This window comes from Chiloscyllium punctatum, chromosome 5, assembly GCF_047496795.1.
Source record: "Chiloscyllium punctatum isolate Juve2018m chromosome 5, sChiPun1.3, whole genome shotgun sequence".
Lineage (NCBI taxonomy): Eukaryota > Metazoa > Chordata > Chondrichthyes > Orectolobiformes > Hemiscylliidae > Chiloscyllium > Chiloscyllium punctatum.
In genome coordinates this window covers 105,834,184-106,122,541 of record NC_092743.1, presented here as the reverse complement: position 1 = coordinate 106,122,541, position 288,358 = coordinate 105,834,184, and the positions used below count along the sequence as shown (strand labels likewise).

At 41.6% G+C, this 288,358-nt stretch overlaps 1 protein-coding gene across 1 annotated transcript; it reads right to left on the bottom strand.

Annotated features, from left to right (window-relative positions):
* Window positions 1-73,477: 73,477 nt before the first annotated feature.
* Window positions 73,478-272,758, bottom strand: LOC140477318 (angiopoietin-1-like). The gene is made up of 9 exons (XM_072570986.1): window positions 272,016-272,758; window positions 146,343-146,498; window positions 144,178-144,299; window positions 138,495-138,730; window positions 121,480-121,601; window positions 113,439-113,540; window positions 105,377-105,543; window positions 83,085-83,215; window positions 73,478-80,453 (listed from the first exon to the last, which is right to left on the bottom strand). The coding sequence occupies exons 1-9, from the start codon at window positions 272,313-272,315 to the stop codon at window positions 80,293-80,295; spliced, it is 1,497 nt and encodes a 498-aa protein (XP_072427087.1). The 5' UTR covers window positions 272,316-272,758; the 3' UTR covers window positions 73,478-80,292.
* Window positions 272,759-288,358: the final 15,600 nt, after the last annotated feature.

Genomic DNA, 288,358 nt, shown 5'->3' with positions numbered 1-288,358 from the left:
GGTGATGTTTAACAGCCCTGATGAAGTTGATCACATGCACAGATAAAAACACCGATTAAAAACCCTAAGCGTAAAAACTTCTGGTTTTTTCACATATTGTAGCCTAGCACAATGCCCCAAAGTTGTTCTAACAATATGGTCTGAGTGCACTTGTTAGGTGTCATTACTGCTGCAGGTTTGCTATGAATTACAGACTTAGGTATATTCTGCCAAACCTTTAAATAAACAACTTGCATTTCTATAGCGCCTTTTCACAACTTCAAGACATCAGCCAATGAGCTCCCTTTAAAATGTGGTTACTGTTCTAACGTCAGAAACACAGCAGCCATTTTCTTCATGCAGGAAGCTGCCACAAGCAGCATTGTGGGTATGATTCTTGTGATGTTGATTTGGAAAATAAACATTGGCTGGACTTGGTCTTCTTCAGAATGGTGGCTGTGGGATCTTTCAGATTTACCTCAGAGGGCAAGTAGGGCCTAGCTTTAAGGTCATATCCAAAAAAATGGCGCCTCCGACAGTGTAGCATTCCCTCTGCCTTCCTTTCTGTGCTCAGGTTTCTGAAGTGGAACTTGAACCCAGAACCTCCTGTGTCAGAGGGAACAGGTGAGCAATCCATATCGGTCTGACCCCAGCTTATCTCGAAATCTTTTCATCTTAATTTTTCATAGTGAGGATGATATAACACGGGATTCATGGAAAATGATATTTATTTCTCAATATGGCTCCTGCTGCATCCATAATAAAATGCTGCTTGGACAATTTTCCTCAAAGTCTGATTATTGGAATTGACCCTGAACCAACACAATGCCCAGATCTTCCATGATATGGAGGAGCCGCTGTTGGACTGGGATAGACCAAGTTAAAAATCACACAATACCAGGCTATAGTCAAACAAGTTTATTTGGAAGCACTAGCTTTTGGAGCACTGCTCCTTCATCAGGTAGCTAGCGGGGCAAGAACATGGAACACAGAATTCATAGTAAATTTACTTCCAAATAAACTTGTGTGATTTTTAACCAGATCTTCCAGTCAGAGGCTTTGCTGAGGGATGACTACAGGGGGTGGTGCAGATTGAGGGTGTTAAATGTTCAGTGAGTGTTTAGAACTTCCTGAATCAGCCTTTGCTGTAAATGATTTTCAACCCAGGAACCAAGCCTGTGATTAAGTATTGGTTAAGCGTCCTGGAATACATTATTTCCTGAGAAGTGTTACTCAACCCGAAACGTTAACTCTGTTTCTTTCTTCACAAGTTCTATCAGATCTGCTGAGTTTCTCTGACTTGTTCTGTTTTTTTTTGCATCCTGGAATACATTAGAGGCAAAGCCAGGGTCTCCAGTACACTCTTCAATAGGGGAGTAAGTGTTGAAAACTCAGCTGTAGGCAGCATATCACAGCTTATCAGAAGTTTTGATATTATGGATATGTCCCACTCAGTTGCACATATCAGGAGATCCTCTGTGTTCCATTGTGCAACTTTGGCAGAAGTCTCAAAGTTTGCCGCTAATTCAATGGGAGCATCTGGGTTTTTGTATGTGGCCCAGGGCAAGGAGGATTGTGTCAGAAGCAATACAATGGCTCCCTCCCCTGGTGTGCTGGGTAGGTGCATGATTTGGTGCTGGAGAAGTCACCAGGATCCAGGGCTGGAATTTCCTCAGCAAGAGGTCATGATGCCGGAAGGAGGGTCATGTGCAGAACAGACCAAATTGGAAACTGGTCCGGTTTCACCAACATCAAATTACAGCCAAGTAACGGGACAATGTAATTAAATGTCGGCCAGGCGTGTGAAAACCTGTGCATCCGTACGATCTCCGATAATTGGATTTGAGTCAGTGAGACCCTAATGGTCTGAGCAGTCAGAGGGAAACAGTCCTTCAGATTTTTAAACTTAGTGAATTTAAAAAAAAGGAAGATTGGGCAATCCTATAGTGCTGAAAATGTGCTGCTGGAAAAGCGCAGCAGGTCAGGCAGCATCCAAGGAGCAGGAGAATCGACGTTTCGGGCATGAACCCTTCTTCCATTCATATAGTGCCTTTCAAAACTGACAAAGGTCCCGACGCACTTTGCAGCCTTTCATGTGATGGGGCTCTGGTATTCTTCATCAATGGCACCATGTGATTTCAGGTACCACCGGGACCAGCACGTGGTCTTCTGTTACAGGTAGCATGCTATCACTGAGTGCCTTTCTCAATGCTGAGTTTAGGCATGTCTATTTATCTATGGTAGAGGAAGGATGTTGTGAAACTTGAAAGGGTTCAGAAAAGACTTACAAGGATGTTGCCAGGGTTGGAGGATTTGAACTACAGGGAGCGGCTGAATAGGCTGGGGCTATTTTCCCTGGAGCGTCGAAGGCTGAGGGGTGACCCTTTAGAGGTTTATAAAATCATGAGGGGCATGGATAAGGTGTATGGACAAGGTCTTTTCCCTGGAGTGGGGGAGTCCAGAACTAGAGGGCATAGGTTTAAGGTGAGAAGGAAAAGATTTCAAAGGGACCTAAGGGTCAACTTTTTCACGCAAAGGGTGGTGCATGTATGGACTGAGCTGCCAGAGGAAGTGGTGGAGACTGGTGCAATTGCAGCATTTGAAAGTCATCTGGATGGGCATATGAATAGGAAGGGTTTGGAGAGATATGGGCCAAGTGCTGGCAAATGGGACTAAATTAATTTAGGATATCCGGTCAGCATGGACCGAAGGGTCTGTTTCCGTGCTGTACATCTCTATGATGCGTCTTACATTGTACTAACAAGGACATTAACTGCATTAAAGCAGGTAGGGTTTACATTACCTTATTAACATATTTCTCAAGGAAGTTTGAGAGAAAAACATCTATTTCCTTTGATTACTCATATAGATCTCAACAGGTGCCACCTAAAGACTACATAGAATCATCAGGTTGGGTGAAGTTCAAGGTAAGATGAATATGAAGTCAACATTACAGCAGAATTATACTCTTACATCATCTTCAGCCTCATTGGCTGATTTCTTCCCCTGCTCCACCATTGCCATCAAGTCAGGGGATTGACCCTGCTGCAATGTTGAATGCTGGAGGGCATGTCAGGAGCAGCATCAGACGAACCTAAAAATGATGAGTCAACTTGGTGAAGCCAGTTTTCAGCCAATTTGATTCACTCCACGTGACATTAAGAAATCGTTGGAAGCACTGGACACTTCAAGGGCTATGGTCCCTGTCAACAATCCAGCAATAATACTGAAGACCGGTGATCCAGAACTTGCTGTGCCACTAATTAAACTGTTCCAGTACAGCTATAACACTAACATCTACCCAACAATATGGAAAGTTGTCCAGGCACACAAAAGCCTGCTGAATATAGTAATTCATTAACCAGTATAGTTTCAAACTTAGCTTTTAAAATTGAAGCAGTCCTGTCTTCTCCAAGACACTTAATCCTGTGTTCTGTATGGGCCATCTCAGACCTTGAATCTTTGTGGAAGGATTGTTTCTCTTTCCATTTCTCCCCAATGAGCTTAATTTAAGCTCAATGAGCTCATTGCTATTTTAAAACTGTAGTATTTCAATACTACTTATAATCTGCTTATCATGAGGCTCATTCTTGCATTCATCAATACTGTTTTAAACTCTGTTGCTGTGCAGTTTGCTAAAATCTGTGGTACAGCAGTGTTTCAGTAATTTCTTTGTCTACCAGACTTTTAAACCTCTTTATTGATGTAATACCATATTAAATTCTTCAATAACGTTTTTCTGCAGTGATTTACTGTGTTCAGACTTTTAAAATGTTTTGTTTTGCTCCGTACTGCTTACAGGGGGCTTTTCATGTCTATATTTTGATTATCAAATTGATGACTTCCCACCTCCTGCAAAAGTTACCCATCTTCTGCAGCCAAGATCTTTCACATGGGCAAAATGGATGTTTTTAAATAAAGTTCTCTTCCTCTCAAAATTGCAGTTTAATACTGAGTCACAGTCCTTTTAAATCATAAGTTCCTTCTATCTTCTCTTTATTTGTGAGACACTTTGCTCAAATCTCTCTAAACTTGCCCTTTTCCATCTGAAGAATTCAGATTCTTTCTCGTTCTGCAGCCACATATAATGTCTTATTTAGCCTTGCACAGTCCCTTGCAGCTGTGCTTATGGAACCTGTAATAATGATGGTAATATTCAGTTTGAGAGATGAGAACACCTTTTCTTTTTAACTCACACACCTTCCATTTCTGACCTTTGCACAGTTATCATGCCCTTTCGCCCGCTTACCCTCAGCAATATTAAACTCTAGTCCTGGAGCTTTTCACATAGCACACTGAGCTTCTTCAACTAAGGCCTGTCCTTTTCTGAGTGTGGCTGGAATTTTCCCTTTGCCTGGTTCACATTATTTCCCTGCATCTCTTATCACCTTCTCAGTGAAAGTTTGTCTTTGGAGTGCAGCATTTACCCTGTTGCAGCTCCCTTGGCTACTGATGATGGTCACTTTCTGCATTTCAGCTGTTGACCGATTCTTAAAGTGATAATATTTTGAAACTGGTAAATTCACTTTTCTTCCAAAAGAAATTCAGGGTCAAATGGGTTCTGTCTGCCTTGTGCTGATCACCATAGAATAGCATACAGCTCCAGTGTTCTTCTTAATACCACCATGTTCTATTTCCAGATATCACTGACTCAGGCTCATGGTATTCTGGTTTGATTGCTTTGCTCCCACAGCCCTTCTGTCTCTATGTTGAGTCTATAGCCTGACTAATTATCTACGGTCGAGAAGACATCACTGGTGAATCTGAACAGAAGAGGAATTTGACTTACATAACAACGTAATTTTATGATATCATGATAACAATATGTAATAATTACACTAGCTAGATAGATTTAGTTACTAAGGAGTCTTGGGAGCTGTACAGAAAATATCTGCTCCCCTTTGCATACTCGTTCAGATCTCAACTGTCTCTACCCAGAGACTGTGTGACACTGGGTGGACCTCAATGTATCATAAACATTAACTCCTTCATAACCAAGGTTTACACAATACAGCTAATGAGACATTTGCATGTTTGGAAATGCAGCAGCCAACTTGTACGCAACAAGATGCTGTAAACAACACTGAGAGAAACAGTCAGATAATCTGTTTTTGTGATGCTGGCTGATGGATAAACATTGGCCAGGATAATACAGAGGAGTCACGTGCCTGATCTTCCACAAAATATTGAGGTGGTGGGTGGGGTGGAGTGAGGAGGAAGCGGCAAGTAATAGGAGAGTGTGTTCTGTGTTCGAGAATCTGTTCAGGAACCATTCATCGAGTGATAGGTCAGATAAAGAGTGCAGATGTGAAGGGTCACCTGTTGAAAGAGGATGAGGAAACGTGAGTATCATCAGGAACAACACTGAGGGCCTCATGATGTCACACTGTCTGGTGCTCATCATCGTCATTGACAGCAGCAATATTACACAAGTTACACAGCTCTAGAATCACCATCACCAGCCCTATCTTTTCCTTATCAAAGTGAACTTCCTCTTTAAGGAATATCAGAAATGGTGGATATATCGACCCTCCCTCAGAGAGGTGCAAGACCAATGAGTAATCCTGCCTGTATGCTTAAGTGATTAAAGTAATTATAATATAGAAGGACTTCAATTATCCGGCATTCGATTAACCAAATTTCAGATTACCTGGCAAGGTTGTACGGTCCCGATACTTGGCTAAATTGTGTTATCCGGCATTCGATTATCCAAACATTCTATTATCCAACAAAATATTCCCTGCCTGTGTCTTTCGGATAATCGAGATTCCTCTGTATTTATGCTGCCTGAACCAACTGTCTGCTGACAATATCAGAGAATTATACAGGACAGTGGGGGTCCATTTGGCCCATCGTGTGTATGCCAGCTCATTGAAACAGCTATCCGATTAGTCCCACTCCTCTTCTGCTTTTCCTATCAGCCTTGCAATCGCAATTTGTCCAATTCCCTGCTCCCTGTAGGCAGATCACAGACCAGAACAAGATCCAGTTTTGGGGCAGATATCAATGCCTCAGTCCATGGCCCAGCAATTAGGAGCCTATTCATTTCTCTGAGGTTATCCAGCATGGGATTGTACACAAAGTGGATGTTGTTTGTGATACTATTACCGGGTAAAAGCATCTGAATTCATTTACTTTGTTGAGCAAATGGCTGAGTTCCTTAAATTAATTGAAGCAAAATGCTGAATTTACCAGAAGGTGGCAGTGTCATTCCATGTAATCAGAGGCACTCTGGAAAAGCAACTTATGGTGCCTCCAATCAATCGACAGTGAGAAGTCATAATGTAAGGCAAACCACTCTGGAGAAATACTAACATAAAAACGTAGGAAATAGGAGCAGGCCTCCAGCCTGCTGCACCATTCGATGACTGCATGACTGATCTTCTACACCAAGTCTACTTCTGTGCTCCATCTGCTTCACCCTAACTGCCCTTAGTGTCTAAAGACCTATCGATCTCCATCTTGAATATACACAATACCACAGCTAACCATCACACAATAAATACCGCAGAATACCAACCCATCTGCTCAAAGAACAGCCTTTCAAATCAGATGAAGCTTTGTTGTTCCCTCTTTCTGGTACGTTTATCCTCCCTTTAAGTAAGGAAACCAAAACTATACACCATACTCCTGCTGTGGTTTCACCAAAGGCCTGATGGTCCTGCTAGAAACGCTCAGGAAATGGAGGGGTGAAGAGACCTTTTGAATGTGTCAATGCAAACCCACATCTAAAAGGAAAAGGCAAACAGAGACTTTTTGAATATCTTGGAAGATGTGGAAAATGCTGTCAATGTAGCTTGATTTCTGATGGTGTCCAATGTCCCCACAATCTGGGAGAATGAGGATCACTGCATCCACTGACTCTCCTGCTCCCCTCAACCTGCTCCCCCACAACCACTCCCTCCCCTACCACTCCCAATGGATAATAACAGCCAGGATCCAAACCGAAGTAGTCTGACTCTGTCAAGAGAGAATATGCTACTCAGCTGGCAGTCATTTGGTTCAGGTAGTCAAGCTGTCAAATGATAATGTAACTCTGGAAGATTGCATAAAAATCCATTTCTTCATTCAAACAGGACAATTCAAGAACTCCCTTCAACTCTGTCTCCGAGCAATTTATTCCCAAATTAGCCAATTAGGTGCACTGTTAGTCTGCTGTTTGTACATTGTACATGCCAGGAACTGCCGTAGAATTATCGATGGGATCTCAGAAAAGAATCTGTAGTGTTGGATGCAGAGGTGCTGATAGAGCATCCATGAATAATACATTCAATTGGAATTGTTTAATTTGAGATTAGTTTAGTAATGGAAGCAATATAACCTTAATGGCTATATTTTTTGTACAGTCAATTTCAGCAGAAGGGATTCAGTCATAATGAGTTCAGAACCCAGACTTTTGGTTTTCCATATGGCTGTTAGGAGAAGCTGTGCCTTTGCAAAGTAAGGGAAATGTTTTGATAAGGAGGTGCATTAAATCATTCAGGTTTGAGAAGTTCAGTGATTATCAGTGCATCAGCATGCGGTTTTACTAACATAATATTCTACCTGCACCTTGTAGTTCAAACCTCCTAAGGATAGCAGTTACCTGACTCAAGCTGAACACGTGGATTAAAAAAAAACTGCAGGTGGTGGAAATCAGAAACAGACACAGATATTGCTGGGAAGACTCAGCATCTGGGGAGAGAAAGCAGAGTTAATGTTTCAGATCCAGTGACCCTTCTTCAGAACATGGTAGATAATCTGGGATTCCTCACCTCATGTTAACATCACTCTCACCTCAACAAGGAGTTGCAAGTTTGTAGATGAAGTGATAGGGAGTAGGTTCACCTGCAAGAAACATTGCAAATGATGTCTCTGTTATTTTTTTAAAAATTCAGTGAATGTTTGTCAAATAAACAATATTTTTGCTATGATGCGGCAATTGCTTCAAATTAAGAAAAATTCCTTGCTGCCCATTACATTGACTCGCGTTTTAGTTATGAGGCATAATGTTAACCATCTCCATCCATGGCCATCCAGGATGTTGTGATGTTTAAAGACAACAACAACTTGAATCTGTATACAAATGTTAACATAGTAAAATGTTCCAAGGACAAAAAGATTTGCCTTTCTTCTTCTTGACAAGTCATGGCAGACTACTCAGCCATGGTTCTCATCTCTGAGTCAGAGACGTTGAATTCAAGTCTCATTTCAGAGGCTTGAACACATTATCTAGGCTGATAATCCCAGTGCAATACTGAGGAGGTGGTGACTTTTAGTTGCGACATTAGACTCCAGCTCAGTCTCCCAGCTCTGGTGATGCAAATGGTGCTATTCGAAAAGCAGGAGTTTTCTCCCAAGCATTCTGGGTCAATATTTATCTTCAAAATCCATGACCAAAAGCAAATGATCTAATCGTTTATCCCATTGCTGTTTTGTGAGACAAATTGCAGTGAATAAGTTGGTTGCTGTGCTGCATACATTAGAATAGTTTTTAAACATGTGATTCATCAGCAGTACAGCACTTTGAGACATCCTGATAGCGAAATGATACTGTTGCAATGGATGATGGTTGCTAACTAATTGATGCACTGCATTGAGGGCCTGATGGTGCCAGTGGACTCATGGAGGTGACCAAGCTGAGATGCAAGGACTTGTGCAAACTAAACTTCATTTCTTGCTAAACTGACACCAACAACTGGGAGCAGTCTACACATGACACTTGATAACAAAGTCTGCACATTGAACACAGAAATTTAACAAGCTACATTTTCAAGTTGCTCTGGAAAAGTGCCATTGCAGGAAGGAACCAGATACAGTAGGCCCTGCACCAGCGAATGATGATCTACAATCCCCACCCACTGCAGCTGACAAAATGTTGCTCTCATTGGGTTGTGCTCCCACCTGAAGATTCACTATAAATAAGATGTGAATCATTAACAATGAAGCAAAATCAAAGAAGAAAATGCAATAGAAAGAGCATATCCTGCCTTCAATGTCGAACTTCCAATCAGGGCATTAACCTGGTCCATCAGTTACCAGCACTGCACCTAAGGGTGGGTGCGTGTGTCAGCAGATTCGTCAGATATATGTCAGAGATTAAAACATTAAACAATGAAGTGAAGTTATACAGGTGTAACTTGTGTTCTGTTGAGTTAAGAATATTGAAGGGTGATCTAACCACCATAACAGACACTTGATGAGAAAGAGAACTTCAGAACCTGCTACAAACTTAACAGTTTGTTCTGAGTTTGAGTCAGATTTAGAGAGAGACCTTTAATGCTTGCTGCCTCTACATTTAATTTCTTCACTGCAAAATTATATTAAGATATGAAAGTTTGCAGGAAAATAATTAAGTCCAATGTGAGGGCTTCGTTTGGGTCATTGTCAAGGAAGAGAAATCTAACACTGCAACATCACAAAACAGAAACGTCTTAGGAAACGACTATCAACCTAAATCTGATGATTAGCAGCAAAGTGGCAGCACTTGCTAATGGCCTCAAAGAAAACAGCTCACAAAGGTTTACGAGATCACCCTTCTTGAAGTCAGTTTATATCTAGCATTAATTGAGAGGATGGATCTCCAGGTGTCCAACAACAGTGAAGTCATCAATCAGATGAAGCAGTTAATCAGACAGCAAAGCAGAGAATAAAATGCTGATAGTTTTAAATTAATTTTTGCAGATAATGAAATAAATGATTGGGATGTATACATTAAAAACTGAAACACAGTCAACTGAAAAACTACTTAAAAGCCTAAGGTTTAATATTAATCAGGGTGGAAAAATTGGTCTTTACACAAATATACAATCAGCTTTCCAGAAATAATTGCCATTAAATGCACCGTTAGAAACTCAGTTACAATTCATTAACAGATAGCAACCTTTTCCAGGGGTCTTTAATTGAGATATTAAAGTCTTAAAGGAAAGTTTTTCAATAGTTCAATGAGTCCAGATAGATTGCTGTCTTGGTGGACTCCAGCAGTGCACCTGATGGGGAATCATTGATTGTAACATACAGATTTCTACTTTATGGAGTGCGTTCGTGGACTCTTAGAGCTGCTGTCAGATTCAAAAGTGTGTTGGCCTGGCTACACTGGCCATAAACAGGTCCAGCTCGGGAAGAAAGATGGTGGTGTAAAACGACAGTTCTTAACCACTGGGATGTTTCTTCATATCATGTCTGGGTGTACTGTATTATAAACTCATTGCTACAGACTAATCAGTGTGATTGGTCAACAACTCTCACAACTCTCATGTCTCACAAACTTGATTGAGTTATTTGAAGAAGTAACAAAGAAGATTGATGAGGGCAGAGCAGAAGATGTGATCGATATGGACTTCAGTAAGGTGTTCGACAAGGTCCCCCATGGGAGACTGCTTAGCAAGGTTAGATGTCATGGAATACAGGGACAACTAACCATTTGGATACAGAATTGGCTCAAAGGTAGAAGACAGAGGGCGGTGGTGAAGGGTTGTTTTTCAGACTGGAGGCCTGTGACCAGTGGAGTGCCACAAAGATCGGTGCTGGGTTCTCTACTTTTTGTGTCATGCACACAAAATCATTTGGATGCGAGCATAAGAGGTACAGTTAGTAAGTTTGCAGATGATACCAAAGTTGGAGGTGTCGTGGTCAGCAAAGAAGGTTATCTCAGAGTACAACAGGATCTGGACCAGATGGGCCAATGGGCTGAGAAGTGGCAGATGGAGTTTAATTCAGATAAATGCAAGGTGCTGCATTTTGGGAAAGCAAATCTTAGCAGGGCTTATACACTTAATGGTAAGGTCCAGGGAGTGTTGCTGAACAAAGAGACCTTGGAGTGCAGGTTTATAGCTCCTTGAAAGTAGAGTTGCAGGTAAATAGGATAGTGAAGAAGGTGTTTGCTACGCTTTCCTTTATTGGTCAGAGTATTGAGTACAGAAGTTGGGAGGTCATGTTGTGGCTATACAGGACATTGGTTAGGCCACTGTTGGAATATTGTGTACAGTTCTGGTCTCCTTCCTATCGGAAAGATGTTGCGAAACTTGAAAGGGTTCAGAATAGACTAATAAGGAAGTTGCCAGGGTTGGAAGATTTGAGGTATAGGGAGAGGCTGAACAGGCTGGGGCTGTTTTCCCTGGAGTGTCGGAGGCTGAGGGTGACCTTATAGAAGTTTACAAAATCATGAGGGGCATGGATAGGATAAATAGGCAAAGTCTTTTCCCTGGGGTAGGTGAGTCCAGAACTAGAGGGCATAGGTTTAGGGTGAGAGGGGAAAGATATAAAAGTGACCTAAGTGGCAACTTTTTTCACACAGAGGGTGGTACGTGTATGGAATGAGCTGCCAGAAGAAGTAGTGGAGGCTGGTACAATTGCAACATGTAAAAGGCATTTGGATGGGTATATGAATAGGAAGGGTTTGGAGGGATATGGGCTGGGTGCTGGCAGGTGGGACTAGATTGGGTTGGGATATCTGGTTGGCATGGACAGGTTGGACCGAAGGATCTGTTTCCGAGCTGTACATCTCCATGCCTCTATGAAATTGATTATCATGGAGTAATTATCAGGGTAGGAGAAGGTAAATAAGATGCACTGTGGTTACAAACACAAATTATTGTGGATGCTGAAAATCTGAAATAAAAATCAAAATGCTCAATATGTCAGGTAGCGTTTGTGGAGAGAGAAACAGAGTTAATCTTCATAATAAACCTCAGCAGAAGCTTGAGGAGCTGCAGCCCATCTTTTAACAGGACATTTTATGGCATCCTGGACTCAGCACTGAGTTCAACAGTTTCAGATTATAACTACTGCTCCCATTATTCCTTGAAAAGCAGATGCTGGTTAGGATCCTGCTGTTACCATTCAAACCACCTCTGTGCCCGTCTCTTGTTCCTTTTCTCATCCATTACCATCTCTCTTTTTCTTGGACCATCATCACCACTTGGAATTTAATCTCTCTTGTCCTCGACCTATCATGGACCTTCCCTGTTGTTCCTTCCTGTCCACCTGCTCCCTGCTCCCTGCTCCCCCCCCCCCCCCCCCACCTCCTCCAGCTTTCCTTGCCTTGGTACATGTTGCAAGTCTATTATAGTCCTAACCTTTTTCCAGATCTGAGGGAACATCATAGAACTGAAGGATTATGTTAGCCTGACAGTGAACTTAACGTTTTAGTCCTGAACAAATGAATTTGATGCTCAAACATAAGGTGTGAGAATGAACAGACACAATACTGGTATTAATCCAGGTGATTAGCTGCGATTGACAGAGAAAACAACACAGCTCTGCAATCTATTTCTTCTCTTTAGATTTGAGAGAATGCTACTGTTTTATAGCCTATTGCTTCTCTGCATGTCTCATTATTGTTGAAGTTTAAGCTCCTTATCTGTTTCCTGATCGATCATCCAAGATTGAATTGTGATTCTCCTCTTTCAAGCACCTGAAATGCTGGGAATTAATCACCCACATCTCTTCAGACATTACTGTTATTGACTACAATAGCAAAAACGACTTACAACTGAATCCAACTCCAACTTTGCTCCAGATTTGAAATGCTTTCAATGATTATTGCTTTAGATTCGCAGTCAGAATAAGGAACTGAAGAGTTCAATTGTCACTATTTAAAGAAAGGATTTCTCTGCATTATATATACAGCTGTTCTTTGTAACAAGAAGAAGTTTTCATTTTATTCACAACAGTTTGTAGTCATGACCCCGGGTGTCTTATAAATCATGTAACTTAATGAATAATCCAGATTCTTAGAATCACCATGACATAGTAAGAGGACATTTAGCTCATCAATTCTGCCAGAGCACATCTTCAAATCCCAACTTGAGTTCATTTTAAAAATTTGGGAATATGAAACTGATCTGAGTGAAAGCGACCTAAGATATTAATAACCTTTAATGAAGGAAATTTGCCAACCTTACCCAGTCTGGGTTTACATGTGATTCTTACTATCTATGCTACCTAACTCTGTGATCTGCCTGCATTGCTCGCAAGGCAAAGCTTTCCGCTGTGCCTCGGTACACGTGACAATCAATTCAATTCAATTCAATTCAATGTGACAGATGTCAATGCTGTTATCACATTACAAAGCTGGGTAGCCAATGTTTAAGTGAATGTACTCATTGGACACACTGGGAATTCAAGCTCAATTGTTATACCAGAGATTAGAAAAGACTTGTTCTGGTTGTGGACAGAGGTCTTTCCACTTCCAGCCTGATGCCTTGTCTGCAAAAGTTAAAAAAGTGTTGCACTTTGAATACCTGGGGACTTTAATGTTGCAGTAAATGTACATTTTACAAATAAAAAACAAACAGGCAAACTTCCATTCTTGACCAGCCTCCTTGACCCATACTTATTACTCTTGAATTTCCCTCCTTCAGTCATCCTCTGTGCCCGATACAATTTGAACAGCCACCACTTGATGTTAATCATGTCATGGCATGTACGTGTATAAAAAACATTGTATAAAGCAGAAGGCTAGTCATTCCAAACTCTAGCAAGTAAAGTACCTCACTTGCTGCACAGTTCTTAAATGCACTTCTAAATCGGAAGCACAAATTGATCATTTAATTAATTCAAAAGGGCAACTTCATTCTAGCAATTTGGCCTTTTTTTTGATTAGAAACCAGTCCACACTGACCCTCTGAAGAGTAACCCACCCAGACCCATTCCCTCTGACTAATGCACCTATCACTGTGGGCAATTTAGCATGGCCAATTCACCTGACCTGCACATCTTTGGACTGTGGGAGGAAACCGGAGCACACGGAGGAAACCCACACAGACACATGGAGAATGTGGCTGGAATTGAACCTGGGGCCCTGGTGCTGGGAGGCAGCAGTGCTAACCACTGAGCCACCATGCCACCCTTTTCCATGCACAAAATGCAAATTCATATGAAACCGCTTCCTGGTATTTGTCACTGGGTAACACAACCTGCCTTTAAAGGTCCAAGAACTTAATGCAAACTTTAATTTGGTTTGAGTATCATGATTTTTAGCCTCACACTCAATTAATTTCCCACACCTATGTTGCTTCCTGCTCCCAGGAACAGTACAAAATCTCACTGTACATGGGAGCTTATAGTCACCATAACTGAAATAGAACTCTATCACTGATCACTTAGCAACCTTGGAATAAAGCAACACCCAACTTTGTTGTATCCACTGTGCAATGTGTAATTCAAATTGATTATTATTAGATTAACATACGTAAATAAGGCAAAATGTTAATGAATTTTTCATTGAGGTTATTTGGTGATCGTTGTTCTATTGTTTGTTGATCCCACTGAGGATGAGAACAACTCACAACCATCCTCGGAAGTGGCCCAGAAAATCATTCCATTATATGCTTCAAGAAGGCAGCCCACTTCTCAGACAAGCTATGATGGGCGATAAGTGTTGGTGGTGTCTGCAATTCTCACCTCCAGAGAATAAGTTTTGAAATATCTTCACTGACATCTTTCTTCAAAGCCAGTTACTTCTTCCTGAGATCACTCATCTCAACAAATGCAGTGTCGAAAGAAAGAATAGTAAGTAATCTTAGCAGAAACCACTGATTCCTTCAACTTACCCAGAGCCAAATAAATAGAAAGCTCTTCTTCACCATCTACTGAGAGTTATTCCTAAGAATTACTCTCCACTCCTTGGTGAATTCTGATGTTTTTCACTAGCATGTGCACCAGATGGCAGTATGCATTCGATGATCTGCAAGAAACAACCTTACAGTGGACACAAAGGGCACAGCAATAGTGAGATGCATTGGTTAAACTACATTCGATTAATGTCTAATGACTGTTGGAAGATTGAGCAGTGATGTGTACCCATTTGTTTGTTTGATTCATGTGCCACACCTTCCAATTTTATATTCTAAATAAAACTTTTGTTCAAGTACAAATTCATAACAGAATCATATAGCCAAAGTAGACCTTTCAACTTTTATGATTTGGAAGTGCTGGTATTGGACTGGGGTGTACAAAGTTAAAAATCACACAACACCAGGTTATAGTCCAACAGGTTTAATTGGAAGCACTAGCTTTAAGAGCACTGCTCTTTCATCAGGTGGTTGAGGAGTATAAGATTGGAGGACACAGAATTTATAGCAAAAGTTTACAGTGTGATTTAACTGAAATTATATATTGAAAAAGACCCAGATTGTTTGTTAAGTCTCTCATCTTTTAGAATGGGCATGTTGGCTTCAGTTCCTTCATACGTAAACCCAGAACTTTCTTAAAGTTACATTCTCAAGTGAATTTTAACAATAGGTGTCATGTCGACCCAGATAATGCATTGAAGGTGTGAGTGCCCTGTGTGAGGCTGTCTGTCCCCCAATGTTCAGACTGATTCTAATCTAAAAAAGAGATTTACAGAATCTTACATGGATTCTTGCAGTTTTTGAGCAAAACAAAATGTAATTCTGCAAGTACAAATTCACCCCACAAACTGATATGTTTGAATGCATATAGATGTGTGTGTGCGGGAAGGTATGAGTGTTTGTGAGAGAGTGTGTGTATGTGTGTGTGTGTGTGTGAGTGTAAAGGGGTAAAAGTCTGTGAGAGGATGCATGTGCATGTGAGTGTGCGTGTGTATGTGTGAGCGTATGAGAGAGAGCTTGTGTATGATAGAGGGTCTGCGTGAGTGTATGGGTCCATAGGAATGTGTGTGTGAGTGTGTGTATGTGTGTGTATGTGTGTGTGTATATGTGTGTGTGTGTGTATGTGTGTGTGTATATGTGTGTGTGTATATGTGTGTGTGTATATGTGTGTGTGTGTGTATGTGTGTGTATGTGTGTGAGTGAGTGTAAAGGGGTATAAGTCTGTGAGAGGATGCATGTGCATGTGAGTGTGAGTGTATATGTGTGAGCCTATGAGAGAGAGCTTGTGTATGATAGAGGGTCTGCGTGAGTGTATGGGTCTATAGGAATGTGTGTGTGTGTGTGTGTGTGTGTGTGTGTGTGTTGTGCAGTGAGGTCATACATAGTTTGACATGAACCCAAGGTCCCAGTTGAGGCCATCCCCATGGGTACCAAACTTAGCTATCAGCATCTGCTTAGCCACTTGGAATTGTTGCCTGTCCCAAGTCCGCTTGGAGGATGGTCACCCGAAGGTCCGAGGTTGAATGTCCTGGACCGCTGAAGTGTTCTCCGACTGGGAGGGAACACTCCTGTCTGTTGATTGATGTGAGGTGTCCATTTATCAGTTGCCATTGCCTCTGCTTGGTCTTACCAATGTACCATACCTCAGGGCATCCTTGCCTGTCAGACAATGTTGGCCGAGTCACATATGTACCTGCCACGAACATGGTGGGAGGTGTCCCCACGTGTAATGGTGGTGTCCATGTCATCACTCTGACACGTCTTGCAGCATCTACCATGACAAGGTCGTATGGTGTTGTCCTGAAAGCCGGGCTGTTTGCTCCAAACAATGATCATTTTGAGGTTTGGTGGTTATTTAAAGGCGAGAGGTGAAGGCGTGGGGAAGGTCTTGGCGAGGTGCTCATTCTCATTGATAATGTGTGCAGGCTGCGAAGAACATGGCGTAGCTTTTCAGCTCCTGTGGAGTACTGGACAATGAAGGTACCCTGTCGGTTGCAGTTCGTGTCTGTTTCCTGAGGAGGTCATCACGGTTTCTCGCTGTGGCACGTCCGAACTGGCAGTCAATGAGTTGTGCTGTGGCACATCTGAACTGGCAGTCAATGAGTTGTGCATCGTACCTGTTCCTATGAGGGCATCCTTGAGTACTTCCAGGTGCCCATCACGTTCCTCCTTATCTGAAGAGATTCTATGTATGCGTAGGGCTTGTTCGTAGGGGATGGCTGTTTAAATATGTTTCAGGTGGAAGGTGGAGAAGTGTAGCATCATGACGTTATCCATGGGTTTGTGGTAGAGTGAGGTGCCCATCCTTGTTGGAGATGCAAGTGTCCACGAATGAGGCAGATACTAGAGAGTAGTCCATGGTGAGTTTGATGGTGGGATGAAATGCATTGATATCACTGTGTAGTTGTTTCAGCAACCTCTCGCCATGGATCCAGAGGAAGAAAATGTCATCAATATATCTGGGGTATAGTCTTGGTTGGAGGTATTGTGTAGAGAAGAAGTCTTGTTCGAACCTGTGTATGAAAATGTTTGCATATTGGGGTGCAAATTTGGCTGTTCCATGTGTCTGGATGAAGAACTGGTTTTCAAAGGTGAAGATGTGGTCAAGGATAAAGCAGATGAGTTATAGGACAGTGCTTGGAGGTTGACAGTTGTTGGTGTTGAGTACTGAGGCTGTTGCCACGATGCCGTCATTGTGGGGGAGGCTGGTGTAGAGTGCTGAAACATCCATTGTGACGAGGAATGTTCCCAGTTCGACTGGTCCGTGGGTGCTGAGTTTCTGTAAGAAATCTGTAGTGTCGCGATGCTACAATGGGTTTTAAGATGCCTTTTACATAGCCTCACACTCACATTCACACACCTGCAAATACACACACTCTGTCACAGACACACTCACCTCTGCCCCACACACATACTCCCACACACACACACCCACATATACACACACACACACACACATACACACAAGTTTGTGGGGTGAATTTGGACTTGCAGAAGTACATTTTATTTTGCTCAAAAACTGCATGAATCCATGTAAGATTCTGTAAATCCATTTTTTAGATCAGAGTCAGTCTGAACATTGGGGCACAGACAGCCTCACACAGGGCACTCACACCTTCAATGCATAATCTGGGCCATGACACCTATTGTTAAAGTTCACTTGAGAATGTAACTTTAAGAAAGTTCTGGGTTTACATATGAAAGAACTGAAAACAACATAGCCATTCTAAAAGATGAGAGCCTTAACAAATAATCTGGGTCTTTTTCAATATATAATTTCAGTTAAATCACACTGTAAACGTTTGCTATAAACTCTGTGTCCTACGATCTTATACTTCACAACCACCTGATGAAGGAGCAGCTCTCTTAAAGCTAGTGCTTTCAAATAAACCTGTTGGACTATAACCTGGTATCGTGTGATGTTTAACTTGGCTCTTTGAAAGAGCTCTCTGGGTATTGGCTTCCCTCCTGTTTTTCTTGATTGCTCTGCATATTTATTCCTTTTGAGCATCAATACCTATCAGATTCAGCTCATTGGATAACAGTCTTGCCTCTGCATTGGAAAAGAGTTGGGTTCAAGTCCCACTTGAGGATTTAAGCACGAAAATCTAGGCTGATACTCCCAGTGCAGTACTGGGTGAGTGTTACACTGATGGTGATGTTGCCTTTGTGATACTCCCAGTGCAGTACTAAGGGAGTGTTACTGACGGTGATGCTGCCTTTCTGATACTTCAAGAGCAGTACTGAGTGAGTGTTACACTGATGATGGTTCTGCCTTTCAGATACTCCCAGTGCAGTACTGAGTGAGTGTTACACTGAATGTGATGCTGCTTTTCTGATACTCCCAGTGCAGTACTGAGGGAATCAAGATTAGAGTCGTGCTGGAAAAGCACAGCAGGTCAAGCAGCGTCCGAGGAGCAGGAAAACTGACATTTCAGGCAGGAGCCCTTCAAAAGGAATGAGCTCATTCCTGATGAAGGGCTCCTGCCCGAAACGATCTCCAGCATTTGCAGTCCTCACTTTCGCCTAGTACTGAGGGAGTATTACACTGATGGTGATGCTGCCTTTCTGATGAGGCTGTGACAAACCTTTTCTGACATGTAAGAATAATTTGTACTGTTTGAAGGTAAGAACGAATACTTTCTCTAGGCCAGAACCCCTCTTGACAACCATAAGTGTCAATGAAAGGTAACTATTAAATTAAATTAATTGGCCTCCTCAAAGGCTGAAAATATTATCCATTTTCCTTCCTCAATCTTTCATGCAATCTAAAGTATAGTCGGTAATTGTCAATGAATATGATGCTTTCTTGCTGACCCATGGGAAAATGGCAGGCTCTGTCTACAAATGTTAAGTGTACTCGCCAAATCACAGTAAAGTGTCCAATTCAGCCAAATCTTATTTTCTTTGCATCAGTTTAGTGCCATCTTGAAATTAATGTGTAAAATGTCATCTCAAATGCAGGTTTTATTAAATTCACAACAGCACATGGAAATACAATTAAATAAAGCACAGAATCCATCCAATTCCTCTGCCATAGCCCACCCACAACCAAAACAACAATCAATTCCAATCAATATATTTAACTACTTGAGTCATGAAGTTTCTCAATATCCCTCTAGCCTTCAATGTACATTCTTCATTGATGATCAACAAACCTTCCTGAATGAACATTTCTACGACCATACAAATGCATATATTAGGAGCACAATGGGGGTCTTCCAACCTATGAAGCTTGCTCCACTATTCAATAGATTGTGGTTGATTTGTCTGTTTTTGAATTCCACATTTCATCTAGCCCCAACAACCCTTGATTTCCCTGCCTATCAAGAATCTGTCTAACTCTGTCTTAAAGATGTTCAATGACCCCAACCTCTGCCACCCTCTGAGGCAGAGAGATCCAAAGTTACACGACATTCTGATAGAGTAAAAAAATCTCCTCACCCCTATCCTAAAGGTGTATCTCCTAATTTAAAAATAATTCACCCTAGTGCTGGACTGACTCAAAAAGAACACATGGTTTCTAAATCCACTTCATCAAGCTCTTTAGGGTCTGTTTTACTTCAATCAAATCACCTCTCACTCTTTTAATCTCCAGTAGAAACAAAATCAGTCTGTTCAACTTTTCATCTTAAGTCAACCAATTCATACCAGGTATCAATCTACTAAATCTCCTCTAAACCACTTCCAATTCATTTTCAGCCTTCATCAATAAGATCAAAAGACTCACAGTATTTGAGGTGAACACTCACCAATATTCTTTATAATTAATACATAATTTTATATTCAATTCCTCCCATAAGAAGTGATAGGACTCCATTAGCCTTCTTAATTACTTGCTGTATTTGCATATTCACTTATTCTGACCTGTGGCATAAAGCACTGAGATCCCTCTGCACTTTGGAATTCGGCAGTCCTTCTCCGTTGAGTAAACACTTTCCTGCCAAAGTGATCCACGTCATGTTTTCCCACATTATTTTCCACCAACTAGATTTTTATCCACTCACTCTACCTGTCTAAACCTGTCTGCATCCTTTTGACCTCCTCTTCATAACATGCTTTGCTATCTATTTTTGAATGATCTGCAAATTTAACCATCATGCCTTTGTTTCCCTTATCTGTCTTTGATATAAATTGCAATAAAACTGGGCTCAAGACTGACTCTTGCAGGACTCCATTTGTCAAATCCCATGCTTCACAGGAAGGCACATTTATGTATACCCTCTGTTTTCTGCCCACTAGCCAATTTTCTATCCCTGCTAACATTTTACCGCCGTACACCATAACTTCCGACTTTGCAAAAATCTTTTGCATAGCGCCTTGTCAAGTGTCTTCACAGACATTTACAGACTTCCCTCTATCCACAGCGCACACTGCTCCTTCAAAGACCTCCAATTAATTGGTCAAACATGATTTCCCTTTGACAAAGGGGTGGCACAGTGGTTAGCACTGCTGCCTCACAACACCAGGGTCCCAGGTTTGATTCCAGCCTCGGGCGGCTGTCTGTGTGGAGTTTGCACATTCTCTCTGTGTCTGCGTGGGTTTCCTCCGGGTGGTCTGGTTTCCTCCCTCACACACAAAGATGGCAAATTGGCCATGCTAAATTGCCCATAATGTTAGGTGCGGTAGTCAGAGGGAAATGGGTCTGGGTGGGTTACTCTTCGGACGGTCGGTGTGGACTGGTTGGGCCGAAGGGCCTGTTTCCACACTGTAGGGAATCTAAAACAAACTATGCTGGCTCTTCCTGATTGTGCCAAGCTAACAAACCTAAAGTCTTCTGCCTCCCTCCCTCTTAAACAGAGAAGTTGTATTTGATTTCCCAATCTGAAAGTTTTAGGACTGGACAATTTTGCAGACGCGAGGATGAGTAAGGACATGGAGGGACTTGAACTGCGGGATGAGAATTTTAAAATCGGGTTATTGTTGGACAAGAAGCCAAGGCAGATCAGTAAGCACAGGAGTAATGAGGAACAGGACTTAACAAATAGTATGCTTTGGATGAACTAGTTTACATAATGTGAAAGATGGGGAACTCAGCAGGACAGCACTGAAATAATCAAATCTAGACATGATGGAGAAAATGTGTGCTCAGAAACTAAACTCATGGAACAACCAATAATGGAAACAGTCTGATTCAGCGTGGGGCACTAATGAGGAAGGAATTGCTCAAGGAACAGTGTCATACCAGAGGACATGAGAGAGAATAAAGGAAAGGAAGAATTGCATTTACAATTGACAGCATCAGAACTTCTCAAATGCATGTTTTATGCGGTGTGGTCACTTTCGTAATGTAGGAATACTGATTATGTACAGCAAGGTTCCACCAGCAGCAACTATGACACTGATGGAGGGATATTTATCATCCACTAGCCAGGAAGAACTGTCCTACTCTTCTTCAATGTAGTGGCTGTGGGATCTTTCCTATCTACTTGAGAAGAAAGATGATGCAATATTTTATAACCAGTCCCCAAGAGAGGGTCCTCAATCCAATACAATTCTGGATGGGATACCCTCCAAGATGGTTATGATCTGTTTAAAAGAGAGATGAGTTTTGTCCCTTTCTTTACTCAACCCCTCACTTCAGGTTAATTTAGACAGGCTCTGTTCCCCTACAAGTAGCTTTCCCTAGCCAAAATCGATCTGTCTTTTAAAAGGAGCTAAGTTAACCAGGCTTTCTTCAGTTATAGGAAATGTAAGTTTATTGGCTGCTGAACCAAAAGAAAAGATAATAACACTCAACGCACATGCGTACAGATCAGGAATGGGAGATGAAATCAACAAGGTAAAGTTAAAAATAAATATTAATCAGTCTGTGACAATAGATTATGAAATGTTGCTCTGTTTTGGTGGATGATTCCTGCACCACTGACTTTGGAAGTTGAGTTATTTGTTTGGAGATTTTTGGTTCCACAGTTGGCTGGAATTAGTTTGTCCAGTTTCCTTCAACAATAACTATGCTAATGAGTTGTTTTCACCCATCGGAGAGAGGGAGATTTTAATCCTTTTTATTTGCACACACTGGAATGTCTACTGGAAATCCTTAGCTATATCCCTTCATAGCACTCTTTAACAAAGTGTAACTTGAACTTCAAGCCAGCACACTGGCTCTCGAGCACACAGAGACTAGAGATTGCAATTGGGTTTAACCCTTCCTCTTTCTTATGTATCACTGGAAGGATAAAATACAAACACGTCCTTAGTCCAAAACTGCTTTTCTTTCAACTCATATCATGTTCACTAACTGGAACACAACCCACAGGAAATGTTTTTTTGCTGGAGAGGCTAATTACCACATCATTGTCTCTGTAGCCAGGGAAAATTACAGTCCAGTTTTAGTGGATAATACCTCTCCACTTCAAATGTTGCTGTTTGAAGTTCCCTTGAAACTCTTCAGGTACAACATTCCTCTCAGGTCTCAGTGTAATGTACAAGGAGATGTTCCAGACAGCTGCTACATTTTCATTCTCAGCCATCTTTTGGCTTGTACATTGTTCTTTTAAAAATCACACTTTTTACTTAAAAGTTAATATCTCCATAAGTAATTTGGGTTTATGAGTTGCTTGCATCTAAAAGTCAGCACCTCTGTCGTGCAGCACATTCCCAGTACTGCATTGTGAGAAACTTTATCCTTGGGTTTCTGGAGATTTTGTACACACAACATTCTGACTGCAAGGCAAGCCATTCATAGTTGAGTTTCGAGTGCAGTTACAAAGCAACTTCAGAGCACCTCGGCAATGTTATCACAATTACATTAAGCAGCTGCTGGCTCTCACAGTGTGTGAGCTGATATCACTTTCGAAAAAAACAGGCCAAACTAGCTACAGAGTTCTTGGAAGAAGACGCTGCTGTCATTGTTTGAGTTGACGTTTCTTGAAACAATGTTCAGAGGTCAGAGTTTATTTCTTACCAACACTGGAGACCATTCCAGAGATCAGTATTAGCTTGAAGCAGTGTTTGTACAACTCTCAGAATGGACTGATAGTGGGTGGGCAACATCATACTGAGTTTGTCTTATCTGATCTATGGACTCATTTGTTGTCTGTCGACTGAGCAACTCTATTTGCCTGGTGTTTTGGGTTTTTCCATTGCTGGATTAGCCAGTCTGCAGACAGTAGCTTAGTCAGCCAACTACAGGAAGTACTTTCTTGAAAAATGTGAGTAATCTGCTTGATGGAGATAAGAGAGAGCACAGGGTTAAAACATAGTCCCTCGTGAGTAGGGACTGCAGAAAGGGAAGGAATTTTGATTTGTTGTAGCCCAGAACTGGTGCAGACTTCATTGCTGAAGTGATAAAGTGATTAGCCAGGGTAAATGTTGCACCATGAAGAGTGCAGTGTCTTCCAAACAGAATGGGTGTCTGGAATTAAATGGTTTCTGGATTGATTCATGGACACAATTTGTAAATTTAATTAGCTGAACCGCATCAGCATCTTTGATTTAAATAGATATCCCAAGTCGTTTCAAGGGATATTATCCTTCTAAGTCTGACACTGAGCCACATAATGTCAAAATGATAGGTTTTAAGGAGCATCTTAAAGGAGGAGTGAGGCACAGAGAGAAGGAAAGTTTTCAGAAGGGAATTCCTGAACTTAGGGCCCAGGAAGCTGAAGGCGCAGACACCAATGGTGCAGCAAGTAAAATCAGGGATGGGTGGAAAGGATTTGGTGTGGGTTAGGCTGTAGACAGCAGCATTTGAATGGATTGAATTTTACAGAGAGTTGAAGACAGGAAGCTGGGTCAGGAGAGCATTGAAATAGTTGAGTTGGGAGATAAGAAGGAACAGATGAGAGTTTTTTGCAGTCGATGAAGTGGGCTGGAGGCGGGTGATGTTCAGAAAGTGGAAGTAGGATTGATAATGCTCAGGAAATGAGAAAAAGTAGGCAAACAGGTTGGCTCTCATTCACCTTAGAGAATAAACAGAACATGGAATAAAGGCCTAGGGCTTTTGCCCGAAACGTCAATTCCGCTGCTCCTCGGAAGCTGCCTGAACTGCTGTGCTCTTCCAGCACCACTAATCCGGAATCTGGTTTCCAGCATCTGCAGTCATTGGTTTTCCCTCATAAACAGAACATTCCTCCTGTGCTGCATCACAAGTGCAGGCTGTGATTTTTAACAGATTTCTTTATTTGCTTTTAATTTACACAAACTGTGTCTAATTCTTTGACCCCACTTGCAGTTTATATTTCAGTATTTGTTTTTGCTGCCTCTTGGCCCCAACAGTTGATGTAATTATGATTTCAATAAAGATTCATTTTTTAAAAATCCATTGCTTTGAACTGTATAATGGTTGGTTTGGCTTTAAGGCTGAGAGCTGAAAACACCTCAGTGAAGCAGTTTCCATATTTATTCATAATTGTGTCAAATGCTGATTCTCTTTCCTACATACGATTGAGCGAATGATGATCCTTCAAATGATTTTGAAATTTTTTAAGGGTTTGACAAGAGGTGGCTTCCTAATCCAAAGCATAAACAGGGGGCAATATTTTGATTGCTGACACAAACACCAGTAGAAATGCTGGAGAGATACTTCTGTTTAATGGTTTTTGATGGTTTCTGGTCCCACAGTTAGGTAGCAAATAAAAGCAAAATACTGTGGACGCAGGAGGTCTGAGATGAAAACAGAAAGTGCTGCAGGTGTTCTGCGGAAGTCATACTGGAATCAAAACTTTAACTCTGCTTTCTCTCCATAGATGCTGCTAGACCTACTGAGTTCCTTTTCCCATTTTTATTCAAAAAGAAAAAAGTTTTATTTCTGTCCCTCTGCTCATAAAATCAAACTGCTTCGTGGCCATTGAGTGTGGTCACTGCTGTGCTACAGGAACTCTGACAGCTAAATTACACACATTAGGAATTGTCCTGAAAGTTTCAGGAATTGGGGATTAGACTCATGGACGGTGCTGAGTCAATCCATGGGAAATAAAAATCATGAGTATATGGAAGCAAGCTGTTATCTTCTTCATTTTCTTTGAACAACTCTGTTTACTAGTTCTACAAATATTTGAGATAATGTGATTGACTGGCATTTAGAAGCCTTCATGTTGAGTTCATAGGGGCTGTTTATTTTATGAATGGGAAGGAGCTGGACAGGAACTGCAAAAATTGGGGTATTGGGTGAGGGTGGGGCTAGAGCAGTCACAGCAGGAGGTCCTGTAATGAAACCTACAGGAAAACAATCAATCCGATTTGATTGTGCTACCAGGGCATAAAGATGGTGGAGAATTTTAACAGTGTAATTTTCCAGATTCTCATGTATGGAAGAATTAAACATGCATTAGTCTAGTGGGAAAATATGTTATCTTCTTGCAAACATGCCAAAGGTTAATCCATAGGATTCACAGTTGGAGTGAAGCCCTCATTCCCTTATAATCCCCAAGGAACACAATCTGAATGTGATCAGGGAATCTCAGTTCAAATCCTCACCAAATATCACAGTCTCCAAGTCACAGACAGCTCTTGATTACCCTTGAGAGTGGACGAAACATCTTTGGAAGAGTCATTCACTTTCCTGAGATTAAATGTGTGTCTTTAGAGGTTAGAGTTCATAAAGTCATAGAGATGTACAGCATGGAAACAGACCCTTTGGTCCAACTCGTCTATGCCAATCAGATATCCCAACCCAATCTAGTCCCACTTGCCAGCACCCATCCCATATCCCTCCTAACCCTTCCTATTCATATATCCATCCAAATGCCTCTTAAGTGTTGCAATTGTACCAGCCTCCACCACTTCCTCCGGCAGCTCATTCCATACAAGTACTACCCTCTGCGTGAAAAAGTTGCCCCTTAGGTCTCTTTTATATCTTTCCCCTCTCACCCTAAACCTATGCCCTCTAGTTCTGGACTTCCCACATTCCAGGAAAAAGACTTTGTCTATTTATCCTATCCATGCCCCTCATAATTTTGTAAACCTCTATAAGGTCACCCCTCAGCCTCCGATGCTCCAGGGAAACCAGCCCCAGCCTGTTCAGCCTCTCCCTATAGCTCAAATCCTCCAACCCTGGCAACATCCTTGGAAATCTTTTCTGAACCCTATCAAGTTTCACAACATCTTTCCGATAGGATGAAGACCAGAATTGCATGCAATATTCCAACAGTGGCCTAACCAATGTCCTGTACAGCCGCAACATGACCTCCCAACTCCTGTCCTCAGTTCTCTGACCAATAAAAGAAAGCATACCAAATATCTTCTTCACTATCCTATCTACCTGCGACTCCACTTTCAAGGAGCTATGAACCTGCACTCCAAGGTTTCTTCATTCAGCAAAACTCTCTAGGACCTTCCTAGTATATAAGTCCTGCTAAGATTTGCTTTTCCAAAATGCAGCACCTCACATTTATCTGAATTAAACTCCATCTGCCACTTCTCAGCCCACTGGCCCATCTGGTCAAGGTCCTGTTGTAATCTAAAGTAACCCTCTTTGCTGTCCACTACACGTCCAATTTTGTTGTCATCTACAAACTTACTAAATGTATCTCTTATGCTCACATCCGAATCATTTATGTAAATGACAAAAAGTAGTGGACCCAGTACTGATCCTTGTGGCACTCCACTGGTCACAGGCCTCCAGTCTGAAAAATAACCCTCCATCACCACCCTGTCTTCTACCTTTGAGCCAGTTCTGGATCCAAATGGCTAGTCCTCCCTGTATTCCATGAGATCTAACCTTGCTAACCAGTCTCCCATGGGAACCTTGTCGAACGCCTTACTGAAGTCCATAAGATCACATCTATCGCTTTGCCCTCATCAATCCTCTTTGTTACTTCTTCAAAAAACTCAATCAAGTTTGTGAGACATGATTTCCCATGAACAAAGCCATGTTGACTATCCCTAATCAGTCCTTGCCTTTCCAAATACATGTACATCCTGTCCCTCAGGATTCCCTCCAACAACTTGCCCACCACCAAGGTCAGGCTCACTGGTCTATAGTTCCCTGGCTTGTCCTTATTACCCTTCTTAAAAAGAGGCACCACATTAGCCAACCTCCAGTCTTCCAGCACCTCACCTGTGACTAGAGTTTTTTTTAGATTAGATTACTTACAGTGTGGAAACAGGCCCTTCGGCCCAACAAGTCCACACCGCCCCGCCGAAGCGCAACCCACCCATACCCCTACATCTACCCCTTACCTAACACTACAGGCAATTTAGCATGGCCAATTCACCTGACCGGCACATCTTTGGACTGTGGGAGGAAACCGGAGCACCCGGAGGAAACCCACGCAGACACGGGGAGAGTGTGCAAACTCCACACAGTCAGTTGCCTGAGGCGGGAATTATGGACTAATAGAGTTTTACAGCACAGAAAGAGACCCTTCCGCCCATTATATCAATGCCAGTCGTCAAAAATCCATTATTCTAATCCTATTTTTCTGCATTTGACCCATAGCCTTGTATGCTATGGCATTACAAGTGCTCATCTCAATAATTTTTAACCATCTTGAGAGTTCTCACCTCTACCACCCTTTTGGACAGTGAGTTCCCAATAATGTTTCCTTAAGTTCCCTCTAAAGCTCCTGACCTTTGACAACAAACTGTGTCACAGACCTCACTATCGCCCCGGTTAGTAGTCCTGCTACTAATGGGTTGCAAAGAGGGGCACTGCACATGACCTGATGGTGGTAAATTTGAGCCTATGTTATGACTCACTTTGTTGAATGTGTGAAAATGTCTGAGATTCCCCTCAGCACCGTTTCTTTTCCAGATCTGCTTGTTTTACTTTGATCGCAGGATGAGTGAATACCAGGGAAATAGATCACTGATGATTGACAGTCAAAGCGGGGCAGGGTTTTGACTGAACATGAGTGAGAAACTCTGCTTTGAAAAGGCAGTAGATGAAGTTAATGATATTGTTCAATAATTAGACTTGACATTTGCATAACTCAAACTATTATTGACCCCACATTGTATTTAGTCTGACCATTCAAATAGCTCACAAATAGTTGATCAAGATTAAACTTTTTAAATCAAAGCAAGAAAATATTGCATTTCTTTAGCAACCCTCACAATCTCAAATTGAAAGAGCTCAATAACTAATTACTACTGAATTGTAGTTGCTGTTGTTGAATAGGTGTTACATTAGCCAATTTGCACAAAACAAACTCCTACAAATAGCTGCATGACAATGACCAGTAAACCTGTTTTTTATGACATTGATTGAAATATAAATATTATCCAAAAAAACAGGGAGAAACAACACCCACCCCCAACACCCTCACCCACATCACCACAATACAGTACCTTACTCTACTTTGAAGTATTACCATGGGATCCATCTGAAAGGACAGGCAGTTTAGGACAAGGTAGTTCACTTAATGTCTCTCCAAAAAATAGATGCAGAGATTGCATGAAGATATTTGCAAGAGCCTGCATCACAAAGAAAAAAAGCTTTTATTTCTGAGGAGGAGATATTTACCATTTTGAGTTTGGTTGCTAATCTGAAGATCAAATGCAGATCATACCTGAGGAAAAAGCTAGTTCCACAGGTCAATTCATTTTGAAATGCAGGTTAAGTGCACGATGTGGGTTTAGGAGGCAGGTTGTTGACAATGGCAGTGCTCTCAGCACGCACTGCTGTCTGTTCAGAATGCTTAGTTGATATAAGTCCATCTTTGTTCTCAGAAACTCTGACTGGTGACTCATTGAGAAACGATCAGAAGTGAGATTGGTGGTTTCTATTTCAGATCTCTGCGGCTTTCTTTTAAATTAGTTAGTTTAAAAATATATTTTGATAAGGCTTATTAAAGGGTGTTCGCTATAGCAGTCTATAGTCTTCATATCTGTGTGTCAGAAGGTCATGGGTTCATCATACTACTCCAGAGATTTGAGCAGAAAAATTCATACTGAAACTCCCAGAGGTGTGTAGAAAGAGAGCTACACTCCCAGAGGTGCTAACTTTCAGAGATAAGTTATTAAACAAAGACTCCATTTGCTCTCACAAATGAACATAAGAGACTCCATGAGAATATTTTGAAGACATGTAGAGGAACTTTCTTGGTGTTGGTCAATATTTATCCCTGATGTAACATTACAAAAAACTGGTTATGTGGTTATTATTATTGTTTCTGTTGGTGAGAGTGTGCTGGGCACAACTGGCTGAAAAGTCAGTATTGTGAAAGTTAACACATAAATGCAAACTGTCATTTCATAGCATAAAGCTAGAGTATTGCTGAAAAAAGACATCTTATTAAAGTTTTTTGTCCTCCATCCATCAGGACAATTTGCAAGAATACTGATTCAAGGTGTAAACCAGCATTCATACTGCATGAGAAGACAGTGCTGTTTTGTTCACAACTGAACTCTGATTGGTGAAGATTTTGCTATGTGAAAAACACCATTTCATGATGATTGACAGTTAAGAGCCAGCGTTTATTTAAGTTTTAAACCAGGTACGTTGACTCAAAGAACCAGAGAATGATAGTTGAATTAGAACAGGCACAATCTGCATGTATGATCATTCTGTCTTCAAAAACCAGGACCCTGTGTATTCATATATATAATGTGCTCCATTGTGAGCTTGACTGGCAATTCAAATTGGCTACAAGATCAGAAATTGCTGAAAAGAAAACCTAGCAGGTCTGGCAGCTTCTGTTAGAGAAAGTAGAGTTAACTTTTCAGGTCCAAGTGACCCTTCATTGGAACTTCCTTGGTTTTTCTTATTCCAAATTGGTTGTCAGTGATTGTTAGATATAGTTCTTACAGGCGATTGGTTGTGGGATATAGTACTTTGGGCTAAAAACATCGAACAGTATGTGGAGAAAACTGGAATGCAGTTGATTGATCAGCCATGATCATAATGATTGGCAGAGCTGGTTGGAAAGGCCAAATGGTCTACTCCTGCTCTAATTTTCTATGTTTTCTATGTTTCCAGATCAGTGTAATTCTTTGCACACTCATGAGATTATGCTACAGCTGTACAAAACATGAGATTATACTACAGCTGTACAAAACATGAGATTATACTACAGCTGTACAAAACATGAGGTTATGCTACAGCTGTACAAAACTCTGGTGCGGCCGCACTTGGAGTATTGTGTACAGTTCTGGTCACTGCATTATAAGAAGGATGTGGAAGCTTTGGAAAGGATGCAGAGGAGATTTACTAGGATGTTGCCTGGTATGGAGGGAAGGTCTTATGAGGAAAGGCTGAGGGACTTGAGGCTGTTTTCGTTAGAGAGAAGAAGGTTGAGAGGTGACTTAATAGAGACATATAAGATAATCAGAGGGTTAGATAGGGTGGACAGCCTTTTTCCAAGTATGGTGACGGCGAGCATGAGGGGGCATAGCTTTAAATTGAGGGGTGATAGATATAGGGCAGATGTCAGAGACAGTTTTTTTACTCAGAGAGTAGTAAGGGTATGGAATGCTTTGCCTGCAATGGTAGTAGATTTGCCAACTTTAAGTACATTAAGTCGTCATTAGACAAGCATATGAACGTACATGGAATAGTGTAGGTTAGATGGGCTTCAGATTGGTATGACAGGTTGACGCAACATTGAGGGCCAAAGGGCCTGTACTGCGCTGTAATATTCTATGTTCTCTGTTCTATGAAAAATTGTCCAATGTAGAATCATATCTAACGCTGAACACTGTTATGAGTTTTGGGTTGGTTGAGGAGAAATGTTTTTCATCCAGAAAATGGTGGGAATCTGGGACTCACTGCCTGGAAAGATGGTGGGGGCAGAAAATTTAAGAAATATTTAGATGTCCACTTGCCATACCAAAGCATGCAAGGCTATGGGTCAAGTGTTGGAAACTAGGATTGGAATGCTGCAGTTAATTGATTGATTTTGACCTGATGGCCTGAAGGGCATTTTTCTGTGTTTTAGACCTCCATGACTTTATGAAGGGTTTACAGGGCCAAATGCTGTCAAATAGAATTAGGTCAGATCAGGATTCCTGGTCAGCATGTTCGGGTTGGACTGAAGGATTTATTTCCCTGCTGTATGCATGACTTTGTGACTCTAAGACCTACTCAAGAATGAGGAACATAGGAGAAAGAGGAAGCCATTCATCCCTTCAAATCCTTTTTGCCATTCAATAAGATCATGGCTAATCTGAAAATTGACTCCACAACCCTAATGCCCTTCCCTAACAATAATTTATCTGACTCGTGAAAACTTAAATTGAACCTCAACAGCGAAGATCTGTTTATGAAGAGTTCCAGATTTCTACTCGCCTTTGTGTGAAGAATCACATCTGACATTAATCTTGAACTATATGGTTATAATATTAAGAATACACACACTTATTTGGACTGTATCCTCCACCCTAGCAGAGGAAATTGGAAACCTTCCCAAGAGCAATTAGGGATAGGCAATAATTGGCCTTGCCAAAGAGGAAGGAAAAGGAGTACCATAACCTATTCTGTTGTCAGTCACCCTAGATTAGTATAAGGATTTAATATGATAATTTAGCACATTACAGTCACACCTCAAAATCATTGTGGGAAGGGGTCAATATTAGGGAGTTGAAATATAACGGTCAATGCTGGAGCCTCAATGTCTGCGGTCAATCTAATGGAATTAATAAGAGATAGTAAATATTGAGAACTCAATATCAAAGCATCGGCATCTGTAAGTTAATAAGAGGTAGGCAACATTGGGAATTCAGTATCAGAGGATCGATATTGAGAACTCAGCATCAGTGGATCAATGTTCGGAGCTCAATATAAGTAGGTCAGCGTCAGAGAGACAGTATTGGAGGGTCAATATAAAGATGGCAAGCACCTGCTGGGAAATCTCCCTATTCTAAAGAAAGTCTTACACTTTAACATTAACCTGCTGATTTATTAAGTCCTTTCACAGGATGTGGGCATTATTGGCTAAGCCAGCAATTGTTAACTGACCTGTGTGCTTTGACAACTTCAGATTTCTAATATTCAATGTTAGCTCATTTCTTCTTTTTAATTTGTACCATTAATTATGTGTAAACACTTTGTATGAGACTTCATTTTTTAAAGTCTTTATATTCCTACTCGCAACCAATGAAAAAGTCACATCCAACAGCAATCAATAAGTTTGACCTCAATGGTTTCCTGACAGTCAAGTTTTTCTTAATATGGATTTTCCTGCCAAACTCACTGTCTTTTTGGATGATTTTAATAACGTTTATGTGAAAGAATGTTGAAACATGATGATTAACTTCCCAACAGAGATGTAAACAGCTCCTGTGACATCAAATGGAAAACGGGAGATAAATTATGACTGTGTTCTTCTGCAGAATGTTTTCCTTTGCAAATGGATGCTATTAATGTGGTTATTTGACATAACTAAAGTCTGAATGTGTTTCACTTTAAGCAGTTTGCTCTGTATTACCAAGTGTGATACAGTTCCATCTTACACAGCTGTAATAACATAGGAACTCAACCCAGAATGGGATCATGTAATCTCTAGTTGGAACCACCAGAGAGATCTGCCCATTTGTACCTAATGTATTCCCCTGGTCCTGAAAGTCTCTTTGGAATATGGGAACAGGAAGACGCCATTCAGCCCTTCAAGCCTGTTCCACCATTCAATGATAACTGTGATGTAATTCCATTTACCTGCTTTTGCCCCTAAGTTAGGTCAATAATCTTTGAGTTAATTTTATTGATTATTGAGTTTTTCATTGAGTTAAGTTGATTAAACATCAGTTGCTATTGATCAAAGATAATTCCAAACATCTGAATTCATAAGTGTTTCCTAACTTCACTCTTGAAAGGTTTGCCTTTCATTTTTAGACTACCCCAAGTCCAAGACTCCTGGAACAATGGGAATAGTTTCACTCAATCTATCCTATCAGTTCCTGTTACGATCTTGAAAACGTTGATCAATTCATCTCTTTACTTTCTAAATTTCAGAGAACAGAACCCTAGAATTTGTTTAATTGCTCTTTGTAATTTAAAAACATAGCGTCGTACAGGACAGGAGAGGCCCTTCAGCCCACCAAGTCTGTGCTGACCTATCTACACTAATCACATTCTCCAGTAATTGTATTGAATGTTATGACATTTGAATGCTCATTCACATACATTTTAAAGATTGTGAGGTTTTGCAGTTTTACTGCCTGCACAGGCAGTGTATTTCAAACTCCCATCACCCTCTGGGTGAAACCGGTTTATTTTCAATTCCCCCCTGAATCTCCTGCCTTTCTCCTTAAAATTATACCCCATAGTATTGACCCTTAGCTGCTAACCACCTAACCACCTGTCTATATCCCTCATAATTTTATGTACCTCAGAAAAGTCTCCCTTCCACCTTTTCTGTTCTAAAGAAAACATCTTGAGCTTATCTAGCCTTTCTTTATAGCTGAACTGCTCCATCCCGGGTAACATCCTGGTGAATCTCCTTTGTACTCTCAGTGAAATCACATTTTCCTATGGTGCAGTAACCCCAGTGCTGCACACAGTACTCAGCTGTACCCTCACCAATGTTATTACAGCTCCGAAATAACCTCCCTGCTCTTATAATCCTTGGAACCCAGTATCATTCTGTTAATTCTCTCCTGTACACTCTTCTTTCGAAAGTGGCACTCAGAATTGCTCATACTCCTGTGGCTGGGGGCTAATTAGAGAGGGGCTAACATTGCCATTTTTGATGGGGCCAACTCTCCCCTCCCTCCTGTTGACTGGAGAGGAGCTATATCGGAAGTTAGTATGACTCTCCAGTTCTCAACCTCATCAGATTTTGGGCAGGTAACCATTCACATTGAAGACCTATTTCTTGAAACTGTGTGCAGTTAAATCAGAGATTAATGATGGGAAATGGTTTTCATTTTCAGTTTAAGTACCATATGGATTGTAGCGGTGTGGTGCAGAATGTTACTGTTTAAAGGAAATTTGGAATCCCCTGATCACTGGGCTTGCTTGGCCAAGAAATCAGTGATTAGTTCGGCAAATAAGTTGCATAATTTCAATAGCCTTTTCCATTTATGCAGCATCTTTATTTTGTAAAATGTCCCAAGGTGCTTTACAGGACTTTATGGTGCTTTATAATTTGACACTGAGCCACCTAAGGAGATATAAGGACAAGTGGCAAACTAAAAAGGTAGGTATTACATAATATTTGAAAAAGGGAGGGTACCTTAGAGACAGAGTAGTTTATGGAAGGAATTCCAGAGTTTGGGGTCTAAGCAATTGAAAGCATGGTCATCAATGGTAGGGAGATTGATCTATGATTCTATAGAGTCTATGATTAAAATCAGGGATCACAAGAGGCCAGAATTTGAGCAGTGCAGAAATCACAAGGGATTGCTACAGTGGAGGAGATTTCAGATATATAGAGTGTAAAGCCACAGAGGAATTTGTACCATGGATGAGAATTTTAAAACAAATGAGTCCAATGTCTCTAATGCACATAGGGGAGGTGATGGTCTAGTGGTATTATTCCTCAGAAATTAATCCAAAGACCCAGGTAATGTTCTAGGGACCTGGGTATGCATCCAGCCATGAATTTACATTCAATAAAAAACTGAAATTGAGAGTGTAGTAATGACGATGGAACGCTTGTTGGAAAAAAACGCACTTAGTTTAATAATGCTCTGTAGGGAAAGGAGCTGTCATCATTATCTGTCAGTGACTCCAGACCCACAGCAAAGTAGTTGCCTTTTAACTGTCCTGTGGACAATGAAGGATGGGTAATAAATGCTAACCTAGCCAGTGACACCCACATGCCATGAACGAATAAAAGAATGCAAAGCGATTGCTGGCTTAATCAGATTTTGGATCAAGACATAACGAGGAAAAGAGTTTGTCTTCTCTGCTGTTTATATGTTGCCTTTTTGAATAGGGGATCAGCAGTCTCAACAATTGGAATGGTTATTGAACTCAAGCCATCATATCAGGCCCTAATCTCTTAAAAGGTTTACAGAGGAAAGCTATCTCAAGGGATTATGTTCCTTGTAACATACAAACTGGCAAAATAAAATCTGACAAATTCCAATAAATTCCTGAAAATAAGAATTCTTCGCATAAATCATACTTGAAGAACTTTCTGACTATAATTCAGTGCCTCTGTTTCCATTCACAGTAATATTATAATCATTGTAGTCTTTAACTGCACAAATCCAGGCTCTTAAACTGGAATAAACACAACTGTGAAAGTGAGAGAAGTCTTTGATCCATCCTGACTATCACTTGTTCCCCTTCTACTCTGATTGTAGATTGTAGATATGGTTTTATTGCCTAAGATTATACAATGCCAAAAACTGGCAGGCTATAACCTTTCTATAACATATCTTTAGGTTTTTATCATTTTTTTTCTGTGCTTTTCTGCTTTCCATTAGCTTATGACATACGCTGTTATGCATACTTTAGGTGTTTCACGACCTTACCGGGCAGATAAAAGGAGCACTAGCTTAATGCAGAAAATACATTGGGTTTATTGCTGTTCTTATTTATGTAGATAAAGAAGGTCTGTTATACTGTAACTATGCACAATTAAAATTACTGTGTTATCTCATTCAAAATGATGCCTACACCTTTGTTTGCAGTTTCGGAGAAGAGGTTGTAAGTTTGCTCGCTGAGCTGATAGATTTGTTCTCAGCCATTTTGACACCATGCTAGGTAACATCATTTGTGACCCTCCGATGAAGCGCTGGTGTTCTGTTCTGCTTGCTATTTATCTGTCTTAGTCTGTTGTGGTGGATGATATCACGTCCGGTCCTTTTTCTGAAAAGTTGGTAAATGGGGTCCAAATCGATATGTCTGTTAATGGAGTTCCAGTTTGAATGCCAGGCCTCTAGGAATTCCCATGTGTGTCTTTGTTTAGCCTGTCCCAGGATGGATGTGTTGTCCATTTAAACAGGTGTCCCTCTTCGTCTGTGGGAATGGGTACTAGTGATGGTTGGTCATGAATTTTGGTGGCTAGTTGGTGCTCATGTATCCTGGTGGCTAGTTTCCTACCCATCTGTCCAATGTAATGTTTGTTGCAGTCCTTGCAGGGTATCTTGTATATGCCGGTCGTTCTGCTGGTTGTTGGTACAGAGGCCTTTAAATTCATCAGGAGCTGTTTCAGTGTGGTGGTACGTTTGTGGGCCACCGGGATGCCTAGGGGCCAGAGTAGTCTGGTCATCATCTTCAAGATGTTTTTAGTATATGGCAAGGTGGCTTGAGTTTCTGGGTGTGTTGTGACTTCTTATTTAGGCAGGAATCAGTGCAGGAATCAGTGGACTGCATTTATCAGGATTCCTGATGAAGGGCTTCTGCGCAAAACATTGATTCTCCTGCTCCTCAGATGCTGCCTGACCTGCTGTGCTTTTCCAGCACCATGCTCTTGACTCTGATCTCCAACATCTGCAGTCCTCACTTTCCCCCTAAGCTTATCAGGTACCCATTGTTCCTGAATACGTTGCACAGATGATTTTCCTCAACTTCTCATAGTTCCTGGGTGCTGCGGCGTGTTGGGGCTCATTTAAATAATGTCTTGATGCAGCTCCATTTGTGGGTATTGGGATAATTTCTCCTGTAGTTGAGTATCTGCTCAGTGTGTGTGGCTTTCCTTTAGATGCTGGTCGTAGCTGCCCATTGGCTTGTGTTCCTCTGTGGAGTCTAGAAAGGGGAGTCTGTTGTTCTCTTCCTCTTTGGTGAACTTTATGCCAGTAAGGATGTTGTTATTGTGTTTGTGGGTTTCTTCTAATTTGTTGCATTCTGTGATGACAAACACCTTTGTGTTGCTCTGTCTGTGTATCATTAAAAATATGGGGCAGAATTTTACAGGGGTCTGAACGACATGAGCTATGATGAGATTTGTGGAGAATCATGTGAGATTTCCAGCGAGGCCTATCGCGATGTCAAGAGCAACTCCCTGCATCTGTTATGCATCTGCCAGGCATTGAGGCAAGATGCCAATTAAGAGGGACAGTAGCTGGTTGAACAGCATGTTAATGGCACACCTTAGCTCAATAATAAGCTAGATGTTGAGAATTCACGATATAACAGTCAGAGTGAGGACCTGACCATATCAGATTATCACTGGCTGCCAGCAGCCTCCATGTTGCTCAACACCAAACAGCATCTCAAGACATTCCCTCACAAATACAACCCTATTCTCTCATCTTAGTCACTGTTTAACAATCACACACACTGTTTATCTGCCCTTCACTGCATCCTGTCTAAACACCCTCTCTAGGTTACCGAGACACTGTCCCCATTACCCACTGTAGATCCATATCTTGCCATTGCCCAGTAGGGGTGCATCACATACAGGCAAGCACTCAGACAGTTCAAAGCATGTACTTTTACTGAGTGCGCCCAACAATGCAACCTAAGTGCTGGCACGATGACCAATGACTATTTTACAGTTTATGATCACAGCATGTGCACCAACTTGGTGAAAGTGCCTCTCCAGCTGACACATTACATGAAAAAATGAATGGCTGCTATGTTCCAACCCCTCCCCTTCCCAGACCCACATCAACCATGAAAGTTACCATTGAATTCATTGGAGTCCTTTGTTCACACTTACATGGCCTGTGGAAGTTTCACTAGTGTTTGGACACTTTTGTCCACCATTCATCTCCTTTAAATCATTGCCACTAAATTCTGTACCATGAGATGTCACAATCAGATTTGCGAACACCAATGGCATAGTGCCTTTGAAAAGCATTTGAACTTAAGTATTTTCACATACCATAATTCAACATGAACGTTTGGTAAGATACAGTGATAAATCCTACTAGATTTCTTGGCAAAAAACATCCAAAACTTTGATGCAACTTAAACTCTGTGAAAACAATTACAGACACAGTAAAATACCTTTTTTCTGTATGTAAATATCCAGTTTTTGACTGTAATTCAAACAGAGATATCCTCTTTGTTATTTTTCTTCATGAATTTTGCATCCAAATACACGTAGAGTCCTGACAGAGATAATGGTATAGGATATAGCCCCTTTAATAGGTTGGCACACATTCAGCAACCTTGATCAGGTGACCTGTCCTGTATATTCAGGATTTGATTTCCCAAGGATAGTTTTTTTAAAAAATTCCCTCATGGATGAGGGCATCGCTGGCTAATCCAACATTCATTGCTTATCCCTGTTTGCTCTTGAGAATGTGACGCTGAGCTGCCTTGTTGAATCCCTGCAATCTAATTGGTGTGGTTATTCCTCATTAGGGAGGAAGTTTCAGAATTTTATCCCAGTGACACTGGGGAATAGTGATACATTTCCAAATCTTGATGGTGTGTGGCTTGGACAGAAACTTGCAGGTTACGGTGTTCCCATGTATCTGCTTCCCTTGCCTTTCTAGATGAAAGTGGTCGTGAATTTGGAAGGTGCTATCTAAGGAGCCTTGTGAATTTCTGCAGTGCATCGTGTAGATAGCACATACTGCTGCCACTGAGCATTGATAGTGTAGAATGTGAGCATTTGTGGATGTAATGCAGATTAAACAGGCTTCCTTGTCCTGAATGGTGCTGCACCTGGCCAGGCAAGTGGGGAGTATTCCATCACACTCCTGACTTGTGGCTTGTAGTTGGTGGACAGGCTCCGGGAAGTCGGGAGGTGAATCACTCATTGGTGGATTCCATACTTCAGATCTGCTGTTGTAGCCACTGTATTTATCTGGTTACTCCAGTTCAGTTTCTGATCAATGCTAACCCCCCAGGATATTGTTATTAAGGATTCAGAGATGGCGATGGCATTGAATGTCAAGGGGCGATGGTTAGATTGTCCTTTGATGAAAATGGCCAATGCCTTGCGTTCGCATGGCATGAATGTTACTTTTCATGTCAGCCTAAGCCTGGGTAGTGTCAACATCTTGTTGAACATGGACTGCTTCATTATGCTATCTGAACATTATGCTATCTTCAGTGAACATCTCTACCTCTGACGTCATGATGGGGGCAAAGTCATACATGAAGCAGCTGAAGGTGGTTGGGCCTGGGATACTATCCTGAGGATCTCCTGCAGCGATGCCCTGGAGCTGACATGACTGACCTCCAAAGATCACAGCAATTTTCCTGTGTGCCAGGTCTGACTCCAACCAGCAGAGTGTTTGCCCCCTGATACTGCTGACTCCAGTTTTACTCGATCTCCTTGATTCTATACCTAACTAACTGCATCCTTGACGTCAAGGGCAATCACGCTCACCCTACTTCACCTTGGACATAGCAAGTGATGGTGAGGGACCTAGTTCTTCCAGCTTGAGCCATTTTAATATTTTGTTAGTCTTGGAGTTCAAATATTTTGTCATTTATAGCATGTTTGGGAATTCTTTTCAACAAGTGCAACAACGTAAATTCATCTGGCACCCTTTAAAGTAATGAAATATTCAAGGTATTTCACAGCAGCATTCAAAACCAAAGTCTGTCACTAAGGCACATAAGGAACCGGTCAAATGTCCAAATACTTGATCAATAAGATAGATGTTAAGAAGTGCCTTGAAGGAGGAAAGCAACATGAGGAAGCAGAGAGGAGGTGGGGTTGGAGGAAGTTCCAAAGCTTGGGACAGCCACCATGGAATGATACCCAAGAATGAGAGGAGCACAGTTATCTCAGATGGAGATCACTATGAGGGAGGTCAAAGCACTGGGGAGGAGCAAGGCTATTGAAGGATGTGAAAACAAGGAGGAGTATTTAAAAATTAAATCAATGCTTGACTGAATGAGTATGGGTCAGTGAGCACTGGAGGGAAATGGGATGTGCTGTGAGCTAAAACACAGGCAGCAGAGGTTTGTATAGCTTCAAATTTTCAGAAGGTATAATTTCCACACAGAAGTGTAGTCTTAGTTAAAGGATGTTAACCTCATCACATTCTTGAGTAAGGAAGCCTTATGGGGTTAATAGCTGCATGCAATAGTTCACCTTGCACTAACTCTTAAAGACTTTTAATTGAGGTGTTAGATTATAGATCAGGAAGACAGTGTTTGATATGTTCTGCCTGTGAAAGAGCAAACAAAATAGTCTCTCTCTTTTGTGCACTTTGCTGATCGTTTTAAATTATTACTAAAGGTTGTAAACTGATCAGTGCTTCCTGAGAGTGCTGGTCCTTACTAGCAGTGGCCAGTTAAGCAATCAGCCCTATTCTGCTTTACAAAAACATATCACATCAGTCTTCCTCATCTGGTGGCATATTATGACATTTGGAATCTATGGATATCGACACTGGAATGGTGCAAGCGATCTCACAAGCTAAAGCGTTCTATTGTAAGTGTAGTTCAGCTTGGGGTGTTGCATCTGACAAGTTCTTTCTGATAGAATAACTGGATTATTTTTACAGCAGTTCCAGAAACAAAATCTCTGGCTGATTAAGGAAATACCAACATATCAAAGGACTTCAGTGTTGTCATTTATTTTGCCCAGTCAGATACTCACTCGGCCTCCCAGGATCTGATAACATGACCTGCCCAAATGTTTACATTGACCTCCAAGTAGTTTGAGTTGTAACAGAGAACAAGCTGGGCAAAGAATACCCACCACAAAGTATCATATTTCAAACATATTTCACTTTACTGGCTGCTCTCTTATTGTAATTATTCACCAATAATTAACTGCATTGCTTAATTTAACATGGGCCAAATCAGTAACATGCTGTAGAAGAATGTTCAGCCATGTCAACACATAGTCTATTGCTACAATTCCAATGCCAACAAAAATGAATTAAGTTAAGGGACACTGGGGTGATCGTAGATACAGGATAATCAAGGGAGTTTTATTTGTTTTTATTCATTAGTTTCTCAACATTACAACTGTTACCATACTTCAAAAGTACCTCACTGGCTGTAAACTATTTCAGAATGTCCGCAAGGCACTATGTCTGAAAGGCACTAATAAAATGCAAGATCTTTTAATACTCAGAAACAAAAGACTTGCATTTACATCAAATGTTTCATGAATACACATCATCCCCAACCATTTTACAGGCAATGATTTATTTTTGAAGTGTAGTAACTGTTGTGATGTATGTAGGGCAGCAACAGTGTTGACACATAGCAAGATCCCACAAGCAACAAAGCAAAAATGACCAGATAATTTCTTTTTTGTGATATTGATTGAGGGATAAATATTGGTCATGTGAAAGATGATGACTCCCCTACTCCTCATTGAAACAGTGATATGGGACTTGCAGACACAGTGAAGAGGACAGACGGGACCTTGAATTAATGTATCTTCCAAAAAGATGGTACTCTGACAGTGCAGCACTCCCTCAGAACTGGGACTAAAGTATCAGCCTGGATTAAGTGCCAAATCATTGGAACCTACAGCTTTTTGACTTGCACATGACCAATTCTCCCTCAAATATTTTAGTGTAAGGATCTCTGAGGTCTATGCACAGCATCAAGTCGTCAATCGCTGTGCACAGAATCTTGGAACAACTTTGCGGATTGTGCATTTTAAAGAGATCAGTGTACAGGACCCACTGCATTGCCATTGGCAATGATATTATATTCTTATATTCCTCCTGCTCCCTTCTTCTTCAATCTCCAACTTTCTCTGCCAGGTTTCAGTTGCTTTTGCAAAATGACATTATGGATTTGACCATTCTACCCAACAATATTAAAGCATTAACTTATATGAAGCATCTTCAATCCTTCCTCGAGGATGAAATGACACCACACAAAGCTGGGAGAAAAAGCTTGGAGAGTTAAGAGAAGACAACAGCTAACCAGAAAGGCTTGAGGAAGCTCAATCCTTGCATCACTGGCAAAACTGGCATTAATGTCCATCTCTAGTTTTCCTCATGAGACGATGGTAGACTTTCATCTTGATCAGACAGATTAAGTTCAATACATGGCGAAGTAGTGTACAAGGCCATTATGAATCAACCACATCAGTGTAGGACTGGGGTAGTACATGATTGAAACCCACTCTACTGTCAGTTTGTTGACAAGAGGCATTTAATCAGGCAGATAGATGGCATGGGAAACCCAGTGTCTTCCCACCTTCATTCTGATTAAATCTTTCCAGTGTTGCAATCCCACCAGTGCTAACCTTGAAGACACCATCACAAGCAAACCTGTGCGCGTTTGTCAAGAGCTTGAGTGGAAGGTGATGTGCAGAACATTCCATGGAAGAGTCGGATGACCAAAATGGTGAGAACCAGACAACCAAAGCACCCATGACCTTCATAAGATTCTAGACGGAGACACAGACTGGGTAAGGATGGCAGATGTTCTTCTCTAAAGGATAGTGATGAAGCAATTGTAGTTATGCAGCAATCTGATAACTTTGTCATCGCTTTAAATGAGACTAATTTTGTTTCTAATGGACTTCTATGATTGACTTTGAGCTATTTTACAAGACTTTTGTCCAAACATATGTTGGAAGAGGTTTTGTTTCATTGATTAAAATGGTGACAAAGTTGTTTTTAGTATCCCTACAAGGCAGAAAGAGGGCATTCAGCCCACACCGACCCTCCAAAAGGTCAGAAACTCATACAGACACAGGGAGATTGTTCATAAACAGTCACCCAAGGCTGGATCTCTGGTGCTGTGAGGCATCTGTGCTCACTATTGTGCCACTCAGTAACATTCCAACTAGCTTTCTAGGATATTAATAATAGAAATGTCAGTCTCTGTACAGAACCAACTTTGGTGCCAAACTCATCATAGACGGGTGAAAGAGCAGGCCAGGTCCCACTTGCCTTGTAACCTCATCAATTTGCTTTCTGCAACTGTACAACCATACATTTCAGCATAACCTTCCTGCAAAATTGACTCAACATTTAATGTACATCCACGGACTGTTCATTACATCCATGGACTGTTCATTAAGAGTGCAAAAGCAGGTTAACCAAATAATAGTTGCTTCTACATTTTGTTGCAATGTCAGGCATCTTACAAAAGGCTTGGAGTAAAAGAGACATTCATAGTCTAGCCCAGTGACCTTTAACTCTGTGTGTTGCCTCTTCAACAAAAGCAGCTCAATTTACTTGTTAAACACTGGCTTATAGAGATTGCTGTCCCTTTAACTGACCCATAGAAGCTCTAATTCAAACCAGTCAATACACGATTCTTTATCATCTAGCAGACTGTGTATGTAAAAGTGTCACATCAATTTTCTATAGTGTGCAGTTTAAAAGGACATAGATTTCCTCGATATAGTTGAAAGTTGTAGATTCTCTCACTGAGAAATTAGGAATTCATTAGTGTCATAAAAGTATGTAACAAATTACAGCACAGAAATAAGCCATTCTGTCCATCTTGTCAATGCTGGTGTTTATGCACCAGTTGCCCTATTTCATCTCACTTTATCAAAATAAGCCTCTGTTCCTTCCTCCCTCACCTAGTTTCCTCTAAAAAGCATTTCTACTATTCATCATAACCACTCCTTTAAGTAAGAAGTTTCACATTCTCACCACTCTGCTTAAAGATGTTTCTCCTGAGCTTCTTGTTCAATGTCTTAGTCACTTTCTTAGATTGGCAGTATGTAGCTCTGGTTTCCCTACATTTACCTTATCAATACATTTTATAATCTTAATGACTTGTATCCTATCCTCGGAGTATTTTGGTTGTATCTAATCATCTGCTTGTGTTATGGCTATCTTCTCCTTAACTTCAGTCAGTCATCCTTTATTAATGACTGGTGTGTGCACAACTAAGCAGGATCCTCCGTGACAGGTAAGTGACTTCTCAGTTGTTAGAATCAGTGGGTAGAAATCTCTTGTTTGACCCAGAAGATTGTTGATTCAATTCCACTCTAGAGACTTCCGCGCAACATCCAGGCTGACACTCCTAGTGCAATACTGGGTTGTGAGACAGTTGGAGATGCCAGCTTTCTGGTACAATATTAAACCAAGGCCCTCTCTGCTCTCTTAGATGTAAATTTGCATAGGTACTAGAAGAAGCGATGAGTTCACTCCAGCATCTTAGACAATATTATTCTTCAGACAGTGTCATTAGAATAGACTATTTGGTTAGAAAACTAACATTGGGAAGCCTGTAAAGCAAACCATAGATCTGATCGTATAATTATCTTATTGTGTCGGTTCAGTTAAAATTAACTCTAACCTGATATTGTACTCCAGATCTACACTGTGTACATTTTAAATTTCTCACCATTGCTTTCAAATCCCACATTCTCCCTAGCCCTGTAATGTCCTCCAAACACTACCCCCTAAAATATTTGCATTTCTCTAATTCTGAGTTCTTGCATCCCCTATTTTTCCCTTTCAACTTTGGCAGCTGTATGTTCTGCAGTTTAGGCCCTAAGTTCTGGAATTGCCTTCCTGAACCTCTTCACTCTCTATTTCACTGCTTCTTGAGGATGCTTCATCCAAACAACTTATTGGTCACCTGTCCTAATATCTCTTTATCTGATCTGATGCTAGCTCTTGTTTAATACTCTCTCCTGTGAAATGTTATGGCACACTTGGAGCATTAAAGGAGCTATATGAATGCAAATAATTGTTGAGCAGGTGCACATATTTCTGACATCGCCACACCCGCATCTGTGGAAAGTTAATCTGTAGTCTCTCTGTGCAACTGTTGCCAATGAAGGGAAGATGCAGAGTTCTGAGGAAATGGAAAAAGATTAATGTGAAAAGGCTAGAGTGCTTGGGAAATGGTCTCTAAAGGCACAAGTGTGAAGTTGTATCACTGAAGAACCATTTTTTGTCTCTTGGTCAGTCTGCTGACGAGGTCCAATATGCCTGACATATCTCAAATGAGATATTGGATATGACATTTTTTTCAACAATGTAGTAAGTTCAGGAGCCCAGAAAGGGCAGAATCAGTTCATTCATTTATAATGAGTGAGTCTTGGATCAGTTTTGCAGCTAATTGCTTCTATCTAGTGTATACTTTAAACTTTACTTTCCTTCTTCCATCCAAGTCTTAGATTGCAAGTTGACAACACACGTCCCAAGTGGCAGATTTATCACCTTATTATTTCAGCCCCATCACAACACGCTCTTTAAATTATGCGCAAGTGAATTCAGAAATGTGGAGAATATTAACAAAAATCATGCTAATCTTTCCACTCAGATTTGTTGCTCTGCTATCTGTGGTTTAAAGTTAGAGTCTGACAGGTTTGATGTCATTGTGGAGGGTGGGAAAATCAATGGGAAACTGGTTGTCCTTCCATAGCTTTAGGTCAGGGCGATTTTAGCTTCACAACCTTGATTACAGAATCTGAGAAACTCTCTTGCTTAAAGCTGGTAGTTAATGACTGTGTGGCTAGCAAGTGGAGAAGGAGAGCTGGAATGTTTCTGTGCTCCTATACAGAACCCCCAGTGAAGCTGGTGAAACACTAACAATAGGAATTTTTAAAAAAGGAATTGTGTAGAGACATTTGAAGGAGGAATTGCCAGATTATGAAATGAAGTGTAAGAAGAGTAGGACTAACTGCATGATCTTTGATTGAACTTGTGCAAACTGAATGGGTTGAATTACTTCCATCTGTACTGTACTTATTGAGGATTTATAAGATTCATAAGAATGGTATCTGGACTCCAAGGATTAAGCTGGGAAGCGACATTACATTGACTCGGGTTGCATTTCCTGAAATTTCAAAAGTTAATGAGTGATTTGATCAGAACTATTCGCAGATAGAGGAGATAGAGTGCGAAATTTCCTCTGTTGGTCGGGGACTCTAGGGCTCGGGTATGATCTAGAAATTTTAGCCAGGCCTTTCAAGACTGTAACTAGGAAAGACTTCCTCACAGAAATAGTGGGAGACATTTGGAACTCTCTTCTACAAATGACAGTTGATGATAGATCATGCCATTTAAGACTGAGAGATTTTTATTATCCAGAGGTATGAAGGGATATGGGGCAGAGATGGAGTGATGGCATTAGGTCCTACATCAGCTGCCAGTCAGTCTCATTGAATGACAGAACAGGGTCAAGAAACTGAACGGCCTCATCCTAATCCATTTAGGTTGGCATGGTGGCAACAGTTGTTAGCATTGCTGCCTCACAGTGCCAAGGACCTGGGTTTGATTCCAGCTTTGGATGACTGACTGTATGTAGTTTGCACATTCTCCCTGTGTCTGTGTGTGCTTCTCTGGGTAATCAGGTTTCTTCACAGTGTCCAAAGATATGCAGATTAGGTAAATTGGTCATGGTAAAATTACCAATAGTGTCCTAGGGAGCATAGGTTACATGGTTTTGCCATAGTAAATGTAGGGTTATGGGGATAGGATGGGCATTTGTTGTGGGTGGAATGCTCTTCAAAGGGTCAGTGCAGACTCAATGGGCCGAACAGCCTTTTTCTGCCCTGTAGGGATCCTATGATCCTGTTCCTGTTTATGGTTCAATGATCCTATACTGTTGCAGAAATTCAGGCATGTCCATTTTGCTAAAGGTAAAAATCTCTGCCACCAGGCATCGGCAGGGCACATTGATATTGCGCTCTTTACCAATATAGTTACTGTACTTTTCTGGTGTGTAATGAGGTTACACTCTGTCACATAATTTGAGGCTTGAGCTGAGAAATGGCAAGTAACATTCAGGATGCACAACTATTGTAGAATGACCAGCTCTAACAATAGAAAATATAATCAACTTCCTTAACATTCCATGGTATTATTATTACTGAATCCTCTACTATCAACCTCCTGGGGATTACCATTAACCAGAAGCTGAACTGTACCAATCATATAGATATTGCAGCGACATGTATTCACTTCCCGACTCTCCAAAGCCCAAAGCCCCTTGTGTTCATATGTCCCTTAAATTGTACCCACGTCCTCTGGCAGTTCATTCCTCACATGCACCACTCTCTGTGTGAAGAAGGTGCCCTCAGGTTGCAGGGATTTAGAGGGATATGGGTGAAATGCAGGCAAATGGGACTAGTTCAGTTTAAGATACTTGGTCATTGTGGACAAATTGGACCAAAGGGTCTGTTTCCTTACTGTATAACTCTATAACTATGAGTCTATGATTGTGTTGAGTATGGGTTTGTCTGTTCCAATAAGCTCAGGTCCGACCCCAATGTGTTTCTTCAAACAGGATTTAATTGCAACATATATATGACGATCTTTGGTTGTAAGTAAATCATATTATTAGTATTTGCTTTCGGAGCGCTGCTCCTTCATCAGGTGGTTGTGGAGAGTCTCCACAACCACCTAATGAAGGAGCATCCCACCGAAAGCTAGCGCTTTCAATTAAACCTGTTTAACTATAACCTGGTGTTGTGTGATTTTTAACTTTGTACATCCCAATCCAACATTGGCATATCCAAATCATTGTTAGCAGTATTGCTCATCCTGGAGTAGGTTCACTACCACCATCCTCTGTCAGGTAAAAGGCCTTCAGAACCTGCACCTAAACTCTCCCACAAGGGGAAACACCTCCCAGCATCTACTTTGCCAAGTCCCCTAAGAATCTTCAATATTTCAATAAGATCACTTCTCACTTTTCTAAAATCCATTGAGTACAGGTCCAACCTACTCAACTTTTCCTCATAAAACTATCACTCCATCAAATAAGTGAACTTTCTCAGCACTGCCTCCAATACCAAAATATCTTTCCTTAGGTAAATGCACTAGACTGTTCCCAGGTGTTATCTGACTAATGCCATGTCTAGTTTTAGCAAGACTTCCTTATATTTATACTCTATTCCCTTTGAAATAAAGGCCAACATTTCATTTATCTTGCCTATTGCCTGCTGAGCTTGTATGCCAGCTTTTTGAGATTTATGCACCAGGGCTCCCAAATACCCCTGTGCTGTAGCATTCTCCACTTAAATAATGTTCCGCTTCTCTATTCCCCCTTGGCAAAAAGTATAACCTCACAGTTTCCCACATTGTATTCCATCTGCCAATTATTTGCCCACTTGCTTAATCTATCCTTCTTTAAAACCTTTGTATTATCCTCAGTACTTGCCACCTATGTTTGTGTCATCTTCAAACCTGGCCATAATGTGTTCACTTTACTCATTCTAGTCAACAATATACATAGTAAATAATTGTGGCCCAGCACTAATTCCTGTGGCCATCCATTGGTTACAGGTTGCTATTGTGAAAATGCTTCACTTATTCCACTCTACTATTAGTTGTCTAATCCAACAATTTCACCATTCCTCACAATTGCTGTCTTAAAGTTTTGATGCACTCTTCCTAACAGCACTTCAAGTATACCTAATCTGTAATCTGCAACAGTTCAAAACAGCTAATTCTCAAGGTCAAATAGGGATGGGCAATTAATGTAGGCCTTGTTTGTGATGTCCACATTCCATGAAAGAATTTTTTAAAAATCATGGATGATAAGAAATTGAGTGTAAACTCCAGGCTAAAGCTCTCAGAGTAATACTGAGAGAGTGCTGCACTATTAGGGTCATAGATAGAGTCACAGAGTCATAGACTCCTACAGCACAGACATAGGCCCTTCTGTCCAAACTGGTCCATGCCAATCAAAATGTCCATCCACGCCAACCTCATTTGCCTGCACTTGTTCCATATCCTTCTAAAGATTTCCTATCCATGTATTTGTCCAAATGCTTGTTAAATGTTGTTAATATACCTGCCTCAACAACTTCTGCCAGCAGCTCATTCCATGTGTGTACCACCCACTGCCCCTCAGATTCCCTTTTATTCTTTACCCTCTCACCTTAAACCGATGCCCTCTAATCTTGATTCTCCAACTCTTTGAAAAAGATTTGAGTGCTTTCACCCTATCCATGCCTTTCATAATCTTATACACTTTTATAAGACCCCCTCAGTCTCCAATGCTCTAAAGAAAAAAGTTCAAGCTTGTTCAACCTCTCCCTATAACTCAGTTCCTTGAGTTCTGGCAACATCCTTGTAATTTCGTTTGCACACTTTCCAGTTTAATAACATCCTTCCTATGGCAAGGTGACCAAAACTGAACACAATATTCCAAGTGCGGCCTCACCAAAGTCCTGTAGAACTGCAACATTACTTCCTAATGTCCATACTCAATGCCTTGACTGATGAAAGATAGTGTGCCAAAAGCCTTTTTCACTGCCCTGTCGACCTGTGACTCCACTTTCAGAGAACCGTGCACCTGAACTCCAAGGTCAAGGTCCCTCTCTTCCACTACACTCCTTAAGGCCCTACCATTCATCAGGATACTCCTACCTTCATTTGACTTTCCAAAATGCAACATCTCACACTTATCTACATTAAACTCCATTTGCTGTTTCTTGACCCACTTCCCCAGCTGATCAAAATCCTGCTGAGGTGTCTGATAACCTTCCTCACTGTCCAAAATACTGCCTATTTTAGTGTCATCTGCAAACTTACTAATCATGCTGATCAGAACTGGTGTATTTGTGATGAGACTCGAAAAGGAGGCTCTGTTTGCCCTGTTTGTGGATGTAAGGGATATCTTGGTATTATTTGAAAAAAATGAAATTCTCCCTGGGAACTTCTTTAACATTTGTCCCTCATTAGTGTTTGCTACTGTTTTGGGAGTTTGGGTTAAACCCATGACCTTTAGGGTCACAGATGAGAACACTGCCACTGACTTATAGCTGAAATATAAGTGATCAGTAGATCGCAGATTTCACATATTCCAAATGGCCTGATGAAACAATCAGAGATTCGCCTGTCGTAGAGTTATGATCCAACCAGTCCATGCCGAACATCATCCCAAGCTAAACCAATCCCACCTGCCTGCTCCCGACCTTTAAACCTCCAAAACAAGTCTATTAATTAAGAGATTAATGAATTCGTTTATTCAAACAAAAACTAATCCTTTCAAAATGGAATTTTACAGGTAGGAAAAATAAAACCACACTCAAAAGTACATTGCCCAGAATTGCCAGTGAGTATTTTCCAACCTAAAGTATCTGTCAAGATGGAGTTAGAGAATGGAACTCTTTAATCTGAATGGTTATTGTCCTTATTTTTAAATGTACAAGCCAAGAGTTGTTCTTTGGCAAAAACATTTTAGATTGGAGGGTGTCGCCCTTCACAGGTGAGGCGTTGCAGACTTGTCAAACCCCAGGAAGTTCCTGAAGCAAAATACAAATCATTACTTGTACTGCAGTTTTAAACAGGCCTTGAAAAGTTGGAAATGCCTTTTTTGTTCCTCTGACAAGAATGATTCAGCAGGGTTCTGAAATGAGACAAGGATGCCAATGGTATTTGGGTTAAGGGAACATGGTTTGTTACAATTTAAGACTTCATTGAGTGGGTCCATGTTGTGTTAAGTCAGTTGTATGAAAAATGATGTTCTTATTAACGAAACAGTCTTTACACAGCTGTGTGTGTGACTGGTATATATTAACTGATGTGCCATCTCATCTGCTTTCCACTTCCATACAGAAAACTATTCCTGCTCTTTACTTTCCTGAATTCAGGATCTAAGCTTTTTATATTTTCCTGAAACACATTACAAATTAAATCCTCACTGAACTATTTCCTCACTAATTTCGACAAAGGCTCAAATGTTTCCTGCCGACAGTAACGAGAGATTTGAGATGTCACAGGACGCAAGACGAAGCCAAAATTCTCTGTTAACCAATTCATTGTTCTATGATTAGCAAGCTTCATGTTACATATTTATTATGGTTTTTGAAATGTTTACACATGTTCTATATTTGTGAAAAAGAGACAAATGTCAGCAGGAATGAGAAATATTGCTTGGCACTAAGATGAAGCAAAACTTTCCTCTGAGTGTATGTTCAAACCATTATTGCATTCTTACTAGTTTTTTCCAAGTCTTTGTGGTTTGTTTCTTTCTGAATGCTTCTAACCACCCCTCAGCCGCTCCTCACTCTCTCATTCACCCCTCATCCACTGTCTCCACCATCTATACCCCTCATCCACATCTTAGCCCCAGTGAGTCTGCTCATTCACCAATCAGCCAATCCCAATCTCACTCTAGTGCCTGCCATTCATGCTCAGAGCTCACCAACTTCCAGTATCATCATTTCCCTGTCAGGTTAGGCCCAGTGGGAACCAGCATCAGTCTCCATCAACCCAACCCAACCTCCACACCCTCCAGTACTCTGAAAACTCCAACACACCGCCCTCCTGTCGTACCCAATGCCAAGCCAGTTCCTCCGCCCAGCTGCACATTCACATTCTGTTCCCAACTTCACCCTTATTCTCCACACCAGTGAGAGTACTGGTTGATTATTGAACTATAGTGGGCTCCAGTAGTGAGCACAAAACCCTTGTCATTCCACAATCAGATGTGGGTCTTTTGCCATTGAACATCTCTGAGTGGAGATAAAAATACCTGCAGATTCTGGAATTCAAAGTAGACAGATAGGAGGCTGGAAGAACGCAGCAAGCCAGGCAGCGTCGGGAGGTGGAGAAGTCGACGTTTCGGGTGTAACCCTTCTTCAGGGCATCCCTGGATCTGGTGGAAGTTTCTATTTGATTTGGCATTGTACTTTATGCAGCACCCAAGTTATAATTTGGATTTAATAAAAAGGTTGAATCCGTGTGGGCGGCACGGTGGCACAGTGGTTAGCACTGCTGCCTCACAGCGCCTGAGACCCGGGTTCAATTCCTGCCTCAGGCGACTGACTGTGTGGAGTTTGCACGTTCTCCCCGTGTCTGCGTGGGTTTCCTCCGGGTGCTCCGGTTTCCTCCCACAGTCCAAAGATGTGCAGGCCAGGTGAATTGTCCATGCTAAATTGCCCATAGTGTTAGGTCAGGGGTAAATGTAGATGTAGGGGTATGGGTGGGTTACGCTTCGGCGGGGCGGTGTGGACTTGTTGGGCCGAAGGGCCTGTTTCCACACTGTAAGTAAGTAATCTAAGTAAGTAATCTAATCTAAAAAAAATTTCTCCTTACAAGGAGACAGGCTGTCTGTACACCTCATCCTTCAATGTCAATGCTACCCAAACTGCCCTTAAAATTATGGGAGAAAGGATTTATATTTCTGGGATGCTTTTCATGACCTCAGGGTTTCCTAAAGTGCTTTCAAATAATAAATGACTTAGTGTAGTCACTGCTGCAATGCAGGAGATGCAGCAGCCAATTTGTGCACAGTAAGCTCCCACAAACAGTAATATGATAATAACGGATAAGTTGTTTTAGTCATGTTGTTTGGGGGATGAATATTGGCCAGGAAAATGGAGACGATCTCCAGCTCTTCTTCAAAATAGTTCATTGATACCTTTGACATTCACTGGGAGGGTAGCTCTGTATAGCATCTTATGTGAAACATGGTACTTCTGATAATGCTGCACACCCTCAGTACCTCAATACTGCACTAGGCAGTACGTCAATCTAGATTATCTACTCAAATCGCCATGTTGAGATCTGAAAGAAGTAGCAGGGATTTAGTATTAAAGTGTTAACAATTTTCTCAAGCCTTCTTCAACTGAACTTATATATTGAAAAATTTCACTTCAGCTTCCACCACATTGTATTTAAATGTTACTATCATAGACTGGCCAATAATTTAAAACTTATCATTGCAGTGATGAGTTAAGCACCTCCACTGTCTTTATTGACATTTTTGCCATTTAGAAGGATCTTGTTGAAGTGTACAGAGTACTGAGAGCCTGGATAGAGTGGACTTGGACAGGAAGTTTCCACTAGTAGGAGAGACTAGGACCCGAAGGCACAGCCTCAGAGTAAAGGGACAACATTTAGAACTGGGATGAGAAGGAATTTTTTCAGCCAGAGCATGGTTGAACTCATTGCTACAGAGGGAGGCCAGGTCATTGAGTGTATTTAAGACAAAGATAGATAGGTTCTTGATTAGTAAGGGGGTCAAAGGTTATGAGGAGAAGGCAGACAAATGGGGTTGAGAAGTATCAGCCTATGATCAAATAGTGGAGCAGACTCGATGGGCCGAATGGCATATTTCTGCTCCTATGTCTTATGGGTCTAAAATCATAATAATCAGGTGAGTACCCAATTCAGAGATAGAAACAGTAAGTGCTGGAGAAAGTCAGCAGGTCTGGCAGAGTTTGTGGAAAAACAGAATTAACGTTTCAAGTCCAGTTCTGAGGAAATCAAACTGAACTCTGTTTCAGATTTCCAACATCCACAGTATTTTGTTTTTATTTGAGTCTCCCCAGTTCAGTATGCCTTCTATATTCTGAGTTAACTGTTTTATTAATAGGGCTTTTAATAACTGGCCTAAGGACAAGATTGCCAACATTAGAACAGGAAGAGACCATTGCGCCCTTGAAGTCAGGTTATGGAAGCTGCCTTCAGCATGGCCTAACCTCCCTTTGTCCCATCTAATGATCTATTGTCTCAAGTGCTAAACTGTTTAGAGGAAGAGTAACCAAAACTTTGGGTTGAAAATGCTTCCAGATTTTCTTTCTGAATGAGCTGAATCTAATGCGAAGAATTTGACTCCAATGAACCAGAACAAATAGCTCCTGTGTGTCCATCCTCTCTGGTTTTCTGGCTCTAATTTATGATCACTATGCAGGAGGGTGTGTTAGAATGAGACTCACTCGCCATTAGCACATTTTACCATTCTGTCAGCACTCACTGCCAGGATACACATAGGAACCGTGGCCAGGTGGCTGAGCTATTTACTTGCATTTTAAACATTTCTTGATCCAAAGATACTCTGAGATCATAAGTGAGTTCATGCTCCCAACTGATCAATGCATTGGTTTTCTATGAAGATGGCCAAGTAATGGATTAGAAACAAAATAATGTTGGTGGGAATCCAAACTACAAACGGAAAGTGTCGGAGAAAGTGTGAAGAGAGAAACAGTTAACCCAGTTGCAAAGAAGAGTCTTAACTTTTTAAAAAAATTCACTTGTGGGAGGTGGCATCACTGGCCAGGCCAGTGGTTACCATCCTTGAGAAGGTGGTGGTGAGCTGCCTTCTTGAACTACTGCATTCCATGTGTTATAAGTAGACCCACAGTAACATTAGGGAGGGAGTTCCAGCATTTTGACGCAGTGGGATTGGTGTATAATGTTGGTGAAGTAATGGTGATATATTTCCAAGGAGAAAGTGAGGACTGCAGATGCTGAAGATCAGAGATGAGAATGTGGTGCTAGAAAAGCGCAGCAGGTCAGGCAGCACCTAAGGAGCAGGTACATCAATGTTTTGGGCATAAGCCCTTCATCTGGGCTTTCCTGAAGAAGGGCTTATGCCCAAAATTTCGATTTTCCTGCTCCTCGGATGCTGCCTGACCTAACAATTTTCCAAGTCAGGATGGTGAGTGGCTTGAAGGGGAGCTTGCAAGTATTGATGGTGTTTCTGTGTATCCATTGCCATTGTCCTTCTAGATGGAAGTGGTCATGGGTTTGGAAGGTCTTTAGTGAATTTCTGCAGTGCATCTTGTACTGCTGTTACTGAGGTACTGACGGGAGTGTATTGTGGATGTGATGCCAATCAAGTGACTTGCTTTGTCCTGGACAGTGTCCTTTGTCCTATGTGCTTGTTCCTTTGGAACTTTGACATTGCTGAAAAGTAAAACATGTTATTGAAACCATTGCAAGTTCTCTTGTGCTCATCAGGTCAAATACCAGAATGTTAAATTTCACACAATCATGACAACTACTGCAACAAGAGAAAATGCTGTTCCTTGGTTGGTAAGTCTGATCTGAATGGCCAAGTATTGCCACATAAAAAAAACACAGTGAACCATTGGCTCACCTATACGTTGGTGTGATCATTTGAAATTTGGCATTCTCGTTTTTATCTTGATGAGTGCAAGACAAAAAGTTATATCAACATGGCTTTCTTGTCAGTGACATTCAAATTCTGTGATATTTAATCTTCTCCTTGTTGATGTTCACTTCATTGAATAGACCAAGAGGCTGGACATAAAGAATAGTTTGTTTAACCCATGTTAAAACATACTTGATGGAGAGTTGAGCTCACAGCAGTAAATGGCTTGACTGACATGATCGGAAAGACCAATACCACCTAATCAGGGCTGCGCACTTGTAATTCTTGGTACCATTACTGCCCAGGTTCAAATATTCAGAGTATCCAGCTCATCAACAACAAAACACATTCATGTAACATCTTTAATATAGTAAAATATGCCAAACCATTTCACAGCAAGGTTATCAGACAAAATTTGAAAGTGATCCGCAAAAGGAGATATTAGGACAGATGACCAAAGACTTGATCAAAGAGTTAGATTTTAAGGAACATATTAAAAGAGGAGAATGAAGTAGAGAGGTTGAAGACATTGACACCAATGGTCGAACATGTAAAACTAGGCATGCTCCAGATGTCAGAATTGGAGGAGCACAGAGACCTCGGGAATTTGTAGAACTTAAGCAGGTTGCAGGGAGAAAGAGATGTGAGACTACAAAGAGATTTAATTGCCAAGATATGATTTTTAAGATTTAGCTCCAAACCAGCTTAAGTCAGATCACTGGGGTGATGGAAAGAAGGGACTTTGTCCGAATTAGAACATGTTTAGCATAATTCTGGATGACCAGAAAAGAAAAGGGTTGGACACAGGAAGTGTCAGAATAGTTGTGGTTAGAAGCAAATCAAATACTGATTCACTCCAGGAACAGTAGGTCAGTCAGTATTGTAAATATGATGATGGACATGAGCCCAAATTCTGAAAACTTGACTTTACTTGTGAGAGATGTTGATGGAAAGCCCCCATATTTTAAATTGATGTTCTGGGCAAAGAGTATTTTCCTTTTTATCCATAGCAATTCATATTGACCTCCGATCAGACCCTTGGAATTTGAACTATGGAAAGGTCGTAACCCTGACACCATCCTTTCACCACCATGTGATGTGAGATCATTCCTCACGCCAGCTGCTTTGATATGCTTGATGGCAAAGCCTTCATCGGGGCCCAGATGTGTCCCATTGTGCTTCACGCTGACTCACTGCTGCCTTGTGAGACCCTCGGACTGTGATGTGTCAGCATCAAGGTAGTCAACTAACTGGTTTTGTAAAGTTCTTAGTACATTTCACATCATCAATAGAAACACCAGAATCCCTTCAAAATTCCCTGTGGTTAATCATCATGGTGGGATCAACAGCTAATTGGGTGGGCAAGCTCAAGCTAATTCACAACCATGGTTGCTCATCTACCTCTGTGTCAGGGGTTCTAAATTCAATTCTACTCCTAGAAGACAAGGAATGTAACCTAAATCGAAACTCCCAGTACAGCACTGGGGAAGGCTGGAGGTCCATCTTTCTGATGCAGTGTTAAAATGAGGTTCTATGAAGTATAAGTCCTTGGCTCACTGTAGACTTTATCCTAGGGTTTTAAAATAAGTGACTAATGAGATAGTTAATGCATAGGTTTTACTTTTCCAAAATTCCCTAGATTTTGGGTACATTCTATTAAATTGGAGAACAGTACACGTAACTTCTTTATTCAAAAACGAGGGAGATAGAAATCTGGAAAGTATAAATCAGTTAACAACATCTCATAAGGAAGGTGTTCAAATTTATTATTAAATCCTATTAAATGTTAAAGGAGGGCACTTAGAAGCTTTCAAATTATTCAGACAGAGTGAACATAGTTTTGTGAAAGAGAAATCAATTAACCAAATAAATGGAATTCTTTAAGAAAGTAATGTGTGCTGTGGGTAGAGGGGAACTGGAGGATGTACTGTGTTTAAATTTTTAGAAGGCATTTGATTAGTTGTCTCACTATATTACTGTGAAAAATAAAATCGCACAGTGTAGGGGGTAATACTTTGTCATTGATAGGACATTAGCAAGCCCATAGGAAAACAAAGCATAAATGGGTCATTTTCTGGCTGGCAAGATGTAACAATTGATATGCCACAGGGAATAGTTGTGGAGCCTCAACTTTGTGCAATTTATATAAATGACTTTGAAGATGTAGTTATTAAATTTTCAGGTGATACAATAATAGGTAGGAAAGTAATTTGAGAAGAGGTACGAAGGTATGTAGATTATTTAAGTCAGTAGGCAAAGATATGGCAAATAGAATATTAGGTGGGAAAACGTAAAATTGTCCATTTGGCAGAAATACTATAAAAGATTATGCATATTTTCTAAATTATGAGAGATTGCAGCTTTCTGAGATACAGAAAGATCTGGATGTCCCCTTGTGTATGAACTACAAAAGATTAGTATGCAGGTACAGCAAGTAATTAGGAAAGCCAGTAAAATGCTATCATTTATTGTGAGAGGAATTGGGAGGAAAGAAAGTTGGGAGGTTATGTTTCAAATTTACAGGGCATCAATGCGACCACATCTAGAGTATTGTACACAGTGTCGATCTCCTTATTTAAGGAAACACGTAAATATTTCAAAGAAGGTTTACTAATCTAATATCTGAAACGGCCAGCTTATCTTATGAGTAGAAAGTGAGGACTGCAGATGCTGGACATCAGAGAGGGTAGTGCTGGAAAAGCACAGCTATTCGGGCAGTATCTGAGGAGCAGGAGAATCGACATTTCGAGCATAAACCCTCCATCAGGAATGAGGCCTGTGGGCGGGGGGCTGAGAGATAAATGGGACGGAGGTGAGGTTTGGGGGGGAAAGTAGCTGAGAATGTGATAGGTAGATGAAGGTGAGGGAGAAGGTGATACGTCTGAGAGGAGGGTGGAGCAGATAGATGGGAAAGGTGACGGACAAGTCAAGGGGACGGTGCTGAGTTGGAGGCTTGGGACTGGGATAATGTGGGGGAAGGGGAAATGAGGAACCTGTTGAAATCCACATTGATCCCATGTGGTTACAGTGTCTCAAGGTGGAATATGAGGTGTTCTTCCTCCAGGCATTGGGTGGCAATGGATCCCGTGTGGTTGCAGGGTCCCACCACCAGAGATATATCTCCCTCTGCACCTATCAGTGCGACTCCCTTTGCGACTCCCTCATCAGGTCCATGCTCACCCACACCTACCCCCACCAGCACACACCTCAATCCTGGCACCTTCCCCTGCCACCGCAGGAAGTGCAAAATCTGCACCCACACCATTCCCCTCACCTCTGTCCAAGGGCCCAAAGGATCCTTCCTCATTCATCAGAAATTTACATGTACCTCCAGCAATGTCATCTACTGCATCCATTGCACCCCCTGTGGCCTCCTCTACAGCATGCCTACTTGCAGATTGTTTCAGAGAACATTTCTGGCATAAACAACTCCCACTGCCCCGTGGCTTAATACTTCAACTCCGCCTCCCACTCCATCAAGGACATGCAGGTCCTGGGCCTCCTCCATCGCTCTAACCACCCAACACCTGGAGGAAGAACACCTCATATTCCACCTTGAGACCCTGCAAGCACATGGGATCAATGTGGATTTCAACAGGTTCCTCATTTCCCCTCCCCCTACAATATCCCAGTCCCAAGCCTCCAAATCAGCACTGCCCTTCTGACCTGTCCATCACCTTTCCCATCTATCTGCTCCACTCTCCCCTCAGACCTATTACTTTCTCCCTCACCTTCATCTAACTATCGTATTTTCAGCTACCTCGCCCCCCCCAAACCCCACCCCCTCCCATGTATCTCTCAGTCTCCTGATCCACATGCCTCATTCTTGATGAAGGGTTATGCCCAAAATGTCGATTCTCCTGCTCCTCAGATGCTGCCTGACTGGCTGTGCTTTTCCAGCACCACACTTTCGACACAGGTTAGCTTATGAGAAAAGTTTGGACAAGTTGGACTTATATCTTTTGGAGCTAGGAGATTTAGAGGTGACTGGATTGAAATAAATAAGATCCTGAGGTATTTTGACAGAGTGGATATGGAGAGGATGTTTTTCTTCTGGGACCATCTGGAACGGGATCATTGTTAAGATAAGAGGTTGCTCATTTAAGACAGAGGTAGGGCAAATTTTTCTCTTATTCTTTAGAAATATCTTCCTCAAAAGTGATGGAAGTATTGTCTTGATCTGTCTGAATGTGAAGTGGTCAGATCAGTCAAGGTCTAACTGAGTGATGGAGCAGGCTCAAGGGGCTGCGTGGATAACTCCATCTCTTCATTCACATGTTCCTACATTCACATGATGTGTAAAGTGGAAAGAACAGTAATTACATAGCAAACCACCACAAACACCAACGTGGTAATGACTAGAAAATCTGTTTAAGAAGTTAAGTTACAGGAGGTATTCAATCCATTGAGTCTGCTGTGCCACTGAAAGTGATCATGAATCATTACATCATCCTCAACTCCTGTCTTTTCCATGTAACCTTTGATTCTCTAACTGATTAAAAATCTGCCTATATCACACTCGAATATACTTCATGGCCTAGGCTCGCCAGCCGTCAGTGGCAAAGAATTCTGCAGATTCACTGCCCTTTGAGAGAAGGCAATCCTCTTCATCTCTGTCTTAAATGTGCAACTCCTTATTCTGAGTTTATTGCCTCTGGTTCAAGAGTCTCTCTAAAGGAGCAACCACCTTTCTGCATCTACCTTCTCAAGTTACCTAAAGATCGTGTATACTTCAAACAGGCTGTCTCCCATCCTTCTAAATTCAAACAAGTACACGGCCAGCTAACTCAACATCTTCTCATAAGACAGTCTCTCCATACCTGGTAAAAATTTTAGTAATCATGGGGATTGAAACATCAATATTGATCAGGGCACTGGTGAAATCTCTTCTGCTCTTCTTCAAATTGTGCACTGGGATGTTTTAGATCCATAGAGTAATAGAGATGTACAGCACAGAAACAGACCCTTCAGTCCAATTCACCCATGCTGACCAAATATCCCAACCTAATCTCGTCCCATTTTCCAGCACTTGGCCCATAACCCTCTAACACCTTCCTATTCATTTACCTATCCAGATGCCTTTTAAATGCTGCAATTGTACCAGCATGCACCTCTTCTGGCAGCTCATTCCATACACGCACAACCCTCTGCATGAAAAAGTCACCCCTTAGGTCCCTTTTATATCTTTCCCCTCTCGCCCTAAACCTGTCCTCTACTTCTTGACTCCCAAACCCCAGAGAAAAGACTTTGTCTATTTATCTTATCCATGCCCCTCATGATCTTATAAATCTCTATAAGGTCACCCCTCAGCCTTTGACACTCCAGGGAAAATAGCCCCAGCCTTTTCACCCTTTCCCTATAGCTCAAATCCTCCAACCTTGGCAACATCCTTGTAAATCTTTTCTGAACCCTTTCAAGTTTCACAACATCCTCCTGATAGGAAGGAGACCAGAATTGAATGCAATATTCCAAAAGTGGCCGAACCAATGTTCTGGCAGCTGTAACATGACCTCCCAACTCTTATACTCAATGTTCTGACCAATAAAGGAAAGCATACCAAAAGCCTTCTTCACTATCCTATCTACCTGCGACTCCACTTTCAAGGAGCTATGAACTTGAACTCCAAGGTCTCTTTGTTCAGCAACACTCCCTAGAACCTTACCATTAACTGTATAAGTCCTGCTAAGATTTGCTTTTCCAAAATGCAGCACCTCGCATTTATCTAAATTTACCTCCATCTGCCACTCCTCAGCCCATTGGCCCATCTAATCAATATCCCATTTTAATCTGAGGTAACCTTCTTCGCTGTCCACTACACTTCCAATTTTGGTGTAATCTGCAAACTTACTAACTGTACCTCTTATGCTCACATCCAAATCATTTATATGAATGATGAAAAGTAGTGGACCCAGCATCGATCCTTGTGGCATTCCACTGGTCACAGGCCTCCAGTCTGAAAAACAAATCTCCACCACCACCCTCTCTCTTCCACCTTTGAGCCAAGTTTGTATCCAAATGGCTAGTTCTCCCTTTATTCCATGAGATCTAACCTTGCTAACCAGTCTCCCATGGGGAACCTTGTCAAACGTTACTGAAGTCCATATAGATCACGTCCACCGCTCTGCCCTCATCAATCCTCTTTTTTCAAAAAACTCAACCAAGTTCATGAGACATGATTTCCCACGCACAAAGCCATGTTGACTATCCGTAATCGGTCCTTGCCTTTCCAAAACGTGTACATCCCGTCCCTCAGGATTCCCTCCAATACCTTGCCCACCACCAGTGTCAGGTTCACCGGTCTATAGTTCCCTGGCTTGTCCTTACCACATTTCTTAAATAATGGCACCATGTTGGTCAACCTCCAGTCCTCCAGCACCACACCTGTGACCACTGATGATACAAATATCTCAGCAAAAGGCCCAGTAATCACTTCCCTAGCTTCCCACAGTGTTCTAAGGTACATCTGATCAGGTCCTGGGGATTTATCCACCTCTTTGCTTTTCAAGATATCCAGTACTTCCTCCTCTGTAATATCTTTTATGACTCCCTTAGATGACAAATAGGGTCTTGGATTAATGTGTCATCTAAAACAATCACCTTCAATAGTGAAGCATTCCCTCAGAACTGCACTGGGAATTACAACCCAGATTGCTCTGCTTCTATTTCTGGAGTTGGGTCTTGAACCCACAACCTTGTAATTCATTGGCGAGAGTGCTACAATGTGTGAGTTTCCCTAAGTATTGAATGGATTGAGTATTTACAGAAAACCAGGCATTGGATCGTTCAAAGAGATTTACCCAAGAAAATAAACAATGATTGGTCAGCTTAGTCCTGAGAACATCTGGGGAGTATTCAACTCCATTTCTGAATAGCAGCCCCATGAATTCCAACTTCCACATTTGTCATTCCGTATCAGGGCTGTGGGATTGTTCGAGCAAAGGAACAACATAACTGATGGAATAAAATAACGTCTGGTTTGAAGAATGCCTCTAAGTCATTTTGTCTCAGCTCATCTCCATTGCTGAGTTTCAGGCCGAGCAATGACAGTTTTGAATTGAGTAGACATGGACCAAATGTCTTAAGGACCCAGCGGGTTATCAGTTCATTCAATATTGAAGCTTTAAGCAACCATTAAAGGTTGCAGAATCAGTGGTTACCCAGAGGCATTCACAGCTTGAATAGTGTTGCCAGCTCTCCAGGAATTTTAGTAAAGCAAACCAGGGCAGGACTTATACAGTTAATGGTAGGGACCTGGGGAGCATCGCCAAACAAAAGGATCTAGAGGTATGAGTGCATAGTTCCTTGAAAATTTGATTCGCAGGTAGACAAGCTGGTGAAGAAGTCATTTAGCACACCTGCTTTTACTGAAAATAGGAGTTGGGATGTTATGGTGTGGTTGTACAGGACATTGATGAGGCCACTTTTAGAATACTGTGTTCAGTTCTAATCTCCCTGCTATATGAAAGATCTTATTAAACATGAAAGGGTTCAGAAAAGATTTCCAAGGATTGAAGGGCTTGGGCTTCAGGGAGAACATGAATAGGCTGGGACTTTTCTCCCTGGAGCATCGGACGCTGAGGGGTGACCTTATAGAGGTCTATAGGATCAAGAGGGGCATGGATAGGGTAAATATGCAAGGTCTTTTTCCCAGGGCAGGGGAGTTCAAAACTAGGTGGTGTAGGTTTAAAGTGAGAGGGGAAAGATTTAAAAGGGACCTGAGGGACAACTTTTTCCCGCAAAGGGTTGTCCATGTATGGAACGGGCATCACTTATGGAAGTGATGGAGGCTGGTACAATTACAACATTTAAATGGCATTTGGATTGATACATGAAGGGTTTAGAGGGATATGGATTAGTTTAGCGTATCTTGCCAGCATGGACAGGTTGGGCCAAACGGTTTGTTTCAATGCTGTATAACTCTGTGACCCTATCACTCTGTAATTAAGGAGTAACTTCTAGGACACAGCTTTGAGTAAAACTCCAGGAAAAACTCATTGAACATTTGCACCAGTTTGTGTCATTTTTTTGTCATTACAAAATTACTGAAATGTGACAAAAACGCCACTTTGTAGAATAAGATTTGAATGTATGTGAAAACAGACACCTTGCAAAAACCTTCCATGAGGATAGGTGCAAGAACATCAAATTTTTAACAATTATAATTTGTGATCATTTGAAATTTGTTATTCTTAAATTTATCCTGATGAGTCCAGGATGAAAACCTTCAGCAATGTGTCTCTATTTCAGCAATAAGAAGTGGCTACAGTCTAGGTCTACAGTCAAGAATTATCCATTCAGGTAAACAAAGAGTTTGTTTGTCTACTGACTGGCTATGGGGAGTCAAGATCGCAGAGTATTGGATGTGTCAGGCAACCAATGACAGAAGCAGGGTGAGAAATTGCAGGACAAAATCCCCAAGAATACATTCCAAACAGAGTTGGCATCTCAGATCCTAATGCATCAAATATTTTGGATTGTGAGGATGATTATTTCACAGTGGGGTGGGGATTGAAGCTACAAACTGGCAATCAATAGATGTAAAATAATGAATATGCTAACTCCTGGTATTTAACGAAAGAGTGTTGGTGTACCAACTATGGGGATAGCACATGAGTCCTTGATCATGGGAACCCATGGAAACATGGTCACAGAGTTGCTCCGTATGTTACTGGCCCATTATTAATCAGGGCACTGTGCAGGTTAAAATCATGAGTTGTTGACTGATTTATAAGCTAGGCTGACATTCTGTTAAACTGAATAAACAAAAATCACATTCCAAGCTGAAGACCACCCAAGGTCTGTGAACGGGTGAGGGAGTGTGTGGTAACTAAGAGATGAGGGAGGGTGCATGGGATGGGGGCAAAGGAAACTCAAGACACATGGATGTTAATATTGATGTCGAGAATTTTACAGCTTCTGTTAAAGAACAGTTCCCAGTTCACAATTTTAGAAGGACAAGATTACAGCTTAAAACACCAGAATCTGTCCCGTCATACTTGGGATGTCTGACTGCCACTCCACCAATGCCTGACTGAAATTCAAAAGTCAGGCCCAATACTATTTTAGCAAGAATTCAGATGTGGAGACCCACCCATGCACCTGTTGTGAGGCAGCAGAGACGGTGAGAGTGAGTAAGAGAGAATCAAGCAAGAAAAGGAGAGAATGATCATGGGAGAGTGAAAGATAAAGAAAAAGAAAGACATAGAAGGAATGAAGAGGAAGACATTGAGAGAGGAAAGCAGCATTGTGAAAAAATGTATTTTGGAAGAAAACAAGGGAGAGGGAGAGTAAGGTAGAAAGTGAGTAAGTGTGAAAGTGATCATTAACAGGGAGACCAGGAGTGAGAAAACAATAGACAATGAGCAAGAGGAGGCAAGTGAACGACTGAGGGAGCGGTAAATGGAATGAGGAAAAGAGTAAGAGTGCAAGTGAATGAGTACAAGTGAGAGATTTAAAGTGTAAACACTGTGATGTGATTAGTGTAGTCTGGAGGTTTGACACTTTCTTATCAAATTTGCAAGCTTGGATATTCAAAACAGAGGCAAGAAATCAGACTGTTTGAGGAAAAATGTAGTAGTTTCAAAAGCTGAGGTATAAAGTATTTCCCAAGAACTTGATTACATGATGGCTATAATTGATACAGATTATGTTACTACATCATTCATAGCCTCTTCATGTCCAAAACGTATCAGCTGTAGTTCAGTGGAAATACTCTACAGCTTAGCTTTACAGGATTGTGGAGTCAAATCCCACTCCATAGATTTGAATTGATGGCACTCCCATTATAGTACTGAAAGAGTGCAGCACTGTCAAAAGTGCCATCTTTCCAAGGTCCTGTCCAAAGTTATGCAAATATAAAAGATTTTATGTCATTGTGTTGAAAAAGAATAGGTGAGTTCCTCAGTGCCCTGGCCAATATTTATTCTTTAACCAATATTACAAGAATAGATTATCTGATTGCTACCACACTGGTGTTTATGGGAGCTTGCTATGCACAAACTGGCTGCTGTGTTTCCTGCATTATAAATGGCCACATTTCAAGTTTGGTTAATTGGTTGTGAAGAACTTTGGATATCCTGAGGCCGTAGAAGGTGCTATACAAATATAAATTCTTCCTTTTCTAAGTTGCTGTCTTAACAGAAAATGGAAAAATATCAGTGTTTATTCTTATAAAGAACAGATGTGAGGAAGTTACAGAAAGTGCTGCTTTAAAACGTGTCATTTTGAGAACTGATTCATTAGTGGCTTATTAACTACAGAGAGAAAAAAAAACACAGGTATATTCATGTCTCATGTTAATGAGAGTCCTGGACCCTACTCAGGGCACAGTCTGACATTTGTAGTTGAACCACCTTGATTTAAAAGCTGCTCCTGCTTTTTTAATATAATTTATTCTCCCTGTGAGGAATCCAGAAAAAAGAAAGAAATCAATGCTGGAAATCTGACATTAAAATCTGAGACTGTAGGAAGTACACAGAACATTCAATGAATATCAAGGCAGGTTGATATTTCAGATGTGGTCTTTCCAAAAACACGTTCTATAATTTGTTCTCCTTGTATCGTGATCAGTCATAAGTAAAGAGGGGCAAGAATCCTTTTTAACGGGTTTTCCATGGCAGAATACTGTAAATTATTTGAAGTAGTGTTGACAAAAAGAAATAATTTGTGAGTGTTTGAGTGTCGAGTGTTATCCCACTATCCCATTGGTATCGCCTTACATCTATGAAAAACTAATTTATTAAGTGTTTGCTGAATAACTAGTCCTCAAAAACAATGTGAGCCCAGAATTGTTAAATATGCAACTGGACAGATTTCTGCTTTTATTTAATTAACGTAGTGTTTTTTGGCAAGCTCTTGGATAGGTTCGAGTGAGAACATTGTCCTCTTACCATATTTTCTTTTACACTCTGAGCAGTCATGATGTTGACATGTAGAGATACATTAGGCAGACTGGGGTCAGCAGTAGATATGACATACTCCAATTACTTTGTAGATTTATAAAGAGACAGAATTGGCAATAGTAAGATACTTGGAAAACAGTGAAACTTGCTAATTCTACATTGGGTTGAGAGTTGATAGCACAAACAATATATTGTCCTGTCTCTGTTTGTAGCATAGACACCATAAGAAAATGGGATTAAAAGGAGGAGGCCATTCAGCCCTTAAAGTGTTATGCCACTCTGAGATAATGGCTCTTTTGTCATTTCATATATCTGCCTTTGTCTCATATCATTTAATACATTTGATGCATAAAAAAATCAGTCTCAGAAGTGTTCCCTAACTTCACCCTAAAAGGCCTGGCTCTAATTCTGACCAATTTTTCCAAACTGCAGAATGATTGCCAAATAAAAATCAAGTGTGATATATGCTAGCTCTATAATTCAGCTGGTGGCGAGAGATGGATTGGTGTTGCACGATGAATGGCGCTTCAGAAATGTTTTTCTTCCCTCTTTCAAAGGATGTGGGTGCCACCAGTGAGGTCAGCATCAGTTGCCCATCCTGAAACACCCTAGAAAAGGTGGTGCTATCTTGAACTGCTGCAGGCAGTGGAGGGTAGGTGGATCCACTATACCGTTTGGTAGGTGGGGGGGGGGGGCTTCCAGGATTTTGACCCAGTAACAGTGAGGGAACAGTGATATATTTCCAAGTCTGGATGGTGAGTGGATTGGAGGGGAACTTGCAGATGGTGGAGTTCACATGATGTATCTTCTGCCTTTTGGGTGGTCAAGATTGTGGATTTCAAAGCGCTGTTGAAGGTATGGTAGTTATGGTAGTGCCACAGCATTTATACAGCTAATTCAATTCAGTTTCTGAACATAGAACACAGAGATCCTACAATGTGGAAGCAGGCCATTCTGTCCATCAAGTCCACACTGACCCCTCTGAAGAACATCCCATCCAGATCAACATCACTACCCTATCCCTGTAACCCTCATTTCTAATGGCAAATCCACATAATCTTAACATCTTTGGACTGCTGGAGGAAATCAGAGCACTCAGAGGGAACCCACGCAGAGACAGGGAGAATGTGCAAATTCCATACAGACAGTCACCCAAGGCCGGAATTGATCCCAGATCCATGGTGCTGTGACGCAGCTGTGTTAACCACTGAGCCACCCTGTCACCCTATTCCTGATCAATGATAATTCCCATTATGTTGATTTCTGGGATTCAGATGATGGCAATGCTAGTGAATGTCAAAGTATTTGTGTGGCATGAGTGTTAGTCCAATGAAAAGCAGGGAAAAAATTCATAGAAGAAATAGGTGTAACTTGAAAACCAGTGTTAAGGAGAGGTTTGGCCAGAGGGAAAGAGAAGAGTTGGGGGAGAATGTGGAGTAATTGCCTCTAAGCCTGGTCCATGCTACAGTGGAGACCAATTTCACCCTGAAGACAGCAATCTGGAATTTATCCAAAAATCTGCTGAATGTCCCCACCCTAACTTGCAATAATTTGCATTTGCCAATCACCCTGAACTCGCTGATCTACACTGACTCCCCAACTGGAAGCAATTTAATTTTTAAATATTTATCCTGGATTTCAAATCTCTCCATGGGGCTTCACTTCTCCCTATCTCTGTAATTTCCTCCAATCTCACAGGTCTGCAAGATTCCTGTGATTTTCCAGTTCTCAAACATCCATAATATGAATTGCTCCGCCATTGCTGGCTATGCCTGCAGGTGTCTGGGTGCAGAACTCTGGAACTTCCTTCCTAATCCCCTCTTCCCTCCCCATGTCTCTCTCCTCATTGAAGAAGCTCCGTAAAAACTCCCTCTGATGAAGATTTCCGTCATGTACTCCAATATACCTTTAGGTGGATACGTGCCAGATTGTGCTCAATATTGTGAAACAGCTTGGGGCATTTTGTTGTGTCAAAAGTACAATACAAATAACCATATTGTTCTATGTATATGTATGCACACAAGCATGTGTTGCAGGCCAGGGTTGGTTAGCTCAGTTATCAGGTCAGCTGGTTTGCAGTGTAGAGCGTTGACAATGCTAGGGGGTTGTCTCCCACACTGACTGAGGTTACCACAAAGGTCTTCTTCTCAACATGGAAACTGCCAAATCCAACATGACTCAGCATCTTGATATTTGTTCTGGAGCAATTTGAATCTCTCCTCAACCAAGAGACTACTAATCAGTGATTAGAGCCCCTCTGATCAACCCCACACCACTCTGACACACTGTGAAGGATACCCTCAGTGATCCGTCAACCCTCAATGAACTTAGGATCATAGAGTCATAGAGATGTATAGCACAGAAACAGACCCTTTGGTCCAACTTGTCCATGCTGACCGGATATCTCAACACAAATCTAGTCTCACCTGCTAGCACCCAGCCCATATCCCTCCTAACCCTTCCTATTCAATTACCAATCCAGATGCCATTTAAATGTTGCAATTGTACCAGCCACCACCACTTTCTCTGGAAGCTCACTCATACACGCACCACCCTCTGCATGAAAAGGTTGTCACTTAAGTCTCTTTTATATCTTTCCCTTCTCACACTACACCTATGCCCTCCAGTTCTGGAATGCCCCACCACAGGGAAAAGACTTTGTCTATTCATCCTTGCCATGTGCCTCATGATTTTATAAACCTCCATAAAGCCACCCCTTAGCCTCCGACGCTCCAGGGAAAACAGCCCCAGCCTGCTCAGCCTCTCCCTGTAGCTCAGAACCTCCAACCCTGGCAACATTCTTGTAAATCTTTTCTGAACCCTTTCAAGTTTCACAACATCTTTCTGATAGGAAGGAGACCAGAATTGTACGCAATATTCCAAAAGTGGCCTAACTAATGCCCTGTACAGCCGTAACATGACCTCCCAACTCCTATACTCAATGCTCTGACCAATAAAAGAAAGCATACCAAACACCTTCTTCACTTTCTATCTACCTGCAACTCTGCTTTCAAGGAGCTATGCACCTGCACTCCAAGGTCTCTTTGTTCACCAATATTCCCCAGGACCTTACCATTAAATGTATAATTCCTGCTAAGAGTTGTTTTCCCAAAAAGCAGCACCTCACATTTATCTAAATTAAACTCCATTTGCCACTCCTCAGCCCATTGGCCTATCTGATCAAGGACTATTTTTATAATCTGAGGTAACCTTCTTCGCTGTCCACTACACCTCTAATTTTGGTGTCATCTGCAAACTTACTAACTATACCTCTTATGCTCACATCCAAATCATTCTATAAATGTCGAAAAGTAGTGAACCTAACACCAATCCTTGTGGCACTCCACTGGTCACAGGCCTCCAGTCTGAAAAATAACCCTCTATGACCACCCACTCTCTTGTACCTTTGAGCAGTTCTGTATCTAAATGGCTAGTTCTCCCTGTATTCCATGATATTTAACCTTGCTAACCAGTCTCCCATGGGAAACCTTGTTGAATGCCTTACTGAAGTCCATATAGATCACGTCTACCATTCTGCCCTCATCAATCCTCTTTGTTACTTCTTCAAAAGCTCAAATAAGTTTGTGAGACATGATTTCCTATGTACAAAGCTAAGGGGAGCCATCTGACAAACGAAAACCAGCATAGTCTGCAGGCCAGATGATACAGCCACTGCGGTGTACTATGCTAGTGGCTACTGGCTCACATTGTGATCCCATCAACTCATCTCCTCCGCCTACCACAAAAATAACATCCTCAGGGATTTCAAGAATGCGAGCATCATTATTAACTACCAGAAGGGACATAAATCTGATTGTGGGAATTCCCCACCTTGACCAACACAGGTAAGATTCTGGCCTAAATCTTCCTGGACCACTTCTGTCCCATCCCTAAGGAGTTCCTCCTGAAACCCAGTGTGGCTCCCAACCATCCTGAAATGCTGCAGGCACCATCTCTGTGGCTAAGCAGATCCTGTAAAAATGTCAGGAACAAATCCTGGAATTGTTCCTTACCTAGAGTCACAGAGTCAAAGCATTGAAACAGATCCTTCAGTCCAACTCGTCTATGCTGACTAGATAACCTAATCTTGTTCCATTTGCCAGCATTTTGCTCATATCTCCATACACACTTCCTCTTCATTTTCTCATCTGGCTGCCTTTTAAATGTTGTAATTGTACCAATCTCCATCACTGGCAGCTCGTTCCATACACGCACTATCCTCTGTGTGAGAAAGTTGCCCTTAAGTCCCTTTTAAATCTTTCCTCTCTCAACTTATACCTCTTGTTTTGGACTCCCCTACCATTGGAAGAAAATGTAGGCTATTCATCCTAACTGCCCTATTTGCTTCATAAAGCACTATTAGGTCACCCCTCGGCCCCCGATGCTCCAGGGAAAATAGCCTCAGCCTATTCAAAATCTCCCTATGGCTCAAACCCTCCAATCTTAGCAATGTCCACCACCATTCCCCCCCCCCCCCCCGCCACCCCTTCCCCCCAGAATTTGGTCCCCTTTCAATTCAGGTGCAACTCATCCTTCTTATACAGGTCACCTCTACCCCAGAAGAGATCCCAATGATCCAAAATTGTGAATCCTTGTGCCTTACACCAGCTACTTATCCATGCACTCATCTGCCCTATCCTTCTAATTCTACTAGCACATGGCTCATCCGTCTGACCAAAACGTTTGATTCTCCAAATTGTGAAGTCTTTTAATCATCCTCCAACACTTCTGTTGACCATTGATGTTTGCAGTAAAACCTGAATGTCACTTTAAGAGAGCTTTCACCTGAATCAAATCCTGAGTTTTAGATGAGAAGAGCTGAAAATGTGTTGCTGGAAAAGCGCAGCAGGTCAGGCAGCATCCAAGGAGCAGGAGAATCGACATTTCGGGCATGAGCCCTTCTTCAGGAATGAGGAAAGTGTGCCAAGCAGGCTAAGATAAAAGGTAGGGAGGAGGGACTTGGGGGAGGGGCGTTGGGACTACGATAGGTGGAAGGAGGTTAAGGTGAGGATGATAGGCTGGAGTGGGGGTGGGGGCGGAGAGGTCAGGAAGAAGATTGCAGGTTAGGAAGGCGGTGCTGAGTTCGAGGGTTGGGACTGAGACAAGGTGGGGGGAGGGGAAATGAGGAAACTGGAGATATCTGAGTTCATCCCTTGTGGTTGGAGGGTTCCTAGGCAGAAGATGAGGCGCTCTTCCTCCAGCTGTCGAGTTGCTAAGGTCTGGCGATGGAGGAATCCAAGGACCTGCATGTCCTTCCACCCATCACATTTCCAACGCCCCTCCCCCAAGTCCCTCCTCCCTACCTTTTATCTTAGCCTGCTTGGCACACTTTCCTCATTCCTTGGATGCTGCCTGATCTGCTGGGCTTTTCCAGCAACACATTTTCAGCTCTGACCTCCAGCATCTGCAGTCCTCACTTTCTCCTCGTTTAAATGAAAAGACACTATAACATGGCAAGGATCCTCTTTGAAGCTCTGTGCACCACCACTGAAGGCCTGCTCTTGAAGGACCATCTCCAGTAGATGGCCCATTATATCCACACATCCCTGAAAACCACCTCTCTAGGCCTTTTACTTGCCCTTTGATGGCCATCACCCAAAAGGCACCCAAAGGAAGGTGTCAGGGTATGTACAAGGTCGCCCTAAAGTACAGAAACGTTGACACCACTGACTGGAAGGGGAAAGCTGCAGGCCACTCGCTTTGGCACTTCATATTCCATCAGGTACAAGCCACTTCAAGGGTCAGCAGCCTAACTGTGAGGTGAACCAATGGTAACAGAAAAGAGAAAGAAACCAGCAAATTCTATTTCCCTATGCAACAACTGTAAGTAAAAAATTGTGGATCCAAAACATGGGCTTCTGAAGCCTCATCTAGATTGACAAATGTTATCCTTAATTTCAAGGGGCTGCCAATGATGGCTAGTCAGTTTCTCAATTACTCTTCCTTGTTAATCTTTCAGTTTAACGTTTCCCTGTATCTGTATGCGTGTAAAATTCCATGGGTTCACACAGGATTCTGCCAGTCACCGAACGTATATCCATAATCATTTTTTAACTGTAGCCAACTTCTTTCAAAGAAAAGTTGGAAATAAAAGTTTGATCCGTGAATAACTACTTCAGGGTTCTTTTCTGTTGTAATGACACAAAAGAGTGAATCCATGACCTACTCTGTAAGAAGAAAATTTAAACATGAAAATGCATAGAATACCTACAGTGCAGAAAGTGGCTATTCAGCCCAATGAGTCTACTCGGACCCTCCGAAGAGAATCTCACTGAGACTCAACCCCTCCCGCTCTATCCCTGTAACTCCACACAGGGTGTTCACCTTGGCTTTTTCATCATGGCTAATCCACCTAGCCTCCATATCCCCGAACACTACGGGGCAATTTTATATAGCTAATCCACCCAACTTGCACATCTTTAAATATTAGGAAACATAAAAGCAGTTTGCGAGATCTCACAGACAACTATGAGTTAATTTACAACTAACTCCTTTAACATAATAAAATGTCCCAATGATGCCTTGTAGGACCACTGTTGGGTAAAATTTCATACTGGGCCACGTAAAGAGATAATAAAACAGGTAACTGAAGGCTTGGCCAATGAGGTAGTGTTCACAATTGTCTGAAAGGTGGAATGGGAGACAGAGGTAGAGAGCTTTAGGGAGGGAAGTCCAAGGCTTGGGGCCCAGGCAGCTGAAGACTCAGTTGATATCAACAGAGCAATCAAATCCCAAATGCTCAAGTGGCCAGAATTAGAGGAATGTAGAGAGCTGTGGGGTTATAGAAATGGGGAGTGATGAGGCCATGCAGGGAGTTGAAAGCAAAGATGAAAAATGTAAAGTCGAAGTGAACCCAAGAGATATGTAAGTGGGTGAGGTGGAGAGAAGTGAGTTGAGACTTGAAGGATGTTGACTGCAGAGTTCTGGATGACCTCAAGTTTAGGCGAAGTGGAAGGTGAGAATTTTAGAAGGTGGAATTGAAGAACCAAGAATGGGCACATCAAGAAGCTAATACAGTGAATCAGGTCATTATTTCTTGTCCTCTGCAGTCAATATGATCTTGATTAATAGAATAGAATATTTCTGTCAAAACTGCTAAACTCAGCAGATCACATGGCTGATTTTCAGCCATGAACTACATTTGAATTTTCATTATGCAGGAAAATCTCTGTCAGTACTAGCTAAAAGAAACCTCAATGAAAGAGGTCCAGTTTGTGGAGAGAACAAATACACATCATGAATGGATCGCATGTGAGATGCCAGCTGTGCCTCAGAGGGTGGTATTCACACCCCAATGACTTACATTCAAAAATTCAGCCTGATACTCCAGGGCAATGCTGCAGGAGTGCTGTGAGATCAAAAGTGCTGTCTTTTGGATACGACCATAAACTAAGGCTTCATTTTCCCTCCCTGTTGAATGTAGAAGATCCCAATGTGCTTATTTGAAGAAGAATGGGATGGTGGGGGGGGGGGGGGGGATTTCTCAGATACCCAATGTCAACATTTATCCATCACCCAGTGTCAGAGAAACAGATAATCTGGTCATTAACTCATAGTTGTCTGTGAGAGCTCACAAATTGCTTTTATGTTTCCTAACATTTGCAGTTGCAGCTTTTTCAAAAAGATTTTCATTGACTATAATGCACTTTGAGATATTCCAAGGTTGTAATCGATGCTGTAAAAATGCAAGTCTTTTGTTTTGGAAGTGATTATAACCTGTCCACGTTTGGCAGTTTGAAGATGATTAATGTGGGAAACCCAATGCCAGACCAGCTCAGTGTTGGGGAGATTCTGTTTCAATCCTTGGCCATTTGACACTGTGAATGTCTGAAAGAGACAAGTGTTCTATTCCTGGCTCCCAGCATCAAAATGGAAAAGCAGAATTTAATTACCACTTGATAATTAAAAGACAAAATCCTAGACTGGATTTTTACTCTCACCAGAGAGCAATATCAAAGCAAGCAAAATCAATCTCAATAACAAATGCTCCGATCACACCTAATTTTGCATTGCTTCTGTTACCTTTAGCAAGTAGGTTTAGAAATGACAAAATATCACAGCACTGTTTTCAATTGTTTATTAGAAAATCTCTTCATAATATACACATGCAGAGAATATTTGCTTTTGCTTATAAAGAGCTGTCTGCAAAAACAAAACAAATAAGGAACTCCTTCAGGCATTTTACCTACATTCCTAATAGATGTCAATGTAGGAATTGGTGTTTGAAAACAGACCACTATTCATCCAGTTTCTCCTGGCCCTGGTAGTTACTGATACAATGATATTGGAATTACTGACCAATCACAATGATCAATATCTATCAGTAAGTCTAGCAGAGATCCAGACATGAGGTGAAGAAACCCCCAGTGTTTGGGAGCTTTGTGAAGCGTAGGTTCTCTAACAAATCACACTGACCATTTGTTGTGTCACAAGTTACTGAAGAACGCAAAAGATGCGCATTCTAATATTCTGCTTACAGAAAGTAATGTCTTTTAACGTTTCTCAGTACTGCACAGATAAATATTTTTAGTATAACGTTTCAATCTGCATTAATAGTCCAAATGAGGAGGTGTTGTTGAAATAAGCCATTTACATTGGTGTTTATTAAGCAGCTGACAGGGAGGTGGAACAGAAGGGCAGAGAAGCAAGGCATGTATAAACATATCCATGTGTTTTGGAAATAGTCCTTCATCGTTTCAATGTGATACTCCCAGAACCAAATGGAAGAGTGATGTTCAAAAGGTGTTTCTCAATGCACCATGAAAGCTGCCAGAAACTCAATACCACTCAAAAGCAGCCAACTTGATCATTGCCCCATGCACCATTTTAAACATCTCTGATTCACTATCTCCAGAGATGTGCCACCCAGGATCATGTGTTCATTTTCAATTGGAAGTATTCCCACTGTCTGATAGTGTGACTGGTTCCTGTTACATGAGGAGGCTCTTTGGTTTATCTCTGCTGCTTGTTTCTGCTTGCACAACATACTACTCTATTGTACATCTGCAGTGTGAGACATTGCTTCATTTCTCTTCGCCTCAAACAATCCAAGCCAAGCTACAATTAATAGACAAATAGTGTATAGGCCATAAAACAAAAAGAACATAGAGACTTGTGCATTAGAAAATTAGTTATATATTAAAGTGAATCCCTTATTAGTCATTATCAATATACCAACAAGTAAATATAGTTATGTGACAAACTAGATGGATATTGACTAGAATTTATGGCTGAATGTAATGCCTTCCAATGAGATCAGCTGACCTCTTGACTGGTGTTGAGTTTTTGACCTCAACCAGACCCAGGACCCCATCTCAGCTTCCCAGCCCCACCCAGTCCTACTTCTCTACCTGCACCATTCTCACCAGGTTGGGGTTGTGAGAGGTTCAATTGCAAAGCACCATCCAAACCTAGTGAGTTGCCAAAGAGACTCACAGCTCATAGAATCAGAGGGCTGCATGATATGAAAATGATCTGAAAACAATAATTGGCACCTTCCACTACCTTGCACAGTCATTCCCTCTGTCATACAATGGCAGCAGTGTATACTATGTACAAGGTGCACTGCAACAACTTGTCAAACTTGTCAAATAGCAGTTTGCAAACCTGCAACCTCTACCACCTAGAAGCAGCAGGTGCATGGGAACATTGCCACCTGCAAGTTCCCCTTCAAGCCACACACCATTCTCACTTGGAACTTGTCAATATTACCTCATTGTCACTGGGCCAAAATCCAAGAGCTCCTTTCCTAACAGCATTGTGGGTGTACCAGCAACACAAGGACTGCAGCAGTTCAAGAAGGCAGCTCCCTTCCACCATCTCAAGCACAATTAGGGATGGACATAAAAAATGCTAGACGACTCGATGATGAATGAATGGGCATTTTAATCTCTAAGAGGTGAAATTCTAGCATATATAAGCCAATAATGCTGCATGAAAGAAGAATTACTTCACAACATGCTACAATGAATAGAACTGGTGATTGACTCAGTGACGACAAATAGATTTTAAAAAGGTGGAAACACGTAACAGGTCAGGCAATATAATGGTTTAAGTTGATGACCTTCATCAGAACAGGAAAATTAGGAAAAACAAAGGAGGAATATTAAAGAATAAAAGAAGTAGAAATCCTATATTACAATAACTGCCCTCTCTAAATGGAATGTATAAATGAACTTAGTTCAATAATGGCTGATGATGTATTAGTTCTTAGTCTCATTGAATGTAATGTGCAGCAGAAAGGTGGTGAGGAGGGTAGAATGGGAACTTTTTAACATTTTATTTGAGAACTTAAAAACTGACAAAAAGTATCACACATGTTCTCGAACTTCTTTCATTGATTTTGTAATTACTCCACATAGGCACATCATGTGGAGGTACACATTGAGTCGGGAGGCTACATCATTGAAAAGAATAGCTGTGAATGTGTATTCGGGGATAATGAGGGAATTCAACCCAAGAAACAGGATTGGTATAATTACAAACAGGCGTTACATACTTGGATGACAGCAAATGAAAAAGGAGGTAAGGATAAAGTAAATGTTTTCCTCACCGTGATAGACCAAATATTTTTGAGGTTAGTGTCTAGCTAAAATTGTTCAGTAGTCCCCAGGGCTACTAGCTCAGTTGGCTGGATGGTTGATTTGCAAAGAAGTGTGATGCCAACAGCTTGGGTTCTATCCACACACTGGCTGAGGTTACCATAAAGAACTCTCCTTCTCAACCGCTCCCCTCATCTGAGAGAGCAGCACTATGGTTTGGTAAGACTGTGGTGTTTTGATCTTTGAGAGTGCTCTAAAATTAATGGGATTATGAAAACATATTATGGAATTCTTCTTAAGAATAAGATTGCCCTGAGTGGTGTGCTCAATAGAAACAAATAGTTCACAAGGCAGGACTGTGGCAATTTACACTCTAAAGATATACATTTATCATCATGGGTCTGGTGTGAACATAGAAATCAACCTTAGAGACCTGCTTGTAGGAGATCAAAAGAACAATAATCCCGCTTCAAGCTTGACCAAAGCCTGTAATGATGCGAGCTCCAGAGATCTGACAGGGATAGCTGTTCATTGCAAGGGGTTTCCTTTCTGGAGTCAGCAGGGGTGCTCCATCAGATTTCAGCTCAATCCAGGTTATTGTAGCCAAATTCATATTCTCAGCATCAGGAATGCACATGCTACCTATGACAGCATAATCTCAAACCATTTAAAAGTCCCCGTTGTCAGTTAAAATGCTGTGCCTTTGGGCAAGTCAGTCACACCCCAACTGCATACAGCAGGAAGGGAGCAGTAATGCTTCACGTTGTGGTGAAGCTCCAGGTCTCAGCCATATAGTTGGTCAAGCACATTGAAGGTCTGAATCTAGTTTAGGAGTCTGGGAATCTGAAAATGCATGAATGATAAATGTTGAAACAGAAGTAGATGCTATCGAGCAGGAAGGTCAAGCATTGTACTCAGTCAGATAGCAAGAAAAACTTCATGCAGATGGTGAGAGTAATAAGGTTGAAGAAAAAATCCCACTGCCCACAGTAGAAATTCAGGACAGAGATTCACAACTTACTTTCCTCATCGATACAAGTCTCTAAGTCATACTGATAACTGACAACTTGTCCTGAACTTCCCACATAGATGCAACAGTCAAGAAGGCACAATGCCTCCTCTTCCTCAGGCTGCTCAGGAAATTTTGGAATGTCCATAAGGACCCTCACCAACTTCCACAGGTGCACCATAAAAAGCACAGTGTCCAGGTGCATAATAGCCTGGTATGGCAACGGCTCTGCCTAAGATCATAAGAAACTACAGAAGCTGGAGTGTGCAGCCCAGACCCTCATGGAAGCGCACCTTCCATCCATGGACTCCATTTACATGGTTTGCTGCTGTGGAAAGGCTGCCAACAATATTAAAGACCCACCACACCCTGATAATGATCTCCCATAACCTCTTCCATCAGGCAAAAGCAAGTTCAGGAACAGCTTCTTCCTTGCTGCTATTAGACTTAAGAATGGACTCTCTAGCCTCAAATACTGATTTCACCTAGCGTACATTCTGTGCAATGTAGCCTGTATGCCTCTATCCAAGAGGTACTGCTCATAAACAAAGCTTTTCATTGTACTTCAGTACATTTGGCAATAAATCAATCAATTTGCTTATACTAAACCTGTGTGAGATCCTCCTGCAGTTTCTCATCTTCACACTCTTTAGGTCAGCCATAATTGAACACTTTAATAAGCACTGCATCCTTATTTCATTAACTCTTCTGGCAGACACTTGCACATCATTGTATTGTTCCATGACTAGCACTTGCTGAAATGCAAGCAGGCATTAGTGAACTAACTTTATACACTGTTCCAGAAGCATAGAGAGAGAGAGAGAGAGAGAGAGGAGTACACCAAAATAGTTAGCTGTTACAATTTACTGCATCATGTACATAGTTGTAGAAATCCTTAGGTCACACCTGGAGGACTGTGAGCAGATGCAGGTGTCATTCCTTAACAAATATATATTTGTCTTGGACAGATAAATGATATACCCGAATGATGCACAAGAGTTAAGTTACAAAAGAAGATCACACCCAAACTATGTTAGCTTTCCTGGAATTAAAACAAAATATTAAAGTTGATTTTATTTTCAAAATATTAAGGAGAGCCAATAGGGTGAAAATATTTCTGTTGGTAGTGGAGTCTAGGACAAGGGTCATTGTCTGACAACTTGGAGGTAGACTTTTCAGGAGTGGAATTAGGAAATATTTTGACTCACAAGGGTGGTAAAAGTTTGAAACTCTCTTCTGTAAAGGTACAAGAAGATACAAGATCAATTGGTAATTTTGAAGCTGAAATTAATAAATCTTTTTTAACTGGAGATGTTGAGGATTGGGGCCAACATGTGTATATGTGACAGATCAACCATGATCTCACTGGATGGAGAAACAGACTCAGGGGCCTCCCCTGTTCCTGAAAGGGAAGATCTCTGTTAAGCTGAAGGCAGGAATGATGAAATGACAAAGGAATGATGGTGTAAGGCTGAAGAAAGTTGTAATGAGACAAGGAAAGTAAGCGGAAAGTAAATGAGAAAGTAATTGCAGAATCATCACCAATAGATACCTGAGAAAATGGAAGTGGTGACTATGACTGGGATGAGAAGGCAAACTGAGGGATGATATTTAGAAACATTTCATGCAAACCACAACCTACTGTTTGTTCTCTGCTTTTATATATGTGCCAGGAGATAACATGGCTATGGAGTGGAGAGAGACAGAGAGAGCATGCATGTGCATGTGTACAAGGTTGGTGGTTCCTGTCTGCCCCCAATGTCTATGATGCATGGATCAGGAAAGTGGAAGCAAAACCTCTCAGATCACCCATGTTTTTTTTTTAATTCATTAGATGAGGGGGTCACTGGCTAGGCCAGCATTTATTGCCTATCCCTAATTGGCCAAAGGGTAATTAAGAATCAATCACATTGCTGTGGATCTGGAGTTACATGTAGGCCAGACCAGGTAAGGATGGCAGTTTCCTTCCCTAACAGACATTAGTGAACCAGATAGGATTTTCCAACAATCGATTCACAGTCATCATTAGGCTCCAATTCCAGATTTTTTTATTGAATTCTAATCCTACCATCTGATGTGGCAGTATTTGAACCCTGGTCCCCAGAACACTATCTGTGTCTCTGGATTAAAATCAAGTGATAATACCACAAGGTCATTGCCTCCCTGTTTCTTCCTGGAGTGATAAACAGGACATGCTCAAATTCCCCTGCTTCATTCATATCTGCTTAGGGAAGTGCACTGAATAAAGTAAAAACCTTGAAATTCCAGGTTTGGTTTGGATGCCAAACTGATGAGGTATGGATGGAGCGCCAAATATTCACATTACTTCTTGGGGGCTGCTCCCATTGAGCTCTCAACCTCTGGGCTGGAGACCTGGAGCAAACTGAGATCCAATGTATTCCTGTCTTTGCTTAATGTAATGCAATTTCGTATTGATCTATTCTGCTCATTCTTAAAATTCAATGCCTTGCTCATTCAACGAATGAGTCCTTCAGTGTCAAAATGAACCCAGGAAACTGTGAAGAGAAAAAGCAACCCAGATATCGCCACGATCACACTGAAAATCATAAACTGATCACACAGTGCCGGCAGAATCTTCTATTCAGATGTGTTAATGAGACACTTGAATTAATTGGCATCATCGATCTATAAAATGTTTCCCTTCTCCTTTTTGAGTAAACCTAGTCCAAATCTCTCCCTGCATTCACTTGCCCCATTTTGAAACACTACGATGTACTGCTGCCTGACCTTTATTACAAATAGGTCATATGCAGAGCTAATATGTGTCATGACTGGTCCCATGGGTCTTGCACTCTGGCTTTGAGTTTGCTTTTCATTATTATATAGCAATAAGCCATTCCTTGAAAGTGCTGGTGGATCCATCTTTGCCTCCTCCTTGACCACTCCCTCCTAGTTCCCACCCCTCACTCCCCAACAGTTCTCTTCCCTTTCATATGGAACTTCCAAAAAGAGACCTTTTACTGCCTCTAGCAAGAGCGGCCTAACCCTCAGCGGATTGGTCAATGGGTTCCTGTGAGAGATACTGGGAGGTAAAATCACAGCAATAAAGGCACTAATATTCAGCAGTCCTGCGTCAATTCGAACATGAAAAGGATTTTTTTCTCTCTCTCTTCTTCCCCTTACTAGTTCCAAACTGCTAAATTGCAGCAAAGGCAAATAAACAAATGTTTTTAAAAATCTGCAAGGGTCAACGTGAGCATGGACATGCTGGAAAAAGGAGCGAATGCAGCGAGTCAAAGTTCTTTCACTAATCCTTGATGCTGGAGAGAGAGCAAGGTTCTGGAGGAAGGTGGCTCCTGGAATTGTCCTGATCTAGTTTCAGGTTAGTACTGGGGTTTGGCTTGAGCAGTTTGGTTCAGAAACCCGAAGGCCGTATCATCATGGTGACCATGCGTAAGGAATAACTTGGGCCTTTGAAGTAGTGCCACTTAATGCCGTTCAGCTTGCCTAGCTTCTGTCCTGCGGAGTAATAAATCCCGTTGAGATTGGAAGGTCCACAAGCATCAAACCACCAGCCTGCAAGAGCACAGATCAGAGAGGTCAACAGTTCAGCTTAGGTTAGCTGCATATAACAGTCATAGATTGAAAGAGTGAGGCCACTGAGGCCATCGTGCTTGTAGTAGCTCTTTGACAGAACTATCGAAATAGTCCCACTCAACTGCTCTTTCCCTGTATCCCTTTCTCCTCTATTTCCCTTTTGAAATATTCTTATGGAATCTGCTTTCTCCACCATTCCAGCTTACACCAACACATTCTGTTAAAATCCCATCTCATCTTCCCCTACTTTTGTAATTTTTCTTAAACCTATGTCTCTCTATTTTTACTGACCCTCTTGCTATTGAAAGCTTTTTCTCACCATTTATTTTCTGAAAACCCTTTATAATTTTAAACACCTTGCTTAATTCCCCCACCCATGATTTTTTCTCATCTAATGAGAACAACTCCAGTTTCTCCAGCACTCCACCTAACTGAAGTCTCTCAGTTCCTGACACCAGTTCAGTTAATCTCCCTACATTCTTTCCGGCTTTGCCATCCTCCCTAAAAGAGGTTCCTAATTGAACTCAATGCCTCAGGTGAGACCTTCTAGAGATTTATAAATGGGTTAGAATAACATCTTTGATTTTGCAGTAGTGTTTTATGAAATCAAGGATCCCAAATGCTTCTGAACGACTTTATCCTCTTGCCTTGCCTCTTCAGGGATTTGAGATTGGAAATCTTATTTGACATTCTTCATGTATTTGCACACATGCAGTCCCAGCCTTTGTTATTGCACCTTCCATATCTGCTCTAGTTTATCCAACTGTCTTCTTGAGTTGGACTATTATTTATTCTAACATTGTCTGTCTCTCCCAGGAGTCTATTTGACACATTGAGCCAAATTTTCATCAGGACTTGGGAAAGCCTGCTCCACACACTTTCACTGTTTGAACAATGCACACCTGATGAGGGTTTATCAGATATGGGATAATTATCTTTTTCACTCACTAGAGTAGACTCAGTGCATTATGTGAGCTGTGATGGAACTGTGTGAGGAGCATTGCTGTTGGAGTGGGTCAGTTAGAAGGCTCACCTCAGTTGTCCCAACACAACAACCCAGCTACCGATATCAATTAAGCTTCATCCCTGACCTCATGGCACACCTGCCATTTCTCATTCATTGATGAGACTGACACCCCATGTTCCCTCACATTCCAATATACCAGCTATGCCACCTACGCCATTCACTTTCCCAATTATGCTTCCCAATGTATCCTGCATGGCCACCCAGCCTCTATACAGCATATACAGTTTAGAAGAGCCATGCAGTAGCAATAGGAATCATTTCAAAATAATTGGAAACACATTGAATCTCTAATGATTTAAAACAAACATTGAATTCAAACACTTAATGTTTGATACTTGGCCAATAAATTTAAGGTACTATGAAGTTGTAATCTTCAAACTGTATATTAGATTATAACCAAACTGAAAAGACAAATATCAAAGACACAATCTGTTATTATAGGCTCATAAAAGTTTCAATTGTTCTTAGATGAAAACAAAACAGCTGCTGGGTTGACAATTTGGAAATTGAGCCAAGTATTCATAATGGAACAGCTGCCATAAGAAAAGCTTTCAGCTTCACTGACCACCTTCCCTGGTAGCACATCCCACTACTCTGCATTCACTGTCAATGACATATTAGTCCAACTCCCAGCTCTGAGGTCTCGTCAACACTCCCATTATGGAATGTCCCTGCTTTGCCTTGAGTGGGTGGCTCTGTCACTATCCCCTGCCGAATCTTTCTGTTTTCATATGGGTGTGGAAGAATTGCTGTGGTCATGTTATTAAGAATTGAGAGAATGTGAATTCAGATCGCACCATGGTGAGTTTCAGAATTAGGATTCAGTTTAATAAATTCTAAATAAATACTGGTCTCAGTACAAGGGACCATGAAGCTTTCAGATTGTTGTAAAAACCCAGCTGGTTCATTGATGCCATTTAGGGAAGGAAACATGCTGTGCTCATTGGGCTTGGCTTATATCTGACTCCTGGCCCACAATAGCACATTTCTGTCCCCTTACTCTGAACTCTCCATATCAGAGGAGACTATTTCTTTCTATCTACCCTTTAATTGTTTTAAACAGCTCAAATTATCACTCAGTCTTCTATATTCAAAGCAATATTACAGATAAGTCTATTTAACTTATATAACTCTGTGCAATCTACACAACTCCAGTAATTTACATAAATCCAGTCTGCAACAGAATCAAGCCCAAGCAGTAAAATTTACACAGGTTAAGTCTGAACAACATTTACAAGCCCAGTCCGTGCAAGCTTTACAAGACTATTCTGTGTCACTTATATCAACCCAGTCTGTGTAATTTATATAAGCCTGATATGTGTATTTACACAAAACCAGTCAGTGTAAGGTATAAGCCTAGTTTGTGTAATTAATACAAGTTGAGCCTGTGTAATTTATATAAGCCCGATCTGTGCACTTCCATTCTTGCTGAGGTCTGACATCGAAAGCAAACACAGTGTTTAAGCTGTCAATCCAATCATCAAAATTCTACTTAGTGTCAAAGTCATTGAGCCAGATATTAGGATTTACACAAAAGAATTGCAATTACCTCCACGAGGCATGGCTGACAACAAATCTCTTACCTCCTGTTAACATCTGGGCACACTTGCAAATGCACTTGTCGTGATCCATGTCTTTGGTGCTGAAATCCACTCCATGTAAAAGCAAACTGCTCTGCCTGCCAGCTGTGCCACTGTATCCTTTCAGAAAAAGCCTGGGAGGAACCAGAAGGAGAGGAGGCTGAATTCCACCCCTGTCAGCAAACCACATCAAATATGCAACATGGTATACTGCCAGTGTTCTGAGCAAGCAAATCAAATGGTGGAGAAAGTGAAAGAAAGAGCAAAACGGGAACAAAAAAAACCTGCATTTGTATAGCACCTTTTACAACCTCAGGACATCCCAAACTGTTTTAAGTCAATTAAGCACTTTTGAAGAGGTAGTCACCATTGTAGTTTGGGAAACACTTGAGCCAAATTGCATGCAGCAAGAGCCCACACCATGTGATAATGACCAGACTTTAAGGACGTTAATTGAAGGATAAATATCAGTTGGGACATGAAAAAAAACACCTTCAATACAATGCTGTGGGATCTTTATAACTATCTGAGAGAAGACAAATGGTATTAGTGTAATATCTTATCTGATGGTGCAGCACTGTCCTAGCACTGGGGATGTTGGCCTGGATTTTGGCTGTCAAATTGGTACGCGGGATACCCACTATGCATAGCCTGACACCAAGAATACAGAAATTAAAAAAAACATGATGTAGGTTTGCTCGCTGAGCTGGAAGGTTTGTTTTTAGACGTTTCGTCACCATACTAGGTAACATCATCAGTCAGCCTCTGGAGGAAGCACTGGTGGCATGGCCCGCGTTTTATTTATGTGTTTAGGTTTCCTTGGTTGGTGATGTAATTTTCTGTGGTGATGTTATTTCCTGTTCTTTTTCTCAGGGGGTGGTAAATGGGATCAAAGTCAATGTGCTTGTTGATAGAGTTCCAGTTGGAATGCCTGCTTCTCGGAATTATCATGCATGTCCCTGTTTGGCTTGTCCTAGGATGGATGTGTTGTCCCAGTTGAAGTGGTGTCCTTCCTCATCTAATTGTAAGGATACTAGTGAGAAAGGGTCATGTCTTTTTATGGCTAGTTGACGTTCATGTATCCTAGTGGCTAGTTTTTTGCTTGTTGGTCCAACATAGTGCTTATTACAGTTCTTGCATGGTATTTAGTTTTGCTTGCTGTCTGAATAGGGCCTTTCAAGTTCTTTAGCTGCTGTTTTAGTGTCTTGGTGAGTTTGTGGGTGGGACCACTTCAACTGGGACAACACATCTGTCCGAGGACAAGCCAAACAGAGACACACACGAGAATTCCTAGAGGCATGGCATTCCAACCAAAACTCTATCAACAAACACGTTGACTTGGATCCCATTTACCACCCCTTGAGAAAAAGAACAGGAAATGGCATCACCACAGGAAATTATGTCACCACAGAAAATGACATCACCAACCCAAAGAAACAAACACATAAATAAAAAGTGGGTCATGCCACCAGTACTTCATCCGGAGGCTCACTGATAATGTTACCTAGTGTAGTGACAAAACATCTGAAAACAAATCTTCCAGCTCAGCGAGCAAACCTACACCCAGAACCTCAACATGAGCTACAAATCGTCTCAAAACTTGTCAGAACAAGATGGGTTTGAAACTCTGTCTGTATTCCTGTCTGTCCTCAGACTGTTTCTGAGGGGTATTGTTCTGTGAAAACCTTACCACAGAACAATTTTAATAGAACACAGTCCAATTCTACAGCGCCTGTCCTCTTTCCACAATTAACCAGAAGAAAATTCAGTGTAAAAACCTCATGAAATAGAGAAAGATAGTGTGCCAGCTCACGAACATTCCCTCCTGAATGATAGCATATGAATTATTTTTTCTGTGCCCTTCAGGAATCATCAAGGAAAACAAAATAATAGCCTTGCGTCAACAATGAAAAATCAGGGTGGAGGGATTTTAAGATGTTATTCGGGATGCTTAGTGTTTAGCCCGAGTACACAAAACCATAACAGCTATTCTTTATTACAAAGCCAAGCACTATTTATCTCTCAATACAGTTACAGCTAACATCATACAGAATTCTTGACAAGTTTTCATTCCCACTTTGGAATAGTTCCACTTCTATTTTTCTCTCTTGCCACTGGCACTAGCTGCTCTATAATTAGTGGTAGTTGTTCATTATGGTGAACAGCAGAATAACAGAAGAATAATATGCTGTTCCACTGAAAGGTTAATTCTGACCTGAAATGTTCATTTTGATTCTCTCTCCAGACCTGCTGAGTACTTTCAGCACTGTTTATTCTTAGTTTGGACTTACTGCACCTGAAGTATTTTGATTTTGTAGGGGAATGACAGCTCCACCTAAATATATGCTGACTAAGTAATGGCCGCATTCTGCACAGAAGATGCTACACAATTGTATCCCTCTCTTCTGCCACTTTCCACATTCATTCACAGGATCTGCTCATCGCTGGCAAGGTTGGCATTTATTGTCGATCTCTGATTGCCCAGGAGAAGGTGGCAATGAGCTGTCATCGTGAACAACTGCCTGTCCAATTGGTGATTCCCTGCAGTAATTTTGATACAATTGCACGGTCACCAGAGGACGCTGCAGAGTCAATCACCAGTAGTGTCATGATCACACTGGACTTACAATCCAGAAACGCAGCTCAAATCCTGTCATGATATCTATCACCTAAAGGGGAGGCAGAAGTTGAGGGGACTGGAAAGGAATTCTAGAATTTAGGGTCTAGGCAGCTGAAAGCATGAATGGAGGAATGGTACTTGGGTGATGCATAACAGGCCAGAATGGAGGAACGCCAACATCTTGGAGAGCTGTGGAACTGGAAGAGATTATACGGAAGGGCCAAGGTCAAGGACAGATTTGAAAACATGAGAATTAAAAAATTTCCTCCCGTGTGTGATTGTTTAAAAGCAATGTTGCCAGAGTGGGATACAATGTAAGTGAATGACAACATAAGTGACCAGGACCTGGTGCGCGTTGTCTCTTAATGAGTAGTTTTCTTGGTGAAACCTAGATGAATTTTCAACTATTCCACTTCAGTGTTCTCAGAAAACCAAAAAACTGGTGGCTGCAAAAAAAAAGGAGCCCTATCGTATCTTATTAAAATAGCTGGAACACATCCAGTTATCTGTAATTGAGGCTGGTGATAATGGAACATTTGGTTCATGACCTGCACATTTTCCATTGTACCAAACATAACGAAGTTGACAGGGTTTGCCTGAACCACTTGTAAAACTCATGTTCACTACAGGTCCCTGTGCTCAGTTAGTTAAAACAACCTCAGAACCAAAGGCAAAGCTAACAGTGATTGCTCACAGTAGGAGGTAGCTAGTGTGAATGGAAGAGTTTGGATTGAACCTTGTTCCATTTAATACGTTGTGTCAGCTGTAACGTGACTCTCAGCACATTGCACATCAGCTGCCTATTCAAATTTTGGACCACAAATGCTAAAAGATTAGAATCTTTCATTGTGAATCAAAGCCATTCACTCTGAATCACCAGCACAGTCACCAAAAGTGTCAACTGTATTGCCTGAACAAGGATGAGAAATAGAGATGCACATTAACAGAGATATCACCTGCTGAAGGAATGCTGCTCTGTCAGAAGTGCTGACTCTCATGTGAACTATTAAACCAAGGTGCTATTCACTACTTTGGTGGATGTAAAAGATCCCTTATCTACTGTTTTTCAAAAGAGCAAAGATTTTTTTCTCAGTGCCCTAACACTATATTAACACTAAAATAAACTTCATTAAATAAAAACATTATCTGGTCATTTTCCCATTCTTGTTTATAGGACCTGGCTGTCTGCAAATTCATTGCCACGTTTCCTGCATTATTGCACTACAGCTACGGGACATACTGAGGCTATGAAAGGTGCTACAGAAATGCAATTCTTTCTTTTTGATTTAACCAGAAATTAAAAAGCAAGGAAGAGGTACACCACATGTACCACATCAAGCTAGCTACTCTTTCATGTATTGGACGAAAGCTAATTGGTAGCCATTATACTTATTGACCAGCATACCATCTACATATGTTTGTAGACACACTGTTCATTTGAAGTGTATTCCACATTAGCCACTGATTATAACCAACTGACACACCTGTGACAATAAAGAGAAAACAATTGAGGAATATAAGAAAATTCAACATGAAAGTTTTGCTTTAAATGTTGGCAAAGGACAGGAATTTTCAGGGAGGACAGGAATTTCTGCTGCTGAGGTAAGGAGAGCGCACAATATCACCAATCGCTGAAGCATACGGAGAGGCCAGTTTCTTGGAAAAACAAAGAATTGAAAGAGAGAACATTAACTCTCAAATGAAAGGTCTTTGGGGAGTGGAGTTTTTCAAAACGGCTGCTTTTGAAGTAGTGAAGGGAGCAGCACCAATCATCATGCCAGAGATGAACCAGGACAAGGTTAAGGAGGAAGACGAGGGGGAGGATTGAGAAGATTGTGTGGTTTTAAGTGTCAGTCTTTGGGCTTGAATGGAATGAATGAGCGACTTTTCTACAGACCATGAACATTTGCAACCACATTAAAAAACATCAAATATGTTTTCGCAGACTGTATACGGCTTGTTATACACACTAAATCCAAACTACAGCCATTTAAAATTCAGGACACTAGCTGGAAATTATTACATGTAGTGGGGCACAGGGATAATCTCGTGCCAGTCACACATATTAACTGAGCTGGTTAACTTAAAATTCCACAACAAACAACAGTATGATCTCTGCACCAACAAAAGTTTGAGAACAGATGTAAAAGGCAACACAGCATAAATCTTATTTTCTTAAACAAAGGGAAGAAAAGGATGTACAAGCAACTTTGATTTAAGAAATAATGCTAATTTAAAACTGACAACAAACTGTTGAAATGAGAAGTAATGTATGTTTTCTTCCAGCGTCCTTTACAAATGTGGGACGTTGCTGCGTGTTTCTTCGGCCAACTAAGCATTTTTTGTAGTCACTCTTGTAACAAAGGAAATGTGGCAATTTGCATTGTACGATTCCAAAAACAGCAACAACATGCATTTGAACTTAATAAAGATCTGGAATTAAGTGTCTAATGGCGACCATGAAATAATTGTCGATTATTGAGGAAAAACCCATCTGGTTCACTAATGTCCTTTAGGGAAGGAAACTTTAGGAAGGACCATACCTGGTCTGACCTACATGTGACTCCAGACCCACAGCAAAGTGGTTGTCTCTGAACTGCCCTCTGGGCAATTGCAAACAGGCAATAAATGCTGGCTGAGCAACCACGCGCATTTAATTAGTACCTCACAGCGCCAGAGACCTGGGTTCAATTCCTGCCTCAGGCGACTGACTGTGTGGAGTTTGCATGTTCTCCCCGTGTCTGCGTGGGTTTCCTCCGGGTGCTCCGGTTTCCTCCCACAGTCCAAAGATGTGCAGGTCAGGTGAATTGGCTATGCTAAATTGCCCGTAGTGTTAGGTAAGGGGTAGATGTAGGGGTATGGGTGGGTTACGCTTCGGCGGGGCGGTGTGGACTTGTTGGGCCGAAGGGCCTGTTTCCACACTGTAAGTAATCTAATCTAATCTAATCTTTAATATGGTAAAACATTCCATGGGACATTCTCAGGAGGGATTATAAAACAAAATTTGACACTACCCACACAAAAGCAGATGACCAAAACTTGGTCAAAGGGGTAGGTTTTATGTAAACTCTTCAAGGAGGAAAAGACAGGCAGAGGGACAGAAAGACTAAGGGGAGGAACGGTGGAGTTTTGAGTCCATCAGGGGAGGGCATGGTCACAAATCGTGGAATGGTTAAAATTTGAGGTGGTAAGATTGAGAGGAACACAGAGATCTTGAAGACCTGTGGGGCCAGACTATGTGGAGTGGGGGATAGGCATAAGACCATGGAGATATTTGAAAATAAGGATGAAAATTGTGGTGACAGATGTAAGTCAGTAATCATGGGATGATGGATGAACAGGCTTTGGTGCAAGTTTGGGCAAGTTGGATTTCCCAGAGAGTGGAATGTGTGAGGCTGGCCAGCAGCATGTTGGGATAGTCAAGGCCAGAGTTATTAAAGGCAAGGATGTGGGTTTCAGCAGCAGGCGAGTTGAGGTAAATGCCGAGGGAGATGTTTTGGAGGTAAGCTTGTCAAACCTCCAGAAAGGCTGGGACATGGGGGGATTCATCTTCAAAATGCTGGTGGCAGCAGAATACACTTCCCTGAAAGGTGATTGCATTTATAGGCTGCATCTGCCTACAGCCGCAGGACAATGACACACAATGTTCATGTTGTGAAGGTGCAAGCACACTGCATTCATTGCTACATCGCCTGGCTTCAACCACTGTTGCTGAGCATGAAACTGAGAGAACCTCAAGTTTTTTGTTATTGATTCATGGGATATGGGCATCACTAGGCAGGCCGGCATTTATTACCATCCCTAATTGCCCACAGGTCACTTAAGAGTCAATCACATTGCTGTGGGTCTGGAGTCACATGTAGGCCAGTCCAGATAAGGATGGCAGTTTCCTCCCCTAAAGGACATTAGTGAACAGATAGGTTTTTCCCTGGTAATTGACAATGATTTCATAAGTCATTGTTAGACTCTGAATTCCAGATTTTTAATTGAATTCAAATTTCAACATCCGCCATGGCAGGATTCGAACCCGGGTCCCCAGAACATTAACTAAATTTTTGGATTATTAGTCTAGTGATAATACAACTAGACCATCACCTTCCAAAGTCATGAGAAAAAGAGAGAGAGAGACAAGTTAGAGAACAAGGGAGGCCAATCGAGAGGCCAAACACTGAGGTTAAAGGTACTCTGCTGCAGCCCTGACCAAAGTTCCATACTGAAAAGATTGAGGTTAACTTGCAGAATAAATGATGTGAATGGAACGAAATCTGGTGTCTTATTGCTTTACCTTTTGTGTATTTTTCATTATCTTTCACATTACATACATTGGTGATATGGACACTATGGACACTCCTTTCACCTACAATAAAATAATGAATAGCAGTGTTATTGTGCATGAATGTGGGAATGGCAAGTCAAAGAGGTCAATTCATAACATCAGCATGTTCCGAGAAAACTTTCTCCTGGAATTGCTTAACTCTGAGTTGCTAACCCTTTATGGATGTGGAAACAGTCATGCTTAGAGATGGCCTGATTGTGTGGGCCAGAGTTCATCTTACGTTTAATAGCGCACCAAAGTCGCACATGGGCCTTTGCAGCTACACTTAGTGCACAGAGAGAGGGATAGAGTCAGTGACTAGGGAATAGAGTTTGTAATGAGAGCCAAACACCACTGCTTCAATTTTCCAGAAATCTAGTTGGGGGAAATGCAAAAGATGACTAATTAATCTGTTTCTGGTGATGTTGATTGAGGGGTGAATATTGGCCAGGGACAATTTCTTCAATAATGCCATGGGATCTTTTACACCTTCCTGAAAGGAAAACAACCTGTCTTGGTTTAACATCTTTCCCAAAATACAATGGAACATTCCTCCAAGACGGCATTGGCAGTCACAGCCTAGATTGTGTGCTCAAGCCTCTGAAATGGAACTTGGACCATCTGACTCCAAGCTGTGAATGTTACCCACTAAGCAAACTAGTGAAAAATGAGGAAGGAAGCAACCCTATTATTTAGTAAGGCCTTGTTTAAAAGCTGTGAAGACTGAGATTGTTCCAAAGTTGAATCATCAAAAGTAAATATTGGTGCTGTAAATTTCTAATGGCTCAGTAACCCAAGAAAATAATCCAATAGTGGTAAGATGTTTCCCAGGAGTGATGATTGTGGCATTTCCCTCCTTCGTGATACTGCAATCTAATGTTCAATATTGACTCTACACTGTTTGCATTGTATTTACTATAGTTGTAAATCACCCGGCTCTAAATAACAGACAGAATGTGGGAAAAACAAGGAGAGGATAGACTTGCCTGAAGTAATACTGTTGATATTAGTAAAAATGACCAATGTCATTTCATAAATAATTAATCAATTGTTCATGTGACGATAAATCAGTTTGTGATTAGAAATAAACTAGCGCTTTAATTCAAACAAATATTCCAAACCTATGTGACCCTCGATGATCAGAAAGCACAGAGCCAGTCATTTATCAAGCTTTGAAATGTCAGCATTTCTCAGAATTAGCAGTTTCTCTCCTGGGTGAGGTCAAAGGTGCAGGAGTAATTCATTGCAAAGGTATTGCAGCCAAATGAAAGCATTTGCCATTCTATTTCATTTACTAAAGTTTACTCCATAATCCACAGTCTTCCAGTTTTGCAATACAATCTGTACAGGAAGCTTAAAAATGTGTTGCTGGAAGAGCGCAGCAGGTCAGGAAGCATCAAAGGAGCAGGAGAATCGACGTTTCGGGCATAAGCCCTTCTTCAGGAATGAGGAGGGTGTGCCAAGCAGACTAAAATAAAAGATAGGGAGGAGGGACTTGGGGGAGGGGCGTTGGGAATGCGATAGGTGGAAGGAGGTTAAGGTGAAGGTGATAGGTCGGGGAGGGGGTGGGGGCGAGAGGTCGGGAAGAAGATTGCAGGTCAAGAAGGCGGTGCTGAGTCTGAGGGTTAGGACTGAGAAAAGGTTGGGGGGGGGGGGGGGGTGGAAATGAGGAAGCTGGAGAAATCTGCATTCATCCCAAGTGGTTGGAGGGTTCCTAGGCAGAAATGAGGCACTCTTCCTCCAGGCATTATGTTGCTATGGTCTGGCGATGGAGGAGGCCAAGGACCTGCATGTCCTTGGTGGAGTGGGAGGGGGAGTTAAAGTGTTCAGCCACGGGGCGGTGGGGTTGGTTGGTGCGGGTGTCCCAGAGGTGTTCTCTGAAACATTCCGCAAGTAGGTGGCCTGTCTCCCCAATGTATAGGAGGCCACATCGGGTGCAACGGATGCAGTAAATGATGTGTATGGAGGTGCAGGTGAATTTGTGATGGATATGGAAGGATCCCATGGGGCCTTGGAGGGAAGTGAGGGGGGAGGTGTGGGCGCAAGTTTTGCATTTCTTGCAGTTGCAGGGGAAGGTGCCGGGAGTGGAGGTTGGGTTGGTGGGGGGTGTGGACCTGATGAGGGAGTCACGGAGGGAGTGGTCTTTCCGGAACGCTGATAGGGATGGGGAGGGAAATATATCCTTGGTGGTGGGGTCTGTTTGGAGGTGGCAGAAATGACGAAGAATGATACGATGTATCTAGAGGTTGGGGGGGTGGTAGATGAGGACCAGTGGGGTTCTGTCCTGGTGGCGATTGGAGAGGTGGGGTTCAAGGGCGGATGGCGTTTTTATAGGGGGCTGGGTGGGAGGAGGTGTAATCTAGGTAAAAAGCCATCCCATATTCCCAATTCCTTCGCCTTCGCCGCATCTGCTCCCAGGAGGACCAATTCCAATAACAAACAACCCAGATGGCCTCCTTCTTCAAAGACCGCAATTTCCCCTCAGACGTGATCGACGATGTTCTCCACCGCATCTCCTCCACTTCCCACTCCTCCGCCCTTGAACCCCGTCCCTCCAATCGCCACCAGGACAGAGCCCCACTGGTCCTCACCTACCACCCCTCCAACCTCCAGATACATAGTATCATCCTTCGTTATTTCTGCCACCTCCAAACAGACCCCACCACCAAGGATATATTTCCCTCCCCTCCCCTATCAACGTTCCGGAAAGACCACTCCCGCCGCGACTTTCACGTCAGGTCCACACCCCCCACCAACCCAACCTCCACTCCCGGCACCTTCCCCTGCCACCGCAAGAAATGCAAACCTTGTGCCCACATCTCCCCCCTCTTCTCCCTCCAAGGCCACAAGGGATCCTTCCATATCCATCACAAATTCACCTACACCTCCACACACATCATTTACTGCATCCGCTGCACCCGATGTGGCCTCCTATACATTGGGGGGAGACGCCGCCTACTTGTGGAACGTTTCAGAGAACACCTCTGGAACACCCGCACCAACCAACCCAACCGCCCTGTGGCTGAACACTTTAACTCCCCCTCCCACTCCGCCAAGGACATGCAGGTCCTTGGCCTCCTCCGTCGCCAGACCATAGCAACACGACGCCTGGAAAAAGAGCGCCTCATCTTCCGCCTAGGAACCCTCCAACCACAAGGGATGAACTCAGATTTCTCCAGTTTCCTCATTTCCCCTCCCCCACCTTTTCTCAGTCCCAACCCTCGGACTCAACACCACCTTCTTAACCTGCAATCTTCTTCCCAACCTCTCCACCCCCACCCCCTCTCCGGCCTATCACCCTCACCTTAACTTCCTTCCACCTATCGCATTCCCAACGCCCCTCCCCCAAGTCCCTCCTCCCTACCTTTTATCTTAGCCTGCTTGGCACACCCTCCTCATTCCTGAAGAAGGGGTCATGCCCAAAATGTCGATTCTCCTGCTCCTTGGATGCTGCCTGACCTGCTGCGCTTTTCCAGCAACACATTTTTCAGCTCTGATCTCCAGCATCTGCAGTCCTCACTTTCTCCCAATCTGTACAGGAATTCAAACTCTGCCTCATCCACGCCATTTTCTGTTTTCTTTCCATTTTTCTCAGCACTCCCAACCTCTGGAACAGTTTACTGCACATGACTTTACCTGCACCCTCCTGAACTTCAACTCAAGAGACTGATTATATTTGGCTATACAGGCATCTCAGCTCATTACTGTCAGGTAAAAACAATGACTGCAGATGCTGGAAACCAGATTCTGGATTAGTAGTGCTGGAAGAGCACAGCAGAATCGTCGATTTCGAAGCTACTTAGATGCTACCTGAACTGCTGTGCTCTTCCAGCACCACTAATCCAGAATCATTACTGCCAGTCCTTACTCTATACCTAAATGGACATCTGAGGAGAAAATAATAGCTGAATAATGAATTGGACTGATCAGGAGTGCTTATTGATTTACCCTGTTTCTTACACATGGATGCTGGCGTGGCGTGGTAACTCCTGTCTTTAAGTTGATAGGCTCCTGACCATTCCGGGGACCAGAATTTAAATTCAAGGATCAGGATGATTAATGATACAAAGCTATGGGTCCTAGGAACAGATATTCAGTGTTAAACACAGATGGTGTCAGAAACTGTAGTCCTCTTTAAAATTGATTATTTTGATATTTCATAATTTACATTCCCTGTGCATAGTGTTAACTAGCCTTTTACAAATGTGAAAACAAATGGAAAGGTATAAAAATAACTGAGGTCATGCTACTCCTATTGAGTTAATGCCAGAGACTTATCAAGTGCCATACTGCCCTCAGATCAATTTGGTGTCCAGGGAATTTGCAGATGGAGAAGGAAGGGCAATGTCCTTCAAATGAAGGCAAGCAAGGGGACAACAGCTGTCCTGATGTCATGAGTAACTGCTCATGGTCATGGGTCAATCGTGCCTGCGTGGGTTTCCTCTGGGTGTTCTAGTTTTCTGCCACAGTCCAAAGATATGCAGGTTAGGTCACTAAATTGCTTGGTAATGTCCAGGGATGCGCAGGCTAGGTGGATTAACCAAGAGAAATACAGGGTTGCAGGGAGAGGGTAGAGGGGTGGGTCTGGGTGGGATGCTCTACAGAGGGTCAGTGTGGATTTGATGGGTCAAATCGCCTGCATCCACAATGTAGGGATCCTATTCTGTTCTATTCTATTTTATTCTAGGAAAGGCTTCAGAGAGGTGACATATCATAAGTCAAGAGTGTGGTGCTGGAAAAGCACAGCAGGTCAGGCAGCATCCAAAAAGCAGGAGAATCGACGTTTCAGGCAGAAGCCCTTCATCAGGAATGAGGCTTGTGAGCCACGGGGGTGGAGAGATAAATGGGAGGTGTGGGGCTGGAGAGAGGGTAGCTGAGAGTGCGAAAGGTAGATGAAGTGGGGGTAAGGGTGATAGGTCAGAGAGGAGGGTGGTGCGGACAGGTGGGAAGGAAAATAGACAGCCAGGACAGGTCCTGAGGGTGGTGACGAGTTGGAAGGTTGGATCTGGGATACGGTGTAGGGAAGGAAGATGAGGAAACTGGTGAAATCCACATTGATCCCATGTGGTTGGAGGGTCCCAAGGCAGAAGATGAGGCGTTCATCCTCCAGCTGTTGGATGATGAGGATGTGGCGATGGAGGAGGCCCATGGCCTGCATGTCTTTGGCAAAGTGGGAGGGGGAGTTGAAGTGTTCGGCCATGGAACAGTGGGGTTGGTTGATGCGGGTTTCCCAGAGATGTTCTCTGAAGCATTCTGCCCACTGATTCGCCCATCTGACCGGCCTATCTAGATCACCCTGTATTCTAAGGCTAGCCTCTTCACTAGTTCACATCCCACCAATATTTGTATCATCTGTGATCTTACTCATCAACCCTTCACATTCAAGTCTAAATCGGTTATATATGTCACAAACAGCAAGAGCCCTCAACAATGACCCCTGTGGGACCCCAGAGACAGAGACTTCCATTCACAAGACCATCACCCTCTACTTCCTGCCACTCAGCCAATTCTGGATCAAGTTAGCCAAATTTCCTTCGATCCTATGGGCTCTTTACTTCGGTATTAATCTCTCATAGAGATGTACAACATGGAAACAGACCCTTCGATCCAACCCAACCAGATATGCTGAACTTTATCATGCTGAAGTGCAAATAAAGTATGTTGAAAGCATCGTCCTCATCTACACACTTCTTCAAAAAAAAATACAATCAAGTTGGTCAGAAGTGACCTTCCCTTAACAAAACCATGCTGACAATTCTTGATTTATCCCTGCCACTCCAAGTGCAGATTAATTCTGTCCCTTAGAATTGCTTCCAACAGTTTCCCCACCACTGAAGTTAGACTGACTGGCCTGAAGTTTCCTGGTTTACCTCTTGCTCCCTTCTTGAATAACAGTGCAAAATATACTAGCAGACAATCCAAACCCAGCTCAACTCCCTCAGTGTCAGTTACAGAGTCGTAGAGATAAACACCGCAGAAATAGACCCTTCGGTCCAACTCATCTATGCCAACCAGATATCCAACCCCAATCTAGTCCCACCTGCCAGCACCCATCCCATATCCTTCCAAACCCTTCCTATTCATATACCATCCAAATGCCTTTGAAATGTTGTAATTGTACCAGCTTCCACCACTTCCTCTGGCAGCTCATTCCAGACACATACCACCATCTGTGTGAAAAAATTGCACCTTAGGTCCTTTTTATATCTTTCCCCTCTCTACCTAAACCTATATCTTGTAGTTCTAAACTCATCCACTACAAGGAAGAGACTTTCTCTATTTATCCTTGCCGTGCGCCTCATGATTTTATAATCCTCAATAAACCCCTCAGCCTCCGACGTTCCAGGGAAAACAGCCCCAGCCTATTCAGCCTCTCCCTGTAGCTCAAATCCTCCAACCCTGGGAACATCCTTGTAAGTCTTTTCTGAAACCTTTCAAGTTTCACAACATCTTTCTGATAGGAAGGAGACCAGAATTACATGCAATATTCCAACAGTGGCCTAACTAATGTCCTGTACAGCCACAACATGACCTCCCAACTCCTGTACTCAGTACTCTGACCAATAAAGGAAAGCATACCAAAAGCCTTTTCACTATCCTATCTGCCTGTGACCCCACTTTCAAGGAGTTATGAACCTTCACTCCAAGGTCTCTTTGTTCAGCAACACACCCTAAGATCTTACCATTAAATGTGTAAGTCCTGCTAAGATTTGCTTTCCTAAAATGCAGCACCTCGCATTTATCTGAATTAAACTCCACCCGCGACTCCTCAGCTCATTGGTCCATCTGATCAAGATCCTGTTAAAGTCTGAGGTAACCTTATTCGCTGTCCACTGCACCTTCAATTTTGGTGTCATCTGCAAACTAACTAACTATACCTCTTATGCTCCCATCCAAATCATTTATATAAATGACTAAGAGTAGTGGACCCAGCACAAATCCTTGTGGCATTCCAAAGGTCACAGGCCTCCAATTTGAAAAACAACCCTCCACCACCATCCTTTGTCTTCTATCTTTGAGGAGAAAGTGAGGACTGCAGATGCTGGAGATCAGAGCTGAAAATGTGTTGCTGGAAAAGCGCAGCAGGTCAGGCAGCATCCAAGGAACAGGAGAATCGACGTTTCGGGCATGAGCCCTTCTTCAGGAATTTTGTGTGTGTGTGTGTGTGTGTGTCTCCCAGCAAACAGTCTTTCACTCTCAATCTTTTATGAACTTATTGAGGCATTAATTATGCAACACCCACCACAGAAAGTTAAAGCTCATAATTTAACAATTTTAACAAGATGATAACTGTTAGGACAATGTCAACTCATGTGAACCAGAAAGGGAACTATTTGAACTGCTCAATCTCATTCCAGCTGGTAGTGAAATTCTGCTTGGTGATTTTAAATATCTCTAAAATTTACATTATTTTCCTTATTACTTTCTGCCAGCATTTGCATCTCAATTAAGCCACGACTTGTCAGAAATGGAATGGCCTGTCCCAAATAAGTTCTCGCTCATGGAGAAATCCATGCCTTCAGAAACCCGACTGTGTATCAGAGGTGGGCAACCGGTGACCGCGACCTGTCCCCAGACTTTTGAGTAAGTGCTTATAGCAATATGACCTGGAGTCAGTGTGAACATTTAGGTTGTGCTGTATGTTGACCAAGTGGAGGGAAGGCAACACGTGGGAAGAGACTAGCTGTCGCCTTGGTGCAAGGTGGAGCAATGGCAGCTCTGGAGTGATGAGCGAGGGAAGGAGGACCATTATCTGAGGAAGGGCGGATACTGTCCATTCATAGCGTTTTTAAATTAATTCATGGGATAAGGGTATCAATAGCTGTACCTGCACTTATTGCCCATCCCTAATTGTTAAGAGTCAGCCACATTGCTGTGGGTTTGAAGTCACATGTAGGCCAGACTAGGTAAGAATGGCAGTTTCCTTCCCTCAAGGACATTAGTGAACCAGATGGGCTTTGTTCCTGACAATCGATAATGGATTCATGGTCATCATTAGACTCTTAACTCCAGATTTGTATTGAATCCAAATGGCAGAGCATTACTTGGGTCTCTGGATTAACAGTGCAGTGACAATACCATTAAGCCACCACCTCCCCTCAAGGTGGGAAGATGGACATGGCAGTGAGTGCCTGTCCTGAGTCCAGACAAGATGGCTAGGGATGACACCACAGAGTTGGGTGTCAAGGGCATGGTCAGTCATAGAGTCACAGAGATGTGCAGCATGGAAACAGACCCTTCGGTCCAACCTGTCCATACCGACCACATATCCCAACCCAATTAGTCGGATCTGCCAGCACCCGGACCATATCCCTCCAAAACCTTCCTATTCATACACCCATCTAAATGCCTTGTAAATGTTGCAATTGTACCAGCCTCCACCGCTTCCTCTGGCAGCTCATTCCATACACATACCACCCTCTGCGTGAAAAGATTGCCCCTTAGGTCTCTTTTATATCTTTCTCCTCTCACCCTAAACCTATGCCCTCTAGTTCTGGACTCCCTGACCCCAGGGAAAAGACTTTGTCTATTTATCCTATCCATGCCCCTCATAATTTTGTAAACTTCTATAAGGTCACCCCTCAGCCTCCGACGCTCCAGGGAAAACAGGCCCAGCCTGTTCAGCCTCTCCTTGTAGCTCAGATCCTTCAACCCTGACAACATTCTTGTAAATCTTTTCTGAACCTTTTCATGTTTCACAACATCTTTCCGATAGGAAGGAGACCAGAATTGCATGCAATATTCCAAGAGTGGCCTAACCAATGTCCTGTACAGCTGTAACATGACCTCCCAACTCCTGTACTCAATACTCTGACTAAGAAAGGAAAGCATACCAAACGCCTTCTTCACTATCCTATCTACCTGCGACTCCACTTTCAAGGAGCTATGAACCTGCACTCCAAGGTCCTGGCAGAAAAGGACCTACAACTTTTGTTGGGTGGCCTGGAGCAGAGCCTATATAGGGCATCACTGAGCAGCTAATTTCTGCTTTGACTAAAATATCCTCGGGGGATGTCACAGTCTGAGTGATCCTTCTGCCTACAATGAGTCGAGATCTGTCCAGTTTTTCAATATGGTGCCCAGGGACCTTTGATCCTGGTTACCTGATCTATAATATTCACCTTTCAGCTCAAACAGCAACTCACCTATGTAATGAGCTGAGAACCATGTGATAGTGAGAGGAAAGCCCACCTGCCAACCCTCCCCCTCCAACTCTGAGTGCAGAGATCCCACTTTCACTCCACTTCCAGACTTAGATGCTGTAATGGGAGATCCCACTAATAGTATTTGAAAGAGACAGTCAAGGAACTATCCTCTGATTTCTGTGTGTGGTGGTTAAAGACTCTCTCTTACTCTGAGTGCTGCAAACCGGTTTAAAAAAACAAGTTAGGACAAAGAAAAAGGCCATAAAATCAAGAAATTCATCCTATGTGCTAAACTGAGGATCACAAAGCTGACTGTTCAACTCTGAATGTCAATGTTACCGATAACCTCCACTGCAATGGCTGCAATCTTCAACTATTTGCTCTTCACAAACCTTTCAGAGATTGGTCTGTGCATTCTGTTTTAAACCTTTATCCTTTGGGATCCACATCTTATTTCTAATTTTTGTGTATGTGTATTGTGTTACATTTGCTTCTTGCATTTGGTAATTAATAAACTGATTCTTTTCATTCAAATACAAGAAAGCCTAGTTATATTGGCTCATTTGGGTCTGGGAGAAAGGCATCCAAAAGGGAAGAGATCAATGTGTGGCAGCTAACCGAGGGGCAGGTGAATAATCAATGGGAGCCAGTTCATTCCTCTTCACTCAGGAGCCTAACAGGTTCTCCTGTCTGGACCTGTAACACAATAGGGAACCTCACCCACGGTCAGGTCTTGGTAATTCACATTTGTTTAAGTATTGAGCATGTTTTAGGATGTATACTTTTTTTTTAGAAAGATGATAATATGGTTGAAAACTATTTTGCATGCAACAGCAATTAGTAATTTCTGCCACTTTACAAACTCCATCTTGCAGACTGGCTGATGCCATCCTGACTTGGAATTATACTGCTGTTCCTCACTGTTGTTGGGTCAAAACTCTGGAATTCCCTCCCTAGCAGTCCTATGTAGCTACACCCCATAAAAGACAGCAGTTCAAGATAGTGGTTCACCCTTCACAAGAGTAATTAGGGATAAGCAATAAATACTTACTTTGACAACAACATTTATGACGATGTTAAATTAGGACTTTAATGCAAGTTTATTGATGCAAATTGGCCTCTCACTACTCACTATTAAGTGTCTCATCCCACCATTAAACACATTCTTGGAAAATTAGACTCTTCTTGCTCTCATTATCAGGAAACAGCTCACTGCCAACTTCACAGAAATTCTCCAACTTTCTCTCCAATGCCAACATCATTCCTGAGCTGGGAGGATTTTGTTGTAAGAATTTGAACTGAGCACGCTCCCTTCATTTGGGGGAATTTTCCTCAGCAGATGCGAAATTGCGTTTTGTGATAAAATTGGAATGGAGTTGGCAGCATTCCTTAATTCCAACAAAAACAAGATAACTGAGCGGATCCAAAAGGATTATGATTGCTGGTTGCACCTCCATTAAAGAATTTTTTTTTCAAATTTTCTAAGATGAAAGATGCTTCACAGTACATTTGATGAGCAATCAAAATTGAAATGTTGGACAATTACTTTCTGCATAGCAAAAGCCTCCAAAGCGGAATAAGAAAATGATCAGTTAATGTGTTTTGATAATTATTGAGTGAAAAGTATTGGCCAGAGTACCGTGGCCAAAATTGTGCCATGGAATCTGATAAGCCAGCTGAGAGGACTGTTGGGGTTTTGGTTTAATGTCTCATGTGAAATATAGCCACCTCTGACAATTCAATACTCACTCAGCACTGCACTGGGAGTGTCATCCTAGATTTTGTGCTGCACATTCCAGCTTAGGACCTTAATGGCCTCCTGAATCAGAGGTGGAGTACTAGCCAGTGAACCACTTTGTGAGTGTGTTGTAGTAACTTTGGGTTCAAATGTAAATATAAGATAGAAACAACATCTTTAAGCAAATAATTCATTTCGGATGACCAGTTGAGCTCCCAATGTGGCTCACTTACATCTGCCAGAAGTTACACATATTCTTATGCAGGACCTGTTCTCTGCAGGCAAAAGGAATATGTCCACACATTGTGCCTTTGTTGAATTAAACAAGAGCACAGGGATAATAGTTTCCTGGTGCAGTCTACATGGTAACGCCTCAACCCATCGGAGTTGATTTGCCAATCAATCTTTCCCCTTTTTCTCATGCACCATAAATTGTTCCTCCCTTTGAAATTTGGCATTCTTGCATCTGTCCTGATGAATGCAAGAAGAAAAGCTTTTGATGTTGCAGTAATAAACCACTCCTTTCTAACTGGTGATATTTTAACCAATGTCTTTTGGGTTAACAGTAGTTACAGTGAGACAAAGAGGAAAGGTGTAGGTTTCCACAAAAGAAAAATGTTTGCCCTTTTGTTTTGTCCAGGGACAGACAAAAGAGCCATGCTTTATTTATGATTGCCTCAGCTTTGAATGACATATGATTAAAATGAAAGGATTTCAAAAAATGTATGTGGAGAAAACTCTGAGAACCCGTTAGCCAAACTGTGTGTGATTAGTAGGTTCCATTATAAAGATGGGTGTGCCAGGTTATACTGTAAATTGTTGGCACAGAACGTGCAACAGAACCATGGCAATTGGAAGTCAAGCATGGTGCTGACAGGAAGTTTGCGAGAACCTAAGTATCCATGAGGTTCCTTTGGATTTTGACAAAATTAGCCACAGCAATTCAAAAGACTATGGGAATTCAAAGGCAGGTTCTTACAATGCAAATCCTCTTTTGCACCTTCTTTTTAAAACAAAACATGCCTGAAACCAGCCCCACCACCAAAAAATGGCCAAGCCCAGATCAAATTTTGGCCATTTATGGAATGTTAGAACAGTGAATAAAGAATTCACACATTTTGCAGGTGCAAGGACACCAATAGGCACATTTTAAAATCTTTTTAAGTCTTATCAAGTGTTTGATTCACTAATAAAGCAGCAAAAGCAGTAAAAACTGACATAACTGCAGATCCTGGAAATCAGAAACAAGAACCGAAACTGCTAGAAAACTGGTTCTGAGGAAGGGCCACTGGACCTGAAATGTTAACTCTGATTTCTTTTTACAGATGCTGCCAGACTTGCTTAGCGTTTCCAACAATTTCAGTTCTTGCAGCAAAAGTAGTAAATGGTTTTTCTGCATTGTTTACAGTACTGTCAGTAATTTAAAATCAGGTTAGTCACATGATTAGAACCTTTGGTTTTAAAAAGCTTAAGTTTTGTGATAAACTCATTTTCTGTCCCACTGACTAACCTACACCAAGTTACCATTCTTAAATATAATCAAATAATTGTTCTTAATGCTTGGGAGAAAAAAAATAATCGAATTGCAAAACACTGTTAGATGGTGCTGGTTTATGGGAGATTTTACAATCAGCAACATGCAAATAGGTTTAAGCAGAAATTGAGCAAAACATTCAATCCCAAAAACGACTGGCATTTTTGAGCTTCATTTATGACCAAGTCACTAACTGTAGCTCCAAAACTGAGTAATATTTTGTATATGAGATAGAAAGGGAAAGAAAGGAGCAGAACCACATCATGATTAGATCTAACAGATTAAGAGAAAGAATGCCAGGTCTATTACTATTCTGTATTCAAACTGGGCTACACTTGGTGTTAATTGACATGTTCTTAAACACAATGGAATTTGTGTCTGAACACTCCAAGACTTCTACAAGTGCTCAAAGTATTTGAAATCAATAGTAACAGCAATAAGAAGGGAAGTGTGAAATTACACTGCATAAAGACTTGTATCTATCAAATGCTATAATAAGGTTGAATGGTCAGAAAGAAAAATACCAGATGTCTTGGTTCAAACTCTGGTCTGCCAACTGTCTGCCCCAGGCTGGAAGAATAAAACAGAACCTGCATCTGGAGCCAAAACCTATTCCTTTTTACAATTGATAAATAAAGCTCTACATCTTTTCTGATGTCTTGGCAATGTTTCCTCTTTCCAACTACATGCTTTTAGCAGATTAGCTTTTCGCCCAAAAAAAAGTATGGTAATTTTTCTTTCTCTAGTAATTGGGCTTGAGGATTTTGGAAGTAGTTGCCAGGATGTATTTATTAACAGAAAGATTTGAAATGCTTGTTCCTATCTGACATATCAATCAGCTGGAATGAGTCTCAATGAAATGTCCAGGGAGCCTCAGCAACTCAAACACTTAGACTTTATTGTACATGACACTCTAATAGTCTAGCCAATGCCTTGTGGCTCATTAGTTGAATACTTGAATCAATCATGGTTACAATTGTTTTCCTGCCACTATTGCAGTAGATATTTTTTCTAACTGATGTTATCTCTGTGTGACAAAATTAATTGAGTCAATGTGAACACTTCTGTGAATTCTGTATCTGATTCATGGAAAATACGTAGCACAAATGCAAATTGATGATGTGCATACATAAGGGGATAATTTTCTGGGTATAAAGCAGAGGATGATTATCTGGTTCTGCCACTCTTTCAGACAGCAAGTTTTCAGTGCCATATTGCAACAATGACAACTTGCATTTACATAGCATCTTCAACTGAATAAAACATCCCAAGGTGTTTCGCAGAAGAGCTATTAGAAAAAATTTGACCAAGTCAAATTTGAAGAGACATGAGGGTCATGTGGCCAAAACTTGGTTAATCGGGAAGGTTTTAAGGAGCAATATTGAAGGGGGAGAGAAAGGTAGAGAGGTTTGTGGAGGTAATGTCAGTGTTTAGGGCTTTGGGAGATGAAGACTGACTAACAGTGATGGAGCAAATAAAATCGGGACGCTCAAAAGGCCAGAATTTGAGGAGTGTGGAGACTTTGGAAGGTTGTGGGACTGGAGGAGGTTACAGAGCTCTCTCTATGTGAGTCCATGCAGGGATTTAGAAACAATAATGAATATGTTATAGGTATGAAATGAACAGAGATGCATTACTGTAGGTAGGAATGGGTGAGTTTTAATAACTTACTCATCCAAAGTAACATCACTGACATCACCACTTCCTTACCTTTGTATTATTCTTTGTATTTAGCCTCCAGATGATGTCAAATTTCTGTTGTTACCTGATATTTAAACTCACCCGAATGCTTATCTTTTAATTTTAATCAAGGTTATATTTCAGGCTATTAGTACAGAGTCCCACTCAATATGGAGCAGGAAGCAGCAGTATTGCAGTTTATAATATCTCTGCATTTAAATCAGAGGTTCTGCAAAAACCTAGTTGAGAAAGTCAAAAGAGATGGGCAAAATCAAGGTCAAAGTACGTGAAGGTGAGTTTGGAAAAATGTTTAACTTACAAACTGGCTCACAATTACTGGATTTAGTTTTATCAACCAGTAACAGGTGTCTATGTTTTATAATAGGTCAGTGAAACTCGAAGTCAATTTATGGTTTTGTTTGTTTGGTTTAAATTGACTTAGGTGACTTACAACCAATCTCGTGTACAGACCCCACTCAAACAGACTGTACATCTCAGACGGAATGATATATTGCATACGAAACTGTTCCCTTGAACATCAATGAAACTGAGGAGACTTGCCAGGCTTATAATCATTCCTTGAAAGAGTACAGAGATCTCTACTGCATGGGTATTGTCTGAGAATGTAAAGCAATGAATCATTCAGTCATGTGCTGACAGAATAGAAGCATTCTGCCCGTGGTAAGCAGAACTCTAATCAAATGCCACTGGCTGGTGAGTAATTGTATTAAATATATTGTACCAGTAGCACCAAATAAAGGCAAATACTTGGAACGTAAAAAGTATGAACTGGTGCAGACTGTATGGCCCCTTGAGGCTGCTCCACCATTTAATATGATCTTGACTGGGCTTCTGCCTTAACTCAACTTTGTCAGCTGCTACACATGTCCCTTGATTCCCAGACAGACCTGTCCATCCTATATCGGTGATCACATTTTCTTCCATCAAATCAAAGAAATGGACTTGGATTCATTCAAATAGATTTCTTTCAAAACAGTAATTTTTGAGGTCCAGAGAATACATCATTTAGGTGATGATGTCGAGTGAGCGTGGTTTGGGAGGACCTTACAGTTCCCGATGTACTCAAACATCTCATTTCTGGGTCAGTTATGGACTCATTGATAGAGATCGATCACTGTGATTATCAGTGACTCCATTGTAGTTGGACTATCAGGCTGGTGGAAATTGAACAAGATGTACTTTGGATCTTTCTGTGCCTAGCAGTTCCTACAAAACAAAGCTAATGTACCAATATTCTCTACCTGTAATTTTGCTTTTCACTTGCCACTTGCATCTTCTCATAGAACGAATAGGCCTGGTTTCCCTCCCAGTCTCTCAATTCGATTCTCAGTGAGTACTGTCGCTGGTTTGTTTGAAGGAAGATCATCTCATTGCCGAGCCAGTGTTCTCCAGCTGGATTCCCAAAACCCTACCAACAAAGCACAGCAAACAATGAGTGTACACCAGCTCAGGCATTCAGGGGAATACATTTGTTCTATCAATAAAAAGCACAGAGGTGCATTCTTTGCAAATACATGAGCAATTTCACAGAGCTTGATACTGGTGTGATGTCTCCTGCAGTGGTGTTCAAAACAAGCTTGTGAATGTGATGTTTCCTGCAAACACCTTGGCAGTAGAAGGCAGTTCAGGATCCGAACCACAGTTTCTGTAATTTTTTAAACATGGAGATTAACTGAATACTGGAAATTTGAAACAAGAAAAAGAAACATTGGAACTTAGTTCCAATATAGGATTCTCTCCAGAATGTTAATCTATCTTCTCTCTTATGGATTCTGTCTGAACTGGTGTGAAATTCCAACATTTCCTGTTTAATTAACTGTCATTCATATGCTGTTTAACAACTAATGTGTGTTGTTTCCCTGGTGCCAGGATTAAGGATATCTCAGAGAGGGTGCAGAATGTTCTCACGGGGGAGAGGGGCCAGCAGGAGGTCATTGTCCACATTGGAACCAACGACATTGGAAGGGAAAAGGTTGAGACTCTGAAGGGAGATTACAGAGAGTTAGGCAGAAATTTAAAAAGGAGGTCCTCAAGGTTGTAATGTCTGGATTACTCCCAGTGCGACAAGCTAGTGAGGGCAGGAATAGGAGGATAGATAAGATGAATGCATGGTTGAGGAGCTGGTGTATAGGGGGAAGGATTCACATTTTTGGATCATTGGAATCTCTTTTGGGGTAGAAGTGACCGTACAAGAAGGACAGATTGCGCCTAGATTGGAAGGGGACTAATATACTGGCAGGGAAATTTGCGAGAACTGCTTGGGAGGATTTAAACTAGTAAGGTGGGGGGGGGGGGGGGGGGGGACCCAGGGAGATAGTGAGGAAAGAGATTGATCTGAGATGGGTACAGCAGAGAACAGAAGTGAGTCAAACAGTCAGGGCAGGCAGGGACAAGGTAGGACTAATAAATTAAACTGCATTTATTTCAATGCAAGGGGCCTAACAGGGAAGGCAGCTGAACTCAGGGCATGGTTTGGAACATGGGACTGGGATATCATAGCAATTACGGAAACATGGCTCAGGGATGGGCAGGACTGGCAGCTGAATGTTCCAGGATACAAATACTACAGGAAGGAAAGAAAGGGAGGCAAGAGAGGAGGGGCAGTGGCATTTTTGTTAAGGGATAGCATTACAGCTGTGCTGAGGGAGGATATTCCCAGAAATACATCCAGTGAAGTAATTTGGGTGGAACTGAGAAATAAGAAAGGGATGATCACCTTACTGGGATTGTATTATAGACCCCCAATAGTCAGAGGGAAATTGAGAAACTAACTTGTAAGGAGATCTCAGCTACCTGTAAGAATAATAGGGTACTTATGGTAGGGGATTTTAACTTTCCAAACATCGACTAGGACTGCCATAGTGTTAAAGGTTTAGATGGAGAGGAATTTGTTAAGTGTGTACAAGACAATTTTCTGATTCAGTATGTGGATGTAGCTACTAGACAAGGTGCAAAACCTGACCTACTCTTGGGAAATAAGGCAGGGCAGGTGACTGAGGTGTCAGTGGGGGAGCACTTTAGGGCCAGCGACCATAATTCTATTCGTTTTAAAATAGTGATGGAAAAGGATAGACCAGATCTAAAAGTTGAAGTTCTAAATTGGAGAAAGACCAATTTTGACGGTATTAGGCAAGAACTTTCAAAAGCTGATTGGAGGCAGATGTTCGCAGGTAAAGGGATGGCTGGAAAATGGGAAGCCTTCAGAAAGGAGATAACAAGAATCCAGAGAAAGTATATTCCTGTCAGGGTGAAAGGGAAAGCTGGTAGGTATAGGGAATGCTGGATGACTGAAGAAATTGAGGGTTTGGTTGAGAAAAAGAAGGAAGCATATGTCAGGTGTAGACAGGATAAATCGAGTGAACCCTTAGAAGAGTATAAGTGAAATAGGAGTATACTTAACAGGGAAATCAGGAGGACAAAACGGGGACATGAGATAGCTTTGGCAAATAAAATCATGGAGAATCCAAAAGGTTTTTACAAATATCTTCAGGACGAAAGGGTAACTAGGGAGAGAAAATGGCCCCTCAAAGATCAGCAAGGCGGCCTTTGTGTGGAGCCACAGAAAATGGGGGAGATACTAAATGAATATCTTGCATCAGTATTTACTGTGGAAAAGGATATGGAAGACATAGATTGCAGGGAAATAGATGGTGACATCTTGCAAAATGTCCAGATTACAGAGGAGGAAGTGCTGGATGTCTTGAAATGGTTAAAGGTGGATAAATCCCCAGGACCTGATCAGGTGTACCCGAGAACTCTGTGGGAAGCTAGAGAAGTGATTGCTGAGCCTCTTGCTGAGATATTTGTATCATTGATAGTCACAGGTGAGGTGCCGGAAGACTGGAGGTTGGCAAACGTGGTGCCACTGTTTAAGCAGGGTGGTAAAGACAAGCCAGGGAACTATAGACCGGTGAGCCTGACCTCAGTGGTGGGCAAGTTGTTGGAGGAAATCCTGAGGGACAGGATGTACATGTATTTGGAAAGGCAAGGACTGGTTCGGGATAGTCAATATGGCTTTGTGCCTGGGAAATCATGTCTCACAAACTTGATTGAGTCTTTTGAAGAAGTAACAAAGAAGATTGATGAGGGCAGAGCAGTAGATGTGATCTATGTGGACTTCAGTAAGGCATTTGACAAGGTTCCCCATGAGAGACTGATTAGCATGGCAGATTTCATGGAATACAGGGAGAACTAGCCATTTGGATACAGAACTGGCTCAAAGGTAGAAGGCAGAGGGTGGTGTTGGAGGGTTGTTTTTCAGACTGGAGGCCTGTGACCAGTGGATTGCCACACGGATCGGTGCTGGGTTCTCTACTTTTTGTCATTTACATAAATGATTTGGATGCAAGCATAAGACGTACAGTTAGTAAGTTTGCAGATGACACCAAAATTGGAGGTGTAGTGGACAGCGAAGATGGTTACCTCAGATTACAACAGGATCTGGACCAGATGAGCCAATGGGCTGAGAAGTGGCAGATGGAGTTTAATTCAGATAAATGCGAGGTGCTGCATTTTGGGAAAGCAGATCTTAGCAGGACTTCTACACTTAATGATAGGGTCCTAGGGAGTGTTGCTGAACAAAGAGACCTTGGAGTGCAGTTTCATAGTTCCTTGAAAGTGGAGTCGCAGGTAGATAGGATAGTGAAGAAGGCGTTTGGTATGCTTTCCTTTCTTAGTCAGAGTATTGAGTACAGGAGTTGGGAGGTCATGTTGCAGCTGTACAGGACATTGGTTAGGCCACTGTTGGAATATTGCGTGCAATTCTGGTCTCCTTCCTATCAGAAGGATTTTGTGAAACCTGAAAGGGTTCAGAAAAGATTTACAAGGATGTTGCAAGGATTGGAGGATTTGAGCTATAGGGAGAGGCTGAACAGGCTGGGCCTGTTTTCCCTGGAGCGTCGGAGGCTGAGGGGTGACCGTATAGAAGTTTACAAAATTATGAGGGGCATGGATAGAATAAACAGAGAAAGTCTTTTCCTTGTGATAGCTGAGTCCAGAACTAGAGGACATAGGTTTAGGGAGAGGAGGAAAAGATATAAAAGGGACCTAAGGGGCAACTTTTTCATGCAGAGGATGGTGCGTGGATGGAATCAGCTGCCAGAGGAAGTGGAGCAGGCTTGTACAATTGCAACATTTAAAAGGCATCTGGATTGTTAAATGAATAGGAAATTTGACAGATATGGGCCACGTGCTGGCAAGTGGGACTAGATTAGGTTAAGATATCTGTTTGGTATAGACAAGTTGGACTGAAGGGTCTGTTTACACGCTGTACTTCTGTATGACTCTATGACTCCAAGATCAATTCTAGTAGGCCGTAAACCAACAAAAATCTTTATTTGGCAAACTTAATGTTGGAATATTTACCCCTGGAACTTCACACAAAAAACATTACAGGTGGTGAATTCCATAATCAGATATTAGGAGCAACGAATAAATCTTAATGAAAGCTTTAAGGAAGTTCTGAATGGAGGAGAGGATTATGAAGAAGATACAGGAGAGAATTCCAGAGCATAGGGCCTACACAACTGAGGCCACGGCATCCAGTACTGAGGCACTAAGAGTGGGGTTGATTCAAAAGAAAGCTGAGATGGTGGAATGTGGAATTTTAACGTAAAAGTGAGGAAAAAGTAAACAAGAATGAGAGTCAAAGTAATACAATAACAGCATTAAACTCAATTCGGAGAGGTTAACCACAATGGTGTGGGTGAATAACAGTCTAGCATATGTGAGTTAATTACAATAAATAGATCAGAACAAGAACATTCCTTCAGGGAACGAGAGTAACTATGAAAATACAACTCTGGTTAAATATATTTCTTTGTGTTTATTTCTTTTTTTGTCTTGTAGAGTTCAACCCGACATAAGTCAGCTCATTTTATATTGCCAACTTGGAACTGTTAAATGGTTTTAGACGTGTCAAGCTGTACATGATAAGTTCGATGAGCACAAATTGTACAAGACAGAGGACCACAGAACTTTTCAAAGTCAGAGTGAATAGTGAGATTGTTGTAGGGGAGGTGGAGGGGGGAGGGCACATGAAATTTTAACTCTCGCCCAACTCCAGGCTCAAGCCAGATCGACCGGTGTGATTTAACTCTGCTCAATCTTTCAGCCACCTTGTGGGTCCCTATTTCACTTGCTCTTTTAAGTAGTCAAGAGGGAGACCCGGAAGGCGGCAATGGGGGCTTTCTTTAAATGCGCAATTTATGTCATCAGGGACACTTCAGCATCTCCCAGTGAGATCATCTGTGTCCTATCTTCATTTGTCAGCAAAAAGACTAAGATTCCTACTACCTACCTTCAGAGATCAATGAATGCTTACTAAATTTGAAATTCTGAAGTGAGGTAAACAGACACAGTGAAATTGTGCGAAATGATAATATTTAGTTAACTACCTTGTGCCAAAGCCTACTCAACAAAAGCATTGATGAAAGTTAGGCAATTTTTAAAACGAAAGCAACAAATACATCATTTTTTTGTGAAATTACAGATAATTTCCTTTCATGTGTCTATTAAGTAAACTTGCCAAGATTTTACGTTACTAACATTAACCCAACGAAACAAGCAATTCAGATAGAGATATAGATTCAGGCGTGATTTGGAGATGCTAGTGTTGGACTGGGGTGTACACAACCACCTGATGAAGGAGCAGTGCTCCGAAAGCTAGTGCTTCCAATTAAACTGTTGGACTATAAACTGGTGTTGTGTGATTTTTAACTAGATTCAGGCAGGTCTCCGTAGTGCAATCATTAAAATAGATGGGGGCATCAAGTAGGCATGCTATTCGACACTAAAGTTATTCTGTGAGAAATGTGCTTGTAAACATTGTGTTAGAATGTGTTTTTGTTGTTGCTTTAATATCTTTGCACACTTACATTATGTTTGAAGAACTGGAAGGATTCTTGGGCTAGTTCACATTCTGATAAACTGGCTACCTAGCGAAGGAGCAGCGCTCCGAAAGCTATTGCTTTCAAATAACCTGGTGTTGTGTGATTTTAACTACTGGGGGAAAGGTGGTGATGGTCAATGATAGGAGCATTCATGTTGCAACTCGTCGGAGTGTTCATCGCTCTGACACTCAAGCTGATTCCAAAGCAACAATCAAAGATCCAAAAATAATACTGATACCAGTTTATTAGAGTATGAACTAGCCCAAGAATCCTTCCAGTTCTTCAAACATTAATGGAAGTGCGCAAAAATATTAAAGCGTCAACAAAAACACATTCAAACACACATGTGGGCTGTTTACAAGCATATTTCTCCACCCCACCAACACCAACACCTCCTCATCATTTAACCCAGCAGACATGGCGGTGAGGATGAGGGCACATTCTACACTGCTGGGTCAGGTGTGGCTCCCGCAATCCAAATAGTGAGGGGCCAGTGCCACTGACATCTACCAGGTATGAGGGTCCCAACTGGATGCTATCTTGGAATTCCAACCTCTTGGAGTTATAAAATTGACTTGCTGGGATTGCCTGGATTGTGGTGTAAGTCCCCTACCTGCTGACTCAGACAAGAGTCCCACCCCAACACCGCCCCCCCCCCTCACCATCAAACCCAACCATCCCCCAATCCCATCTTGAGGTCTGCCACTATCTGCCTAATCCCACAAATTGGTAAGGACAGAGTGAATATCGACCCAAACAATGTTTTGATCCTTTGGATATTTTAGAGTTTCTTTAAAAAAATCTGTTATCAATTTGTGGTTAAATATTCCAAATATTTTATAGGATTACAAGAAATCCTAAGACTTAGGCATGGCATTCCATAACATAATTGAATTTTATTCTCCCATTGAGTATGGACCGTTGCAACTGAATACTAAGCAGTGGCTAAAGAATTTTGGATCAGTCTTATCCAGATTTATGCCCATCATAATTTTGGTGTTTTCATTCAGCTCAAAGGCTTGTTTGTGTTATAACCCTTTACTGTCAAAGCAACAGTAAAGTCTATTGCTCATTCCACTCACTGGATAAAAAGAATCCAACACAATAACTTCCTCCTGCTCATCCCATCATGTAGCACTCAATACCTAGAATTCTTTCCCAGGGAGGGTGGTATATAAGGAAATGGAAGTTGTGCTGCAACTGTACAGAACTCTAGTCAGAGCCCCTTTCAAGTAGTTCTTCCCGCTCATGGGCACCAGACCTCAAGAAAACTGTATTGGCCTTGAAGAGAATGGAGTGCAGATTCACCAGAATGATACTTATATTAAAAAAGGTGAAATTAGGTTTCATAGGTGAGGCTTGTATTCCAGCTTAGTATATATGTTATGGACATGCATTACCTGTGACCTCATTAATCTCAAAGGTGTGTTTAAGATTGTTATCTTAAGATTGTTATCAGTGTGCAGAGCTGTGCGTCAACAATTTTGAAAGTGAAAACTTTAAAGCATTCAATGTAAAGGTGAATTCATAATTATCAATGATATTGATGAATGCTTCTAATTCTGCTGCTGTATCAAATAGCCTATTACATATCAATTACAAAAATACAGGATATGACGTTACCACTAAAACCAAATCAATGAGTTTGTGCGAATGAGAATACAGCCTGTGAAAACCAAAAGTATCAAAAAGAACTAATCTCATGGGGAGATGTTGAAAATGTTGAAAAGCTTTGTACTCCTTTTGTATTCCTTTGATCTCAGCAGAATAAAAGAGATTTATTTGAGGTGTTTGATAGAGTAGAAAGTGATAGAATATTCCCTTTGGTGGAATGAAGAGTCCTAACAAGGGGTTGGGGATTAGGACCTTAAAACTGGAGCCAAGCTGTTCAGACAGCACATCCTTAAGAGGGAATGGAAATCTGGAACTCAATTATGTAGCATCTTTAATGTAATAGAACGTTGGTTCTGTCAAGGATTACTCTCAATCCAAATTGGACAACAAGCTACCTGAAGAAATGCTCAGACCAGTGACCAAAGCTTTAGTCAGGGAGGTATAAGTTTTAAACAGGTTTTATAAGGACATTTTATAAGCAGAGGAGAGAGAGAGAGAGAGAGAGGGTGGACAGCTAATGCATGGATCAGATATGATATTAAGGGTCACAGAACCAAGGTGGGTAGATGGAGTTTGGATCAGCCATAAAGAGATTGACCAGTAAAACACACCAGAGGGTTGAACAGCCTCTTCCTGTTCCCATGTTAGTAACTAAAAGTTAAACATTGATGATTCTCCAGAACCAATGTTTGGGATTTAAAGTTTCAGTTAATGTGAGTGATACAGTTTCTCTCAACAATTGCATGTTTTCATTTCACTCTATCCACGTCAAGTACATTGACTGAAAGGTCTCACTTACCATTTTATATTCTTTCCAGGTGCGGTGAAAATCCACACTACCATCTCTTCTGTGCTGTATGACCATCCAACCGCCTCCTGCTGTCTCCATGTTACAGTACACCTATGCAGAAAGACCAGAGTTGTTAGACCCAACTGTGAGTCAGAGAGAGGGGGCGAGAGAGAGAGAACTGGGTGAAGGCGTCAATCAGTTTGTGCACCGATATATACCAGACCAATCCTACCCACTGGCTTTGGGGTAGTAATGTTATTGATATCATTAATATAATCGAGTAAAGAATAATATTGATGCATTTAAGGGCAGATAGATAAACATGAGGGAGAAAGGAATAGAGGGAAATGTAAGGGTGAGATTAAGTAGAGAGGGAGGAAGTTTGTGTGGACTGTTAATACCACCATGGACCAATTGCATTGACTGGCCTATTTCTGTACTTTGGGCTTGATATGAATCTCTAAGTAGATTGACATTAAGAATAATCCCCCACTAATTGTCCTTATAATTGAAAACGTCTTTCTGCAATAAAGCATCAGCTTATTAAAGTGTTTTACTTGCAAAGTGGAAGAGGTTAAACTTGGGAGGTTGAAGAACACACTATTCTTCAAAATAGCCCTAAGGGATTTTAACATTGGTGTCCCACTGACGTATTTGTACAGTAACTTTCACACAGGTCATTTATGCTGAGACGTTGGCTTCGGGCTCAAGCTAAACCATCGCTCAATGTTGACAGGTACTTACAAAACAATAAAAGCTCCCAGAGACTCAGCTTGTTAGCATCAATGTGATGGATGTCAGTGCTGGGGAATCGAATTCATCTCACAGGCACTGATCTTAACTCTTCCCTTTAGCTGCCAGAAGCTGGAGTGGGGGTGGGGGAAGTGCAAGGGACTGCAGTTTGAACAAAACCCCACCCGGACGTGATTGTGACTCATTGGAGTAGGTGAGGAATAGGCAGCCACAGCAGGTCCTTCTTTTAACATGTAGATGCCAATGTCCCCCTAGACCCCGAATCAAGTCCGAACTCCCTCAGAGTAGACCTGTGGCAAGGTGAGTCCCAGCCTGGTAAATTTTAATAGACGTTATTTCAGGGGTTCCTGTATGAGGGCCAAGAGGAGCAAACGTTTTGCATCTCATAAGGTATCCTGAGGCCTTCCATCCTTTGATCAGCAATTGGATTTAACATGCAGTCGTTGAAGAAGGAGACAGAGGTGGTGAGCTTAAGGGAAGGAATTTCAGAGCTGAAGGCCTTAGCATGAAGGTACAGTCTCCAACAGTGAGTCATTCAAAACCAGGGGTGCTCAAGACGCTAGAATTAAAGACTACAGAGTTGTGGAGTTGGAGGAGATTGCAGAGATAATGTAGGATGAAACCATGCAGGGATTTCAAAACAACTGCATTTTGTACATTTCAGACAATTCTTATACACAACAAAGGGATTTCGACACATGAACATCAATTGCTATTCTGAACAAACCAGCCCAGCCTTCCTATTTCAATGTGCCAGCAGGTATTTTTCTTGCCCTTAACACATGACTAATGTCATGGCAAACAGCCAGAATGGTCACACATTTCTCATAATATCATTGTTGCGAGCTTACTCCGAACAGTACAGCTGTGAGCAGCTGGTTAATGTGAAGTTAATAGCCTGCACTGGATTCAAGGAAGTTTAATAAGTGTTGATAATGTTATTCCATCAGATATAATTCTACCGAGAGCCATTGGGTGTGAGTATTCTATATTCAAGAGGGTCAAATTACATCATACACCAAAAGTGGGAAACTTGGCACAGCCAAGTGACCAAATTAAAGTCTCATTACTTTCTCCCATTAGTAAAGACTCATGGAAGTTTAATGTTAGAGGTGAAGCACAAAACCAAGCCAGAGGTGGAGGAAACACCTGAAGAGAAGGACAGTGACAATACGGATCAGTAATCAAGGGACTTCAAGGTTCACGTAGGCATTGAATAGAAGAGAGGGAAAGTCCAGATAAAACTCACAGCAGGAAAAAATGACAGGCAACAAGAAAAATAATCAGTTAGCCACAGTGAGAAATACACTTCTGTACATCAGAAAGCTTTAGAGAAAGAGATAACCACACAAGAAAGAATATCTGTGCAATGGACTGCAGAGAGAGACATTCCATTGAAAAGCTGATAAAACAAGGGAAAGAAAAGAAAGTGTTTGGGTCACAATAACCCATATAGCAAATCTATCGAGAGTGGAAAAAAGCCTTACTTTTACTGGACCCTGTAGAGGTTGTGTAGGGCGCTGTCCAGGCCATATGTTGTGTATAGTGGCACCAACAGTTTACCAGATATGGTATTGTTTTAGGTCTCAATGGAAAGTCAGACGATGAGCAGGTCAGTGGAACCTAATCAACAACAGCGCTGGTGTCATTTTCACCAGTAACGTACAGCAAAAGAAATTGTAACATCATCAGCCATAATGTAATTAAAGTTCCACCTCCTATTTCAATTTAAAATGGAATCCAATTATAGTTCGATCAAAGTTTAACCAGAACCACCAAGTGGGAGAGAATTCCTCGATTCTTTTATCAATGAATTATACTGCCTCACAGATAATCGCCAGTATGGAACTTGGAAAGAAGAATTCAGAGGGGATCACATTGAATTAGGGGTGCTGGATGAAGATTGATCAGACTTTTCACAGTCTAAAGAAAACCTGATGTTACCACAAGCAGTGCAGTTCAGCAGACAGGCTACAAGTAGACCAGACCTTGATCCAAACAATCTTCCCGGAGTCAGTCGCTGACTCTGACTCAGTCCACTTTATTAATTGTTAACACATCACGATGGTAGCAGTCAAAAAGGGAAGTGGGCACTACATCCTCCACTGTTTCTTGTTGTGACAGGGAAGCTCCACATCAGATCAGTGTCAACAGTGCTCAGCCAGCAACGCTGAATATCAACACCTGCCATTAAGATAGCCATTTTCAAGAGGTTTGCTAAAGCGGCAAAAGGCAATTTCAAAATTACTTAAGAAACCTTGAAAGCAGACCTCCCCAGTCCAAGATGTATATGCCACCGAGGACCAAGAAAAATTCTTCCTGGGGGTGGAGGAGGGGGAGGGGGGCGTGATCTTTCAACACTCCAGGAAAGCTCTCCAGGGAATAGGTAAAGCTTAGGTCCAAATCAGGTCAGGTCCATATTAAACATTCCTAAGTTTTTAATCTGCAATAAGCCAACATAAGCCTGCAACTGAAAGCCTTCAGGAATCCATGAAGCACTCAAGCCTTCTCACAGTGAGGAGAAAGAGGAAACCATAAACCATCTAGCAACACAGAATGCCTCACCAAAGCTCAAAGTTGAGCATCAAAAGGAGCTCAAACAAATCACAGTTCACTAAGAATTGAAGCAGTCTAACTACTTCAAAGAAACTGTTGAAATAAAGTCCCAGCTATTATCAATCACAATACCATCAAACCTCGGAGACTAAAAAAGGGAAGGCTACAGAGATACATTGATGGAGGAAGAGGTCTCTGTTTCACAGAGGTATTCAAAGTTCCAAGATCACAATGAACTGTTAGATGTGGGAAACATCCTGTAGCAATTAGTGAGTGATGATCTTCTGTTTAAAACAGACACTATTGCAACAGAAAGACAAAAATCTATATTTAAGTTTGCAGAAGAGAATCATGTGGAAGCAGGTCCTTCTTAAGAATAGAGATCATCTGCAGAAAAAAAAGGCTTAGCAATACGTGTGGACATAAAACCACAATCCAGTCTGCAGCCCATAGTGCTTCACAGGAAATTCTTCTAGCTCCTGGTGCAGAAGTCTGTTTCTTTATTGTTGATGAACACCTCTGCTTTCTGATGGAGTTCAAGAAAAGCTTTTGCCTAGGGAGAAGCTGCCATTCGACTCGAACCCTGTGTTCACCTCTGCAGATAATCATAAGGGAATAAATACATTCTCCACGTCCTCCAAGAGAGCTGAGACTGCTGTTGGTAATTAATACCTCAGGCCAAAGGGAATTGTAGTGTTGGGGGTGGAAACAAGTTAGACTAAGAGATAAATGTCCAAAGTTAGATGGTAATAGTTAAAAGGTATACCTGAAAAACTTTGGGGAGGGGGAAATGTGTAGTGCAATGTTATTTATACTTTTACCCTAAGAAGGCTACAGAGCATATGTGAATGGGGTTATGTCATAGAAACATTAGTGTTTCAGAAGGACATCTTCTTTTACCTTGCTTTATAAATAGTTATGTTTAATAAAGATTATTAACGGTCACACACAAGAGTGCAGATATCATGGCATTCTGGTCGTTAGGGGGACAGAAGTGCAGAGCAGCTGGAGATAGGGAAGAGGAAATATAGGGGAAAGGGAAGCGTGGCAGAGACAAGGGGGAAGGAAAATATAGGGAGAACTTTGTAAAGGAAATCTTTCTCCGGAGGGAGAAGGGAGTTACTCCAGGTCTGGGGAGACAGCCGGTTCCCTCAAGGGATTTGAAACATGTTTCTACTCCTAGGAGAAAGTGAGGACTGCAGATGCTGGAGATCAGAGCTGAAGAATGTGTTGCTGGAAAAGCGCAGCAGGTCAGGCAGCATCCAAGGAACAGGAGAATCGACGTTTCGGGCATAAGCCCTTCTTCAGGAATGAGGAGGGTGTGCCAAGTAGGCTAAGATAAAAGGTAGGGAGGAGGGACTTGGGGGAGGGGCATTAGGAATGCGATAGGTGGAAGGAGGTTAAGGTGAGGATGATAGGCTGGAGAGGGGGTGGGAGTGGAGATGTCAGGAAGAAGATTGCAGGTCAAGAAGGTGGTGCTGAGTCCGAGAGTTGGGACTGGGATAAGGTGGGGGGGGGGGGGGGGGGGAATGAGAAAGCTGGAGAAATCTGAGTTCATCCCTTGTGGTTGAAGGGTTCCTAGGCGGAAGATGAGGCGCTCTTCGTCCAGGCGTCGTGTTGCCATGATCTGGCGATGGAGGAGGCCAAGGACCTGCATGTCCTTGGTGGAGTGGGAGGGGGAGTTAAAGTGTTCAGCCACAGGGCGGTTGGGTTGGTTGGTGTGGGTGTCCCAGAGGTGTTCTCTGAAATGTTCCGCAAGTAGGCGGCCTGTCTCCCCAATGTAGAGGAGGCCACATCGGGTGCAGCGGATGTAGTAAATGATGTGTGTGGAGGTGCAGGTTAATTTGTGACGGATATGGAAGGATCCCTTGGGGCCTTGGAGGGAAGTGAGGGGGGAGGTGTGGGCGCAAGTTTGAAGAAGGAGGCCATCTGGGTTGTTCGGTATTGGAATTGGTCCTCCTGGGAGCAGATGCTGCAGAGGCGAAGAAATTGGGAATATGGGATGGCGTTTTTACAGGGGGCAGGGTGGGAGGAGGTGTAATCTAGGTAGTTGTGGGAGTCGGTGGTTTATAGTAAATATCCATGTTGAGTCGGTCGCCCGAGATAGAAATGGAAAGGTCTAGGAAGGGGAGGGAGGAGTCTGAGATGGTCCGGGTAAATTTGAGGTTGGGGTGGAAGGTGTTAGTAAAGTGGATGAACTGTTCAACCTCCTCGTGGGAGCACGAGATAGTGCCGATACAGTCACCAACCAACCCAATTGCCCTGTGGCTGAACACTTTAACTCCCCATCCCACTCTGCCAAGGACATGCAGGTCCTTGGCCTCTTCCATCGCCAGACCATGGCAACACGATGCCTGGAGGAAAAGCGCCTCATCTTCCGCCTAGGAACCCTCCAACCACAAGGGATGAACGCAGATTTCTCCAGTTTCCTCATTTCCCCTCCCCCCACCTTATCTCAGTCCCAACCCTCGAACTCAGCACCGCCTTCTTGACCTGCAATCTTCTTCCCGACCTCTCCGGCCTATCACCCTCACCTTAACCTCTTTCCGCCTATCGCATTCCCAACGCCCCTCCCCCAAGTCCCTCCCCCCTACCTTTTATCTTAGCCTGCTTGGCACACCCTCCTCATTCCTGAAGAAGGGGTCATGTCCGAAACGTCGATTCTCCTGCTCCTTGGATGCTGCCTGACCTGCTGCGCTTTTCCAGCAACACATTTTTCAGCTTATGTTTCTACTCCTGCTAATCGCACAAAGGGAAGCTGTGAACTCATTCAGAAGGCCAGAGTTCATCCCAAACTCTAGGCCTAGCTAGACATTTGGGTGGTGTGCCATGATTCATTTTGAGATCCATTCCTGCTTCTCCAGCATTTGCAACAATAATTCAAATGTGGATTTTCTGATCTGCTTCAGTTCCAGCACCCGTGGGATTGGGCACAGTGGGAAAGATGTATGCTACCACATGCACTAGAGATCTGGATCTTATTTACATCATGGGACCCTAATTTTGGTACTGAAAGGGGCCAGTCATTTGAATGAGGCAGTGCATAGTTCACTTGAAGCACTTGGCAGTCAGTTTGAAGGCTCTCACCCTCTCTGTTAAATTCAATTGTGTGGCAAAGTAACCCGACTTCCCACTCACATTGTTTCTGCTGATAATTACCCTTCATTATAATATCCAAATAATTCCAGCATCAAGCAGTGATCCAGCTAGATGCTCAAACTCAACTGTTCATCAATATAACTTCCTAAAATTTAACTGGGACTACACAGTAGGCTTTGAACTAATGATCATGCAGGCTACAGTACAAAATGCATTTTGAAAATGCATTGTGTGTACTAAAACATTCCAAGGTGCTTCACAGGACTGTTATCAATCAGAAACTGACATTGACTGACAGGTCAAATAACTAAGAGCTTGGTCAAAGAGGTAGGCTTTAAGAAGGAAAGAGAGAAGGAGAGATTTAGGGAAGGAATTCCTGAGTTTAGGGTCCAGGCAGCTGAAAGCAAAATTTCCAACAGCGGAGTGATGATGGAGAAGCTAGAATTGGAAGAGCATAGAAAGGCAAAGAGAAAACATTTTTAAACTTGGGAGCAGCACCTCAAATTAAAAACCAGTTCATAGCTAAGGGCCATTGTCAATGCAATGCACTTAAGACAATTAATCATTTTGAAATGTTATAGCACATTTAGAACATTTCTTGTAAGTTTGCTAAACAAGTTGGAGTATCCTTGTCAATTGTAGCAATTATTTGGGACTTTCAAGCTAATGTTTATATTTAAGAATTTGTTCTCAACATGTTGGAATTGACAAACAAATGAAATAGTTGTTTCTTAATTCAAGGCGCAAAGTGAACAGATGATCTAATTTCTGGTTGATTTAATCTTGGCATACATGCTATGCTCTGTAGTTCTCCTGTCTCAGGTTTCAAAGCCTGTCTCTGTCTGTGTGCATGGTGCATATGTGTGTGTGTGTGTGTGGTGCATATGTGTGTGTGTGTGTGTGTGTGTGTGTGGGGTTGCTGGTCACAATAAATTGATTTTGACTCTGTACTATGTCATGTAATGGGACAAGTCACCAGGGGTTAAGACTATAAAGAATAATGCAGGAAGGAAAGACTTTTCACTTTGCTCATATCTGGTTCAAAAAGGAAGGAATGATTATTTTTTTCCCCCCAGACATAACAAACCTGAGAACATTTAACTTCCAACATTGGAAAATCACACAACAGTCTTTATGAACATTTCACCATCGATACTCCAACATCTGTTTTTGGATCCTTCTCTACATTGGATGAAAAACCTGTCAGACCTAAAGCCATGCATACTCCAATAGGTGTCTTGTCTATTTTCCACAGTATTTACATTCGAAGAGATAGCTGAAGACATGAGTAATAAAAGCACAAAGATTAGATTTTGCAACACAGCAGAGCAATGAGGTGAACAGGAGCAAGAGAGTTCTTCTTGGCTCCACATTAATAATGCTGCCATCTTGCAGTTGTGAACCCACTCCATGACCTGACCCATCTGCACCAATCTCTGCTTCCCCCTAAACATACTGTATCAGTTTTGTGCTTCCCCATACCCACTGAACTGCCACACAGGATGTGGCTAGGACACACAGTGTCCCTGTCATCTTTTCATGATGCTAAAAGGGTCAATATATTCCAATCCTCTGGAAAATCCCTTCCACCAATTTGTTTGTGTCCCAGATCTTGCACGAAGTTCTATCATGCAATTCTTACCTTCTTAGGCTCTGACATATTATTGATGCGAATGGTGTAGACGCCACTTGTGTTGTAACCACTCTGATAGGCTTCCGCACAGTCGCGGAACAGTTTCTCCTCTTTGATGCCTTTTGTTGCAACTGGAAAGAGAAAAGGTGCAACTGATCATACAAGGTTCCCTCGGGGTTTGGAGAGAAGTCCCATTGAATGGGGAAATAAGCCAATACATCTCCAACTGAAGACAGAATGTGGTCTGTCTGAGTGATATTGTGTCTTTGGATTCCAGAGCACTGATGAACTGTACCAAACATGGGCTTTATTCCTCTGATTTAATCACTCTTGCCAAGTTCTACGTCCAGGTAAACACTCAAATTAGTGTGGCATTAGCTAGCTGCTTTTATTCCCAGCCCCCACCACCCACAGCTACAACTACTGCATTGTCAGAGATGCCTTCCTTTGAATAAGACACTAAAATAAGATCACCCCTGCCTCAGATGAAAGTAAAAGATCCAACAATATTATTTCAAAGAACAGACGATGGCCTACTGGTAATTTCACTGGACTAGTTCAAAAGTCAAAAACCCAACGTGGCTATCTAGGGGCATGACCACAAATCCTACCATGGCAGATGGCAAAACTTAAATTTAACTTTAAAGATATGGAATTAAAAGCTGGCCTAATTGTGACCATGTAACAATTGTTGTACAAACCCATTTGATTCACCAATCTCCTTTGGGGAAGAAAATTTGCTGTTCTGCTTACATGTGACTGCAGGCCCACAGCAACGTGGTTGACCTTTAACCTGTCCCCTGGAATGACCCAGCAAGCCACTCTTTTTCCCACCCCGTAGAATCAAAGTGCTACAAAGTGTAACAGTAAGGAATTAAACTGATGGACAACTCAGCAATGACCTAGGCACCAGAAATGACAACAGCAAACATAGCCCTCTCAACTCCGCAAAGTCCCCTTGACTAACATGTGGAGATTTGTGCAAAGATTGTCAGAGCTGTCCCACAGCCTAGGCAAGGAATTGCATGAGATGAGTGATACGCATGGAAGCACACATTACAGACAATGTTCCATTCATCAACATCACCATCACCAGCCCTGGGCATATTCTGTCCCATCGGCAGGACAGACCCAGCAGAGGTGGCAGCATTGTGTTATATACTTGCGAGGAAGTTGGCCTGGGAGTCCCTCAATATTGACTCTGCACCCCTATAAAACACATGACATCATATCAAACATGGGCAAGGAAACTTACAGCTGATTATTACCTACTACCAACAGTTGTTCCGGATGCTTCTGTCCATGCTAGTATTGGCAACAATGACCACTGCACAGTCCTCATGGAGATGAAGTCCTGACTTCACATCATGATAAGCTTCATCGCGTTGTATGGCACCATCACCACCATGCCAAATGGGACAGACTTAAACTGACCTACCAACTCAAGACTGGGCACCCATTAGTAACAGTGGGCAGAATGGTAGTCAACCACACTTTGTAACCTCATGGTCTGGCATATCCCCCACTCTACCACTGCCATCAAGCTAGGAGATCAACTCTGGTTCACAGAAGAGGGCAGGTCAAGAGCAGCACCACGAAAGCTTAAATGAATTATCAAACTGGAGAAGCTCCAAACAGGATTACTTGTGTACTAAACAGCAGCATGCAATCAATAGGTTTGAGTGATGCCATAACCAATGGACCCACAGTCCTGCCACAAGCAAGTGCCAATGGTGGTGGACAATTAAAGAACTCACTGGTGGGGGAGGTTCCAAGGTGTCCCAATCTGCTCTGATGAGAGTGCCCAACACATTAGTGCTAAAGAATGGCATCCTTTTTCAGACAGATGTATCAAATGGATGCTCCATCTCAGCCTCCTGCAGAAGACTCCAGCATCGCAGATGTCAGACTTCAGCCAATTCGATTCACTCCACATGATATCAGTTGGAGGCACTGGATAGTACAAAGACTCTGGCCCTGATAACATTCTAGCAAGAGTACTGAAGACTTCTGCTCCAGAACCTGCTGCGCCCCTAGCCAAGCTCTTCCAGTACAGTTACAGCACAGGCATCTACCTGACAATGTCAAAAATTGCTCAGGTGTGCCCTGTACTCAAAAAGCACGACAAATCCAATCAACAGCCCATTACTATACCATTAGTCCACACTTGATCATCGGCAAAATGACAGAAGGAGTTGTTGGCAGTGTTTTTCATGGAATTCCTACAGTGTGGAAACAGGCCATTTGGCCCAACAAGTCCACACCAACCCTCCAAAGAGTATCCCATCCAGACCCATTTCCATATCCTATTAGTCTACATTTCCCCTGACTAATGCACCTAATCTACACATCCCTGAACACTATGGGCAATTTAGCTTGGCTAATTCACCTAACCTGCACATCTTTGGACTGTGGGAGGAAACCGGAGCACCAGGAGCAAACCCACACAGAGAGAACATGCAAACTCCACACAGACAGTTGCCCAGAGCTGGGATCGAACCCAGGTCCCTGGTGCTGTGAGGCAGCATTGCTAACCACTGAACCACCATGCCATGTTATCAAGCATCACTTGTAAAGGAATAACCTGCTCACTGAGGCTCAGTTTGGGTTCCATCAAGGCCACTCAGTTCCTGACCTCATTATAGCCATGGTCCAAACATAGGCTAGAGAGCTGAATCCCAGGAGTGAGGTGATATCAGGACAGCATTTGAACAAGTGTGGCATTAAGGACAACTAAAAAAACTGGAGTCAATGGGAACTGGGGAAATATGTCCATTCTTTATGTCCATTGATAACCTTTGTAAGGAAAGATGGTTGTGGTTGTTGGAGGTTAATCCCTCTCTACAGGTGCTCCTTTGGGTAATGTCTTAGGCTCAATCACTTTCAGCTGCTTCATCAATGATCTTTCCCATTTATAAGATCAAAAGGGACGATGTTCTCTGATGTTTGCACAATGTTCTGCACCATTCATGACTCCTCAGGCACCAAGTCATTTCACATCCACATGTAGTGAGACTAGACAATATCCAGGTTTGTACTGCTAAGTGGCAAGTAGCATTCATGCTACATAAGTGCCAGGCGAAGACCATCACTAACAAGGAAGAATCTAACCATCACCTCTTGACATTCAATGGCATTACCAACACTGAATCCCCCACTGTGAACATCTTGGGAGGTTAACATTGATCTTAAGCTGAACTAATCCAATCATGTAAATATAATTGCTACGTGAGACAGTCGGGGAACTTGCTGGCATATAACTTACTTTCTATCACCCAAATAAATCTATGAGTTACAAGACCAGAGTGTGATGAAAGACATTCTACTTAGCTGATGGGTGCAGTTCCAGCAACAGACATTTGGAATGGGTAGGACTTGAAAATGGGCTTCCTGGCCCAGATGAAGGGGCATGACCACAGAGTCACAAGAGTCCCCCTGATTATTGCATTCAAATTGACTGTTTGTATTTGGATTGAATTTCTTGGTCATGAAACCAGATCATATTGACCAGGACAATACTCATAAATGAATTCTCTTCAATCTATGATGTCATTGAGGAGATATGCCTTTCAGTGAATTCATAGTTGGATCAATTGAATCTTGATATTTTCTATGGAATTTGATTGCTAAATTGTTCTGGAGATGTTATTTGATGTTACATAATGTCACCAAATTCCTCTGGGAGCTACAATTTTGTTCTACAAGATCCTATGGGGATTCCTTGCTTATAGAATCCACTAAGACCTGTCAGTGGATTTAAGCTACTCTGAAAGAGGTCAGAGCAATTAGCCACATACAAGAGTTAAATCATTACAAACTCCTCATTTGAGAGAACAGTAAAAACATACTGTTCAGAAGTTTATTTAAAAATATCTGTTTGCCATGTTCACTCTCTCCATGCAGCTTAATTGAAAAAATAAACAATTTACTTATGTCTGTTCTTGGTAGAAAGATAAGGAAGGAAAAGTCAGTGGTATCTTTTTCTGATCACAAAAGACATTCCTTATGTGCTCCTAATCTTAACTGAACCATCAGCACAATGGGATTTGGCAAAAAAACGTCCACTACAATTAATGGAGTTATTGGCTCTTTCAGACTAACTAGCAGAAACCAACTTCGAAAGTGCTTCAAAGCAGAATTATTAGAAACACTAACAAACAGAAAGGGTCGAGGTTATTATATAACATAAAGAGGGATTTCACCTAACCACCCTGCTTGCCAATCATCATTCCTTTCTTTATTCACAGATCTCAACATCTGGAAATCATAATTTCATATGGAATGATATTAATCGACTGGGATGGGCACTTTAAGAAAGGGAATGCTTTGTAAATGTGACAGTGATGGATATATGCGGTGTGCCACTGACTTTTACAATTGGTAGTATCTATACAGAAAAATGTGTTTGTTTCCTACTGAGTCAGGGCAGACTATTTTTAGCAAACAAATTTAAATATGTCTATCAGACTGATTTAGCAGGACTCAGACTTCTGTTTCCCATGTGGACAGCAACAGAATTGGGGTGGGAAATAAACTTTGATGGAAACTCAAAAAAAGCAGGAGACATGTTCCAGCCTTCGTTCAACCCATTCTATTCTTGACTGTATTGAAGTTAGTGGTACACATCAGAATTATAGCAGGGACACAACTGGCAGATATTGAATGTACAGATATTGGGTATACAACAGGTATAGAAAGAGCATGAATTGGATGGTGTAAACATTGGGAACATAAAGGGTGTATGTACAATATGGATATACAAAGGGTGTATGTCAGATGTACATTCAGTGCACAGTGATCTATAATCACCAATTTACTGCCATCGAATAACCCTTAGGATATACATTTTCCTAACCATCTAGTGATTCTCCTTTCCAAACACCTGTCTCAGTTGGTGTTCTGCGAGCCCCCTTACAGAGCCTCTTTTACAGAGGTAGGTGTTAATAAGACAGTCAAAATGCCTTCCTAACCCCATTGCTACCTCTAACCCCCAGTTATTCAAGTTCATTTTTGTCCTTCCCACGACTGTGTTCTTGCCCTTAGCACTTCATCTTTGAGTTTTCTCTATTTATCTCCACTCTTTCCCTATATGGGCATGTCTCATTCATACACACATTCTTATTCTCATCATAATTTTGCCTCTGAATCTGTTCCTTAACCTTTATGCCTCCTTCTCCTGTAATTCCCTCAGCTCTTCTTTCCTGCATCTCCCATTAGTTTTGCTTATATCACATCTGCCCCCTTACTGAAGAATTGCTAAATTCTCTTCCTCATGTTAATGCAAAGTAAAACCTTTTGTATATTGTTATTTTAAATAACACATGATTTTTAAATATATGACGATTGAACATGATGATTGACTTTGGAGCTTCTTTAACCAAGGACATTGCTATGTCAAGTCCTCTAGGAATGTGGCTTTCTCAAATCACACTTCATCAACCCAATATGATCTATTTTGTGAGTTGTCCATATTTGAGTCAACACCATGTACTGAATTTCCTGTTGTTATTACAATGCTGGCAACTCTACTCCCATGTTGAGTGATGTTATTTAATGTGAATTTGTTTTTTTTAGAAAACGTTTCTCCAAATTTAGCCTTCCCAAAAGACTACAGCTCTCAATGATCAGCCTGTCAGTCAAATCATGCACAAATGATTCCAGCTGCTGTATTTAAGATATGAATAACACTATGGACCACTAAACAAGTTAAAGGGAGTAGGAAAATAGAATTAGAGTACAAGGATCTAAGCAAAGGACAAATCAGTGTTTGTGAGCACCTTTCACATCCTCAATATATCCCAAACTGTTTCACAGCCAATGACATACTTTTGAAGTGTAGTAACGTAGAAAAAGCAGTAACCAATTTGTACACAGCAAGCTCCTACAAACAAGGATGTGATCATGACCAGATCTCTTTTATTTTAGTGATTTTGGTATAGTTATGCAACAGGGAGCACGACCCAGAACAAATACAGAAAATAATCCCTTTTGCATTGTGGCCTTCAAATATCTAAGGAATGAAGAGATATCAGAACTTTGTGCAAATATTATTTCCAGTAAGTTCCTGCCTGCAAATAAAATCCAAGTGCTGAATAAATGGGCCAGGTTCTCTTACTTATTGCAGGAGAAAGCAAACTTTATAGATATTAATTCTGTAGTAATTATGTTAAATTACATTTACGGGCTGGGTATTAACTGTGGGTTTACTTCAATCGATAAATAGATGCAAATTGAAATAGTAATTTTTGGATTAGGAAGTTTATGCTTGGAATATACTTTCAACTCATTCAGATCCTGCCCTTGACTCATTCCAGAAGAAGAAAGCGTAAAATAGGGCAGGGGGCTAACACAGGGGGTGGGGTGCCCAATATTATCTGTTTAACCCCTATAAGGAGAAAATAATTGTTCCATTGGGAGAGGACCGTGACCATTCATGGTGATGCTAAGAACCCCATGTCCCAGTAACTGTGTAAAATTTATTGTCAAGCATTTTGCTGCTCTCCCATTACCAGCACTGCAAATGTATGTATAGAATCATAGAAACCCTGCCAAGTGGAAGCAGGCCATTTGGCCCATCGAGTCCACACCGATCCTCTGAAGAGCATTTCATGCAGACTGACCACCCTCCCCACCCCCCTGCATTTCCCATGGCTAATCCACCTAACCTACACATCCCTGGACATAATGGGCAATTTAGCCTGGCCAATCCACCTACCCTGAATGGCTTTGGATTGTGGGAGGAACCCAGAGAACCCGGAGGAAACCCACGCAGACAGTCGGCCATTGGTGGAATCAAATCTGAGTCCCTGGCATTGAGAGGCAGCAGTACTAGCCATAGAGCCACTGTCCCATTCTGAACTAGCCCAAGGTTCTATCTCTGTAGCATAATTCATTCCCTCTCACCTTCTGTAGGCACAAGCAGCATCTGCATAGCATCCACCTTGAAGAGACCAGTCCCTCTGGACCTCATCACCTCCTCCACCTCAAAGGAAGAGGAAACAGGGCAATCAGGGGATGCACTAGCAGGGCTGTCTCCTGGACCCTGCATCAGCTTAGATACTGTCACCCCGGTGGGTATGGTGTCCAGATTAGAGAGAGGAGCACATTCTGGGCAATACACCACCGTCACATCTTTGCAGCTGGCCAAGGACGAAGTGCTCCAGGTCGCTAGCACTCGGAGGACGGCCAGAGACCAAGGCACCTACTCAGCCCCAGACAGGAGAGGATATTATGGTGTCAGCAATTCATTACTTCATTGAAATGCAGAAACAGACACAGGAGCAAAAGGCATGTTTGTCCAAGACATTATAAACTGGGCTGGAGGTTGGAAGAGTCCAGCAGCATTAGCTGTACCGACATGGTTCCAGTACTTGTGGTCTGGCTGCCTCCATGGACAGGTTGGTGGCTGCCATAGAGAACCATGTCCACCAGAATGCTCCTTGGTTGCCAGAGACACAAATAGGCCTGCACCCCATTGCTTTGGCCACCAGGGTTCTCCACCTCCAGCTTACCAACAGGCTCCACTATACGGGTGTAAGTATCTAACCTGGTGGAGGGTTCAGGAGGCAGACTTGCCAGTCCATCCCCTAAGGGACTTGTTTCTTCATTCTTTGAGGTGGAGAAGGAAATATGGTCCAGAGGGACTGGTCTCTTCAGGCTGTACAAATGCTGTTCATGCTTACAGAAAACAAGACAGTGAATGAATTGTGCTGCAGGCATAGAAGCTTGGGCATGTTAAAGAATATACGGCAATCTCCCTTCAGCCCGACTATAGACCCTGGTTGCTCACCTAGATGCCGGGGAGGGAAAGTCAAAACAAAGGCCCAAAGATGGCACAGGTGAAACTTCACTGTAAGTAGAATGTCATGGTTGTAAATATCAGTTCACATTACATCACCAGCTGTGTGACTGATTCTCATTTTAGCTGCCATTCACATTGTCCCAGGACATCCTCATTCAGCAGCGTCAGTGGAATTCTCGCATCTGGAGGACATTCCATTGAAGAAGAACACATGTAATTCCCCTGCACTTTTTCTGAATCATGAAGATATCTATTACTGGAAACTCTGCTGGAGTTTGATGGTTGTCCTTCACTTCCAGATGCATGTGATCCTCAATAATTGTTCTGGACACTTGTACCGCAGAGGACACGAGGTGGCAACAGGTTCTAAGCTTGGTGACAGTTCCAATGAGCATATGAGGAGAATATCAGAAACAAAGCAGCTCTTCAGTCATGTGATCAGTCAGCAGTCACACAGCAGACACAAATAACCTGTAGCCATCATTCTCCATATACTTGAGCATAGCTGAGGTGTGTGTGTGTGCGTGTATGTATGTGTGTGTGTGTGTGTGTCGGGGGGGGGGGGGGGTGGGGGTGGGGGTGCAATGGGATTGCTCTATACAGGCCTTTTACATAGTGGATCTGATTCAGATGTGTGCTTCACCAGCCATGTGGCTCACATGCAGTAGGGTTGGGTAACAGACTGTTCCCCCTCATTGCTACACCCACATCACCCAAGAAAGGCGGCATTTTGTATATGATAATGTATGGACATTTTATAGTTCAAGGTATGAGGTAAGCAGCTCTAAGACTTTGTGCAGCTTGGAAATGTGTTCATAACATGTGGAATGCTAGTGAAACTTTCCACTCGCCAGACATTACTTCTGCTTCATAGTCATTACTGGGATTCATTTGTAATGATCAATGATGTGGTCACAACAGTTTGTGGCTAGAGCTTTTAGCTGGTCACTGTATGCAGTTCAAATGTAGAATTTCAGCTGTATTTAACCTGTACTGTGTAAGTGTCTGATTATTGTAACTTTCTATTGAAGGTTCTCCCATTGCTCACAAATAGAGCGTGCTAACTCAGATAGAAAAGTCAGAATTACTCCGCCCACTCTGGATGTGTTGGCAGCTATTTTTCTCTTCAGCTGAACATTTGTGATCCAGATGAGGATGGAAGGCAACACAATTAATGCTTCACAGAGTGAGTGGCAAGCTCAGCTTGATAATCAAGGTGAACCCCCAAACCTTCATGTTCCTTTATGTCTTGCACTTCCTGTCAATCCCATCAAGTTTGAACCTTCCCACCATCTAACCGACTATTTCTACTTAACTCGTTGAAGCCTCAGGCCAACAGCTTAGTTATGTCAAACATCATTATGCACTGTCCTCCTGCATTAAAGCCAGATGGCGGTGAGCCTCGATGACATACCCCTCCTCAACACTGCCTAGTACTCTTCCATGTTCTATCATTTCCTGCCCTTAAATGTTGAGTTGCTGTCCCTTTTTCAATTATTGTATTCTGTGTCCCTGCATGCTGTTTCTAATCCCTGCAATTGACTTCTCGAACATCTCCACCACAGCACTGAACCTTAATAAACCCCCTTTGACTTTGTTAACCATAGTGTTAGGGGCCAACCACTTCACCAACTTGGAATACAACAAGAACAAAGAACAATGCAGCACAGGAACAGACCTTTGGCCCTCCAAGCCTGCACCACCATATTTTGCCCTCCTATACTAAAACTGTCTTCACGTACAGAATCCATATCCCTCTATTCCCTTCCTATTCATATATTTCTCCAGGTGCTTCTTGAATGTTGCTATTGTGTCTGCTTTGGCAGTGTTTTTCAGGCACTCACCACCCCGTGTGAGAAAAACATGGCTCACACATCTCTTTTAAAAAACCTCTTTCCCATCTTGAACCTGTGTCCCCTAGTAATTGACCCCTTCATCCTGGGAAAAAGCCTCATACTTTCCACTCTTTCCATGTCATTCACAACCTTGTAAACTTCTATCAGATTGCCCCTCAACCTCTTGCATTCTAATGAAAACAAACCCTCTCTATCCGGTCTTTTTTCATAGCCCAAATCCCCCATACCAGGCAACATCCTGGTAAACCTTTTCTGTAACCCCTCCAAAGCATTCACATCCTTCTAATGGTGTGGGGCCTAGAGCTGTACACAATGACAGCCTGATTGATGAGTAACCAGGCCTCTAACTGATCTCTGTGCTGTTCCGCACATGGCTTACCACTAAACCACGGACTGGTTACACTGAACTAACCATGACCCACTCTCCAGATTGAAATGAAACAGAATCCCTGACCCTGAATGCTTTGATTAGCCAAGTAGCCATGTTCAAGCTACCAGACAGATATGAGGATGATGTCCTTGACTGACTGCAGCAGTATCACTTGGTTTGATGGAGGACTATTCCCTTCAGCCTGTGAGATATAGCCCTTTCGCTGAAGCACATGCTGAATGCTTGTTGTGTAAGCTGCTGGCATATGGTGTATGTGTGAGACTGACGTAACACAGTTCTGTACAGCAACATTTCTGCTGCCTTGACAATCATTTCACAAATATTACAAGATATCTAGCTTTGTTTCTATGCTAAAAGACCAGGCAACACATAACTACTGTGAGCCTGTGAGTTCTGAATAAAATGGCAATGCAGAAAAAGCAAGGCAAGGTATAGGTACTATGGGCATCCAAGCATGCAAACAGTGAGTAAGTACTAACGGCAAGCTAAGATCCTGAGATGCTTCCTTTTCTGATGCACGAGATGAGTATGTGTCCCTGTGCACTTTGTGCACATCAGAAAAGAGTCCAAAATGTGCCATGGTGATGTGAGGCTGGTGCTTTACTGATGCCAATCTCAGTAACTGAGGGTGCAGGCAGTTGCTGCCCATGTACTGTACTCTGAAGTGTTGATTTAATTTATTTATTTATTCATTGTCACTTGTTTCTTGTTACAAAATGCAAAGAAAAGTGTAGTATAGTGTCGTCACTCTCTGGCACTATCCTAAAACACAGAAATATAAACCAAAATATAAAATACAGAGGTGGGAAAATGAAGAAATAAAGGAAATGTTAAACCTTACAGTGCTTCTTGTTAAATGCTCCATCACGGGCCATGGGCCTAGTGGCCAGGCACGAGACCCCCTTGCCGCGCTGCTGCCGCTGGAATGAAGGTCACCACTCTTCAACACCATCTTGTCTCCACCAATATCCTCTCGTCATTCTGAGTCCTCGCCAATGCAGATATCACCGATGCTGCCAGGTACAGTACCGGCCAAAACCCCAACTCTGCCGCCGCCACTATGAGTCCGCAATGGGCTCACCTTGCCAATGCAGCTGCTGCTGAGTCTAGTACTGGGCCCAAACTCACCTCCACCTCCATGAATTCGCACTGGCATTTGGCCCATATGCCTCTCACCCTTCCTATTCATATACCCACCCAGATGCCTTTTAAAGGTTGTAATTGTACCAGCCTCCACCACTTCTGTTGGCAGCTCATTCCATACACGTACCACCCTCTGCGTGAAAAAGTTGCCCCTTAGGTTTCTTTTATATTTTTCCCCTCTCACCCTAAACCTATGCCCTCCAGTTCTGGGCTCCCCGAACCAGGGATAAAACTTTGTCTATTTGCCATATCCATGCACCTCATAATTTTATAAACCTCTCTAAGGTCACACCTCAGCCTCCAATGCTCCAGGGAAAACAGTCCCAGCCTATTCAGCCTCTCCCTTTATCTCAAATCCTCCAACCTTGGCAACATCCTTGTAAATCATTTCTGAACCCTTTCAAGTTTCACAACATCCTTCCTACAAGAGGGAGACCAGAGTTGCATGCAATATTCCAAAAGTGGCCTAACCAATGTCTAGTACAGCCACGACATGACCTACCAACGCCTATTCTCAATGCTCTGACCAATAAAGGAAAGCATACCAAGCTCTGCCTTCACTATCCTATCTACCAGTGACTCCACTTTCAAGGGACTATGAACCTGCACTCCAAGGTCTTGTGGAATCCCAATGCCCCAGACTCATTGTTGATGAACCATCCGGCTTTATGGCAACAGGATTGAACTTACAATGAATCTTATAACATAATGCTGAGGGGTTATTGGCATCCGGTGAAACACAAGGTAAGGTCGGCAGATTTCCTTCCCATAAATGAGAACTGGACAGGTTATGAATGACAACTCATGATAGTCATCATGGCCACCATTCCCAGCTTTAATTTCCAGGTTTGTGAATTCATTTAATTTAACTTCCTCCAGCAGCTGTAGCAGGATTTGAACTTCTGGGACTTCCTTTGAATTACTAGCCTCATGATATTGCCACTATGCCACCATCTCCATGCCAACTCACCACCCCACCTCTGATTCTAAAGCAAAATGACTTGAAGAACTTGGAATAAATCCATCAAATTATAATTTGCATTTGCTGCAGCCACATCTCTGTCAGACTTGGCCCCATTATACCTGCCAGTGTGATAATAGGGAAAGGCCTACTGCCACGGACCTGACAAGTATGTTATTGAATCTCAGCTATGGGATGATTTCTTTAAATGGGCTCATAGACAATGATTTTCTGTGTTTCACTACTGGCCTCCCTTGACCTAAAAGCACTAGGGACTTTGGGTCGTTGTGTCACAGGAATAACTCAGACAATTGAGTGGCATTAGCTGCTCTCAGAATTGCAAATAGATGCCACGGGATTGTCTCTAGCACCCGTGATTTAGGAAGAGGGATGAGTATCGAAAAAGAAACACAAACTGGAGTCCTTCTTACGATATTAAGTTCGGGGGTAACACGCACATCTTTAAGTCAGGAGGTTGCTGATTCAAGTCCCAAGTTGGAGACGCAAGCACGTATTTCAGGGCGACACTCCTAGTGGGGTAATGGGGGACAGCTGCACGATCAGAGGTGCTAACTTTCAACCAGACAAACCAGAGAGGTTTTTTTTATTCTTTCATTGGATGTAGACACCACAAACAAAGTCAACATTTATTGGCCTAATTGTCTCAAACTGAGTAGTCTGTTGGGCCATTTCAGACAGCAGTTAAGAGTCAACCAAATAATTGTGGATCTGGAGGCATACGTAGACTGGATTGGGTAAGGATAGTAGATTTCCTTCCCTGAAAAGACATTAGTGAACTGAATGGGTTTCTACGACTATCAACGATAGATTCATAGTCACTATCACTAGGGTTCATGGTGGAATTTGAGCCCAAAGCCTCAGAGCACATGACTGGAGTTCACTATTACTTGACCAGTGACATTATGACTATGGTACCATTTCCTGTGCACTCATCATAAGCTATCATGGATAATCAGAGCCTTTTTAATTAAATTGATTACCTTAGGAAATAATGAAGCTTTTAACAATATTTGCCACAATTTGTATCTTTTTTTGAGATTAGATTACTTACAGAGTGGAAACAGGTCCTTCAAGTCCACACCGACCCTCCAAAGAGCAACCCACCCAGACCCATTCCCATACATTTACCCCTTCACCTAACACTGCGGGCAATTTAGCACGGCCAATTCACCTGACCTGCACATCTTTGGATTGTGGGAGGAAACCGGAGCACCCAGTGGAAACCCACACAGACACAGGGAGAATGTGCAAACTCCACACAGAGTTGCCTGAGGCGGGAATTGAACCCAGGTCTCTGGCGCTGTGAGGCAGCAGTGCTAACCACTGTGCCACTGTGCCTCCTCATTACTTAAAATGGCATAGGCTGTGGGCTGAGCCCTGAAATTGGATTTAATTAAGAAGGCAAACACAGTTGCACTGACAGACTGCTGCAATTCCCTTCAAATGTCCTTCCAAGTATGGGAAAGCTGGCAAAGCTTACAGGTAAACTCTCCCCCTGGTCTAGGATTGGCTGCTGCAATTGCACAGTGGCAAAGACAAGATGTTTGAAAGCACTCCTGAGAAACTCCAGGTGTATTGCTTGGGATCAACGCATCACCCGATGACCTTTAAGTGGAACCAGAGCAGGTGCAAGGTGACAAGCAGGAGAACATTGAGTTTCATCTGTCATCACTGCTCTGCCCATCAAAAATCTGCAATGGGATAGTCAGAGATCAGGGGCGGCTCATGTTACCCTCCCAGCTCATGTGTTCTAAGCCTGCCACACAGGCTACAATGGAAACTGAATGTTATAGTTGTCACTTTGATCATTGAATCGTGTCAGCTGCACTGACTCCATACTTAGGCTACTTGGAATGTGTAGAAGACACTCTGTTCTTCAAGCAATTCAATGGAGGCAATAAGAGCAATATGGAGAACAGGTATATGTCACTCACTGGGTACTCATCCTGGATTGAAATGTTCAGTCACCTTTCAAGTTACCTCATACTGGGCAAATAAACAATGAGTGAAAACACAAAAGAAAACAGGAAATTCAGGAAACAAGGTTCCTGATGCAAATGCTTAATCAGGACTGAAACCCAACAGAAAATAAAAAGACTCAAGTTACCACAGAAAATGTTTAACCAAGATCAAACACTGACATCAGTGAAGTTACACTTGAGATTGTCTGACTGCAGGTTACAAACTATTCACTAGAAGAACCGAAAACTGAAAGATGCGAGAGAAGATTTTCCGATTGGGACCAAACATAAAGTTTAAAGGTTTGTAATTGGAAACCAAACATTGAACTAGGGCTTGCTACAGCAGAGTCTCTAGGAACTAAAACATAAGCTTCAGGCCACTGCAATGTACAAACATGGGAGGACAGTCACATGTTGTTCAAAAAGTTAATGTTTATTTTCAATTTTCCTTGGATACTTCTGTTTATTCGCTGTAAATATTAAATTGAACTCTGGCGAGTTAAAGCATGAAACTAGAGACCAATATATTTCTGGATAACAGGATAGTTGAAGGAAATACCAAAAGGAAAACAATATTTATGCTCTAGGAAAGGAGATGAATGGTTTGCAAGTGTTGTCTGTTTATTGGAGATGAACCAGTTAATGTTAATTGACAGTTAACAGCAAAGACTTGGTTAAATTTTAAACAAGGCAGGTTGGCTCGGACTGGTCAAGGCATTACTCTGAGAGATGAGCCAGAAAATGGCTTTCAACTATTTTGTTGCGTTGAAATGGGTGCAGTGTGTATGTTCTTCCTATCTTCAAAGAACAGGGCACTGTGTATTAAGATATGTAACTTCCAGAGCGCACTTTCCAAGTGCTGAAATCCCAACTAACAATCTTAAATTGGTTGACAGAATAATTCTTCAAACATTCAAGATTCTGTAGTAGATATATTATTCAATTGCCGAATCACACCTAATGACTGACACTATGTTGTATGCTTTACATAGGCTGACTGTGTACAGTCAATATTGTATTTGTTGTGAACATTTGAAGGGATATGCTGTTTGATGTAATCCTCCAGACTTTGGGGTGTATGACTTACATAACTGACATCACACCAGCACTGAAATTCATATACCATGACTCAATTGTGTGACAGGGAGAACAGCACATTGGTTTTACAGCAGAATTCTCTTACTGGCAAACAAGAATAATGTTGCTATGGCACTGATTGTGGGGGTCTGGGTTGGACGCTGAGTCAACTGCATTGCTTCACTGGTCAGTGCTGAGGGAGCGCTGTACTCTCAGATGGTCAGTACTCAGGGGATACTGTTGCATCAGAATCAGTACTGAGGGAGTGCTACACTGACAGAGGGTTAGTACTGAGGAGTGGTGCACTGTCAGGCAGTCAGTGCTGAGGGAGTGTTACATTGTCAGAGGGTCAGTATTGAGGAATCATTGTACTGTCCAAAGGTCAGTACTGAGGGATTATTACATTTTCAGAGAGTCAGTACTGAGGGAGTGCTGCACTGTCAGAGGGTCAGTTGTGAAGAAGTGCTACACTGTTAGAGGGTCAGTACTGAGGGAGTGTTACATTTTCAGAGGGTCAGTACAGCACTGAGGGAGCTCTACACTTTCAGAGGGTCTGTGCTGAGGAAGTGTCACATCATTAGAGTTGTTGACTTTCAGATGGGACATTAATTCGAGCCACTCAGCTGCCTTCTCAGCTGGGTGTAAAAGATCCCACAGTTAATAATTTGAAAAAGGACAGCAGAATTAGCCTCCGCACTCTATCAATATTTATCTCTTAAATCAACATCACTGAACAAAAACAGGTAGACTGACATTTATAACATTGCTATCTGTGGGATCTTGCTGTGCACAAACTAATTGTCACGTTTCCTACATTACAACACTGATTATGCTTCAAGGAGTATTTCTTTGGCAGTGATGGTCACTATAGAAGTGTACATTTGATGAACATTAATAGAGTAATACTGCAAAACTTCCCAAAGAAAGGTTTATTCCTTATATGTTTAATATTCAGAATGGAATTGACAACATCACAATTCTCCACCTCCAGGCACGACTGCAAAGAGGAAGCCAAGGTGTTCTCCAGGAAGATAGCAAACAAGACAGCATTTGCTTATTCCCTGTAGAAACTGGCGTTGGAGATTAATTAAACAGAGCTCACAAAGTGGAGCTGACTGCCTTGGTCTCCCAGATGGAATTGTTGTGAGCTGTGCAGGATAATGGGGGAAGAAGTGAAAAGAAAAATATAAAGACGAGCATCAATTTAGCATTACACAGGTCCATGATACTGTTTATGTTCCATTCGAGCCTCCTGTGAAACGTCCTCATCCAAAATATAACTTTCTCGTCCTCTATTCCCCTCTCCCTCCTATGCTTATCTAGCCTCCTTTTCCATGCACTGTTTACTTCAACCACTCACGGTAGTGAGATCGACTTTCTTATGAATCTTTTGGAAAATATGTTTTTATTCCTGATTTCAATTACTTAGTGACTATCTTAAGCTGAGAGCCCCAAGTTTAAATCTTTACCCAAGTTGATCCGCACTCTGTATCTGATCCATCAAAGCCATTAATAATATTATATATTTTAGGTCAGCCCTCTGCCTCGTCCTTTCAAAAGAACAAAGCCCCATCCTGTCCATACCCTCTGCCAGGTATGATCCTTACAGTTCTTGGATCAGCCTTGTTTTTATCTGATTCCCATGTTGAAAACAGGACAAGTCCTACCATAGACATACAACAAGGGATGTTGCACTCAGACACATTGGCTGGATGTCTCTCTCCAACCATCCCTGAGGCCTCGGCTCTCAGTCTGACTCTTTCTTTTGAGGAACCACGTGCTTCCTGAGTGACTACTTAGAGCATTCGCTCACCTCCTCCTCCTTGTGACACCAGTTTCAGAAGATTCTGCACCGTGTCTGCCAGCTCTCGCTGTTGTCTCTGCAAGCTGGTGTTGTTGACAGTAGCTCGGTTCAATCTTGCCTCTAGCTCATCGATGACCCGGCTCTGACGGAGGACCAGGTCTTGGAGGCTGCTCCTCTCCTGCCTCAGTGTCTCGACCTCCTCTTTATGTCGGCCTTCCATTTCTAGAAGTTTCTGTTCCAGAAAGCTGAGGAAGTGGAGATTAGAAGGATTGAAAAAAAAGCAAGATTTTGCATTTGTATAGCACCTTTCATCACCTCCACTGGAGTTCCCAAATCCTTTAGAGCCAATTAAATACTTTTTCAAATGTTGTTACTGTTGCAATGTAGGAAACACAGCAGTGAACACTGCAAGATCCCATAAACAGCAATGTAATTCATAACCAGCTAATTTTGTTTTAGTGATGTTGGTTGAGGGATAAATATTGGCTGGGACACCAGGGAGAACTCTCTGTTCTTCCTCAAGATATATGCCATGAGATCATTTACCTGAGAAAGGGCATGGAGCCTCACTTTAACCCCTCACTTAATATGGAGCTAATGTGCAATTTAGTATGGGATAGACTTGAGACATTTGACTTCACAAACTCTTAACATTCGTCTGTATCTGTGTTTTTGTTTTTGCTGCTGTTTACCTATTTACGCTATTTAACTCTGTGCTCTGCCTGTGTTGCTCGCAAGACAAAGCTTTTCACTGTGCCTCGGTGCATGTGACAATAAATTCAATTCAATTCAATTCACAACAAGGTACAGGTGACAGGCAAGTTTTGACAAATTTATTGAACACAAAACATTAGTAATTTATACAATTTTAAGTCCGCTGTTTACTGCAATATAACAAGGATGAGTTAACTCTCTGTCCAGTGCAAATACACTGTCTTTGTGTGTATATATTGTGGCGTAATTTACATTATTAATTCAGCGTGCAAATATTCTGCAGACATGGCTCTTTATAAATTTCAATACACATTTGGATTTTACTAGACTGGGGTCTACAGAGGAGTCCTGAGAGTATGTAATACGACCCTGGATGAATAACAAATCACATTGTCTCACCACCTCAAGGTTTAAATTAGCACTTTCATTGCACAACAGATGTGGAGACAGGCAACAGATCAAATCAGCTTTATCGGAGTTTAGAATTGGTGCAGGACAATTACAAAGAGAAGGAAAAATGCTGATTATTTTTCAGCTGGCTGGATTCCTAGCCTGAACAATGGCAAATGAAAATAAAAGAGCTAGAAATGAGGGATCAACTCTGATGTTTGATAGGGAGTCTGTAATATCAAGAACCTGTAACGTGTACCTGTACTGATAGTTGATAAGGAGTTTGTACTGAGGCACCGTATCACATATCCATGCTGTAGTTAAAATGGGAGTCTATACTGACGGATCGTACTAGGGAGTCTGTATTGAGGGATCGTACTGAGGAGAAAGTGAGGACTGCAGATGCTGAAGATCAGAGCTGAAAATGTGTTGCTGGAAAAGCGCAGCAGGTCAGGCAGCATCCAAGGAGCAGGAGAATCGACGTTTCGGGCATGAGCCCTTCTTCAGGAATCCTGATTCCTGAAGAAGGGCTCATGCCCGAAACATCGATTCTCCTGCTCCTTGGATGCTGCCTGACCTGCTGCGCTTTTCCAGGGTCGTACTGAGGGACCAGACTAGGGATCTATACTGAGGGATTGGAGCAGGGAGTCTGTACTGAGGGACCTATATTGATAGTTGATTGTAATAGGGGATCAGCATGGATATGTGATACAGAGCCCATAACAAGGGATCTGCACTGATATCCTGTTTTGTGGGATCTGTACTGATAGTTGTTAGATAATCTGCAATGAAACCTGAGGGGCAGGAATTCCATCGTAACTTGAAGAAACTGAACAGTTTAAAAGAAACCTAAATGAAGATAACATTGCCATATTTCAAAGCATATTTCTTTAATCTGTTCTATGCTGTGCTGGTAAACAGCTTTAGGGAACACTACAATGGTCAGCTCTTGACAGAGAAGGAATTTTATTAAAGGCCTATAATTTTCAGATATGTAAACATCCAAAAAGCAATGTGTTTACTTTCTATGTAAACAAATATGTGCTTAACATGGAAACATGCAACATAATAAAATACTGCATTTTTTATATGTTATATCAGCACAAAATTGTTGGCAATCAATTTCCCAGGTTCAGACATCTCTCCAAACAAATAAAAAAAAATCATCAGATGCTTTTTGTCCAATTTACCTTGATTCCAACCATCATCATTAAAACAGATTGTCTGTTTATTAATATTGCAGTTTGTGGGCACTTATGGTGAACACATTTGCTGCTGCATTTCCCACACTGCAATAGTAACATGCCTCAAAAAGGTATTTCATTGGTGATATGGAACGTTGGGATGTCATGAGGTGGCAAATGTGGTTGAAAAATAGAAGTCTTTCTTCAAATGCAAGGCAATATATTAAATGCTCAGTCACCGCATTCTTTTTGCTTTAGTCATGTATCATTGGGAATAACGAAAACTAGGGCTGAGAAAGGAAAGTTCCAGAGCTACATCGAATACCACAGTAACAACGAATCTTAAAGTTGATATCAATCCAGAATTTAGAAATGACATGGGTAAGTAAAGTTCTCATCTGTCAAAATAATGCCCAAACTTGCTTAAGTGATCTTGGAAACAAACCAACTTTAATGAAGGAGTATCATATTTCCCTCTTTGAGAAAACTAAGTAATTTTTCAAAACCTGGGGATTTTCAAAGGCAATTTTTCATTAAATATTTCTTCATCATTGAGCTCTAGAATTCAATTAACTCTGCTCTGCTCCCTCCACCCAGTCACCAATTCAGGAACAATGAAGTGGTCAGCTTCACACACCTCAGACGAGGAAACCTCAGACTAGAATTCTGACCACCTCCTTCTCTGCTTTTCCCCCCACTGCACTGAAATCTCAAAGTGCAGTTTCTTTACGATTAGAGTGAGTTAATAATGTTCCATCCAGGGTATTTAAAACAGAAGTAACCAGAGGATGCTGACAAAGTGAGCAGAAATATTTCAGCACGGCTGCCAAACATTCCTGTATTGTTACCCTTGTGAAGTGCTCATTAACTCAAAGCACAGATTGATTAATGGCATCAAGTGCTGTGCGGGTTGCGCAAATGGGTTCTAGAAATAAAAACTGTCTCAGGTTCTAATTAAAGTTTTCTCTTCAAACTGTTCAATTTTTTTTTGTTGCTTCCAAATGGTAGAATTGGTGCTTCATTGGAAGAAAATTTGTTGCCCAGCACAGAAACAGGCCACGTGGCCCAACTGGTTCACATTGGTGTTTATGTTCCTCCTCCCTCGCTTACTCAATTAGAATGTTCCTTTCCCCCTTCACCTGTACAGGATGCATTACACAGGAACCTAAAAGCCCCACGTAGCTCATGCACAACTCAATCCTTCATAAGATATATGTTCCTTTTTCCCTTCACCTGTACCTTTCTCCTTACAGTTACTAACAAAGTTGTGGAACAAGTCAGGGCTGTTCATTAGGGATATTCTGCATGTGACAGACATGTAATTTTGAGGTGAATCTGTACAGGATAAAAGAACTTCACTATCTGTTTAATATTTAGTGTGGATGGATTCAGAGTGAACCATTGTGATCTTTCAGTCCAAAGTTACTTCACTCATCCCATTTTCTCCCAAATGACTGGTTGAAAATCCTCTTAGCTTCCCTTATGGAATTAGTCAATAACATGGCAGTCTGGAGTCAAGGTTCAGTGCAGACTGGAGGCTAGGTGCCAGCAGGAACTGGGGTGGAAGGACTGTTGTTCTGAACTTTTTATCTCTTTAACTGTTAATTCTTTTTTCCCAAAAACTTGCATTGAAGAATCTGTACCTTGGTACTATGTAACTAAGATGATGCCTTTAAGTGTGACTTGTAAATTTTCACTGTACTCATTTGAATGCATGTGACAATAAAGCTAATCCAATTTAATGCAACGTTCTTTATTCTAATGAATAGCATTATACTTTCCATCTGAAGAACTCTCTGGGGTTGTTTGGTTGGAGGACAATTAGTGAGGATGATCGCCAAAAAAACTAGGGATTGAAATGAGGGGAAATAAAATGATGCAATGATCTGGAATGGGCTCCCTGGAGGGACTTAGATACAATAATAACTTTCAACAGGTAACTGAATAAATATTTCAAAGGGAAAATGTACAAGCCTTTGGGAAAAGAGCTGGAAACTGGTACTGATTGGATAGCACTCTCGCAAAGCTGACACAGACACAGACAGCTGAATGTCCTCCTTCTCCCTAATACAGTGCTGTGATTCAATGATGGAGCTAAACATCTGGTTGAGTTTAACTGAGGATGGTGTCAGTGCATGTGGGGTGTATTGACTGAAATACACCCCTTTTACTTACTGCTGGAGGGAATTATGTCATAGCTGGTTCATACCCAATAGCATTGCAAGTTGCATTTAACTCTCTGGACATTCTCAAACATGAGGGTTATTCTCCATATCAGCCATCCTATTCTTGCACAAAAAGAACTTGCACTCTCCTCATAACGTGCATTTTCTTGATTGACTTATTATCCACTGACTGTATTCCCTTTGCTGGGTCACTGGTGCCACCTTCTCCTGTGAGTCAGAGAGTTGTGGGTTCATATCCAACCTCAAAATCCAGGCTAACACTCGCATGGCAAGACAGAAGGGCTGCTGCACAGTCAGAGGAGGTGCTGTCTTTCTGATGATTTATTAAAATAAGATCCTACCTGCCTTCTGAGGTAGTAAAAGATTCAATGGCACTAATGAAAGAAGGGCTGCGGAGTTCTCCCTGGGTCAACATGTACTGTTTAAATCTATATCTTTAAAGAAATTATCTGGACAGAACACATGGCTGTTTGTGGAACCTCGTTGGGTGAAAATTAGCTGCTGTGTTTTCTACATTGTAACAGTGCCAACAGTTCAGAAGTATATCATTGGCTGTCAAATTCTTTGAGCTATCCAAAATTCATGAAAAATGATACAGAAATGGAAACTTTTGCTTTTCTTTCTGCTTGCTGAATGGTTGTTAGGCTTAGATTTGCTCCACTCCAGTTCCAACTAATGCATTACACAGGAATCTAAAAGCCCGTATAGTTCATGCACAGCTCAATCCTTTGTAAGATATATGCATGGATGTGCAAAAATATTTTAAAAGACCATACACCTAAATAAATCTCCCATGCACTCCAAGAAGCAATTGGGAGAACATTGGTCCTAATGATGTTGTGACAACCGCAGATTGAGTCTGTAATAATGTAACTAGATATATTTTAGTTCAGGGAAGGCTGACAATGGTCAAACTATCCACACCACTTGCAACAATTATTGCCTGATCTGTACAATGACAAATGAGCATTTTCTGCTGAAGAAATTAGGATTTCCGTCGTCAACCCAAGAAGGGTGAAACCTTTCAGTGCAAAACTTATGTTGGCAAATCAGAAACCTGCTCAATTACTGAGGATTGCTCATTTGCCATCAGTCTTCTTGAGCTATAACCTAGTAGGAGATTCTCCCCACTTTTCTTTCAGAAATGGGAACTTTGTAAGCTGCCTCTTATCATCAAGCAATGTCAATGACTCAATCTCACAGATCGACGGAACCTACCTGTTCTTATCGTGCAGCTTGTAGATCTCATTGGTTTGAAGAATCAGTTGTTTCTCCAGCTTGTATGTAAACAAGGAATTTTCCAAAAGCTGAATTTCGAGTCTTGAGGTTTGGTTCAAGACCTAAATGTAAGTTCATAAATCATTATTCCTGTGAATTACTTATTTTCTCTTAATAGTATGTCAGAATGAAACAGTTATTCACAAACTTTTTAAAGTACTTCATAATAAACAGCGGTGAAAAGAACATGGCAAAATCCCTGTATTGTTGTTCCTTATGCTACCATTTGGACAAGGAATGTACAGCTTTTATACATTTTTTGCATTGTGACAGCTGATCAAGGAATACTGGAATAAGAGGAGGCTGCTCAGCCCATCAAATCTGTTCTGGCATTCAATTAGATCATGATGGCTTTATTCAATAGACACACTTAGACTCTACAATCCTGGATATGTATTTCCATCATAACATTGCCATCACTCAGCCAAATGTGACATTGTGAGTGTTAACCTCAGTGTCTCTTGGTTAGGGATCATATTCCCAACTCCCCAGCGAACCCCACCTCCCCCCACCCCAGCACACAAAGGAAAACGTGTTCAGTGGGTATGGACAAACCCAGGCTGCATTCAGCTAATTTATTCCCGTGAATGGTCTGTGTTCACATCATAAGCTCGTAAAGGATACTCACCAGATTGAATTTCTAATGGGTGATTGGGAAGTCATTTGGAAATGGTAATGCTGCATCAGAAAAGTTCAAACCATAAATCCAGCAAAAACCTGGAACTCTACACTGATCCACGGGCTGAAAGAATGTTTAAGGTGTGAGTGACACTCTGTACGAGTGACACTCTGAAACAGTGAATGATTGAGTGCGATTGGGTTGTGTGTGTGTCTATCTGTCTGCATATGTGCATGTGTGTACATCTACATGCAACTGTGAGAGTGTGTGTGTCTGCTGCCCAGGGATTAAGGCTGCTGGGTTGTGGCATGATGGTGGGAGGGCATGATGGTGGAGTCCAAAACAGTGAGGGGTGTAGGGAAGAGAAACTGGGAGCCAGTTAGCTCAGTCCCTCCAGAGAGCCCATTCCAAATCATTGCATCATTTTATTTCCTGAAGAATGCTTATGCCCGAAACGTCGATTCTCCTGTTCCTTTAATGCTGCCTGACTTTCTGCGCCTTTCCAGCAACACATTTTTAAGCTCTTATCTCCAGCATCTGCAGTCCTCACTTTCTCTCCTAGATCATTTTATTTCCCCTCATCTCAATCCCTAGTTCTTTCGTCAATCATCCTCAATGTTTGTCCTCTAGTCACCAACCAACCCCAGAGAGTTCCTCAGATGGAAAATATAATGCTATTTGTTAGAATGATTGATGTTACATTAAATTGAATTAGATTTATTGTCACATGTACTCAAATGAGTACAGTGAAAAGTTTACAAGTCACACTAACAGCACCATTTTAGGTACACGGTACCTCGATACAGGTTCTTCAATATAAGTTTTTAGGGAAAAAAAGAATTTAAAAATAAGGAAATAAAAAGTTCAGAACAACAGTCCTTCCACCCCGGTTCCTGCTGGCACTTTGGCATCATCTTAAAGTGGGAGCTTTTACATTTATGGGTTAATTCTTCATTTCTTCATCTCTGACGACAAGCTCCCCATTCCAGTCCCCACCAACCCAACCCACACAGAAAGAGTTGAAAAATAAATGACTAAATGTGATGAGTATTAGGTGTTAACACAAAGACTATGAAAATTGACCCGTTCCTTCAGGAACAAGCTTTAGAATCCCCACAATCTTAAACTATTTATTGACATTTTCCTCAGCTTTGTTTCCGTGCCAGTTGGGCTGATCACTCTCACAAACCAACTTAAACAAAATTCTTACAATATGCTGTAACCAGATAAAGATACCAGAGACATATTTGCAAGAATCACTCAGACTTGTGTGATCTCTGCCAGTGAATGTTTTTTAAGGCTCTTATTTAATTTGGAATGAGGTGCTAAAGAGTGTGTGTGTGTGTGTTATTTTGGCCAAGTTTAAGCATGAAGCTCTGAAGCATGTTGTAGCTCTTACAACAGCTGATTGATCCTTCCTCCCAAACACTTCCCCCATCCCCCTCCAATCAACATTTCACTCCCGCCATCCCCAGTAGGATCTTACCTGTGTTTCCACATCTGTGAGTCTGCGTGTTTGCTCTGCTGACTGACTCAGCAGACTGGTACCAATCTCCAGGATAGTAGCTGTGTGATTCTGAACGGCAGTCTGCTGGATCTGAACCATCTCGGCCTTCATATTCTCCTGGATATAGTTCTCCAGCTGCAACGAGGTCATTTGAAAAGTCTTTAAGTATTTAGCCTTTTCTGAAATAAACCCAGGATAATTACTGGGCAAAGTGCAGCAAGTAGCAAAAACTTGCTTCTTTGTGACAGCTTTTTCAACATTCCCTAGCCATTCAATGAAATTTGGAAGCATAGTCAATTTGGTAATGGAGAAAACATGGCTGCCAAATTGCACACAGCAAAATCACACAAACAGAAATATTAGATTATCAGTTAGTGTTAAGTACTGGTTCTTAAAAATGAAATGATTACGTTCGAGCCTTGCAATATTTTGAATTACCCGAGGGCATGAAGTGCCTCCAAATCCCCGCTGCTTTTCCCACGCAATGCCTCAGCCAAATAGAGTTGACTTGCCAACCAATCAATACATTTTTCTCCTGCAGTATAAATTGCTGCAGTCATTCAAAATATGGCACGCTTTTGTTTATCCTGATGCATACAAGGCGAGAAGATCCAGTAACATGTCTCACTTTTCAGAAATACCAGCAGAATCTGCCTGCGACAATCCTGCATGAGAGGATATTAAGACTATACTGGGCATTGTGGAAAGAGTAGCATTCTCTTAGACAGGGTGTTGAAAGGGACTAGTCTAAAGATGAGTAATCTGTGTTGCACCTCCTTTCTAGTTCTACCAATGTAATTATTACCAATGTGGACAATGACAACTGGATCACTCCTCTCTTACTCCATGTTACTCTCTGGCCACAAGGAGTCTTTAACCCTGGCATAAGGCAGGCAGCATGCCTTTCCAACTCATGCTCACAGGTATAGAGAACATTATCTATCCTCCTAATGATACCATTCCTGACCACTACTACGTTTTCCTATTTCCTCCACCCTAATTGAATAGCACGCTGTATTCAGGTATAATGATCAGTTTCCTCACCTTCGTCACAGTCCTCACTCAGTTATCAAGATCTTGTAACTGTTGGATAATTGCAGTGGCTAAGACTGCTTGAGAGCTGCCCCCATACCTGCCTCACCTACAATCACACCTTCCTGTTCTTGATCATAATACATGTTTGAATGACCAAGTTTAAGAGGTATGACAGCTTCCTGGACTTCAGCCCTGCCCGATGTAGTACAGTATCTCAGTTCGGACCCTAGCTCCTCAACTTGGATCTAAAGTTGCTTGGGCTGTAGATACTTGCTACGTTTCTGGATATAATGGATCATATGGTATCCAGCAGCTCCCACACGCTGCAAATATGATATATCATCCAGTTTGCTATTTCTATTTTATTTGTTATTAATTAATCACATTGCTATCACTGCTATTATCATTTGAAGAATCTCCATTCTTTACACTATCTTGTATTTTTTTATATACCAGCATCAATCTTGTACCTAACAAGCAAGTTATAAGAAAAGGAGAGAAAAAAAGACTAGAGACCTGAAAACAAACTGATGATTATTACTTACAAGACTAGAAATACTCACCAATCCTATTCACCAATCAGCTGCCTTGTTCAGGCAAAAGCAACCAAGTATGTCTATCCTTCCTCTGCTAAACTTGAGATGCACAACTGCAGCACTCTATTACACAAGTCACACTAAACTGGCTACTTATATATGCACGAAACATAATAGGCCAATTGGAGTCAGTTTTTCTTTAAGACTAATTCATTAAGTTCTAATCACTTTATAGGAGACAATTGCTATAGTTTGCCTCAAGGTCTTCTCTCTTGCAAGAAGCTGGAGCTGATCCAAGCAGTAGCAGAAAGCGATATCCATTCTTGCTATCTGGAAGTTTTACAGTCAGCTATGAGGTCCACACCTTCATAGAAAATAGAAGCAAGAGTTGGCTATTTGGCCTCTCGAGTCTGCTTCACCGCTCAATACAATCATAGCTGAATATCCTTCTTATACCGTGTTCTCACTTTCACCCCATTCCCTTTGATCCCTTTATTTTGAAGAACTATATCTTTCTCCTTCTTGAAAATATTCAATGTTTTTCCTTCAACTGCTTTGTGTGGCAGAGAATTTCAAAGATTCACCACTCTGGATGAAGAAATTTCTCTCCATCTCAGTCCAAATTGACCAACCCTATATCCTTGACTGTGACTTTTGGTTCTGGACTCCCTGGTCCTTGGGAACATTCTTTCTACATTTGCCCTGTCTCGTCCTATTGGAATTTAAAGGCTTGTGTGAGATTCCCCCCTCATTGTTCTAAACTCAAGTAAATATTGTTCTAACCAATCCACATTTCCTTCAATATCAACCCTGCCATTCCAGGAGTCAGTCTGGTAAAACTTTGTTGCAATCCCTCCACAACTAAAACATTATTCCTCAGATAAGGAGACAAAAACTGCAGACAATACTCCAGGTATGGTCTCACCAAGGCTTTTACAATTATCAGCAAGACATCCTGTATGGCTATCCTCTTGCTATGAAAGCCAACATTCCACTTGCCCTCTTCACTGCCGAATAAACCTACATGCTTATTTTCAGTGAATGCTGTAGAAGACTCCCAGCCCTTATTGCAACTCTCCATTTCCCAATTTGTTCCAATCTGATAATAATCCATTTTCCTGTTTTTGCTACCAAAATGGATAATCTCATATTCAACCACATTATACTTCATCTGCCATGCATTTGTCCATGTATTCAACTCACCCAAGTCACACAGAAGCTTTCTTCATCCTCCTAACATTCATTTTCCCAGCTAATTTTGTACTGTCTGATATCTTATATTCATTATATTTAACTCCCTCATCTAAATCATTAGTACATATACAGTGAATACCTTGAGTCTAAGTATTGATTCCTATGGTACCTTACTAGTCACTGGCTGTTGCTCAGAAAATGACCCATTTATTCCTATTGCTTGTTTTCTGTCTGTTAGCCAGTCCCCTATGTCAAAAAGTGTGGCACTGGAAGAGCACAGCCAAAGAATCTTTTGGGGCGTTAGATGGAGGTGAGGACGGATCCTTCCATATCCAGCAGAAATTTTCCTGCACCACCAAAGACTTTATCTGCAGCGTATGTTGCTCTCAATGTGGTCTTCTCTACATTGGAGAGACAGGACACCAACTTGCAGAACGTTTCACCGAACATCTCTGGGACACATACACTAAACAACCCCACCATCCTGTGGCCGACCACTTCAACTCCCCCTCCCACTCTGCCAAGGACATGCAAATCCTGAGTCGCCTTCACTGCCAAATCCTAGCCACCTGATGACTGGAGGAAGAAAGCCTCATCTTCTGCCTTAGGATGCTCCAACCAGACAGGATCAATGCCGATTTTACCCGTTTTCTCATCTCTCCTCCCCTCACCTTGTCCCAGATCCAACCCTCCAACTCAGCACTGCCCTCTTGAACTGTCCTATCTGTCCATCTTCCTTCCCACCTATCTGCTCCACCATCCACTCTGATCTATCGCCATCACCCCAACCTTCACCTATCTATTGCCTTCTCAATTACTTTCACCCCCAGCCCCCCTCCCATTTATCACTCATCCCCCTTGGGACCCCGCCCTCCACTCCTGATGAACAGCTTATGCTTGAAACATCGACTTTCCTGCTTTTTGGATGCTGTCTGACTGGCTGTGCTTTTCCAGTGCCACACGTTTTGACTGTGATACCCAGTATCTGCAGTCCTCACTTTCTCCCAGCTCTCTATCTATTATAGACAATCTCATGCGCTTTAATTTTACATGCTAATCTCTTATGTGGGATCTTATTTAAATATTCAAGTAAACCACATTCACTGGTTTCCCTTTATCAATTCTATTAGTTATATCTTTGAAAAATTTCAATAGATTTGTCAAGCATGATTTCCTTTTTGTGCATCCATGCTGACTCTCCTTTAAGTTCCTGGCTAATGTACATTTAACCAAGCCCTGGCTTTGTACTTGATAATCCTCACATATCCTTGGTGTAACTTGTCCAGAATACCTTGTCTCTGAGGCTGGAATGGCTGGCCTTTCTTCAAACACCAGCAGAATTGGTATTCATGGTCAACCAACTAGCATATGATCTGGCCAATACTAATAAGTTTTCAATCTTTCCTTTGTTGTTTCTATTGTAATTGATTGAGCATGTTTACATTGCTGGTTACTATATCACTGTGGCATGAGTATACAATTCAATCTCATGAAGAAATTCCTTGTCATTTGTTGTAAATCTGTCAAATGTTCACTCTGGAGACTGTATCCAACATCATTAGTAGCTTTTCCTGTACATATTTTATCACATTGTCCAGCCTCGAGAGACAGAATTAGAATCTCTGTACATGTAGAGTTACCCTTGTTCACGCTTCATCATTTATTGTGGAACTCAATTGTTTATGGTCCATCTCCTTGAGCACATTCAGACCAATGTCTGAACATTTCTTTGTATGCTCATATAACCAGAGAGCTACCACCTTTACAACTACGTAATGTCTCTTAGAGTCTGACAATGCTCTGGAGGCACAATATACCGATTTCCAACAACCATCTCGTTACTTCTGTACTTTGTAGCAGAAACATAGCTGCTGTGAAAGTTGGAAAGGATGGATTGTGGTAGATCAGGGGCATCTGTGGATGTTAGGATGACCTTGATCTTTTGGAAAGCATCCTCCTGATGTAAGACCCAGTATCCTCCCTGTGTCTTCCTGAAGAGTTGTTCAAGGATTCAGTCAGTATTGCCAAATGAGGCACCAATTATTTAGAAATCCTTGTAAGTCATGAACTGACTGAGGCATTAATTAACAACCTTCATTTACTGTCGATCTGGCATTACTCCATTCTTGCCAACATTCTGTCCCAAGGAGTGAATAGATTCCTTGGAAAATTCACACTTGTTGAGGATAAGCCTACCTTCCTGTCGGCATTTCAAACCTGTATGGAGCTTCTGATCATATCTCTCAGCTGTTTTTCTGTGTATCATCCACTGTGTTGAGCTGTGTTAGGTCAATGCATATTTGATTGGTTTTGTCACCAGAGAAATTATGCCCCATCTGGCTATTTCTTCAATTTGCTTCTGAACTTGATTCATTAAGGAATGTGAAATCTTCCTGGGTGTCTAGACACATACATTTCTTTTAACATGATGTAGCATCTAGCATTAAGTTTTCCCTAATCCTGTGAACAATTTCTGGTAACCTTTCTCAAAGGTACTCCTGTTCTGTACAACTTCTTCATCCTTTTAAACAAGATTGAGGGCAAAACATGAAATCTTGCTCAAGAATGATGTTTCCTGACTATGAATGATGTTTGCACTCTCACAATCTCACATACTGTTTTGCAGGTTCCCTTGTAATGGGGCAGGACGGTGGCTCAGTGGTTAGCACTGCTGCCTCACAGTGCCAGGGACCCAGGTTTGTTTCCAGCCTCGGGCGACTGTCTGCGTGGAGTTTACACATTCTCCCCGTGTCTGCGTGGGTTTCCTCCCACAGTCCAAAGATGTGCAGGTCAGGTGAATTGGTCATGCTCCGTACAGTTAGGTGCATTAGTTAGTGGGAATGGGTCTGGGTGGGTTACTTTTCAGAGGACTGGTGTGGACTAGTTGGGCCAAATGGCCTGTTTCCACACTGAAGGGAATCTAATCTAATATCACACTCTAGGGAGCTACACCACATGGACTTTGTAGTTTTATCTCTGTAGCCTGTAACTTCTGTTTCTTCTTCCGTGATATACAAACTGGCAGGGCAGTGGTCATCACCCTTGTGTCAGATTTGAAATTGGTGACACTCTTTGACACAAACAGGTTATCTAAAACTCAAGTTGTTTGGATCTCAATTTCCCCTACAATAGCACTGGGTATTTTCTTTTCTAATTCTGGAGGTTCTATCACATTAATGTGTGTGTATGAGTAACCTTTAACCTTTTGCTAGTTTGAAACTTCATCCTAATTCTACACCTCCTCTACAAGTTACCTGCACTTCTCCAGATGTAGCATTATTTTGTCATAGCTGGTCACTGCTTGTGTTTGTGAGGCTTTTATGATCCACAGCACTGATGCTGACTCTTAGTATTTGTTCTTTGAAAAACTCTTTATTTTAGCTTGCCATGTGTGTTTTTAAACCACAAAATGGATGGGTTCTGTTGCTCTTCAATAAAAAGATTGTCCTTTTGTCTGTATTTCTTCTTGGTTGCTGCCTCCAGAACAATTTAAACACCTTTCTCTAAAGTCAAATCTTCTTTTGACTGAAACAAAACTGACAAAGACTCACCAATAATTCCAATTACAATTCCAACTCTTATGACTTGTGTTTTCAATGCTCCATTGTCTCAGTTTTCTACAGATCTATAGATATCATTATTGAAATTCTTTATGGATTCCTTTGGATGCTGAGCTCTTCCATCAAATTTTGTTTTTTCAAGAATTTTAGTATTTGTCAAAAAATGTTTGTTGGACATCTTCAGCAGAAAGTATGTTGATTTGTAGCATCATCAGCATTGTCATTGTGAATGCAATAGTGTCTATTTACTTGTTCAGTTTATGATTATGTATTTAAATTGAAATCAATTCTGTATCTTCGGGAACGTTTTCTCCAAGATTTTCAATGCTATGCTTGATTTTGGGCCTACTTTGATATTAAATCTTGCAGGTAGCATTATTTTCCTTACATGTCTTCCTATTGTGATTATTTATCTTTCTTTCTTTTAAGCTTTTCAATTCTGCAGTATCTCAATGGTGCTATAAGCTGTTTTGTTTCAACATGTGAATAGAGGGCAGCCATAGGCCATTCAGCCCCACCGGCCTGCTCCATTCATGGCTGGCTTGATTGTAATCCTCTTCAGGATGAGAGTTCCAAAGATGCAAACACTTGTCAGAAAAGTCACCTCTCCTCCTGTTTAAAATTGACATCGACCCTGTCAAAACCCCAGGATTTTGTATGTTTCAATGAACTCATCTCTTGCTCTTCTAAGTCCTAACAGGTACAAGTTTAGCCAGTCCAACCTTCCTTCATAACATAACCCACTCATTCCAGTTATTGCTGTAAATAGCAATGCTGGTTTATTTTCCTTGCTTTAAGGCATTCAAACTGTGCAGTAAAGCAACATGGTGTTGTTTTCCTTCTTTTAAAGCCTTTAATTCTGTTAAGTAGAAATGCTATACAGTGGTCTTCCTGTGTTCTTGCCGTCAAAATGGAGATTTCTCACTTTTTCCCAAGCAAAATGGATGATTTTCCATCTCTTCATAGTCAAATACATATCCTTTTCTACAATTCGCCCAACTAAAACCTTGTGCTTGCAGGATTACACCCAAAAAGAACTCTCTGTTCAATCATGTTTGACAAAGATTGAGCAGAAAACATTAGAATCTTCTTTTCAGGAAATTTTCCAGAATATACAAAGCCAAGATTCTTCTACAAAAGAAACAATAAACTCCGAGAGAAATCCCGTCTCAGTGGGATTTGGACCAGAAAATAGTTTAATCACTTCACTAAATTCTTGAAGAGCTGAAAACTTGTTGAATTGGGTGTGAATGATGATTTGACTTTTATACTCATTGAAGTTTCATCTACAATGCACAAGAGTGAATACTGTCCACTTGTCTGGGTGAGTGCAGCTTCAGGAACACTCAAAAATGTCTATATTTCAGATCCATTAATTGAATCCAATGCCTATTTGAATCAATAGCCAAGATAACTACCCCGGCCCTCTGAATTACGAGTCCATTGACCATAGCACTACACCATTGACTCCTTTGTTTGTGTCTGAAAACTGTTTCCAGTGGGGCAACTCAGCAATCAGTACCGAATCCCTTGCTGATTTAAACATAAATGTAGCTTGGTATGATTAAAATGCTTGCAGCTAATTCTAAATTTGGCTAAATAGTTGCTAGTGAGGACAAAAGCAGGAAGGTATCAATGAGCAGAAAAATGGCAAATATAATTCAGTCTAGCAGCATTCAAGTTCTGCTGTACAAAGAGACTGATTTTAAGATCTCTTGTTAAACTGTACATTGTATAGAAATGTGAGAAATGTATCTCCTTTAGATTCTCAAATACTTGAAACAACATGTACAATTCCCTATTGCCTCCACTGTAGATGAACTATAGTGGATAGAAAGTCTGTTAGGCCCACCTAGTCTATGCTGGTGCAGATATTCTATACAGGGTTCCTCCCACACTCGCCTATCTTATACTGTCAGCATATCCGTCCATTCCTTCAGGAGAGTATTCATTGATAGCCATAACAAATATCATTGCTTGTTGTAACAACCTATCTAGTTTAAGAAAATGTCCTTTAGGAAAGGAAATATGCCTTCCTTATCTGGTCTAGATGACATGTGACTGCAGTCCCACAGTAATCTGATTGATTCTTGACAGCTTTCTATTAAGTCACTCAGTTCAAGGACTGCAAATTGCTCGCCACTGATGCTCACATTCAGAAGATGCTCAAAGGATACACCCAACAGCCTGAATATTTTGCTCTATGCCACTAAGTGAATTTTGTGTGCAACTTGCCACCTGCCCTTAGATCCTACTTTTCTGACTAGTATGACATGTCAGACCTTTACACGACATCAAAGCATCTTCTACCCACTATCTTTTAAAAAAATTCAAGGGAGTTCTTTCCTTAACAAATCCATGCTGATTATTCTTGATTAATTTGTGGCTCGCTAACTGACAATTCATAGCTTTTCTCACAACTTTGTGCAGTCAGTTGTTCAGGCAATTTCCACCTCTCTTTTGAAAGGAGAGTACAATATTGTTAGTCCTTCCCAACATGCCTGTACCAAAGGACACGGTAAATGATCATCTGGATGTTAATCCAATTGGGTGCTGGGAGCAATATTCAGGTCTGATATCTGCTGAGACAGGATTGGATCCAGTGGGGAGGATACCAATGCACTCTCAGATCTCGTCACACCCATTCCCTTCCAGTAGCTGATCCTACGGGATCATTTGTCAAATAGCAGCAGACTGTTAGGTGTTAGGGTTTATTTTATGCTGATATGCATAATGTCAGTTTTCAGACAAAACACAAAAGTGAACGTGAATCCTGGAAAAGAAACTTGCAAAATGGTGACGCAGTGTATATTGTTTAAAAACACAATTAGCAAACAAGAGGAACATGAAGCTGTTTTTACTGCCTGACTCTCAGGACCTGTGGAGTGGGGGCTGGTTCTACTGTTTCTCCAATAAATATTCCAAGCTGAAATGTAATGTCATCACTTTCCCTTAACCGTTTTCTTCAAAGAACTTAAAGACTTCCTTTCATTCCTTTTACCTCTTCTTTTTTGGAAATCACAACTTACATCAAATGATCTCAAATTCCTGCCGGCACACACATTAACAAACATTTTTTTCAAAACAAGCAGCTCCATTTTTCCAGAAGGTTTCAGGTGTGTATTTCAAAAATGCACATAACAGCTGCAACATGTGGACCGGCAGCTGTCTCCTCAAAACCCAGCTCTCAGAAAAGAAATACGAATCTCAGAGTTAAACTAAACTTATTATCTTTGAAATTAGAGTATCGTCAGCTTCTATAAACGCCACAAAAGAATAAAAGATGGAAAATCTCACCTTTCAACCCTTATGACCCATAACTTTTGTTAAAGATTCTGCTATTCTCCTTTCCACCTCCTGCAGACTCATTTTGTACTTATTTAATTGTCCCATTACCATCTCCTTTTGCCTTGCCTTGGAGCACTGACTTGTGCAGCCAGAGACCCTCCACTGAGCCCAGTGTCAGAGACTCAGGCCAAAGATGCAGGAGTTAAAATGTTATATTGTTTAAAACCTGGTCTAACTGAGTGATTATCTAGTGTAAATGAACTGATCATCCCAACAGAGTCTTCGACCTGTACTTCCCATCTGTCAAATAAGCACTAACCCACCCACCAACTCAACATGGCTGCTCACCTACCCACCCACTCAATCACTCAAACAACCAACCACTTACTCAGTCATCCACCGATGGATTCAACTGCTCAGCAATTCACTCAAACCCAGTTACTCATCCCGCACCCACCCCAATACCAACTCAACCACTCACTCATTCACCCACTCACTAACATAGTGAAAAACTTGAGATCTTTAAAAACCTGAGTATGAAAGGTTCTGACATTAAAAATGGGGCCATGCTCGCTCCTTGCGTGTCTTCTCCTATATTCATTGGTTTGGCTACATACACCACTTCACTGCTGCAGCTGGAGTTAATTCCTTGGCTGAGAGATCTCAAAAGTACACTCAGCATGTTTAGAGCAAGAGGATGTGTAATGAAAGGGTTAGCCTATTCGAGATCTGTAAGATAACTTGTGCTTGGATGCAGAAGATGTGGGCTGGATTCAAAATTAGTATTTTGTCTCTGCCTTCACTAAGGAGAGGGATGATTCAGACATTCTAGTTAAAGAAAAGTGTGTAATTTTAGATAAAACAAGCACAATGATGAGGGAGGTGCTGGAGGGACTGACTTCCTCAAATAAATCACCAGATGAACAGTATCCATGGCTGTTAAAGGAAGCCAGGGTGGAAATAACAGATATTCTGAGAATCATTTCCCAATCTCACTAGATACAGATGTGGTACCAGGTGATTGGAGGTCAGTAAATATTGTATCATTACTCAAAACAGGTGTGAGGAATTGGCCAAGTAATTATAGACAGGTCAGTCTGACCTCAGTTATGAGTTGAAAAATGTGGTGCTGGAAAAACACAGCAGGCCAGGCAGCATTCGAGGAGCAGGAGAATCAACGTTTCCTGAAGAAGGGCTTATGCCCGAAACGTCGATTCTCCTGCTCCTCGGATGCTGCCTGGCCTGCTGTGTTTTTCCAGCACCACATTTTTCAACTCTGGTACTCCAGCATCTGCAGTCCTCACTTTCTCCTAGTTGACCTCAGTTATGAGCAAATTATTAGAATGAATGTTGAGAGACAGGATTAACTGTTACTGGAAAAGGCAGGACTAATTTGGAATAGTCAGCATGGTTTGTTTTGGAAAAATTGTATCTTTCTAACAGAACTTAAGTATTTTGAGGAAATAACAAGGAGAATTGATGAGTGTATTGTCGTGCATTTTATCTACATGAAGTCTAGTAAGATATTTGACAACATCTCACAGAAAAGTAAAAGAACAAGGGATAAGAGAGGGATGTTCTGATTTTGGTCCAAAATTGACTCAATGACAGGAAAATGTCGAAGGATGTTTTTGCCAATTGAAATTGGTTTCCAATGGCATTCCACAGGTCTCAGTGTTAGGTTCCTTAATGATTGAGCCTTAAACGAGGGGAACATGACTGGGAAATTTGGCATGAAAATTAGCATGAAGACTTGATAGTGAAGAGAGTGGTTGGCTGCGTTATCCAGCCAGTGCAGGCATGATGGTCTAGCCTCTTTTCTGTGCCATACCATTCCAGTGGTTCTCTGGTTAAATGATTGGTTACAGAAATCTCTGGGCAGTATCAACACTTACCCAAACTCTCCTGCCTTCAACCAAATCATAAGCCTCTTCGTTTGTCCATCCTCCCATTCCCCTTTTACTTACTTACTTGAAGCCTGTCACATTTTTCTACCTTTTTCTCCCTTTTCACAATTCTGTGAAAGGTCACAGACCTGAAACCAAAACAGTTTCTATACCACAGTTATCTGCCTTATCTTGCGGACTATTTCCAGCATTTTCTGCCTTTATTTCAGATCTTCAGCATTTGACATTGATTTAAGATCAACTTCACGAGAATGAAGAGTTTGGGAGTCTGTTTGATGCACTGGATTCACAGAACATTGAATGCTACAGTACAAATAGCCCAAATGAAATAGAGTGGGGATGTGATGAGGTGCGTAAAGCTCTAACAGAGAGATACTTAGTGGTGGAGGGGGTCATACGGGCATTTTAACTCTTATTGACAACTGAAAACTAAATGGTAGTGAACCTGTGCTCGGTTTTAAACCCCAGTTACCTCAAGTAATAGACAACAGAGTGCTGGCATTTAAGGAAAAAGCATCCTTGGATCAGTGCGTTAAAACAATAGACAATCACATTGAACTGCCAGAGACCCGGGTTCAATTCCCGCCTCAGGCGACTCTCTGTGTGGAGTTTGCACATTCTCCCCATGTCTGCGTGGGTTTCCTCCAGGTTCTCCGGTTTCCTCCCACAATCCAAAAATGTGCAGGTTAGGTGAATTGGCTAAATTGTCCCGTAGTGTTAGGTAATGGGGGAATGGGTCTGGCTGGGTTGCGCTTCAGCGGGTCGGTGTGGACTTGTTGGGCCGAAGGGCCTGTTTCCACACTGTAAGTAATCTAATGTTATATTCAGCGTAACGTCATAGATTTAACTTATTGGATTCAGATCCAGCAGATAAATATTGCCTTAGAGAAATGGATAACAAAAACACTAAGTTTTTCGCAAACATCAAAAGTTGGTTATTAACACATCATTAATCATTCATTTAAAATCAAAATTCTAGTGATTAGTTAGAAACGGAATCTTTTGAATAATTCCTGTTTCTCTTTATTCCTGTCTCCCTCTCTCTTACACAGAGACAGAAACATACCGATAGGACAAAGGGAATTGCTGAGCTGTTCTAGCCTCATGAGAGTCAGTGTGTTGTAATCCAGTGAAGTTTTTAATTTGCTCCACATATCACATATTTGGGGTGAACAGCCTGTCAAATCCCAGAATCCTCAATAAATATGGGGCACTACATTGGATGTTTTTAAACAAGGAAACGCCTGAGTGATAGCAAGGCACATAATTCAGAAAATCAATGAGACTGAACATATGGTCAGAATTTCATCGCAGAACTGAATGGATTACGAATTGGAAAAACTAACAGTGCTGAAGGAGACCATTCAGTCTACTCTCCCTTGCTCATTGAGAGAAAGTCATCAACCTCAGTCCCATTTCTCTTACACAAGTTCCCCATCCTCAAGCACTGTCCAAAACTTACTTTTAAAATTAATGGAACATGCCACAATCAACTTTTCAAGCTGAGAATTTCAGATCCTGACAACCCTCTGAGTGAAAACACTTTTGCTCAACTCCCCTGGAATCCATTTTCACTTATTCTGAATCTTTGATCACTAGTTTTTAAAATTATTAATTAATTTCCTTACTTCAAACTAATATAGTTATGCAACACAAATAAAAAAAATCTGCAGGTCATTCATAAGATCAAACAGAAACAAGTTTGGCTAAATTTAGTCAAGATGTGGATGGAGGTCTCAGAAATGTTGAAGAGTTGGGAAGCCATGCTTCTATGGGTCTTAGCATGACCCAGGGCCACATCTCATTAGCCACCTAATTGGTTGGCACTGGTTCTGCCGATCACATTAAGAGGAGCGTTTCCACCCCCTCTATTTCCACTGGTTGCTTACTAGTGCCTTTTGGAGTTCTGGCCATTGCTGGGATAGCATCTGTAAGAGGATAGAGTATTGATGGATTTATGCCCCTGCAACCAGCAACTAAATGGGATCGGAGGGCATCAGGACCAGTCAGGCAGACCCCAGCAAGAATGGGAGGAGGTTTCTGGTGGTAAGCAGTGTGGATACAGCTAATGCAAATGGGTCAGGTCCATGTAGGTAAAAGAGTGATAAATAGGATGGCATCACACCCATTCCCTGGAGCCCTCTGAGAAGTCTCCAGGATTTATCTGAAAGTACATAGAACTTACAACTCTGAAATCATATTGCTGAGATGTAAGACTATTAATAGATAAGAAGCAAAAAACAGGTGAATGGAGTTGGGATAAAGATCAGACATGATCTAAATGAATAGTGAATCTCTCAATTGCCTCTTCCTGTCTTTGGGTTCCATTTCAACATATCGTTAAAGTCATACAGTGGCATAGAATTCCTGCAACAGACAATAAATACAAGATAATACGAATTCTATTAACAACAAAATCCAATAGGAACATATCACGCACCAAGACTAACACAACCATATTTAGTTTACATGCTTGAGAATATACAGTTCAACAGAATTATACAGAACATGAGGCCATTCAGTCCATCAGGTCTGTACCAGTTCTTCATGAGAACAATATAGTTATTCCCATTCCCCTGCTGAGTCCCTAAATCCCTGCAATGTATTTCTCCTACAATTCTAAATTTGGGATGAAGTGGGTTAAGTGACATTAGGTAGTGGTTCCATGCTTTTCTAATCCTTAGTTTAGAAATCCTTTGTATTTCTGATATAAAGAAAATCTAAACAACAAGCAAATCACTCAATTATCTCAAAAAAAGTTCCACTCTGTCAAGGAATTTTAGAAATTAGATAACTAGTCCATAAAATTAAACTCTACCCAATCTTTCAATTTATTCCATGGAATCCTGCATTAAGTAAGATATTTTTGTGCATTTGTCCAACAGCTGTATAAATTCTAGCTCCTTATATAATTAATCTTTTTTGCGCTTGTCATATAGTTTTGGGCCAATTTCTAACCTGAAAGATTGATTATTTTCACATGGTTTAAGCTAATCATTGCCTTCCTCTAGATGATTTTAACTGGCACTGAACAGATCCAACTGGTTGAAATTTTAAGTGTGTGATTGAAGGAATCCAGCGAGAGAAGGAGGCCCCACAATTATTAGGAAGAAGGTGAGGGAAATCAATGCAGTCTTAACTTGCCTCCAATTCAGGTCCTGATTTGACAATTATTGAGTCATCATTATGATCGATCTCTTTCAGAACATGCCTAGCAGCACATGCCCAGCAGCTTATAACTCAGTCACATTAATGACTTGGGGAGTGTTGATGGATGACTTTGATGGATGAGCCATAAAAATGGGATGGAGGTAGGAATCTAGAGTCTTTCCAGGTCTTTGAGCTTGATAATTGTTAATGCTCGATGGCACTTACTTCAGACTTGAGTTCATTATAACTCTCCCTCCATCGTGACCCCTTCCTTAGTTGAGCTTAGGTTTTGCATGTCAGAAATGAAGTGACAGATCTAAATATGTGGGTCAGATTCAAACAGATTCTAGCATTGAACATATTTAATAATTGAACTGAGTGAGTAGTTTCAGGGGAACTATCAAATGGTTATTAAAATCTACCCTGCTAAAATGTTATTACATGATGTCCTGGGAACATAATATTCTTCTACAATGGATTTAAAGATTTTTGGCTGCGCATTCCATTTCAGACATTTCTCTTCCCCTTCTTTCATGAAGGCTTGTGATGGTGAAATATATTTCCATAAACACTACAGCCCTCTCCGCCAAATCCCTCTCACAGAAAACTACCAGTAACTTTATAAAGAGAGACAAATAGTGTGAATGTTTTGTCAGTAATCTACATAGCACCTTTCATGATCTCAAGGCATGAATAAGTTTTATAGCCAATGAAGTTGTTGTACTGTAGGAAGCAGAGCAATGATAACTCAATACATTTGTTATTAATATTAGTTAAGAGAAGTATTGGTCAGAACACTAAGAGAACTATCCTGCTTTTTTTAAAAAAAGATTTATCCACAGGATATGGTTAACGCTAGGCAAGCATTTATTGCACATCCCTAATTGTCCAGAGGGCAGTTAAGAATAAAACTGCATTGCTGTGGAACTGGAGTTACATGTAGATGTCAATAAGCAATGACAGCATTTAACTTTCCCAAAAGACTTCAGTGAACCAGATGAGTTTTATTCTGACAATTGACACTGGCATTGTGGTCAGTATTAGAATCTTAATTTCAGATGTTTGAAAAACATTGATCTCAAATTCCATCCTGGTTCTTCATAATTGGACCTTTGGATTAATAGTCCAGTGATAGTATCACCTCCTATGTTTACAATAGTGCAATGCGATCTTTTATATCTGCATGACAGGGCAAACAGGACCTCAGGTGAAGGTGTCCTCTGAAAGGCAGCATCCCCAGCAGTTCAGCAGCCCCTAAGTCCTGTTCTTGGGAGTGTCAGTCTTGATTTTGTGTTCAGGTCTTCAGAGTGGCACTTGAACCCACAACGTTCTAGATAAGAATAATGCCCACTGAATGTTTTGTTCCACTCTGATCCCTCATGCTTTGCCAAAGTATTGATAAAGTCAATAACCAATGATCCAAAACTGGACATTTGGAAATATGATAAGGAGGGGCCAGTATTGGACTGGGTTGGACAAGGACAGAAGTCACATGACTCCAGGTCATAGTTCAACAGGTTTATTTGAAACCATAACCTTTCCGAACACTGCTCCTTCATCAGGTGAAGGTCAAAAACACATGATTTGGGGAAAAAATGAAATCATCTCACAAAAGCCATGCAGACTGTACATTTAAAACACTAAGTGCAATGTTAAACATTAAATTAAAAATTAGTTTTTTTATCATATTCTATTACAAAGGAACAGTAAGACTTTCAACACTGTACCAGCATTCAATTAGTCCTCTGCTCTTCTCCCATTAACCCGCTAATTCTTCCTTTTTGAGTTTTGACATTTTAATTTATAAGAGTTAATGATGAATTGGTTTCCACCCCCCATGTACTTGAGCGAAACCCATCATTTTGCACAACCTCTTCCGAATCTCCCATAAATCTTTCTGCTTTCAGAAGAATGAGTCCACTTTCTCTTTTCCTCTCTGCAGAACTGAAGTCTTTCATCCCTGATACCATCCTGCTCAGTCTCTTCTGTTCCCTCTCTGAATCCTTGATATTTTTACCTAAATAGGGTGGCATGGTGACTCAGTGGTTAGCATTGCTGTCTCACAATATCAAGGATATAGGTTCAATTCCACTGACAGGGTGACTGTCTGTGTGGAGTTTACATGTTCTCCCCATGTCTGTTGTGGGTTTCTTCCATGTGCTCTAGTTTCCTCCCACAGTCCAAAGATGTGCGAGTTGGGTGGATTGGCCTTGCTAAATTGCTAGTAGCATCTAGGGATGTGCAGGCTCTATGCATTGGCCATGGAAAATGCAGAGTGATAGAGTGGGGTGCTCTTTGGAGAGTTGGTGTGGACTTGATGAGCTTATTATTCTATGAAGTGCAGTACCCAGAAATGGAGTGAAATCTCCAACTGGAGTTTATCAGGTGATTATTTAATGTTTAGCAAAACACTTTATGAAGGACAGGGATATATTCCACAGCTTTGATCTCGTTTTCAACTTGTTTCCTGGTCAAATTATAAATAACCAATTTTGAGAGATTATAGCACCCAGATCCAAGGACCAGAATGTGTAGGTCAATTTTTCAAGTCTTCTCGCTGATCACCTTGTGCATAGGTTAACGGAGAGATTATTTTAGAACCCTATCTTGCACTCGGCTTAGTCCCTTCAGCTTTTTAATGTCACAGAATAGGCCCATTGATAAAAACTTAGAATCCCTACAGTGTGGAAGCAGTCATTTGGCCTATCGAGTCCACACTGACCCTCCAAAGAGCATCCTACCCTATCCATTCTTCTCATGTGTGTGTGGATTTCCTCTGGATGCTCCAGTTTCCACCCACAGTTCAAAGATGTGCAGATTAGGTGGACTGGGCGGGGGGTGCGTTGCTAAATTTCACATAGTGTCCAGGGATGTGCAGGTTAGGTGGATTAGCCATGGGAAATACGGGTTATAAGGATAGGGTGGGGAGGGGTGGCTCTTCAGAGGGTCACTGTGGACTCAATGGGCTGAATGGCCTGCTTTCACATTGTCGGGATTTTATGATTCTATGGTGAATATCTCTCTCGCAATTTGCTTTTCCATTTATTTTCCCATTATCTCCTTTTCCTGCAGGTCACAATCAATATTTGATATTCAACATAGCTGTCCAAAATCCAATTTCCAAACCCAAACCCGAAAAGCAAATGTAAATCCTAAATCTGAATTCCCACAACCCACATCCCAAACTCAAGTCCAAACCCAAAACCCAAAGCAAAATGTAAAGCTAATCCAAATTCACAAAGCAAAATCCCAAAGTTTAAAATGAAAGTCCATTTGGAGAAATTTAAACATTCGGCTATTATCCACATTTTTCTCTGCAGCATTAACAGGTGGCCATTTGATTTTCAGCATATCCCAAGATTAAGGGATTTCTTTATAATAAAAGTTTGAAACCGACATAAAATATTTTAAGTTGTTTAATAACATATTTTATTAACACCAAGTTGTTAACAGTATGAACAGGAATTTGTCTTTCAGCAATGACGTTGATGTGCTCAATTGATTCAGGTGTCTGAGGGATTGCCTCTCTATAACTATTGCCACCTCCATCACTATTCCGGTTTTAAAGACATAACAATCAGTTTTAGTCCGTCTTATTATCAATTTCCTTTTAATAGAAGCTTTACATATACTCAGTGAGGTCAATTTCTCATTTTGTTTGGCAGCTTTCAGATATACTTATCAAGATTCCATTATTGTATAATAATACTTCTGAGTCCAACATTTGCTCTGCAGTTCTTTACCACAGAGAGTGGTTTGACTGAATCTTTGTTTTATTTTCCACAGCTGTGTGTATATCTACAGGGAAAAGAAACAGAATAAAGGAAATAGTTGGTGTATAAGCAATGAGAAGAAAGATTGAAGATTCGACTCTGAAAGAAGCATTCTCTTCAATACTGGCAGTAACCACACGTGGACCTGCATGCAACATTTTCGTTGTGAAGACCCACAAAAAGGAATTGTTCAAATTTTGCCCCACTAATCTGCTCTGTGATTCAGATCTTAACTGAGTTTTATCTCAGCTCTGTTGATCTTTTGCTCCATGCCTCTGAATTGGCTTTCCCCACAAATATCTATCCATCTCAGTCTTGAAATCTCCAGCTGAACTCCTGGTTTTTTGGGAGACGAGTTCCAGATTTACACAATCCTTTGGGTGGAGGAACGTTAGTTGCCATTGTCGCTGAACAACCTGGTTTTAATTTTAAAATCCCATTGTTCTGAACTCTCCTCACTCCTGGTACGAGAAATGGGCAGAATCTGATTGAGGTCTGAGCAACATGGGTTATGGTGGAATTTGTGGCAGAATCACATTAGAAATCCAGCCAGACTCACCTTGCCATCAGAGACATCTTGCTCTGTCTTTTATAATTTTAATGAATGGCACGGCAAGCTTCTCTTTAGACAGCAGCAAGTTGCCAGTTGAGAGGGGTTATTGCTTGACAAATGCCTTCTCAATGGCCCAACTCACTCCGTTAATAGTCAGCTTTCTGTCTGACCAGGTGTGTCAAACAAGCCAGAAATCAAGACTTCACAGGACCTCAATGTTGGACACTGACCACTAACATCTCAGGGAAGATCCACAGGCTCCAGCCTCACACACATCCGACATTCATGGATGTTGGTGTCTGATAAATGCCAGCCTCTTTCAACCCTCTTGGCACATCACGAACTTACATACAGAACACTTCAGGCACTTTGATGCTGCACCTTGGGCTGCATTGGTAACTCTCGCTGCAATGCTGCAGCATGGGCACTTAGGGCCAAGCACCAACTCGTGGATTGCATCTCTGAATCTCCAGGCTCTTTACTCAATGTTATAGTATTCACTCACTCTGAGCCTGTCTTAAGAGTTTAATGATGACCATGAATCCATTGTCGATAGTCAGGAAAAATCCATTTGTTTCACTAATTTCCTTCAGAAACAAAACTGTCATCCTTACCTGGTCTGGCCTACATGAGACTCCAGACCCAGAGCAATGTGGTTGATTCTTAACTGCCCTCTGGGAAATTAGGGTTGGGCAATAAATAATGGTCTAGCCAGCAATGCCCCTCATCCTGTGAATGAATAGAGAAAGCATCAACAAGCCCAAGGGAACAGAAGCCAAAATTATGAACCTGCCCTCATAATTTAACTATCTCGGCCCAGTATGAGACATGCAATTCAATTAATGGAATGATCTTTTTCCTCTAAAAGTATTTATTATTCATAAAGTTCATAAAAGTGCTTTGCATGTCTATTCAAATGATATTAATCAAATGAAACCAAGAAACTACATTTCTTCCAACACTGCTTGTAATTCCCTAAATTTACAATTTGAGTTAATATTTACAATATTCACTACATGCCAAACATGTAGGGCTTAATGCAGTTTCCAGCCTCTCAGTGTATTATAGCTGAAAGACATCAAATGATCGTTTTGCCCATTGCGCCTTGCGACAGCTGCCCAAACCTTTAGTGAATTCCTCAGCTCATAGACTTGAGCCTTGGGAAGTGTTATGGGTCAGCAGAGCCATGAAACATTTTAACTTAAATTGCAACATTACATCTAAGTCTCAATTTTAACCAAACTCTCCCAGCAGAATAATATTGGGTTTATGTCAATAGTCGAATTACATTCCAGCTCATTTACACCAATTGTCCTCATCAGCTTATTCATGCTTGACAAGCAAACCAAAAACATATTGTCCCACTCTCTCTCATGGTTTGGAAGATTCAATTTAAAAACGAGACAGATTCAGCAATAAGATCGCAGATTATTCAGTTACTCAGTCGGATAGTACGAGAGATGCTGCTGCAGGCTCTCTGGGTTCAAGAGGAGGATAATTTACCTGAGGCCGAGGCTAATGTTCTGGGGATATGGCTCAAATCCCATCGTTTTAGCTGATAGAATTTTATTCAGTCTGGACTATAAAGATAGTCGTGGTGACCATGCCAACTATCATTAGTTGGTGTAAAACCTATGTGATTCACTAATTAGGAAAGGAAATTTGTCATCTTTACCTGGTCTGGCCTAACATGTGACTTCAGACTTACAATGATATGGTTGACTCTGAACTCCCATTTGCAATGGCCTAACAAGCCAATCAGTTCACAGGCAATAAAAGATGGGCAATAAATCCTGGTCTTGTCAGTGACACCCATATCTCATAAAAGAATACATTTTTACAAGTTAATCTTGTTCTCTGCTTCTAATCTCTATCCAGCAAACCGTCCTCTTTACATTCATGGATCATCCAAACTTAACGTTATTTCCTCTCCACTCTTCCATACAGATTGCGATAAAAACTGCATAAACTCATTGAGACTACAAAAGTTGTCAAGGCAACTGTCCAAAACAAAGGATCATAGAAAATAGAAACAAGAGTAGACTATTTGATCCTTTGAGCCTGCTCACCAGTCAACTTGATCATCGTTAATCATTCAACTCAGTACCCTGTTCTAGCTTTCATCCATATTTTTAATCCCTTTAGCCCTAAGAACTATATCGCCTACTTGAAACCATTTGGCCTCAACCGCTTTCTGCAGCATAGAATTCTGCAGGCTTTCTAGACATAGAAGATATAGAATGTGGGGAAAATAGATGGTGATGTCTTGAAAACATGTCCATATTACAGAAGAGGAGGTACTGGATGTCTTAAAATGCATAAAGGTGGATAAATCCCCAGGACCTGATCAGGTGCACCCTTGGACTCTGTGGGAAGCTAGAGAAGTGATTGCTGGGTCCCTTGCTGAGATATTTGTATCATCGATAGTCACAGATGAAATGCTGGAAGACTGAGGGTTGGCTAACGTGGTGCCATTGTTTGAGAAAGATGGTAAGATAAAGCCAGGCACTATAGACCCATAAGCCAACATCAGTCGTGGGCAAGTTGTTGGAGGGAATCCTGAGGGACAGGATTTACATGCATTTGGAAAGGCAAAGACTGATTACAGGTAGTCAACATGGCTTTGTGCATAGGAAATCACTAACATGATTGAATGTTTTGAAGAAGTAACGAAGAGAATTAATAAGGGCAGAGTGGTAGATGCGATCTATATGGAGTTCAGTAAGGCGTTCGACAAGGTTCCTCATGGTAGACTGGTTAACAAGGTTAGATCTCATGGAGTACAGGGAGAACTAGCCATTTGGATACAGAACTGACTTGAAGGTAGAGGTCAGAGGGTGGTGGTGGAGGGTTGCCTTTCAAATTGGAGGCCTGTGACCAGTGGAGTGCCACAAGGATCAATGTTAGGCCCACTGCTTTTCGTCATTAATATAAATTATTTGGATGTGAATATAGGAAGTATCGTTAGTAAGTTTGCAGATGACACCAAAATTGGAGGTGTAGCGGGCAGTGAAGAAGTTTACCTCAGAGTACAACAGGATATTGATCAGATAGCCCAATAGCCTGAGCAGTGGCAGATGGAGTTTAATTTAAATAAATTTAAGGTGCTACATTTTGGAAAGGCAAATCAGAGCAGGACTTATATGCTAATGGTAAGGTCTTGGGAAGTTTTGCTCAACAAAGAGACCTTGGAGCGCAGGTTCATAGCTCCTTGAAAGTGGAGTCGCAGGTGGATTGGATAGCGAAGAAGGCGTTTTGTATGCTTTCCTTTATTGGTCAGAGCATTGAGTATCGAAGTTCGGAGGTCATGTTACATTGGTTAGGCCACTTTTGGAATATTGTGCGTAATTCTAGTGTCCTTCCTATTGGAAGGGCATTGTGAAACTTGAAAGGGTTCAGAAACAATTTACAAGGGTTGGAGGGTTTGAGCTATAGGGAGAGCTTGAATAGGCTGGGGCTGTTTTCCCTGCAGCGTTGGAGGTGAGGGGTGACCTTATAGAGGTCTATAAAATCATGAGGGGCATGGATATGGTAAACAGACAAGACCTTTCCCCTGAGTTGGGACAGTTCAGAATTTGAGGGTATAGGTTTAAGGTGAGAGGGGAAAGATATAAAAGAGACCTCTGGAGCAACTTTCTCACACAGAGGGTGGTATGTGTATGGAATGAGCTGCCAGAGGAAGTGGTGGAGGCTAGTGCAATTACAACATTTAAAAGGCATCTGGATGCATATATAAATAGGAAGGGTTTAGAGGGATATGGGCCAAGTGCTGGCAAGTGGGACTAGATTCGTTTAGGATATCTGGTCGGTATGGATGAGTTGGACTGAAGGGTCTGTTTCTGTGCTGTACATCTCTATGACTCTCACATAAATCATATAGTGAATATAGTAGTTGGGGTCCAAGCACTAATTATTGCTCTACCCCACTGGATATTGGCTGGACCTCAGAAAATGACCTATTCCTATATTGTATGAAGTTTAAAAACAGTTGGTAAGTTTTTCAGAGTACCTGTTCTCACAAGCCAAAATAGCATTTGTGCTGCCTGACTTATTTCCCAAACTACCATTTTCACAGTAGGATGTCTGTCAAGTGAGCATCTTGGGTAGCTCCAAATGTTTACTGATAGGAAATGTTTGTTTACAGAAGTGATCATTTACTGAAGGGATTAAGCATTTAAGTGAAATTTTTGTTTGCATAAGTGATTATTTGAAGGAATTTTAATATATGAATACCTTTTCTTCCATTAGTGACATCTTCAAAATACACTGTCAGTGTGCCTCTTCAAGTTTGCTATTGTTGCATACAAGAGGTGTTAGTATGGAGAGGGTGGCAAAGCCTGTTGAGTATGGGTAGGAATTGGGAAAGGGCCAAAGAGTTAATGGGAAGGCACAGGTCATATGAAGAAGTCAAAGGGTTGACATGCATGGTGTGTGCAGAAGCTAAGGGAAATAGGATGGCATAGGGGCCATAAAGAGCTCTGGAAACTAGGTACATTGGCATAGAGTGGTAAAGGGATAAGAGGGGCTGTGGGGAATGGACAGATTGGCATAGGGTGATTTGGGGGCATGAAGTCTCCAGGGTTAGGCTTAAGGAACATAGTATGGCTTGCAGGAGGCAAGGCGATTGTGGGTGAGGGGGGTTCGAGCAGAAGGAATGTTATATATATTTCCTTCTTAGTTTTAAACTTTGAGCTTAACGCATGCTGGAACCCTATTGCAGGCTCTCTGCCCAGCCCACCCAGGGCACTGGCAGATCTACATATAGATCTCTCCTATCACACAGGCATGTAGAAACACGCTGAAGAGAAAAGGGAAGCAAGGAAACTGAAGAGGCACTTAATGCCCCTTTAAGGAGTTAATGTGGACACATACTTTATTATTTCAAGAAATTAAATCTGAGTTGTTAAAGCCTGGGAATTGTGATAATGTTAGCAGGAATTTATAGTGTTGAGGATTTGTTTAGAATTGGATGTGGCTCAGTGGATAATACTCTGGCCTCTTAGTCAGAAGGCCATGAGTTCACATCTCACTTCAGAGAATTGAGTGCAAACTCCTAGCTAAAGTTAAAGCAACACAAGCCTGGGAATTCTCCATGGTGTTCCAGGTTGATATTTATTTTTCAATTATTATCACAAAAGCATAGTGGCCCAGCTCTGCCATTAGGATCAGAAACCCTATCTCCAACCCCGATTAGGTAAGTCCTCCAATTTTTCCCCTAATGGAGGACCCAAAGTACCTGGCTCAGCGCAGGATTACTCGAAGGGAGCCACACAGAAAATCTGTGCAGACATCACAACCTCTTTTTAACATACTAACTCTAGGAAGTCAAGTATAAATGTCTCAGAGCATCTCACCATGTTAATGCTAATATATGGATGAGTGTGTAGTGGTGTAATTGGGCAAAGTGGATGAGGTCTGTGGGTAAGAGGTAGGGTGCCAGCTAAAAAATATGCTAGCTGGGTGGGTGACAAGGGGCGAGGGCAAAAGGGTGGCAGCTGGCTGGGATGGTACCTTTCATGTAATAAAGCAACCCAAGATGCTTCACAGGAAATTTTCAAACAAAATATGACAAAATCTCTTGCTTGATGTCCACACAAGAGGGAAAGACAACACAGTTTCAGGTTGATTACAGTGTGTAGTGAATGTCCATATTTGCCATAACAGACTCTGTGTACAGAAAGGATAACAGGATAATTCTGTGAAATGTGTTCATTCTTGTGTAAGTGTGGCTTTAATGGCAGCCATTACTAATGGTAAGCAGATAACTGCTCTCCACTGTATCAACTAACCCCAAGCTTGATCTGCAGAATACCATGATCAAATTCACACAGAAATTACCATGACTATTTGCCACACTTCTGTGAAAAGTAAAGCCTTTGACCTAGTTCCAAGGTAAAATGTGTCATGTTGCCAAATGGGTAATGTTTTCTTAGTTCATGACAGTTAAATCAAGTGTACAAAAACTTATCTGAAGTGCCTGAATATCTAACAGTTCATAGGAATAATCGGAAAAGATGAGCTAACACAGCAAATCTGTATCAAATGACAGGTCTGAACCCTCCCCCATTCCTGTTGTACTGACTCTGGTAGCCTCCTCTCCATCTGCTTTGTGATTATTGGAACACACTCTTTCTGCTAAGCAGGATAAGCTTTTTGGCAACTCAGATCCCCTCAGATGACAGATTGTTGAAAATCAGATGGGTTTAACTCCAGTCCTCTGGTGTACATTGCCATGGTGTGAGACTCGAGGAAAAGGATTTTCTGAAAATTCACTCCAGTATTATTGAATAAATGAATCGGAAAAGGTCCACTAAGTTTAGTGCTGATACCATCAAATTAAAATATGGATGGGGGCCAACATATCTGTTAACGCATTAGCATTCATTGACAAAAATGGAATAGAAAGCTATGAAATATAATTAAGTGAAAGAATTTGGTGGGTTTCTGAAGCTCTTAATCAAGTCTAATCAAGTATAATGTTGGGATTCATTTGGACAGGCTCAATAACAAGTCAAGTCAAGTGATTGTTGATTTTTTTAATCTACTAGAGCCAATCTTTGACAGAGACACCAATGCCTGTAAATCACCTGAAGCAATTGTCAGCAAATCATTGCATAACATTGTTTCAAAATATTTTTACTGAAATTGATTATCTCAATTCTAACAAGCCTCTCATATCAATTTTCCACTCTCTAGCTATGGTGTCAAGCTACCCTAGGTAGGTTCCAATCATACCTAGACACTCAACAGAGGCTCAAAGGCTGGGTGACAATGTAAATTACCATGTGCACATCAGCTCAACTTGTGAAAAAATTATCACCTACTTTCCTGGTCAATGCAACAACCAGCATTATTCCACATCAATCCTCTCCCATCATTGTTCTAATTCAAAATGCCATTATCAATAATCTTTAATACTCCCTTTCTTAAAATCTGGAAATCTGGATTGATTTAATCACTTTTTAATAAGAGTTATGAGCTGAATTAAATCACTTTAAAATCAACTTTATTAAATCTCTCTCTTCCACTTTAAGCTCAGTATAGTTTTGTTTCTTTTCTTTTGCCTCAATTTGTTTTCTCCTCTTGCATGTCTTATGCTCTCTCATATACTCGAATGTTCCCTTGTATTTCCTCATTCATTCTTGTGTAATCTCATGGCCTTATATGCTTTCCTTGCACTTCCTATGTTTGCTCATACATTATTGTGTTCAGCCGTGTACTCTTCTGTTCTATCATAATTCCTCATGCATCACGTCCCCTCATGCATCCTCCTGTCACCTCAGGTGCCCTTATGATCTCCCATGCTTCCTTATGCACTCTCATGGAATAATGTGGGAACTTTGTGAGAAGCTAGGGAAGTGATTGCTGGTCCTATTCTGAGATATTTCGATTAGAGTAGATTACTTACAGTGTAGAAACAGGCCCTTCGGGGCAACAAGTCCACACCGATTCACCGAAGCGCAACCCACCCAGACCCATTTCCCCCACATTTACCCCTGTCCCTAACACTATGGGCAATTTAGCATGGCCAATTCACCTGACCTGCACATTTTTGGACTGTGGGAGGAAACCGGAGCACCCGGAGGAAACCCACGCAGGGAGAATGTGCAATCTTCACTCAGTCAGTCGCCTGAGGCAGGAATTGAACCCGGGTCTCTGGCGCTGTGAGGCAGCAGTGCTAACCACTGTGCCATCGTGCTGCCTATAGTCCATCAATAGTCATCAATAGTCATGGTAAAGTGCCAGAAGACTGGAGGGTGCCATTGTTTAAGAAAGGTAGTAAGGAGAGGCTAGGGAACTATAGACCAGTGAACCTGACATTAGTGGTGGGTAAGTTGTTGGAGTGGATTCTGAGATTTATGATTTACATGTATTTGGAAAGGCAAAGGCTAATTAGGGAGAGTCAGGATGGCTTTGTGCATGGGAAATCATGCCTCACTAACTTGATTGAGGTTTTTGAAGAAGTGGCAAAGAAGATTGATGAGGCCAGAGTGATGGATGTTGTCTATATGGACGTCAGCAAACCATTTTCCAAGGTTCCATATGGTAGACTGGTTAGCAAGGTTATATCACATATAAGATCCCAACAATTAAAGGAGTCAGGGGGCTGAGTTGAGTATGGTTGCCATTACAAAAGAGAAAGTGTTAGAAAAGCTAAAAGGTCTTAAAATTGATAAACCTCCTGGCCCCGATGGGCTACATCCTAGAGTTCTGACGGAGGTGGCTGAGGAAATAGCGGAGGTGTTGGTTGAGATCTTTCAAAAGTCACTGGAGTCAGGGAAAGTCCCGGATGATTGGAAGATCGCTGTTGTAACCCCCTTGTTCAAGAGAGGATCAAGACAAAAGATGGAAAATTATAGGCCAATTAGCCTAACCTCGGTTGTTGGTAAAATTCTAGAATCCATCATTAAGGATGAGGTTTCTAAATTCTTGGAAGAGCAGGGTCAGATTAGAAGAAGTCTACATGGATTTAGTAAGGGGAAGTCGTGCCTAACAAACCTGTTGGAATTCTTTGAAGAGGTGACAAGTAGTTTAGACCAGGGAAACCCAGTGGATGTGGTGTATCTAGACTTCCAAAAGGCCTTTGATAAGGTGCCACACGGGAGGCTACTGAGCAAGGTGAGGGCCCATGGTGTTCGAGGTGAGCTACTGGTATGGATTGAGGATTGGCTGTCTGACAGAAGGCAGAGAGTTGGGATAAAAGGTTCTTTTTCGGAATGGCAGCCGGTGACAAGCAGTGTCCTGCAGGGTGCAGTGTTGGCGCCGCAGCTGTTCACGTTATATATTAATGATCTGGATGAAGGAACTGGGGGCATTCTAGCGAAGTTTGCCGATGATACAAAGTTAGATGGACAGGCAGGTAGTACTGAGGAAATGGGGAGGCTGCAGAAGGATCTAGACAGTTTGGGAGAGTGGTCCAGGAAATGGCTAATAGAATTCAATGTGAGCAAATGCCAGGTCTTGCACTTTGGAAAAAAGAATACAAGCATGGACTACTTTCTAAACGGTGAGAAAATTCATAAAGCCAAAGTACAAAGGGACCTGGGAGTGCAAGTCAAGGATTCTCTAAAGGTAAGCATGCAGGTTGAGTCGTAATTAAGAAAGCAAATGCAATGTTGTCATTTATCTCAAGAGGGTTGGAATATAAAAGCCCACCATTGTGCTACTGAGACTTTATAAAGCTCTGGTTAGGCCGGTACTGTGTCCAGTTTTGGTCCCCACACCTCAGGAAGGACATACTGGCACTGGAGCATGTCCAGCAGAGATTCACACGGATGATCCTGGAATGGTAGGTCTAACATACGAGGAACAGCTGACGATCCTGGGATTGTATTCATTGGAGTTTAGAAGATTAAGGGGAGATTTAATAGAAACTTACAAGATAATACATGGCTTGGAAAGGGTGGACGCTAGGAAATTGTTTCCGTTAGGCGAGGAGACTAGGACTCGTGGACACAGCCTTAGAATTACAGGGGGTCAATTCAGAAAAGAAATGCGGAGACATTTCTTCAGCCAGAGAGTGGTGGGCCTGTGGAATTCATTGCCGCAGAGTACAGTGGAGGTCAGCATGCAAAATGTCTTCAAGGCAGAGATTGATAAATTCTTGATGTCACAAGGAATTAAGGGCTACGGGGAGAATGTGGGTAAGTGGAGTTGAAGTGCCCATCAGCCATGATTGAATGATGGAGTGGACTCGATGGGCCGAATGGCTTTACTTCCACTCCTATGTCTTATGGTCTTATGGTCTTAATCCAGGGAGAGCTAGCTATTTGGGTGCAAAATTGGCTTGAAGGTAGGAGACAGAGGTTGGTGGTGGAAGACTGTGACCAATGGTGTGCCGCAAGGCTTGGTGCTGGTGCACTGCTTTTTGTCATTTATATAAATGATTTGGATGTGAATATAGGAGGAACAGTTATTAAGTTGCAAATGAAACTAAAATTGGAGGTGTAGTGGACAGCCAAGAATGTTATCTCAGAGTATAACAGGAGCTTTATCAGATGGGCTGATGAGCCGAGGAGTGGCAGATAGAGTTTAATTTAGATAAATGTGAGGTGCTGCATTTTCGAAAGGCAAATAAGGGCAGGACTAACACACTTAATAATAAGGTCCTGGGGAGTGTTGCTGAATAAAGACACCTTGGGTTCCTTGAAGGTGGAGTCACAGGTAATCAGGGTAGTGAAGAAAGTATTTGGTATGCTTGCCTTTATTGATCAGTGCACTGAGTATAGGAGTTACGATGTCATGTTGCAGTTATACATTGGTTCAGCCAATTTTGGAACTCTGCTTTCAATTCAGGTCTTCCTGCTATAGGAAAGATGTTGTTAAACTTCAAAGGATGCAGAAAAGATTTCAAGGATGTTGCCAGGTTTGGACGATTTGATCTTTAGGGAGATACTGAATAGCCTGCGGCGGTTTTCTCTGGAGCGTCAGAGGTTGAGGGGTGACCTTACAGAGTTTTATAAAATCATGGATTTTATCACGGATAGGGTAATTAGCCTTTTCCCAGGATAAAGGAGTCTAAAACTAGAGGGCATAGATTTAAGTTGAGGGGGAAAGATTTAAAAGGAACCTAAGGGGTAGCTTTTTCACACAGAGGGTGATGCGTGTATGGAATGAGCTGCCAGAGGAAATGGTAGAAGCTGGTACAATTACAACATTCAAAAGGCATTTGATTGCGAATATGAATATGAAGGGTTTAGAGGGAATGGGCCAAATGTTGGCAAATGGGACTAGATTATTTTAAAATATCTGGTTGGCGCGGACATTTTGACCAAAGGGTCAGTTTCCATGCTGTACAATTCTATGACTCTATGAATCTCTGTGTCACACTTGTGTGGCCTTGCATTCCTTCATGCATCCTTGTGTTTCCTTGTGCATTATCATGCTTCCACATGCTTTCTCCTGCTCCCCCGCACTTGCTCTTGCATCATTGTACTTGCTCATGAATTCTCGAGCAGAGACCGTTGCAATTCCTCCTCATTCTGGTTGCACATTATATCCTTATCATACTTTTGCTGCTCCTGCCTCTCTTGTTCTTCCTTCTCCAACATTTCCCGCTCATATAGTCCAGCTCTTCCTCTGCTGCAAGCAGAGTCAGTTCTATGTATCTCTCCATATTTTTCAGAATTCTTGGAACTGTTACTTATTGCTGCAAATTTATTTTTGTTGAAACCTTAAACATCCCATTTGAGCTGCGAGTGATTCAGCGCCCATTGTTACTATTTTGGATTGTTGCCTTGGAATAATTTTAACTTGGAAAAAATATAATACAAAAAATGTACTGAGGGAGCACCACACTGTCTGAGGGTCAGTCGTGAGGGAGTGCTGCACTGTCAGATGTACAGTACTGAGGGAGTGCTGCACTGTCAGAGGGTCAGTACTGAGGGAATATTATACTGTCAGACGGTCAGAACTAAAGGAGTCAAAAATAGTAGTTCGTGGAAATGTTCAGCGGGTTTGGTAGCATCTATGAGAGCAATCAAAGTTAATGTTTTGGGTCCAGTGACCCTTCCTCAGAACACTTCAGGAATATTCTGAGGAAGGTTTGCCGGACCCAAAACATTAACTTTGACTTCTCCTCACAGGTGCTGCCAGACCTGCTGAACTTTTCTAGTAACTTCTGTTTTCATTTCTGATTTACAGCATCTGCAGTTATTTTGTTTTTTATTTAGTATTGAGGGAGTGCTGCACTTTAGAGGGTCAGCACTGAGGGAGTGTTGCATTGTCAGAGAGTTAGTACTGATGGAGTGCTGCACTGTCAGAGGGTCAGCATTGAGGGAGTTTAATAACAATTATTTTGGTAGCTGTACAGTAACAGCAGTAATTTCTGTTGGAGGTATACTGCTGGGAGGCCATTCACACTGCTATGCTATCTCCCCACAGCTGAGCATCACTCAAAGTGGTGGAACATCCGATGAGTCACGGGCTTGTTTTGAGGAAATTCTTCTCGATAAGGATCACTGCATCCAAAATAAATTCTGATCTGAAGGAGGAAAACTGACCAGGAATTTCAAACTGCTTGGAGGAAATCCTCCAATCCCAGTGTGGGGGTTCACAGTTAGTCTTCAGTGTTCCATTCTTGTGTGGCCAAGATCCATGATTAATTTTGTCCACTTGCTCATAACCAGCAGTATTTGCCATTTTCCAAATGCCCAGGAAGTCCCCAACCATAAACAAGAAAATGAAAGCCTAAGCACATTAATCACTGCGGAACATTCGTGATGGCTTCAAACAGAGGCGTAAACATTTGTGAACGGCACAAAGTGTTTCAACTGCTACCAACAGGCTGCTGGGGATAGGACACACATTGTTTCAAAGGAGGAGTAGTTAATGTAGATCAAGGAGAGGACTGCACTGCGTGGGCTGTTGTGTTGGGTTTTCCAGACAGACATGCAGAGTCTTGGGCTGGAAAATGGAAACGCACCCAAAACAACATTACTCACAATTCCTCAACCCTCCAGCACCACAGGCAATAGCTGTTCCTCGAATAGTTTCCTCACGAACATTCAGAGCCCATTTCAAACCATAGAAACAGGAATTAGACAGAAACGGACTATTGTTGGGGCAGGAAAACAGCCAACGATGTCTCATCGAGCTATCAGAGAGATAGTGGTAAAAGGGGAAGGTGGGCGGATGGATTCTTGACAGGTTCAGACCTATAATGCACTGCATGAGAGCGTGGCAGGAGAGACTCAAATGAGGCATTCACAAACTAGTTGCACAATTATGTAAAAAAATTAATGTGCAGGGTGATGGTGAGAGGGAAGGTAAATGTGACAAGGAGGATTGTTCATTCGGAGAGCCAGTACAGACACGATGGGATAAATGTCTTCTCTCTGTGCTGGAAGAATTTTGCAATTCCGTTGAACAAATGGGTGGCCCACAACCATCAGCAACGTCAGAACTCTGGGTTGGACCTCACTGCCCAGACCAGGCCAATAAAGCTAGAAAATGTAACAGGCCTGATTCGATGGTGATTTGCCAGAAGAAAGTGGCAAACCAGAAATGAACAGTGCCTGATTTTGTGAGGACATTCTCTATCTTTCTAAGATCTTTCATGGCGCTGATGAAAGGTCTTTATCTCCCAGGGATTTGAACTTCAGGTGTTTTCTAGGATTTTATTCATGCTCATTTTTTTTGTGGTATTTTGATGAAAAAAGAATCTTGGAGCCTCTATGAGCAATAAGAAAATTCTCTTCTTTGTGCTTCACCTTTCAGGTCCTGCGGACTTTCCAATGTGCTTGGCTGCCAACAAACTCTCTTTGAAGTCCAGTCATTACAGCAGCTGATCATATATTAAATATCCCTAAATACTGTAAATTAAACATACGTCTCAGTCTGGAGCATTTGGACATGAACCACTGCTTTAGATAAATATGCCACAACCTGCTGTCATTGATTTGATTGCCAATAAAACAAGAGCAATGCGCCATGTGGAAGGGTGCCTAAGATACTATTTCATTCCCCTGCTTCTCCATTTTACAAACTGACAGGGTTCAGGGTGAGTCAAGGGAACCACTAGCTTGGCCATTCCCTATGTCATAGAAAAGGTTCAATGGCCCTCAGTGTGAGTTCAACTAGGACCACTCAGCTCATAACTTCATTGCAATCTTGGTCCGAATATGGATAAAAGAGCTGAACTCCTGATTGGACAGTGACTGCCCTCGACATTCAGGAAGCATTTGATCAAGCTTGTCATTAAGAAGTTTGAGCAAAACTGATCCATTGGAATTGGGGGAAATCTCCACTGATTGGACTCATATTTAATTCAAAGAAAGATGGTTGTGATTGTTGGAGGCCAAGAAGCTCATCCCAAGGACATCTTTGCAGGAATTCCTCAGGGTAGTAACCTCAGCACACCTATCTCCATCTGCTTCATCAATGACCCTCCCTCCATCATATGGAATGGGGATGTTCACTGATTATTGCACAGTGTTCAGCATTATTTGTAACTCCTCAGGTACAGAAGCAATCCATGTTCAACTGCAACAAGGTCTGGACAACATTCAGGTTTGAGGTGACATGTGAGAAGTAGTAGTCATATCTCACAAATACCAGAGAATAACCATCACCAACAAGAGACAATCTAAGCAACCACCACCCCCCCCACCCCCCGCCCAACCCCAACCCCACTTTGGCATTCATTAGTGTTGCTATCACTGAATTCCCAACTAGCAACATCCTGGGGATTATTATTGGCCAGAAACTGAACTGGACTAGCTATATAAATACTATGACTAGAAGCACAATCAGAGGCTCAGAAGTTTGCAGCAAATAACTCAAGCCTGACTCCTCAAATCTGTCGATCATCTACAAGGCATATGTCAGGAGTCTGATGGAAAACTCCCACTTTCCTGGAAGTGTGCAGCTCCAATAACATTCAAGAAGCTTGGCACCAACTAAAATGGTGACACATCTACATTGTTCAATAGTTACTCTTTCTAATACTGAAACACTACCAGAAAGATGGAGAGGGCATAGGAAAGGTTTACCAGGATGTTGCCTGGTTTGAAAGGTATTAACTATGAGGGGAGGTTGAACAAACAGGGTTTGTTTTCATTTGAAAGCCAGAGGCTGAGGGGTGACCTGATAGAAGTTTACAAAATTATGAGAGGCATGGATAGAATGAATAGTCAGAGCCTTCTTCCCAGGATAGAAATGTCAATTACCAGGTTTGATTTAAAAGTAAAAAAATTTAAAGAAGATGTGAGAAGCAACAGAGGGTAGTAAATGTGCTTCCAGAGGATGCAGTAGAAGCAGATACAATAGCAACATTTAAGAGTCATTTTTAAAGATACATTAATTTTTGTTTCTAACCAGATACATTAATAGGCAGGGATTTGAGGGTATGAACAGCATACAGGCAAAAGATTTTTTAGTTAGAAAAGTGTCATGTGTTGGCACAGGCAAAGGGCTTGTTCCTGTGCTGGACTGTTCTTTATTCTGTGTTGTTTTTTGTTCAAAGTCCTGAGAACGTGTGCTTCCTCCAGTCAGGGGAAACGGCCTCTCAATGTCTGCCCTGTCAAGTTTCTTCTGGATTTCGTGTGTTTCAATGACATCACCTCTCACTGCTCTGAACACCAGTGAGTAAATGGCCTACCATCACAGGGTAACGCTCTCATCCGAGCTACTAGTTTAGTGAATTGCTGTGCCACCAGCCACCTGAGCCCAAATTTCTGGAATTCCCCTCGCTAAACTTCTCTACTCATCTATCTGTCTCCTCCTTTAAGACACTTTTTAAAAGCTTCCACTTTCTTTGCTTTTCCTAAATTTCCTCACTGTTCAAATTTTATCTGATATCACTTCTGTGACGTAATTTGGAACCTTTTATTTATGGTAAAGGCGCCATGGAACTGCAAGTACAGGAGTTGAGACATCATATTGAGGCTGTTAATGAGGCCACTTCTCTAATACTGTGTCCAATCCTGGTCATCCTGTTGGAGGAAGGATATTATTAAACTGGAGGGAGTTCACAAAAGATTTACTGGGGTGTTACTGGGACTAGGGGGTTTGAGTTATAAGGACAGGTTGGGACTCTTTTTCACTGGAACGTAGGATGTTGAGGGGTGACCTTATTGAGGTTTATAAAATCATGAGGAGCAGAGGTTAAGGCGAATGACAAGGGTCCTTTCCCGAGGATCGAGGAATTCAAAACTAGGAGGCATATCCTTAAACTGAGAGGCTAAAGGTTTAAAAAGGGCATGAGGGGCAGCTTTTTTTGTGATTTGTGATTTGTGTGGAATGAACTGCCAGAGAAAGTGGCAGGTACAGTTACAACATTTGAAAAATAGATTCATGAATAGGAAAGGTTTGGAGGAATATGGGTAAAGTACAGACAGGTGAGTCTAGTTTAGTTTGTGAACATGGTTAGCATGAACTGATTAGACTGAAGGGTCTATTTCCATGCCATATGAGTCTGTGACTCGATGACTGTGACTCTAAGTTGTTGTTCTCACACACAGCAGGAAAATTCCAACTGTTTGCTGTGCCAAAAACTGCTCTATGAGATAAATATAATAAGTAAGAAATAGCTTCAAAAAACAACCAAACCAGTAATTTTCTCCAGCTTTTGTCTGCTGTGGCAGAACAGTTTTCTCCCCAGAATATTGTTTCCAACCAAGATAAGACCCATCTGATCTTTCTTCACCATCTAGGCTTGGTTAGCTTTTAAGCAATGGCAACGAGTAGTTCTCAAAACACTGCGGACCACACAATCTACAGGCTGCCTCTGAGAGAACACATTCCTCCACAAGGTCTTAACATTAAACAGACGACTCACCACTGCCCTAGCTCAATGGGTGGCATTCTCACATCCATATCAGAAACATTCTGCTGACGTTCCATGCTGACACCACAGTGGCAGTACTGAGGGAGTGCAGCACTGCCAGAAATGCCGTTGTTCAGATGAGACATTAAACTGAGACCATCTTCCCTCTAAGCAACTCCCACCCCAACGCCCCCTCCCCAACCCCACTTTGACATTCATTAGTGTTACTATCACTGAATTCCCAACTAGCAACATCCTGGGGATTATTATTGGCCAGAAACTGAACTGGAAATGTATTGCTGGAAAAGCGTAGCAGGTCAGGCAGCATCCAAGGAGCAGGAGAATCGACGTTTCGGGCATAAGCCCTTCTTCAGGAATCAAGAAGGGCTTATGCCCGAAACGTCGATTCTCCTGTTCCTTGGATGCTGCCTGACCTGCTGCGCTTTTCCAGTAACACATTTTCAGCTCTGATCTCCAGCATCTGCAGTCCTCACTTTCTCCTCAGAAACTGAACTGGACCAGCTATATAAATACTATGACTAGAAGCACAATCAGAGGTTCAGAAGTTTGCAGCAAATATCTCAAGCCTGACTCCTCAAACCTGTCGACCATCTACAAGGCATATGGCAGGAGTCTGATGGAAAACTCCCCACTTTCCTGGAAGCATGCAGCTCCAATAACATTCAAGAAGCTTGGCACCAACAGGACAAAGCAGACCACTAAAATTGTGACACATCTACATTGTTCAATAATCACTCCTTCTTAGAACAGAGTTGAGGAGAAACGTCTTCACCCAGGGAGTGGTGGGTGTATGGAATGCTCTGCCCCAGAAGGCTGTGGAGGCCAAGTCTCTGGATACTTTCAACAAAGAGTTGGATAGAGCTCTTAAGGATAGTGGAATCAAGGGTTATGGGGATAAGGAAGGAACAGGATACTGATTGAGGATGATCAGCCATGATCATAATGAATGGTGGTGCTGGCTCGAAGGGCAGAATGGCCTACTCCTGCACCTATTGTCCATTATCTCTGCTGGATATGAAACATCTCATAGTCACTACTCAAAGATCCACAGGGGGACTCTGCTTGGTGTGCTAGCCAATGTTTCTCTCCTAACTGAACATGACGACACAAAACATATGATACAGTTGTTATCACATTTCAGTTTGTGGGAGCTTGCTGTGCACAAATTGTCTGCCCCATTTCATGCATTGTAGCAGTGACTACACTTCAACAACTACTTTATTGGCTGGAAAGTCCCAATGCCTTTCATCAGTCAAAAGATGGTTGGTTGTCTTCACAGCTGTGTATTATCAGATTACACTGTTGCCTTCCACAAGTTCCTTTACCTTTATCAATACACCCTGATACGATCATACAAATGACAACAACAAATTGCATTCATGTGGCACCATGAATGCCAAATGCCAAACCGCTGAGAATTGTGTGGAACGAAGACTTGAAGCCAGGAAGGCAGGCAATAGGAGGAACAACTAAAGATCAGTTCATTGAGTTGCATTGTTGAAGATGTTTCTGAAAGGGAAGATATTGATTAGAGAATCACAAGTATGTATTTCAGGAGTGGATTCTGAAGAGAAAGCGCTCTTTCTCACATAGCTCTTTTCATACTGTTGGAGGGGGGTAGGGGGTGGCAGACAGTGATGCTAGATTAGATGAATAGAGCTTTTGGGGGTTGGGGAGGAAAAGTAAAACTAGAGGAGATTGCAGAGATAGGTTGAGGATACGGACAGATGGGAATTAAAGATTTTTAATATTAGGTTTTGTAGGAGTTAGAAATCAATGTTCAATGAGGATGGGGTGCCTAACTAGTTATACTGAGGGTAAGGGAGAAAACAGACAGCAAAGTTATAAGTATACTTCAGCAAAGTGCAAAAATTGGAGTGCTAACATGAAATTCATTCATGCTAGAGAGTGGACTGATGGGGCCATGATTGACCAAGTTGGATTTGTTCCACTTTTGTGGACAGGACATGACTGGGCAACTTTCCACATTGTCTGATAAATGCAAATGTTGTCATTGTACAGCTTGGCAAGGGGAACAGCAAGGTCAGGAACATAAGTCTTCAATATTATTGCTGGAATCTTGTTAGGGACAATCATCTTTACAACATCCAGCATCTCCAACTATTTCTAGATTCTACTTGATGAACTAAGTCAGCTGAAGACTGGTATCAGTGATGTTGAGATCACAGGAGGAGGCAAAGATGGATCATCTATTTGATCCTTCTGGCTGAAGATTGTTGTGAATGCTTCAGCCTTTTCGTTTGCACTGATATGCTGGGCTCTTCCATCATCGAGGATGGAAATATTTATGGAACCTCTTCCTCCAGTTAGTTGTTTAATGTCCACTACTATTCATGACTGGATGTGACAGGACTGTAGAGTTTAGATCAAATCCATTGGTTGTGGGATCACTTAGCTCTGTCTATCACTTGCTGCTTATGCTGATTGACATGCAAGTAGTGCTGGTGGCTTCACCAGGTTGACACCTCATTTCCAGCTGTGCCTGGATTGCTCCTGGCATGCCCAGGGGGCATGGTGACTCAGTGGTTACAGCGTAGGGGACCAGGATTCAATTCCAGCCTCAGGCAACTATCTGCGTGGAATTTGCACGTTCTCCCCATGTCTGCGTGGGTTTCTTCCAGCTGCTCCAGTTTCTTCCCACAATCCAAAGATTTGCAGGTTAGGTGAATTGACCATGCTAAATTGCCCACACTGTTCAGAGATGTGTAGGTTAGGTGCATTAGTCAGGAGTAAATACAGGATAATAGGGTAGGGGAATGGGTCCGGGTGGGTTACACTTTGGAGGGTCAGCGTGGTCTTGTTGGACCGAAGAGCCTGTTTCCACACTGTAGGGAATGTATGATTCAATTCCCATCTGCACTCTCCATTGAACCAGGGTTGATCCTATTTCTTGATGGTAATGGTTCAGTGGGGAATATGCTGGGCCATGAGATTGCAGATTGTGCTGGAGTACAGTTCTGCTGCTGTTGATGGCCCATAGCACCTCATGAGTGCCTAGTCTTGAGTTGGCAGATCTGGTGGAAGTCTATCCCAATTGGCAAGGTGATAGTGCCATGCTAAGCGACGTAAGGTGGCATCTATGTAAAGGCAGGACTTCATCTCCACAAGATGAAGTCCATTGTGTAGTGGTCACTCTTATTGATACTGTCTTCTGAATGATACGTCTGTGGTAGGGAGTCAGGTGAAGATGAGGTCAAGTAAATTTTTCCCTCTTGTTGGTTCCCTCACCACCTGCTGCAGACCCAGTATAGCAGCTGTATCCTTTAGGATCTGAACAGCTTGATCAGTAGACTAAGGTCGCCAATAAGACAAACAGGCTTAGAATCTTCATGCAATGCATTAAACATTCACTGATTGGTTGACATTCTATAACAGTATGTCAAGACTGTCCACACACCTTCAATTTCTTCAATGGCAGAATAAATATTGGGATGCACTCAGGAAAGCCTCTTTGGTTACATGCCTTTTCATGGCAGGTTTAGGCACAATTCTGAGTGATAATAAGTGGGAATAGATTGTGTCCTGTCTATATTAATGGACTCAAGGATGGGCTAATTGTCCTGAAATAGCTCTTTTTCACATGGTATTATTTGCTCTCCATGGAACACAACTATCCATTACCCTTATAGGTGAGGGTTGTAGGGAAAGGTTTAGCCTGAAGAGACACTGGTATCTGAAAGGAAAACAGTTCCTGGAGATGGAGTGCCTGCCTCACTCACACTTCTTCTTGAAATGTTTACGTTGGTTCCAAGTTGTTATCTGATATCTCTGAAGGGAGAGGAATTATAACACGTTCAACTGATCTTTATCATCATTTGTTCCAATCATCTGAACATAATAAAATAAAAAACATATTTCCATCCTGATGATGTCACAGCAAAGCAGTTATATAGCCATGTGGCACTTCCCATTAAACTGTCCAAATGGATGCTCAGAATATTTTCAAATAAATCACAGACTGTAACTGTCAGGATACTTTGTGGAGGTCTGAGGTTTGTTTTTGACACATCAGCACAATCTGAACTCACTCGCACATAGTTCTGACATTCACAAGTTATATGTTGTATTGCTTATTGAGGTTGACAAACTGATCTCAGTGAAGTGCCCTTTTAAGACTACCTTTAACACACTCGAAAGAGAGGTGCGTACACATAAAGATTTCACTTGTAGGTGTTGTATATGTTTTTATTTAATCTTGTCTGATATATTTAAACACCTGTTGACACCTAATTATGAATGCTCACATCTGTCTCCCCATCCAGATCAAAGGGTGACCCCCCACCTTCGGATCTCCTGTCACATTAATTCCTTATCTTGTTCTCACACTGATTTCTCTCTCATGCTATTCTAAAGAAGTTTAGTGCAAACTGAAAAAGCAACACCTGAACTTTCCATTAAGCATTGCATTCAACACTGATCCGCTCCCACAGCCCTGTGTTACCTTTGTTTTTGCATGTTTGTATTTCCTTTTGGTCTTCTTTTTGGTTTGTTGCTGTTCATTATTTTGCTTTTCACACCTTCTCCAGACACATCTTTTGCTTCCTTACCCATCTCATTACCATTCCCTAAGATCTTACACAATCAACTCTTTTGGTCACTTCAGCTCTCCTCCCTTTTGCTGTGTCACAGACCTTCCCTTTTACCCACCCTAAACATTTCCTTAAAACCTACCACATTTTAAACTTCGGTCAGATGAAAGGTCAACATGCAACAGGATAGTCTGGGAGTCAAAGCTACACAATGGAGGGGGTAAAATTCTGGTAGTCCTGACTCGATTCCCAGAGTTTCTGATTTACATCAGCATCACTTCAGATTGCAGGCTTGCTTGGGTCGTGAGTCCACACACTAACCTCCCAACATTGGCCAGCTACAACGCTGTGTTAGGTATGTCCAAGTCCTCTGAAATTCCCATTAAGTTCGATCAGTTTTTACTGGAGTTATGGTTCATGACATCTCAGCGTTGGTGTGAAATCTTAGCTGCATGAGAGAAGCTTTTAAAAGGTAAGTTCAAAAGGTCAGACCTTGTCCCTCAAGCCAACTGATACCTCCTAGATACCTCCCATAGCTCTTTATATACAAGGTATGGCCAGGCTACAGTACTTCCATGTCCATTAACCCACTAGACACTTTGCATAGAATTAACAAATACTACGGTGACAACAGTGATAATGTGTAAATTTTTTAAAAAGCCAGTCATTCATTTATAAAGAAATAGCTTTAACTACAACCATGGGTTGGACAATGGTTAGCACTGTTGCCTCACAACACTAGGGACCCAGGTTAGATTCCAGTCATAGAGTCATACAGCATGGAAACAGGCCCAACTCACCCATGCTGACCAGAATTCCTAAACTGAACTAGTCCCATTTGTCTGCATTTGGCCCATATCCCTCTAAACCTTTCCTATTCATGTACATATCCAAATGTCTTTTAAATGTTATAATTGTAATCACCTCTACCACTTTCTCTGGCCTGTTCCACGTACACCACCCTCTGTGTGAAAACATTGCCTCTCAGGTCCCTTTTAAATCTTTCCTGTCTCACTATGCCCTCTAGTTTTGGACTTCCCTACCCTGAGGAAAAGACAGCGGCTATTCATCTTATCTATGCCTTTCATGATTTTATAAACCTCTATATTGTCTCCCCTCAAACTTCCACACTCCAGGAAAAAAAAATCCCAGCCTATCTAACCTCTCCTTATAACTCAAACTCCCCTTGTAAATCTCTCCTGCACCCTTTCCAGTTTCATAGCATCCTTCCTATAGGAGGGAAACCAAAATTGTAGCAGTATTCCAAATGTAGCCTTACCAATGTCTTATACAGCCACAACATGACATCCCAACTCCCGTACTCAATGCTCGGACTGATGAAGACAAATACACCAAACACCTTCTTCACCACCCTATCTACTTGTGATGTCACATGCAAAGAACAATGTACCTGCACCCCTATGTCTCTCTCTGTTTGACAATACTCCCTACGGCCCTACTATTAACCGTGTAAGTTCTGCCCTGGTTTGTCTTATCAAACTACAACACCTCACATTTATCTAAATTAAACTCCATGTTCTATTCGTCAGCCCACTGGCCCAGTTGATCAAAATCCCATTGTACTCTTCGATAACCTTCTTCACTGTCCACTATACCACCAATTTTGATATCATCCACAAACTTACTAATCATGCCTCTCATGTGCTCATCCAAATTGTTTATATAAATAACGAACAACAGTGGATCTAGAACAGCAATTGTCTGTGTGGAGTTTGTACATTCTCCCCATTTCTCTGTAGGTTTCCTCCTGGTGCTCTGGTTTCCTCCCACAGTCCAAAGATGTACAGGTTAGGTAGATTGGTCATGCTAAGTAGCCCCCATACTGTCCAGGGATGTGCAGGCTAGGTGGATTAGCCATGGGAAATGTGGGGTTCTGGGGTTAGGGCAGGGGATGGGTGGCTCTGAGTGGTATACTGTTCAGAGAGTCACAGCAGATTCAATGGGTCCAGTACAAGGATTCTAACCAATTAATTCCGTTGATCATCTTTGCCTTTTAAAATATCAATAGCAGAAATCGCAAGCCACTTGGGTAGCACGGTGGCTCAGTGGTTAGCACTGCTGCCTCACAGTGCCAGAGACCAGGGTTCAACTGCCACCTCGGGGTGACTGTGTGGAGTTTACGCAAATCCGTGTGTCTACTTGGGTTTCCTCCGGGTGCTCTGCTTTCCTCCCATAATCCAAACATGTGCAGGTCAGGTGAATTGGCCATGCTAAATTGCCCATTGTTTTAGATGTATTAGTCAGGGGTAAGTATAGAATAGGGGAATGTGTGTGGGTGGGTTACTCTTCAGCAGGTCGGTGTGGACTTTAGATTAGATTAGATTAGATTACTTACAGCGTGGAAACAGGCCCTTCGGCCCAACAAGTCCACACCGACCCGCCGAAGCGCACCCACCCAGACCCATTCCCCTATATTTACTTTGCACCTAACACTGTGGGCAATTTAGCATAGCCAATTCACCTAACCTGCACATTTTTGGACTGTGGGAGGAAACCGGAGCACCCGGAGGAAACCCACGCAGACACAGGGAGAATGTGCAAACTCCACACAGTCAGTCACCTGAGGCGGGAATTGAACCCGGGTCTCTGGCGCTGTGAGGCAGCAGTGCTAACCACTGTGCCACTGTGCCGCCCAAGGGCCTGTTTCCATACTGTAGGGAAACTAATCTAATCAAATCTCTGCATCTTGTGTAAATAACAAGATTATTTGTTATTATATAACAAATTGTGCACAGTAAGAACTGTGAGTCAAGCAATGATTTCCCTGGGGCTGTTTCAACATTCTAATGGGTATCCGGGGTGAGCCAATAATGAAGCTTGATATTTTAAAGGACCTGGGTGATTGAAACTTTATATTGGGCTGTAGTAAAAACACTTTTTAGGAATGAATTCCTTTTTAGAAACACATCTTACTGACACTTTAGAGTCCATTGATTCTATACAGAGTTTATAGTGAGCGAATAGGAATGGATGGATGAGAGTCTGGAATGGTAGTTATAAGGAGCATTAGGGTGTTGGTGGAGAGGCATAACCTTGTATGGTGAGTATATGGGGCTATGGAGAGGTAGATGCAGGGGTATGACTTGCCATGAAAAGTATTGGATATTACGGAGGTTGGGTATAAAAGGCATGGTTTTGGATGGAGGGTGTGAGGTGCTATGGAAGAGTGGGGGTAATGAGTTGGCATGTTGGAGAAAGGACAATGTGAGGGTTGAGGATGAGAGATCTAAGTGTTTTATTTATAACTGGGATGAAGTAACATAGCACCAAGGGCAGCCTATTACACTGACCACCTTGGCACCTGACTGATGCTGTGGCTGCCTCCAAACCCAACCTGGGGCAGGGGAGGGAATGAGCCTGACAACTGGTATCCACGCCCATGCTTCCTCACCCCTCCCATACCCTTAACTAATAGAAATTGATCCATTTTAATATTTAAAATTCAATTCCACACACCCTCCCCACTTCATTACCCACATCCTTCTCGGGGAGAGTTCCAGATTCCCACTCCTCATTGTGTGAAGATGTTCTTCCTGGCATCATCACCGACCATTCGGGCTCCAATCATAAGTTCTGTCACCTTGTTCTGGACCTCCCTCACTTGGGAAAACAGATTCTCTCTATTGACCCGATTGAATTGTTTAATCATCTTAAGCGCCTCAATTAATGTTCTAACCTCCTCCGCAGCTCCTAGCAATATGATTAGGAAAACATTCCAATTTGTCTTTTTTGGATCCAAACATAAAAGGCAAGATACAAATTCCCCAACGATGACAAGAAATTCCTCTTTCCGTGCACATCTGAATCAAAGGCCTCAGAATAATTCCATTTGCGTCATTTGGCAAAACCGTGCTCTCTGACCAGTGCAGGAGCACCACAGAAAACAAATATCGCCATGACAAAGAGGTCCAGCACTTCCCTTTGAGATTTTACAGCCATTAAGCAGCAGAGACTTGTCAAAGGCAGCATCACATATTCATCAGAAGCTGCACTTAATAATAACCTTCCTCATTTTAAAGCAGCGCTGCACAATGAACAACCTTATGTGAGTTTTAAAAAATTCATTCGGGCAATATAGGCTTGGCCAGTAAGGCCCCAACAATTAGTGTTCATCCTAAGTGCCCTTGAACTACCTCCTTAAGCTACTGTTAGAGAGGGAGTTCCAGGATTTTGACCTATTTTATTATCCACCTCTTTTAAACACTGTTCAAATTGGAAGATAGTGGTTGGTGATTTCAAACACTTGCCTAAAGATCAGGGCCTCCATTTGATAGCCTCATCCCACAGCCATTAAACAAACACCCATATCAAGGGGAAGTCCTGTCTCAGACAGTGCCAGCGAAAACAGAGGGCCAGCAACTCCCATGTCCCAGCAGTGCCACTGTCCAGGACTGCAGCAAGGCTGAGAGGAAGACACTGGGCCAGAATTTCGAGTCTTGCTAAATTTTGGGTGTTGCTGGGGCCAGGAGGCAGACAGCGGTGAAGAGTTGGGCACCTGGCTGAAAAAGGAAAGAGGGAATTGCAAGATTGGAGAGGGAGGCCTACCTTTGGAGGGGTTTGCAATGGACATGAATACCCATCAGGAGACACCATTACCCACCCACAACCCTGCTCTGGGGTCTGATAACCAGGCATGGCTATCTGCAGCCACAGGTAAAATACCAGCAGCAGCAGGAGGCACTTAATGTGCCATTAATTCACTACTTAAGGACCTCAATTCGGGAACTGGCTGATCATTTCCTCGCTGGGGTAAAATACTGTGCAGGAGTGGGGTTAATAGCTGGTAACTGGGATGGTGCTGTGGCCTAATACCTAATTTTTGTTCCCCATTATCTGCTAGTCTGTCTCCATGGGAAAAGTAGAGACCATTTATCCAATAACAACATACATTTCAAAACAGCAGAAAAGTCACAAGGTACATTATTTTTTCCTTCAATATTCTCAGTAGAGAGCTGCAGAAGCTCAGTCCCTAATCAGTAACACCAAATATGCAGGATATTTGCAATTTACTGTGGATTGAACTTCCCTTGATCACAGCTGGACAACTACTTAACCATTGTAAAATAAATCTTGTAATTTGATTCGATGCCCCAACCTGAATATCAGCCTCTACTCAAAGGCTTGTACAACACATGCCCATCATATATCATAGATTCATCAATGTTTACAGCACAGAAGGGGGCCATTCAGCCCATTGCGTCTGTGCTGGTGAACAAAGATCTGACCACACTATTTTCCAGTTTTTGGCTTAGTGTCCTAAAGGTTATGACAACAAAGATGAATATCCAAGTGCTGCTCAAATGACTACAAGAAGACTATGCACTTACTAAACAAACTTAAGCTAAAAATACAAAGTCAGTACAATGAAAAAGAGTGATGGGACTTTAATATAACCATATGCCTGAATAAAATTCATCGTCTAACAAAAACAAAATGGGTCAATTGCCTTCCCTTGGGCGATTCGGTACCCTCCAAAATACACAAGCATTCTTGGCTACAAAACTTACAAAAGCAACCATCACTGTAAGTAATTATTAGATCCAAGTATGTTTTTATGATTCATGTAAAATTGTACAGTACAGGAGGAGGCAATCTATCCCGCCATGTTTATGTCAGCTCTTTGAAAGAATAACCCCATCCCGCTGCTCTTTTCCCTCCAGACCAGTAACCGCTTCCTGAAAATTGTTTTTTTTTAAAAAGTCTTTCACAGAATGTGGGCATCACTGGCACTTATTACCTATTCCTAAAAAACCTTGAGTTGGAGTGACTTGCTCAATCATTGTACTTCAGAGTCAACTACATTGCTGTGGGTCTAGAGTCATATGAAAGCCAGTTTAGGTAAGGATGACGGATTTCCTTTCCTTACGGATATTAGTGAATCACATGGGTTTTAATAATAATCAATGATTGCTGTCATCATCACAATTAGTAATTTTAGCTTTCATTTCCAGATTTATTTATTGAAATTGTTAATTAACAAGAATAACTTCTACCAGCGACCCTGGCAGAATTTGAATTCATGTATCTGAAGCATTAATTTGTGCTTCTGGGTTATTAGGTCAGTGACATTAACACTATACATCCATCTCTGTATGTGATATAATTTATTAGATGTAATGGGAATTGCCTCTTTACAAGTTAATGATTCTTTTTCTGCCCAACACTTTCTCATCATTCTGCTTGAAAAAAGCAATGGAAAATGAGAATAATTCTTGCTTTCTCCATTTTTTTTCACTAAATCAAACTAGTTTCCCTGATGGTGATAACCTTGAGCTCTTTGGAGTACATTAATTTATTGCCAGCACTTAAAAAGAACAAGTATTACTTTAACCAATTCCACCTCCCACCATTTTTCAAAATAAAAACAGAGGAATCTAGTTCAAAAGCTTTTATGATTAATCTGATCAGATTTATAGATCTACTTATGCTGAAGAAAATTAATGATTTGAGGCTAATCCCCACTGCTTGTAGCACAGCAAGGAGACTCTGGAAATTGCACTTACTTTAAAAGATTAATTTAAGACAGTATAACATGTGTTTATGACATATGTAGCACAGCCAGTTCCTTCTGATTTGTCGTTTAATGGATAATAAATGGCATTCAAGCTGTAAAAATAATGTACAAATTATGCACCATAAGTTATTATTAGATATAAGTGCAAGAGTATTTTTTTTTGTTGCCCCACAGGGTGTACAATATTTCAAGTCTAATCTCAACAATGACGTTCTCTAACTTGTATAGTTTCATCTGCAATGTCTTCTTAACATATTGCAATCAACTGGACTGATCTTGCCTATACTGAGAATTTCCCTATCTATGACAACTCATCCATCCCAAGCTTAAATTAGCATTGCCCCCACCTAGCAATCACCAGATGACAAGAGACCAAGGTCCTTCCCATTCACCTTCCACCACTCTGGTAATCCCAGAAATACCACTGGAGATGGCACCAAACCCAGTGACAATAGAGCCAGTACAAGTGTACTCAGCATCCATGGCAGAGGAGAGGGGAACAAAACAATTCGATCTCACCTCAGGCATCCCTTCATCCCGAGGAGACAAGAAGGTGGCCAGGCAGCATTCACAAGGAAAAGGACCAACAAATTGGCATCATGGGAGTTTAATCTCAGAACACTCTAGCAGTGCTCTCTCTCTCTCTCTTTTTCTCTCTCTCTGTCCGCACCTCCATTGTACCAGTGAGCCTAATTCTTCCCGCAGGTCCGGCTGAGAAGTGTGCAGTTGTCCTGTGCCAGTGACTCTCACTGGGCAGGGCCAACTAGGTCTCGAGCCCCCAGAGAGCACCAACCAAATCACACAGTCAACGAGTAGTCTCCACTTTAGCTGCAGATGTTAGGGCAGCCCCTAGAATTAGTGGAAGGCAAAAAAAACCGATGTTCCGAGGGCACCTGGAGCATTTTCTACATGTATCTAATTTGCACATTTGTAAATATATATTCATTTGCGCTGCATAGCATTAAATGTATTCAGCAACTCTAGAGTCAATGGGAATCGGGAGACATTCGCCCCCAGTTGGAGTCAGACCTGCCATAAAGGGAAGTGGTTATGGTTGTTGGAGGTCAGTCATCTCAGTTCCAGGACATCTCAGCAGGAGTTCCTCAGCATTTGTGCTAGGCCAAACCATCTTCAGTTTCTTCATCAACGGGACATCATAAGATCAGAAGTGGGAATGTTTGCGGATGAATCCACGATGTTCATCACCATTTCTGACTCCTGAGATATTGAAGCAGTCCATGTCTATATGTAGCAAGACTTGGACAATGTCCAGGTTTAGGTTGACAAGTAACATTCAAAGAGCAACTGACTTAAAGAAGGAGAGAGGTGGACAGGCTGAGAGGTTTAGAGAGAGAATTCCATACCTCAGTGTCTAACCAGTTGAAGGCTTGACTGCCTATAATGGAGCAAGGAATATATACATCCTTATCTTGCCCTGTCCTTGGAGATGGCTAGCAGAGTGGTTAGTCTTCAATAGTGTGAAGCACTCAAAATGTTCATGAAAATTTCAAAATTTGATCAAGCCTCCCAACAAGCTTCTGATTTCAGCAAGTGTAAGAGCTTTATACTTTGCTGTTACTAGTTTTAAGCAAAGTCAGCTCTAATCCAGTGTTTCTGGACCATCCTTTCAGTTTTCTTCAAAAACAGGAACTAAATATTCACATTGAGTGTCTTTTAAGTATGCCCTCAAGGTAATTTGAGAGTTTGTACAATTCACTGGAAAATTTGATCAGTCTTTGAATCCAAATTGCATTCACCACTGACAATATAAAGCAACATAGTTAGAAGAAACTTAGTAGCCATGACATCTTCAAATATGACAAATGAGAAAAAAAGGATCCAGTTATAATAATTATCACCAATGGATATTGTCCCACATTAAATATTATCTCAGCAATCTTGTTTGCCGAACAATGGATGTGGCCATTGCACTGCTAACGTTTACATACCAGGATTCTAAAATTCGAGATGTGGTTTCCTTTATTACATGTCTACCTTAATCTCCTACCACATCTCTCCATTAACACCCCCTTTGCCACCATATCCAATCACTCATCCTTTGTGAGACTCTAGTGGAATCTTATTTAAGATCCACAATTCAACTCATTAGCATTATAAGAACAGAAGAGATGGAATCAGTAGGAGGCCATCAAGTCCTTCAAGCTGGTTCTTGATTTTCAATATGATCAGACCTGATGCTTCCACTCATCTCCACTTTCTCGCACTATTGCCATCAGTGTTTTCTGTAACCTGTGCATGGTTGCATAGCCGCTCTGAGCTTCCTTTGAGGTCCTGCACATACCGATCGGTGTAACCAGTATGCCACTGCATTGACTTCTGTTTTGGAAGTTGTTGCTGCATATACGCCTCAGAGGCCCTCACACTGAAATAAACAATTAGAGGGAACATTGAACCCTGTATCCACAAAAATGTATCAATCTTTATTTTGAACATAGCTCTTAGAATTGAATATCCTCCTGGTACAGTTAGTATCACAATATCTCCTTTTCTTCTTTTCTTTCTTAACCAACCTGTTTTGAGATATGATTACACACCTCTGAAGGAGGTTAGATTTTAACTTGAGCTTCCTGGTTCTGAGGCAGGGACACTATTACTGTGCCACAAGAGCTCTTAAGTATGTAGGTCTTACTGTTGAATATCCTCCTTGTATAATTCTTTCCTCTGAATCTCCTACTTGAACACCCATCTTTCCATGAAGACTACATGGCAAATCTGTTCATTTATTACTTTTAAAGTAATGTTCTCAGTAGTTCGTGCAATCCTGAAAAACCTATGCACTTGCAAATAAGGGACAGGAAATCCATTATTGTGTCCCTCCTGGTGAGCCCTGAGGTGTGTCAATTCCTTGGCAAAGATGCACTCCTCAAATTAAGCCCAGATATAAAATAAATCAATTAACTCTTGTCACTACAGTAGGACTTAGGAGAGATGGTGTCTCCTGGTTCAGGATCAATAGATAGCATTGGAGCCTAGGCTGTTGATGGCTTTATCTTTTATTATACATTCTTCTAATTAGTTACTGGGTTAGGCTTGTCAAGTGATATATCACAGAATCATCTCTCCATTGTCATGCCATTTCTTACATCACTGATGATGTAGATTGACTATTTCTATATTTAGTATCACCTCTTTACATTACTTCTCCCCAGATCTTTCACTTTATAAATTCTTAATATTATCCTACAACCCTACTTCCCCCCATCCTTCAACCCTGGCTCACAGACATAATCAATGTGAAGTCGGGTTTTGTCCATATTTGGTCTTCCTCCTTCCTGCTGCAAAGGAAGGTAGCATCAATTCACAGGTGATCATTTGGAAATCATTCCTTCCAGTGATTTTGAAACTACAGCCCACAAAATAGAATTTTGTAATCTAATCATGGCACTTTGTAAAACCCCAAGTGACCTTAGTGTATCCGCTGAAGATTTATGGGATGACCAGTCTCTGATCATAGATTAATAAATTATCCACAGCATGGAGATATCTTCCCTGCTCAAAGTACTGTCTGAGAATAACTTACTTGAATCATATTCTGGCGATCCTTCGATATAGTACTCACAAATGTGAACACATCTTTTATCTGTTTTTTGAGCTTTCTAAATTTCATCCATTCCGAATCTCTGTTGTTGCAGCTAAGTATTTTATATCTTATTAAGCATATGAATTTCTTTGACAAAACTTTTGTCCTCTTGTGCAGGACTTTCAATAAGAATGCATGACAATGTGTCTGTTGATGTTTTCCTAGAGTCCCTACAATGTGGAAGCATTGTTGAGCTCATCGAGTCCATATCAAGCATTCGAAGAGCATTCCACACAGACCCATCCTATCCCTGTAACCCTGCATTTCCCATGGATAATCCAACTAGCATACGCATCCCTGGACACTACAGGCAATTTAGCATGGCCAATCTACTTAACCTGCACATCTTTGGACTGTGGGAGGAAACCAAAGCGCCTGAAGGAAACCCACACATACACGAGGAGAATATGCTAATTCCACACAGTCACCCAAGGCTGAAGTTGAACCTGTGTTCCTGTCACTGTGAGGCAGCAGTGCTAACTACTGAGCCATCTTGCCTCCCACTTCAATATTCCCGATTATAGTGTTGGACCTCATTAATCTTAAATGAAATCTGCAGCCCTGATGGCACATTCACTAGTTCTTTGTCAATGCTTTGTGGTCAGTTTCAATGGTAAATTTTTGACCTAAGGCAGAGGCCGAAAGCCCATGTTACTGTTACTGCTTCCTTTTCAGTTTCTCTGTCTCTTTACTCCATATCAGTCAAAAACCTGATCATGTAGTAGACTGGTCTACCTTTCCCTGAATCTGGATTGAGAAAGGCACACCCCCTAGATTAGTTGATGATGAAGGTTTTATCTCTGTTAAGGGGGGAGGGCTTCAGGGTCATAGACAACTAATATATCTGGTGAAATTAACTTTTTTTTATCTTCTTAAAGGAAGTTCCATGCCAAGCACCATATTTGTCTAAGTGATTATCATCATTTACATGGGCCAAATTGGGTAAGAGCTTTCTACTTGATTCATCATCCCCATGAATTATTGAAGCTCAGTTCCTGATGTAACAATTATGTGCCTCAAGAATGCAATGGTGAGATGTGCGACTTCACATTTGTCACTAAGAAAAACTCTTGCCTCTTGCAAGCATTGCAATACTCTTATTCAGTCAACATATTTTGTTGTAAGTGAACCATGAATTAGAATGTCATCTGAATGGCAGATAATTCTCCTATAATCCTTCTAGGAAATTTGCCATCATTCTTTGAAAAAAATTTTGATGTAATACTAAAGAGCAGTCCATTGAAACAATATCTTCCAAACAGTGTAATAAATGTTGTCAGTAGTTTGGATCATCTATCCAGAGTTGGTTGCCAAAAACCTCTGTTCATTTCAACTGTGGTAAAAAATTGTGCTTTTTACTATCTTTGCCAGACTCTCATCTACAAATGCAATTAAGATCTCCCTTTCCAATGCTTTGTTTAATTGTGTGAGGTCAAAAAAAAGCTGCAGTGAGCCATTTGGTCTTGGTAATGGAACTATGCTAGAACACCAAATGGTTTTGTCACTGGTGAGATTAGATTAGATTCCCTACAATGTGGAAACAGGCCATTTGGCCCAACAAGTACACACTAACCCTCCGAAGCATAACTCATGCAGACCCATTTCCCTATATTTACCCCTGACTAATGTACCTAACACTATGGGCAATTTAGCATGGCCAATTCACCTGATCTGCACATCTTTGGATTGTGGGAGGAAATCGGAGCATCCTGAGGACACCCACACAGACACGGGGAGAATGTGCAAACTCAAATTCCAGTCACCTGAGGCTGGAATTGAACCTGGGTCTCTGGTGCTGTGAGGTAGCTCACTCTCTCTGAATACAGCACTGAATCAGTTTCTTGCTTTGCCTTCTTTACAAGAGGATGCAGAACTCTCCTTGGGGTGAGTAGGCACAATACTTTGACATCTGGTCTCAATGTGACATGTTTTTAGCTTCCCAAGTCTTCTAAATAACTTTGAAAACTCTAACTCCTGCCAGTTTTCCTTAGTTTTCTAATTCGTCCATAAAATAGTCATAGATCTGTAGAAGCTTTTCGGCTTAATGAATACATTTGGTTTTGAATCACATACACAGTTCCTGGATACTGGATATTTATGAGTTGAAATGCCCCAGATCCATAGAGTTGAATGTTGGACGAATGGAGGAAATCTTATTTTAGCCATCTCATGTTCTGAAAGAACTGATACTCCTCCCCCAGGGTCTGACTTGAAGCTTGTTTTGTGTCCATTCACCATAATTTCACTCTGCATTATTGGATCCTGTAATTATTCACAGGAATGTTATTAGCTTTAGTATTTTTTCATTTCTTAATGTTCCATGTTTTGGTTGATTTGTTTGTTTGATTGACTTCTTGCAGGGACTGCTGTAGGAGGACATTTTCTATCATACTCATCTGTCTTATACCATCCTCATTCATCCTTTGGAGGTTTCTTTTCACTCACTCTGTGACATTTGCCATCCAACTTTGCCAGGGATTCCTTCTGCTGCCCTCCTCTTTACCCTCTAGAAAAGATCTCTGGATCGACAATTTTTTTCTGAAAGTTACTTTTTAAGAATTACTACCCCTTCATTTGGTTTATGGTCTGTACTTGGAATTTTTAGCATACATCTTACATTTCAAAGGTCTCTATTTTCTTCCAATCAGCTTTACATATTAACCAGCTTTCTAAGTGTACAGGATAGGCTGAAGGGATAAAATTGATGATGATATTCGACAGCCGCATGATCTTGAATGAGTCCTGTGAACATTCTTGTATGTGCCGATGATGCTCGTTTTCTGTATTTGCTTTTCTATACTTGCTGTTTGTTACACTGTGTAAGAGAGAGAATTTTGTTCCAAATCACTGGACTCCACCTCGGACCGGGATCATGAACAGTGCCAGGAACAAACCTAAGCCTCCAGACCAACCATCGATCAAGGGATCCCTGCTGGGCAGAGGGGCCTGAGGCTTATTGCTTTCTTTTGCTTCATTTTTCATTTTTTTTATTACTTATTAGATGTTAACTTTTTCTTTCTTTTCTTTCTTTTTACTTAATAAACATTTATATTTAAACAAATTCCTATTGTTGAGTCTTTTCTTAACTATATTTAATGGAATCCAAAAAGAACTGTTTGGATATATACTGTTACCCAAGACATGAAAGAATCCAGGAAAAGGAATAGAAAATAGCATCTTATGAGTTTTTACCTTGTTATAAGCTTTTGTTTTCTTGTTAACATATCAGCATTTTCACAAAATTACTTACAAAGAACAAACAAAGACCAATGTAGGATATGGATACGCCCCTCAGCCCTCTAAGCCGATGCATTTTGCCCATCCATACTAAAACTTCTGGCTAACTTTTTTGCTAACTTCTGAATTACATATGCCATCTTCTGTAGCATTTTTTCTAAATAGACCAACTTACAAACATGGAGAAGTGAAGACTACACTGGAGATCAGAGCTGAGAGTGTGGTGCTGGAAGTTCAGGCAGTATCTGAGGAGCAGGAGAGACTGCAGATGCTGGAGAGATTCTTGATGAAGGGTTTATGCCCGAAACATCGATTCTTCTACTCCTCAGATGCTGCCTGATCTGCTGTGCTTTTCTAGCACCACACTCCCAACTTACAAGTATCCAAATTAAGAGCAAAAAACAGGGAATTCACACCCACTAGCCTACTCTTCCATTCACTAACATCACCATTAATGTAATTGTGAGCTCAGCTTCACATTCACAAATGCAAATCAGCAAAAGCTAATGTTGTGTGAATATAATCAGATAACAAGAAAGAATGTTAAAATTCCAGATGTTAAGATCTCAATGATATTGGCTGTGAACAAGAAAAAGCCAGCTACAGCTTACTGCCTCACAACAATTTCAATTGATAAAACTTTGCCCATGAAAAGTAAATCAAATTGTAGTGATTGTAAACTAGGTGCACCTCATAGAATATGATTTCCCTGACTGAGACTGTTACTGTGGTCCAGTCAGGGAGCCCTGGCTGACAGATATAAACAGGAGTGTCAGGGGTTCTATTCACTCTGAGGAAGCCGGACCAGTGTCAAGTACTATGCATGTGTCACTAAAGGGTGACTTGGTGACAGGATATTGGCCTCTGTGCAGTAATTACACAAGTGATTTATATTTCCAAATCTCGGATGCAAAATCAGACAAATCCTGAAAATGATGTAATTCTCTAAATTATTTTTTACTTGTTTCATCCAAGTCATTGCACACGTAATGTTAGTTTTCTAAAGAGGAAAGGATGAACAGGTTGGAATCCAGAGATGCTCTGGAAGTTTTACATGGCAACATCTGAAAGCATCTTGTGATTGAAAATAGTAACGATTATCGAAGAGTTAATAAAAATGGTAAAAGGCCTCAAGGTTTTAAATACCCCAACAATGGAAAGCATCTTCTCAGCATCAACCTTGACGAGACCCTCAAAACCTTAAATGTTTCATAAGATTGTCCCTCATTCTTCTGAATTCCAATAGATGTAGAAATATAGAATCCCTACAATGTGGAAACAGGCCATTCAACCCATCAAGTCCACACCGACCTTCTAAAGAGCAGCCTTTCCAGACCCATTCCCCAAAACCTATCCCCGTAACCCTGCATTTCCCATGACTAATTCACTGAGCCTACACATCCCTGAACACTATGGAAACTTAGTAAGGCTAATTCACCCAACCCACACATCTTTGGATTGTAGGAGGAAACCACAGGGAGAATATGCAAACTTCACAGAGGCAGTTGTCTGAGGCTGGAATCAAAGCCAGGATCCTGGTGCTGTGAGACAGCAGTGCTAACCACTGAGCCACTGTGCTGCCCAGAGGTGAATTCAAATTCCACTGTAGCAGCTGAGGTTTTTCAATTCAGTTAGTAAACAACTCTGGGATAAAGCAGCTAGTACAAATAATGACGATCATAAAAATGCTGGATTGTCTTTAAAAATCCATCTGCTTCATTACTGTCCTTTAGGGAAGGTAATCTTGTACCTGGTCAGGTCTCCATGTGACTGCAGGCACAGATCATGTGGTTAACTCTTAATTGCCTTTTGAAATGGACAAACAAGCCACACAGTTAAAGGCAATTCGAGCTGGACAATCAACACTAGCCTTGTCTGAGAGACCAAGATTCTGTGACTCAAATAGGAGATATGTTTACATTAAAGAAATAAACTAAGAAGTGTGAAGTGAAACATTTGGGTAGGGATAGTGAAACAAGGCAAAATGAATAAAACAGAGCAATTTTAAACCAGATGCGGGAACACGAGACTAAGGGTGCACATATATAAATATTTGAAGGTGACAGGACAAGTTGAGAAGGCTGTTAAAAGTAGCACATGGGATTCTCATCTTTCCAAATGGAAAAGTAAGGAAATCACACCAACTTTTGCAAAACTGTTCAGGCCCCACTTAGAGCTTTCTGTTCACTGCCAGACTCCAGATTACAGCAAAAAGCTACTGCAAGTACTTGCCAAGCATAATCATGGAGCAATCCAATGGAAGTCTATACCTGCCAATGTCCTCTTCAGGACAGAGAGCAAGAGAGAGGAACTGTTTTCAGTAGCAGAAGGTCCTGTGACCCCAGGATTTTTGAGGTGACTGGCAAGAGGTCAGAAGGGAGAAAAGAAACATTTTCTTGATTATGAGTGATCTGCCTTAAAGAGTAGCAGGAATAACTTTCAAAAGAGAATAGGATAAATACTTTAAAGGAAAGTATATACAGAACTGTCAAGCTAAAGTGACCTCCCATTGTCTACAAAACAAAATGTAGTTTCTGTCCCTATCCTAGTTGGTGGAATTGGGTTACAAATGACAGATGGAATTTAATGCAGAGAAGCCTGAAGTGGTTCATTTTGGTAAGAAGAACATGGAGAGAGAATATACAATAAAGGGTATAATTCGAAAGTAGAGGACAAGAGCCAATGGAGCATGTTGTGCTTCAATCACTGAAAAAAGCAGGACAGGTTGAGAAAAACATTAATTTGGTACTTAGACTCCTAGGCTTTATAAATCAGGGCAGAGACTTCAAAAAGACAATGAAGATATGATAGACCTGTATAAAACAATGGTTTAGCTTTATATGGAGCATTGGGTAATTTTTGCAAACTGTGCTTTGGGATGAATGCAAACGATTTTCATCCAGAGTATTGTGAGCCTGTGGCCTTCTCTGTCATAGAAAGTGGTTGAGGCCAAAACATTGAATGTTGTCCAGAAGGAGTTAGACCTAAAGGAATCAAAGGGAATGGGGAGGAAACAGGAATAGTTGGATGATCAGCCATGATTACATTGAGTGGTGCAGCAGACGGGAAGGGCCGAATGATGTACTCGTGCTTCTACTTTCAATGTTTCTATGAACGATTCACAAGAATTAGGGACTTCAGTTATGTGGATAAATTGAAGATGTTGGAGTTGTTCTTGTTGTGTTATGCCTCGTGGTTAGTATATCAGTATACATTTAAAAGACATGCCCATGTCATCAATTTATCAGAACATGTGACTTGAGGGTATAAAGATCTATCGTACTGGGATCAGCTGAAGCATGACATATTACTGGAAATATATTGCTTTGTTGTAACCAAATAGCTTAGCGCTGGCCCAGATACTTCTGTACCCATGAAAGTAACAAATTGTATGTACTAGCCAGTGGTACTAACATCTGTTGAATCTTTCAATACCACAATGTTTGTGCATAGTTTCTTATGTCATGGACAGATAACAAGAAACTTTGTCATATCAAGGTTAGTTTTTTTTAGGAAAAAGAAAGTTGAGAGGAGACTTGACATAAATGCTCAAAATTATAGTTAGTCTAGACAGTGGAGATATGGTTTCCTTTGGGAGTAGGGTTGAGGATTAATGGACATTGATTAATATGGTTGAAAAAAAAAGCAACAGTGACGTAATGAAGAATGTATTTATGCAGGGCAAAAACAAAAATGGCTGGAAAAGTTCAGCAGGTCTGGTAACATCTGTGAAGAGAAATTTCAGTTAACGTTTCAATCCAGTGACCCTTCCACAGAACAGCATCGCAGTTCTTTCGCTTTTTATGTTTTTATACATGCCGGGGTTGGTTTGATCTAGAATGCGCTGCCTGAGTGTGTGGTGGAGACAGGTTCAATCACAGCTTTCAAAAGGGGAAATGGATAAGCAGCTGAAGAGGGAAGAATTGCAGGGCCGTGCGAAAAGTCTGGGATGTGCAACTCGCAAGGTTGCTCTTGCAGAAAACTAGCCTGGACACGATGGGGTGAGTGGTCTGCTCTATGCAGTAACCATTGAACACATGGAAAACTCAGGGAGTGATTCTAATTGGATAGCTTTTATCTAGAGCTGGCATAGGTGTGATAGGTGTGATTTCCTGATGAAGGGCTTTCGCCAAAAATATTGATTTTTCTGCTCCTCGGATGCTGCCTGACCTGCTGTACTTTTCCAGCACCACTCTAATCTTGACTCTAATCTCCAGCATCTGCAGTACCCACTGTTGCGTAGGTGTGATAGGCTGAGTGGCCTCCCTCTGTGTTGATGATTCCATAACTTGGTATCTCCTGAACAATCAGATCCAAAAGCAAAGGGTTAAACAAATAAAACATTGCTCTTCCTCATTCAATCTATTTAACTGTGTCCAATAATTGGAACTGGTCTGACTCAGAATTCTCTTATCATGTTGACACGGACAGGTGGTGTAACAAGATACTGGGAGGCTGGTAGATGGGAGTGAGGGTATCGATAGACTGGCATTATGAAGCTCATTATGAACTCAGAAGAACACTGAGCATTTTGTGATGTCAGGGGTATGTAAAGTTCAAGGTGACTGTACTAACAGAAATAGCTCCAATGTAAAGGCCACCTCGGAAATGAACACAATCTCAGCTCATTGAAATGGAACAGCTACACATGAACGTGCCAAGGAATTTCCATCTTCAGCCTGAGTGTTTGATTGACAGGCCAAGGCAGGGTGTGTGAAACTGAAGTGCAAAGTAAAGCTTAAGCAGTAATAGGTATGAAGCAATAGGATTGGAAAGAAAACGATACAAATTAGCTGCAGGGAGACGGTGTTCAGAATTCAATGATCAGATGTTGCTGGCTTGTGGGATCTCCAGCTAAAATAAATCATCTGTTAAATTATTTTGAGAAGTTATTGATAAGAACACTCATCCTCTATCACTGGAGATTTTAATTCCACCTAATGCGTAAGGACAATTGGCCATGAATAGGCAATGCCACTCCAGCCTATTGTATAAAATCATAATACATCCCTTGAGCAGTAAGCTAATGTTACCAAGCAACAATTGCACAAATTCAGCTCAGACTCAGCAGCAAGTGCACTCCACAAAACTCTAAGTGCATGCATACAAATACCTAGCAAATTACAAACCATCCATTACTTGTCCCTTCCCATAGCCTGTGTTTTATCTGCCAAACACAATAAACAGAGATTGAAAATTACGCATGTTTTTTGTTAACTGAGTTAATAGGTGTTAACACCAAACAACTACTGAAAATCAGCTGGGTGAAAGGTACCAAGAGCTAAACTACTGCCAATTTTTAAAGGTAGAGCAATACCATGATAACACAATCACTGTGGGCTGAATTTTACATTTTTTCTTTTGGCTAAGCTCAAGGTGCATTGAGTCTTTTGGAGGGTTTATGCATGAGGCCTTCTGAGTTCTATCAATGTCACTTACCAAACACATCGCATTAATTACCTATCCCATCACTATAGCGTCTGTCACATGGAGTTCAGGCTGCATTTGACCACACACCATTCCCAGAACAACTCATCCCTCAGCGGATATTTGCTGAAAGGCCGTTTCCCTTATGCCCACACTATCGTTGAAAGGCTACTGTGCCCACGGACAAGCATTGACAACCCAGCATTGCCTTGCGGGTAACTTCATGGCACAGTAGCCACTAAGCCACACTGCCCATGGCATATCAGTGGAGTGGCTGACCCTTCCTTACAGATACAACTCCATCTCTCAGATGAGTCACCTTTCAACCACCACTTCATCTGTTCATAGCTACATCATGCCTGCAAACTCTCTCAGTCAGTGCTACCATGTCCCAAATGCTTACTGTAGACCTGCCACAGAATATCATATAAAAGGCAATCAATCAGCCAATTGAAAACTTGAGTTTTTATTTACAGAAAGCAAAGGGGAACACAAACAGAACCTACAAAGGCCGAAGTTCACCTCAACAATGCAAACTAGATTTCATTAACAAATATGTTACATTCCATGATTTTCTGCTGCACCCAGCTCTCATCTCCTGTAACTGGGTGTTGATCAGGTCCTGTCTGACGGGCAGTAATGGATGCAGCTCAGTCCTGTCATGGACAAGGACAAGCAAGAGGTTCCTGTGCCTCAATGTCCTCCTCCTCCACCTCCGAACAATGTTCTCATTTCCCCAGTTGCTCAGCATCCAGCACATCATCTTGTTTCCTGTTTCAATCATGCAGAGCACAGCAGTCAGAATGGTGCAGCACACACTCAGTGCAGACAACAGAGAGTTCCCCAGACCAGTCAACAGAGAGTTCTCCAGACCAGTCCAAGGAGCCAAACTATATCTTCAGCAGCTATATAATCCGTCCCACCACGGCCCTGGTCATTGCGTGGGTGGCATTCACCTATGCTCCACCTCAGTCAAGAGGGTGCCCAATGATGCCACGAGCCATGGTCACTGTAGGTATCCTTTGACCCCAGTAACCAACTTGTAAGGCATCTGGATCTTCAGAACAGAAATGCGGAGACATTTCTTCAGCCAGAGAGTGGTGGGCCTGTGGAATTCATTGCCACGGAGTGCAGTGGAAGCCGGGACGCTAAATGTCTTCAAGGCCGAGATTGATAGATTCTTGTTGTCTAGAGGAATTAAGGGCTACGGGGAGAACGCTGGTAAGTGGAGCTGAAATGCGCATCAGCCATGATTGAATGGCGGAGTGGACTCAATGGGCCGAATGGCCTTACTTCCACTCCTATGTCTTATGGTCTTATGGTCTTATATGCACCAGGTATCAGAGAGTCCTCCAGGAAGGGGCAGCAGTGATGACAGACCACCTTAACATTAATGGAATAGAGCACCTTCCTGTTGATGAAATCCACAGCATTGTGATATTGCCCTCTCAATGTGTGTACAGTCGATGGCACCATGCACCTGGGTGGTAGCAGCTATACTCCTGAAGCTTACTGCCTGGGCCACAGCACTGATCTCGACATAGGGAAGTTAAGTGAACTGGAGTGGTCTTGCATAAATGGTATCGGTCACTGTCCTGATGCATTCTGGGTGCACAACTGAGAGATCCCACACAGCTCACCCATCATCCCCTGGAAGGAGCCAATCCATAGAAGTTCAAAACAATTATCGCCTTCACAGCCACTGTGAGAGGATGACATCCGACTCTTGTGGGATTTCGTTCCAACATCCGGCACAGTTCCATCACAACACCTGAGGATGTAGGGAACCTGTGCCTCACTCATCCCCAGGTGATGGAGTCAAGGTGAAAATGTCTAGGTCTCCTGGGCACCAGGCATTCTGAAGGACGCTGTGGCAACAATCTCTCCCTGATGTGCCGCTCCTTGTCATGATGTTAATGTGATCCAGTGGATTGCACTATTCTCTGGGTCAGAACAGTGTTGGTAGAGTCCACTGCTGAATATATAAGACTAGACTGACATTCCAATGCAGCAGTCATGGAGGAGTTGTGAGTTTGATAAAACATTAAACAGAGTTCTGTCCTGTCACCCACCTCTCATTCACTCATGACTTTTTTCACTCATTCCTTTACACTCGCATACTCACAATCAACTGGTGTTTGACTAGCTCAGGAGGTATTATTTTTCTCTCCTTCATCTTGCGGTCAGCAAATAATTAATGAAACCTTATGAATTTAGCGATGAGGTTCATTTGGAAATCGAACACCAGAACTCGAACCTTAGACCACAGGAATGTAACATTGCAACTGTATAATCTGGAAGCCCTGCAAGTCTCTGAACCCTTCTGGAGCACCCAGTGACTGTACTCACAATCATTACCTGGACCTTACTCCACTGGGCCTCAGAATCTACCAGGAGTTTAATAAACCCAGTCCTCACTAATCAGGTGAGGCAGCAGTGCCAAGCCAGCAATAACAATAAGCAATCTACAACACTCATGATTTGATCAAAAGTGACACCTTCAGCCTGCTTTAGGCTTTTTTTTTACCCCCCTGAGATCCCCTTTGTGGTTTTGGTCAGTTGACACAAAATGAAAAAATTCAGATTGCGTGACAAGGCGGAAATTGTGTTTCCATCTGAAATTCAATAAATTCTCTAGAATGCAGTTGTTCTGCATATCTTGTTTCATCTTGAAGGCAACAAAGACACACATTCCCTGAGACCAAGCTAAAGGAAGATACTGCATGCTGTGTTTGCTGTGGCTCACTTAGTAGCTCTCTCTGAGCCTTTTTTCAAAACAATGCATTCATGAGATGTGGGATACTGCTGACTAGGTTAGAATTTACTACCCATCCCTAATTAAGTTAAGACTTAGTTAAGAGCCAACCACATTGCTACATATTTGGAGTCATACATGGGCAGAACAGGTAAGAATAGTAGACAGATTTTTAATCTGTAAGGGAATCAAGGGTATGGGGATCAGGGCAGCACAGTGGCTCAGTGGTTAGCACTGCTGCCTCACAGTGCCAAGGACCTGGGTTAGATTCCAATCTCGGGTGACTGTCTGTGTGGAGTTTGCACATTCTTCCTGTGTTTGCATGGGTTTCCTCTGGGTGCTCTGGTTTCTTCCCACAATCCAAACATGTGCAGGTTAGGTGAATTGGCTGTGCTAAATTGCCCATAGTGTAGGTTATTAGTCATGGGTAAATGTAGGGTAGCTGGATGGGTTACCCTTCAGAGGGGTGGTGTGGACATGTTGGGCCGAAGGACCTGTTTCCACACCGTAGGAATTCTAATTCTAAAGTGGAATTGAGGATTATCAGATTAGCCATGATTTTATTGAATGGTGGACTGGACTAAATGGGCCAAGTGGTCTACTTCTACTCCTATTTCTTATGGTCTCATTACTGAACCAGACAGGCTTTTACAACAATCAACAGGGCTACACAGTTGCCATTTGGCTAGTTATTTGTTCCAGATTTTTATTGATATAAATTTTCCCCATAATTTTAGCCTTTTGATCTGAATTACTAAGCAAAGATATTACTATCAAACCTCCCCTGTTTATGTTCCAGTACAGGACTGAGGGGATTCTGCCAGGACAGAGATGCTTGCATTCCAATGGAATTTAAAGTGACATCCTCTCAGGTGGGTGTAAAAGATCCCACAGCTACTATTTCAAAGACAAGCAGGAGATTTCTCTCTGTTGTTCTAGCCAATGTTTATCATCATCAGCATCAGCTACTTGTGGAGGGTGGTATGGTCGTTTTAAATTAGCTCGCCCAGTAAAATGACACAATTTGACTGGCCACATGTTTGCTCCGTCATACTTGGTGATGGTAAAAATAGAATGTTAGTGGACCAGTAATCCAAAGCCTCAAGGTAATGCTCTGGAGACATGGATTTGATGGGATTCGCAGGATCGAGGGAATGTTGAATGATGAAATTTCGATTTAGTGGAGTTCTTGTGGCATGGTGGTAGCGTCGCTGCCAGCTTTGGGGTCATGATATTAATGTGATCTGGTGGATTGCACTGTCCTCTGGGTCAGAACGATGTTTGAGGCCAAAGGTTCAAGTCACACCTGCTTCAAAGGTGTGTAATAACATCTCTGAATGGACTGATTAGAAAATATCTTCAAAGTAAAACTGATCTCAGCTGATCTTGGAAACTACACAGACTCTACGTCACTCTGCTCATTAGCTACAATGGGTCTTTGTAATAACACATTGAATGCAGTCAGACTGAACCCAATTGAGATTGTCATTTTCTGGAATTGGGCAATTATCAAACAGTCTAACTGAGGAGGTACTGATTCTGACAGTGTGAATTAACACCAGTAAAAATCTAGGCTGTTATAATTTCAACAGTGTCCATGCTGATTCAGTGCTCTGTATCACAAGGCAGTCTAATTCATCTAGAGTGGGTTTCACTATGATGCCAATGATACTCACTACTTAATCAAATTTTCAGAGAAAAAAAAAGAGATAAAGGGAAGAAACTGGAGCCTGTTAAGGTTAATCATTGTTGTTCAGATGTATTTTTACAAGGGGAATATTTGTTTGTTCTATGATTCATTCTGACAGTTTTGAAATGTGCAGTTTCTTTCAAGTACTTTTCTTAAGAATTCCATTTTCCAATCTGCCAGCTGCAATTATTTCACATGGAACTTGGTTTGTCCACAACTGAGTTAAACACTCTCCTTCTATTTGGCACTTTGTAAAAGAATGTTTTTTTTCACAATCCACTTGTGAAGAAGCCCATTGAAACCAATTATAGCGGTAAATAATGAGAGTCCATTTATAACAATTTAATCCCAGAGTTTTAAATGAATTCTCAAATTTTCTGTGATCACCGGCATTAACTCTGTGCACTAAATTAATTACATAAGATTTGGTGTAGATTTGGGATGGATTGAACACCAGTAATTCAAGCAAAGTGAGATGATAAAATCATATTGCATTAAAAGGACGCCATTAGACCCATTCATCCTGTTCTAGCTCAGCAACTCAGTAGCCTGTGCAAATCAGTATCCTGTGACATTATTAGGACTCAAATACAACTGAAGATTACATTTCAAGATTGCATGAATTGTGAAACCAATCCTTGTCATTCTTCAATGTTCCTATTCCCCTTATCCCATAGCTCACCCCTACCATACTAGTGTGATTATTACATTTCACTAACTTGTCTTTTTACCTTCTCTGAGTGAACTTACCAATCAGGACAAAGTTGGGCCAGATCAACAATGTCTCGATGCATAAATCTTAAGTTGGGTATCAGAGAAAAATACTGATGGAAAAGCAGAAGATTCCAAAGGCAGGAACAGAAGCTTCGAAAACTTTGAAGGATGACCACTTTAAACAATGTGGAAGGCTAACAATGAGGCCAGACATGGAAGCTCTGAAACAGCAGTTTCAGCGCTATGGAACTGCAGCCGCCGTTTACACAAAGAAGCAGTGCCATGGAGTCAGCATCTTCCTTTATACTGTAGATCTAATAGCTGATGATGTTCTGGAAGCCAAAGCATGGAATAAAGTACTAAGAGCAAAACATAGTGATTAATGTACTCGATGCTACTCTCCCAGCACCCTAAGCTGACATTTAGTAGTTGTACCTAGTTTTAGTAAAGAGCAGGTTTCAAAAGGGGCCTTGCTTTGCCTTCCCCTCTATGCTGCAAGGGACTTATCAGGATGGAAGGACATCTCCCATTTCTTAAGGATCCATGATCATAATCTCATGTCAGCAATGCAGAGCTCTGTCCTTTTTTTAAAAAAAAGGGCAGAGAGAGAAGGTTCATGAGTTTAGAAAATCCAGTCCAATTATATTTAATAGCCGCTCCATCACCTCAAAAACAAAGATCCTGCTAAAGGAAAATTTTCAGAGAAATGGAAATTGTACAAGGGAAATGTTTAAGTAGTTAATGATACAGAACAAAAGATGAAATCAATATTCCTAGGTAAAGTCAAAGAGAATGAAAACAAATTCTGGGTTGCCATCGTGAAGAGACCAGAGTTTGAAACAGACTTTAAATTCGACACAGGAGTAGCTGTTTCGATGTGGACAGACAGCTTTTCATTATTGAGGTCTATGTGAGTCAGACTACTTAACATAAAATTCCAAAGTTCAGGAGGTGGCTCAGGTCTTCAACTGCATGGACAAATCACAGTGAAGGGAAATCACAGAGGATGAAATGTCAGTGAAATGTTACATACGCTGAGGAATTGGAATACCTCATTGTTAAGCAGAAATGCATGCATTCGTCGAGGTCTCTTCAAGCAAGTAGATACAATTCTTCAGAATGAAGGCAGGAGAAAATTTTGGCAAGGACTTCCAAAAATGTTCAAAGATTTAGGCAAATCAAAGCAGGAGTCTCACATGACCCCACAAGTAGATGTTAAATCCATCAAGCCTGAATATTCCCAGATAAATTCCTCACCTTTTAGTAGGAAAGGTAAAGTTTCAGTTAGACAGCATGGTTGAAATTGAGGTCATGTCAACAACCATAGACCCGACACAATGGTACTCAGGGCCAGTCATTGTTCTGAACATAAATGGAGAAATAAGATTGTGTGTGGATCTCACTGAGTTAAACAAATGACAAGGGAAGTCCATCTTATTTCATATGTTGTTGATAATTTGGCAAAATTGGCAACAAGTAATTTTTTTTCACAAAATTATATGCAAACAGTGGGTTCTGGCTGATGCCCTTAGACCATGAGTCAAGATTAATGACTATATTTGTTATACTCTTTGGCAGTATTGCTTCAGCCATCTACTATTTGAAATCTCATCTGCACAGAAATTCTCCAGAGGGTAATGTCTAGATTCTTGGAATAAAATGAGGGAGCCATTTGTTATGTGCACTATATCCTAATGCATGATAAAATGAAAATGAAACATGACCAGAGCATCAGAGACATGCTGAAGGCACTCACTGTACAATACAAAACTTACAGTAAATGAGAAATCTAATTCAGTAGATAATTACATTTCTAGGACATGCTATCCTAGTTCCTCTAAAGAAGAGAAGAGCCATTAGTAAATTTCTAGCACTGAAGGCATATATCTGGACAATATGATTCACCACAACACATTCCAGTTTCTGCTTTCTATCTCCAGCTTTTGCAAACATTGAAGAGGATTTACTTTCTACTCATATTCTAGCACATTACAATTCAGGTTTATTCACTACAGTAGCTGTGAATGCATTATTTAAAGGAACAGGAGCAGCCTTTAGCCAAGCACAAACTGATGAAATATGAAAACTGGTCTATTTTACATTGAGACCTTTAATATGAATCTGAACAAAGGAACGTAGCAATTCAGATGGAAGCATTACTGGTAACATGGGCATGTAAAGGTTTTCGGACTACCTCACAGAAGGCAGATTCCAAGTCAGGATGGACCACATGCCTTTCATATGATTACAGAAGTTGAAGAAAATCTTTAAAATGCCTCTACACATGCAAATATTCAAGCATAGTATGATGAGGTATGACGATGGAATAGTCGTGTTCTTGGCAAAGCACAAATACATTCTTGACGGCAGCAGTAGATCAAGCAGAGAAAGGGGAAGTGGAAGTATTAGAGAAGAGAAAGTAGAGTTTTATTCTATGACAATAACCAGCACAGAAAAGGACATTTGCCATACACAGTTTTCCTGGCTATTTAGAGTCAGACAATGGAACTCAATTTGTGAATGAGGATTTTACAAAATTCACTGGAGGCAGGCTTCAATTAAGCAACATGTTTTCTACTCCATTCATTTCAAGAGCAAGACAGAGCAGTCCAAATTGTGACTCACTGATGCATAAGAATGTAGGCTGAGAATTAGCTGTACTCAGTTACAGGCCAACACCATGGAATAATGAGTATTCACCAGCAGAACTGTTAATGGGAAGGAGATTAAAAATGGATATGTCAGTTTTAGAACACAACCTCAGGCCAAACATATTGTCTTAAGATCTTGGGAAGGTAAAACAATGAAAGAAAATTCACGGCAAAAAGCAGCAGAGGTGGTAAAACTCTGGACAAAGAGCAAAGACGCTGTCAGTCTTAGGGCTAGGGCAGAATGTCTGGTTAAGGAACAGGAAGTCAAAAGCCATGGTCAGCATAGAAACAATGCAACTGAGATTATTATGTTGTCCAAACCCCTGAAGGGAGTTTCAGGAAGAACAAGAAGATATTAGTTCTACTCAAGAATGAAATCAGACAGCATAGGTTGTGAGACAGCCTTACCTAAACCACGCTGGACAGCGTGCAGAGTGGTATAATTATTCCAGACATGGTATAACACCAGCAACCCTAATGTTAAACTCAAGTGAACTGGCTCAAAACATTCAGAGTTCCAGATCATCTGAACCTGTGAGATTCAGATTTTGGGAGGATGGTGATAATGGTGATACTAGTGATAATGATAATAATAATTACAAAGACTATTAATGTAAGCAAAAGTAAACTACTGAAATAATATGGACCAGATAGAGCGAAACTTGAGGGGGACATATAGTATAATGAGATTCATATGAACATGAAGACAATGTTCTGACATCAATAGGGGAGAAAATATAAGAATAGAATGAGTGTGTGAAGGGAGACACTGCATTCAGATATGACAATCTTCAACGTGTAGAGGTCAATAGAGCGTTACAGTACACCAGTAGTTGAACTGTCTTAGAGATCAACAACAGGAACAATGTATGTATAGACACTCACAGGCCAGAGATACTCCATCCTGGAACTCAATGTGCTGGAGCACTATGAGCTTAAAGCCTATGATAAAACAATTTTTTATCCTTTGTACCTCAGCTTCCTCTGTTTTTATAACTATAAAAGTCGCTTATAGATTATAAATGATTTTAATCAACTTGTTCAAAGATGTTATGATTTCTGCAGCATGTGAGATTTGAACCTAGATGCAGAGGTAGGGACACTACCACTCTACCACTCTACTCTCGTTGTACATTATATTCAATGCTTGCAGACAACTCCAAAATACCTGGAGTACTAATTTCTCTAATCATTGGCACTTTGGTGTTAATATGTCAGCTGTGTCCCTGAAATAAGCTTCCTCAGTTATGCACTGGAGGATTGTGGGTTCCAGCCCCACTGTACAGGTTTAAGCACAAAATCTAGATTGACATGCCAATGCAATATTGGTGGAGTTTTACACTGTCAGAGATACTATTTTTTGTATGAGACTTTTATCCGATTTTTTTGTTGAAAAAGTAATTTCTCATAAAGTGGGCATTGCTTGCAAGGTGAGTATTTATTGACCATCCTTAATAACCATTGACAAGGTGGTGGTGAACTGTCTTCTTGAAGTGCTGCAGACAATGAGATAGGGGTACACTCTGTTATGTAGGAAGATCCAGGATTTTGACCGAGTGGTAATGAAGGAGCAGTGATATGTTTCCAAGTCAGGATGGTGTGAAGCTTGAAGGAGAACATTCAGGTGGTAATGTTCCCATGTATCTGCTGTCCTTTTCTTTCCATGTGGTAAAGGTCTTGGATTTGGAATGTGCAAGTGCATGGCTGGAGAGCATTTTTATTGCAATGCATGAGGTATCTGAACAGAGTTGGATAAGCCAGATAGACTGCTGGGTCCTTTCCTATGCATTGTCTCTATACCTTCATTAAGGTTCTCATATGAAATGGCTGTGCCCAAACAATGGCCTAAAGTTCACATAACAGTGAAGATCGCAAACAAAACCCTGACTCTTAAGATGACTTGTATTTAAAGGATTTGAGTTTTGACACTACACAAGCGTGGCTTCACTTACAGACAGTAAACAATTCCGTCACCACTAGCCTTGTGTTGCTGTATGCTGTCTTTATGATTGATTAAGATATTGCAGACAGATCCTAGAAGATTGACAAGGCCAGCTTTTTGCATATGCTATTCATAAATAATGGCCTCTTTTGGCCAGAAGAATTGCATATCTTTGCAATAGCCCTTTCCTTTCTTGCTTATTTGTTGATGGGGCGAGACCATTCCAAAAAGACTAGTGAGTCTGCCTAATGCTGTGTCAGAATTGCATTGAGGTCATGGAAAAATATGCCCAATGAAGCTACTTGGCTTATGCTGGAGAGGCTGCACAGTTTTTATCATGCTACGACCTTGCTCCCTTCTACCTGGGCAGTTGAAAGCCATCACTTTGCTAAGGATGGACAAATATGCAGTAGATACGGTGTAATGTGGAATTAGTGTAACATGATACACTTTAGGAAAAACATGGTGAGGCAAAATAAGATAAATTGGGGTATTTCAAGTGGACGTGAGCAGAGGGACTCAGGTGGGTGCATACTCACAAATCTTCGAAGTTGCCATTAGTAGATGGAGATTGCGTCATTCTCTGTATTTCTCTTACATATGACTGCAATATCATCAGCTCTCCAAATACAAGAAGGACACTCTCAAAATATTATCCATAAGCTGCCGGAATTGATCACGGAAAAATGGTAACTCAGAAACAGTATCGTTCAAATGACATCCTCAATGTAGTGAGTTTCTGAAATTCTTCTGCTGAATGGACAGACCAGTTTTCATTGCAGCTCAGGCAGCATCCGAAGAGGAGGAGAATCGATTTTTCAGGCACAAGCCCTTCATCAGGCTTATGCCTGAAATGTTGACTCTCCTGTTCCTTGGATGCTACCTGAGCTGCTGTGCTTTTCCAGCACCACACTCATGACTCTGATCTCCAGCATCTGCAGTCCTCACTTTCTCCCAGACCAGTTTTCATGCTTGGCATCTTCACTGTGAAAAGAAACTTGTTCTGGAAAATGTATTATTTCATTCTTCCCACACTGGTATTTTGTAAGAACACTTTTCAAGTGAAAGGTGAGGCAACTTGGATCCTGGCATACTCCTATATTGCCACTTTTCTTTAAAATGCACATGAAGGAGCTACACTGATCTGTGTGATGGGTGACTTTCCAAAGATTCTTATCAAAATAAAATTATCCCTGTTTTACTGGTGAATAATGCCCCATATCTACAGATCTGTATAACTGCAACCCACAGGTGTTGTTTAAGAGTAAGAAACTCTTCCTCAATTCAAATTCTTTGATGTCAAAAGCTACTTTCCAGTTGGTCTTCAATTAGTTTTCCAAATATCTGCCACCAAAGTTTAGTAGTTTTTCGCAAGTGGCCATTGCTGTCACCATGGTGTGAGTTTGCATCCACGCAGTGTTTTACCTAGTGCTGCAATGCTTATGTTATCTCCTGTAATGTAAGAAGCTGGATGTAGATATTGTGATATTGTGGGAGAAGGTGGAGTGGAAGATCTTTACACCCTCAGGTCACATGTTTGATAAAGTAATGATATCAAAAGGTATAAAGATACCCTGCTGTAAGACATAAGATACACAGTTAATGTAGAGAGATTGGAGAAGCTGGAATTGTTCTGTCTAGATGAGACATATAAAGGGAGACTTAATGGAGGTGTTCAAAATTTTTAAAAGTTCACACACAGCAAGTAGGTGATAGATATGATGCAATTCACAAAAATATAGGGGGAAATGAAAAGAATTTCATTGGCACACATTGAATTGTCATGATTTGGAATGAGTGGCAGAAGCAGATCTAATAACAGGAACTGGAATTGTGCAGAAAGGATTGCAGGCCAATGAGGAAAGAGTGGGACTAATTGGAAAGTGTTGGCACAGACACAGTGGGTCAAATAATTTATAAAGCCAAAGGATTTTAACATCCTTTGACAGCACCTTCCAAACCTAGGTCCTCTACACTGGAAGGATAAGAGCAGCAGTTACATGACAACACCACTACCTAAAGGTTCCCCTCCAAGTAGTACACTATTCCTGACTTGGAACTGTGTTGCCATTCCTTCACTGCTGTTGGACCTACATCCTGGAATTCCCAAACAATATTATGGATGTACCCACACCACATAAACTGCAACAGCTCGAGAAGGCAGCTCAAGGGGGCATGCAGTAAATGGTGGCCTACCCAGTGATGCCCACCTTCTGAGTATGAATTAAAAAGGAAGTTCAAGTTCTACTCCAACATCTGGTGTCAAGAAATGCTCAACATCTCAACACGGGTTAAGATGGGCCAACATAGAAAGTGAGGAGTCAACCTTTGTTATTGTGGTTTACCACAACTAAATCTTTCCTGACCAAAAGCCATCTAACCTGCTAGTCTTTCCAGCAAAGAAGTTATTTATACAAGGATCTGAGGATTTAGTGGGATGGGAAAAACACACCTGTGTGTGGCTTTATGGTAAAAAGTGATAGCCAAATTGGTTTGCAAACCTGAAACAATATGTGTGACAGACAATATTCGGTTGAGAATTCTACTGTTCATTCTGCACAGTGACACTGCAGGCGTTCTGTGAAAAGTTTGCACTTCTGGCCTATTATAAAAGAGCATTTTATAATTTCATCACCAAACAAACAAAATAAAAGGACTTTTGCAATGTGGTTATGTACACATCTCTGGGGAATTCACACCCTAATAATGAGAAGAAACCAGTTTTGGGTGGAATTCCTTGGAGAATTTTGCAAATACAAATTCCAACATAAAAGAATTTTTTTTTAAAATTATTTTTGGAAAATTTAAGCTCCATATTTTGATTAAAACCATAAGTTGAGGAAAACCAAACAAATCCCTCTACAAAGAGTGTGGTTTGGCTCATTAAATGAGAATATTATGAACATAAGGAGACCATTCAGCCTTTTGATCCAATTATAACATTCTAGTAGAATCATGATGTGCACTCTCAGGCCCATTCACTTTCCACATCCTTCCTTACAAAAGCTATCAACTTCAATTTTCAAACTGACCTCAGCATCCAGAACATTTTGAAGGGTCTTAAGTGTCAGCTGTGGCTTAGTAGGTAGCACCATGCCTCGGAATTAGCAGTTCCCGCATTGAAGTCCTATTCAGAAAAGTCGATAATCTAAGGCTGACATTGAGGAGATCTATTGGATGAGGTCCTGTCTGCCCTTATAAGATGATTGAAAAGACCCCAAGCCAGTCCTTGAAGAAGATCAAGGCAGAACTCCCTGGTGTATATGCTTCATCCAAATAAATCATCTCACTTGGCATTATCACATTGCTGTTTGTGGGATCCTGCTATTCATAAAATGGCTGTTGTATTTCTTACATTCCTAAACTTTGACTTTAGAACAACCAGAGATTGTGTAAGGTTCTATAGAAATACAAGATCTTATATTTCTATACCACTAAATACCACCAACACTTCACCAAAGACTCTCACTTATGACGTTACCTCGTATGGTGACAAAACACTTGAAAACAAACCTTCAAGCTCAGTGAGCTAATTTACAGAAAAGATCCTTCTCTCTGTTCCAATCACACCACTGCAGTAAACCTTCAAGATGGCACACAGTGATTGTGTCATTGTGCATCAACATAGAACTGTTGAGTGGACTTGTTCTGTGCTGTAAGTTCTAAGTACAAGCAGCCACTTCACAGCTTTCTCAGGCTGATGAACAGACTTTTGCTAATCCTTCATCCAATGAATTTTGAGTTATTTTGGTAAACTACAAAGAGTCGCCAATTGTCAAGGGACAATTTAACAAATTACCTTTCTTTGAACGTGAAACAATTAGAACACCCCTTCTTGTTCCAAGACTACTTTAGCTTCTGTTAAAAAGCAAAGCTAATTAAGATCAAAGTGAGCGACATTTCAAAGCTCGTGCTAATACTGAGTTAATAAGTCAGTAGAAAGGCCCTTCAGGGCAAATTACTCAGTAAATAGTGACACTCAATCAAAAACTCATTATTGTTGGCAGGCTCTGCATCTTAATAGAAAACAATTCTGCCAATTACAGATTAAATGTTAAAATTACACTATTCATATCAAGAAGGAATTTGTTAAGCAGTTTGTGAATTAATGAGATCAAGGTTAAATGTGCCCTTGGTCACAACTTGCATTGTTTTGTTTGATCTCTGAAGTGATGACTTACAAATATAATGAGGATATTGTATTCCCATGCATTGTGTACAGTATGGGTAGCAGCTACAGGTTCCCCAGTGTCAACATGAACATTTTGCTGAACAAATCATGATGCTAAAAATCAATAGCTACAGAAAATATGGAGCTGATAAAAGAAGGATTCACTTGTAATATGATCATCTCACATCTTTTGTTTCTAACCAACTTGCTCAGACATGTTGATACACACCTCTGGAATTGGTGGGACTTGAACCGAGGTCTCCTGAGCTAGAGGGAAAATACCTACCTCAAATTCACCTGGATCATCTTAGACACCTCTCTCCCCTTCCTGGACCTCTCCATCTCCACCTCCGGTGACCGACTAACCATGTACATCTATTACAAACCCACCGACTCCCACAGCTCCCTGGACTACACTGCCTCCCACCACGCCTCCTGTAAAATGCTATCCCTTATTCCCAATTCCTTCGCCTCTGCTGTATCTGCTCTCAGGAGGAGCAATTTCACCATAGAACATTCCAGATGGCTTCCTTCTTCAAAGACTGCAATTTTGCATCCCACATGGTCGATGATGCCCTCCAGCGTATTTCCTCCACTTCCCGCACCTCCAGCCCTGAACACCACCCCTCCAATTGCAACAAGGACAAAACTGCCCTGGTCCTCACCTTCCACCCCACCAACCTCCAGATACATCGCATCATTCTCCGCTACTTCTGCCACCTACAAACAAACCCCACCACTAGGGATATATTTCCCTCCCCACCCCTATCTGCGTTTCAGAGAGACCATTCTTACCGCAACTCCCTTATCAGATCCATGCCCCCACAAGCCCACAGCCCACTCCCGGCTCCTCCCCCTGTCAATGCAAGAAGTACAAAGCCTGCACCCACACCTCCCCCTTCACGTCCACCCAAGGACCCAAAGGATCCTTCCACATCTGACAGAAATTTACCTGTACTTCTATGCACATCATTTACTTATCCATTGCACCTGATGTGGTCTTCTGTACATTGGGGAGACAGGATGCTAACTTGTGGATCTTTTCAGAGAACATCTCTGGTACATCCGCACCAATCAACCCCATCACTACTGAACAGTTCAACTCTCTCTCTCCCACTCCACCAAGGACATGCAGGTCATGGGCTTCCTCCATTGCCTAAACTTTAGCACCTGATGCCTGGAGGAAGAATGCCTCATCTTCTGCCTTGGGAACCTGCAACCACAAAGGATCAATATGGATTTCACCAGTTTCCTCATTTCCCCTCCCCCAACCTTATCCCAGTCCCAAACCTCCAACTCGGCACCGCCCAGTTGACCTGTCCATCTTTCTTCCCACCTATCCGCTCCAGCCTCCTCTCCAACCTATCACCATCCCCCCCCCACCCCCCCACCACCTTCATCTACCTATCACATTCCCAGCTACCTTCCCTCCAGCCCCACCCCTCCCATTTATCTATCAGCCCCCCCGGCCCTCCAGCGTCATTCCTGATGAAGGGCTTATGCCTGAAAAATCAATTCTCCTGCTTTACTTTTTCAGCACAACACTCTTGACTCTGATGTCCAGCACCTGCAGTCCTCACTTTCTCCGTACAGATACCTACTGCTGCAACACAACAACCCCAACTTAGTGCAACTTCTCAATGCATGTTCTGAATGGGTATCCACTGTGACTCAGTGAGGAGCACACTCATCTCTAAATCAGATAGTTCGTGTATTTTCACAATCCCAATCCTTGAGTATCTAATCCAGGCCAACATTTCCAGTGCAACAGTGCTGTACTGTTGGAGGTGCTGCCTTTCAGATGTGATTTAGTGCTCGTGCTAGTGTTTATATCTTATCCCTAATTGTCCTAAGACTGAGTAGCTTAGTATGTTGCTATAGATCTGGAGTTACATGTAAACCAGGTAGGGGGATCAGCTTTCCTGATCTTAAAGTACATTAAATCAGATGGATTTTTATGACAATAGATAATGGTGGCTTTCTTGTTTTATTTGATCCTATGTCCCCAGAGCATTAGCATGGGTCTGGAGATCACTGGTCCAGTGATATTACCATTATATCTTGTCCCTCTTCAGAATGGGGAAGAGGGAACCCAATCTGCCCTTTCAGTTGAGCAGAAAATCCTACTTCACAGTAGAGTGATGCAGTTCTCCTTGATGACCTGATAGACACTTGTCTCTCATTCAATACTTAAACCAGATGATGTGATTTTTATCACAATGTTATCTGTGTATGGAAGCTTGCTGTCTAAAAATTAGCTGCTGCATCTTCTATATTCCAGCAGTGACTATATTTCAAAATTTTCAGGAAAACAGTTCACGTGTTTGGGAAGTGGTGAAAGGCGTTTTAGAAATTGATGGATTTAATGTTGATTGATTGATTTATTGTTGTCACATTTATCAAGGTACATTGAAAACTGTTATTTTGCATGCTATACCGGCAGATTGTACAATGCAAAGTGCATCCGGGTAGCAGAATAGAGTGCAATGTATAATGTTACAGCCACAGAAAAGGAGTGCAGAGAGAAAGAGATCAGAATTAACATTCAAAAGTCTGATAAAAGTGGGGAAAAAGCTGTTCTTGAATCTATTTGTATGTGTATTCAAACTTTAAAATCTTCTGCCAGACAGAAGAGGGTTGAAGTGAGTCTAACTGGGGTGGGAGGGGTCTTTGATGATGTTGGTTGCTTTCCTGAGGTAGCAAGAAGTGTAGATGGAGTCAGTGGATGGAAGGCTAGTTTGTGTGATGGACTGGGCTGTGTTCACGATTCTCTGTCAAATGAAATCTTTCTTTCCATCATTTATTTACGGAGCCATGTCAATAGCTAAAGTCCAGCCTGTGAACAAACAGAAATCAGTCTAAAAAAACATGTCACTCAAAGGTTTTTGTCTTACTTAAAAAAAAATTAACAATGGAATGTTGGTGATTCTCACCTTTCCCCTCCAGGAGGGAACCTGACTGGATCCATTAGAAAACCTGACTAATATTTAGATCAAAATATGAAAGGAAAAGGAAGGGGAGTCTAAATTTCATTAGGAACCAGAGAAAGATTCCTTCTACTGACAGTTCAGCATTATTTGTACAGCCATAAAGCACAAACTGTTTGGAAATATGTCCAAATACATAATTTAAAACACTTAAACCAAATGTATGACGCATTCCCATTTGTCCTGTCTTCAAAGGAAGCTGTGATTTCCAAACATTTACTCAACATTTTTGTAACATTAGATTTCATTACACAAAGACAAATAAACATTCAGTCGATTATGCTCAATACTCTGAACTCTCACATCCTCCAGAACATTATTCACAGCTACCCATTCTGGAAACTGTTTGAGAGGTACACAGAGTTGGGTGGGGGCCTTTAATGATTTAGTGTGCTTGAACTTATTATCCTTTTGGGATTTTTCTGCTCTGCAGTAATTGTGTTGATGACAAGTTCACAATGAGAGACATGGCGCTGGTCAGAATCTTCTGCTCTCGCTGTTTGGCGAGTTTAGAGATGGGAAGAGCATTTAATTAGGCAAGATGGTGGTGCATGCAAACCCTGCTGCCTTCCCATCTCCACCATAACTGGCCTTCCCACACCAGGGCAAACCAAGGCCCTTAATGTCCCTTTCCAAGGCCTCATCCCTGCCCAGTGGAATTAATTCAGCCACAGGTTGTCCCATCGTCATGCAGTATGCACAAAAGCTACTATCCTGTGGGAAGCTTGCTCAGGTGGGGTTGGGATCAACTAGGAGAAAGTGAGGACTGCAGATGCTGGAGATCAGAGTTGAGAGTGTGGTGCTGGAAAAGCACAACAGGTTAGGCAGCATCTGCGGAGCAGGAGAATTGACATTTCGGGCATAAACCCTTCATCAGGAATGAGGTGGGATTGGGATTGAGGGGTGGTGGGTTCTATCGCTCAAAGGGAAGCAGTGTGTCCGATCAAGAGATATGACATTAGGCAAGGGAACCACCACTTTTTCTTGCACCTCACCGTACACTTCCCTTCACATCACTTACCTTTGCCCGAGATTCTCCACAATCCTAGGATTCTGAGGCTGCTGTAGCGCCAGCAGCCATGGCCTCCTTTATGTTGCTGCTGAGCACAAGGGGAAGATCACCATTGCCTGATGACCATGGAGGCCTACCCTGGAAGAGGTTTGGGTCTCTCATGGGTTCTTGAGCTGCCGATTGAGACCCTCAATTGCCAAGAAGTTTCCACCCAATCTAATTACAGGTTGGAACACTGTTGGCTCTTTAGAGGCCAAGGTATGGGTTTTAAACTTGATTGCTGAGCAACTTTGTATGGGCACTGTAACGCAGTGATTATATTACCACTGTAACAATAATCTGTGAATTCTGGATTTGTAATGCAGAATCGTTGACTGGAATCAAAGCATGGCATTTTGAATTACAAATTCAATTTTGAAAAGATCATAAGATTATGATTAGAAGTAATGCTGTTGGATTGTTCTGAAAACTCACCTGGTTCACTATTGCCCTCTTAGCATGAAAAATCTGCCATCCTTACCCAGACTGAACTATAAATGACTCCAGACTCATAGCAATCAATGGACTGTACTAACAGTACAACAAAGAATGGGTACTAAATGTCAGTAATGCCAGTGACACCTGCATCCTGAGAATAAATGACAAAAACATGCAGGAGAATTGAAGCAAAAAGGGTATTAATCACTAAGGAAGGGAAAGAATCTCGCTATCCCTGAAGTACAATCCTGACTTTTACCGTCACAACAGCACAGTCTGAGTGAATGCCTAGTCACCCCTGTCTAACAACCCATGTGTACAGAGCTGTCTTGTGATTGCTGGCTGCCTGCTTATGGGAACATCTGAGAAGTAATCCAGACTGTCTTTCTTTTCTATAGAGTAGAGCATGCCAGAGAATATGAATAATGGCCACTTTGCTAATGTTTATCTGTCCAAGAGAAAAAAGTGACAGAAACCAGAGTACAAGTTGTACATAAACAGAGAAAACACTCTTCTGCCAAAACTCTTGCTTATGGTCCATATGTTAAAGCATCTAATAGTATGTTAATCTAATAGTGGAATGGTATGATACACCATTCAGCATAGTTAATGGGATAGTACAGGAAAGTTGAGATTGGGGTAGAGGATTGGTCATGATCTTATTGAGTGCTATACAGACCTGAAGGTGCCAAGTGGTTTCCTCTGACTCTATTCCTGTGTTTCTGCGGACATTACAAAGGAAGAGTTCCCTTATGGGTCTGTGATTCTTTCCCTGAATTTTCCTTATCCAAATTATCCAAGAAGCTCACAAACAAAATCAGGAATTGCTCCAGAAATCCCTTCATTAAAAGTACACTTTGAAGCAACATGTCAGTGCTGAGTTCCTTGTAGCAATTTCTAATCCAACATCATAACTTTGCTGAAACTGCAGAGGATAATCCCCCAATCCCAATGAAATATGGAAAGCAGACAGACCAGATATCTGTCATCTTGTGATCTTGGATGCTGCCTGACCTGCTGTGCTCTTCCAGCACCACTAATCCAGTATTTGATTTTCAGCATCTGCAGTCATTGTTTTTACCCAGATATCTGTCATATCCAGCAGTAGCATCAACTGAAGCTGCGTTTACTGCTTAACTAAATAAATAGTGGTTACCAAAAATACTCCTAAAACTCACCCCATATGTTAGTTAAACATTTTAAGCTCTTTGTAATCTGTAAACCAAAGTGATATGGCTTTTTTTTAATTCACTCACAAGAAGTGAGTGTCTCTGGCTAGGCCAGCATTTATTGCCCAGAGGGCAGTTAGGAGTCAGCTACATTGTCATGAGTCTGGAGTCAGATAATAGTCCAGATCAGTTAAGGATGACAGATTTCCTTCCTGAACATTAGTAATCCAGATGGGTTTTTCCGACAATTGATTCTGGTCATCATTCGACTCTCAATTCCAGATTCTTCATCAAATTCAAATTCCACCATTTGCCATAGCAGGATTTGAATCCAGGACCCTAGAACACAAGTTGGGTTTCTACATTAATTGTCAAGCGAAAATACCACTATGCCATTGCCCCCCCCCATTATGTTCATATTGTTTGCAACTTCTAAGACTTTGGACATATGAGAAGTGGACACCAGACTAATGCAAATTAGTATCAATTATTAATCATTAAACTATATACCAAAGCATGATAAAGCAGGACTTCACTCAAACCTTCTTCAATCAGGCCTCAGTTCCATGTGATTTGACATCATCTGACACCACTAATAATACAACGTAACTATTAACATAAAGCTTTTAGCTCACATAAGACAGTCCCACCAAGTTCACTCTTCCCACAAACTGTTAAAATTATGCACTATTTACGATTTCATCCAAATCCTATTTACCCTCCTCATGTCCAAATGTCTTTTGCCAAAGGCATTAATCATCAGGTGTTCTTGGTTCCCTTGGAGGACTCTGTAGGACTCTGTATGTGTTCCCTTTTCATTTTCTTGGAAGACACCCAGTCTGATGGAGTAGGATGACAGCTTCTCAGAACAGCTGGTACCTGGGCTGTGACATTTACAATGACTTGAATGTAAAGGCAGTGAAAACTGATGAAGACAACAAATTGAAATTTGCATTCTTTTCTCCTCCCTTGTAGACTGGAGAAAATTATATAATCGGCTTGAAAAATGAAGCACTTTCACACCCATGAAGATCTTCAGCAATGATTCATCGACTGCTGCTACAGTGAGAAAAAAACCTATTCAAGACCTTTTCCCGAATCAAATCCAGTAGATGGAAATAAGAACAAAGAACATTCTAAAGATGAGGACAAAGAAATGATGATTTCAGCACCAGATACTTCCAGGTAAGAACTTCTCTTCCTGGAGCTGCCCATTCATATCTTCTTGTGCCCTTCTGTAGACATTGGCATCTGTGGAACTCCACAGAAAGCTGGAGTGTCCTATCGTCAGCAATGGAGGAAACATGAAAGCTCAAAGAAGTTAAACACTCATGGACACCTGCATCAGAACTGTGATGTATAGAAGTTACAGCATAGTTCTCTGATCTGCAACTTTCCTTGTAAGTTCAGCACTACCATTAGGCATTTTTTCTACAAGGACTATATTTTACACTCCTTCAGGTAATTGCTTTATGGCCAATATTTTCACTTTGTAATCTTGTAATCCTTCCAAACCTGACACAGAATCTATTCATTCCTCCAGCATTTCATCCTCATTAACTGCCCCATTTCTAATGTGAGAAACCCTCTCCATGGTTTGATAGATAGTCCTGTGCAACTGCTAGACACTAGGTCAGTAGTAGACATTTCCAATTCTTATTTAATATTAATATTTTCAACCTCCAATTGATGCTCAGCTTTGAGCATTTCTAAGGTTCCCCACAGCTTTATATTTTCTGAAGTTTAGACTTCTGTACTTTTGAGAGAAAATTTGAGTACTTCTGTGGTTTGCTGATGAGATTCAGTTGTGTACTTCAGCTTACATTTGTGCAAATTACTAATGTCTGAACCTTCAATATTGTCCTTATCTAATTTGGATTTAAATGTTCCTTTCACATGCTGCTTGCATTTGTTGAAGGACTTCTTGCTGGGCTGCTGCTTAAGTTTGTTGTCACTGAATGTATCAAAGCTGAAATATGTGTTGCTGGAAAAGCGCAGCAGATCAGGCAGCATCCAAGGAGCAGGAGAATCGACGTTTCGGGCATAAGCTCCTCCAGCATCTGCAGTCCTCACTTTCTCCTAGTTGATTTTAACCTACTGTGAATCCTCTTGCAAGGATGCCTTCCTTGAAAACACTCCTCCAGTATCTGCAGTTCTCACTTTCTCCTACTGAATGTATCAAGTTCATTTTGATGCTCTTTACTGCTGTAAGCTTATCTCACATTCAGATATACAAATGCTGTCCTCACTATCTGAACGTTCAGTGCCCACGAGGCTGGTCGAAGCTCTGAGACCTCCTTTGTGGATGAACCAAAGATCTCTGTTAAACTCCATAATCCAAAACTTCTTAGTTACTGTGACTACCTCGCTATCTGCAGAAAAACACATTGAATTACAATGAATTGTCATTTGTAGTTCAACTGTCATAACCTCTTCCTCAGTTGTTGCCATTTTCAGTGCTCAAACTGCTACAGTTTGTACCTGTTTATTGCAATTAGCCTCCAACCCTGGCAGGTGTATTACTCTTGTTGAGTTTGCTGCAGCTTTGCTGTGGTCTTGATCATCTCAGTTGTGGCTGAAGACACCTGGAATTCCAGGATATCGGTCTCTTTCTCCTCCTCTACAGCCCTTGGTCACAGGGAGGAATTTCTATACTGGAATACAATTGCTAGTGCAGTTGCTATATATTGTTGCATGATATTGGTGGGTTCAGTGGAATAAGCAAAAATAAAAATCACCTTTTTATTATCTTCTCCAACCAAAGGCTGATTCTCCTAAAAAGACAGATCAGAGACTTCAGCATCATTGCCATAGTTATCAGATAACTCTTCTGCCTCCTCTTCTTCCAACAAGTCACTAGCATCAGTGGCAGTTTCATTCTCTTCCATTCTTTCCTGAAAGAGCAAATTAAAGTCTAAAATGTCCTCATGCAGCTGGTCACCTCCAGCCTTCAGTGCCTTGCTTCCTCAAAATTTCAAGACTCTCTTCCAGTATTGCAATGCAATATTTACACTATCTTCCAACGGTTTAATGGATGGACTTTGCATCATGAAGACTGATTCACAACATAATGAGTTAAACTTCAGTTTCTTCACCAACTGCTTATCAAGAAAATTCAAAGCAACACAAGCTTCTCTGGTTAATAAAGAAGACTGATGATTAGGAATGACAATAAAGTATTGGTGATCTCTCTCCCAGCTTGCATTTACTCTCTCAATCTCATTTGAGTACCTCATGCATGCTGAATTGAATAAAAGACTGTTTGCAAAATTCAGGCTTCAACAATAGAATGGAACCTGAACGAATAGGCTCAATTGCTCTTCCATCCAATTCAAATTAGATTTGTTTGCTAATTATCATGAAAACTGTGAACTAGAAGTTGTGGATCTCAAAAGTCCTCCATAAAGAATAATTCTCATTCTTCAGTATTCTTTATCTCTTGGACAGTTGCAGACTGAAATGGTCAGTATTTAAATTTTTGTCCCGTAGATGTAAAGTTTCTGCAGATGTTGAGGCATAGTACCTTACAATCACCTCTTCTATGACATGCCTGACCAGTGGGCAGTTTGTGAAGTTTTCCCATTACACTGCAGATGTGGAGAGGTGACAGTGACTGCTCCCCCTGCTTTTCTGCTCTGCACTGATGTATGTGCTCTGCGATTCTTCTCTGAGAATGGCCTGACAATTATAAGAAATAGCGAAAAGATCTCCTAAGAGTCCCTGGGTATCCAAGCCTCCCTTTGTACCCCATGGTATGAATCAAAGGTTCTAATGACCTGCCAATACATTTCAGTTTGCTTATCAAACCCTACTAGCCCCACCATAACCCTCCTCCCCATCTACCTCCGTGCATTCCCAAAATATCCTCACCACAGACTATGTTTCTTATTAGGAGCGCCCAAACTGATCTTTATTCGGCTCCTGTGCAAGTCTGAAGATTTTCTTCTCACCATCAAATTGGTGACACCAATCTATGCAATGCTCAGGTTGATTAAGATCGTCTGTGAGCAACAGGTGCCCAGCAGATTTGCGTGTTCCTCCACTGCTCAATTTTTAAAAATAAAATCCTCACAGTATGGGAACAGGTCATTCAGCACAACAAGTCCACACCAACCCTCCAAAGACCATTCCAACCAGACTCATCCTCCTAACCTATCCCTGTAACCCTGCATGTCCCATGACTAACACACCTAGCCTGCACAACCCTGAACACTATGGGTAATTTAGCACAGCCAAGCTACCTAACCTGCACATCTTTGGACTGTAGGAGGAAACCAGAGCACCCAGAGGAAACCCAAGGAGACATGGGGAGAACATGCAAACTGCACACAGACTGTCACCCAAGGTTGGAATCAAACCTGGCTGCCTGGCGCTATGAGGCAACAGTGCTAACCACTAATCCACTGTGCTGCCTCTTTTTACCTCTATGTAGTTCCTGATGAGGAGGTGCCAGTGTTGAGTGAATAAAGTCAGAAGTCACACAAAATCAGGTTATAGTCAAACAGGTTTACTGGAAATCACAAACTTGTGGAACCCTCCTCCTCCGCACTGAAAACTTATGATTTCAAACAAACCTGGTGTTGTGTGACTTCTGACCATGCAGTTCTTAGCAGTTATTGCCGCGCTCCAGTAGCAATGAGCTGCTCTGATCATCATTGTGGGTGTTTTACTCAAGTGTATTTTGGCAGCTACCCTTTTCAGTTTCAGTGTAAGTTGTAATCCCTCACAATCAGTCATGAACCACATAGCACTGCTCTCACCCTGTATAAATATCATTAGCATACAGCGGGAAATGTGGTAAGAAATTCTGCAAGGCCCATCCCAATGTCGGGACCAACTCGCTGCATCTTTAAGCTAAATTCCAGGTGTCAAGGGAAGATTCAAGCCAGGAATGGTGGGTGTTAATTAATGGGGATTATTGCTTATTAATGACATTGTTAACATCTGCACATCTCATTAATACTCACTTTCCTATTGCATCTCCCATTGTGAGCAAACTAAGTGCCAAGAATTCTCAATATGGAAATCAGAACAGGTACTTGGTGAACTCAGCTCACTGCTTCCTCCTTGGAATTCTATTTTGCAGTGCACATTCTATGGGCACCAGCCACATGTATCTCACCCCCACAGACACTGGCATCTCACATGTGCCAGTCTCTAAGAACCTTAATGGCACATCGCTGATCCGCTTACAGTGCTCTTCTGTATTTCAATGTTACACCTCAGAGTGAAGTGGCAACTTTCATTGTAATGCTGTAGCAAGGACATTGTGCTCTCAGGGTCACACTCTCAGGTCATGGATTGGATCTGACTGCATCTCCAGCCTATTTGCTTGCTGTCATCGCTCTCTCTTACTCTGAGTCTACCTGGATGTTTGCAGCATCTGTGCCTTGACTTGCTTTGCTATTTTGCACCTGCTCCCTCAACCAGAGATACTAGGCTCATATTCCTTGCTGTTTAGCATCGAGACATTGGCAGAAAACTGATCGTCATTGTCAGTAGGCCTCAGTCATGTCAAGGGAGATAGCCTTCAACCAGGGGGTGCCAGCACAGTAAGCTAAGAACTGCCTCCAACACTAGCCCATGGGCTTGGACGTGGTCAGTCAGTCAGTCACCCAGGACAGAGAGTCAGAATCCTCTCCACACGGCTGAGGAGATAAGTGTTAGGCACCCAGCCTGATTCCTTCTGCCTCATTACAGGAAGTTTTCTTCATGAAATGAGATAGAAGGAGAGAGAGAGAGAGAGAGAGAGAGAGAGAGAGAGAGAAGTAATACAAAGTTTAAAGTGGGTGAAATATCTGTTAGTGCTAGGCAGCTGAGAGGTTATGCAGGGTTAGTGCTATCAGAAGGTTGGGCTGGGTAACAGTGAGTGAGGGAAGATGTAAGAATGGTAAAGTCTTGGTAGGTCCAGTAGTAGAGGTAGAGCAAGTGTGAGGTATTGGAGAAAAGGTAGGGCACTGATCCTGGCAGAATGAAGAAGGTCATTGACAGTGCTGGGCATTCCTCCAGGCAGCTGAGATTGTTCTGACCCAGGTGACAACCTTGGACCAGGCTGGTATGGTCTGGTGTAATGACCTCCTGTGCTGGTTGTGAGAACACCCTACCACAGAATGACCCTGTCCACCAGCACCTCTAGGTCCCTCTCTGCAAAGCAATGCTCCAATTACCGTCTTTGCCATTTCTGGGGCAAAAATCAGGGTCTGTGGAGGGCAGCTTCAGACTGGGTGCAAGTCTGGCTGAACAATGGCCTTTTAAAGGTGGCACTGGCGCCAGGATGACAGTCATTCTGAGATATCCAGGTAGCTGTGAATTGGTCCTGGTGCAGTGAATGGTAGAATGGACAGAAGGCAGTGTAGGGTTGGGGTTAGGTAATTAATGAGCTGAGTTTGGTAAAGATACAGAGAGAGAACCTGTGAGGCCTCACAGCAAGAAACCCTCCCTGTGAACTCACATCATCTAACAGCGCTAATGTTGCAGGCTAGCTGTTAACAAATAACTGGGAATCCACATAATACAGTGATAGCCACATTCAACAGCACCTTCCAAACTTCCAATTTTACAGAAGAACAGGGCACCCTTGGAAATGCTAATGTCTCTGATATACTATAATTGACATCACTGTAAACGTTTGCTCGTTACTCTTTATGGGATCTTGCTGTGCACTTTTGATTGCTGAATTTCCCACATTGCAACAGTTTATTGCACATCGAATACTGCAAAGTTTGCTCAAACATCCTGCAGTCATGACAGGCACTACACAAATACAAGTCTTTCTTTAAAGTTGCACAAAAGCAATGCAGGTCTTGATGACAGGCAACTTCACAGTTTATTATGAAGGAAATCTGGCAACACCTTCACAATCTGAAAGAAGTCAAATCAACATTTATTACAGAAACCCAGAGAAAAGTATGTTTATTATGAGGTTGAGCATGAGGATGTCTAGAAATCTTATCAGGACCTTTTAGGTACCAATATCATTATTTTTTGACTTTAAAGCAAATGTACTCATATTTTTTGACAAATAACTAAATGTGTCCTTCTACAAAGCAAGCATCTCAGGAGATCAGAAAGTTTTACAAAATGCAATTGGTTAAACTGCACTCAAAACACATGAATGTAGAACTGACTAAGAATGTGAAATAGCTGTCGGTTTTTAACATGATGACCTTTCACCACTGTCACCCAGGCTCTTTCTGCCATGTTCTCTGCACCTATCCTGCTGACCCCTGTCCAAGATGTAGTGACAAATCTGGGAAATTTCCTCCTTTGGGATACTACATTCCTGAGATTCTAAACAACTGCTCTCCTCCATCCCCACTTACTGACTCCACAATCCAAACACACACCCAGATGGTCCATGTAGAACAAAGTTTATATGGCCTGTGGTGAAGCATTCATTTTCAACTCAAAGACAGCCTTCTCACTTAAAGAGTCACAATTCCTTGAGTGAATAAATTTCTCCTCAGCTTAACTATATATGATCATGTTTTTTGATTATTATATATCACAAAATCACAGAAGTGTTACAGTATGCAGATAGAGTCATAGAGTCATAGAGATGTACAGCATGGAAACAGACCCTTTGCTCCAACCCGTCCATGCCGACCAGATATCCCAACACAATCTAGTCCTACCTGCCAGCATCTGGCCCATATCTCTCCAAACCCTTCCTACTCATATACCCATTCAAATGTCTCTTAAATGTTGCAATTGTACCAGCCTCCACCACTTCCTCTGGCAGCTCATTCCATACATGTACCACCCTTTGTGTGAAAAAGTTGCCCCTTAGGTCTCTTTTATATCTTTCCCCTCTCACCCTAAACCTATGCCCTCTAGTTCTGGACTCCCTGACCCCAGGGAAAAGACTTTATCTATTTACCCTATCCATGCCCCTCATAATTTTGTAAATCTCTATAAGGTCACCCCCTCAGCCTCCAATGCTCCAGGGAAAACAGCCCTAGCCTGTTCAGCATCTCCCCATAGCTCAAATCCTCCAACCCTGGCAACATCCTTGGAAATCTTTTCTGAACCCTTTCAAGTGTCACAGCATCTTTTTGATAGAAAGGAGACCAGAATTGTATGCAATATTTCAACAGTGGCCTAACCAATGTCCTGTATAGCTGCAACATGACCTCCCAACTCCTGTATTCAGTACTCTGACAAATAAAGGAAAGCATATCAAACGCCTTCTTCACAATCCTATCCACCTGCGATTCCACTTTCAAGGAGCTATGAACCTGCACTCCAAGATCTCTTTGTTCAGCAACACTCCCTAGGACCTTACCATTAAGTGGATACATCCTGCGAATATTTGCTTTCCCAAAATGCAGCACCTCGCATTTATCTGAATTAAACTCCATCTGCCACTTCTCTGCCCATTGGCCCATCTGGTCAAGATCCTGTTGTAATCTGAGGTAACCCTCTTCGCAGTCCACTACACCTCCAATTTTGGTATCATCTTCATACTTACTAACTGTACCTCTTATGCTCGCATCCAAATCATTTATGTAAATGACAAAAAGTAGAGGACCCAGCACCGATGGGGGCCATTCGCCTCATTGTGCCTGTACTGGCTTGTTTAATGAGCATCATTACCTACTGCCAATTTCCTGCTTTCTCCCCATACTCGTGCATGTTACTTTTCTTCAAATAAACGTCTAATTCCCTTTTGAATGCCTCAATTGACACTGCCTCCACCACATTTCCAGGAAGTGTTACTCTAAAAATCACACAACACCAGGCTATAGTCCTGTTTAAACCTGATTTTTTAACTTTGTCCACCCCATTACCTCCAAGTGATACTTTCTGAGTGTAAATGTTCTCCGCATTTCACCTTTGCTTCTTTTGTACATCAGATTAGATTCCCTAGAGTATGGAAACAGGCCCTTTAGTCCAACAAGTCCACATTGACCCACAGAAGAGTAACCCACCAAGTCCCATTCTTTTATCCTATATTTTACCCCTGACTGATGCATCTAACACTATGGACAATTTAGCAAGGCCAATTCATCTGACCTGCACATCTTTGGACTGTGGGAGGAAACCCAAGCAGACACGGGGAGAATGTGCAAACGCCACAAAGACAGTCGCCTGAGGCGGGAATTGAACCTGGGACCCTGGTGCTATGAGGCAGTAGTGCTAGCAACTAAGCCACCGTGCCGCCCCACGGCAGTTTAATCATTGTAAATCTACACCCTCTTGTCCTTGCTCCTTTTACAAGCAGGAACAGTTTATTCCTATCCACAGATTTTGAATATCTCCATCAAAAATTTTTCTCTTATTCTTCTTTACTTCAAGGACAGCATTCCCCATTTCTTCATGCTATCCTTGTAAATGAGTTTGTCATCCCTGAAAAACTATTCTTGAAACCTATTTATTAGATTAGATTACTTACAGTGTGGAAACAGGCCCTTCGGCCCAACAGGTCCACACCGCCCCACCGAAGCGCAACCCACCCATACCCCTACATCTACATCTACCCCTTACCCCTTACCTAACACTACGGGCATGGACATCTTTTGGACTGTGGGAGGAAACCGGAGCACCCGGAGGAAACCCACGCAGACACGGGGAGAATGTGCAAACTCCACACAGCCAGTCGCCTGAGGCGGGAATTGAACCCGGGTCTCTGGCGCTGTGAGGCAGCAGTGCTAACCACTGTGCCACCGTGCCGCCCACTGTTTCCAATGCACTGTTTCCAATGTGTTCACATTCTTCCTGATAATGTGAAACTGAGAATTGTACAAAATACTCCAACTGAGATCTAACAAGTGTCTTACACCATTAATTCTATTAATTTCCTGCTGATAATGGGCACAGTGGGAAATTGTGGTGGTTGGCTCAGAAGGCATATGTTTGTGTTGTAGCAGTCTGTGGATAAATGCTTATGAAAAATGTGTAAAGATTGGGTCCTGTTCTATCCTTCACCAACCAGCATTTTAGAATATAAAACCATTATCCTGAAACTCGCATCCACGGCTGTAGACTCTCCAATTACAAAAAACACCACCTCAGCATTAATCCTGTCACGTCCTCTCATCGGTTAAAGCTCAATGCTTTAATGGTTGGATTTCAATGCTTCAAAGTGCCATTTTATGTCTCCATTTTTATTCTACCATTTGCTTCTTGCTTAATCCATTGTTAATGGCTGATTGTTTTGATGCTTTCCTCCCTGAATCATTTCTTATTCCCAGCATTTGTCACTCATACTGACTACAACATCTTTTATACACTACTGGGTATTTAGGACTCGAACTAAATGAGAAATATTTGGGTTGAAAAATCTTCAGAACATTTTCTGATAGTCACTGCCAGAAATGATTATGTTTAATGCTATAATGAGGACAGATTGATGTGGAACTGAAACATTTATTTTTCAGTGTTTTCTTGATTACCAAAGGGATGAAACGTTTTGGGGAAATGCAGGAATATAGAGTTGAGGTTAACTCAGATTACCTATGATTGACTTGAATGTCAGGGTAGGCTGAAAGGGCCAAGTGGCCTACTCTTGGTCTATGTTCACATGGTGGTATGATCTGAAGAAGATCGTAAAATCACTGTGACTTTGGATTGTTCAACAATACCTTGTTGCTCCATGTTTAAATAAGGAGACAGGCAAAATGTCAACTGTAACACTCTGGGTAGCACTCATCAGACATTTGAGAATTCAAGTCCCACTCCAGGCTGACACTCCAATGGAGTACAGATGGAGTTCTACACTATGAAGGAAAATGTCTTTCAGCTGAGATGTTAAGCCAAGACCCCATTGTCCTACTCCAGGTGGATGCAGGAGATCCCTGTGTTATAGCAGTGAATATACTTCAAAGTGCTTTTCAGCTGTAAAGCATTTTGGGATGATTTGAGATGGTGAACCTCACTAAAGAAATGCAAATTCTTTCCTCACTCTAGGTTGGACTGAAGATGAGCAGAGAACTTCTCTACAGTGTCCTGACAAATATTTATGCTTCAACTAACATCACTAAAACTGCTTAAATGGTCATTTTAATTTGAAGTAGGTGGAGTTCTCTGTTGGGTTTCCCAAAATTGCTGCAATCATTATTTGCAAAGGGCTTGGAAGTATTGTGACAAACACAATATCAAAGCAATGCCTTTGCTCAATAAAACAATGGCATGAGATTTGTGCTTGTAAGTTCTCTTTCACAAAGTGGAAAATCTGGGCCAGCTGACACCATCATCTTTAATTTCCTCAACTTTTGCCTTTTGAACAATCACGGTTTAACAAAATCAAACCCAAATCTCTTCTAATCCTAGACACATTGCTACACTGGTACCACTTGCCGCTTGGTTAAGCCAGTGTGGGAGCTGACACATTCTTCTGATGCTGATGAAATCTCCCTCACTGTGTGTGTGGCATTTTAAAAAAACGCACAAAGTTGAAAAGCTAGAAACATTTGGAAGTTGTGTTGCCAACCTCCCTGTATTGCCCTGGAATCATGAGGAATTGAGAATGTCTCCCAGAAACGACTGCAAGAGGAAGAAGAATACGCATATAGAGTGTTCAAAAAAAAGTTTGAATTGCTTTTGTCTTTTCACTTAATAATGATAAAACTATTGGGGATGAATCTTGCAGTTTTTTTTGGTCAAATGCCTGTTGTGTTGAGTTATTTTAGAGGTTGTTTCGCTGCCAAGCTGAGTGGGATTTCTTGCTGTATCTGACCAATCCTCACTTCGTTAATTACCTACTCCACCCCCAAGGTCTGATTCTAGCCCATTTCACCAGACTTTGTTCCCAGAACAATTCACTGCTCCGCAGATTTCTGCTCCTTGCTTCCATAAAACGTTTGAAAAGCCACCGCGCAAACACTGCGTGAAAAAGTCAGCAATCAGTGTTGCCCCTCAGCAGCAATGCCACATTGCCTGCTGCACACGGTCATAGCTGACACATACAAACCCATTCTCTCTTGCTGGCCACTATTTAACCACACAGTTTATATTTCCTCTGATCCATCCTATCTGAACATCCTCTGTCGGTCACCTTTACTCTGACCCCCAATGCCCAGCGGGTATCCACAGCTTGTCATTGTCCAGGTGGGGAACATCATGAAAAAGCAAGCACTTGGACAATTCAAAAGAAAAGCTTTTATTTACAGCCAGCAAAAGCAAACACATACAAAATGAATACAGTTTGCCCGAATAAAGCAAACTAACTGCTGGCATCATGACTATGACAAATCTACAGCCAATAACAACCTGCTACACCTAACTCCCATCTACTGGAAGAGGATGTCAACCACGTCCTGTCTGGCTTGTAGTGCCTGAAACAGCTGAAGATGGCCATACACTAGAGAGGTTCCATCTCCTCTCAGAGGAGGAAAATTGCTCCTGTTCCCCCAGTTCCTCAGTATCCATCACATCGCATTGTCACCTGCTCCTGTTGTGCAGAGCAGGATACTGTGACACATTCTGTCTGGACCAGTCGAGACAGTGGAACATCTTCAGCAGCCCCAATGTCTGCTACACCACACCCCACGGTCACAGCATGGGCACTGACTCAGTGAATGGGACTTATTGGTTAAGTGACCCACATATTACATGATAAAGGAAGTGGCTGCTGTGATCTGACCCCCTTCCCTTCCCAGACCCACATCAATCATTAAACTCATTGAATTCATTAGAGTCCATTGTTGCAGCGGTGTTCCTCTCATTCCATTGTACCACTGAAGTTTCACAACAGATCTTTTGGCCAACATTGTCTGCTAACTTCTGCATCATTGAGATGCCATTGGTAAATTTGCAAGTATCAATGGCATAGTGGAACCTGCCTTTGCTCACTCTGATCGCATTGCAAATGAGCAATGAAATCATTTCACGTATAACAAAGCTAGAATTTGCATTTGTCTGTATAACATCATTGCCTCTTTGATGTCCTAATGTCCAACAGACTTTCACTTTCACCCATCAAACTGACACTGATTCTGCCCTCCCTTGGCATCCCAACCATTTTCCAGTGCATTTTGCATCTAGAGAACAGCAAGGGATGGTAGAGAGCAAAGTTTGGTGTGGGCTCTGCCTGGTCAAACTCCAGAACCTGCATGTTCTCTTATATCTTGCATTTTCTCGATAATCCTTATTGACCCATTGCTCATTGTGGAGACGCACCACATTAATCTTCACCTAGAACTGTCTTCTTGCCACCTGAGCCCTAACATTACACCATAATGATGCCCAGCCTGGTCCCTTATGGAGGGGACCTCATGGTGGTCACTGTCTGCCCTAATTTCCTATGCTACCTCCCATTCACCGTAGGTTCCCCCGTCCCCACCTCTACACATTCCTCTGCTTCTCCCCCAAGCTGCACTTCTCCAAGCCTTTGGCAGTGACCCCCACCCCCACCCCCACCCTGCCTCGGCCAACTGCCCCAACCGCCCCAGTGTCCAATGCAGTGAGTTTACTGCACTGACAGCTAGATCATGCTATAGCCATTAGATTGACGTATCTTGTGTGACATTGAGAAGATGACCCTCCCCCAGCTCCGATCACCACTGACAGGCAGTCTGCCTATGTGTCTGCACAAAACCATGCGCCAATATGGCAGTGCTGATAGCATTTAGGCTCTGGCTGAACTGTCAATGAGCTAACTGGTATGCCACTGCAAGGCAAGGATGCTATGAGCAGCCAGGTAGGCACTAAGTGAGCAAGTGCAAGAGAGCAAGTAGGCAGCCCTAAAACGAAGCTAGGTCCAGTACATTTGCTGAGCACTTGTCTATGGGTGCAAAGTGGCCTTGCAACAATCTTTCAATGCTATTTGCTGGTGTAGCCCGCAGTGCAAATCTGTGTTTCCTAAATGCCCTGCAAATAGATTGAGAGGTACCATGAAGCCAATGTCCATGGACAAGGCCTGCATGAGGTTGGAGCCCAGAGTCTTTGACCTGAGATACTGTTTGGTACTGAGCAACATGGAGGCTCCTTACAACCAGTGGTGAGCTGAAGTCACCATGTATCCATTCTGACCTCCACATTGTGAAGTCCTTACTTGTTTGGTGCATTTGGTAAGATAGGAAGCTGAATATTTTAATGACATGTGTTACGGCATTAACAAGGCACTTAACAAATTATAATAACTCTTAACGGGCAACTTAATGCTGGTAAGTCAGAACGTTATGGGCGGCAAGATGGCTCAGTAGTTAGCACTGCTACCTCACAGTTCCAGGGACTCGGGTTCGATTCTAGCCTCGGGAAACTGGTCTGTGTGGACTTTGCGCATTCTCCCCATATCTGCGTGGGTTTCCTCCTGCTGCTCTGGTTTCCTCCCACAATCCAAAGATGTACAGGTTAAGTGAATTGGCCATGCTAAATTGCTCATAGTGTTCAGGGAATTGTAGGTTAGGTGCATTAGGCAAATTAAGGGTCGGGGAATGGGTCTGGGTGGGATACTCTTTCAAGGGTTATACATAAAAGATGCTGCTAATACCCTCACTAGATTTCTTACCCAATTCTGCTATATATCCTGCCACAGCCCACAACATTCAGGTTCCTATAAGATTCTGCCCTTGGAGGATTAAGGATGAAAAGCTATTTGTTGGAGAGCCCAGGTTCAATCGATTGAGAATAGTGAAATTTGTTATCTCCCTGCTGGCTGAGAGAAGATGGAACACTAGTTAGGCTACCAATGGCAGGTGGGTTTCAGACACAGTGTTAAAAGATAAGGTCAGACATCAAGGAAGACTTCCAAACCCCACTGTAAGGGGCATGACACGGCATCAAAAATAATTAATGATGACACAGCATCAGAGAGACTTGGAAACTTAGCATTCTGTTCACTGGCCATTAAACAGTCCTGATAAACGGCTTTTATTATGTTTTCAGATTCTTTGCATTTGACACACACCCAATTCAGTCATAAATAAGTTATTTTATGAGTAGTTGAGATAACATTCATAGATTCAAACATTACAGTAACATTAATATAAGCCAAACTATTCAGGAAAAAAATGCATTTGTTCACTTCATACAAGCAGCATTGTTTTATTTGGCTAAAAACAGTTACCATGGCGGCTTCGCCAGGGTCCCATATCACTGTCAGTAATACACTTGTGACTCTAGTGTAAGCCACTCTAGACATTTGCCAGCCTATAAATATAACATATTTGCACAAGTCAGTTCCTCTGGCTATCCAGCAGCCTATAGCCAACACAATGGCTGCATTAAACAAATAATAAATACTGTCTGCAGGGTACATGTTTGCACCAATATAATGAAATGCAGGGCTTTTGCACTGTTACATGGCATCAAGCTACCAAACTTGAACTACAATGTTTACAAAGATGCCCTTGTCCCACAATGGCAATCAACTCACAATCGCATTGTCTGTATTTTGTCTGGTGAATGTTTTTGTGAACTTGACCCTTTGGGCTGTTGGCTGTTAGTATTTTCTTAACTTTGACAATCAACTGCATGGAGGCTCAGATACAAAAATTATTCAGTTGGCATATAATTCTAAAACATCAAGATTTCACAACTAGACTGTAGTTTTAGTGATATGACTGATCCCTTGAATTCTGTGCTTTCTTTTGTATTGACATTTGAACAGCATTATTTTGCAATGCCACCCAAATAATCTTATTTTAGGCCGATCTTATGACGATTCAAACACTGCAAAGCTACAAAATGTCTACCGTAAAGCAGACCAAACTCTGGACCATATAAATAAAGACGTGAAGTAAAAGAGCAAGGAAGTTGGGCTAAACCTTTAGAAACATTGATTCTCAGTTGGAGAATTGTGTTAACTTATCTCCCAGAGAATTGTCTCTCTGGGAGATAGTGGCATAGCAGTAATGGTCATTAATTCTGGAATAGAAATCTAGTTTCAGTAATAGTAACCAAGAAATGAGCATTAATTGTCATTTAAAAAAGATCAAGTTTGCTCCTATCATTTAAGGAAGAAAATCTGCTATCTTTACCTTGTCTGTGTTACATGTGACTCCAGACCCACAGTGATATAATTGACTCAAAACTACCTTCTAAAATAGACTTATAAGGCACTCAGTTCAAGAACAATTAGGCATGGGTAATAAATGCTGACCCTGTCTACGATGGCCACATCCTGTGAAAGAAAGACATTAAAGTTTAGGAAAGATGTCAAGCCCTCGGAGGGGGTGTAGAAGACATTTACTGGAATGGTACCAAGGATGAGGAACTTCATTCATGTGGAGAGATGGAGAAATTAAAGTTGCTTTTGCCAAAGTAGAGCAGGTTAAAGGGCAAATTTAATGGAGACGTTCAAAATTATTGGGCATTTGGAAAAAGTGAATAAGAAGCTTTTTTTTCTTATGGCAAGAGACTCAGAAACCAAAAGATACAAATTTAAAATTATTGGCAAAAACACAGAGGAGGTGAGGAGAAAGTATTTATGGCATGTTATTATAATCTAGAATACATTGTTTGAAATCTTGGAAGCAGATTCAATAGTAACTTCCAAAAGGATTAATACTTGAAAGGGAGAAACTTTACAGGCCTATGAGCAACAGCAATGTCACTTTTAACCCACGCACAGGTTAGGCCCCTTGTCACCACATGGGTAGTAACCCAAAGAAAGGGCAATACACCTAAAGAAATCGCACAAGTATTACAACTAAGATGGAAGGAGTGCACTGTCTTTCTCTAGTCCAACTACTCCATGGTTTACGACATAAATGTAACTGTTTTACCCCGTTCCCAATATGGCTATTCATATGCTTTATCAAATTCAAACTTTGAATAAAACGATTCACCAATCAGGTTTCTTTCAATAAGCATAAAATTATTATTCTATTGCAAACAAACTTAGTCCACTGCGTGAAGAATTGGTCAACATGCACTATTTCCAATATTAAATGCTATAAATGCTTATCCCTCGATATCCCTGAAACACACACTTAAGCACACAATCAAAGAAAATTTTCAAAACAAATGGCTTCCGCTCTGCAGATAATTATTTCCAAAAAAAAAATACTTTTGGCTATTAGTTTGAGAAGACAAACTGTTAGTTTGAGAAGACAAAAATGGTAAGGTTAGAGCCATTCAAATTGATTACAGTCTAATGTTCTGGCATTCAAAGATGGATGTTGATGAATACTTGCAGTTGTCAGGAAACTTTGACAATCTGTTTCAGAGGCTGCTCATGGGAGAAGAACTGGATTAGGACTCCCGGTATGACACTGAACCCACAATAATTTTTTTATATCTACAGAAAAGAAACAGGAAAACTGAAATGGGAAACTTCTTTCTTTCAGCAGGATTCTCTCCATTCAAAGCAGAAGCTGAAATCTGCAAGTTGAAAACCCAAGCAGGTTAGGTCCAATAAATAAGTTGTTATTACAACACATGTTACTATCGAGAAACGCCTCATTTAAAAAAGTTCCAATATCCTTTCATTCATCCACAATCCTTTAAACAAGCTCTACAAATGTTATTTAATATGAAGCCTTCATAACCCAGCAGGCACCAAAACATATTAGAGAAGGAATGAGGCTAATTGGATAGCTGTTTTTAAGAGCCAGTATGGGCTAATGGCCTGAAAGATCCCCTTCTGACCTGCTGCATTCGATGATTTTATGTGCAGAGTCCTAAGGAATAGTCATTGCCCATAACTTTGTCAGGCTGGCTGGGTCACCAACTAGTTGGGAGAACTGGCATTGAGCCTTTGTCATTTTCATAGGAGAGGGTAAAATACACTTCAGGCACTTAAGTGAACTACCCTGTGGTTGAGGGCCCTGGCAGCTGAAATCCCATCCTCAGGGAGCATTGGCGACTTGTCACAGTAGAAGTTGACAACTTGTCACATTGGTATGGGAGACAACTGGAGGCACAGTGCTCACCTGAGGGCCCAGAGTCATGGAGAGACCCCAAGGCTGGAGGTAAGTGAAGGAAGAATGGCATTCGCAGGATATATGCCATTGGAGAGGGGAACAAGAGGGGTCAGGGCAGGGGCATGGCCCGGAGTACGGGCATGGTTTTCTGCAGACATGCCTCTGCCTAATGTCAGGTCCCTCTATTAAGGGTAGGGTGCCTAAGCAGATAGTTCAAGGAAAATGAGTGCCAATTGGTTAATTACTGACATTAATTGACACCCTACGTTGATGGCTGGGAATACCGAAATCAGCTCCTTACCTAATTATGGCAGTGGAAGTTTTTCAACATGTGGAAACGAGTGGGGTCTCTCCCCAGATTATGTGGGCCTGACTGTCGAGTTTTCTATGGCTGCATTAAATCCAGTTCATTATTCTTGTACAGGTGCTGCCTCTCCGAATGCAAGTTTCAAACTGTTTGTGGGCTAACTTCCAGATTACTAGCATCAGAAGCTTTGTTTTACCCTGTTTTAACTTTATTGAATTGATTGTGACCTCGTTTGCTCCTGCATCAACTCCTGTAGTGGCACACTGTCTCATTCAGTCAGGTTAACACTGTCTAGCCATGGTGTACTACCCATCTATTTCAATGTTATTCATAGAATGATACAACACCACCGTTCCCCCTTCCCACCTCAATCCTCCACACTTTTGTTCAAAATCTCAAAATCCCTGTTGATGGAATTGTGCTATAGTTTTTCCCAAACTGCTTACCATCAGGGATGCATCTTCACTGTCCCTTCCCAACACCTAGCAGAACCCGATCCTAATGTTAAATCATTAGGATTTTGAATTTATGCTGTCTGAAGTTTAGGCCAGAACATTGCAGCAATCTATCATTCTAGAAAGCTTATGGATACTTTCAGTTTCAAATTGTTAATTTCTCAAGTGGTTTCTCATACTTGTTTCAACATATTTTATGAGTTTAATTAAATAACTTGAATTTTCAGAAGTGGTTAAGTCCAATATTAGTCACATCCATCTGAGAAAACACAGCAAAATAGTCATGAAGACTGGATCAGGTCAATGAAAAATTATATTCTGTTCACATCTCAAGTGTGCATTGGAAAAACTTTGAAAAGACCAAAGGTTCAGGAGAAACCTATTTACCCAGAGAGTAATGAAAATGTGGAACTCAGTACCTGGCCAAGTGGTTGAGATATTGGTGCAGATGCAAAAAGATATTGATGGATTAACTAAGCAGCCAAAGATATTGCAAATGAAGTACAATATGGGAAAGTGTCCATTTTGGCAGGAAGAAAAGAAAAAATAAATTTATGTAGATAGTGAGAGATTTCAGAGCTCTGGAATACAGCGGAATCTGAGTGCCCTTGGTTTTTACACAGATACGGCAAATAATTAAGAAAGCTATTATTTATCACAAGTGGAATTGAATATAAAAATGGGAGTTTAACAGGGTATTGTTGAGACCACATCTAGATTATTATTCTCCTTTTTCAAGGAAGAATGTAAATTCATTGGAAACAGTTCATAGAAGGTTTACTAAGGTAATACTTGGAATGGAAGTTATGCCTTATTAGGAAAGATTGGACAAGCCAGGCTTGTGTCTGCAGGAGTTTAGAGAGTAAGAGGTGACCTGGTTGTAAACCTCTAAGGGATCGTGACAGTGTGGATGTGGAGAGGATGGTTTCTTCTTATGGGAGGAACTAATACTCAGGGGATGCTGTTTCAAAATCAGGACTCATCTATTTACAACAAAGATTAGGTGAATTGCTTTCTGTCAGAATGTTATAAGTTTTTGGAACTCTCTTCCTTGAAAGGTGGTGGAAGCTACGTGGTGGGTTCTAGAATTTTTTTAATACAGAGGTAAATAGCTTCTGGCTAAACAAGGTAGTGAAAGATTATCAGAGTAGGCATGAATGTGTCTTTGTTGTTGTAATCAGATCATCCATGAGCATATTAACTGATCGTAGCATGCTTGAGGGGCTGAAAAGTCTATTCCTATTCCTTGTTGGAATACACATAAGGGAAAGCTGGATAAACACTCAAGGGCAAATGCACTAGAAAGATATGCTCACATATTGTGGGCTCGGAAGAGGTTTGTGTGCAGCATTAACATCAGTATGGAATAACTGTGCCGAATGGCCTGTTTCTATGCTATAGACATTGCCATATCAAACAATAGGGATATATGGCTGAAGTAACTCTGTTAGTCGGCTTAAGATCATATTTATAACTTTGCTGCAAGCATATCCAATTTACCATAGTGACTTTCCACAACTTATATATATGTATATATATAAACGTGTTCAGAGATGCTACTATATATAATACAATCCAGGGGAGGTAGGACTTGAACTCAGAACTTCTGGCCCTGAGGTAGGGGCACTATTACAACACCTTGAGATGAGTACAAAAGCTGACAGTTGTTAAGATCCATCACCTTAATGCTTTAGTGCTTGGAACTGATGCAGATCCAGCCCAAATCAAATAAAATAACATGTGCAACAAGTAATATTGAAAATTGCAAAATAACTGTAGCCTGTCATGTTTTCATTGAAACTCTGCCATGTCTGTGTGCACCCATATACAACAAATGATATCTTTCTTTGTAAAATAAACCTGTTCAGACATAATTTGGCACATAACTGGGACAGATAGGACTGGAACCCAACGGCCACAAGACCCTTCAGTCACCACAGTTGATATGTTTATAATAATCAACAACAGTTACATGGCCACTATTAGGTTAGGCTTTTATTCCAGATTTTATTAAATTCAAGTTTCACCCACCTGCTACAGGGGTATTTGAACCCAGTTGCCCAGAGTTTTAACCTACGGAGGTTCTGTGTTACTCCTCCAGCGACATTCCCACTGCATCACCAACTCACTTTACCACAGTTGATGAAATAACCCATTGTAAAAAATTAGCCTTTCAGGACCAATGTCACAAAGCACTTCTGCACAAAACAGGGAGTGACCATCCAGAACCCTTTCCCTAGTACAAGGAGCAACTGATGCTCAGGTTGAGGAGAGAAGGGGATGCAGTTGAGGCATTTCAAACTTGAGAGTGATAATTTTCTGTGGGCTAAAAATATCAAGAGCTTTTGAACTACAGCTGGTATCTGTATTTAAGATGTAGATCAGCCATGATCGAATTGAATGACAGAACACACTTGAGGGGCTGAATGGCTTCCTCCTGCAGATACACCATTTTTAGAAGCCAAAGTAAAACAATTAGTTACATCAAATTACATCAGAAAACTAGTCACTAAAATAGGTCACAGGGCACTATTCGAAGAAGTGCAGAAAGATTATCTCCTAGCCAAATTTTAACCTTCAGTCAACATTAATATCTTCTCATTATCACATCTACAATTTGTGGGAGCTTTGCTGCACAATTGTGGATCCTGTGTTTATTGCATCACAATAGTGACTACATTTCAAAAGTACTTCATCAGCTGTAAAGTGCGTCGGAATGTCCTGAAGTATTGAAAGGTGTTAAACAAATACAAGTTTTTCTTTTTTTAAACAGTTCAATAAACACACAATACACCAGTCCCTGTTGTTTCAGAGGTATGATGGTTCTATTTCAACACAATTCACTGCACAAAGTTGTACATTATCACATTCATTCCACACAGACACAGTGAACACACTAACTCTGGTTAAATGAACCAGATGATGCATTTGTTCACAGTCTCTATCGATGAAGCCCACCCATAAGTCTGCATTACACGATTACAAGTCTTTGATTTTTCAGACCAGACCTCCACCAAGAAAAACAAGACCAGCATGTTCATGTTAAGTAACCTTATCCAGCCTTATCAGGGTCCTGAGAACACTTGCTGCATAAACACTTTTAGTAATTGCTAACATAATATGATGTACCACTGATTGGAGGTGAGGATTCAGTGATATTGACAGGGGATTTGTATCTGTAATTGCAGATTTTCAATCAAACACGAATGGGGGGTCCATTCAGTTATCAGACCTTCCCAATTCTTCAAATGCATGTAAATATCACCTTACACAATTAAGAAATGCATTTGGTTTGTTTGTCAGATGCAGTCAAACTCCAATATTTGTTTGTTTTCTTCTTATGCTACTGTACAGAACCAAACTGCTTTAGTGACTTTGTATGTGTATATATATTATGAATAAAGTATATTTTTGAAATAAAAGAAACTAATGTATGAAGTTATACATGTGTCTTTAGACTTTCTACTTAAGGTTATAAGAAATAGGATGGGAAGAGGCCATTTGACCCTTCAAGTCTGTAGTACCACTCAATGAGATCATGTATAACCTTTCATATCATACCCACCATACCAGAAAATGTTGGCATTTATTTTGTTTTCATTGCTTTTACAACCATCAAATGTTTTCATTCAGAATGAGTGGATAGGCATTTGTAGATGTCAAATATAGTTTTCTGCTGGATACCTTGATTCACTTAGTGTCAAAAGCTGATAGATTTCAGTCTTGAATATATTCAGAAACAAAGCATCCATAAATCTCTGGCTGGAGAATTCCAAAGATCCACAACACACTGACTACCGCTGCAAGCATAAGATCTTTCCAATCCCCACAATCAGCCAGCAATTGTCAACCTGTCATGAAGTGTCAAGAACAGTGCTTTGCAGAATTCTTCCCCATGGAGCTCACTTCAAGGCTTCCAAATTATCATCACCACTCAATGAAACCTGAGAAATGTTGGATGAAGGGAGAAGACCTGAGAGCAGGGTATGGGCTTGGGAAGAACAATGAGAACAGGGAAAGGTGGGGACAGTTCTTGCTACCCCTGAGCTTATGACAGCAAAATCTCAGCTCATGACCCCACGAGATCCCATTTTCGGAAACTCAGGAATAGATATCTCAAAATGTGTATTTGTGAATGACAGAATCACAGAGTCATTACACTTCTCTCAATGGAGTATAGTCTGTAATATAAAAACATAAGTGAATGAACAAGGGCACTTGTGAAATGGGCATCATCACGACGACAGAATTTATTGCGCATCCCTGATTGACCTTGAAAAGCTAGTGGCGATCTGTCATCTTGAATCGCTGCAGTCCTTGTGGTGTAGGGACACTCAGTGCCGATAGAGAGAGAGTTTCCATGATTTTGAGCCTGTGACAGGGAATGATGACATTGTTCCAAGTCAGGATGATGTGTGGCTTGGAGGGGAACTTGCAAATGGTGTTCCCATATATCTGCTATCCTTGTCCTTCAAGTGTAAGAAGGTACAGTTTAGAAAGACACTGTCTAAGGAGCTTTGATGAGTTGTTGCAGTGTACCTTGTAGGTGGTACACACTGTTGCTGGAGGCAGTGAATGTTGAATGGGATGTCAGTCAAGTAACTTGCCTTGTCTTGGATGGTATCAAGCTCCTTGAGTTATGTTGAAACTACACTCATCAAGGATACTCAGCCACTTGGCATTGTAGGTGATGGGATAAAGGGTGGTGCATGGAAGCAGGTATTAAGTTGACATAGATGATGAGGGGCTTCGGGAGTTGATGGGGTCAAAGTACCTGTTTTGGGTATGGGGAAAATGTGGAAGTACGGGTGAGTGGAGATTTGGAGGAATGTTTAATATTTCTCCCCTTTCAGAGCTGTAATGTACCCCTTTTCATGAAAGTAGTCTGTAGGGTGGCAGAGCATGTATTACGGGCCATGGGGATGTGAGTTAAGGGGCAGACAGTTGCATTCATGGGGCATATAGATTGGGCAAAGTGAGGGGGAAAGACCATTTTTATTTTTAAACTTTAAACAAACTGCAGCTTTTTCACCCAGCCTACCCTGGGAACAGTGCAATTTGTCAGAGTTTTCCAGATCACCTGGCTCAACTCCTAATCCAACCAGACCCCACACCAGACCATAAATCTGAGTTGTGCCACCCCCCATCCATTGTTAAAGGTCAGGTTCATGGAGCTGAGATTTCGCTAGAATCTGGGTCCCCAAACAGGGAACAAACAGTGGAGTATGAAATGCATATGCAGAGATTTACAGAACTAGAACTGACTAGAGTGAAGATAATTTTCATCATTGACCACATATTCCAGGTAGCTTGGGTAATTTGTAATTCAAAATCATAGTACATGCAATTTTTTTTGTTTGTTATGAAAAGGGGGATGTTGGGAGAACTGTACTAGTTGGCATTTCTTAGTCATGGGTTTCTACCTCAGTTGTCAGTACCATGGTGTGCATCTGTGGCAGTGATTATACACACTGCTTGAGGCATTGTCCAGGTTTCTAAGGCATACAGGAAAGTGATTGAAGTAGCATTTTACGACTATTGGTTTCCTTGTTATAAGCTTGAGATTTCTTGTGGTTAACAGATCATTTTTCAATTACCTCTCTTTTTAAACCATGTATCCCATCAGCCACCTTCTGTTATTATTCATACAAAATAGGCACACATTTCCCTTGTCGAGCACTTGATTACTTTATGGTTACTGAACAAGATGAGTTGGAATGGAGGATTACATTGAGAAAGGAAATTGGTAAGCAAGACGGCCAGATCATGAGACTCTTGTAACAAAGTCAAGAGCCAATCTTCCAACTTAAATATTAACCCTGTTTACAACAAAATGTGGCCCCTGTTGGGAATAGCTTAGGTTCAGATGAGAAGCCTATTCTGCACCCTGCCCAATTTTGCAGTTGTTAAGTTCTACTCATGATTTGGAGGTGCAGGTGTTGGACTGGGGTGTACAAAGTTTAAACATCATACAAATTTGGGTTATAGTCCAATAGGTTTATTAGGAAGCACTAGCTTTCAGAGCGCTGCTCCTTTATCAGGTCGTTGATGAAGGAGCAGTGCTCCAAAAGCTACTGCTTCCAAATAGACCTGTTGGACTATAACCTTGTGTTGTATGATTTTTAGCTTAAATTCGACTTACATCAATACACATGGTACACTGTGTCAATACCCTTGGACTGTAGGCCCGGGTTCAAGTCACACTTGCTCCAGAGGTGTATAATAATTGCTCTGAAAAGTTTGTTTATAAAAATAGGTTAAAAACTAAAAACTGGAAATTGCCTATCGATTACCCTGGCCCCTTTCCTTGAAAGGTTATACTTTCAGTGCTCCTTTTTAATGTGTTTTCTTTAAGCATTTCCAGTTCTGCTAATGCCTTATATACATTTGTTCAAAATCAGCCTTCTACCACAACCCCCTCCCCCCCTCCCCCAGCCTAAATGGATTTTGGAAGCATCCAGCTCAATCCCGTTAGAAGGAGAAGGGAAATCACACTCGGCTCCACAGTGAACTGTAATGTTACATTGAAGCTACAGCTCATTTCTCATTTTAAGCTATTTCCCCTTAGCCTTGCACATACTTTTGCATCAGATTATTGTCCACTTCCCATTACTTTTGAGTGTGCAACCAAAGAAAAATCCAGTTGTTTCTCAGACGCAGCGTTCAACAGCTTGAAACATGAAAGACACTCACACACGCCACAGAGAAACAGGCAGGGGGTTACCATATGTTGAATCAGTGCAAAAGCACAGCCTTCTCACACAGCTGATGGCCTAGGGGCTACAAACAGGTAATGTCTCAACTAAAACCTACATACAAGATGCTAGAAACGGCAGCACGCTTAATAAATAAATATATAACTCTCAATTAATTCTGTAACAGTACAGGATGAAATGCTTTATTTGTTTCCATATGATTCTAATTTAGTGGATTGAACAAAAGGGAATTGATTAATCTCAGTTTTAATCTCCATTTTTCTTCTGGTGATTAGTTCTGTGGCCTTCTTCTGGCTACAAAGCCTTGCCTGCACTACAAGTTTCTGCAGTGAGGGTTTAGTACACGCATGAGGCTAAACTGTTTTTGAAGTCTTGCATGTAAACTATGTTGTCTGTTTCTGCTTCTGGGATGATTTCCAGTATTCTCACATTCTGTGGAATGTGGACTGACTAAATCTGCAAAATACAACTAAAATAGAGATGATCCTCTCCCCGGTCAAGTCACTTCTCTCAATCAAGCCACTGTATTTGGAAATGAAGGCCTGTGTTTGTTTTAGAAAACATATTTCTAAAATGTTACAAGCAGATAACAGCTGGAAGATTCTTGGACTTTTTAAAATACTCCTTGTTTTCAATTCCCTCTGTGGCATTGTCTCTCCTTGTCTATGTATTCTCCTCTAGCTTGACAACCATCCAAAAACTCTGTGGTATTCCAATACAGTCTCCTGAGGTTTGCATCATCACGCCATTGGTGTCCGTACCATCGACTGCTTGCGCTCTAACCTCTGGATCATTCTCTCCACCTCTCCTGGCTCACCCTTCTCCTTTAAGGCATTCCTCTAAACCATCTCTTTGATCATGCATCTCCAAAGCACCTTTGTAGGGCTTGCTATGTTAAAGTTGCAACATAAAGGCAAATATTGTTGTATTTAAAAGACCGTTTAAGATTGCCTGCAAGGCTGTGAGGGCAATTTTAGTTGGGCATTGAAAGGGAAATTGGATTGTTCCCTGAAAAAGGAAGAATGTGCAGGGTTACAAGAGAATTTTCTAGGCGGTTGCTTGCTTGGAGAGATTTTGTAGACACAGTGAGCTGAATGGTCTCCTGTGCTAGAACAACTCTGTGATTCTGTTATTTCATGGAGTTAGAAAGGGTTAATTGACTAATCTGACAATTCCACTTTCAGAAATACACAGTGAGACCACAGCTGTCTCAAAGGTTTAATCATCTACCAGTCTATCGTCGTCATCATTGTTCATGGAGTGTCTGAAGCAGATTTTTAGCAAAAGGGAGGGTAAGTTTGCATAGTCCAGCAGAACACATGATTCCAAATGACCTTAGATTTGTCATGTAGTTGGCATGTCACCCAGCCCTCCCAGGGCGTGTGGGACTACTGATCCTTCCTCAGTGGCAGCTCAAGCAGAATTTGATGCTTATCTTCGTTCCTCAATATTTGCACAATGGGATGAATTATACTGCGATGATGACAGTTCTTTGCCTGGCTCTTCAAAAGTGATGGGATCTCACACAGATTTCCTTTCTAGGTCACTATCAAAACTTACAAAGAACTAATAGATTGAGAACTTCTCAGAGTCAACTCTCCCTTTCCGTAAATCAGAAGTTTCAGCATTTTGGGAGTTGCTTTACAGTTTGATGGAAATATCATTCTGATGTTGCAGTGGAGATTAACACACCAATATTCATTTCTTGGATTATGAGCAAACTAAACAGATTTATAAATTATGTTAGTTGAGAGTTAAGTGTTGGCCCAGAGCAGCGGGAAGAACTTTGCCCTTTTTGCAAACGGCACTACTTATCCATCAACCTCCATTTAAAACAAACAATCTCATCAGTTATCTCATTGCTGTTTGTGAGATATTTCCCTCTGCACAAATTTGGCTGCTGTACTTACTATACTGCAACAGTGACCAACCTTCACAAGTACGGCATTGACTACAAATTCTTTGGGATGCTCAAAAGTCATGAATGGCACTATATAAATGCAAGTTATTTCTTTCTGACACTCTTGTAAAAGAGTGTTGTCGCCTTTGAGAGACTGGTGATAGTGGTTGTACATGAGGAGGCTATTGAATAGATTCAAGGTTGGAATGGATAGACTTTTCCTTATCTCTCAGGGGATCAAGCAATGTAGGAAAATGGAATTGAGGCAGAAACTCTGCCATAATTGCACGAAATGGTGGAGCAGGGTCAAGAAACTGTTTGGTCTAATTGGAATTTCATTTCTTATGCTCTTAATGTCAAGTCAGTTCCATCATTTAATTAGATCACAACTGATCTGTATTGTAACTCCATCTAATTACCTTGATGTGAACTGTCAGTACCCTCACTCAACCATTCTCAGGTAATAGGGAAGGAGAGTCTCATGATGGTGGGGGGGGGGGGGGGGGGGGGGATTAAATCATTGATATGAGTTGGCAGTGATTATGCATCAGATTTGAACAGTCACATGTTTATTTAAGACTCATGTCTGATGCAAGACATTGTCCTCCAAAATATCTACCTGGAGAGGACATTTTAAGAATTATGGAGTGAATAATTCCATATCTTGAGGGTCCATAAATAGGCATCTAGTTACTTTAGTAAGACAGCTAATCACCAATTGATTCCAAATGTGGCTGAATTGAATTGTGACAGTTCACCAGCCACAGCTCATTGCCAAACAATAACATAGACTGATACAAAACATGGACCCACAGCAGGCACCTCAGCTACCCCAGCCCCCAACCTGGTGATTAACTCAGCATCAAGAAGCTGGCCTGTATAGTGTCAGTCTGATCCTGAAGCCTCTGAATGCTAATTTTGAAAATGTCACCATGCATATGCCAGAGATCCCAAGCCGACATGAACCAATTGATGCCAAGAATGGATTGTACATCCAGGATGGTGCAATAACTGGAAAGTGAGTCAAAATCGGAAACATTTCCGGTTCAAAGAAAGTTCAGCATTTCTGGTTGATTAACATGGTTTCATCAGAAATTACAGCACTGCAGTTTTGCTGCAACTGCCAAACTATATAATTCATCATTGGTATTACCCTTTTAAACTCATCTGTTTGCTCAGTGATCAGTCAGATTTGTTTAAGCTTCAATCCACTGAGACGATTTGGTAATGACTCCCTGGAGGACGTTGTGCTAAATGCGTTGTTCCGGAATTGCTGGTGGTTAAACTTTCTGCAATTAGAAAACAAAACTTGCACTTATGTATAGTTTCTCAAAACCTCAGGATACTCCAAAGCACTTCACAGCTAATGAAGTACTTTTGAAGAGTAGTCACTACTTTGATGTAAGAAATGCATCAGCTGATTTGTGTGGAGCAAGATCCCACAAACAGCAATTTGATCGCTAACCTTATAATCTATTTCTGTTATTAATTGAGGGATAAATATTCCCCACGCCATTGGAACTCCCCTTTTCTTCAAATTGCTGCCATGGGATATTTTATATCTGCCCAAGAGAGCAGTTTAATGCTTCATCATGCGTTATTATTAAGTATTGAGAGACCGCAGTCCCATGCTTGGTTTCAACCCTGTGATAGTGCCTTTTCAAAACAATGCAATTCAATTGTTGCAGGAGTGTAAGTGTACGGATTTTATACAAAGAGCAAATTATCTTTTAAATCATTCCAGCCCCTACAGTCCCACCTCCCAAAATATTGAATGCTTAAATTGCTTAAAAATTGCATCACTTCCTCAAAAGATACTTGTTGATGACCTCAACAATATCAATATGGCATAGAAAACTCCCTCAGTTACCAATTTTACAGATTATGAAGCTGTTTATAGCAGAAGCAATTGAAACCATGAAATTAGTCTGGAGCTAACAGACTCACTGATTAAAAACACTTGTTATTGACTAACCAACTTCTGCTTGGTTAGTATGTTACAGTGTACATAATGTCCGATTTTAAAAACCTGAGGGTTCTGAATTAATATAGACAAAGACAGGAGTTGCTGGAAAAGCTCAGCACATCTGGCAGCATCTGTGACAAGAAATCAGAGTTAACGTATCAGGTGCAGTGACCCTTCCTCAGAAGAGTCCAAGAAAAGATCACAGAATCCAAAACGTTAACTCTGATTTCTTGTCCCAGGTACTGCCAGACCTGCTGAGACTTTCCAGCACCTCCTGTCTTTGTTTCTGATTTACAGCATCTGCAGTTCTTACAGATTTTATTTAATACAGACAAAGCATTTGTAATATCTGTGTGCTTAATTTCTGAAGGTAGAAGTATTTCTTCTGACTATTTAGAGTGACGCAGTTTGCAAAAATGCTTCTGCACTTCATAGGTACATGGAAGTTATAGCTATGTTGGTACACAGTTATAGAGTCATAGAGATGTACAGCACGGAAACAGACCCTTCAGTCCAACCCGTCCATGCCGACCAGATATCCTAACCCAATCCAGTCCCACCTGCCAGCACCTGACCCATATCCCTCCAAACCCTTCCTATTCATATACCCATCCAAATGCCTCTTAAATGTTGCAATTATACCAGTTTCCACCACTTCCTCTGACAGCGTATTCCATACATGTACCACTCTCTGTGTGAAAAAGTTGCCCCTTAGGTCTCTTTTATATCTTTCCCCTCTCATCCTAAACCTATGCCTTCTAGTTCTGGACTCCCCCACCCCAGGGAAAAGACTTTGTCTGTTTATCCTATCCATGTCCCTCATAATTTTGTCAACTTCTATAAGGTCACCCCTCAGCCTCCGACGCTCCAAGGAAAACAGCCTCAGCCTGTTCAGCATCTCCCCATAGCTCATATCCTCCAACCCTGGCAACATCTTTGCAAATCTTGCTGTTTTGTGCCTCCTTTAGTTGTTGAATAAATATGTTGAGGACAGCAGGAACACAAGGAATCCATTAAACTCTGATAAATTGAGGAACATTACTAAAAGCAATGATGGTAGATCAGCAATGGCAAACGAGGAACAGCAATAATTGTTAATTCCTGACTGCACAAAAATCAAACAGGAAAGGTTGCCTGACCATAGGCAACAATGGAAATTAGAGATGGCATTAGATCCAAGGAAGGGGCATACATATTGGCCAAAAAAAGCAGCAGACCTGAGAAGTGCGAGCATTTTAGTTTTCAGCGAAGGAGAGCAAACAGATTGATTAAGAGGGGGAATGGAGGTCAGAGTAGGCTTGGACGAAACATGCAAACTGATTGCAGATGTTTCTGTTGGTATATGAAGAGAAAAAAAGATTGGTGAAAACAAATATGGGTCCCCTACAATCAGAAATGGGGCAAGTTATAATGGGCAAAAAGAGATGGCAGAGCAATTAAATATGATTAAAATGCTTCTGTCTTCATAAAAGAAGACACAAATAACATCTCAAAAATGATGGAGAACAAAGGGTCTAATGAGAGGGGGTAACCGAAGGAAATCAGTACTAGTATGAATATTGTGTTATGGAAATTGATGGAATTAAATGCTGCTAAATCTCCAGGGCCCAATAGTCTACATACCAGAGTACTTAAGAAAGTCGCTGCTGAAAATGTGTTGCTGGAAAAGCGCAGCAGGTCAGGCAGCATCCAAGGAACAGGAGAATCGACGTTTCGGGCATCAGCCCTTCTTCCTGAAGAAGGGCTGATGCCCGAAACGTCGATTCTCCTGTTCCTTGGATGCTGCCTGACCTGCTGCGCTTTTCCAGCAACATATTTTCAGCTCTGATCTCCAGCATCTGCAGTCCTCACTTTCTCCTACTTAAGAAAGTCGCCTCAGAAATAGCAGAGGTTATCTTTCAAGATTATTCGGACCATGTTCCTTTGGATTGGGGTGTAGCTGATGTAACCACACTATTAAAAATGAGGTAGATGGGGATCCAAGATGGCGGCAATCTAGGAAGAGTGCGTTGCAGAGCTCCGCACCACAGCGCAAGCAGGATGAAGCTTTAACCTGCCCTACCCAGACCATCACAATGTCCTGGGACTCTGGAAAGTTCGTGGAGTCCCAGGAAAATGTCAGAGAGCAACTTACCTTGGGTTTTCACCATCCAGGGATGCTGAAAGAAGGGAGGTGGCACATCCGAGGCCCAGCCTGCAGGATCCTCAAACTCGATTTTCAACCAGGTCCTGGTGAAGGAACTGCGAAACTTTGGGAAATGTTGGGCAAGCAGATAGAGGAGAAGCTGACCCCAATCTCTATCATGCTGCAGAAGCCTGATCCAGGCCCTGGAGACACAGGTCCATAATTTGCTTAACCAGGTTGATGACCTCAAGGACAGAGGACAGAAAAAAAACTTTGGATCGTCAGTCTGCCAGAGGGTACGGAAGGTGAGCGGCCGGTGTAATTTATTGAGTACTGGTTGCTGAAATTCCATAACTTGGAGGCTGGAATGAGAAGCTTGAAGATTGGGAGGGCACACCGGGTCACGGCACAGAGGTCAGGTCTGGGCCAATGTCCTCATCCTGTCTTGGTGCGGTTTCATCACTATTGAGATAAGGAGAGAATCGTGGAAGCTCCAGCATCCAAGGGTAGGATCCTAAGGCCCTAATTTACAAGGGATCTAAGATCACATTCTTCGAGGACTTCTCAGAGGCGGTGGTCCAGAAAAGAAAATCCTCTGATGGCGTTAAGAGAAAACTGAGGGAGCTTGGGATCCTGTACTCGTTGAGGTAGCCGGCAGTGCTACATATCACCTTAGATGGATCTGTACATCCCTTTGACACATCGGAGAAGGCAAGAGGATTTGTGGACAAATCAACTTTATCTGAACAATTTAGTATGTACAAATAGTAGTGTTGTTTGCATATGGCTCTGCTTTTCTTTTAAAGAAAACAGGAAGCCCAGTCAGGGCTTTTTTTTCCTTTTTTTATTGTTAATAATCTGGTCTAGGGAAGTTAGGGTGTGTATTTTCAATTTCTAAGTTAAGTTATGTCAAAGGATGGGTGGGGTACTTATCTTTTTTTTAAAAAATGTCTTTGTTCACATTGTTATTTCATGATGCATTTTCTTTCTTTTCTGCTTGTGTTTGCAGTGCGGCTCTAGCTCGGAGGAGAGAAAATGGTTGGGATGGCTAGATGCCTACTTACAGGCAGTTTATGCCCGGTTCAGGTATTTAAATGCCCTGGCTGCACTATTGACAGTGGGACGGGATGTTGGATTTTGGGATGGGTAGATGCTCCTTTGGGCAAGGGGTGAGTTCCTCTAATCAGCGCTGTTGGCGCTTTATGTGTTGGTTTGCATTTATTTATTTTGTACATAGTCTTTGATAGCTTTGTAGGTTTGCTAACTGTAGTGGTTTTAGTTTATGTAGTTCTTATGTTCGATGGATCTTGCGACACTAAGGCTCAACGATTTGTAATTTGAGTTCCTCCTCTCTGGAATCTAAATGTTATTGCTGAAGGTTATGGCTGATGATTTGATTAAATGGTGTACCTGGAACATCAAGGGGAGTCACTCACCAATTAAGAGGAAGAAGGTACTTTCGAGTCTTAGAAAGGAGAAGATGGATATTGCTTTGCTACAGGAGACACACTTGGATGAGAGGGAGAATTTGAAACTACAGCAGAATGGCTTTGATCGGGTTTACTTTTCATCCTTTAATACCAGAAGTAGCAGAGTGGTTATATTGGTTAAAGACACACACGGGAAGTTTGTAATCTTAAGAGCCCTGATAAATGGGGAAGAATATGGTGTTTTCAAATGTTTATTGCCCTCTGGCCCATCCCCTTAAATTTCTGGTAGATGCATTCTCTAAATTGATCAATCTCAAGTCCCAGCATATCATTATTGGAGAAGATTTTAATTGTTTTATGGATCCAACAGGAGACAGGTTGCCCAGAGGCCCCCCGATACCTTCTGTACAAACTAAACAATTAGTTGATCTGTGTGTGGAGTTAGGGTTGTTGGACGTCTGGAGGCATCTCCACCCTACAGGCAGGGATTTTATGTTTTTTTCCAATCCACACAGATGTCACACCAGGATTGAATTTTTTTCTGACCTCCCTGGCAACTCTGGACTTGGTGGCATCTTGTACAATTGGTAATATTATACATCTCTGATCACACTCCAGTGTACCTGTTGGTTAAGATTAAGGATGTTATCGTGGACCCGAGGCATTGGCGAATGGATCCCTTTGTCCTTAAGGATAATAAGTTTGTGGAGCATTTCTCTAAGGAATTTCAGATGTTCCTAGACATTAACTCAGGCTCAATTAGTAGGCTGACTGTCCTTTAAGAAACTGCCAAAGTCTATGCCGGGGGTTAGTTATTTCCTACTCTGCCAGTAGGATCCGGCAGAAGGGTGAGCAGCTACATCTCCATGAAGTACGGTTGAAGGCAGCCGAGACAGCTTAATATGATAGGCCCTCATTGGTCAAACTACAGAGAATTACGGTGCTGCAGTCTGCATTGAACTCTATGTTCACACAGACAGCAAAGAAGGAGCTTACTTTCACAAAGCAAAGGTTATATAAGCATGGTGTCAAACTGGGCAAGTACCTAGCATATTTCGCCAGGAAAAGGAGCGCCCCAGAAGCCAACATGTGATTCCAAAAAGATTAATGTGGCATTCCAGAGATTTTACTCTGAATTATATCAATCTGAGGGTTGTGAGGAGGGACGGGCCAAGAAGGAGTCCTTTTTCAAGGATCTGGAGGTCCCAGGGTGTGACCCCCAAACAAGGGTCTGTTGTCAATGCCCTCTTATTGGAGTAAGAGGTGCAGGAGGCTGTGAAACAACTTCAGAATGGAAAGGTGCCCAGTCCTAATGGACTTGTCAGTGAATTCTATAAGGAATTTATAAGCATATTGTCAGGCCCAATATTCAACGTGTTCAATGATTCGTACAGTCATGATTACCTCGCGCCATCGCTAAGAGAGGCCAATATTTTGCTTATTCTTAAAAAAGGAAGGTCCCCGAGGATTGTGCTTCTTACAGGCCCACTTCACTCTTAAATATTGACTTTAAAATCCTCTCTAAGATCTTGCATTAAGGCTGGAAACTGTGTTACCTTCTTTTGTTAAAAAGGTCCAGACAGGCTTCATAAAGGGCTGTAGATCCTTCAGTGATGTTAGGAGGCTGCTTAATGTAATTCAAGCATGTCAACAACAGTCAATACAGGGATTGGTGATTTCTCCGGTGCAGAGAAGGCATTTGACCTAGTTGAGTTGCCGTACCTTTTTAATACTCTAGAGTGGTTTGGCTTGGGTGAAGCATTTATAAGATGGGTAAAGGTTCTCTACAGTGACCCTCTCGTTGTGGTCATCACCAATGGAGTATGACAAGCAATTTTAGTGTTTTCGGGAGCAACTGACAGGACTGTCCCCTTTCGCCATTGCTTTTTACCTTGGCGATTGAACCGGTGGTGGAGGCCATTCATAGATTAGATTAGATTAGATTCCCTACAGTGTGGAAACAGGCCCTTCAGCCCAACTAGTCCACACCGACCCTCCGAAGAGTAAGCCACCCAGACCAGTTTTCCCTCTGACTAATGCACCTCACACTATGGGCAATTTAGCATGGCCAATTCACCTAACCTGCACATCTTTGGACTGTAGGAGGAAACCAGAGCACCCAGAGGAAACCCATGCAGATACGGGGAGAACGTGCAAACTCCACACAGCCCAAGGCTGGAATTGAACCTGGGACCCTGGTGCTGTGAGGCAGCAGTGCTAACCACTGAGCCACCGTAGGGATACCAATATATCGGCTCCAGAAGTGGGGTCAAAATTACATTAGATTTTGTGGTGCACAGACAATGTCCTCATCTCTTTGTCTAATCCAGCAGTTTTGGTGCTTCACCTGACACAAAGCATCAGTACGTTTGGCACCTTTTCGGGGTACAAGATTAATTTTGCAAAATCAGAGGCCTTGCCTATGGGTGATGGTTGGGTCGGATAGCGCTTATTAAAGTGAATATTCTCCCCCATTTGCTATATCCTTTATGATACTCCCCTTGATTTTCGATAAGCATTCAGGAGGCTGAACGGATAGTTCAGCTCTTTTATTTGGCATCATAAGCAGTCTCTTATTAAATTAGCTAAACTGCAATTGCCTCACAGACTGGGGGGAGTGGATCTCCTAAACATTAAAAACTATCAACTAAATTCGCTTTTATCTTACGAGAGTGATTGGACTTGTAGGGACTCTCTTCCAATATGGTTAGATATCAAAACCTCTCAGGCAAAGTGTCCCTTTATCAGTTTTCCGTTTTTGGACAAAATGAGGACAGTTAAGAAATATTGCCATAATCCAATAGTTATCAATACAGTTAAAGCATGGAGGGCAATTCAGTAGAGGGAAGGCAGTATTGCAAAACATCTTTTCTCACACCTATAGGGTATGCCAGGTTTTTAACCGGGGATGATGGATTCAGGATTCAAACATTGGGTGGCTGGGGGTGTGTCTTGCATGGGTGATTTATTTGAGGGAGACACAATGATGCCCTTTGATCAGTTAGCACAGAAATACGAGCTATCTAGCAGGGACCTCTTTCGTCTTTTGCAAGTTAGGGCTTTTATTCAAAAAAAGACTGCACTTTTGACTAATCTCTCCAAATCTGATATAGAGAGGAGGGTGCTCAGTGCTAAGAGTACACTTCCTGTCAGCACTTTATGTCATCAATTGGAGGACACCCCTCAGATGAGTTCGATCGATTTTGCAGGGTGTGGGAGAGTGAGCTAGGCATTGAGGTCTCCTCAGAGACATTGGAAGATATTTGGGAAAATGCAAGAAAGATATCAATTTGCAATAGGACCCATGATTTATTGTTGAAGATTCTCCATATGGTCCACTTGACTCTGGATCAGAATTTAAACCAGGGGTATCCTCAACACGTCCTAAGTATAAGGTTAGTACGGACACTCTTACCCATTGTCTCTGGTCTTGTGGTAGGCTTCAAACATACTGGAGTGCTGTGGCAGGTCCAATGGAGGGGATTTTGTGTGTAATGGTGAAGATGGACCCGATCTCTCTTCTTTTAGGCTTGCCCAATGTGTTCCCTGTAGATGCGCATAAGAAAAAACTTTTCAACATCCTCACTTTCTGCGCAAGAAAGAATATTTTGTTAGGTTGGGTGTCTGAAAATCCCCCGGGCCTGTTGGGTTGGTGTAAGATTGTTATGGAGCCCCTTGACTTTTCTTACTACAAAACTAAGAATTTCTATAAGACATGGTGGCCCTTTTTGGACTACCTGGACACAGATTTGTCCGCCACACTAATAAGGGCTTTTATGTGAATGTAGCAATTGTGCTTTACGAGTCCAATATCCAGAAAGAGGGAACTGCGAACATATGAATATGTGAAAAGTAATGCTCTCGATATGTGAGAGTTAGTGTTTTGTTTTGCTGAGCTGTTTTATTATTATTTATTAGTTTGTTGTTAGCTATTATTTATTTAGTTAAGTAATTAGTTGGGGCTTTTTAAAACATATTTTTATATATTTATACATTTGTACATGAGAGCAGTTTAGGTTTTTAAATTATTTTTTGGTGTTCTTTCTTTGTATTGTTTTGAATTGTATTGTTTTGTATTTGCCGTAATATTAAAAGAAACTATTTTAAATAAAAATATATTTTTTAAAAAATGAGGTAGAAAAGAAAACAGAGATTAGCCAGACATCGGTAACAAGGAATATGCAAGAGTCCATTATAAGACTATCGCCCATCAGATTGTGGAGCAAAATTATGCCAGTCGGCCAATCAAGTTTGCTCCATCGTTTAATCATGTCTGATGTGTTCTAAACCTTATTTTCCTCCTTTCTACCCATAACCCTTGATCCCATTACCAATCAAGAACCCATCCAGTTCTGGCTTAAATACACTCAATGACTTGGCTTCCACAGCCTTCTGTGGCAATGAATTCCATAGATTAACTATCTGCTGGCTGAAGAAATTCCTCCTCATCTCAGTTCTAAAGGGTTGTCCCTTCACTCTGAGGCTGTGCCATCAGTGAAAGCATCTTCTCGCCATCCACTCTTTCCAGGCCCCTCAGTATTCTATCAGCTTCAATCTGATCCCCCATCATTCTTCTTACTTCACCAAGTGCAGACACAGAGTCCTCAACTGTTTCTCACGTGACAAGCCCTTATCATCAGGATCATTCTTGTAAACCTTCTCTGGAGCCCCTCTAAAGCCAACACATCCTTCCTTAGATACAGGGTCCAAAACTGCTCACAGTATTACAAATGCTGTCTCACCAGAGCCTTATACAGTCTCAGCAGTACATCTCTGTCCTTACATCCCACTTGAAATGAATACTAACAGTACATCTGCCTTCCTAAATACCAACTAAATCTGCATGTTAACGATAAGAGTCTCCTGAACTAGGACTCCCAAGTCCTTTTGTGCTTCAGATTTCTAAAGCCTTTCCCCATTTTGAAAATAGTCTACATCTCTATTTTTCCTACCAAAGTGTATAAACCTCACACATTCCCATAATGTATTCTATCTGCCACTTCTTTGCTCACTCTCCTGACCTGTCCAAGTTCTTCAGCAGTCTACAGCTTCCTCAACACTATTCCTCTACCTCTATTTTTGTGTCATGTGCAAACTGAGGGCAACAATGCCCTCAGTTCCTTCATCCAGATTGATAATGTACAGCGTGAACAGTTGTGGTCCCAATACTGACCCCTGTGGAACTCCACTAGTAACTGGCTGCCATCCCGAAAAATACCTCATTAGTCCCATTCTCAGCCTTCTGCCAGTCAGTCAATGCTCTAACCATGCCAGTAAAAGGTTGAAAAGCAGAACACTTGGAAACCAGTGATAGGATCAGTCAGAATCAGCATAAGATTTATGAAAGGAAAAATATGCTTGACAGATCTACTGGAATTTATCAAGGGTGTAAAAAGGAGAGATGATAAGAAGGAGCCACTGGATGTGGTTCAGAAGGCTTTATTAGGTCCCACATAAGAGATTAGCATGTAAAATGAAACTGCATGGGACTGAGGGTAACATACAGACATGGCTACAGAATTCGTCGTCAGACAGGAAATAAAGAGAAGGCGTAAGTGAGCCTTTTTCCAAGTGGGAGCTAGTGACAAGTGAGGTCAGTGCTTGGATCACAGCTATTGACAATATATATTCATGATTTAAATAACAGAGCCAAATGCAATATTTCTAAGTTTGTTGGTGACATAAAGGTGGTGGGAAGGTGAATTGTAAGGAGGATTTAGAAATGCCTCAGTGTGATTGAAACAAGTCGATTTAGTAGGTAAATGCATGGCAGTTGAAGTATAATGTGAACAAACGTGACATTATGCATCTTGGTAGCAAAAACAAGAAAGCAGTTCATTTTCTACATAGCAATAGATTGGGAAAGGTGAAGTGCAATGACATCCAGATGTCCTTAGACACCAGTTTCTGAAAGTAAGTAGGCAGATGCACCAGGCAATGAGGAAGGCAAATGGTATGTTGGCCTTCATTGCAACAGGATTCATGTACAGGAGCAGAGCTGTCATGCTGTAATTGTACTGGGCATTGGTGAGACTATGCCTGCAGTTTTGATCTCCTTACTGAGGATAGCTGTACTGGCTATGGGAAGAGTGCAACAAAGATTTCTGGGATGGCAGGATTCACATATGAACAGATGCTGGATTGTTTACAACTATATTCACTGGAGTTCAGAAGAATGCTCATGGTTGGGGTGGGGGTGGGGGTCAATTTCATGGAAACCTATAAATTCACACAGGATAAACAGAGGAATTCCAAGTAAATATGTATTTGGCTTCTGTCTTCACATGACTGGGGTGTCCAAACCAGAGGTCACAGTCTAAGGATACTGGGTAGGCCATTTAGGACTGAGATGAGGAAAGATTTCTTCTTCCACAGAGTAGTGGGCCTGTAGAACTCTCTGCCACAGAAAGCAGTTGAGGCCAAAACACTGGCTATGTTCAAAAAGGAGTTAGATATAGGTCTTATGGATAAAGGGATCAAAGGGCATGGGGAGAAAACAGGAACAAGGTAATGAATTGGATGATCAGCCACAATCATATTGAACAGCACAGCAGGTTCAAAGGGCTGAATGGCCCACTCCTGTTCCTTTTTTTTATTTTTCTATGAAACCATGCCATGGGATCTTTCACATCAGATGGTTTTTGCTCAGGTTCTGGCATGGACTTTGAGTCTATCACCCCACATCAGAGTTGAGAGTACCCAAAGAACCACAGCACACCTGCAATTCTTTCTTCGTAAAATTTTAACATGTAATTAGAAATATCTGTCAATTCACATTGCATCTGTCAAATCACACTACACTAACTGAAGTATAAGTAGCCATCTTATTATTTTAATGTATCATAAGCCATCCAGTACTTGTCAACAAATCCATGGAAAACAGACTTCTAATTTCTGACCACTAAAAGCAAGAAAACTGATAGCAAATTTGTTGAGATTCTCTAGGCTGAAAATGTGTTGCTGGAAAAGTGCAGCAGGTCAGGTAGCATCCAAGGAGCAGGAGAATCAATGTTTCGGGCATGAGCCCTTCTTCAGGAATTCTCTATGAAGAAGGAGATTTTCTATGCTCAATTCTACATAAATATGATTGACAGAAAGAATTTCACCCATGCCTGCAAGAAGTAGGATATTTATTGTCCCATCTTTAATCTTGCACTGTTCTAGCATTGTTGCTCATTCCTCAGAGTCATATGCAAGGCTGGCCTTTCATCACCTTGGTGGTAGCCTCTCAAACTCTCTCATCTTTCTCATGTGAAAAGTTCAGGAAATCAAACAGAGATCCCACTTGTGAACTGATGTGCAGTGTTTGAAAGGGCCAAACATAGATCTATTCAAAAACAAATGGTGGGCATTGCATCGAGTATTTCGATTCATAGAAGACTATATCATAGAAGAAAACCATTCAGTCCACTGTATATTTACTAGCCCGCTGAAAGAGCAATCCCATTAGAACTACTTGCCCTGCTCTTTTTCCCCAGGCATGCAACTTTCAGATGGACTTTGGTTCCATGTTGTTGATCAATTCTTGTCTACTGATCTAGGTTATACATGGATGCTCACTTTCAGATACATGCACACTGATTCACACACAGTCCCATTCACACCACTCATTCACATCAAGATCTTACTTGAAGGATTTTCAGTTTTGTTTTCTCTTTCTTTTTCGTTAACTGCACTTTACGACCTATGACTGAGGAAGTCCCTTTATAAGCAGCAAGTATTATTGAGTTGGAAACTCACTACCTGCAAGATTGTGGAGGTGGAGATGATCATTGATTTCAAATGGAATGTGGATGAGTATGAGGGAAATGAACTTGCAAGTCTATGAGGCATAGAGCTGACTGGATAGCACGAAAGAGAGTCGCTTGGAATTGATGGCCAGAATGGTGTCCTTTTGTTCCTGATTGGCACTAATCACAAAACTTATAAGAATTTCCACTAGTATTAACTTATTGGCCTATTCACAGGCACTGACTCATCTGAGCACATTCTTAAATTCAGATTTCCAAGGTTTGCCTGAGGTACAACAGCTTATCCATGACGTAGTGATGGCGAAGTAAAGAAACCCACGTAAGGAACATTCCAGATTTTCATGCAGACACCATGTCACATCCTGGCAAATGGGTAAGGCCAGACCAGTGACAGAAATCAGGAAAATGGGGGCAGGGGTTATCAACCGATCATCTCGATTCAGCATCTGTTTCAGATTTTACAGCTCCCAAGCCTGGAATGGAGTATCTCACAACACGCCCTGGTACTTAGACTTCACCCTTACGTTTGAAGATCTTTTACCCTGTAACTTACAGTGAGTCTGTGCTAATAATCAAAGTAAAGTGTAGAATATCTAAAGGCCTTGTCAATTTGACAGTTGCCTTTGAAAACTACTTTTGGTAGGTCATTATGACAGCTTTAGTATGTCCTCTTGACAGTTATAATGGGTCCCCTTGACACTTTTGACAGTTGATTTGAATAAGCTTCTGACAATTCTAATGAGCTTAATAGTTAATAAGATTAACTAATATTTGCTCACATTCCTTCCAAAAAATCCCAAAAGGTACCTTACCTTTACCTCAGAAGAATGTAACCTAAAAGTCACCTGACCTCCCCAAACGATGTCCCAGGACCATTTGCAAAAGAAAACCTTACCTCTCCAAAATGTTTACCTGGCTGCCCAAAAAATGCCAAAGTTAAGACCTACTCTTAAAGTTCTAGACTTGGGTGAAGGCAGCCCATAATTCAAATGAACAGCTGCCTCCATGAGCCACACACATGTGTGAATCCTGACCCAACCCTATTCCTGCCCCTATTCCACGCTCAAGGGCAGGACCTACAATTTCAGGGCTCATTCACCATATGATAGAGTGCCTTCCCATCATGGTGAAAATCCAGGCCTAGGAGGCAGAGACAGAAAGGAAAAGTAAGAAAGAAAAAATCACATTTTTCAAATCTCAAACAACAAAACACTACATGAAGGAATGAGGTTCATCCACTTAAATCATTCCCCTTTCCAGGCCAGAAAGGTTGATTTTCATTACATTAACAATTAACTTTCTGCAGTAAGTTTAATGGGAAGTCACTGTGTCAATCCAGCAAGTTCTTAAAAATAATGGGAAAGCTGAGGATGAGGCCATTAGTGTGAAATAAATGATAGATTGGCGTAAATCAACCAAACTGTTCTAGAGATTTGCAGCTCATAGCATATCTCTTCATCTTCTGCCTCACTGGCTGATTTGTGCATTAATAACACTATGCATCATTAATACTGCAATAAGATTCAGTCCCAGCAGTGTAAAACAATTTGGGTCATTTAGGACTGGTTTATTCATCCACTGTAAAATTTCACTGTTGGAATGCATAATTTTAAAAGTCTCACATTACAACCCCCCAGAGATAAACAGTGAGAACTGCCGAAATGTCAGAGGTGGGATAGATTTGATTTAAGACTATTTGAAATATCGGTACAATGCTCAAGTTTAAGTTTGGTCAGGCACAAAGGTCTGTACCTTGCTGCCCCTCCTTTAACAGGTAGCTGATCCCAGCTTGGGTATCTCCATCCTACCAGTGAAAACAGGAACACACCACTTTAATAAGGTAATTATGTTGAACAATCACACCCAAGGGGAATGATCTAAGATTGAAAAAAAGCACCTGCCATAAAATTGTAGAAGTAACTGCACAGAAACTCCCTCAACTCTAATAATTATTAAAGAGAATTGTTTCAAATTGTTCTAAAATGCACATACTTTCACAAAACACACACACAATACATATGTGTACACATACATTGTTATAGATACACAAGCACACAGACAACTGTATATGCATACACACAAGAAATATACATAGACTGACACATATCCGCATACACACAAACATATGCATGTACAGATATATGCATGTACACTCACAAACATCTAAGAGTGTGAACATGCTCTTATACACTCATTCACATGAATACACACACACACACACACACACACAAACACACACACACACACAATAGCTTTTTCTCTACCCACCATAATCAATCATAGCAATGTTTTGAACATTTTCAATCAGAGCAATTCCCACAATACACACCTAATTTCTTCTGTCTTGTATTTCAGTTCTTCAGGATAAAGGCCAACATTCCACTTTCCAATTATTTTGTCTATCCATGTGCGCCAGCCAGATGTGGCATGTATAACTGGAAATATATATATTTTTTAAAATTACAGCATAGAAGTCCATCCGTTCCTTGAATCTTTGCTGACCAGTATAGAGCAAACCTACCTCATCCCATTTTTCAACTCTTGGCCTTTAGCTTCATAAATTATAAGACCACGGCACCCAAATCCTTTTGCTCCTTCTCATTAAAGCTCTCTCAGTAATAAGACAATATTGTAATTTGTTTTCCTGAATCTATGGATAATTTAGCACTTGCCCACACTGAACTTCATTTGTCCCAAATTTGCCCAGGTATTGTAGCTGATTTTCAATATAAATTATCAATGTAAGTAATTGATGTAAAGAACAATTATGAGGATGAAATTATCACTTAGAATCAACCAAACAACAAATTATTCACTTGCACTCTATCTATCCCTTTGTAAATTTTTGCTCCAAATTATCCAACTTACTTCATGTCATCTGCAAGTCTGGACAAAGAACTCTTGATTCTTTCTTGCCACTCACATACATGGTGAAAAACTAAAGCCCCAGTATAAATCCCTGGAGGAAACCACACATCACATCGTATCAAGCAGAATAAATTGTCGTTATCACTGTCCTATGTCTCCCGCCAATTATGAAAAATGTCATAAGACTACTTCCAATTTAGTGAGCATTTACTTCTGCAATAATATACCGTGTAAAATGTCACATCGTTTTTAAAAGTCCCTCTAGGCACTATCTGTTGGCATTCCCCTATTCGCCATGCCAATGACTTCTTAAAGAAGATTTATCATGGTTAGGCTGAGGCTATCTACTTTTCACAAATCTGTGCTTAATCTCTGATCATGTCCTATTAATCCAACTGATTACTCACACTGCTGATATCATACTGACCTGTCTGTAATTACCTGCTTTCTCTCACCAGCTCTGGACTTGTGACTGAGGTCCTTTCACATCTATGCTCCTAGCCACCCAGCTACTGCTTCCTGCCTGTGGGCAACTGATCAGAGAAAGAGGGGCAAACAAGCCTCAGGAGTGAAGGAATCAACTGGGCTACACATTTTCAAGTCTGGAATTGCTTTAAAATCTGAATCAATGCCCTTTTATCCTAAGATGTTAGTGGAGATTCAGTCTTAAGGGCTAGTTTTTCAATGAGGTAGGTACTGTCAATTTTTGCACTGGCATTACAAAGAGTTCTATGATATTGACAGCAAGAAAGGTTATTCAGTCCAACTGTTTCATGTGGAAGTTTATGCCCCTGTATAGCATCTCTTTGTATTCCTTTCTCGCTCTTGGTTTTCTCCTGGTTCACTCTCAATATATTTGTATAAATCATATGAAACTTTGGTAACGAGTTCCACATTCTTAATCAATGGCGCTCATTCCTGTATTCCCCTAGAAGTGGGAATATCTTCCACCCATCCACCTTACTGAACAGCCTTCATAATCTTTAAGTTTATCTATTGAGTTAGTCCTCGGCCCTCACTTTTCTGGAAAATAGAGCCCTGGTCTGCACAATCTTTCCAGTTCTCACATTATTCTTGTCAACCTCTTTTGCACTGTCTCTCCGGCTTCTACCTGTAAAGCAATGAACAGGAGCAGTACTCATGATCACTGTAGCTCAAATGGAGGTTCTAAGGGGGAAAGCTCAGACACTGGCTGGAGAGGGATAGGATGGCTTTGGACTTCGAGTTTCCAAGAGAGACTCAGCCAGTTGAATGTTTCTTCTGACTTTAATTTTACCACATACAGAACTACAAAAAAACAAATGGACTTTAAGTTAGAAAAATGTGGAAACTGGAAGAGGTGAGCGCATTAGACAATGAGCTGGATAACATTCCATCTTGACTGCTCAAAGTTTAAGTCACTCGAGCAGCGCACTTTCAGTTATAGATACTTGGTTATATGAAACAATGTAATATTAATAGACAAATGCATTTTAAGTCATTGTTGATGCTGAATTATCAGTTCTAGAAGTCAAGCAAGTTAACAAAAAAGCTTGAAATTGTGTTGCTGGAAAAGTGCAGCAGGTCAGGCAGCATCCAAGGAGCAGGAGAATCGACGTTTCGGGCATGAGCCCTTCTTCAGGAACCTGCTCCTTGGATGTTGCCTGACCTGCTGCGCTTTTCCAGCAACACATTTTCAGTTCTGATCTCCAGCATCTGCAGTCCTCACTTTCTCCTAACAGAAAAGCTTACCAAACCTTCTGTTGCAACAGCTCACCACGGCAACAGATACTGCAAATTCTGTCCTGCTTCTGGGGCACTTAAATATTTGAAGAATGCCATTCACCCCCCTCAAAGTTTCTCACTGCTTCGAATGATGGTGTATGTATTCTTACAGTCCTCAGTTGGAAACAGAATATTGGGGGGGCAGTGGTGGGCTGAGAGATGTTGGTGCTGCTGGTGGTGAAACATTCGTCTTCCAAAAAACTTGTACAGTCAGGACTTGTACCAATTTGATCACTGGTGTACAGCCAAGGTGTAATTGTATCATGGAGTTTTATTTTTTGTTATGATGAGGATGTTGGGTCCAGCCTCAAGTTTACAGACTTGTTTATATAAAGAGCAGCCTTTCCATTTTCCAGGCTGAAGAACAACTGTTGGAGGACTGAATAGATCCCCCTTGCTTGTTCTAACCATTTGACAAAGGTTTTGTGTGGCTGTGGACTTATTGCAACTGAGCTGAAAACCATTTGTCGCAGGTCCCAGTGAATTACAACTGTTAAAATTGTTTGTTCAGTAATGGGAAAGCTTCCTCTTAACACCAGGAAATATAGACAGATGCAGAATATATATCCAACATTTGACACAACCTGCACATGGCTTTTGAACCACATTCTTTACAATCGAAGCAGAACATTGTGGACTGAATCCTGACTTTGTGTGATCTGGACCATAATGAATTGATAGCCTCCTTTCACATCTCTCCTCAATTTTATTTCCATTAACTGAAATGAGGCATAACACAAAGCTGATGATTTGCTGGCATGTCTTCAATAGTGTCACAGACAGGAGATAGTACAGACGGAGGCAATTTGGTCCATCGTGCCTATGCCAGCTCTCCACAAGACCAACTCCATCTATCCCATTTCCCACATTTTCCTCATAGCCCTGTCTTTAGAAACTTCTCAAGTTTCCTTTCGAAAGCATAACTAAACCTGCCTCCTCCACTCTCTCTGACAGTGCATTCCAGATCATAACCACTCACTGGGTTACATTCTAGCACAAAGTCAAAATGTCCACCTCCATTAACTTGTGCAGGTAACTCAAAGCACCTGCTTCTTTACATCAATAAGCTGCACAAGTCATTAAACAACATTCCTTCAGAAACCACAAAATCATGCACAACCCAACCTTCACGACAGCACAAAGCATACTGCATATGTGATCGAACAAAAAGGATACATTTATAAAAATGTCATACTATTTAAACGTGAAGTACAGCATCTAAAAAATGCAATATATAAAAAGTACACTAAATAAAATATATGAGATGGCTGATTGCAGTTTTGTACATGTAGTACAGCTCATGATCAGCTTGAGCTTCAGACTAACATCAGTCATTCTTGTGAAGATTCACCGGTCTAATTGGGTATCCAGTATCATTGAGTAGAATAACAGACATGAGGGAAGCTAAAATCCAAACTATTTGCCACTAAGATTTGTAGCTCAACTGATCTGACCAAACTTGAAAAACATTATGAGGGACCAAATTAATATATACATTGTGCACAGGATTGCTTTTCATTTACTGTGTGAAGACTATTCAACACAACAACAAATAATATTAATATTGTACCTTTGGCATAGCAAAGTACTTTACAGGAGCAATTATCAAACAAACAATTGATGCCAACTCACATAAAGAGATATCAGAACAGAGGATCAAAACTATGATCAAAGAGGATTTAAGGAGTATCTTAAAGAAAGATAAAGTAATAGAGAGGCAGAGAGATGTAAGGAGGGAATTCCAGAGGTTAGAGCCCAGAGATGAAGCCACAGCTGCCAATGGTGGAATGATGGAGATCATGGATAACCAACAGATCAGATTTGGAGAAGTGCAGATGTCTCAAGGAGTTATGAGGCTGGAGGAGGTTACACAGATTGGAGGTCAGTGAGACTATGGAGAGATTTGCAACCAATGAAATTTAAGCATTGCTGGCCCAACATGGGTCAATGAATACAGAGGGTACTGAGTGAACAGGAATGGCTGTGAGTTAGAATGCGGCAGCAGAGTTTGGATGAGCTAAAACTTATGAAGGATGGATGATAAGGGACCAGTCAAGAGAGCATTGGAATAGTGAGGTCTGGACACCAACAAACACATGAATCCTGGTGTGAATTCTACTATGGTTGGCTGTGATGGATTAGGGGAGAAAGTGAGGACTGCAGATGCTGGAGATCAGAGCTGAAAATGTGTTGCTGGAAAAGCGCAGCAGGTCAGGCAGCATCCAAGGAACAGGAGAATCGACGTTTCGGGCATAAGCCCTTCTTCAGGAATAGCCTGGTACCCAATCTGAGTTGAAGCATTGAGAGCAGGAGACTCAGGAACTGACAATAACAAGAAAAGACAACAGGACCAGCTCTTACCTTGCGTAGCCATTGGGTGTTGTTGTCCGACCTGCTCTCCAGCTGTTGCAGCTTCTGCGAGGGCCACTCCTGGTCTTCCTGGGGCGCGTCCCGCTGGAGGGAATTGCTGCTGGGGTGATCCGCAGAGCCGCGGCAGCCCCCCTCCGGTTCAGGCAGGACGAAGGTGTAGCTGCATGTTCCATGCTGAACCTTGCTGAGCCTCCCGCGGCCTCCCTCCGTCGCTCGGGATTGTCCACTGCAGCCAGCATGTGCCAGGGCAGCACATAGCAAAGCCATTGAGAGGGAATCCATCGCCCACATTCTCTGTGCTGTCACCCCTGTTAACCTCTGTGGAAGTAATGGGCAATTATACCCTCTTCAATGCTGCAAACAACTTGAACTTTCAATGAGGGAGTGCAGGTGATTTCAAAAAATAAAGTTTTATTCTAAAGTAAGGAGGATCTAAACTTTATTTGTTCCTTTTCTCGCTCTCTCTCTCTCTCACACACACACAAGGTGATTTACTCACTTCAGCACCAATCCTTACTGAAAGCACTCCGCTGTTTCCCAGTCTGGTGTCGATTGGCAGTTCTTCAGCCTGTGCACTGAGCTCTGAACTGTATGCTCCTCACTGAATCCTGACTTCAAGAGCACAGCGTCAGTTCAGACTGCTGGGAGGCGTGCAAAGACTTTGACAGGAATGTATACGCCACTATGCTAAGGGTGTCTGATACCTCAGTTGCACAGGGATCATCTTACACACAAAAAAAACAGCGATCATACATACAGCTGCGAGCATGTGGAGTAGTCCAGGCACACAACCCCGCCCCCGACCTTACTGTCGTTTTTATCTGCTTCAGTCCACCTTTCGGTTTCCTTTTGCCAAGACACCAGTGAAATCTGTTTGAGTTTTCTTTGGCTGTGAAGAAGCTGAGAATCCGAAGTCTCTGTTCAGAAGCTGGCGACCACAGCTTGCTGATATTATGTTGTAGCGAACTGCAAAGTTACTCGAGGCAATTAGAATAAATTACATGGCTCTCTGAACTGTTCAGGACCCAGCTGTTTTAATAAAAGCAGAACACAGTCGGAGATTACAGTGAATTCCTTATTGTTTCGCTGCTTTCCTCTGGTTTTGAATCCCTGCCAATTGCTGACAGGCTTGTCAACTTCTGCTTTTTACACTTGTAGATCTGTAGCTTAACCTCCTTCACTCTCTCTATCCTGCCCACATATTCTGTCGTGATCTCTCTCACTCTCTCTCTCTCTCTCACTTTCTCTCATATTCACTCTCCCACCATCTCTCTCAGTTCCGGCAATCTCTCTAATTTTCCTGCTGTCACTTTCACATTCTCTTTTCTCATCTCTCACGTGTCCTCATTTGTTTTCATTCTCAATTTCACATTCTGTCATTTCTCTGTCTCCCCAACATTCTTTCTCCAATACTCATTCTCTTTCTCAATTTCTTATTTTTACTCTGTCATTCTCGTTTTCATTCTCTTTTCCTTGTACTTGTTAATTCTCTCTTTCTATCTTCCATTGTCTCTCATACATTATCTCTTTTCAATTCTCATATAATTATCAATCGCTTTCTCTCTACTTGTTTTCTCATTCCCTCTCTCACTGTCTCATTCTCTTTCCTATGCTTTCTTATATGTTCCTACTCGTTCAATTTCTCAATTTTCTCTTTCATTCATCTCTCATGTATTCTCTCCATCACATTCTCTCTCTCTCATTCGCTCTTTTCCTATTACACTCTTGCTCTCTTGATGCCTTTCATTCCATCTCTCGGCCTTTCTGTCATGCTCGTCCTTTCATCCTCTCGTTCATGTTCTGTCTTCTCACAGTCTCTTTCATTTTCTTTCACATTCACTCACTCACCCTCACTAGTTATGTCTATTAGATTATATTTCAAGTTTACAGTTTCGCAAATACAGGTTGTTCCGTTGTAATACGCATTTCGTCAACGCAAATTGGGGACACTTTCTAAAGCGCGAGCTTTTGAATGTGTGTTGGCTGTAACACTTTAAGCGCTGTTTCTAAAGCGCGATTTTTCTATTCTGTGGGGTTGCACACGAACACCATCGCAATGTAGAAAAACTGAGTGTACCAGGATGATAACTTAGTACAAAGCATGTAAATCCCTCCAGCGTTGTTTGTGATGAATTGCCCGACGAAGCCCCTTGCCCTGGGATACACAGACTGTGCAGCTGTAGAATCACTACATCAAGTATTTTATTTCAATTAGGAACACTGCAAATAATCTCCGAAGGTCTGAGTAAACTGTGACCTATTGAATCACTGTATTAGGGATTTTTAAATTATTAAAACAAGGACCAAACATTTGACTTTTTATATTGTAGCCGTCATGATGGCTCATAAACTACTCTCTCTATTTTCAGTTGGTTTTTACAGTGGGTCCACTTGACTTTTAGCTCTGACACCCGAGTACAAATTCAGCCTCGGTAAAATCCCATAAGAAAATTTGCTACCCATAAGGTTCTCTGCAGGTTCTGTTTCTTCCTACAGCACGTCTCTGAAGCACCTTAAAAAAAACATGCAAACACTGTATTCCTGTTACCAAGACAACTATTTTTGTCTTCGTTCATGGGATGTAAGTTCTGCTGGCTGGCTCAACATTCATTGTCCATCCCCATTTACATGTGCAAGGTGTTGGTGGTGAGATGCTTTCTTGAACTGCTATTGTCCTTGAGGTGTAGAGGCACCAACAGTGCTGAGAGGAAGAGGAAGGAAGCAAGTGCCAGTCAAGTGGGCTGCTTTGTTCTAGATAATGTCAAATATCATGTGCTGTTGGAGCGGCACTTATCCAGGTTAGTATTCCATCACACTCCTGACTGGTGGCTTATAGTTGGTGTACAGAGTTTGGGGATTCAGGAGGTGAGTACGTCTAGCTTCTGATCTACTCATGTGGCCACAGTATTTATATGATTAGTCCAGTTCAGATTCTAGTCAATGGTAATCCCCAGGAAGTTGGGAGAGGATTCAGTGACGGAAAAGCTAATGAACATAAAGGGGTGATGGTTAGATTCTCTCTTGCTGGAAATGGTTATCCCCTGGCACATAATTGGCACCTATGTTAATTGCCATTTATCAGCACAGACCTGCATGTCATCTATGTCTTGCTGCACATGGACATGAAAGTTATGCAACCATCAGCAAACATCTCCATTTCTGATGTTATGATGGAGGAAAAATAATTACTAAAGTAACTGAAGATGGTTAAGCCTAGGAAGTCTTGCAGAGATGTCCTGGAACTGAGATAATTAAGTTTCAATAACCACAATCATCCTTTGTGCTAGGTCTGACTCCAAATAGTAGACAGTCTCTGATTCCCACTGATCTCAATTTTATTCGAGCTTCATGATCCAGCATTCAATTAAATGCTGCCTTGATGTCAAGGGCTGCCTCTCTCATCTCACCTCTGGAACTTATCTCACCTCTGGAATTCAGTTCTTTTGTCCATGTTTAGACCAAAGCTATAATGAGGTCAGGAAGCGAGTGGCCCTGGTGAAGTCCAAACTGAGCATTTTGTGAGCAGGTTAGTCCCTTGCAAGCTGCTTGATAACTTCCATCACTTTGCTGATTGATCAGGAATGGAAGCATTTTCTCTGCAATACTTCATAAACACCTTTCATAATGTAATCCAAAATGTTCTACCTGAAAATATGGTAGAACATAGAGTCATAGTCATAGAGATGTACAGCATGGAAACAGACCCTTTGGTCCAACCCATCCATGCGAACCAGCTATCCCAACCCATGAATCAAGAAATAACTTGAAAAGGGATTTGGACAGACATTTAAGGCTGAGGAACTGATGGTTTATAGACAAAAATCATACATTAAACATGATAGTTCCTTCAAAGAACCAGCACAATGAAATGGGCAGAGTGACCTCCTGTGTAAGATTGCAGGATTCTAAACCTTGAAGAACTCCATCAGGTCATCCCTCAGACATCTCTTTTCTGTAGGAGACAGCCCCACCCTGATCAATCTTTTATCATTGATATAACATCTAGTATTACAGCATAAATCTATTTTCGACGTCAGTGTCCTTTACATAATATAGAGACTGTTCACAGCAATTAATTTTGTTATGTAAATAAGCAGATATAATCAACATACAAAATCTTATAGACAGTAATTAACACAATGACATTTCTCATTAGTAGTATTAGTTTGAATGATAGAATACTAGAATCACTACAGTGTGGCAGCAGGCCATTTGGCCCATTGAATCCATACCAACCCACTGAAGAGCTTCCCACCCACACCCACTCCTTACCCTATTCTCATAACCCTTGAAGGAAACAAAGAAATTGCATTTTCACAGCGCCATTTGCTTTTTCTTGGAGATGCTGAGGTTAGTTATCCCACTATTATTGCTGTCTATCCCTGGACAACTCAGTGCAGAAACCTACTTGGAACCAAACCAGCCTGGTGCTATTATGGCTTCAGTGTGCAGTATCTTCTCTTCTGATTCTGAAGAAGTCATTTGAACTTGAAATATTAATTCTGTTTATTTTTCTCTAAAGATATTGAGTTTCCCTCAACAGTCAGCAGTCTGGCTGAGTTTTCCCAGCTTTTTCTGTTTCAGGTGATCTGCCACTATACACCAGTGGTAGAGGCAATGAATGTTTAAGATGGTGGAAGAGATGAAAATCAAGGGGGCAGCTCTGTCATTGATGGACACATGCCATTATAACAGGAATATGATCATTATTGTATTACGAGCTGTCAGAGCTTGCTGTGTGCACATTGGCTGCTGCATTTCCTACATTAAAATGTTCAGAAATGCATCATTGGCAGTTAATTGCTTTGGAACAAGCTGAAATTGTACAATAACTATAGGAATGCAAGACTTTCTCTCAAACTGCCTTACTGACACTTAGAAGTGATGAGCCATCTAAATTGTCCTTTGGACATGATTTGTTTAAATACATTGTTCTTTAAATTCTTTGCATGGCCATGATACATGGTACTTTAAAGATACTGCTTTCGGCATGTCCTTGATGGTATTTTCAGGTTATGTGAAATATATCTTGCTCTAATCACCTGTAATGCTGGGCCTGATATAGGGTGGCAAGGTGGATCAGTGGCTGGCACTGTTGCCTCACAATGCCAGGAACCTGGGTTTGATTCTCCCCTCAGGTGACTGTCTGTGTGGAGTTTGCATGTTCTCCCTGGTCTGTGTGGTTTTTGGCTGGTTTCCTTTCACAGTCTAAAGATGTGCAGATTAGGTGGATCACCAATTCTTAAATTACCCATAGTGTGCAGGCTAGGTGGGTTGGCCATGGGAAATGCAGGGAGTGGGTCTGGCTGGCAGGGTTGGTGTGGACCCGATGGGCCGAATGGCCTGCTTCCACATTGTAGGGATTTTTTTGATATAAACATATGATTCAATATGTATGATATAAAGCAGAAAACACAGCTAAAACTGGCACCAAGAAGGAGTCTTCAGAAAACTGGCAGTAAGACACAGCACAATGTTATTCATCTTGCTTCAGCTTTTTAATTCTCTCGTTGATCTCCTATGTGACTGTAACAATTTAAATCATGCAAGAGAAATCAATGACAATAAATGATTGAACAAATATGATTGCAAACATTGGTTAGGGCAAAAATATCAGGACTGTGGAGAAAGAATATGGGAGTTAGGACTATTTAAGGGTCTTTGTCAAACAACTGACTTAGTCACGTTGGGCTGAATGGTCTCCATCTGTAGTGTATCTATGATATTCACTGTAGTGGCACTAGTGGCAATTTGAGATTGTTGACTAAATATTCCTGTTAGCCATTGAGATGAGAATCAGAGCCATTTGCATTCATCAAAGACAGATACACTTAGTTTGGGGTCAATTATTTCTTTTAAATAATTAAGGATTATTCTTTATAATCTTTATACAGTAAGTAGCTGGGATTTGAAATGCACTGCTTAAGTGGGTGGTGGAGGCTCTTGTCTTTAGAAGAGAATTGGATAAGCGTCTGTGAAGGAAGAAATTTGTGGGCCATGGGGCAAGGGAATGATCATGTGACTTCCATAAGAAGTCCACAAAAACATGATGGGCTAAATGGTCTTCTTCTGTCCTGGAGCCATTCTTCAATTCAATGATAATATTTACTCATTTGAATGCAAACACAATGAGTTAAGTAATGTATTACAATTTATATTGAAATAATTAATACCTCTCTTGAACAAATAGGATGGTTGAGAAATAAAACAGATGGTTAAATGATGCAGCAAGTTGGTTCAAGTCTAATACTCCAAGTCCATTCCAGAGATACAGTCAGGCAAAAGACATCAGCACAATTTTCTGCTGTTCAAACAATCACCCATTGGTTTGGAGGTCGCCAATTCCTCTGGGTAGGCATAGAGCCTTTGGGAATTGTAGTTTAATCTCGCAGAATTTGCTCAGATTAAGACCCAAGTGAGAAAGCATCAAGGCATTAAAACAAATTGTATACTGGTTTTCATTGTCGTACAACACTTTCATTAATGATTAAAATACCAGCAATGAGTCTTAAAAATGAAGGTACTTGATCAAGCAGTAAAACATTATCCAATATTTCTTTCCATTGTAAAAGGAAACAAGTGTGAAGAGTAGAGCGAAAGGACAAATTGAATAGCTCTGTCATATCCCAATATGGTCACAATGGGATGAATGCGCTCTTTCTGTGCTAGGCAATTCTTCTGATTCTATGAATCTTCAGCACAGTTGATAGTTATAATTCAAACATTCTGGGTAATTCAGATAATTACTGCTATACAAAGTCTCATGTTATAGAGAGAGTTACAGTCATTTGTAGAGATTGCTCATACGTGTTTCTGTAGTTAGAAACACCAGTGTACAACTGCTCAAACAGAAAAGCTCACTCTTACTCAAACCTCTGTTGCTTCGGCTTTTTTTCTTATGTCCCACTAATTACAGTTGCTTGGATTCAGATATCTGAATTCCATTCAAAAGACCAGGAAAATACAAGCAAAGAAGGAGACCAAGACTGACACACACAGAGAGAAACAATGAGGGTGGGAGAGAGGAAAGTGTGGAGCCAGAGGCAGAGATAGAGATGTACAGCAAAAAGGGAAGGAGGGAGAGAGAGACAGAAAGACAGCAGAGAGACAGAGAAAGAATCAGAGAGAAAGAGGAGGAGAAAGAGAGCCAGATAGTCAGAAAGACAGAGAGAGAGAGAGAGAGAGAGAGAGAGAGATAGAAAGTCAGAGTGACAGAGAGCAAAGAAGAAGTGGAGATTGAGAAACTAGAATGAGAGGGAGATGGAAAAAAGACAATAAAAATCAGAGACAGTGAAGGAGAGAGAGACAACACATACATGTGCACACACACATACAGATAGGGGCACAATAAGATCTGAAAAGATTCAAAAGAAATTGTCACAGATAATACTCCAGGACAATGTTTTACTTTATCCAAAAAGGAAGTCAGGACTGACATTCACCCTTGGAGAGATGGCTGTACAAAAGTCAATGGAGATGAAATTCAGAATGTGGTGACCCTTCCCCACCCCATCCACTTCCCTTTACTCTCCCAAGAGTTTTAAACTGAAATTTGCATTGCTTCAATTCCAAAATGTGCTAAGAAAACAATTCGAGAGTTTGTCTGTTTGCTCAACCAATACAAATAAGCCTTCTAGTCAGAAAGTGTGATTGATAACACTTCGGGTAGCCAGGAAACTTTATCTTGTAGATTGGAAAGAAAGATGACTGAATATTCATTCATAACAGCAGATAGATGCAAAACCATGACCCAGATAACTAACACTAATTTGCCAACAATGTGGATGGAATGTTAGCCTCACACTGACCCAGACACAGTTTACCTCTTGAAACATCACATTCAGAATTTCTGGTGCTCTATGTCATTCACCAGAAGTTAAGTTTCTTTCAGACAAAGGGCAAACATTCATTTTCTAATTAGAGTTTTATTTCAAGCATCCCTACATCATAAAATTCAATCACCTTCCTAACTGACTATCCTTTATGTACCTTTGAATACTAAACTGCAAAACCAAAAATTAAACTTAAAAATAAGTTAAAACTCCAAATTGAATGCAAACTAGGAGATATATATATTTGTCCATATGATTGTCTTGTTATTTTTGACTCCTAGGTATTTGCATTCGATAAACAGAAATAAACATTAACAATCCTCACACACATTCCCCTCTCCCATAAACAATGAGCAAATAAAATGTTTAATCATAAAAAGCATTTTTCATAAATCAATGAAGCATTTTTTGAAGGGTAGCCATTTTTGTGAAGCAGGAAACACAGTTCTCAACTTACACACAGCAAACTCTCACAAAATTGGTCAGATAACTTGTTTTGATGTAAGTTGAAGGATAATTATTAGCCAGGAGACTGGGGATAACAACAGCCTGCTCTTCTCCTCTGACAGCACAGTTCTGACCCTGCAGCCCTCAACCGCTGAACAGCATAGCTGTCCCTCATTACAAATCCACTGTCCCTGCATCATTCCCTCAGTTCTGACAATGCAACTCTCCCTTAGTACTGACCCTCTGACAGTGCAGCACTCCTTCAGAACTGACCCTCTGACAGTGTAGTATTCCCTCAGTACAGACTGTCCAACAATGCAGCGCTCCCTTACGTTGAACCTCTGACAGTGCAGCTCATGTTCAGTACTGTCACTGTGGCAGTGCAACACTCCCTCAGTACTGACTCTCTGACAGTGTAGCACTCCTGACCCTCTGACAGTTGCTCCCTTGGTGCTGTCTAACTAATGGTGTAAAGCTCCCTCAGTACTAAGTCTCTGACAGTAACTCACAAAGCAATGACCTTTGACAGTACTGCACTCCCACATTACTGACTCTCAAGTACTGACTGCTTCCATCCTTCAGTACTGGCATTTGAAAATGCGGTCAGCCTTCTATAGCTGACCCTCACCACCAACACTCCGACCAGGCAATGCTGCCTCAGTACTGACCCTTTTAACAGTTCAGCATACCCACAGTACTGCTCCGCCTACATTGTGACACCGAGATGTGAGCCTAGTCTATATTCTGAAAACTGTGCAGGGAAGCTTTGGACTCAGAGAGTGTGCCACTGTATTAATTAATGCAACAGTGTCATTCCTGCCTGGTGTCCAAGTCAGAAAAGAATGGTCACTGCAATTGCCTGCAGCTTTCCACAAATTATTGATGGTGGGTGGGGTGGGGGATTGGGATGTCAGTTGAACTGATTAAAGTGCCCCTGTAAGCAACAAGAAATGTTTGATTAAGTGCGTGATGAGCTGGTGAGGCTGGATCTTCAAAACACAAAAATGAACCATGACTTTATCCTGGCTGTCCAGGGTCAACCTTTATCTGGAAACAAGACTGATACTCTCGGGAAGCAAACAGCAATTAATTGAATCCCACAGAGAATCTGTGGCCTACACTTTATAGCATAGCTCAAAACAGAGAAAACTCTGAGCAGCAGCAACAACTTGAGCCTGAAGGTCCTGCATGGGATTTGTGTATTCACTGTATCACTTAATTGGCAGCACTAATACATCATCATTATTAACATCCCATAAGGCAATGTTGGTGACATTTTTTTGTTTCTTGATCCTCCTGGTATCACTCCGGAGGAGGAGGGACTTGAGGTTTCTGCAGCCCAGACTCACAACTCTAACAATGTTCCAAAGCCTTTGCGGAGTTATTTGATCTGAATTGATGGCTAAAGACAGGAAACCAGGACAGTCACCTCAGAGTGGACATCTACAAGGCCATTCAGCCTTCCAGCTTGTTCTATCATTCAATGAAATTAAAGCTTATCCACAAACTGCCTCCATATCTCTTAATACCATTGGTCAAGACAAATCTATTGGTCCCAAATTCCAAATAAACAATTTGCATAAGAGAGTTCCAAACTTCTACCACTCTTTGGGCAGAACATAATGCCCTCCTCCAGGTTGGGTGGAATGGGTGACGGGCATTTAATCAGGCAGGAAGTTGAACTTAACAGCCTCCTGAGTGATGGAGCATTCTCAGAGGCAAGTTACTCATATCCCAAACTATGAGGTCCTGAATGTTGTCTGCTGCACCTCCCCGACCAACATACTGCAGCAGCCAGGGATCCCATCAACACAGTTGCAATTCAATTTCCAGAAAGAAAATAAAGGAGAAACCAGTCACCATTGGACTCATGGAAGAGATGCCCATCATGAATAAATCCATAGCTAACAGACCTGGGAGAACTGATCAGCTACAATGTCCAGAAACAATGTCCTGAGGATGTACACCATTTGCAAATAGAAGTCTTTCTTTCTTTAAAATAGACAATATTTTCATCAGTTTTGAGTTCTTAGCATTGACCCATGGTCGAAGGATAGCAGCTTACAATCCGACCAGAAGCAATTCTCTGACAGCTGTGTTTGTAGCCACCAGCTACAGAGGGCGCATTCACCACTCATGCAGTTGCGGTGCCTATATCCTCACTGCCAAAGATAGCTGCCTGATTCAAAGAATATGGCCATCTGAAATACTGAGCAATGTAAAGGTTTTCTAACAAGTGCAGCACCAATGAAATATTTCCTTGCTGTACAGAGTTGTTGTGTGGTCTCACTCTGACAGCCCAGTCTGCGGTTATAGATTGCAGTTTTCCCAGAGTATTGACCTCCAAAAACACCAGCTAAAGATCTTGGGATCACAATTGCAATGCGCTCTCTACCTTACTCATTGTCTCACAGGTCACTCCACTCTCTACCTCTCCTTCCTTGTCCACCGCGTGTGAGGGAGAAGGATGGTAAATGGGTGGGAGATCATGAGGAGTGGGGTAGTCAAAGAGGTAGCAAGTGGGGAGGCCATGGATTATGAGTGGCATGGCAAACGATGCCATGAAGAGGGCAATAGGGAAAGGAGTGAAAGCGAGGTGGAAAGGTGTAGTGGGCACATTGATAAACAAAGCAGTGGAGGGGAATAGTGTGCGATCATTCAACAGGCATACAACAATGATGTCAGTATTACCTCATGTGTGCCTGTAGATGGCATGGGCACCAATGTCCTGTGCACAATGGTAACATGAACTGCACCAATTTCCTTGGGTGCATTGGTAGAAGATACAGTTTGTTTGAAATGCCTGAGAGCTTGGGCATCTATTGATCTCATTGCTTTCCCCGATGCAATGCCTTGGCCAATCAGAGATGACTTGCCAACTATTTGGCGTCATTTACTTCTCCAATAGAAATTGCTTTGTGATTGTTTGAAATTGGGAATTTTTGAATTTGTACTGATGAATGACTTTGGCAACATATCTGTCCTTTGAACAATATTTAAGGTCTGTGTTATGAAGGAATTGTTAGGTTTTTTAAAAAAAATCACCTCATTAGCTGTGAGTGATGTTTTCCACCATCAATCAATATTTTTAAGTCATATTTCTGAGGTCAACACCCCTGGTTGAAGGCAAACTTTATCTGGTGTTACTGTCACCCAGCCAGCTCTATAATAAGTCAGCTTACCCAAAGATACCATAACTTTGTTGGGGGGGGGTTATTGAAACATTTACTGATCCACCAGCAATCACTTGAGGCTCAAACCTCTGTTTGCCCGAGCTACAAATCTTTTCAAAAACTCCAACCTCTGTTTACCCTTTGACAGTCTTACACATGAGGTGTAAGCAGTAAACTCTCCTCATACAATGTGACACAAAGGGTCACTAATGGACTGGCTTGTCTGCACAGAGCCCAAATTAGCAGCAGTACTGGATTAACATATCTAGCAACAAAGCAAGTCTGGAATAAATTTACTACTTTTCCCATCTTAATGTCCTTGTCCAGCAGTAATAATTCCTAATTTAACAGGAGAAAGTGTGCTCTTTATTGTGAGAGAACAAGAGTACAATTTAATAACAGGCTCCGCAGGTGAAACCTGTCTGTATCTCTTTATCCTGCATACAATGATTTGAATGTTTGTCAGTGTTAGAAGGTTAACTTGCTAAAAAGCAGACTAGTTGATACAGCTACTACGTGAAGGAATCAAATTTCCAGATTCAGAAGCAAAAGCAAATTCTGCAGGTGCAAAAGATTTGAAATGAAAACCAGAGAGTCCTGGAGAAATGCAGTAGGTCAGGAGAGAAAAACTAAGTCAATGTTTCAAGTCCATTTTGAATCTTCTTTGGATTATCTTGTCAAAAAGACAACACCAGAATTTGTGATCTGATTTTCAGTTTAATGATTTATTTCATATAGACCCTACAAGTATCAACTAATGTCATTTTCTTTGACACAGTTCTGGTCACCATATGAAAAGAAGAAAGTGATTGCACTAGAAAGGGTACAGAGAAACTGTATTAGGATCTTGTCAGGAACAGAGAATTCTTAGTTTCTCTCCATGGGTGCTGCATGACCCACTGTAATCTCCAGCAGTTTTTTTGTTTTCAGTACTTTGTGATATATTGCTTGGAAAAGAGGAGGCTTGGGGAGATTTAGTGGAGGTTCATGAAATAATGAGGGAATGACATAGAGGGTATAGGAAGGACATATTTCCCTTTGTGAGGAGATCAATAATCACACAGATTTCAAGTAATTGATTAGAGGTTAACTGTGGAGAAATCTTTACACGCAGAGGATGTACAGATTCTAGAACTCACTGCCTGAAAGGATAATGGAGAAGTTGCCCTGAGCACATTTATAAAGTCCTTGGATATACATTTGAAGTGTGAGTAAGTGAGTAAGAGAGTGATGAGTGAGTGAGTGAGTGAGGCCCTTTTCAAGCATGGCTGACCATGGGTTGTATCCTCATTGTTCCAGCTTTCTGCTTCCCTAAAGCAACATTGCTTGTGACTGACGAGACCATTTGAAGTGTAATAATTTACATAACTATTGTCCAAGATCTAAAATGTGAACAGCTCTTGGTCAGTACAGACTCTGTCAGTCAAATGGACACTTCAGAGTTATACATTTTTATATGTTGGCACACATTATTCAGTTATGCATGTGTGTGTCCATAGAAACAGAGATAATGGGAACACGGGTAGGCCATTCAGCCCTTTGAGCCTGCTTTGCCATTCATTATGATCATGGCTGATCACACTACAGAATCATCTGTTCCTGTTTCTCCTCCAGATATTTTGATTCTTTTGGCCCCAAGTGCTAAATCTAACTCCTTCTTGAAATCATACAATGTTCTGGCCTTGACTGCTTTCAGTATTGAATTCCTCAGGCTCACCAGTTTCTGTGTAAAGAAATTTCTCCTCATCTTCATCCTAATTAGTTTACCCCATAGCGTTAAACTGTGACCCCCCTAGTTCTGAACTCCTGTGCCATCGGAACATCTTCCTTGCATTTACCCTCCCTACTCCTGTTAGAATTTTATAGGTTTCTATGAGGTCCACCCTCATTCTTCTAAACCCTAGTAAATATAACCCTAACCAATTCAACTTCGCCTCGTATGTCAGTCCTGCCATCACAGCAATCCTTCACAGCACTGCCTCTATTGCAAGAACACCCTTTCTCAGATAAAAAGACCAAAATTGCACACAATATTCCAGGAGTGGTCTCACAAAGCCCCAATATAATTGTAGCAATATATCCTTGCTCCTGTACTCAAATCCTTTCTCTATGAAAGCCAATGTATCATTTGCCTTCTGTACCGCCTGCTGTACCCAAATGCTCACCTTCAGTGACTGGTGAATGAGATCACCTAGGTCTCATTACACAATCCCCTCTATCAATCTGTAGCCCTTCAGATAATAAACTGTCTCTTTGTTTTTGTTGCCAACGTAGATAACCTCACAACTGACAACATTATACTATATCTGCTGTGCATTCTCCCACTCACTCAGCTTGTCCAAATCACACTGAAGCATTACTGCATCCCCCTCACAGCTCACTCTCCCATTCAGTTTTGTGTCATCTACAAATTTGGAGATGTTACATTAAGATCCATCATCCAAAGCAGTAATATACAATATGAATAGCTGGGGACAAAGCAACAATCTCTGTTGTCATGGCCTGCCATTCAGAAAAAGACCCATTTATATCTACACTTTATTTCCTGTCAGTCAACCAGTTTTCTATCTGCTTCAATACAACACCCACAATGCCATGCAATTTAATTTTAAACATTGATTTCACATGTGGAACTTAGGTAAACGCCTTCTGAAAGTCCAAAGAAACCATATACATTCTGTCCCTTTCATTAACCACTCGCTACATCTTCAAAGAATTCCAGTACAATTGACAAACGTGATTTCCCTTCTGTAAATCCACACCAACTGAGTCTGATTCTACCAATGTTTACTAAATGCTTTTCTATTAATTCTTTTATAATGGGCTCTAGTATTTTCCCCATTACCAACATGGTGCTGACTTGTCTATAATTGCTGGTTTGCTCTCTGCCTCCCTTTTTTGAAATAGACAGTTTACAATAGCTACCTTCCAATCTGTATGAGTCTGAGCGTCAGTTAGAGCAGTTGGCTGGACAGCTGATTTGCCATGTAGAATGATGCCCACAGTTTAGGTTCAATTCCTGTACCAGATAAGGTTACCATGAAGGACTCCCCTTCTCAAACTCTCTCCTCGTCTGAGGCATGATGACCTTCAGGTTAAACCACTACCAGTCAGCTCTCTGTAAAGAGAGAGTGGCTCTTTGGCCTGATAGAACTATGATGATTTTAATCTATATTCCAGACTCTATAACGTCTTGGAGAATGACCACCAATGCAGCCATTATTTCTCAAGCCACTTCCTGAACTATGCTAGGATGTAGATGATCAGGGCCTAGGCATTTATTGGTCTTTAATATTGTCAATTTCCCCAACACAATTTTCCTACTAATGTTGACTTCTGTCTGTACCTCTCAAAAAAACTCTGTGCCCCCAACTTTTCTGCTGTGTCCTCCTTTGTGAACACACACCAAAGTGTGTATTTAGTTGGTAAGCCATCTCCTTCCTCCCCATTAAAAGTTCCCCTCTTTCTGACTGTATTTGTCTTCACCAATATTTTTCTCTTCAAATAACTGTAGAAAATTTTACAGTCAGTTTTTATGTTGTCTGAAAGCTTACTCTTGTACATTATTTTCCTTCTCTTAATCAAGTGTAAATTGGCGGATGTGAGGTTTTTATTTATTTATTATTTCATGGAAAGTGGGCAATGTTAGCCATCCCTAATGGCCCTTAAACTGAATAGCTTGCTAGGACATTTCAGAGGAGGCTTTAGAGACAAACACATTAATGAGTCTGATGTCTTATGTAAGCCAGACCCAGGAAGGAGAGCAAATTTCATTCCGGAAGACACATTAGTTAACCTGATGGGATTTTTCAGCATTGGTAGTAGCTTCATAGTCACCAGCACAGAGACTAGCTTCAGATTTGTGAATTGAATTTAAATTCCACCAGCTGCCATAGTGGGATTTGAACCCATGTCCAATTAGCATTTTGCCTGGGGCTGCTGGATTACTGCCCAATAACATTCCCTCAGCACTACAAACTGCTGTATTTGCGTGTGCTTGTGTGTGGGGTGTGTATGTTTGGGTTTGCAGGTGTGTGCGCTTGTGTTGGGGGGGGAATTGTATATATATATGTCTGTGCTTGTATGGGGGTGAGTGCATATGTATGTATGGATATGTCTGTATGTGAGGGTGTGTGAGAATATGTTCATATGGCTGGATCTATTTATGTCTTTGTGTTGGGATGTACATGAGGAAGCATTTGCGTGTGGGGGTGTATGTATATGTGTGCTTGTATAGTGGCTATGTAGATGTTTGTGTGGGTATGTTTGTGTGTGATAGTATATCTGTGTGCGGTGTGTTTGTGTGCTGGAGTGTTGGGAGGTTTGTGGTGTGAGTCTGTGGTGCTCCTATACCAGTTAATTGCTTATACTCTAATCCCTTCATCAATGTGCTAGCAGTCCTTCAGCAGTTTGGAAATTTTGCTCCCAAGTCATTCTTTAGGAGATGGTAGAAAACATAGCTCTTGGCACAATTATGATCACCTATCCTAACATCCCCTTTTGGCTCAGTGTTAGATTCCATGCTAGACTCCTGTGAAACAGCTTTTGAAGGAGCAAGTGTCACAGTGGTGATAACTTTTACTGTGACTAGGTTCCACGAACAAAATTATTCGTCTTAATCTGTAGTCTCCAGCTTTGCATTCACAATTCAAGCTTAAGTATCAACTAAGGCTCAGCAAACAGGTGAAAGGTAAAGTTCTCGTGGCACACTATAATATTGGTGATTTGGAGATGCCACTGTTGGACTGGGGTGTACCAAATTAAAAATCATACAGCAACAGGTCATAGTCCAACAGGTTTATCGGAAGCACAAGCTTTCGGAGCGCTGCTCCTTCCTGTTGAAGGAACAGCGCTCCGAAAGCTATCGCTTCCAAATAAACCT

What these genes read in the sequence shown, in the direction of transcription:
- LOC140477318 (XM_072570986.1), bottom strand. Translation starts at nt 272,315, where the DNA reads ATGTGGGCGATGGATTCCCTCTCAATGGCTTTGCTATGTGCTGCCCTG. An exon ending in ACACCCAATGGCTACGCAAG is followed by an intron (nt 146,499 to 272,015) that starts GTAAGAGCTGGT and finishes ACCTCGTTGCAG; the next exon opens with CTGGAGAACTATATCCAGGA. An exon ending in AAGCTGCACGATAAGAACAG is followed by an intron (nt 138,731 to 144,177) that starts GTAGGTTCCGTC and finishes CCACTTCCTCAG; the next exon opens with CTTTCTGGAACAGAAACTTC.